General features: G+C 44.2%; 2 protein-coding genes across 2 annotated transcripts; one reads left to right on the forward strand and one right to left on the reverse strand.

The window, feature by feature from the left end:
* Positions 1-4,964: 4,964 nt before the first annotated feature.
* On the reverse strand, positions 4,965-177,494 carry TAF2 (TBP-associated factor 2). Its single transcript, XM_086803702.1, has 25 exons — positions 176,695-177,494; positions 128,799-129,216; positions 128,555-128,700; positions 128,322-128,388; positions 121,416-121,615; positions 114,968-115,121; positions 114,728-114,812; positions 101,375-101,466; positions 73,067-73,183; positions 72,870-72,923; positions 72,664-72,732; positions 72,139-72,236; positions 54,736-55,080; positions 54,538-54,625; positions 54,300-54,425; positions 54,159-54,215; positions 32,259-32,338; positions 32,118-32,160; positions 31,910-31,996; positions 31,652-31,741; positions 20,586-20,644; positions 14,936-15,026; positions 14,679-14,847; positions 14,347-14,524; positions 4,965-6,506 (listed from the first exon to the last, which is right to left on the reverse strand). The coding sequence occupies exons 1-25, from the start codon at positions 176,829-176,831 to the stop codon at positions 5,375-5,377; spliced, it is 4,182 nt and encodes a 1,393-aa protein (XP_086659828.1). The 5' UTR covers positions 176,832-177,494; the 3' UTR covers positions 4,965-5,374.
* A 20,250-nt stretch (positions 177,495-197,744) lies between these two features.
* Positions 197,745-237,568, forward strand: LOC147642204 (NagB/RpiA/CoA transferase-like superfamily protein). Its single transcript, XM_086803714.1, has 9 exons — positions 197,745-197,969; positions 204,264-204,418; positions 234,994-235,281; positions 235,379-235,508; positions 235,656-235,760; positions 236,253-236,355; positions 236,470-236,595; positions 236,765-236,952; positions 237,036-237,568. The coding sequence occupies exons 1-9, from the start codon at positions 197,905-197,907 to the stop codon at positions 237,109-237,111; spliced, it is 1,236 nt and encodes a 411-aa protein (XP_086659840.1). The 5' UTR covers positions 197,745-197,904; the 3' UTR covers positions 237,112-237,568.
* Positions 237,569-281,945: the final 44,377 nt, after the last annotated feature.

A 281,945-nucleotide genomic window follows, 5' to 3' on the forward strand; every position in this document is an offset into this window, starting at 1 on the left:
TTCCACTTGGGCATTCCCACTCACTAGAAGATACATAAGTCATTCCACATTAGTTTATTGAGACCCTTTAAAGGCCCCACTCCTGTTAACCTTGTTATTGATGATCCACCTCTCCTCGAGGATGACTCTGAAGTTCTAGTACCTTAAAGTATTATAGACCATGACCAGACAACCACCCGTATTAGCACTATGTATCATCATTATTTGGTAAAGTATAAGAATCATTTTATTGAGGAATCACAGTGGATTCCTGAAACATCGCTTACCCTGCACTACCGACACTTGATTCTGGCATACCACTCACATTCACATTGATTCTTTTATGGACACGGATTCGTCGACTGAGGCAGTGTCAGTTCCTCCACATGTTTTGGTGCCAATTCGCGGATTAAGACAACACATTCATTTAGTGTCGATTCGCCGACTGAGATAACACATTATTTAAGTACCCATTTGCAGACTGAGATAGCATGTTGATTTAGTGCCGGTTCATCGACTGAGGCAGCACATTACTCTAGTGCCGATTCGACGTCTGACACAACACGTTGATTTAGTACCGATTCGCCGACTGAGACAGCACATTTGCATGAGGTTGGCCACCCTTGCTTTTGTTTACTTCACACAACTGAGGACAGTTGCTCTTTAACCCCGTAGTATGTTATTGAAATCAAAATTATGAAATTAATTATGAAAATATTTGATTGCAATGCCTACAAAGAGCAAAGAGAAGCAATCTGCACATCAGCAATGCATCAAGACAAACGCGCAACATCAACGAGCACTACAACAGGTGTTCAAATCATAATCTTTTGTTCTTTATGTGCTTTTCACTTTTGCATATATTGTTTGCATGCTCACACACAATTGGCTAGTTTAAGTTTTACATTAGTTGTTACTATGTGGTGAGTGATTTCTAGATTCTTAGAGGACTTAGTAGAAGGTATTTCTATTTAAAGACGATGTAAGACATATGCCAACGGAGTATGCGAAGTTCTTATGCTCTAGAAGTATATTAGTTAACCCTAGTGGTAGCTACCTCTTAGATATGGACTAGGTGCTAAGATAAACAAAAAATTACGAAACACATGCCCTCAAAAAGAATGTTATCTCCTTGATATAAGTGAATGAGAATGAATGTACAAGGATATCCCTGAGTATTAAGAACCACCACACTGGGGTGTGGTCGCACGAGGAAAAAGCCTCTAGCTAACACTAGGCTAAAAATTGTCGAGTACAGAGAACGTTCACACCAAAACTGCCCGAGGGACACTGTAAGTGTAACAAACCCCCTGGAGTGATGTGAACAGAAACATGGGTATGACATATCAATCCTGTAATGGAAGTAAAACTAAAGCCTGGCGAAAGGCTTCAAACTTCTCTCTAGTAAGAGGCTTTGTAAAACCATCTGCCACATTGTCATGCGTAGGCACATATGCCAAGTCAATCTCTCCACCATGGGGCATCTCTTTGAAATAACAATAATGCACCTCAACGTGCTTTTTATGAGCATAAAAGATGGGGTTTTTTATAATTTCCAATGCACTTTGAGACTGATAGTGAGAATGTGATATTTATGGTACACCCATTTGCCACATGGTCGTGATTGACTAAGCGAGAGCGTAGACAATGATCGCATCATGTCTGGCGGATAAGCAAGATTTAATGTCTTGTGTTTTTGGTGAGCAAATCAGTGCACGGAGTAACGTGGATGCGATGGATTTTGGCCGGTGCTCGACCGTCGTATATTGATGTGCAACGATGGTCGTCGACCCATAGATTCATTTAATTAAATTGCTACAATTATAATGTAAATAGACTAGCTTGGGGACCAACTTACTTTTTGATATTAATGGCCCAAAGTTGAATGTATCAAGCTATATTTGTGAGCACTTGCTTTTTGGTTAATACATAAATACATGCATGAGGAAGCGTGCTCACTCATGCATAGCGGAAGATTGAACCCACTATGTCGTGCATAGTTTGCTTTATTTATCTTCTTGTCTATTTATCAAGTTTTTTTATGGCTATGAAGATTTATTAATAACACAGCAAGAGGACATGGAAGATGTTTCAGGAGAGACAGCCCGGTACTCCGATTATTTCACCTAAGGCATGGCATGCTTATGCTAGAGAGCTATATGATGCACCTGGACAACCCTCCCACCCCTCCTCCATTGGGAGCTAGACCAACTAGCAGCACCTTTTTTACTATGTGGATGGTGCTAGATGTGATAGACAAGTTACAGAATGGAAAGGCACAAAATCATGATGGGCAAGTTGGAGAGCACTTCTCATATGCACGCAACACTTTGGCTCTGCTGATCGTACGTGTTTAATCCTGCCATTTGTGAGGGTTTCCCGACAAGTTGGACAGAGCATATCATCGTACATGGTACCAGGCAACTACAGGATAATCATGATTGGTCATTACTTGGCCAAACTATATGGCTCTATATTGGAGTCGGAGTTGAGCCGCTGGGCAAAGAGACATGGTCATCGAGCACAAGGACAGGCTGGTTTCAAAAGAGGATTTACTACCTTGGATCACATACCGACACTTTGGGCACTTATTGAAGAGGGCAAAGCACAGAAGAGAAGGATATATTGCTGCTTTGTGGGCTTCCACAAAGCCTTCGATACCATACCACGTGCCAGGCTTATGCACAAATTGCATGACATTGAGGTACTTGAGGATATGTAGTGGGGGATATATGCTTTGTATGAGTCTGTGAGACAAGCAGAGTCCCGAGATCCAAGCGGACTATCCGATATGGTGACCAGCACGATAGGGGTGAAGCAGGGATGCCCGCTATCGCCCACCCTCTTTGGACTATACATTGATGTGGTCTCCAATTATGTAGACAAATTGGGAGGCCCAGGGGCATGCCTAGCAAGGATGTCGATACCCATCTTGTTATATGTTGATGATATTGTTCTAATCTCAGACTCTCCGGAGGGATTACAAAGACATCTAGATGCATTACAGGTATTCTGCGCAGATAGTGATCTGACAGTGAGCCTTGGGAAAACCAAGGTTATGGTGTTTAACACCACAGAGGCATGGGTGACGAGATCAGAGCCTCAATTCACTTTCTGAGGGGAGCCGGTTGAGTACGTCGGGTCATATGTCTACTTGGGAGTTGCTTTCACAAGGCCGCGTTTCTCCCTAAAGGAGGCAGCAGCAGCTAGATTAGCTCAAGGGCATGCAGCCTTGGGGACACTTGAGAGGCAATGTGCACACATATAGTTTCAAGAGCCACACACCAAATTGTGGCTATTTGATACACTTGTCACACCAACCCTCCTGTACGGAGCTCCAATTTGGGGGGCCAGCATGCATCACAGATCTCAGAGGGATGGATGAGGGATGGAGGCAAATGGAGAGACCACTGATTATGACGATTGCCCGCATGATTCGGAGCAAATCATCAATACCACATGAGATTGTTCGGGCTGAGCTAGGTGCCGCACCAATAGTGACCAAGACCCTATTCCAAGCAGTTAACCTTTTTACAGCGGCTATGGGAGCTCCCTCGGCAAATGTACTCTCGATTGACATTGACCTCATCCATGCAGTTGGTAGAGGATGCAGATACTCATTGCTGGTATGCTCAGATGAGATCATGGTTTGACCTACATGGTTTGCCAATAGAGGCACTACCACACTTTCATTACAACCTGGATTGTCCATTTTTGGATCTCACCCGCTCAGAGCAGAACCGCGTGATTAGGATGGATATCGTCAGAGTGAACATAGAGAGGACATGGACTAGTCCCCATGAGCCCTTCGCACGAAAATGGCTCATTACAAGAGCCATTTTCTACACCTCACCAAATGATTTTATCACCCGCCCGACGTACATGGATGTACACCTATCACATGGGATACGTTGTGCCATTAGACAGATTCGGACCTCATCACACCAACTGCGGATTGAGACGAGGCGATATGTGCATCAGATCTTGAATGACCGCATTTATCACCTATGCTACCAGGAGGCAGAGACAGTAGCACTACATTTGCTGATGTACAATCTATTATGAGATCTGAGGGAGATATCACTGCCTCTCCTGAGAGGGTTTTGGGCCGTTACGCAGGGTCATGGAGTTTGAGGATCAGAGATGCCAAGGATTGTACTTGAGCTTAGGAGACACATAGAGACCCTCTTGGTAGACAGGAGACCGAGCCACAATGTACCTAGACAGAGGATCCTGACAGATTTCTTTGGCACCAACAACCCAGCCAACACCCCTCCTGATACCTCCTCCATCGGGCCATCAAGGCACCGGCCACACTCCCAAGGAGTAACCACTGATAGAGCAATCATCTTGTGTCATGCTCATCGGCCATGCCCACCAGGTTCCCTACCACGGCATCCTCTCCATCGCCCTATCAGAGCCACTATTGCTCGGCATCGGAAGCGCCTACCTCGCTTCTGCGACCTCTCCATTCTAGACAGCCCCATGGCGGAGATACTTGATCTGAGGAGAGGGCAGCACTTCAACTGATCAGCATATATGGATCTACTTGATATACATTTTCTAGTATTTTCTACTCAGTATCATCTAGGAGTCTTACTTCCAGTTCTTATAACTGTAAGATTCACAGTATCATCTAGAAGTCTTACTTACAGTTCTTATAACTGTAAGACTCAGTTTATTGTACTTTTCAGTTTCATTTCGTTGTTCTCTTTGATGAGACACCAACTTCAGATATACTTAGTTTTGGTCTCATAGGCCATTATGGCCTCTTAGAGACGTTAATATATCATTTCATTTCTCTCTCTCTCTCTCTCTCTCTCTCTCTCTCTCTCACACACACACACACACACACACACACACGTTATATTGATGTCTTTTGAGGCCGAATACAGCCAGGAGAACCAATTAACAAGCATAGAGATTCAAGAGACTGAAAATTGACTAGATTCTAGCGCCTCACTCTGCAAGGGTCAATGCACTGCTTCAAAGCTGTCAGGGGAGCATGTACTGCTTAATCATAGGCAAAGCATTCCAACAAGTTATTCTCAGTGCCCTTCAGATCTGTCATGCTAATGTTTGATGCTTTGCTTGGGAGGTGATGGGCACTGCGAAAGGCAGCAACTGTGTGAAAGGCATGGAGTTGAAGTAGGTGTGCCCTCTCAGCAAAAACTTGCAAGGGATTGCAATGGAGACATTTTGCGCCATTTGCCTTGCATGTATGGTTACGCATAGACTTTGAAGAAAGGTCTTATTACGTGAGAGAGAGAGAGACAGAGACAGAGACAGACAGCATATACCACTAGAGAGACCAAGGGAATTTTTTACATCACCTTGCATTCACATTTACAATGCGAGCCTCATGATTACATTAAGCTATCCACTTGAACCTTTTTTACAATCGTTTAATCTTCAAGCGGACAACCTTCTCCGAAGTGCCCATGGAAGGCCTTGAATGCAAAAAATCGACTCCAGGTTCAGGTGCTTGATTCCTGTCTGGGTTTTGAAGCAACAGCTGCTGCTGCTGCTGCTGTCGCCGTTTCTCCTTCTTTAAGCGCTTTTTCTCCTGATAATCCGGGTCATTGTGTCTGTCCTGCCTTTTCTCATGAGAGCCAAAATCATGCTTGTGCTTCTCTCTTTCCCGTTCTCTCTTCTTCCCCCCGTCTTTCCTCTCTTCCTCTGTTCTCTTCTTCTTCTTTTGCTTATGTGCAGCACTGTCATCTGCAACTCCCATCTCAATCTTAGAAGAGTCATCCTCTTCTGGCTTGATCATTGGTTGCTGCACCATATTTTCCTGCAAATTCTCTTCTTGCCGGTACTCCACAAGGCTTTCTGCAACATCCGCTTGTTGCTCCCTACCAGACACAGAAGTACCAGCATCTAACACAATCCTATTTACAAGAACATCCAAGGTCTTGGTACGTTGTTTGGTTGTCAAATCCTTCAAGCCTGTAGGTTTTTGGCGTTTTCTCAATTCACCATTTTTACCAACACTCCTGTCATTAGAAGAAGATGGATCCTTTTGCACTTCACTTTTATCTATGCCATCACTTTCCTCCTTGACAAAAGCATTTCCAGATCCTCCATGCTTAATACTAAGGGGACTCTCAGCAGTAAGGAGCTCTTTCTTCACACCCATATCAACCGACATTGAAGAGCTCTGGACTGGGCCAGACCCATGGCCTTCATTTTTTACATCTTCTAGAACATTATCCTGGGTAGATGATGTTGGCTTCAACCTCAGTTTCAAAACCCCCACTTTCCGATCACTTTCTTGCTTTCCACTAGATGTCCCACTTGCTGTTGGAACAGTTTCTTTCAATGATTGTGAACCAGTGGTAACCAAACGAATACGAACAGGTTCAACTGGAGTCACGGGAGTCTCTGGCGGTTGTTGAAGGCGTACTTTTATGGAAGTGGTATTGGCTTTCGGCTCTTGGGCTGTCATATTTTCCACTGGAGCTGCCATTTTTGGAGCTGACTGGAGGCTTCTGTCAGACCTTCCCATACGAAACAATGTAGCTGGCCTGAAAAAAAACAAAAGTACATATATAATGAAACAAGGTTTCCTAATAAATTTGAGGAGAGGAAGAAAACATGCACACACACGCACGCACACACACACACACACACACACACACACACACACATATGTAGAGACAATAGAAGCGCAATCAGTAAACAGTCAGTGTATGTGTGCGCGCACGCGCATTCGCACATGCACGCATATGTAGAGGCAATGCTTCCAGGCACAATTCCAACGAGTACAAAGAAAGTTTTTCCAGTTCGATTACTGGCTCCAGCTTCATAGAAAGGTTCCAGGCACAATGCCAACGAGTACGAAGAAAGTTTTTGCTCTTTGATAACTGACTCGAGCTTCATAGAAAGGTTGCAGCTAGGTTGCACATCTCATAGATAGCAACCAACCCCTCCATCCTGCACCACATTATTATAGCAGAACATGCAGCCTGCCCGCTACACACAGATGCTTCAGGTTAGCTAGTCACTTCATAAGGGTAGGATCTCTTGGGAACATGACAGAAGGAAGACAACAGCTCTGATGATTGACACCTTAATTAATGCATCTAGTATCATAAGGGGTAGAGAGCTGCTAGTATGCCAAAGTGACCAGAAGGCTGACAACACATGGCCAATCCATAGATGCGATGCCAACTTTTCAGTCCGGGTCAGCTAGCAAGGCAGGAATTGAATAGTCATTGGAGCTGAATAGAGTCAGTAGAGACAAAATTAGGCATATATGTTCATGGGACATGGATACATGTTGAGACTCTCCTCCACAAATAAACTTATACTGAGACCACTTCACAGTGAATGCAGATGGGTTTATCCAAATGCCAGATTAACTTGGAATTCATATGTGTCACACCCTTGGGATTTCCATGGGCTAGATTAGGGTCTCATGCTCCAAATTGAAGCCGAAAGAGAGGTGGTGTCCATGCGAGAGCATCATAACCTAGAACTACACAGTCTGTGATAAATGTAGCCCACCAGCCCTGCCCCAAGTGTTCAGCTGACAAATGTTATGCTGACATGTGTTTGGTTGACAAGTGTCCCAACTAACAAGTGTTCGGTTGACGGGTGTCCAGCTGACATGTGTTCAGCTGACAAGTCAAAGTAGCATCCAGCACACACTTGCAGCCCTCTCCATCTGCTACCTACTTCTGGAACTTTTATTAGGATCAGCAGCGCATTCCAGCAACTTGTGTGGATGGTGCCACCAGGTTGGCAATTAGTGGCAACTGCGCTCCCAGGAGTCAAATGACTTCACCAAACCGACCAGGCAGCAAAACTAAGAGGACAAGAGGTACTTTGACCACCATTGCTGTCAAAACTCCGAAGGATCTCCTCGTAGAACGCTCCTGGCACATGACTCAAACCTGCAACCAAACCAAACAAACAAGAAGGGGGTGCAAGCCTGACTCACCTCCCAACCATGACAGCCGTGGGCAAGCCCACAGTCTTGGCTGTCCCCACCGAGCCACGAGCCGAGCTAACTAGGTTGACATACCGACCACCTCGCGACGTCCCATACCGCCACGAAGCTACCCTCGCCAGCCTCGAGATTGCTGCCGACCTCGGTTGCATAAAGCAGGTGCACGTCTGCACTAGATCCAGCTCCAGACCCTAGAGCTCTCACAAATCTCGCGAGACTCTATATATCTAATGACAAACCTTGGCCACCCTTTTATAGGCTCTTGGCCGGTCATCGGACGCCACACTTGGGCGCCCGCCTGTCCATACTTGGGTGCCCACCTGTTAGTCTATCCCTAACTCAGCTCGCTAATCAGCCTGCCTAGCTCCAAGCTTCCCCAAACCTCGAAGCTAGTCTTGTGTGCGTGTAGCACACGGTAGATACACACTGTGCACAACATGACATACTCCCCTTAAATTCCTTCGCAACTTATAACATTTCTTAAATATCTTGCAAAAAATTACGTGCTGCATCATGCTGAAGTATTATGAGAGGGGAGGGTTAGTGCCTATTATATACATCTTATAAAAAAAGAAATCTCTAAAAATATTAAAAAGAAAATTACTAAAAACATCGTAGTGCTGAAAATTGACACACACTCTAAGGCTATTCACATCATTGCCTGTGGAAAATGCTAGAACATTTTGTTTTGCACGTGATCTCCTTTTCCCTAAACTAAAGTAGTGTGGCCACTATCATAAGATATAAAAATACATGTATATATATCTTACGTCCACGACCTTTCAACAAGTCGGTCATCGGTAGTGTGATCTGAGAGTACTCCCGCACAGATTTCCGAAGAAAAACAACAAAACTGAGAAAAGAACGAAGTTGTTTCATTGTTCCCGATATAGGGCAGTCCAGAACCTTCTGAACTCGGTCATAGTCAATGCTCAATCCATCTCTAGTGATCTTGTGTCCCAAGTAAATGATGTCTGTCATAAAAAACTCACATTTACTTAATTTAGCATATAGTCGATTCTGTCTTAAAATAGATAAGACAATCGTGAGGTGTCTAACATGATCCTCAAGAGTATGACTATATATCAAAATATCATCCAGGAACACCACCACAAATTTCCCCAAATGTTCACGAAAAGATCGTTCATCATTTGCTGGAAAGTGGCTGGAGCATTAGTTAACCCAAAAGGTAATACGAGAAACTCGTAATGGCCATACCTAGTCCGAAAGGCGATTCTTTCGACATGCCTTTCATGAATACGTATCTGGTGATAGCCAGTACGTAACTCTATCTTCATGAAATATTTCGCTCCTGCTAACCGGCCAATCAGGTCATCTGATCTAGGGAGAGGATAACGGTTCTTAATTGTCAGCTTGTTCAATCTCTTGTAATCTATACACATTCTCCAGGTGTTGTCCTTCTTTCTCCTAAGCAACACAGGTGCACCCAAAGGTGATTTACTTGGACGGATCTGGCCCATCCTCAAATAATTTTCGAGTTGTTTAGCCAACTCATCTTCCTCAGCTTGGCTCATCCTGTAAGGTGGAATATTGACAGGATGAGCACCAGGGATCAAGTCAATACGATGATCTACTACCCTTTCAAGTGGTAAACCCGATGGCAGTTCCTTAGGAAATACATCTTGAAACGAATCAAGTATCTTCTGTAATTCTTTGCTTTCAAATACACTGAATTCATTGACATCCATGGAAGGTATGAGAAATGAAGAAAGTGGAATCAATACACAATGAAAAGCGATATACAAAGAAGAATCCATTATATTTTCAAAATCAACTGTATTTACAAGAGGTCCCTGAGAGGGATGTATATAATCACCTAAAATACTATACAGGGTGTTCCTATGTTGAAAATAAAAAATATGACTAGACTAATCTATCTGGACTTGAAGAGTCTTAAACCACTCTATCCCTAATAACAAGTCTATATTTTCTAGGTGCATAACATAGCATTCTAGAGTATCTTTGTAGTCCTGAATCTGGATTGGTAGCATCTCCACCTTTCAATCCCATACTTGCCTTCCCGCAGGTAGGCGTACCTCATAGATATGATCGTTGGGTGTCGTATCAAGACTCAATTTCTGCACAAGTTTATAGTTAACAAAATTGTGTGAACTGCCAGGGTCTAGAAGAAAGTGGATTCTATGGCCATTCACTTCTCCATAAACTCGGAGAAGATCATTCAAGTCAAAAACTTTAGAGTTGAACAAACAATCAGAACATGTAATAGGGCGAGAAAGTATAGTAACTGACGTACCTATCAAAGACAACTGGTTAGCTGCCTTTGGCTTGGGTCCTGCGTTGGTCTTTGCACCCTTTTGTTTCGGGCACTCATTACGCATGTGTTCTTTTTCTTCGCAGATGAAACAACGTTCCTCCTCCTTGAGCTTCAAAGCTTTAAGGAGTCGTTTCTTCTTCGCTGGTGTCGAACTTGAATTCTTCGAAGATTGGTCCGAAGACTTTCCTTCAGTCGTGTTAGCCGTAGGTGCCGAGAACTTTCTTTTATGCTTGTTCCCCTGCTCGGTAACTGGTTTAGACTTGGAAGAGACCATTGTATCATCATAGATACGAGCTGAATGAATGGCTTCGTCCCATGTTTTGCATTTGTTATTTTTAACCTGTAAACGGTATGAGTCTGGTAAACCAGCTACGAAGAACCCCAAAAGAGTAGTGGGATTCATCTTTGTAGCTTCATCTGCTGCAAGTCCCTAAACTTCTAGAGGTAGACCTCATAAGTGAGGTGCTGCGAGGTCATGGTCAAAGCGGAAAACCGGGCAACATCATCATAATCATCCTCTCTCTTGAGGATTCCTTCTTGAAGACGTCTTCAAATTGTGCCCAAGTCGTTGGCTTAGGTTTGAGTTCTTTCCACCAAAGCAAAGCTTTGCCTCAGAGGAAACCTGTTGCTAACTGGATCTTTTTTCCATCATCATATGGATAAAACTGAAAATGGACCTGCCACTTATGTAGCCAAGTGTCCACGATCTCCTTGGTACGCTGCTTTTGCTCGCCCCCGAACGGTTTCGGAGTAATGTTGGGGCCTAAAGCAGAGGCCAAGGTATCCATACCCGAAAGAGTAGAGACGGTAGTGGTCAAGAGAGAGATGGAATTCTGCAAAGCTTGCATCTGGGCGGCAATTTATGCTTGACGTTCCGAAGAAGAAGCTTCGAGAGCTACTTTGAACTCTTGGAAATCTGATTTTGACACATAATCGTCAAAAAGATTGGCATCGGTATCTTCCGTAGCCGGCAAGCCTTCGCGTTCGATAAGGGGCTCCAACTCCGATTCTTGGGTCGACATCTTGAAGAGGACAAGTGGAGAGAAATTTCGATCTTTGCACAATAAAAGTGCGAGAGAACTTGAGAGCTTGAGAGCTTGAAAACTTGAGAGATGTGTGGCAAGAAGCCCACTTAAGGGGTTTGTATAACCTTCCCCAAAAGCAACTTGAGCTTTTGCTTTTGTGTTTATATATATATATATATATATATATATATATATATATACATATATATATATTGCTTTCTTTTAAAAAAAAACACACCTTTAAACCTTAGAGGGACCTTTAAACTCTTAAAAAAAAAGTTTAATCTAAAAAAAAGACCGAAACAGTCTAAATCGGCGTTTCAATGCCTTTCTGTTTTTTTTCCCCCCTCTTCCCTCCTGGATTTATCGTTGCCGGCGCCTGCGTTGCTGTCTTCGGCCACCTGGCTGCCGTCCATGCTTTCTTGCCGGCGCCACTTTGTGCATGCGTGGCTGTCTGTGCCAGCCTACGCCAGCCTGCTTGCGTAGGCGTGGCCCTGCGTAGGCTTGGCCACAAGCCGGCGTAGGCCTGGGCGCTTGCCTGGTAGGCCTGGGCGCCTGCCTGCGTAGGCTTGGCCGACTGCGTACGTAGGCCTGGCCGACTTCATGCGTGCGCCTCCAACAGCCAGCAGTACACGACTAGCACTTGACCACCCACGATCACCACGCGACCGCCTACGATCAGCACTCGACTGCCAACGATCAGCACTCGACCGCCCACGATCACCACGCGACCGCCAACGATCCACATCTCGCGCTTTCTCTCTCTCGCGTTCAACAAAAAGCAAACATGCTTTTTTTTTCTCTCTCAACAGTTCGTGCGACTGCACAAGCACCGAATCTAGCCTTCTTCTTCTTGCAAAACAAATCAACCCTACTATACCACCTTCTCCTTCACGGGTTCTTTGATGAAAAAGCACATACTATCTGAAAAAACAGCAGCATGCATAAACAAAACAGCAAGCTTCTTGAACACATACCTTTCTTCGACCTCATCTTCTCTACCTACCGACTTGCTCGTTCATGAGGCACGCTCTGATACCACTGTCAAAACCCCAAAGGATCTCCTCATAGAATGCTCCTGGTACATGACTCAAACCTGCAAACAAACCAAACAAACAAGAAGGGGGTGCAGGCCTGACTCACCTCCCAACCATGACAGCCGTGGGCAAGCCCATAGTCTTGGCTGTCCCCACCGAGCCACGAGCTGAGCTAACTAGGTTGACATACCGACCAGTCTCTACCTCGCGACGTCCCATACCGCCACGAAGCTACCCTCGTGGGCCTCGAGATTGCTGCCGGCCTCGAGATTGCATAAAGCAGGTGCACGTCTGCACTAGATCCAGCTCCAGACTATAGAGCTCTCACAAATCTCGCGAGACTCTATATATCTAATGACTAACCTTGGCCACCCTTTTATAGGCTCTTGGCCGGTCATCGGGCGTCCACACTTGGGTGCCCACCCGTTAGTCTATCCCTAACTCGGCTCGCTAATCAGCCTGCCTAGCTCCAAGCTTCCCCAAACCTCGAAGCTAGTCTTGTGTGCGTGTAGCATACGGTAGATACACACTGTGCACATGACAATTGCTCCCAGGGGTCACATTGGAGCCGATATCTTTCAGAGATATAGGAGTCATAGTTGTTTCTCGTACGCGTACGAACCTGTTCGTACGTACGAGTCGTACGGTACGATACCGTACGAATTCGTACGATATCGTACGGTACGAGTTAGGGTTCCCCCCCCCAATTTTTTTTCCTTGAAAAAAATTTCCAAATGCTAAAAGAAAATAGAAACCCTGCTTTACGAAGATCCCAAATGCTCGCAATACTTCGCAACTTTCGTGTCCACTCAGTATTCCATATGGGGTTGTGGAGAGACCTAAAAAATCTGGCGAGGTAGACTGGTAGTGTACACTTGATTGGTAGGATGAGAGAATCTTGCTACATCACTTGGGGATCCCTGGTATAGGTAGGCTAGACAATTAGATTCTCAAGTTATGCACGAGGGAGAACATTTGGACATGGCCATTTTGATCTAGAGAGGAGTCCCTAAACTTATCACCCTAGATGCACTCCTCGTATTTGTGCAAGGACGGTCCCTTAGTCATAAACGCTACAGTGGGAGACCTTTGGTATTGCATTACCCATCCAGGTTCTTTTTTGGAGACAATCGGGAGATCCAACCGGGAGAGACACATATCCATGTACTGGTTTCTCAAGCACTGTAGACTCCTCCCCTCCCAACCTTCCCTCACATTCAAGCTTGAAGCTCCATAGCTTGTAAGTGTAAAAAATAAAAACCGTATTTTATCGTACCGTATCCCAAAATTTCATATCGTACCGAATATTCCCGTACGGTATCGTACCGTACGGTATCGTATTTTCGTACCGTGACAACTATGATAGGAGTGCATCACTACAGGCACAACCACAAGCAGTGGATGTGGAGAGCGTTTGAGGTCATAGATGCAGTGGAGACACATTGATCCATATCGGCCAGATAGAGGGCTTGTATCCCAGATGCTGAGTCGTCCTTTTTTTAAAGCTTGGAAGTTTTTCATATTACATGTTTCAGTAAGTAAATGGATATATTGTAAAATTGTCATACCCTTCAATGTTGTGTTCTTAGCTAAATTGTTTTATATTTATTTTGTGATATCCTTAGTTCATGGATGTAATGCAAAATCTTTGGTCTCATACACCTTTCAGTCTTTTGTGAACATTACTATAACTTTCTTTATTTTCTACAGAGGGCTACAAACAGCCCATGAAATAAAACGTCGCGCCATGTCTAATGAAGTGAGACATTCATATTTTAACAACAAAAATTTGATGAACAGAGGTAAAATAGATCAGCTCCAAGTACAATATGGACCACTGCAGAGCTGCACTCACTCTGTAGGGACAAAGGATTACATAACCCACCCAAAAAAATTACTCTTTTACACCTGTAAATAGGGAATCTACTCAAATGTACCAAGTCTAAAATTCTTGCCTAGCTTGGTAACTTGGTAGGCTCAGAGTATAGGCTCTACAGGGACATTATTAAAAGCTTCACTGTTATGCATAGTTCTGCAAATATAGGAAAAATTTACCTTCCAGCAAGAACTTGTAATATGCAGAAGGTGTGATGCCTCATGAGAGTGTTGTTGAAGGCTTTCCTGCTTTGAAGAATAAAAAGCAAACGGGAAAGTGTCGTGCTCTGCACGGATTCTTTTGAATCCTCTAGCAAGGTACTAATGTGTAAGATGTAAGCAAAAAGTTTGGTTTGCACTGCAAAAAACTCGGAGATTAAGTTCAGAAGAAAAGGCCGATGAGAAACAATCAAAAATCAAAGAGTCTGGAACTTCTTGGCATTAACAAGGACCATGAAATGACCCCTAACCACCCATTAATGGATTGCAAATCGATAGCACTATTTTATTACCTCTCAGAGATGGGTCTGTGTCAATCAGCTGAAAAGCAAGGTTGATCCCGGCATCAAGCCCTTTCAAATGGATCTCTAGCTCAAGGAATGCTTGCAACACTACCGCTCGTACTTTCCAGTGCATTGTTTTTGTATCTTTGAAGGGAAGCAATATCTGTTCAAAGAGATCCTGCACAAAGCCCTTTGCTTTATACATAAGTCATTTCAGCAGATAAATAAGATGAACTTGAAAAGAGTGGTAATTATTACAGCCCTACCAGTGGTAGCACAGGAGAAAATTTCAATGCTAACTTTGTAAGTGTGTGAATGCAGCTAATGGTAAGCAGATGGTTGTAACTTGGCATTATCCTGCAGTCAATCAGAAATCAACCTGTCAAAAAATATAAACAGCATACACAGTTGCGAGCTCTCTCTCTCTCTCTCTCTCTCTCTCTCTCTCTCTCTCTCTCTCTCTCATGTTTCTATGTTCCTAGAATTCGATGATGAGTTTCCATGGACAGTTTTGTATCACCCCAATGAGATAGCTATGTCTATGTTTTGTTTTTGATTTATTTTCCATTCCATGATGAGATATGCCATGGACATTATTGTATCACTTTGTCTCATAGGCCCATTGGGTCTTTAGTAGACGCCATAGTAACATGGGATGCCGTTCCATAGCCTTGGGAATGAGGGAACGTGTTCCATAACCTGTGTCGTTCCCGTTCCCGTTCCGCAAATGTGCATCCTTGGCTAAAGGCATTTTGGGTTTAATTTCTGAGTAAATGAGAATTTTAATATTTTTCTATGATTATATCATATTATATGTGGTGTATGACATTGCATCTAAAAGGCTTGGCAATATATGCTGTTGCATCTCCTTAGCTTGCAAATGGTAGCCATATGGTGATGACATTTCTTTCTAGGTTCCCGTTCCCGTTCCAGAACAGACCCCCATTCCATCTGTCCGTTCCCGTTCCATGTGACTATGGTAGACGCTCTCTCTCTCTCTCTCTCTCTCTCTCTCTCTCTCTCTCCCGGATGAGTCCTTGTGTGGTTAAGATATATTAAATGTCTTTAGTAAACGCTTAATCTCTCTCTCTCTCTCTCTCTCTCTCTCTCTCTCTCTCTCTCCCGGATGAGTCCTTGTGTGGTTAAGATATATTAAATGTCTTTAGTAGACGCTTAATCTCTCTCTCTCTCTCTCTCTCTCTCTCTCTCTCTCTCTCGGGGCGGATGAGCCCTTGCCCGGTATACAAGGTTGATTGACTGTTTTTATTCAGCTATCCCATCATTTACTGTTCCCTATGCCCAGCATAGTAGGATCTAGATTTTTCATCTTGAGATAAGAACGACCAATTGGCTAACATGGTAGTGCTGGGTGACTATTTTTGCAGTTATTAGTGCACCTACAAATGCAGACAATGAGGACTATTATGTGGTATTGTGCAAGCAACCCAAAACAGTCCTCTCAGAGCAGGTGAAGGATGGTTGGGATAATGTTTTTGACATTGGTGATAAAGTGCTCTATGGTATGATGTAATTATGCAAAACTCCCATTTGGCAAAAGCAATTACGTCCTTCTAAAGGATGCCCATAGGAGGAGGACACTCAGACGAATGAGGCCGCCATAGTAGCGACGAGAGGGCCACCATCTCGCCCCTCCACTAGAGTTACCCTGCCTCATGCCACCGCACTTTGGAGAGCCACACGAGTTGGTGTTAGAGTTGAGCTATGGTGGCTTGAAGGTGAAGTCAAAAATAGCTATGGTATTGAAGCAAAGAGAGGAGGAGAGAGAGAGACAGTGAGAAAGTACAAGAGTACAAGTGTAGAGAGATTCACATGACTGTAAATGATGTGATAGTTGCTTGATTAATTTTCAACGAAGTACATGTACCTTTAATAAGCACAAGGGTTCTCCTCCTGACATCACTGCTTATGCCACAACACACACAAATATCTAGATATTATTGGTATCCCTCTAAGAGGTAGTTCACACACACACACACACACACACACACACACACACACACACATACTTCCTCACTCATAATAGTGGGTTCACACACAAGTAAGACCTTGATTCCCAACAAGATGGCCTCACCCTCCTCGACCTCGAGCACCCCAAGCTCACCAATCCCAGATTGACGAGATCTTCGCCCGCCACCAAGTGTCTATAGCTGCTACCTCGTCCTATCTTCTCCTCGGCCCTGCAGATCTAGGGACCCTCCTCACCCCCTTGTCGATGCTGGACATCCTTTATAGACCTCTACCATACATCGATAGATAGCTCCCTCTCCACACTCGCACCCCCGTATCCTCTACACCTACTTTGTATCCACGATGATAAGGATGGTGATGACGATGATGATCCTATTAGACATCATCCCCTTCTTGCTGGCTTCCTGCTTGGTGTCCTATTTTAGCCTCTAGGGCTGACCATGTTAGCTATAGGGGCTGGTCACCCCTCACATATTTTTCCCCTATTTTATCCCCATTTTTATGGTGTCTTGGATATTTATCCTAGTCGTGGACATTTACCCAGTCGTGTGGATGCTAGTCAGCTGCCTACTTTTGGGCATATATATAGCTGGCTTGCCTCCCTCATCTTCACTGCTTGCTTAGCATTGTTTGTTGCAATCCCTCGGGACATGTATTCATCGTTGATGATATTGAGAGCAATTTCTCACCTGTGTTTCCTCTCCATCTCTCTCTCTCACTCTCTCCTATGTTTCCACTTTCCCTTCTTCCGCTGCACATTCTATCATGGTATCGGAGCGCCAGTGGCTTCAGTGTTGGATGCTCCCTCCTCTACCTCTTGTGTTTCTGCGTTTTTCTGCAGATGGACAGATCTGCGCTTTTTCTTCTCAGGTTTGCTGCTGGTCGCCTGCCTCTTCCAGGCGCTTCTCCATTGCAGCCCGAGGTCATCCTTTATAGGTTTGACCCCTGAGATCCCTTCTTCACCTGTCGGCTGCTCTGTTTTCAGGGCAGCAGCACCTTGGAGTGCTGCGTTTTTCTGTAGGTGTTGTCTACAGCAGTTTTGCAGCAAGTCTTTAGTATTCAGCAACATCTATCTCCCCCCCCCCCCCCCCCCCCCCCCCCCAGTGCTGGCCGCCTATTCTGTGCAAGACAACAACAGCCTACATGCTGCGTTTTTTCTCCTACAGGTTTTCTGATGCCGATTCGCTGATTTGAGGCTTGGGTGTACCTATTTCTTCTGCGTTTCCAGATTCAGCCCTTTCTACTGCCCCGAATACCTCTGCGTTTTCAGATTTGCAGCCATGGTTTCTGCGTTTTCCTGGACTGATTTCTACTGGTAGCTCTACCTTCACTTGGGCTTCATCCGTTGGACCCGAAGGTACCTTCTCTTGAGCGTTTTTCCTCATAGGAGGTGTGGACGCTGGTTGTCCTGAATTTTCAAGTTTGTAGCCCTTGTTTGGCTGTGTTTTCTTCTCCAATGGACACAGATCACTTGCAGAGGGGGTTTCTTGTTTGGATTGTGGCTTTGGAGGCAATTTGGTACTTGAGGAGGATACTGAATTTCTAATTTCAGTCAGCGTTTTGCTGATTTCGGAGCATCTATACCTATGCTTTGTTCCTAGCCTACACAGTTTCCCGGTTTCTTCATGTTCCTTGCCTTCTGTTGGCGGTGGAGTGATGTTTTTTGCTGGACAGCAGTGTTTTGGCTACGTTTTTTGCTTCCCAAAGGAGTTTTCTACACTCAAAGGGGGCCCAATCTCTCGCTACTTCACTTGAGGATCAGTTTCGGGAGCTGTTTTGTTTCTGTGGAGACTTTCTTCTGTGTGACAGGAGTTTACAGATTTTGAAGGAAAGCAGTGATCTTTTCAGAGATCCTGAGCATAGTTTATTTTGTCCGAGCCTATGTTCTTTGCAGTGTTTGCAAAACAAGGAGGGTGTTTTGCCTGTGAGGTGCGATCCTTTCACATGGATCACTTGTTTGTTGCTGATTCTTGGGATCTTGTTACCATTGCAAGTTATATATTCCTGCTTCCCTTCCTCATTGTGCGGAGTCTACCTCTGCCTCTCTTTGTGATGCTTCTGGGGATGCCCCTCCCCCTGCCAGTTCTGCAGGTTTGTTGTTTTGGAGGATGGTTTTTTGGACCCGATGGGATGCTTTGGATCTGTGGTTGCTAACCGTGCCTAGGGCACAGTGGTACTTCCAGAGTTTTTTGGATTTGGATCGGAATCAGGTTGGGCTTGTACCAGTTCGATGACATCATCTTTCAGAGGGGGATGTGGAGTCCTTTCATCTGGCGATGCCCACCTCAGTGGAGTGTGCTTATGTACAGCATTGGGCAACTCATGATACGGAGTTCGAGTAGATGGACCCCATCTTTTCTACACAATCTTTACATCTTGTGATGCCGACCTTTTCAGAGGATGCTTTTGTACAGCATTTGGCTACTCTTGATACAGAGTTCGAGCAGATTGACGCTATTTCTTTTGAGGGTTCAAGTGAGGATTGATTATATACAGAATCTCATCTTGGTTGGTTTTGGTTTTTCATACCTTCTCCAAGCTGGATACACGACATACGACTTCGGGGAGTGTTCTTACACTTGGGTTTGGAATCATTATTTGGAGCAGCACGTCGCAGCCTGCATGGTTGTTTTCTTCCAAAGGAGCGGTGTACCTGGCAGCTTGTTCTGTGCTTTTGTAGCTGAGTTGCTGAGGAGATTGCTTATGGAGCTTTCTTGGTACCTGTTTCTGCAGTCTTTCATCTTTGATCGAGGACGACGTCTCTGGCTTCTTGGAGTTCACTCAGCATCCGATGCTGAGAGGGGGTGTTAGACATCATCCCCTTCTTGCTGGCTTCCTAATTGCTGTCCTATTTTAGCCTCTAGGGCTGACCATGTTATAGCTATAGGGGTTGGTCACCCCTCACATATTTTTCCCCTATTTTATCCCCATTTTTATGGTGTATTGGATATTTATCCTAGTCGTGGACATTTACCTAGTCGTGTGGATGCTAGTCAGCTACCTACTTTTGGGCATATATATAGCTGGCTTGCCTCCCTCATCTTCACTCCTTGCTTAGCATTGTTTCCTGCAGTCCCTCACATACGATGTTTTCTCCCCTCTTGCTCGGGACATGTATTCTTGGTTGATGATATTAAGAGCAGGTTCTCACCTGCGTTTCCTCTCCATCTCTCTCTCTCACTCTCTCTCTCGTTTGTTTCCACTTTCCCTTCTTCCGCTGCACATTCTATCAAATCCATACATATCTACATTTACCTAGGGATCAGTGTTAGTTTCTTTGATATGTTGCCTTTTTTTCCATGATGAGATTCAACCTTTTGTCTCATAGACCCGTTCGGTCTTTTGCAAGACGTTAATATATTCCTCCTGCTCCTCCTCCTCCTCTCTTTTCCTCTCTCTCTCTCTCTCTCTCTCTCTCTCTCTCTCTCTCTCTCTCGTCATCAGCTGATCACGGCACATGTCACTCTACATAGGATCATCTGCTGATTACATGTACATACACTAGTGTTACATGTTTTCTTTTTATTTTTTCTTTCAGTTTTCCATGACTCTGTATATCCATCGTACCATTGTCACTTTTGGTCCATAGACCCTTGGGGTCTTTTTGTAGACGCTAATATTACTCTCTCTCTCTCTCTCTCACACACACCATGATGTAACTTTTGGTCTCATAGGTCATTATGGCCTTTTGAAGACGTTAATATAACATTTCATTTCATTTCATTTCTCTCTCTCTCTCTCTCTCTCTCTCTCTCTCTCTCACACACACACACACACACACACACAAGTAGATAAAACAGAAAAACAATAAAACAATAAAACAAGAAGAAACTGAGAACCTGCTTATTAGTAAAGAGACCAAGTCATTAAAATATTCAGAGGAAAAAAAACGGACAGGATTACAGATGAGAGTGTTGGAAAAGATACCTGTCATACTGCAAGAACGTGTCTATGCGCTTCAACATTCGTGATAACGACTGTATACTCTGATACAATGGGAGGAATTAAGATACACGCTCATAATTGAAAAAGACAAGAGAAAACCTATTTAAACAAAAAAAACAAAGAGGCATCTAGGTGCATTTACATTAACAGCCAATGCCCTTCAGATCAGACTCATTGTGTGCCCATAAAAGTTAAATAGTTTGACTACTATTCTTCAACAACTCAAATTGTTTATGATCCATGATAAGACTTTGAAGAGAGTAACAATAGGACCTTGAAGACATCCAAGAGGCAAGTACCATAGTGTTAGTCCCACGTTCTCCTAAGATAAGGGGATATCCCATGGCCCGGTAAATGCATCTAAAAACGGGGTTCGAAAATTAAGATCCGGGGTTAACCTAAGTATAGCATACTAGGTTAGCCTATGTAAATTAGACCTATGGCTCAGTTTGGGGGAACAAGCGTCTCAGTTTGGACGAATCAGGATAGTCCTCAAGGATCACTCAGTGTAAGGTCACCCTCCAGGTGTGCCTTGGTGGCATGGGACACCAAAGTCTTACTGCACTTGGATCTTTGCCCTAGACGAGTACCCCAGCTTCCAGCTCTGGGTTGGATCTAGATAGATCCTATGGCTAGGTGGTGAGCTCAATGGGTTCGTCTCAAAGATCCCAAACTAGTTGACTACAGCATTAATGCTGATTAAGTAAAGAAGGGCTTTACACATGAACCCATCAATTCATGAGTTACTCCAATTTTATGAATGGTGAAAGTATAACGGGGTTGAAAACAATGGCAGCTATAGCTTATATCATTGCGCTTATTAACTTTTTCACAACAAAAAAGGAATAAAGGAAAAATCCGCAGGCTTTATTTCTCTCACACAAAACAGAGGTTGGGCGTATCCATTTGTGCAATTGCTTCAATGTTTGGGTCCAACCAAATAAAAATTGGGTTGTTTAATTGTTTTTAATCCTGAGAGTGCAACCGGGGAGACATAGGGTGGGGCACTCCCGCAAGTACATATGGGCGGCTGCTATTTTCCACCCAAGTGTAACATGAAACAGTCGTGTGCAACTGCAACAGTCTTTTCTCATTGCTTATGAGCAACACTGCTGCTAGCCGCCTATGTGCTGTTTTGCCACAATGTTTGGTCTGCAACAGCCATATGCTGCAGCTATGTCTTGACTCATGGTTGTAACACCCTCCCAAATATCTTGGTCAAACTGTTCAATGAGTATATTTTCTAGGGACCCCCTGAAATTTGGTCAAAAAGCACCATATTACTTATCTACAAGGCACAATCATACTTGCACCTAGAAAATATACTCATTGAACAGTTTGACCAGGATAGGTGGGAGGGTGTTACAACCATGAGTGAAGAAATAGCTGCAGAAAACCGCTGTTGCAGACCCTAGAAATGTCAAAACAACATTTCCACAAACATTTTGGGCAAAACGACACAGCAGCGTTGATCAAAAGGAAAGAAATAGCTAAGAAATGACCATTGCAGTTGCACATGACTATATAATGTTGGAAAAAGGCAGAGCCTTGGGAGCCTTCACTTCTCGTGATCGGATAGGAGGAGCACCGTCCCTAACCTCTCTAGACTTGATAGGTTTTATGTTGATGAGTGGGCTTGCAGCCGTGGGGGCATGGTCAGTATCTTGGCAGGCACTACTTTTTCAGATCACACCCCGGTTATTCTGTCCCTAGAGGATCCCTGGAGGCATGACAAGCATGCTAGCTCTAGGATTCCGGACAGCCTCATTCAGGACCCCGAGATCTGTAGTAGGATAGAGTAGATATGGGCGGGATTGGACTTTATCTCAGGCTCTACTGCGTGTACATTGGATGTGGGCCTAGGGGAGATCAGCGGTTCCTTGCAGGAGGCAGCCCAAGTAGGTTGGAGGGATTCCGGGAGTAGGATAGGAGTCTGAGGAGGGGTCTTGCCTATTTGCAAGGGCTTCAAGAGAGATCCCCAAATAGCCAGTGGATTCAGTGTCAGCTAGCTCTAGCTGCAACCCGCACGGAGATTAGATCCATTGAGGAAAGGAGGGTGGAGTACAGGTATCATGCCAAAGCTTCATTCTGGACTCAGGCCAGTGACAGACTCACAGGGGATTTCTTTGAGATAGCCGACCCCACAGGAGGAGAGATGGCATTCGTAGGTTGCATGGCCAGGATGGAGCTATTGTTTCTGATCCCCCCCATGTGAGAGCCATCGCCACGGACTTTTTCAAATCTCTTCTCACTGGTGCCCCATTATCTCCACAGGTGATGGACACACGCGAGAGGGTTTGGCAACACACAAGAGAGGTGGTTCCCCCCTCTCTTCGATCCTTCTTATTGACACCATTCACTGTTGAGGAGTTGGCAGAGACAGTGAGACTGCACTTCCAAGGGGCAAATGCCCGAGGGCAGACAGGTTTCCAGTTTCTTTCTTTCTTCGTCACTGGGACCTCATAGAAGGCCGCCTTCGAGCTGCCTTCAATGAGATTATGCTCCCACGTGCCATGCTAGAGAGGCTCTCAGAGGGCTTGATTCCCAAGGAGGGTGGTCACAGATTGGACATCCGGCTGTGGAGACCCATCACTCTTCTAGGGACCGCCTATAAGATCTTGGCCAAGGCCATCAGCATGAGACTTCAGCCTTTTCTCCCGGACTTGACTCACGACACTTAGATTGGCTTTGTTCAGGATCGGAGCATTTTGGACAACATTTTTACCTTTTGGGAGGCGGAAACTTCAGCCAGGATGCAGCAACAGGACCTCATTGTGCTTCTCCTAGACTTGAGAAAGCCTATGATAGAGTGGATTGGAGTTTTTTGGAGGGCACGATGTGCCCGATGGGATTCCCCGTGCAGTGGATTCGTGGGGTTTCAGGCCTTTACTCAGCCTCGCACAGCCAGGTCCTCATTCTTGTAGGCCGTGGCGACAGATTCCCGCTTTCCCGATCCGTACGGCAAGGCAAGGCTGTCCTTTTGGCACCTTACCTTTTCCTATTCGTTGCTGCCGAGGCCATGAGCAATTTTCTCTCAGCCTAGGAGACCAGGGTCCAAGGATTGTGTCTCCCCCTCCGCACACAAGAGTTCATTCAGAGTTTGCAGATGACACAGTAGCCTTCATCTTAGGAATCTCTAGAGATTCGAAGAGGCGATCGAGGTTTTTTGCCACGCATCAGGAGCACAGATCAACTGGCACAAGTCGTGTGGTTTCTGGGTAGGCTCATGCAACTCCCCGACTTGTCAACCGGTTGAAGCTTTCCAATGGATCTTGAGAGGCACTCCAGTTCGCTACCTTGGATGCCACATGGGCATTGATCTCTCTCCGGAGCAGCAGCTCGCCCCCCTTCTTTTGAGCATTCGGAAGAAGCTTTTATACTGGACTTGTGCGAGACTCTCCCTAGCAGGTAGAGTGGTAGTGGCGAACCAGGTTCTTCTTGCCACCATGTACATCACCTCGTGCTAGGCCTTCTCGCGAGCATGTATTGGCCAGATTCAGCATTTGATCCGGAAGCTAAAAAGTTACATATCATCATCTCCTACAAGAAAGCATGATGGGTCGAATTTCCACATGTCACAATCTGTGACCATAAACTCCCCAAGACCGGCGCATTGGAAATGCATGCCACTAAGCATGCTAGAAGCCGGAAACCCTCATCACAGAGTGTAAGGTGGTTGCAGCCAAACAAGGGCGTGGTGATGCCCACACAGTCCAATGGGAGTTGAAGAGAAAAAAATCCCATGATCCTACTCCTGCATGAAGACTACGCACTTTGCTTGTGTTGACCTAGAAGGTCCCTCTATACAGGCCAAAGCGGCCATTAGGGTATGAATAATATCTCCCCAAATGGTACAAATCACTCTCATAGTGTGCCGGGCAGCTAACCCTGCTACAGGTACACTAAAATTTGGCACGCCCACTGGGACACTCGAAACCTGGAGTCCTATTAGCTCACCCTCATCTCTGTGTCCTCTGTATGCCCAATACATGCTCCCGTGGTAGTCCGGTCAGCCCACTCCTAGAGTCCTCTCTCAATACGCTGATGATCCCCTTCCACCCTTCCCTATGGCTTGGTAATCCCACCTTCTGTAACAATGCTAGAGGCCAAGACAACCCTCCTGGCCCAGCCAATCCTTCTGGCGTGGAACCCCTTTCCATGGTGCTAGGCCGAGTCAATGTCAAGCTTCCAATCTTCAAAGGATCCTCCACTGACGATGTAGATGACCACATCTAACGGTTCATCTCCATATGCAAGAGCTGAGGCCTTGGCCGCCAGGATGCCTTCTTGGTACTCTTTCCGTCTACCCGGCACACAAGTGATTCAATCAATTTTCAACTGACCACTTTGCGGATTGGGCCACCCTGAAGAACACCTTCCTCTGCACCTTGGTAACTATGAGAACCGCATGCTGACACTCGCGAAGATCAGTCAATAATCTCCTCAACCATACACAATCTACTGTAGCTGTGAAGACTTCCCTATACTCAGCCTCGCAAGTAGATGTGGCAACAGCGGGTTGTTTTTTGCTCAACCAAGATATGCATAAACTACCAAGAAAAAAACAATTTCCATTGGTGGATTGCCTAGTATCATAATCACTAGCCCAATCTCAATCACTGTATGCATAAAGTTGCAAGCTGCCCCCCCTGGGATAGAACAAACCAAGATCCAGGGTACCCTGAAGATAACGAAAAATGTGTTTGACTGCTTGCCAATGCTTTGTGCCTGGGCTGTGCATGAATTTGCTCAACAAAGACACCCCAAAAGATATGTTAGGCCTCGTGTTACACAAGTAAATGAGGCATCCCACTGCCTGGCTGTAAATGCCGGCCTCAAAATGCTCTCCAATGTCATGCATAGTAAGCCGTACACCTGGTTCTACTAGAGTAGAAATGCGCTTACATTCATCCATGTGAAATCTTTTTAGCAAACTTTTTATGTACTTAGTTTGCTGCATAACAATGCCATCATCTGTATGCATAAACTCTATGTCGAGATAGTAGTGTGCTTTGCTAGTTCGTGTAATGAGCATGTCATCTACATACAAGATGACTATGAGAATATCGGCACAAGTTTTCTTCACATACAATGTGCTTTCAGCTGGACTATTCACATAACCTTGGCTAGTTAGATGAGCATGTATTTTATCATACCAAGCTCTTAGAGCTTGCTTTAACCCATACAATGCTTTGTGTAACCTGCATACTTTATGTTCCTCACCAGGAACTACAAAACCAATGGGCTGATTTACATATACTTCCTCCTGTAAATCCCCATTTAAGAATGCAGTTTTGATGTCCAATTGATGCACTTTCTATCCTTTATGTGCAACCAATGCAATCGATGATCTTATCGTAGTCATTCTCGAAGTAGGAGCAAAAGTCTCCTCATAATCTATTCCCTTTTTCTAAGAGTAGCCTTTAGCCACAAGTCTTGCTTTGTACCTGTCAATACTACCATCAGACTTCCTTTTGACTTTGTACACCCACTTTGTTCCAATGACAAGCTTGCCTTTCAGCAAGTCCACATGATCCTAAGTATTGTTCTTCATGATAGAAGAGATTTTATCTTGCATAGCTTGCACCCAGTACTCATTGTGAATCAAAGAGACCACCCATGGCTAATGCAGACTCCCCATGATGCATATTCAATGCATGGCTGGAACTAGCCCTTGTTCTACCTGTGAGTGGAGCTGCAAGTTTGCTTTCTTGCAACGTTTTCAGCAACCATCTTGGCACCGACTTGGCTGTGTCTATGGCTATTTGCTCTTCCCTAACAAGATCTTCCACTTCTTCCATAGAAGGGGGCTGAATGGCTGGCTGTTCCACATGTTCTACACGAGGATTTTCTTGTGTAGGGGCTGGCTGATCTGAATCCCCCCTAATTGCAATGAATAATAGTCCATCAAATATGTCCTATATACCTGTATCATTACTTTTATACAAGCTATACATGTCCTGTACTGAATTTTCAGCAAATACCACATCTCTACTGACAAAAATCTTGCGTGTTGTTGGATTATAAAGATGGTATCCTTTGCTCTCATTGCTGTAGCCCACAAAAATGCATTGCATTGCTTTATCATCTAGCTTTGTTCGGAGTTGTTCTGGCAATGTGCATATGCCAAACACCCAAATGTACGCATATAATCCACTTTTGGCTTTCGGCTATACCAAGTCTCAAATGGTGTTATGGTTTTCAAAGCTTTTGTTGGACGCCTGTTCAACACGTGAGTGGCACATACTATAGCTTCCATCCAGAAATTGTGAGGCAACTTTTCTGTGCTTTCAGCATGCATCTTGACATCTCCATGAGAAATCTATTTTTCCTCTCAGCTACACCATTTTGCTGCGGTGTATAAGGCACAGTACATTGGTGTTTGATGCCCTTTTGAAGCATATAATCCTTGAATGCATTTGACATATATTCTCCACCTCTATCTGAGCGGAGTGTTTGGACTTTACATCCACACATATTTTCAACCATTGCTGCAAAGTGTCGAAAGCATGTAAACACCTCTGCTTTCGCTTTCAAGAGGTAAACCCAAGCAAACCTGGAGTAGTCATCAATGAATGTGACGAAATAAAGATGCCCCCCTATGGATGGTGTCCTCATTGGACCACATACATCACTGTGTATGAGCTGTAATTTACTTTCAGCTCTAACAACTCCATCCTTGAGGAATGGTTTTCGATGCATCTTTCCCAGAATACACCCCTCACATACATGTCTTGTTGGAGACTCAAGAGGCGGCATATTATCAACCATATGATGCTTCTGCAAAAGCATCAAACTCAGAAAATTTACATGCGCAAAACGTGCATGCCATAGCTCTGCATGATGCATAGCAAGAGTGTGGGTAGCCACTGTATTTGCATCATAAGTACGGTTGTCATAGCTGTCCAGCTCATACAAGCCTTTGTATCGTGTTCCAGAAGTGACTAATTCATAACCCTTTCATGGGTCTTTTACCAAACACTTCCCATCTTCAAATTCAACCTTTAAACCTTGGTCATTTATGGCTGAGACGGAGAGCAGATTTTTCTTTATCCCTGGAACATACAACACATTTTTCATACATATATTGGCACCATTGGCTGCAATAAGTATGACATTGCCAATTCCCTTTACTGGATATGTGGTATGATCTGCACATGATACAGTCCGGCCATTTGAAGCATAAACCAAGTGCTGAAATACATCTTTGAATGAAGTGATGTGGCTCGAAGCACCACTATCAAAATACCATGATACATCATGTCTGTCACATGCAATGCAAGACATATCATTGTCTAAAGCACTTTATGTATCACTAGTGCATGTGACCAAAAAAGTGTACTCTTCCTAAATTACATTAGCCGATTGCTGTGCTTTGTCATCACAAGAGTCTGCTACTGCATTGCCTGCATCTTTCTTTTTCTCTTTTGCAATCCGCTCTCTACATTCATTGATGTAGTGACCAGGCTTATGGCAGGAGTGACATTTGCCATTCTTTTTAGGGTTGTTTGCATCCCCTTTGTCAGACTTTTCACCACCAGAAGAGGGTTGTCCACCATGACCAGCCTTACTAGAGTGTTGTCCCCCATGCCTAAAGCTCTTTGCTTTACCCTTATCCTTGGCTGTAAATGCCTTGTCTCCACCACGGTTGCTAGATAAGTTTGCTCTTGTTTGCTCTTCCTGCAAGAGTAAACCCACCAGCTCTTCAAAAGTGACGGGATCACCACCTCCTCTCATAGAGAGGTTGAGAGAGGTGTGAAAGCCCAAGTAGCAAGGTGATAAAGAATGAAGAGTGTTGGTGACCAGCTGTCTGTTTGGAATAACCTCATCACTGTTCCTGCAAATCTTTCACTTTGGTGAGATGATCTACCATTGAGTTACCCTCATCCATAGAAAGAAGATCCAATTGCCTCTTCAAGTAGGCAACTCTTGCCTCGTTGCGTACCTGATACATTGCTTCCAATGCGTCCCATGCAAGCTTCGATGTCCTGCAAGACCGAATGTGCGGAATAATAGTCCTTTTCATTGAAAGGGCTATCAAGGACATGGCATGTGCATCCCTAGAGTCCCATCTCTTTTGCTCTTATGTGGGAGCAGGTTCTACCTCAGGAGCTCTTTCAGCACCTCCCCTTTGAGGAGTTGCTGGTTGTATGGTAAGTGGGCGTGTGTCATCACCACACACAATGTCCCAAAGCCCTTTGGCTACCAGTAAATTACAAATCATGAAACTCCATAGAGAGTAGTTTGATCCATCGCACTTGTCCTCCTGGGTGAGCACACCAAATACATCTGTAGCATTTTGAGCCATGTCGACAAAATACACCTGCAACCAAACCAAGCACCAATGTGTATTGCCACGCAACCAAATGTCCTATGCAAATAAACCTGCACCAAATTGTCCAATTACACACAATGTGTATACATATGCGACAAATCGCCGCTATAATCCCCAATTACATGCTCCAATCTGAAAAGCCCCAATTTTCAATGTGCAGTTAATTGCCCAATTTTCACAAACGCCCCAAATTTCTGCAACCGAAAGAGGCTTAATTTGCTGATTTTGACCTCAATTTGAAAAAACCCCAAATGCTAAGCAAAGCAGCATGTTCCATTTGGCATCAAATTGAGAAATCCCCCAAAATTATATGAACCCTGTACCAAAATGTCTGCAAATTGATTTGGGTAACTCTACAGCAAGTAAGTACTCTCCATGCAATTCTGCCTCCTGCAAGTTTCTATGCAGCCAGGAAATTTGGCAAACCCCCAAAAGTTACTGAACCGGAACTAAAATGCCAGCAAAGCCTTTTTTTTTTGAAAAATTCGAATTGAAAGTACCTGCAAGTGATATGTTGTGCTGTCAGGCGAGCAGGTAGGCGAGGACGAGCACTTGTAAACGAGCAAGTACAGTCGAGGACGAGCAACTGGCCAGGTACCGACAAGGACAAGCAATTGCAGTACACAGACAAGGAGTACAGAAGGTACAGGTGTGCAGAGGGTACAGGCGAGGATGGCAGCCGCTAGACAAGCAGCATAGAGCATGTTGCAGACGGCGACGGGACGGAATTGCAGGCCTCGCGCGAACTGGCTGGCGCGAGTTGAGCAGGATCAGGCGTCGCTGCCGCCGGGTGAGGTGGCTGTCACAGCACTAGCCCCACCAGTGAGGGAGATGGAATGGAGCGGCGCCGCCGAAGAGGCTGGGCGGGATGAGCGGCGGCGGACCTCTGTCCACTAGTGCCGCCGGCTGGGAGGCGGCTTCGGGCGGCGCTGGGAGGAGACGGACACCGGCGCAGACAGGCTAGGTGGCGGACGGAAATCCACAGGCGACGGATTGTCCCACTGCTCGTTTGCCACTTCGCAAAGCTGCTTTCCGGTTGCAGCCCACTGCTCCGCCTCTTCTCCTCATCCAGTCCTCTTCGCTCCTTCTCTACTCCACGCCTCCTCTTCCTCTTCCCTTCTCCTCTTTCTCTCTTCTCCTACACGGTCCACCCCTCCTCTTCCCTCCTCTTTCTCTCCTTCTCTGGCCTTCCAACTCTCTCTCCTTTCCTTCTCGCCTCCTTCCCTTTTCTCCTCTTCCCTTCCAACTTGTTTCTTTCCTCCTCTCTTTCTCTCCTTTTCTTGCCCAATTTTTTAAAGTACCGAAACACCTACTCCCAAAATCATGAATTTCAGACCCAATAGTCCCAACCATAGTACCTCTTGTCCCAACCATTATACCTGTTGTACATGCTGTACCAGGCACCTTTGTACTTGTTGTACCAGGCCCTCAAAGCTTGTACATGATATTATTCTCCTTGGGTAATAAAATACTCGAAGGGGGGGTCCGCCCATTCCAGCCTCTATGCGGTGTCAGATGTGCAGATCTCTATTTCAGAGTTCTGTGGATTAAGTGGCATATGTTTAAGGCTATGGCCGATTTCAGTGTTTAATTGCATTAATGGTCAAATGTTTTGTAAAACCCTCGGGTCCTTCGGAAGTTACACATATCCCGATACCTCGGGTCCCAGCTCTCATGGATCTCTTTATAGAAAATCCTCTCTCCCCCCCTGTGGAAGTCTCCGCGAAGCCTATGTGAAGTAGTGGACCTCATCACATGAGCATTCCAACAGTCTTCTACTCCCTACAAGACCAGGTGCATATATTATGTGAAAGCGAGCCATGGTGGCCATCACCTACCCTCTCACATCCTCAATATCATGTGTGACTAATTGAAATGAGGCATTGATGTACAGGGTGTGGGCTGCAGACTCTGCTACAATGATGTGGTGAGGGATAGACGATTCACTGCATGTGGGTCGTGAGAGCATCATGACTTGTAGTGCCTCTTCGGGGAGACCTACAGCCCAAAAATCTGCTCCCTTCATTGCTACTGGTCGAAGTAGTGAGCCAAAGAGAAGGCATTTGGCCTGCACTTTCTGAAATCACAATTAGACGCATTGCCTAGATGCACATCTTCTAGCTAACTGGGCATCTATTGAAACTTCATGAATATTTTTGGACCTAAAAACACTTTCACCATCTCAATGGTGACATGCCCAGAGGTAAAGGTATCATCCTGCAATCCCACATGGCGCGTATTCAAAATCATGAGCTTGGCTTCGTTAATTTATTTCTGCAATCCTTTAGTGGACTGTCATCAGTACAACATCTGCATAAGAGAGTACCGAGACCACTGTCTTTGCCAATGCAGATCTCTCTCATCCTAACCATTCAATAGGGCCTGCATGCTTATCTATACACAACCACATAGATATGAAGTTATAGTGCCAAAATTCTGAGGGTCCACTGGTTGCTGCTTTGTGGATACGAATATTTGAGTTGGTGGTCTACAGAGGGAAGAAAAAGAAAATACATGTGGACATTTAGAGAGATAAATCAGAACTTGAATGAAACAACAGAAGAATACAGCATTGAAGGATAAATCCCACAGTCAAGCAGACACACAAGCAAACTGTTAGCATAGAAATGTTGCTTCCAAACATGTATTCCATACACCATACCAGATTGATTAAGGATATTTATCTACAGTAAGCAAAAGGAAATGGTAATACCTGCTGGCCAAATTCTAGCTTGCCAATGGATTTTATGATGGAAGCAAGCCAAAAGACATCCGAAAACTGGTTACCACTGTTGTCATTGTGCTACATTGCAAAAACATAGATGGGCTTTATTATAAGTGAAAGCAAGTAAATGCCAGAGATAAGCTTCAGAAATGAAACATTGAGCTAAACTAAAATTAATTGCAATTTTTCTCCGAGGGATAGGTTCGCAATGAGACCGTAAAAATGATCATTTATCAGCCAGTGTACCTTGAGAAGCTGGAGGATGAACTCAACAGCCTCAGGAGGGCTTCTACCATCAGCTCCTCTCACATTCGCAATGGCATCAGGAATTACCTGTGAAAATCAAATGCATGCAAGCAAAAAGGAAGATTCATTTCTTCATGGCAAATGAATAAAAGTCTTAATCTTTCAATTATTATTCTTTTAACTGCCAGACATGCTTTATGAACCTTACCTCCAGAACAAAGTACTCCGCAAGGTCATGAAAGTCATTCGGCCTGCAGGGAAGAACAGAAAAAAAAACAGAATATACATCCAGCCTCCCCCAAAAAGTGCCCTTTTTTAAAGAAAGGAAAGAAGCTATGCTTATGAATACCTGGGTAACCCCATATCTGGATCGTATCTGTGACCTTTATAGAACGCCAGAAGGTGAGAAAGCCCAGCCCAGCCATTAGCCTGTACATGACCTTAGGTCAAAGCTATAAAAATTGCTTCGCACATCAACATCGAACTCTGTATACGTCTGAAACTCCTGAACAAGTAAAACTACTACAGATGACACAAAACATAAGGCAAAAACATGAAAGGATGCCCTTTAGGAGACTCCAATAAATTATAAATATAGATTTATTGAATTCCATGTTTGTAAGATCCACTACGGTCTGCAATGACTTGATGGTATTGTTCGCATGGGAAATGAAGATTCTCCCCTTAGAGACTCTAGCTGGTTACTAGCCTCGTACGCTCTATCTAAGGAACAGTGTGCAGTAATGTAAAACCGTTGAATAAGTTTTCAATATCAAATGGGGCGGTTGAGGGCTCCCAATTGATGGTATTAGGGTTACACAGAAGTGGGCTGGAGCAAAGGAGGGTGAAAGACATCCATGGTGTTGGTGTCGAGTGGATGAGAGAGAGAAAGATAAAACAAACTCAATAGAAAGAGAGCAAATGATTGCATGTGCAATTGATGAGAGAGAGAGAGAGAGAGAGAGAGAGAGAACAAACTCAATTGAAAGAGAGCACATGATTGCACGTACAAGTGTAGTTTTTTGATCAGATGTGATAGAAGTGAAGCCACTCACCAAGTACAATGTTTTTTGTAGGCTTGCAGCCTTATCTTTTGACCCATACAAATCACACACACTAGTGCTACATGGCACACTTATCCACTCATAAGAGTGGGTTCACACATACAAGGGCTGGTTTTCACACACGAAGCTTTGAATACCCAACAAGAGTGTCTGGGTTAAGGAGCTACACCCGTTACTCTACCGCATACCTTGTTTTCAACAGAATTTGAACAAAGTCTCGGATCATGAATTTGACTTCACCATTGCGTTCTCCACTAGCCAAATACCTTAACCACCAAGTTTCAACTCATTTGGAGCATTGAAGTGCAAGTTGTAACTATTTGGTCCTCCAAGCTCTTTTCACATGATGGAACTCATGCCCGGAAACTTGGACAGGTTGATGGACACATGGAAATAGGGACCCTTAGGTTGGCACATGAAAAAGCACCAATCTTGGTCAAAAAGCAAGAAAAAGCAAAAAGTCAAACTATGTTGACCAAAATATCAAAGCCCATGTTCTGCTCTTGAATCTCGTCGACGTGCTCTCGTTTGTGCCACCCAACGTTTCTAGCTGGACGGGCTATGGCTATTTGCCACTCACTGAATACCTACCCTGCACGAGTTCACCACCGCATCACTGCCACCTCTGTTGGTTGCTCCACCATCCTACCGCCAGAGGTAGCAGAGCTTGTGATAGCCCCACCGGCTGGAATAACCGTGGTGTGCAAAGGCCCCGGCTGAGCCGCCCACGCCTTGGGCGGAGCCCTGCCTCTGAAGGCCTTCCCCGTCACATATGACTTTTTCCTTCTACAACCACCTGGACGTCTTTCATCCTCCTTAGCTCCAAACTGCTTCAATATAACCCTAATACCATCAATTGGTATCAGAGCCCATGTTCTACTTTTGAATCTCGTCAACGTGCCCTCGTTTGTGCCGCCCAACATTTCTGGTTGGACGAGGCTGCGGCTGTTTGCCACTGGCTGAATACCTGCCCTGCGCGAGTTCGCCACCACATCCGTGCCGCCTTTGCCGTTTGCATCACCATCCTAATAGTGGCAAAGCTTGTGATAGCCAATATTCTTCAAGAGTTCCCCCACTTGCAAGTGTACAACCACCTCTCCCATCCTTTTGCGAAACCCCCCACATGTCGTGGATCTGGAGCTGATTAGGGGATTGTGGTCGACGTCCGGGGAATCATGGCCAACGTCCGGGGGATCGTGGCCGACGTCTTGAGGGCCATGGCTATCGGGCACGCTGGAATGTAGAGACTTGGGAGAAAGAGAGAAGAAGAAGAAGAAGAAGAAGAAAAAGAAGGTATATATTAAAGTCTTGCAATAGACCCAACGGGTCTATGAGACAAAAGGTTTACAATGTGTCCATGGACAGAGAAAGAAAGAAAGAAAGTTTTTATTTACGTCTTCCAAAAGACCGAACTCGGCCTATGAGACAAATCAGTCTACCTGTGTGGGGTATCCTCTGTCATCCCAACAAAATGAAAAAGTATTGAACTAATAAAAAGCTGAATCTGGGTGTCCAATAAGTACAATGAGTGGGGGAGGTGATGGAGCTCTACTACTAGGAGAATGCAAAGCTATATGCATGGACTATACAATCGTGATATGCAACCTAGCTAGCTCCATCTTGTACCATACTGGGGGTATAGAATGGTATACATCACTGAAGGGGGTGTCCACAACTCCCTGAAGAACATGTCTGGGTCTGTTCTGAAGCGAGCCAGTCGCTCCGCACCCCCTCTATGAAACTGAGCTCTGATCTCTGTCATCTCTCTCTGGTATAGGCGTGGTGTCCGAAAGCCAGGTGTCCTCTCTCTCCTGCGGGCTCTGAGTGTCTCTGCTCTCTGGAGAGTAATTCCCTGCTGTGTAGGGGCTAGGAGTGGGGTGGATCTCTGAAAAAATGTAGTAATCTGTGTCTGTCGTCCCCCCTTTGGAGCGGTCCGAGCCTGTAAGGATGTCTCTCTGTGACGCTGTATGTCTAGAATGAATCTCCCCAGTATGCGCTGGTTTGCTACCTCAAAGATCTGGTGTAGGGAATGTGGCTCTCTGAATGAAATGGGATATCTCTCTCTGATGGCTGTATATGCTCTGCATCTGCATACATAATGCTCCTCACTCTCCTCCTCTCTACACATTCTGCATACCCTCTCCTCTCGGGGGATCCGTGCTGCTCTGCCAGTCTCGATCTCCAATCGATGTGATGAGACTCTAAGCTGACCAATAGCTACTCGGGAGCCGTGTGGTAAAAAGCCCTCCATGTATCTAGGCCTCTCTATAAATCCATCATCAGTGATACTCATGAAGTGATCTCTGTAGTATAGCATCTTCGGTGGAAGAGGCTGTGTATGTGATATCCATGTCTCTCATGTATAGAGCTGCCATAGGTCCTGTCTCAATACTCTGTTCCTCTCACTATGAGAGACGGATATGTGGTGCATCCCTGTCATACTGTAATGGTGGTAGATGATCCACGTCTAGGCCATGCTGTGAGAACCAATGTGTGACCTGTGCATAGCATGATCCTCTGTCTTCTGCCTCAGCCAGCTGTCTAGATGCCTCAAAAGCTCTGTATGGCAATCTATCCTATGGCATCTCTCTGAATCTATCTAGCAGGCATATAGTCTCGAATATGGCCTCTACCATCATAGGAGGCGCAGCAAACTCTGCTCGGATAATGTCATGAGGTACCGACGGTTTGCTGCGTATCACGCGTGCCATCATGAGGGCCTGTGGTCTCTCTATCTATGTCCACCAATGGGTAGCAAGTCCTGGTGCCCATACCGCTACTCCATACATCAATGCCGGTGTGACTAATGTGTCAAATAGCCACCCTTTCGTTTGGGGTTCCTGAAAATGCGCCTGGTGGCACTGTCTCTCTAGCATAGCCAATGTTGCATATCCCCGTGTCAATCTGGCTCTGGCTGCTGAACCCATGGTGAAGCGCATGGTTGCTGCAGAGAAGGTAACCCCTAGGGACACGTATGATATCACCACCTCCACCTGGCGTCCTGCGAGAGTGAATGTCAGCTGACTCCTGCCCTGTCTCGATGTATGAAAGACCATAACCTTGGTTTTCCCAAGGTTCACAGTAAGACCCCTCTGTGTGCAAAAATCATCGAGTGCATGTAGATGCTGCTGTAGACCTCCTGGAGCCTCAGACACTAATACAATATCATCAGCATAAAGCATAATATGTACTAAGGTACCTCCTAGATCAACTCCATCTCCGCCTCCCCGTGTAATGAAGTCAGCCACCTCATCAATGTATAAGTCTCTTCTTCTTTGGCTCTAGTAACCTTGATTAGCACCTCTACTTCCCGCACTTCTTCTAATGTAATAGCGTGGTGGTAGCAATAGTCTCGGACATACCTCCTGGGCATCTGACTCGCCCAAAAACCTGCTCATATAATGCATAGATGCCCCATGTCATATCTGCTGGTATGCCAAGAGACTGAAGCTGCTGAAAGAGCCTCTCTCGTGGTACTGTGTCAAATGCCTTGCGGAAATCCACAAAGCAGCAATAGAGCTTTCTCTTCCTCACTCTGGCCTGATCAATCATACATCTCAAAGTGAATACATGGTCAGTGGTAGAGAAAGCTCTCCTGAAGCCTGCCTGCCCTGATGAGCGTAAACCTGCTCGCTCAGCGTATAAGCTAAGCTCTTGTTCCAACACTGCACCATAGAGTTTGGCCAACACATGGCCAACCATAACCGTCCTGTAGTTGCTCGGATCGAGCATATCCCCTGTTTTGTGGATCGGCACAATGGTGTGCATCATCCACTCCGCAGGTAAACCCTTTGCTAGTGCCCTGTTAAACAGGTGTGTAAGAAAAGGAGCCAGAGAATCTACTGCATATATGAGATGCTCACCCTGTAGGCCCATATGGTCGGCGGCCCGTCCATGCTGTAGGCGGCAGATAGCTTCCTTTACCATCGAGTGGGTTAAGAAGCTAGCTGTGGTAGGTCGAGGCTCCTGTGGCTGAGGTATAGGTGGCTGCTGTGGGGCGTGGTATAGGCCTTTTGCATATGTGTGCCATGTCTGTGTGTCTGCAATGGGTGTCGGTGTCCGGGGCTCTCTGAAGTGCCGCCATGAGATAGGGCTATCTCTACTCATGAAGAAATGAAAGATCTCTAGCTCCTGTATCTCTGCGAAGGCCCGCCTTTTGCGGCGAGTAAGTCTCCTCATCTCTCTCCTCGACTCCTGCTCTATGATGGCTTCCAAGGCTCTCTGTATGCGGAGCCGTGAGTATAGGGCTCTGCACTCGTCATCATACCATCTATTCTGGGGCATAGTCCCAGATCACGCAGGCTCTCCTGAGTGGACACGATGTGGGACAAATACAAGTAGCACAATGACCCAAGGACCAAGGAACATCAAGCTAGGGTGGCTGGTGGAGAGGTCTCATCATCATCCTCAAGAACTGTGTAAAGGGCATCAATGTCCACATGTCATGTGTGGGCATCTCTGTATCGCCGAAGCATCTCCTATACTTGGAGCTAATAGGTGCAGCGCCTATGCAGCCCAGTAGGTCTTGGGCGCCTAGCTCACTAAATCTGAACCGCCAGGTCTATGGCTCTTAAATGCATTATCTGACTCGCTTGAAAAGGTGGGGGGTCCTCGGTGGATTCCTCTCTCAAGTGGCGGCGAGAGCCTTCTTGGATGTGGGAGAAAAAGCTCGTGATCTGGGGCTGCGAGGTATCTCTGCCTAGACACTATCAGCGCAATCCAAGCAGCTGGTCCTTGTGTCTACGCAACTCCAGAAGTTAAGTGCCCAAGACAACGTTGATCCGGATAGTCAATGACTCTGTATAAAGGCCCAAAACCCTCTCGGAACTTCCGGTTCCACCTATCTCATAATACACCAGGCATCTGCAAACATAGTGCTCCTCCGTCTCCACCTCCAATGAACAAAGTGTACATATGTGGTTGACTCTATCAAGAGAGAGAGAAGAAAGAAAGAAAGATATATTAAGCGTCTACTAAAGACCCAATGGCCTATGAGACCAAAGTGATACAATAATGTCCATGGCATATCTCATCATGGAATGGAAAATAAAACAGAAAGAAAACATAAATATAGCTATCTCACTGGGGTGATACAAAACTGTCCATGGAAACTCGTCATGGAATACTAAGAACATAAAAACATGGGAGAAACCTCGACTCCGAGCAGATGCATACCACTCTCCAAAATGTCAAGCATGGGGTTGACGAGCATGGCCGAGAGGTCTCCCTCAGCTATGTCACGTGGAAAGGTAGCTCGATGGCGGTGGAGCATGTCCTGGATCTGGAGCTGATGAGGTGATCGTGGCCGACGGTAGGGGGTCGAGGGCGTCGGGCACGCTGGAGTGCATAGGCTCGGTCCGAGGTAACTCCTCTTGGGCGAGGTAGGTCCGGAGCAGCTCATGGAGAGTCCAGAAGATCCACTGTGTCGGTGTCCTCCACCTCCTGGGTCCGGAAGAAACTGGTGATGGTTGGCTGTCGAGGGAGGGGGCGGGGAGGCTGGGGCCTGTGTCTCAAGAAGGTGTCCCTTTGTCTGCAGAGCTCAAGCAAGAAGAGGCCCAGACAACGTTGGTCCTGGAAGTCAATGATCCTGGAGAGTGGACGGAATCCCTCACGAAATAGACAGTGAAACCTCCCGCGGATCTCATAGTATACTGAACAACGGCATATGTAATGCTTCTTCGTCTCAACCTCTGTGTGGCATAGTCGGCAGATTCTCTCCTCTCTAGGTGTCCGTATGAGCTTCCCGGCTCTGAAGATGCGCTCAGCTCTACCTGTCTCCACTCTGAGGCCGTGGGAAGAAACCCGTATCTGGCCAATCGCAATCCGCATGGCATGGGACATGTGAACACTCAAGTAGCCCGACTGCTGGATGAACCCATCCTCAGTGAGTGTGAGGAAGTGGTCTCTATAAAAGTGCAGCTTCGTGGGGAGCTCCGGGGGTGTGATCCATGTGCAATGTGTGTAGAGGCGGGGGGGTAGGCGGTCCATGCAGAGCCCATATACGGAGAATCAAGTGCATACCATACTCCAGAATGCCCCTCAAGTAAGAAAGAAAAGAAAGAAACATATATTAAGCGTCTACTAAAGACCCAATGCACCTAGACCAAAGTGGTACAATAATGTCCATGGCCTATCTCATCCTAGAATGGAAAATAAAACAGAAAGAAAACATAAACATAGCTATGTCACTGGGGTGATACAAAACTGTCCATGGAAACTCATCATGGAATACTCAGAACAGAGAAACATGAGAGCAACATTAGCTCCGAGTTGATAGTATAACACTCTCCAAAATATCAAGCATGGGGCTGATGAGTATGGCCAAGAGGTCTCCCTCAGCTATGTCACATGGAAAGGTAGCTCGATGGCGGTGTAGCATGTCTTGGATCTAGAGCTGATGAGGTGATCGTGGCCGACGGGGTGGTCGAGGGCGTCGGGCACGCTGGAGTGCAGAGGCTATGTCCGAGGTAACTCCTCTCGGGCGAGGTAGGTCCAAAGGAGCTCGTGGAGGGTCCACAAGACCCACTATGTCAATGTCCTCCACCTCCTGGGTCCGGAAGAAACTGGTGATGGTTGGCTGGCGAGGAAGGGGGCGGGGTGGCTGGGGCCGAGGCTCTCTCAAGAAGGTGTCCCTCTGTCTGCGAAGCTCAAGCAGGAAGAGGCCCAGGCAACGCTGGTCCTGGAAGTCAATGATCCTAGGGAGTGGACCGAATCCCTCACAAAATAGACAGTGAAACCTCCCGCGGATCTCATAGTATACCGGGCAGGGGCATATGTAATGCTCCTCCGTCTCAACCTCTGTGTGGCATAGTCGGCATATCCTCTCCTCTCCGGGTCTCCGTATGAGCTTCCCGGCTCTGAAGATGCACTCAGCTCTACCTGTCTCCACTCTGAGGCGGTGGGATGAAACCCGTGTCTGGCCAATCGCAATCCGCATGGCATGGGACGTGACTCAAGTAGCCCGGCTGCTGGATGAATCCATCCTCAGTGAGTGTGAGGAAGTGATCTCTGTAGAAGTGCATCTTCGTGGGATGGTTTGCACGACTCAATGTGTATTGAATTGATATGAAGAACACCACGTACATGCTTTTTTGTAGGTTGCCAACCTTATCTTTTGACTCACATAAATCACACTAGGTAAGTGACACATGGCATGGCCATTGACATAACTCCTTACCACACACACATAATATCTTATCCACATAAGGGTGGCTTCACACACATAAGCACTTTTTTTTTTCGTAAAAACACTATCTGTATTGATGTACAAAGTGAAGACTTAAAAGAGGGATCTTCACTATGATATACATCTAGAAACAGTGAAAAAACAATTCAAACTGAGCTTGATCAATCTGTTGTAGCTGATAACTGTCGTCGTAAAGATTGATGAAGTAGAAGTACTTATCAATCTTTAACGAATGGAAAACCATCTGATTGTGAGCAACCCATATACTCCATAGTGCCCAAACTCGCAGCCAAGCAATAAAGAGAGCACATTTATCTATTGGTAGTGCATATTTTCCAAACATCCAAACATTAGAAAGTCTTCGCAAAAAAGATCTAATGTCTAAACAATACCAAGGTAAATGCCACATTGTTTCTTTTTTATGCCAACAAGAAGGGCATTTAGCAAACGCAGTATGCCTGTTTTCCAAAAATTCTCCAACGAGGAATACTTCAGCAATACATCTCCACATTAAAACTTTTTGCTTCAGAGGTAAATTATTATCCCAGATCTTGTGCAAAATTTGCTTCCACCATTTTGCGGTTTGATGCATTTCCAAAAGACCCGATTATGTGTCACTAAGGATTTGAGGCCAAAAGTAATGGAAGAATGCCATGCCCCACCTTACATGGGACATAGAGGTATCTTGACAACTCGGACTTTGGAGAGTTATTTCTATTGGCCTAGCATGTGCAGAGACATTGAGCAATATGTTCGAGAATGCTTGGTTTGTCAAAAGGTCAAGTTTGATCGACAAAAGCCCGCCGAATTATTACAACCTTTGCTAGTCCCCAATATTCTGTGGGAAATTATTGCTATGGACTTCATCTTTGGATTGCTAAAGTCAGGATTCAAGAATGATGGAATATGGACTACTATTGATAGATTCAATTAACAAGCCCACTTTATCCCACAAAGAAGACTATCCGGATTCCGCACAGAGCATATGGCGAGATTGTTTATTCAACAGATTTTCAAACATCTTGAATTACCCAAATCCATTGTGGGGGATAGAGATCCTCAGACTACTAGTTTCTTTTGGAGAGCTCTTTTTGACAACATGGGGACAAAGCTGAATTTCTCTTCGGCTTACCATCCTCAACAGATGGACAAAGTGAGATTGCAAACCTCACTATTTTGGATATGCTAAAGTCTTATTCTCTCAAAGCAAAGGATCGATGGGAGAAGTACTTGTCATTGGTTGAGTTTGCCTACAACAACACTGTTCACTCTTCGACAACCAAAGCTCCTTTTGAGATTATTTATGGCCAACCTTTGTTGTTGCCTATTTTAAAAACCAAGGAAGATATCTTCCATGCGGACGAGTTTGTTCGAGATATGGATACAACCTTTGCACAGGTTCGAAGGGCTATTGAGACATCTCAAGCCAAGCAAAAGAAAGCTGTGATAAACAAAGAAGAAAGGTCACCTTTGAAGAAGGGGCTTAGGAAGTCTAAAGCTAAGGAGCACAAGGAACCCAAGCTAGCTCTAGATACAATGGACCTTTTTAGGTTATCAAGAAGATCAACGATGTATGTTATCAATTGGACCTTCCAGATCATTGGAGAATACATAATGCCTTCCATGTCAGCTTATTAAAGCCATATACAAGACCTCCCCCTCATGAGCCTCCATTGGAGGATCCACCAGAAGTGGAAGAACAAGAAAAAATCTTGTAGCCAGAACAGATTGTATTCGATTCCATGAGAAAAAAAAGGAAAGACAGTGGTCAAGAAATTCCTCTTGAAGTTTAAGAACTATTCGCCTATGGATGTGAAATGGATGCCACAAGAGTACTTCAAGGACTACCCAAATATTCTTAGAGTTTATGAGGAAACAATTGGTCCCGATGTATTTGAAGTACAGGCTTGAAACGTCTTGCAATCAAGATAGATTAAAGAGGGAGGGATTGTACATTTAGACCTCTTCATAATGGTATATATTTATACTGAAATGGAATTGATCATTATCTTGCTTTGTAATGGTTAAATGGATATGATCTAGTTTGGGTGGCAACGATGCCTGAAAGCCCAAAAGAGCAAGATTTGTATATGGGAGGCAACACTGCCAGATGACCCATTGGACAGCAACGATGCTAGATATTTTTACTTCACAGTTGGGCGGTCTTTGCCAACAGATGGCCCAAATGATCGTATTGGATTTCGCAGTCGGGCGGTCATTGCGACCAGATGGCTGTATTGGATTACATAGTCGGGCGGACAATGTGACCAAATTGCCCGGATGACTATAGAAGAATTCTCGGATGGTCCTAGTGACCAAATGGCCTTGAGCGAGAGTCTGAGTGGTTTCCCTCGAGAACCACATGGCTCAACGCAGTTTCGATGAAACCAGACACGACAATCCATGAACAGGAGGATCATTACTTGCGCAATGCATACTGATGTATGTTTGAATTTCTTTGACTTTGTGTGCTGTTTTTGATGTGTGGACAATGTGGCATGTGATAGTCCACTAGGCTCCAGACTACCTTGCCAGTACTTGGAATACCCAGAAGACGCGATTGATGCATACTTATTTGTTGACTAGCTTGTGTCTAGTTTTTGCAGAAGCTACGTATGCATTTATTATATCTAACACATGTGACAGGCTATGAAGAACATGTACCATCAACAACACGGACATCGGTCAAAGAAAAGGTATACAGATGTTGCCAAATGAGCAAAAGGCACCACGTATATGAGAAAAGACCACATGCAAAAGAGCACCAGATGGGGCTAGTACCACAAACATATGGAATATTTGTATCCCACAGTTGAGGACAACTATGATATAAGAGGGAGGGAATGTAACTATTTGGCCCTCCGAGCTCTTTTCACATGACAGAACTCATGCCCGGACAATGGACAGGTTGATGGACACATGAGAAGAGGGTTCCTAAAGCTGGAACACAAAAAAGCACCAGTCTTGGACAAAAAGCAAGAAAAAAACAAAAAGTCAAACTATGTTGACAGAGAGCTGAGGACACCACTAGAAAGAGGACATCAAACGGAATCAAAGAGTTAAGAACCGCTTTTCCAAAAAGTAGCTCCAGGGCTAAAAGGTAAGGCCCTGAAACTACAAAAGCACAAATCAAGAACTTTGGCTATTTTTTACTATTATTAAAATACTTAAAAGAGAAAAGCAAAAAGCAGAGAGATTTCATGAACGACCGTGTAAGCTCCCTTAACCTTGCCTGCACCCCTATGCATGTGTCGCCTCTGTGCCTGTGTCGCCCCTTCCTCCGCCTCCCATCTATCCTTCTCTGCCTTTGTGCCTGTGTCGCCCCTTCCTTCGTCCGCCTCCCATCTGTCCTTCTCTGCTGTTCGCCCCTGCCTCTGCCCGCCATCCCTCGTCCGCCTCATCCCTCTGCGCAGCGCCCATCTCCTCCGCCTCCCATCTTTCCTCCTCCGCTGGTCCCCCCTGCCTCTTCCTCCCCTCATTCCTCCGCCTCATTCCTCTGCACAGCTCTTCCCTTCGCCTGTGTGTCCAACTCCCCTCCCCTTGCTTCCACTTTTTTTTTACTCCTCCCTCCCTTCCTTTCTTTCGCCTCCTTGCTTGCCTCTTCCCCTTTGTTCGGATTGCTCCTCATCCGGGTTCAAGTCGGCCTTCTTCTTCAAATAACATCATGGCTAATCATTCTCCCTCGGCCGTGCGAACCATTGTTTTTTCCGAAGCCGAGCTCGTGGTCCTCTTCGCCGAAATCGAGAGACTCCAAAACGACCCTCATTGCCAGAATCTTTGGATCTCACCCTTCCCGTCCCCAAGCTCGGGATTGGGTCCTCGCAGCTCTACCTTCCGACCTCACTCCACACTTTCGAGATGTCAGGTTGCTTGGAAGAGGTTTCTTCCAGGCGGATTTTGATTCTGAGGACGCAGCCTCAGAGCTTTTGAAGGGCAGCCCTTTGCCATTGGGCCCGAGGAAGGTTTTTTTTCTTCCCTACTCGAGCTATTTTGACCCTGTTGAGGAAGACCGGAACCGTTTCCAGATTACTCTCACATTCCCAGGTCTTCCTCGTGCATATTGGCCTATGCTAGAGGCCATCGGGTCTGCCTTTGGGCTGGTTCTTCAAGTGCGAGCTCGCGGTCCTCTTCGCCGAAATCGAGAAAGACTCTAAAACGACCCTCATTGCCAGAACCTTTGGATCTCACCCTTCTCGTCTCCAGGCTCGGGATTGGGTCCTAGTGGCTCTGCCTTCCGACCTCGTTCCACACTTTCAAGATGTCAGGTTGCTTGGAAGAGGTTTCTTCCAGGTGGATTTTGATTCCGAGGACGCAGCCTGAGAGCTTTTGAAGGGCAGCCATTTGCCATTGGGCCCGAGGAAGGTTTTTTTTCTTCCTCACTCCAGCGATTTTGACCCTGTTGGCGAAGACCGAAACCGTTTCCAGATTACTCTGAGATTCCCAGGTCTTCCTCGCGCATATGGGCCTATGCTAGAGCCCATCGGGTCCGCCTTTGGGCTGGTTCATCAAGTGCCCCCCCTCCACGCTTTGCCGACATCCTCTGCCCAAGTGGTCACTGCCCCAGCGGATGCTGTCCCCAGGGTCATGGTTCTTGCTCGTGACTGTGAGCTTTTTGAGGACTATGTTTTGCTTCCGGACCCTAGTGGTCTTTTGAAGCAACATATGGAGATTGCATTTAAACCCGATCAGTGCCGGGTTTGTCACCAACACGGTCACTTTGCTCAAGATTGCCCTCGGGCTCAGGGTCGCAGGAGGCCTCGCAAGCGTGCTTCTCAGGCGCCACCTCCCTTGGATCCTTCCCGTCCTATAGTCCCCAAGGTGTGGCGACCTATCTCTCACGCCCGCCCCCCTGGTGCGATTGATGGGAAGACCTCCTCGGATCTTGTACCTCAGATAGATGATGTTTCTGGGAAGAGGGATGTATCAGCTCATGCTTCTTTGCAGGGAGATGATATATCAGATCAGGATGATTTTGTTGAGTCCTCTCTACTTGGAGGGGGCGATATGCAGGATGCTCAGCGTAGTGGGGATCATGTATTGCAGGATTTTCAGCATGATGCCATTGCCCTTGATGCCCCGCAGGGCACACAGGTTTCTCGTACATGTGCAGGTACTGTGTAGGGCCCCGGACAAGGGCATGTCAGTGGACTTTGCCCTGTGGATTATCCCGTCCTCCAGGATTATGAGAGGCGTCCTCAGGCTGCCCATCGTCTTCTTAGTTCGGGGGTCAAACCCTCTTCTCTTCCATCAAAATCGTCTCATGGAATGTTCAGGGCCTTGGAGGGCTTCCCACCCGTGGTAGGAAGCGCCTTCTATAGGACCAGCTTCACCTTGCTGTTACAGGAGGGTCTATGGATATACTTTTGTTGCAAGAACACAAATTGGATAGATCTCAGTGTGGCAAAACTGGTAAGATGCTCTCTGGCCACACCTTTTGGTCCTCGGCTGTTGGGACTAGAGGGGGTGTTTGCATTTTAGTGGCAGCATCTGTTATCCCTCATGTTATTGGGCACGGTGTTATCATCCTTGCTAGAGCGTAGTGGATCTTGATCATGCATGAGGGTTAGAAATTGGGAATCTTCGATATCTATGCACCTAACGTGAGAGGTGAAAGGGTGGCCTTTTGGGACACCATTACAAATGTCATTCCCCAGGTTGATCATTGGATAGTGGGAGGAGACTTCAATATGGTTGAGCAACCTTCTGACAAGAAGAGTAGACGCGAAGGGGGTTTACACCCTTTGGAGCGAGCCTCATGGGAGAGGTTCACGCTCTCTTTCTTTGGCAGGGATTGCTCGACTGAGGATGACTTCCAGAGAAGGCCAAATTCCTTATCTTTCTCTTGGCATAACCGCAGGAGCGGGGATGAGAACATCTTTGCACATTTGGACAGATTTTATGTGGATGATTGGTCCCTGGACAGAGGAGGCACCATTGCTATTATGCCTGGCACCACCAAATCCGATCATTGCCCCGTCCTTTTGTGTCTCAGGGAGCCTGGGGCTCGATCGGCCTCTCCCTGTATCCGTATCCCTGACTCTCTTTATCTAGTTGCTGACATCTCCCTTGAGATCAGAGGGATATGGAGATCTTGTCATGGTCCTGATCCTCGTCATAATATTGCGCTGGCTCTTGAGAGGACCAGCCATCATTATCATAGCGCTGCCTTGTCCAAGAAGGAGGAGGCTCTGGACAAGGAGAGAGCTATTAGGCGTAGGATTGCTGCTCTTCAGAGGGAACATGAAAAGCATCCACATGCGTCTTGGATTACAGACCTCTTGATCACAGTTAGAGCAGAGCTGCTGTTGGCCATGGACAGGAGGGTTGAGTTCGCATTTCATACAAACGAGGCTTTTTGGACTCAAATGGGTGGCAGATGCAACAAAGAGTTTTTTTCATCACACAAGCCTTCCCATAGCAGGGATTCTGTGAGGTATTTGCAGGATTCAAAGGGTGAGGTTCAGATTGAGCCTGACAAGGTAAGGGGTATTGCTTCAGATTTCTTTCGGTCTTTGTTGACTGCAGAGGTGCCCTCTCCTCCGAGAGATGTGGCACGGCAGAAAGTTTGGGAGTGCATGCCCAAGCTCATTACAGATGCTATGTGTTCTTCCCTGGATGCCCCTTTCTCGAAGGATGAATTCCTTCACGCACTACATGCTCTTTCCAATGGTTCATGCCCAAGGGATGATGGTCTTTCTCTTGCCTTCTTTATTCTTTTTTGGGATCATATTGGAGATGCTATCACTGTTGCCCTTTAGGAAATGTGGCTGTCGGGTATGATGCCGCCATACCTCACTAAGGGACTGATTCACCTTATCCCCAAGAGTGGGGACAAGACCGACATTAAACAATGGAGGCCCATCACTCTCCTTGGATCTGCATATAAGATCTTAGCCAAAGCCTTGAGTATAAGGTTGCAGCCGATTCTCCCCAAAGGACTATCCATGATACACAGAATGGGTTCCTCCAAGGAAGGAGTATATTTGATAACATTTTTCTTTCTAGGAAGTTGTCGGGTGGGCAAAGTCTAGTCCAGCAACCTCTTGCCATTCTTTTGCTTGATTTTGAAAAAGCTTATGACAGAGTGGATTGGGAGTTTTTGGAGGACACTATGGCACATATGTGAAAAAGCTTATGACAGTGGATTGGGATTTTTTGGAGGGCACTATGGCACATATGGGGTTTTCCCAAAATTGGATCAGAGGGGTGTCCTGCCTATACAGGAAGGCTCATAGCACCGTTTTAGCTTGTGGGGGACACGGCGAGCGTTTTCAGATTTCCTGCTCGATGAGACACGGCTGTCCCCTCACCCCTTTACTGTACCTCGTTGTAGCTAAGGCTATGAGCAGGTTTCTTCGGGCTGCCCCTGGTGTTGTGGGTCTCAGGCTGCCTTTCTGCACAGACGAAGAGTTTTTCGACTCTGAGTTAGCAGATGATACGGCATTGTTCCTTGAGGCTTCACATGCTTGTTTATGTGCTTTCCAGACAGCCTTGGAGGCCTTTTGTTTGGCAGCAGGAGCTAATATCAATTGGCATAAATCAGTTGGTTTTTGGATCAGTGAGTCTCCTCTTGCAGATTGGGGTACAGATGTTGGTTTTACTTGGATTGCGAGAGGATTCTTTGCCAGATACCTTGGTTGTCAGGTGGGCGTTGACTTTTCCCCTGCACAACAGTTTGCTCCAGTGCTCTTGAGCATTAAAAGCAAACTTCATCACTGGAGTAGAAGGAAGCTCGACTTGGCCTCTAGAGCTTTGGTGGTTAACCAAGTTTTGCTAGCCATAACTTGGTTTATTGCTTCGTGTTGGATTTTTCATAAGGGTTGCATTGGCCAGCTTCGTTGCCTTATTCAGAACTTTCTTTGGTCAGGGCTTGATGGAAATGCACACACCAGGGCCAGAGTTGCTTGGGAAACCATAATCAAGCCTAGGCAAGAAGCGGGATTGAATATCATTGACCCCGAGGTGCAATGTAAGGCTTTGCTCTATAAGCTTGTTGTTAGGGGCTTTCTTCCAGCCACAGAGCCGTGGAAGGACTTTCTCATGCAGCAGATCACGAAGTGTGTCCCTGTTCGCGGAGGTGACTGGACTCTCAGCTCACGCTTTATTTTTTCAGATGCAGTTCACCACTGCCCTTCGTCCCCCCTAGTTAGGTCCCTCCTACGAGCCTGGGACTACCTGAGGAGTTTTTTGGTACACACCCCCCCGCATTCAACGCAGGAAGCTAACCAGCAGCCCATTCTGTGGAATGATTTAATCTTAGATGTGCATGGTAGGCCTCTTGGGGCAGCTATGCATATTCTCTGGGCTGGCTGGGAGACCCTATGCCCACAGTGCTGGCTTGGAAGAGGTTTCAGAGCCTTACCAAGATGCAGAGATTGGATGTCACGCAGCATTTGAGAGGTTCTAGCCGGAGGATTGCACAGATTGATGCAGCCATTCCCAACCACTGGATCTTTTTTGGAAGGTCATCATCATTCTTGGTCTGGGGTTTTCTCTCGGACAGGTGTTCCTCTTCAGGTTATGGATATCTCCTTGCCTAGGGAGGATGATGTACCGGTCTTTTTTTCTGTACAGGATGGATGGCAGCTAGAGAGATGTGATGTGCAGGACCTTATTGAGGGACCCTAGATTCGTCCAATCAGAGTTGTTGGCAGGTTAGGGAAGCACGTCTTTGTTGACCCCCCCACCGCCCCACCCCCCCCCCCCCCCCCCCCCCCCCCCCCCCCGCGGATGATCACAGAGAGTGTTAGCCTTTGGTTGTATGGTGGCTACCCTATCAGACATTTGCATTGGGACCCCGGTGAGTGGGAGTGGAAGGATGCTAGTAACCCTTTGAAAAGCATGCCTTTTTTAAGTTATACGGTGCGGAATGCCAGACATCTTATCTTGGGACACATTCAGAGTGTCCCTACTCTTAGACCCCATTGGGAGTCTTATGCCATTTCAATTGACATTCAGAGGGTATTTTGGCGGAGATTGTGGCATTCTTATAGGAAGCCACAGATTTCCTCCTTTATCTAGGTTTCCCTTCACGGTGGTCTTGCGACCAATCAGTGGAGGTTCGTTACTGGTGCTTGCCCAGCATGCCCTAGATGTGCAGGAGTTTCGGAGTTAGTTGAAGAGCATCATCATCATCACCATTATCATCTTCCTCTCCGCCACGCTCCGTCATCTCAACCGTGAGCCACCCCTGCTCCACCGCTTCTCTATCATGCGCCACCTTCGTCGCCGGTTGTGCTGCCAAACACTGTCTATGCACTGCTTGCTCTACCACTACCCTGTGATCACCGCCTGCAAATGCCCAACGCTGCCCTACTCCGCCGCCACCCTGTGAGAGCCGTCGCCCTGTGTAACAACTTCCCAGTAGTGCCGCTCTGCCCAGTACCCAGCCCCCACTGGTACTATAGTCGCCGCCGCCTGACATAAAGATGCCACCAGCTTCTCCAAACCTTAGCAAGAGGTATTGCCATTCAGGGCCACATATTCACCACCCCAGTGTTTGCTTTTTCAAGATTCTTTTCCAGATTAGGTATTCAAGTTCTCTTGGACATCTGTGAGATTCGGGATTTGATTCAGAATTCGGGCATTGGTACTAGCCCGGTGTAAGAGTCTTGATCTTCCTAGTGGTGTGCTCAGGCATTAGAGATCTTGTGCCTCGACGTCGACTCCAGTACCAACCTCATCATCGGCATATCTTGTTTGATATTGTACTCATCTATTGTATTGGTCATGTCTCCTCCCTTCTCTCTCTATCTATATCTCTTGGACATGTGGTTGAATCTGTCACTGCACGCTCCGTTGGACTTACAGATATGACCTCATATAGTGCTAATGCACTGAGACTCAAAAATCTGGACACCTCTGTGCATCTAGCTCTCCTGTTCTACCATGCTATAATACTGGCGAAAATCTCAATACTAGTGTCAATCCTCTGTCTAGGAGGTGTATAATGTAAGTGAGGGACATCTTGTAACAAACCATTCTGGGCAATACCTCTATGAATGAAAATAGCAGTGTATGTATCACTGCCCTCATAGAAGAGCTGAAAACCAAACTGGGAAAGCCAAGCAACTGCCATGAATTGCCTAAAAACATCATTCATTAACATCAAAAATGTGGCTGGTGCATTAGTAAGTCCAAATACCAAGGGATAATGACCAAAATGAGTACGAAAAGCAGTCTTAGATACATCTTTGTCTTTAATACGAATCTAATGATATCCACTTTATAAATCTATCTTACTAAAGACTTTAGCTCTGCCTAGAGCGTCTATCAAATCATCGATCCTTGGCATTGGATATCGATGTTTTACAGTAAGTCTATTTAAGTCTCTATAATCGATACACATTTCAATAACCACCATCTTTCTTCTTAACTAGCAAAACCAGACAAGCGAGCGCGGTGAGAAACTAGGGCGAATGAGTCCTTTTCACTAGCAACTCCTCAATTACCTTCGACACCTCGTTCTTCTCGACCAAACTCATCTGGTGCCAGGGTCTATTGACCGCAGTTGCACAGGGCACATTTGCGCGGAGGCAAAGAAGAGGGCAGGTTAGATTTGAAAACATCAAAAAATTCCTTCAGGATTTTTTCTTGCAAATATTTTGTGGCATTGCAAGTTGGAGTTCTACTTTCATGCATGTCTACAACACTTGGAACTTTTTGAATCCAACCTAAAAAAGAGAGACTTGCTTACAAGATATTCTTAGCATTTGTGTAGCAATAATTATGCATTCTTAGGTAGATCTCGCTCACATTTAATGTGATGCATCCTCCCCTCATGCATAAATTGATAAACATGCATTGCAAAGTCAATGAGAGGCTTCTTCCATGCATGCCATTCTTTTCATAGCACAACATCAAAACGTGCTAGTCAAGTAATATCAAAGTTGAGCTCCTCAAAGTAGGATTGAATGGTGAGACCAAGGCCTATAACCTGTTGGTCCCAAACCTATGTCCCTTTGCCATCTACTAGCTCAACTATGTAGGGATATAAATATGGTTGTGTTTTCAACTTTAACTTCTTGACAAGTTGAGAACTAACCACATTATGGCTAGAGCCCATATTGAAGACTACCTTCACTGATTTCCCTTTAATCGAACCCTTCATGACAATCAGTTATGTACCCAGAAACTGGTAACCGCGACTAGTCTCTAAAGATAAGACTATATCTGCAGGTGTGGGTACCCGTTTCTCAATTGATATTGAGAGTATCCTAGTAGACTATTGGAATATCTACTCAGGAGTATCATCCAATAAATCTTCCTCGAGATCATCTCCGTGATCTGAAAATATAGACTCAGTGATCATATTTGCAACTTTGCGCTTGATGCTGGTCCCTACAAACATAGCAATAAGTCTTCACTTTTTTCTTTCTCAAACTGTTCTGGAGTGAGAGAAGCTCTACGGTCATTCTTCATTGATTCCTTTCTCTTAACTCCTGCAAGAGTCTTTGTAGAAGAATGTACACTAGACAAAGATGTCTTAGGTCGCATGAAATAAGACTTGGAAACTTGACCCACTGCTTGATTTTGACCCTTTCGACCATCCTAATAAACTAAAGCAATTTCTATAGCCCTGGATAAGGTTTGCCGCTTCTCACGGTGCACTAATGGTCGAAGTTTATCATTTAACCCCAAGGCGAATTTATGAACCTGTAAGAAATCAATTAAAATTTGTGGAATTTTCTTAAGCACCTCCCAATACGTATCTGCATACTCCTGAACTCTAAGATTCTTGCGAGAGAAGAACCATGTATCAAGGGCTCTACTTTGCTTATCTAGTGACACAAAATTCTAAATAGACATATCTTTAAATTCCTCCTAAGTATTTGGGATCGCCTTGCCTTTTTGAATTTTCCTCCACCAACGATGAGCCCCATCTTGTCAATCTCCAAAAGAGAGACAAATGATTTATGAGCTAATGTACTACTTCCTTATATATGATGCATGGATGTTGGTCGACCAATTCCAGGGACTGTCGACCAGCTTCTATGTCCTCTGACATGAAATGCGTGACATAAAATACCAAACCCTCCACCAAAAACACTGATAAATGTTGCCGACTTTCACACAATGCTGCCGACTGATATTCTACTGCTACCAACCTGATATATGTGTGCTGAATTGCTGCTGACCTGATGCATGCTTATGAAGATGCCCTAAATGCACCTTCCCTAATAAGGGATATGATCAGGGATTAGACATGGCACTGCCTTGTGCACTTGACAGTACAAGTTGCTATCATCTTTCTCCAAAAGGGAGAAAGATGATTTATGAGCTAATGCACTACTTCCTTATATATGATGCATCGATGCTGGTTGGCCAGTTCCAAGGGTTGTCAGCCAGCTACTCTGTCCTCTAAGATGAAATGTGTGACATAAAATACCAATCTCTTCACCAAAAATACAAATAAATGTTGCCAACTCTCACACAATGCCGCCGCTTGATATTCTATTGCTGCCAACCTGATATATGTGAGTTGAATTGCTGCCGTTTTGATGTATGCTTATGAAGATGCCCTAAATGCACCTTATATTGCCGCCTAATAAGGATCATAGACATGGCACTGCCTTGTGCACCTCACAATACATCTTGCAAATACAAGTCAATTTGTGCTTAATGAGCTAGATTAGGGTGATTAGGTGTCCATGATTCGCTCCACCTTTACCTATATTCTAGATCTCCCTAAATCAGCTCCTTGATTCTTGTAGAGATAGATGCACCTTTGACTTTTGCCTTGAAACACTTCAGCTTACGAAAGCTGGCCACCGAAAACGAAACAAAACTCGAGAGGCTAAGAAGGTGATGGCTAAAACAGAAAGTGAGGATGAGGATAAACCAGATCTACTTTCAGTACCAAGCCATTTCAAAACATACACAATTGACGAACGAAAAGTGGTCCGATTGATGGAAAAAAGAGTTAAGGAAGATGGGTTATCCACATCATACGATGGACTAGCTGAAGTCAAGGAAATTGATATTGCAGAGCCAAGGGAGGAAACCAAACCTGTTTATATAACTAAGAACTTGATTCTGGCTGAGGAAAAGGAGCTTGTTACTCTCCTTAAGGAGTTTAAGAATTGTTTTGCCTGGAACTACAAAGAGATGAAGGGTGTACCACCTGAAGTGGTGCAACACACGATCCCAATCATGGACGGATCAAGACCAACCAGGCAAAAACCATACCAGATGAATCCTAAATATGCAGCAATTGTAAAGGAAGAAATTGATAAACTCATTGCTACGAACTTCATCCACAAAATAGAACATATGGATTGGTCATCACCGATCGTAATAGTGCCAAAAACGAATAGGAAACTTAGGATCTGTTTTGATCTCAAAAAGGTCAATGCAGCTACTAGTAGAAAGGACCATTACCCATTGCTTACACGAAACATGTTTTGGAGAGAGTAGCTGGGTGAAGAAGCTTGCAGCTTCTTAGATGGATTTTTAGCTTACAATCAGGTCTCTATAGCGCCTGAAGACCAACATAAGACCGCTTTCAATACAATGTGGGGGACGTTTGCTTACAAAGTCATGCCTTTCGGTCTCACCAATGCCCCATCAACATTTTATCCTCTCTTTTACAAGAGTGTGTACACAACAATTGGAAAGCTATGGTGGTTTGAACAGGAACATGGCTATAACATTTGATGAGTAAGGGAGAGAGAGAGAGAGAAAGAGAGATAGAACATGACTCAGAAAAACAGTAAGGCAAAATGATTCAAATGCTTGCTTTCTTTCCATTGAGAAGAGTGCCTTTAAATAGGCTCCATACATGTTTCTAATACAACTCCATTTGTACTTAATGAGCTCGATTAGATGTGATTAGATTGCTCATGAATTGGAAAAGGTAGATTCTAGCCTTGTTAATCTAATCCATGCAAAAAGACTGTTTATCAGTACAAACATGAGAAAGAGAGAGACAGAGACAGAGACAGAGACAAAGACAGAGAGAGAGAGAGAGAGAGAGAGAGAGAGAGAGAGAGAGACCAACCTCTCTAGCAGTGCTAGCAAGGGAAAATGCTGCTTCTATCCTGACCCTGTAGAAAATCTGCATTTGTGAAAAAAACTCTCTCAACTTGGTTGCTCAATATCCTCCACATAACTTAAATCTTTCATTGCAAAGGCACCTGACCTTTGAGTCAGCCAAGCAATTATTCAAGGCATTCACTGCAGCAAACGACGTCTGCGGAAGGGCGCTCAGAGCGGAAATAGCTTGCAATTGTGCCACCACATCCTTGTCCTTCTCAAGTTGATTTATCTGCTTTGATAACATAAATAAATAACAAATACATACAGTTGAATTCCTCTCAACTTAAGACCAACAGCTCTCTGCATTATTAAATACTCAGGAGGCCTGATATGAACCTTACCCACATTTGTTCTGGCTGGTGAAGCTGAATATCTGCAAGATACTCCATTTGTGGATCAGCACGAAGCCATAGTAGGGGAGACTCAATGCTGCCATCAATAGAAGTCAGTTTCTAGCATTAAATCAAACTTCAAGAAAGCACACAGGAACATAGTACGATAAACTTGAGAGAAATCCTCAAGAAACCGTAAGTGGCTACCTCTGACGAGCTTCTGCTGCAGGTGCTAGATCTGCATCTTCTGCCCCATCTGCCCTACTCCCTTTCTTCGGGCGTTGGATTCTTCGTCCAGCAAGCTTTGAGTGGCAATGTATCTCTAGCAGCTGGTAGGTATCCCCAGCCATTGGCAAACTGGGATGATCGTACATGCCATCAATTTCATGAACACGGATGCTCATCATGCCAGGCCAACCTACATCGGCTAGTTGTTGCCTCTCACCCACCACATCACCTTTTAGTTGCATAACCTTCTCAGAGGACGCTGTGCAGCCCCTATGAACAGCCAGCTCAATCATATTTCTCCTTTTGCTGTATTCAAAACCCATCCTGCAAAAAGTAACTTCAATTAAAGTTCAACTATGAGAGTTGGGACAAAAAGACAAAAGTGTTTATCCATGTCTGTGAGAAGCTGAAACCACTTATGAGGACAAATGATGATACAATGTCTGAGTAATATGGTGAGAGATGCGGATCCCCTAAATCCAAAACAAAGCAAAATTTAAAAGAAACAAGTCGGCCTATAATAGGTACTGATGGTGATGGTGCTATATGTGAACACATGACCAAGTAACTTAGCTTAAAACCAAACCTTGCACTAAAGGACTTGAAACCACCAAACTACACTAGCAATTTACCTTCTCACACAGGACGCAGTAGATTAGCCGCTTTCTAAGTGGAAACAATGCTTTACTTTGAGGAGCTCAACTTTGATATTACTCGACTAGCACGTTTTCATGATGTGCTAGGAAAAGAATGGCATGCACAAAAGAAGCCTCTAATTGACTTCACAACGCATGTCTATCAATTCATGCATGCAGGGAGGATGCATTACATTAAAGGTGAGCCAGATCTACCCTCGAATGCTACACAAATGCTTCAAATATCTTGTAAGTCTCTTTTTAGGTTCGGTTCAAAAACTTCCAAGTGATGTAGACACACATGAGAGTGGAACTCCAACTTGTAATGCCACAAAATCCTTGCAAGAGAAAATCCTAACATAATTTTCTAATGTTTTCAAATCTGACTTGCCCTCTTCTTTGTCTCCGCGCAATCAGGTGGAGCATTGAATAGAGCTTGTGCCCAATCCAACTGCGGTCAAAAGACCTCCGTACCAGATGAGCTTGGTCGAGAAGAACGAGGTGTCAAAGGTAATTGAGGAGTACCTATCCAAAGGACTCATTCGCTCCAATTTCTCACAATTCAGTTCTCTGGTTTTGCTAGTTAAGAAGAAAGATGGTTCTTTTCCAATGTGTATAGATTATAGAGCCTTAAATAAACTTAATGTAAAACATCGATATCCAATGCGAAGAATCGATGATTTAATAGACAGATCATTGGATAGTTGGTGGGGATTTCAACATGGTTGAGCAACCCTCCGACAAAAAGGGTGGCGGTGGCAGTGACAATAGGACACCCCCTGGAGAGAGCGTCATGGAAAAGATTCACGCTCTCCTTCTACAGTAGGGATTGGTGGACACAGGATGACTCCCAGAGGAGGCCTAACTCTTTTTCTTACTCTTCGCATAACCACAAAAGTGGGGATGCATGTATCTTGGCACAATTGGATAGGTTTTATGTGGATGATTGGAGCCTAGATAGGGGAGGCACTAGTGCTATCATGCTTGCACCACAAAGTCACTTCATATTGCCCGGTTGTTTTGTGCCTCAGGAAGGTGGGGATCCATATGCGCCCCCCCCCCCCCCCCCCCCCCCCCCGGGAGAGATTTGGAGGTCATGTGATGATCCCAACGCTCGACACAGAGTTGCTTTGGCCTGGAGAGGGCCACAAAATATTATCATAGTCTTGCTTTGGCCAAGAAACATGTAGCCCTAGACAAGGAGAGACAAATCAAGCACACGATTGCTGCACTTCAAAGGGAACACAAGAAGCATCCAAAGTCTCCTTGGATCCCATACCTATTGTCAACAAAGAGCAGAGTTGTAGATGGCCATGGATAGTCAGATTGAGTTCCAACGAGACCTTTTGGGCACAAATGGGTCACAGATGCAACAAAGACTTCTTGGCACCTAGGCCTACCCATTGTGGGGAATATGTGAGATACTTGCGGGACTCACAAGGAGAGATTCAGACCGAGCCAAATAAGATGAGTATTGCATTAGCTTTTTATCGAGTACTGCTTTCTGTAGAGGCCTCCTCTCCACAGAGAGATGTTGCACAACAGAAAGTTTGGGAGTGCATGCCCAGACTTATCATCACAGATGATGTGTGTTTCTCACTGGATGCAACCTTCTCAAAAGATGAGCTCAGACATGCATTGCAAACTCTTTCAAAAGGAAAATGCCCAAATGATGGGCCTCCACTGCTTATGTTGGTCTTATGCCCACCTTTTGGGATAAGGTGGAGAAGACCATATGTGAAAAAGCGGGGCATTGCACCTCTACACCACATCGCGTGTAAAGCAACAATGAACGCGTCCCCAATATGATCCTAAAATTGTATAAAAAAGGATGGGGAGAGACCGTCATCTCCCTTGGATCTACATATAAAATCTTAGCTAAGGCATTGTGTATGAGGTTACAGCCTAATCTTCAAAGGGATAGTCAAGACACGCAACATGGGTTCCTCCAAGCAAGGAGTATATTTGATAACATCTTTTCATTTTGGGAAGGTGTAGAATGGGCTAAATCTAGCCAGCAACCCCTTGCCATCCTCCTAGACTTTGAAAAGGCATATAATAGAGTGGATCGGTACTTCTTGGAGGGCGTGATGGCACATATGGGGTTTTGCTAGGACTGGATCAGAGGAGTCTCATGCCTGTATTGGGAGGCTCATAGCACATTTTTAGCATTCGGGGAAACGTGGTGAGCATTTTCATGTTTCCCGCTCGGTGTGGCATAGATGCCCCCCTAGCTCCCTAACTATACCTGTCACCATTTGGCCACCCAATTGGTCCACCCGTGCTTTTTTATCATGTATGTACATTGGACTGGTGTCCATGGCAGTTGTATATGCCGGGGATTGATGCCACTCGTGTGATACTGTGGACTTGGTTTTCCGTTGGGACTTGTGCCTCCGTGTACATGCCCGGAAATGCTTGGTGGATTGGTGTTCCATTGGGTCTGATACCTCGTGTACTTGCCTGGACAACGTCTATTTTGGTATAGTCTCATGAACGTGGATTGTCCATACCAATGCTGCATTGCATAGCATCTTTATGTGCTTGCTTGCAATTGAAATTGCATGCTATTTTCATGCTTGCTTGACCAATGTGTCGTTCCGGATAAGGGGACGCCCACCCGCGAACTATGCGTGTGAAACTGTATGCTGACATGGTTATGTGGCATGTGACAGGTGGTAAGTATTGGTCATAAACCTAGCCTTAGGAGTTAGCACTAATTTATAAGTGAGTCTGTACACACTTCATTAACTTTTGGGCGACCAAAACTCACTTATAAATTATGACCATCCCGATGTTCACAAAAACTGATGTCCCGAGGTGGACATAACCCAAACCCACTGTCCACCCAGACCTTATCCCCTTTGTACAAAGGGAGTAACCAGCCATGTGTCCACTCTAGCTTGCTCCACAAAGCACCTCCCTGCCACCTACACTGGACAACTCACCACCTCACTCTTCCTCCTCTCTCTAGAGATTGGCGCCTCTTTCATGAGGGCTGTTGGGCTGCATTTTCTGCACTTTTCTCCTTCCCAACTCCATTTCCAAGCTTGCTAAGGTGTTTCTCAAGCTTCCAAGAGTGTTTCCGGATGCTAATCACTCTCCTACACACTCCCAATGACTGAAATTCAGCAAAACAGCTCTCTTTATTGCTGTAATTTCTGGTCTGAAAACCCTAATTTCAGCCCTCCTTTCTCAAGTTGAACCATAGGGAAAGCTTTTCCAAGGTTCCCTTCATCCTCTTTAAGACTTTTGTCGCGAAGAAATGCGACAAATCGAAGATCTCTTCACTCCAAGGACTTCCATCGCGAAAACTTCCGCTGTCATCGACTCTACTTGCAATTGGTAAGCTTTAATGCTTAAATATGGAAGCAAGTAGCAGGAGGGAGGAACCGGATTACAAGATCACATACCCTGTGTAGTATTCTCTTGTCCTACGTGCTCTCTTGCAGATTGTTGCTACCATGTGTTGGTGGAACAATAGAGAGCAGATGGTAGGGAACATGTGCACTTGAGAGGGTAGTGTGGATTGCAAGTCTACATCGACAACCACTTGTTTGCAATACTGTATTCATATGCATTGGTATGGAAATCTGGTCAGAAATGCCCATGACACTATGTACTTGATTCTCCCAAGATCAATATACTTTAGCAGGAGGGAGGGGTCGACCGTTCCGGCTCATTGTGTGTCTCTTGTCAATTCAACAATTTACTTCTTGTATTTGAGCAACTGTCCAATCAAATCTTAGTGTATTTGAGTGTATTGATTAGCATTGTGTTCAACCAAGTTACAATACCTCATAGTAACAAAGGCTATGAGCAAGTTCATTTATGCTACCCCAGGAGTCTCGGGCCTCAGTTTGCCCCTCCGTACAGAGGAAGAGTTATTGGACTCTGCATAGACAGCTAGCAGATGATACTGCGATGTTTTTGGGGGGTCTCACATGCATGTGTTTGCGCCTTTCAAACAACCTTGGAAGTGTTTTCTTTTGGAACAGAAGCCACCATTAATTGGCACAAGTCTGTGGGATTTTGGATCAGTGATTCTCCGCAGGTAGATCAAGGTTTGGATGTGGGGTTCACTTGGATTGAGAGAGGATGCACTGCCAGACACCTTGGTTGCCACGTAGGTATTGACATCTCCCCAACACAACAGTTTACACGTGTTTATGAGCATTACACTTCAGAGCACTGGAGTAGCAGGAAGCTTGATTTGGAATTTAAATGCCTTGGTGGTTAACCAAGTGTTTCTAGGCACTGCTTTGTTTATCACTTCTTGTTGGGTTCTTCATAGCCGAAATTTTCTTTGGTCACGATTAGATGACACAGTACACACCAGGGCTAGATTTGCTTGGGAAACTATTATCTTGCCCAAGCAAGAAGGGAAATTGAAAATCCAAGACCCAGAGGTGCAGTGTAAGCCATTGCTTTGTAAGATTATTGTCACAGGATTTCTTCTTGACATTGAGCCATGGAAGGAATTTCCCATGCAGCAAGTTGTGAGGTGTACTCCAGTTAGGGGAGGTGAATGGATATACAGCCCACGTTTTGACTTCTCAAAGCATCTCCCTTCTTCAAGGTTAGATCCCTTCTTCAAGCTTGGGATCGCATGAGGAGGTTCTTGGTTCACATACATCCGCAGTAAGCTCAAGAGGCTAAGTGCAATGACTTGATCTTGGATGAGTATGGTAGATCTCTTGGGGCAGCTACACATACTCAGTGGGCTGGCTGGGAGACTCTTCCCCATAGTGTTCGATTGGAAGAGGCTTAAAAGCTTCACGGAGGACTACAGAGGGGTGCCAGCACAGCATTTGAGGGGCACTTGTCAAGAGGATTATGCAAATTGATGCTACCATACCCGTCCCATGTCACTCTATAGTCACAGGGAATGGCCATTCTCAATCCTTTCCGTCCCCGTTCCCCGTCTCCATTTCGCGTCCCATGTGACTATGGGGTGTGGAGAGTCCCTACACTTAGACCTCATTGGGAGGCTCCCTTTTTGAAGAAGAAGAAGAAGTGGGGGGGGGGAGAGAGAGAGAGACAGAGAGAAAGAAAGATATATTAACGTCTACGAGAGGCCAAAGTCGGCCTATGAGTTCTACTAACATCTACGAAAGACCTAAGAGTAAGACTAAAAGTGTACAATATTCCATCAAGTGAAAAAGAAAGAAAAATTTATTAAGCATCTACCAAAGACCCAATGGACCTATGAGACCAAAGTGATAGTTTTGTGATACAACACAAAACTATCTCACTTGAGTGATACAAAAAATGTCCATGGAAATCTCATCATGGAATGCAAGGAACATGAAACATGAGAGGAGCATCAACCCCCAATAGGTGGCATACCACTCTCCAATATGTCAAGCGTAGGGCTAATAAGTATGCTAGACAGGTCCCCCTCAACTACGTCACATGAAAAGGTATCTCGATGGTGGAGTATGTCCTCAATCTGGAGCTGATGAGTGGATTGTGGTTATCATGCAAGGGAGGCGTGGGCGCGAGGCACGCTAGAGTGCATGCTTGGTCCGAGGTAACTCCTCGTGGGTCCCCAATAGCCAGAGTTGGGTCCATGAGATCCACTGTGTGGGTGTCCTTCTATTGGGTCCGGAAGAAGCTGTTGATGGTTGGCTGGCAAGGCAAGCAGCCACATGGATGGGGCTGAAGCTCTCTCAAGAAAATATCCGTGTCTACAGAGCTCCGGTAGGAAGAGCCCTAGGCAGCACTGGTCTAGGAAGTCAATGATCCTAGAAAGTGGGCCAAACACTTCATGCAACAAACAATAAAAACTCCCGCATATAGTATACTCGGTAGCAACATATGCAATTCTCCTCCGTCTCAACCTCTGTGTGGCATAATCGGCACATCCTCTCCTCCCTAGGTCTCCATATGAGCTCCCCGTCTCAAAAGATGCACTTAGCTCTCCCTGTCTCCACTCTTAAGGTGGTGGGATGAAACCCGAATCTGGCCAATCGCAATCTGCATGGCATGGTACATGTGAACGCTCTGGATATATCAAACCTCAGTGAGCCTAAGGAAGTGATATCAATAGAAGTGCATCTTCAGTGGAAGCTCCGAAGCTGTGATCCATGTACAGTGGGTGTAGCAGCTGAGAAGATCTAATAATCCGGTTGGTGTTTTCATGAGAGAGCTAGAGAAAAGGGGAGTCCAAACTGTACTGACGGGGTAAGAGCTGGTCCATGCGGAGCTCACATCATGAGAACCAAGTGGAAACTCGGGCGTACCATACTCCAAGGTGGCCTTCGAGTGCTAGCTGACTCGAGGACCCTATGGCAAGCCTCAGGTACTTGTGGGGATCAATCTCCCTGATCTGAAGGAGGTATGTGACTTTCTGGAAGAGTACATCCACTACCATCGGGCTGCAGCAAAGTCTCGATAATGTCGTGTGGGAGTGATGGTTTGCTACAGATCATACGGGAGAACATCATGACCAGGGGCCTCTTAACTCCATAGTTACCACGGAACGGGAACGTTCCGGGAACGTCGGATGCTAGAACGGGAGCGGGAGCGAGAACGGGAGCGGATCGGGAACGTCGCGGAACGCCATGTCATATGACATGTCAGCATATGACACAAAAAAATGTAACTTTATGTATACGGATAGCCAAATATGCTTCCTAATATTTGCTCCCCCAAGACATGAACATACATTTCTGCAAGCAAAACACACCCCCCCAAAAAAAAAAAAAAAATTTGCAGAACGTTCTGACGTTCCGGGAACGTGCCTTCGCCCGGAACGGCGTTCCGGCGTTCCAGGAAGGCGGAACGACGTTCCGTGGTAACTATGCTTAACTCACTGCCAATCCTCATTAGATAAATCTGGCCCCCAAAAATCTGCTCCACACATCACGGCTGGTGTGACGAGGGTGTCATAAACCCAACCCCCATCCTGGGCTCCAAGAAAAGAGCTTAGAAGCACTGCCCCTCAAGTAAGCTCAAGGCTGCTTATCCCCATGTCACTCTCGCACGTGCTGCAGCAACCATGGTTAAACGTGGACCAGTGAAAGTGAAACCAAGGTAGACATAGGATGACACAGTCTCCCCATGATCCCCTCTATATATGAAGCTCAATTTGGAGAATGCATCCCCATTCACCTACATTGTACAATGATCAAGTGACAAGCAATCTCAAAAGGTGCTTTTCCACTGGGTGAATGCACCACAATATTGTCAGCAAATTCAACTAACGGGAAGTACTTTTCCAAAGCTGTTTTTTGTTCAGCCACATAACATTTCAAAAGATCAAGCACTACTAAATTTACAATTTCACTCTGTCCACCATAGGTCTGTGGGTGGTATGCGGATGAAAAATTCAACTTGGTGCCCATGTTACCAAATAGTGATCGTCAAAATAAGCTTGTAGACCCAAGATCTCTATCCCCAACAATTGATTTAGGCATTCCATGGTGTTTGAAAATCTAGGAAAGACAATCTCGCCATGTGACTTGGCTTGATATTCTCTCACACATATAAAGTAAGCTTGCTTGCTAAATCTGTCAACAATAATCCAAATGGCGCCATTGCCATAAGTAGATTTGGGCAAATCCATAATAACATCCATGGCAATGCTTTCCCATGGCTCATGGGTTATAGGCAAGGGTTGCAAGAGACCAGGTGTTTTATGCCTATCAAGCTTAACCTTCTGACATTCTCTGCATTCACGTACATACTGCTCAATGTTCTTTTGCAAAGTAGGCCGAAAGAAATATCTTTCCAAAGCCTAAAGTAGGCAGAATCCCACTGTGTCCTAAATAGGGAGGAGTATGGGACTCTTCCATGACCTTTTGCCTCAAACTTTTAACCACACAAATGTGGTTTTGCATATACACATAACCATCCTTCAAAGAGTATGATGGGGCTGTATGACCAGCATTTAAATCAGCCCACTTGATTTTAAAATCATCATCATTTTCGTATATTCAAGGCATAGAAACATTAATTTTTGGCCTTCTAGACAAAGCATCAACCACTACATTCTTCTTTCCAAGTGTATGCATAATCTAGAAATGAAACATGGAAAGAAAATTTGCCCATCTCATATACTTTCTTGAAATCATTGGTTGTGGGAGGAAATGCCCATGATTCTAATGATCCATTTTAACAATAAAATCGGCACCTAATAAGTAGTGCTTCCAAATTTTAAGGGCATGGATCATTGAAAGCATCTCTTTCTCATCAATAACAACATATGTGAGTTCCACATTTTGCAACCTCTACTCTCGAAAGCAATGGCATGTCTCTCTTGATTCAAGACTCCTCCAATGCAGTCTCTGCATGCATCATATTCTATTACAAAAGGTTTGGAGAGATTAGGCACAATAAGCATAGGCCCTTGACTGATTGCATTTTTCCAACTTTTGGAAAGCCACAATCTGAGGTTCAACCCATGTAGATTTTACTCTCTTCTTCACAAGATCATGCAAAGGTGCTGCCAACGAGGCAAAGTGTCTTATAGTAAGAGCATAACCGAAGAAAACTCCTGACTTCATGCAAAGAAGTCAAATTTGGCCAATTTAAAATGGCTTGGATCTTTGCAGGATCCATTCGCATGCCATCTTTTGACACAATATGTCCCAAATACTGAATTTCAACGAGGAAAAACTCACTCTTTTTGAATAGTTGGTGTCTACGAAGCTCCTCAAAGAAAATGGCCAAATGTTTCCTAGGTTCTTCATCAGTATTTGAAAATACTAGAATGTCATCAAAGAACACACCAATGAACTTTCAGTGAGGTCTAAATATACAGTACATCATCCTTTTATATGTGGCAGGTACATTTGTGAGACCAAATGGCATGACCAGAAATTCATACAATCCAAAAGTGGTCCTAAAAGCAGTTTTGTGCACATCCTCGAGTAGCACTCAGATCTGATGATAACCACTCTTGAGGTCAATTCTACTAAAGCATGCTGCACCTTCCCATTTATCTAGAATATCGTCAATCCTCGGAATTGGAAACCGAATCTTGATGGTTACCTTGTTTAATGCTCTATAGTCATCTTATTTGCATATGCGAGGTGCTGAAAACAGTGATAAGGGCAAGAGTGTGATGCATGAGTCATGCATACTCGTCTCCCATCATGGAGAATTTCAATAGGTTACTTCACATATGCACAATGATCGAGACTCACATACAGAGAGTCACTCTCGGCATGTGGAAAGGAAAAGAGAGAGATCTCTTGCTAAAGAACGTGTTGTTTCACCTGTTTTTTCTAAAAGGCTTCATACTTTCAAGGCATTTGAGTGTGATGCATGAGTCATGCATACTCGTCTCCCATCATGGAGAATTTCAAGAGGTTACTTCACATACGCACAATGATCGAGACTCACATACAGAGAGCCACTCTCGGCATGTGGAAAGGAAAAGAGAGAGATCTCCTCCTAAAGAACGTGTTGTTTCACCTGTTTTTTCTAAAAGGCTTCATACTTTCAAGGCATTTGACACCTACAATGGCGAGAGAGAGACATTAGTAAGGGAGTTGCATTTGTCCGACAATTTAAGGTTACTTTTACTGATGGTGACTATATAGAGACGTCTATGCTAGGTCATGTGGGAATGCATCTCAAAGACACTGCATGTGATTGGTGGATGGCCCTGCTGCCAAATGATGGACTGATTTCAAATCTCAGTTTTATGAGGAATTTTTGCCTCCTAACTTTGAGAAGGAAGTTCTTAAAGAATGGGACTTGCTTGTCCAATGGAAACATGAATTTGTTAATGCATATGCTGACAAGTTCATTGGGGTAATGCTTAAAGTTACTCCCTTCTTGAAGATACAGAAGAGAAGAAGATGCGGAAGTTTGAGTCTGGTTCATATCTTGCCATTCAAAAGAGCCTTACACTCTATACAAATAGTACTCTTAGGCACATGATGCACTTAGCCATCATTGCGGAGGAGTTTCACGAGAATGGGACCCCTCGTAAACAAGAATTCAGCCAATACATGGCCATATACATGCACAAGGTTTAATCTTAAGCCTAGGAAATTAGAGATTTGTGACACTGTCCTAGGGCCATACATCCCTCTCTCTCTGAAAAGAACTGAGCTCTGTTTCTAGCACCGATCCATATAGCTTGGCCAATGTGTGGCCAATCATGATCGTCATGTAGTTATTGGGGTGAAGTGCATCTCTCGCTTTGAGGATGGGGATGATCGTGTTAGTGGACCAGGAAGGTGGGAATCCCTCACACATGGCTTTATTGAACATGTAGGCTAGTAAGGGCGCAAGTGTGTGATCGGCATGGGAGATGTACTCGATGTTGAGTCACTCATGATCCGGTGCTCGCCCATTAGGTAGAATACGAATAGCGGAGAGCGCAAAAGACCCAAAGGGTCTATGAGACCAAGAGTAATACATGTGCTCTATAGGCAACTGTCTGCCAACAAAACATGAAAGAAAGAACCTAACCAACCATCCTACTCCATGCCAGAGTGCAATGCTGTGATGAAGTCCACCTCCTTTGGCCACTCTCTCCAGAGTATGTCGTGGATCTGCATCTGACAGGTTGAAGGTTCAGAATCCAGATCTCTCGGAAAGGTGATGTCTAGCTCTTAGAAGGGGATTGGGCTCTTTAAACTCCACGGGTGTGGGGCGAGAGGAGCACGTGCTCTAGTATGGCAATGGCCTATGTAATCCCTCTGTTCATGTAGGGATGAGTGGCCTGCTCTGTTGCACACTGAGGCTGTGTGTGTGTGTGTGTGTGTGTGTGTGTGTGTGTGTGTCTAGTATCGAGAGGGAGAGAGATCGCGACTGTCTGAGAGCTGCCCGTGCAGCGCCGCCTTCTGCCCTTTGCTGCCTCTGCAGCGCCAGCCGTGTGCCGCCGGTTGTCTGCACTCTCTGTTCGCCTATCCAGCCTCTCGTCGTCTCTCCTATTTCAAGCACCTACTGTCAGCCCTCTTGCGGTGTGTCCTCCTTTCTTCCAGGTGCGACTGTGCGTGTGTGTGTGTGTGTGTGTGTGTGCACGCGCCTGGTTTTTATCGCCGGGACTGTCCTGCCTCGTGCCCCTTGCTGCACGATTCAGTCTTTCCCTGCCATACTTTTCCCATAACTCTATAGTGTCCTTTTTGCAGTTTTTCTCTGCCGCTTTCTTGCACTTTTTCTGCATTACTGTTCTATTCCACTTTCTTTCTTGCCTTCGTAACCTCACAGCCACCTTCTGTCAATATCAGCCCTTTCCTTTTCACAGCCTTTCCCTTTCCGTGGTTCTATCAATGGCTTCAGCCTTAGATGTTTGTACATATGCCCGAAAAGAAAGATCTGCAGATGCTAAGCGCCGCCTATCAGAACCGGCTTTACAAGATGATGCATTTACGTTGGAAGCTCAGTATGTGTTTGATACCCTTAAGGATGACTTTCAGCAGTCACGACAGGAATGGGGCAGTCACGACAGGAATGGGGCAAACCGATTCCAGAGGTCACCTACAAATTGAAGTTGCCGTCCCTGGTAAACCCTCTCAGAAAGTTGTCTCAAACTGCGGTTATAATATTCTTTTCGGGAAGAATCCCTGCGGCCAGCGATGTCGCGCAGTGGATTAAGTCCATCCTTGGAGGATGCTTTGTAGAGGGAGTGTATTTTGCTTCCAGAGGCTTTTATGAGGTGCATTTATCAGATGCTTCATGCAAGCAGAGGCTTCTTGAGTTCTCTCCCCTGTTTTATGGGAGGCAAATGGTACATGCTATGCCCTGGTCCCCAAACAAGGACTATCAAAGTCTTATACTGCATCACTGCCCTGTATGGGTTGAGGTTGCAAACTTCCCGGACTATATGCGTGAAGAGTTGCCTGGCCTGCCTGCTTCCTTGGGACAGGTCATTTGTCCACCACGCCCCATGGGAAACCGTAACAGGTTCTGCATTCTCTGGGACACTGACATACCTACTCCTCCTTCTATTGCGGTGGAAGTTAAGGGAGTGCAATTGGGCAAAAAGTATTTTGAATTGAAGTGGGGTGTGTTTGCAGGTGCTTGTTTTGCCTGTCACAAGTTTGGGCATCTAGCCTCTGAATGCCCAATGGTTCTGCATCAGCCCCCCCCCCCAAAATGCCTTGCCGCCCCAGACACGGGAAAAGAATGAGAATTTGCAAGTCAAGACAGCAAATACAAATGAAGCAAAGAATGCAAAATCAGTCAATCAAATGCCCGCACTTCCAGGAAAAGGAAAAGATGAAGGGAAAGAGAAGATGAAGGAAACTGTGGGGATTGATCAGGACGGTTTTAAACAACCCAAGAAGGTGGTTGTATTGAAGCAACGCCCCCTTCAATCTCGTCAATGGGATGCTTCTTCTCCCGCACCAGGACAAACTTCTACTTCAACCTCTGCTCCTATCCTTCAAAATTGGGTGGGCGTACTGAAAAAGGGCATTCCCATATGTGATTCAGAAGAAGAGGAAAATGCTATGTCTTTCATGGGCAATGAAGGCATGCAGCCTATGCAGGCAGAGGCCTAGCCTCTCTGATGTATGGTTCTTATCCTCACACTCTGCTGTACATACCTTTTCATGCTTCAAACACTTAAGTGCTTTACATACAATGTACAGAGCCTCTGCAATGTCTCAAAGTGGACGCTTTTCTGGATTTATGTACATAAAATGCAGCCAGATATTGTTTGTTTGCAAGAGCATAATCAACACTCCATGGCTGGACAACATCGTTTTTTGCACGGTTATGATATATATTATGCTGGTACTGCTACCTATTCAGGTGTATGCATACTGGTTAGACATGAATTGCAGCCTCAGTTGGCCTTCAATGACAATAGTGGCAGATGGATAGTAATACAATGCAATGTTAATGGTGATATTTTTGAGTTTGCATCAGTCTATGCCCCCCAGACCTCTGCCATGAGGGCTTCTTTGTGGGATTCTTTATGCAGATATCCATGGAGATCCAATGCATTCATCTGTGGGGATTTTAATAATTCCCCTCTGCCTAGAGATAATACCACTTCACGATCTCATATGCTATCATTGGAAAGGCACAAATGGGATGACATGCTTCTTTCTGTGCAGGCTGAAGATTTATGGATACTTCTCCAAGGGTCAGTCCCTAGATATACTTTTCATCATAATGCACTTATTACGTATTGGGCAAGGCTTGACAGATGGTATCTGTTTTATCCACAACAATTTGCAAATTTTAGCCCTCATCTCCTTATAGATTTCTCATTGGGCTTGTCAGATCATGCTCCATTGTGGATGAATTTGCAGCTTGGCATGCCTCTGGATGATTTGCCATTTCTCTCCAGTAGACTATTGCATGTTAATCCGGCATATTTTCAACATCACAATTTTCAGCAAATGATTAGATTGGCCATTCATCCTTTGCCAGTTCATGCCCAGGAGGACATGAATTATGCTTGGGACAGCTTCGTCTCTCGTATTCAGAATGTCATTAGGGAGTATGGCAAATGGCATATGACAAAATGGAGGAATGAGGTTAAATGGGCAAAAAGGACAGCACAACATTTGACTGAATTTTCTCAGTTGAAGCCACTCTCTGATTCAGAAAAGGATTCCCTTTCACATGCACTATTTAAACTTGCTGTTAATTATCAGAGGAAATTGCACAAATGGCAGATTAGGGCAAGAATGAAGCCCCTCTTGGATAAGGGCTGCTCTTCAAAATCCTTTTTCCAGGGCTTGCATGCTACTCGAAATAAAAATTCATGTCTAAGGGTTAGGAAACTGGATGGCTCTTGGACTCACTCTTTCTCTGATCTCCAAGACGAATGTCACAATTATTTCCAGAAATTGTTTTCTGCTCCTGGTTCCCCATCTAATCAAGTGACTGATGCCAGGACTGAATTTCTTCAATATGTTTCTGGAATAGTTGAAATGGATGATGCTCTTACCTTGGAAAGGCCTTTTACTGACACAGAACTTGATAATGCGTTGTTCCACCTCAGCAAATACAAGTCCCCTGGCTGGGATGGCCTCACAGTGGAATTTTATATTTCTTTTTGGGATGATTTGAAAGAGGTCCTTTTGCAAATGATCAATGTGGCCTGGAAAGAAAATCAGTTGCCGCACTCTTGGAAGCATGGTATAGTCAAGCTTGTCTCCAAAAAACATCTGTGTGATCATATATCAGATTGGAGGCCTATTACTTTGATGCCTGTACTTTACAAACTTATTGCCAAAATGATTGTACATAGGCTTCACAGGATATTGCATGCAGGACTTCATCCTCATCAGTATGGTTTTGTGCCGCGAAGACAAATCCATGACAATATATCCAATGCCTTGACTGCAATTGAATATGCTAAGTATTCGCATCAAGATGTGCTTATATTGCAGGTGGATATTGCCAAGGCATTTGACAATGTTCAATGGGATTTCATCTCTCAGATCATGACAAAGTTGGGGTTTGGTCCCAAGATGGCAAATGCTGTTTACTGGCTTTATTCTGGCTCTACTGCTCAGTGCATTCTTGGGCGCCATCTGTCTCGGTCATGGATATTGGGTCGATCAGTTAGACAGGGCTGCCCTCTCAGTGCTCTCTTCTATGCCATTGCGACCCATCCTCTTTTGATGTATCTTGATCATCTTACAAACACAGGACAGATGACTGGTCTCAAAATCCCAAGAGCTACATTCTTTTTGGCACAAGCATATGCTGATGATTCCTTCTTCATGCCACAGAATTCTCCTCAGGAACTTCGCATGCTTATGGCCACTCTTTCTTTATATGGGTTGGCAGCGGGATTGCATGTCAATTTTGAAAAATCTAAATTACTCCCCCTGAAACAATGTGACTGGCATTCTATTCTTTGGCCGGGTCAGGTGGTGCATTCCAGAGATATTGTCAAGCATTTGGGATATCCCATAGGATGGCATATCACCAGAAAGCAGCAGTTAAAATGGATTTTCCAAAGACTTCAACATAAACTGGAATACTGGAAGATTTCTACTTGGCCTCTTCATGTCAGGCTCAGAATAGTACAATCCATTGTGATGTCTTATGTCCAGTTCTATTTGCCCTTGCTGCATTGGTCCTCCAGGGATATTTCAGCCTTTATGTCTCAAGCTATGGAGATATTATGGAAGACAAAAACTGCTGTGAAAGCATTGAGACTGATGAAGATGGAAATGGTGTGCTCCCCAAGGATGCATGGTGGACTTAATGTCCTCAATATAAAATATCATGTACTTGCAAGGAAGGCTACAATGTTGCATACTTTTTTCCGTCAAGCAGCCATGGACTTGTATGTTGGCATCCATGTGTGTCAACATGGGGACTTCTGCTTATGGTCATTGGATTACGGATCATTGGGAGGTTGTGATTGGGAGATTTGTAGGGAGGATACCTGGTTGTCCTTTCTCTACTGCCCTCATACTTGACTGGAAACAAGTTCTCTCTAAGGTCAAATGGGCTCCTGATAATTGCTTGGAGACAAACTCGATGAGGAAAGAAAGTATTCATTGGAGTGCCATCTTTGACACTCCACTGGCTTTACAGGAACCTGTTCGGGCATACAATCTTATGAAATTGGGAATTAGGTACGTACATGATGTGGTAGATGATCGGGGATATGTCTTATCCTTTCCCCAGGCCACTACTTCCTATGCATTGGGAATGCATCATAGGTTGATATGGAAGAAAATTGCTGATTTATTGCATCCCTTTTTACCTATTCCACCCGTGGCTGACACAGACAGGCTTCTGGATTGGCAATTGCAACCATCTGCTACATGCATTCATCCTGTTCCCCTTCCTGCCTTAACCTCCATCAAAGCCTACAGGCTTCTTCAGCCTGCCCCATGGATTCATCAACATGCTAATTCTCTGTGGCATATAAAGAAGCCCCTCTCATGGTGGAGAAAGAATCTCCGAATGTTGTGGAAGTGTAAAATGCCATTGAAACAAAGACTTTTTCTTTGGAGATCTTTGACAGGTACATTGTCAGTGGGGGTCATACTTGCTAAACGTCACATTGCACCTTCCACATGTCTAAGATGTCAGGCTCCCTCAGAGACTGTTCTTCATCTACTCTGGCACTGCCCTTGTTCCAGGATCCTCCTCAGGAGAATTTCAGATTTTCTTCGGCTCCGTTTCCCTAGTCACAATTTTGGGAAACATTTCTGGCTTTTTGGCAGATATATGCGGTCCTTGTCCCAATACTCACTATTTCTCTCTTGGGTGAGATATTGGGCTCTTTGGACAATCTGGAGTGAGCATTATTTGGCATACTTGGGTCGGCAGAATCACCAGTCATATGAATCCTTCAGAGCCTCATTGCGGCAATCCTTATATGATGCCTGCCATGAGGGTGATATGGATGCTTCTTGTTTAGAGCTTTTCTCTTTATGTTTCTGACATTTGGGATACTCTCCGCTTCGGAGACTTCCCATCTTGTAAATTTATGAGCATATAAATATACTGCACTGGATATTACAAAAAAAAAAAGTGTGTGTGAATTTTTTTCTTAGACTGCCTCAGTGTGCAACAGAGTAGGCCACTCATCCCTACATGGACACAGAGAGAGGAGAGAAACCTCCGTTGAAAACCCCAGTAGTCATTTTCTCTCCCATGCATTGGTGTATGTTTGTATATGAATCAGAAAGCAGGCATTGAAAAGAGGTGTTGATGGTCTTTGAAATAGTCAAGTCACCCACCTAATACAACGATTTTGAAAAGCTTTATATGGCAGTGTACAAGAACATTCCTGACGACGTGTCTTTCAAATAAAATCAAAACAAAGATTGAATGTTATTCAAGGAAAAAAAACCTTAAAATTGGACAGCCTGGTGACTCCACCCAACGAGGGAAGAAATCCTTCAGGAATGGCCGTTCTAGATTCCCGAGCCTATTTGCAAAATGCCGAAACTAAGCACAACCAAAAAAAACACAAAAACAAAAACAAAACCAATCTGTTATAATCTTGTAGAAACCATAAGCCAAACTGTAAAAGCACCCATACCGTTCACATCACTTTTCGCTAGTACAAAAACTTAAATAAAACTCCTTTAGACAGGAGCAAGAACCAAGTCTCTCCCCCCTCAGGCCTCTTCAACAGAAGACAGGAAAGGGAACCAGCCCCATACAGGCAAGGGTGGGAACCAAGCTCCCTTCCAACTGCCCATATTTTTTTACACACATTTTTTATGGTGGTGAGATAGTCATCAAGGAACACTGATGGGCTAACTAGGCTTACAACAGCAAGCACGTCCTAAAAGCAAGAACTCACGTCAGCACATTCAGTATCTTCAAACTTAGAATGGCATATTGCAAGAAACACACTTTTCACACTGACCTCCTTTGTACTGAGTGTTCTTGAATTGCGTACAGGGTCTTGAGCTCTCAAAATAACTCTCTGTAAGATCTGTTTGCATCAAAGAAATTTTGCAAACTTAACATAGACCCTTGCAATTCTTAAGCAAGGAAAAACCATTAGCTGTATCCTTGGGCAATGCATAAAATCAAATCTTAACCCTGTTTGGGCACATAGCTAATGTTTACCTTGCGAAATGCTTCAGGCCCCATTTGCTTCTCTAACATCTGAACAACAGCTACCTGCACAGTCAGCAAAGATTAACCAAGTCAATTGCAAGGGTGAAATAAAAGCCCACACTTCCCCTGTCAAACAAAGGCTTATGCCTCAAATTACCAAAGCGAACTTCAACTCTTTAGATAGTACAACCACCATTTCCACTTACAGCCTTCCATGACTGAATATGGCCTAAGGCACCAAACTTTTGAGTTCCATGTAGATTGATATGAGGGCTTAAAGGTGGGGCTCCATCTATGTCAACTTTGCAAACAGCCTCATTAGCCTGCCACAAGCCCCATAGATCAGAGAAGTTGTAAAAATTCGATTCACTGAACATAGTTGGTATAATGACAAGTGTAACACCCGCCTACAAATCTTACACAAGAAAGCAATTGGACAAATCACTGTGCACAAAGGATATTCCAATGCTTCACTCTTCATAAGAAGAGGAACTTTTCGGCTAGGAATAAAGATGATTCTTACCACATATTCTTCAGGAAGATAGCAGTGAAGCAGGGCATAAAATAACTGAACAGCAGCCAACCACCCCATCACTAACCCTACCACTCGACACATGCAGAAAGGCTATACGAGGCTATACACTATATCCAATCAAGCCCCTCCAGACTTGTCACATACCCCTAGACCCACCTAAACAACCCTCTTCACCGCATCCAATGTTATTAAGGTCATAGATAAACCACCAAATCGCAGGCTAAAGACCATCAGGAGTTACAAGCTGAGCATTTTGCTCATGCTCTGCTAGCCAAGATGCCATGGTTTCCTTCCCTCTTGGTTTAATATCACACCATCATGATTGGCCATACACTAGCCAAGACATATGGATCAATGCTGGAATCCAAAATCTCTTCTCCAGCGCAGAGGCAAGATTACAGGGCCAGGGTTCCCGAGGACCTACCCTTCACTGGATCATATGCTTACATTGAGAGTCATCATTGAGGAGTCTAGGTCGTGCAAGCTACAAGTTTTCTATTGCTTTGGCAGGAGGGATGCAGAGCACTCCAAGCCATGAGCAATGGGAACTCACAATGAATCTTGGCATAATGCCTGGAATCCAGACAGCACTTCATATATGCAAGAGATCATGTATAGATTGTTACCGTATGCATTTACTGGGTGCTAATTTAACTCACCCGATCTTCACCATGTGCCTGGCATCCCACACTCCACTTATAAAGGTATACATTGCTGTATCTCACTATTTACCAACACACTTCTAGGAGCCCACCACACATGCCTGGTATTTTAATACACTAGTAACATCTGCAACGACATACATGACCCCTTTTTGGACACCAAACCTTGGAAAGAATGACTGGAATACGATGGAGAGACTGAGAGTGATGATGTTTTCAGACGTGATTCAGAGTAAGCCATCAATATCTCAGAATTTTCAGCAATACCCCTGGTTGTAAAACACTTTTACAGAGAGTGACATATTTGTCCCAGATTTACAATATGGATGCACTATGACTCCCCAAGCTTGCACTGGCATCGTCCAAGCAACTAGAAGACCGAGGATATGACAAGGTGTTGCATGCCAGCAATACACTGTTCCCGTTCAGATGTGGTCGGCATGGACCTCCACCCCACCCTTCCATTACAGTCAAGCCCCGAAGCTTACATTAAGCAACTAGCAAAGCAAGGACATGAATGCCAGGATTACATGATGGTTCCTTTCACACGGGCTCCATATGGATTGTTTACTAGCCTTGCATTACAGTCTACATGCACCACTACCAACTTGCATCAAGCATGACATTAACCGCATGTTATTCTCCAACACCACAGCTTCCCATGAAGTTCCAGTTCTACCAAGACAACTTTTTTGTGGGCGACCAAAACCAAGTAGGAAACATCTCCGAGCGAATGCAAAAAAATCCAGTAATCCGATTCTCCAATGATAATATTAAAACATACATTTTCCGTGTTATAATCAAGAAGCCAATGGAGCACAACTTTCTCATCAAGCTAGCATCAAAAAATATCATCTTTTTGGCTGCATTTTCACCCTTGACCTATGCTTTGATCCAAGAAATACATCCCGAACCAAGAGAAAAACAATGCCCTGTCACTGAGCACGTGATGTCTGAATCACCCGCCCAATCTGCGTCACACAACCCACAGAGGGTCTTGCCTCCAGCATAGATGATGCTGTACTCCTAAGTACTTTGGATGTATCTGAAGGCCTTGGGCTGTTAGGGTTAGGGTTTGGAGGTACAGCAAACACAAGCGTGGAGAAGCAAAGAGAGAACACGACTCTTGTGTGTATTCAAATAGATAATGTGAAGTACAATAGCCACATAATAAAGTGACCTAAAAAGATGTGTTCACATGTCCGGCCATAAAATGTGCCGCGTGGACCAAAACACTTATAAACTGTTTATAAGTGTAACTAAACTAAACTGGGAAAAAACCTCCACTAACTGAAGTAAAAAGTGCCCCAGTAATCTACTGATGATCACTAGCACTCCTCTGGGTGCATACACAGCATAAAACCCAACAAACCCCCCTGGAGTGATATGTGATCACTGTACATCATCCACCAAAAGGAAACCAATTCAAAGCAGTGCGGAATGCTTCGAATTTCGGACGCGGTAATGCCTTGGTGAAGATGTCTACCACATTCTAATCTGTAGGACAATAGATCAGACTGATATCACCTGCCTGGAGTCTCTCTGCGAACAAAATGATAGTGAATCTCAATGTGTTTCGTGCGAGCATGAAACACAGGATTCCTGGACACGGCAATGACACTCTGACTATCAGTATAGATAGGTGCAGGCTCCTCCACTGAAATATCCATATCAGTCATTGGACGACGCAGCCAAACACACTCAACAGTAGTAGTGTAGGCTGCTCTGTACTCTGCCTCACAAGACAAAGTGGCCACTGTGGTCTGTTTCTTGCTTAGCCAAGAAATGCATGAAGAGCCAAGAAAGAAACAATTTCCACTAGTGGAATGTCTGGTATCCAACCACGATGTGCAGCCAATGCAATGACACACCTAAGTGTCGACATACGGGATGTAGGAGCAAATGTCTCGTCATAATCAATGCCCTTCTTCTGTGCATAGCCCTTTGCAACTAGACGGGCTTTGTATCTGTCAATGGATCCATCTGCATGTCTTTTCAACTTATAGACCCACTTAGTACCAATTGCTTTCTTGCCTTTGGGCAGATAACCAAATCCCATGTTTGATACCTTTTAATAGAATCAAGCTCATCCTGCATGGCTTTGTTCCAATGCACATTATCTCGTGCATCCACAAATGAATCAGGCTCATCATCATCCTGTAAACTGGCTGCCATAACCATATTCAAATCCATGATGTGTGCATGCTCATTGGTCCGTGTCTCCCTACGAGTACGACCAGCAAGAGGACCCTCTAAATGGCTGTCCTGTAATGTCCTCAAATACCATCTAGCTATATGTCTGACCTGTGGTGCCTGCTGCCCCATATTTGGTTCAGCTTCTGGCTCAATTTGCTGCTGAATTTCTGCACCACCTTCATGTTTTGCTGGCTGTCCTGTACCCTCATGACTTGGATCACCAACTGTGGAATGAAACTCCATAGGTGGTAGACCTTCAAACACATCATTTTCAGCCTGATTTGCATCATAACCAGCCATGGATATTTCTGATTTTTCACCAAATTTCACATCCCGACTAGTGAATATCTTTCTGGATAGTGGGTCATATAACCGGTAGCCCTTGCTCTCACGGCTATACACAACAAAAATGCATTTTGTGGCTTTATCATCCAACTTCCTCCTCAACTCTTTGGGTATGTGTGCATATGCAAGACACCCAAAGATACGAAAATGTGATACCGAAGACTTGCGGCCATGCCAAGCCTCAAAAGGAGTAATGGAAACCAATGCCTTTGTGGGACATCGATTCAAAATATGAGAAGCACACATGACAGCTTCCACCCAAAAGATATGTGGTAGCTTCTTTGCCTTTAACATACATCTGGCCATCTCCATGAGTGACCGATTCTTCCTTTCTACAACCCCAGCAGTATAAGGAGTAGTATATTGATGTTTTATACCTCTACTCTCAAGAAAGGATTTCAACATGTGTGACATATATTCCCCCCCTCGGTCAGAACGGAGAGTCTTAACCTTGCATCCTGACTCTGTTTCAGCAAGTGCTACAAAGGCCAAAAATGCATCATATACCTGTGATTTCTGTGTCAAAGGATAGACCCAGTATATATGAGAGAAGTCATCAATAAATGTAGCAAAATACAAGCAACCACCTAATGACTTCGTCTGCATGGGACCACAAAGATCACTATGTATAAGATGCAACTTTGCAGTTGCTCGTAGAGCCTGATCACGTGGGAAGGAAAACCTATGCATTTTTCCCAAAATACATCCTTCACAAATGTGATCTGGAGGCTTCTCCATGAGAGGTAGGTCTGTAAACATGTTATGTCGCTGCATAAGCATAAGACTACCAAAATTTACATGCCCCATGCGAGCATGCCATAACTCCGCATCAACCATAGCTGGAGTAAGAGTGAATGCATTATAAGCAGACTGATCCACTGGCTGAAATGCATCCAACTGATAAAGTCCATGACATAATGTACCAGTAAGCATCAAGGTCAAAGCATTAGCTTTGTCTCTGACCATGCATTTATCATCATCAAAGTGGACTTGCATACCACAATGTGCTAAAGAAGAAATGGACAACAAATTCTTCTTTATCCTTGGTACATATAAGGCATCTGTAAGGCGAAGAATGGACCCATCAATGGCTGTGAGCTGAATCTCCCCAATGCCACGAACTAGATATGAAGCATTGTTGGCACACTGAACAGTTTTGCCAACAGGGGCAGGGCCTACATGACAAAACAAATCCCTGCGAGATGTGATATGCTTTGAGGCACCACTATCAAAATACCAAGTACATGCATGCTCTGTCATACTGAGTGCCTGTGAAGACCAAGAGGCATCATAGCTGCATGTATAGAAACAGTAATCCCTGTCCTCAACAAAAGAAGCAGTCTCTGGAGGAGCTTTAGAGGCATCATTTACAGACATCCCAGATTCTTTTGCCTTCTCTTTGGCAATCCTCTTTCCACACTCTGTGATGTAGTGACCTGGCTTCTTACAGTAATGGCATTTGCCCTTCTTCTTGGGTTGTCCATCACCTTTCTTGGTATCCTGAGATGAACCACCATCACCTGAATTCTGGTTTGAACTCTTTGGCTGAGATTTTCCTTTCCCCTTTTGACCTGTAGTAAATGCTTGTTCAGCACTTGTGTTCATATTCATATTCTTCCTCATTTGCTCTTCTTGTAGCAAGAGAGCAACAAGTTCCTGATACTTAAGGGGTTCAACAGCATTCCTCATGCTGAGGTTCAAAGAGGTATAAAAAGCCAAGTAAGATCTTGGCAAAGAGTGTAAGATGGTGGACACAAGCTGTGTCTCAGGAATAATCTCATCCACATTGATGAGTTGCTCTCTCAAATCCTGCAGCTTGTTTAAGTGGCTAGACATATCATCTCCTTCATGCATTTTCTGATTTTCCAGCTCTCTTTTCAAAAACGAGATCCGAGCCTCATTACTAGCAGCATACATCTGCTCCAAAGTCACCCATGCATTCCGTGAAGAGCCAGTTGAACGAATATGAGGTATAATAGACCTCTGTACTGACAATGCAATGAGTGACAAGGCTTGTGCATCTCTAGCATCCCATGTCTTCTGAGCATTTGTTCTATGAACAGGCAATGGCTGACCTGGAGCCTGTACCTGTTGTCCTCGTCCACGAGCACCCCCTTGGGGAGGAGTCTCTGGAGCCAATGGACCTGGACGTGGTTCATCACCACTAACAAAATCCCAAAGACCTTTTGCCACAAGCACATTTTTCAGCATAAAACTCCACAAGGAGTAATTCGTGCTTTCCAATTTGTCTTCCTTAGACAAATACGTGAATACATCACTCTGCTGTTGATTTGCCATTATGCCTATGCACAATGTTGTACCTGTTTAATCAAAAAAAAAACCCAATAGCAAGAACCCTGAAAGCAACTGTACTCCACTGAATACAATTTACCCAAATATGCCTACACTCAATCCTCTGAATGTGCAACACAATGCACCACTGACGGAGTAGAGCACCAAAAATGGCTTCCACAGTGCCAAAAAGCCCAAAAATGCCCAAAATTACTGCACCCAAAACCTTGCAAGAAACCTGTAGAGTTTTCTTTGCAAGAAAGTTTGACTGTATCTGCCTGTAGATTTTAACAGAGAAAATAAAAATGCCCAAAAAATCAAAACTTGTAATGCTTACCACAGTTGTACTGAGTAGGTTGTGGTAGTTGACTGTACTGTGCAGGTACTGTCGACTGGTACTGTACGGAAACAGGTACGAAACCAGTACAAAAGCTGGGCGAGCAGGTACATTACGAAAGCAAGAGGCGAAACTGCAGTCCAATGCACAGCAGGTACAGTCGAAGCAGTACTGTACGGAAGCTTCAGTCGAATGTACAGCAGGTACAATCGACTGGTACAGAAGCAGGTACGCAGCACTGAATGATGTACGGCTGTCTGCGCAGGTTTGTACGGAGGACTGTACACAGCAGGGCGACCAGGTACACAGTAGGTACACGTTGTAGGTAGCTGCAGGTACTTGTAGCAAGTACAGTACTGAAACAGTCGACTAGTGCTGTGTCGACTGTATGCAGGTACAGTATGGTACTGAGGGCGGTGCTGATTTGTACGGAAGCAACAGTGCTGTAGCTGCTGTCGGCGAACTGGTACGGAAGGCTGTTTTTGCAGGCGTAGCTCTGATACCAAATGAAGGCCTTGGGCTGTTAGGGTTAGGGTTTGGAGGTACAGCAAACACAAGCGTGGAGAAGCAGCGACTCTTGTGTGTATTCAGATAGATAATGTGAAGTACAATAGCCACATAATAAAGTGATCTAAAAAGATGTGTTCACATGTCCGGCCACAAAATGTGCCGGGTGGACCAAAACACTTATAAACTGTTTATAAGTGTAACTAAACTAAACTGGGGGAAAAAACCTCCACTAACTGAAGTAAAAAGTGCCCCAGTAATCTACTGATGATCACTAGTAGCACTCCTCTGGGTGCATACCCCAGCATACTTTCTTTTCCAATGATTCTCTTGGGGCTTCTTGGAGAACCTACTCAAAACACCAACAGCAAAACTGGTGTCTTGTCAAGTATTACACAAGAAGATAAGAATACCAACCAATTTCTTCTCATCCACAAGGTCTAAAGTCTCTTCGACAAATCAACCTCCATTGGGGTACCAATGGCCTTGCATTTGGTCATGCCAAATGCCTTGAGTATCTCACCTGCATATTTCCGCTAAGAGATGAAAAAGGCTTCTACAACACTTCAATCCCCAAACAATAATGAATCAGCCCAAGATCTGTCATCTCAAACTCTGCACTAAGCATCTACTATGTCTGAGAGATCTTCCCCTCGTAATCCCCTATCAACATGAGGTCATCTACATAGAGAACAATGACCATATAATTTCCCTACTCACACAAGACACAAATTTCAATCTCAAAGGCTGCATATAGCACCAATACTCATGAAATAAGCATCCATCCTCTCATACCATGCTTGTGGGGCATGTTTCAACCCGTAGAGTGCCTTCCGTAACTTGCAACCTTACTTTTGGAATCAAGAACCACGAACCTTGGTGGCTGGTCCACATATAGTATATACCTCCTCCTCAAGGTTCCCATTGACGAAAGCAGATTTTATCTCCACTTGGAGAACAAGCCAGCCTCTTGCACTGCCAATGCAAGAACGGTGTGGATTGTCATTAATCTTTTTGTAGGAGCAGACGTCTCCTGGAAGTCAATACCTGCAACCTCTACAAAACCTCTAGCAAACACCGTGCCTTGTACTTTTCCAAAGTACCATCAGATCTCTATTTTGCCTTCAAAACCCACTTATTGCCAACTACCTTCCGTCTTAGACGACGATCTACAAGGTCCCAAAAGTGGCTTTTTAAATTGAAGTCATATTCTACTTGCATGGCTGCCATCCACTTTGGATCCCCTTGTGCTTCAACAAAGGTGGCAGGCTCCTGAATCTTGAGTACCTCTGTCATGAGAGCAATTGTCTCGACCAAAGCAACCATGGGCTCGCCTACTTGAGAAAGTCGACGATGTCCCGGCAACGGAACCTTGTAAACTGGCCTCGGTCTTCAGACAAAACCAAAGGGCAGTGCAAAAACAAACTTGCACACAAAACACTTCAACACCTTTGAGGTCCAAGAAAAGGAAAACAAACAGGGGGAGCTAGAGTGCTCTTGCAAACAGTACACGGACACCAATTGGCCCCAAAACGCAGTGGCGCCCCTTGCGGTATTTCTTTAATTGATTATAAGAGCTTTGATTACAATAAGGCTGGAAACTCAGCCGTCACAGTAGAACTCCTGAAGCCTGCGAAGACCCTGCATCATGGCTTCATATCCACTCGGCATCCACAAACAAGTCCAGCCATTGTTCACATCAATAGACTCTCACACATTGAGTTCTGCATACAGAAGCTTTCTCCCATGATCAGGGCTGCCACAACCATCCATAGCCTCTCACCCTATGAACAGCATCACACCCTGACACATCTAGTGCTTCTACATCACAACACAGACTTCCAAACTGTCTCTCAAAAGAGAACTCGCATCACAGCACACCATACCATACAGTCGACACACCTGTACCAACCCTCTACCTTCCAAGGGTACTATCCATCTCTGTCATGGATTCCTTGTCCCCTGCCCAATCAGTAGCAAGGATGTACCAAACATGTGTCCATTCCTGTACCTTCTGCCTGCATGTGACCTATCTCCTGGAGAAACCCAAATACATGTTTCCTCGAGAAACCTACGACCTGTTTCCACATGAAACCCTTAGGCCTGTTTCCCTTTGAAACTTTTGTCCTGTTTTCATATAGAACCATTCACAGCACCATTCAACAACAATGCCAACAACGGCATACATCTAGTTACTTGTTCCCTCATGAAACATCTCAAAACTTAGAGATGCCCATAACTGTAGGTCCCTCTGTTCCTTTCTGGCAGGAAGAAAACAATCTGCCCCATGAGCATGCAGCCATGCGAGCTTGCATCACTCCCATGCCAAGAAACACATTCATGTGACCTGTACGTGCAGCCAATAACCCAAGCACATAGCTGAATTTGCAGCCAACCAAAAACAGCCCATAAACAGTCCTCGAACTGATCTCAAAACAGTCCCGGAATCGCTCATGTTTGTAGCCACATGCACTGCCACGAAACAGTCCATAAACCCTTTCCAAAACAGTCATGAACCAAAGCAAAGAGAAGCTGAAAGTTCCATCCATTCAACGCCATCGACTGATGTCTGTGTTCATGTGTTCGGAACCACCAAACACCAAGTTGATGCCCCACAAGTATGTAAAGGAAAGAGAGAAACCCACACGGCTGTGCACTTCCTGGAGCCGCCTACAGCCCTGTGTCTCCTTCCAACTTGTTGTCCAGCCCCCTTTTCTAAGAGAAAACGCACATGTTTATGCTGCCCGATTCCTAGCCAGCCAGAGTAGGCGCACAATTCAGCACTGTGCTGCCTATGTGTCCAGAGAAACCAGCCCCCCTGGCCACCTGTGTGTCCAAAGCAACCAGCCCTTGGCCGCCTGCGTGTATGTTCGGGAGTACAGCAGCCAACTATCTTCTCTCTCAAAAAAGCAAACCAGCGGCTGGTATTCAGCAGCGCCTGCATGAGTTCCAGCGCAGCCCGCCAGCAGCCTTTTCCAAAAAACATTAGATAGAGAGAGAGGCGCATCCTCCAAAAGTGGAGTAGCCTCCCAAAAATAGCCTTTTTGGGCCACAAAAGGTTATAAAACCTAACAATTGATGCTGGTAGAGTCTTCTAATTGTCATCACAGTTGCATATGCTCCAAGTTAACCTTGCTAGTGTACACCAAGGCCTACTTCAGGCTCAAGCGAATATCAAGGAGCTTGAGTAGCAGTTCTATTCAGACGGGAGCTACAGGGAAGATTGAGAGTGGTAGCACAGGATCCAGAGGCCAGATACATGTGGATCAGCTTACAGCTCTCACAGGACAGGCCACTATAGCATCCCGTTATTTATAACGGGATGCTACAGTGGCCGGGATCACAGCTTGTCACCTCATTCTCCATCCCACCTCGTCCTATTGGGGCAGATCATACATTCTTGGCATTTTCACTAGCCGGATCACCAGTATCACCAACCCCCCACATACCGACGCCACATACTACCATCTACTTCACACATGACATGGCAGACATATACACTGGTAGAGTAGAGGATGGGCTCCTACTCATGGATCCCCTGGCACCTATAGATACCATTACAGCCCAGCTGGAGTCACTCCTACACACGGATGCATTACAGAGCTTCCCACATCGTGTCCACTCAGAAGAGCCTGCGAGATCTCGGACTATGCCCCAGAACAGATGGTATGATGACGAGTGCAGAGCCCTATACTCACGGCTCCGCATACAGAGAGCCTTGGGAGCCATCACACAGCAAAAGTCGAGGAGAGAGATGAGGAGACTTACTCGCCGCAAAAGCCGGGCCTTCGCAGAGATATAGGAGCTAGAGATCTTCCATTTCTTCATGAGTAGAGATAGCCCTATCTCATGGCGGCACTTCAGAGAGCCCCGGACACCGACACCCATTGCAGACCCACAGACATGGCACACATATGCAAGGGGGACTATACCACGCCTCACAGCAGCCACCTATACCTCAGCCACAGGAGCCTCGACCTACCACAGCTAGCTTCTTTACCCACTCGATGGTAAAGGAAGCTATCTGCCACCTACAGCATGGACGGGCCGCCGACCATATGGGCCTATAGGGTGAGCATCTCATATATGCAGTAGACTCTTTGGTTCCTTTTCTTGCACACCTGTTTAATGTGGCACTAGCAGAGGGTTTGCGTGGGGAGTGGACGATGCACACCATTGTGCCGATCCACAAAACAGGGGATATCCTCGATCCGAGCAACTACAGCACAGTTATGGTTGGCCACGTGTTGGCCAAACTCTATGGTGCAGTGTTGGAGCAAGAGCTTAGCTTATATGCTGAGCCAGCAGGTTTACGCTCATCAGGGAAGGCAGGCTTCAGGAGAGCTTTCTCTACCACTGACCATGTATTCACTTTGAGATGTACGATTGATCAGGCCAGAGTAAGGAAGAGAAATCTCTATTGCTGCGTTGTGGATTTCCGCAAGGCATTTGACAGAGTACCACGAGAGAGGCTCTTTCAACGCCTGTAGTCTCTTGGCATACCAGCAGATATGACATGGGGCATCTATGCATTATATGAGCAGGTTTTTGGGTGAGTCAGATGCCCAAGAGATATGTCCGAGACTATTGCTAGCACCATTGGTGTGAAGCAAGGATGCCCACTTTCCCCCACGCTATTTGGGTTATACATTGATGAGGTGGCTGACTTCATTACACGGGGAGGCGGAGATGGAGTTGATCTAGCATGTACCTCAGTACATATTATGCTTTATGCTGATGATCTTGTATTAGTGGCTGAGTCTCCAGGAGGTCTACAACAGCATCTACATGCACTCGATGATTTTTGCACACAGACGGGTCTTACTGTGAACCTTGGGTTAGGGTCATATACAGCCATCAGAGAGAGATATCCCATTTTATTCAGAGAGCCACATTCCCTACGCCAGATCTTTGAGGCAGCAGACCAGCGCATACTGGGGAGATCATTCTAGACATAACAGCGCCACAGAGAGACATCATTACACGCTCAGACAGCTCCAGAGGGGGGACGACAGACACAGATTACTACATTTTTTCAGAGATCCATCCCACTCCCAGCCCCTACACGGCAGGGGATTACTCTCCAAAGAGCAGAGACACTCAGAGCAAGCAAGAGACAAAGGACACCTGGCTTTCAGACACCACGCCTATACCAGAGAGAGATGACAGATATCAAAGCTCAGTTTCACAGAGAGGGTGCGGAACGACTGGCTCGCTTCAGAGCACACCCAGGCATGTTCTTCAGGGAGCTGTGGACACCCCCTTCATTGATGTATACCATTTTATACCCCCAGTATGGTACAGGATGGAGCTAGCTAGGTTGCATATCATGATTGTATACTCCATGCATATAGCTTTGCATTCTCCTAGTAGTAGAGCTCCATCCCCTCCACCACTCATTGTACTTATTGCACACCCAGATTCAGCTTTTTAGTTCAGTACTTTTTCATTTTGTTGGGATGACAGAGGATACCCCATACAGGTACACCGATTTGTCTCATAGACCGAGCTCGGTCTTTTGGAAGACCTTAATAAAATCAATCTCTCTCTCTCTCTCTCTCTCTCTCTCTCTCTCTCTCTCTCTCTCTCTCTCTCTCTCTCTCTCTCTCTCTCTCTCTGTGTGTGTGTGTGTGTGTGTGTGTGTGTGTGTGTGTGTGGAGGAGTGGTAGCTGTCCTTTTTAGATCCCATCTCCGAAAGATTCTCAACATCGTCCGAAAGGACGAGGATGCACGATATCTTTGGGTGCGGCTACAGCTTAGCAGTGACAGAGTCATCCACATTGTTGTGTGTTATTTTTCACCACACCACTCCCCTTACGCCACACAGCATGGCCAGTCACCGTACTTACCATTATATGGGGATATCATGGAGTTCTCACAGTTGGGGGAAGTCCTCCCACTCGGGGATTTCAACGCCATGACGGGAAGTCAACAGGTCCCACTACTCGATCTAGATGACTCTATCAGACGACAGGAGCTGGCCATCACTGACACAGGGCTGCAACGATCATCACAGGACCGTGAGGAGGTCACAGTGTATGGGAGATATTTCTTACAGCTGGGAGCTGCACATGGTCTCATTATCTATAACAGGATGTCCCGATGGCCCTCCTCCGGCGCCCTCACCTCCTTCCCTCACTCAGGAGGTACTAGCACCGTGGATTACCTTATGGGATCTCCGGCTTTGGCACACCTTCTCCCCGACATCTCCATCCCGCCTTCCCATTTTGAAGCTGACCATGCCTACCTCTCTTTCACTCTTACCTACACACCACCCGTCCCTCCACCACCACCCCTCCCTCCAATCTCACATTACACTCAGGTCCTTTGACCTTGTTTACTTCAACCACATCTACCACCAACTCCAGGATGTGGAACCTATGTCTTCCTATCCACCCTAACATCACAACTCACCGCCATACTCCACACATCCGCCACCGCTTCTTTCATACGCACGCGACGGTCTACCGCCAAGCCACCTTGCAGTTCCATGCCCCATAAATGTTGGTATGATGATGAACGTCGGGTGGAGTTCTATGCTCGGAAAGAGGATTAGTTATACCAACTTTTCTTAGGGCCGAACTGCAAAGAGGCCTGGAGGAAACTCCAAGAACATCGCCCTCCCACACCTATCACCTGCCCAGACACATGGCACTCCTATCCCCCATTAGCCACCCCTACCCCCACCACCAGTTCCCTGTCCCACCACCTCCACCTTCTTCACATAGGGCATGGTCCTCAAGGCCATTCGTAGACTACCCAATGGGCGAGCCCAGGATCATGAGGGACTCACTGCCAAGTACATCTCGCATGCCAATGATACCCTGGCGCCCCTACTAGCCTACATGTTCAACAGAGCCCTTTGTGAAGGATTTCCACCCTCTTGGTCCACCAACACCATCACCCCCATCCTCAAAGCCGGAGATCCACTTGATCCTAATCATTACTTGGCCACACATTGGCCAAATTCTATGGATCGGTGCTAGAGGTGGAGCTCAATTCATTTGCAGAGAGCTAGGGATGCAGAGCCTCAAGACAAGCTGGCTTTCGGAGGAGCTTGACTACATCTTCACCCTCTGTGCCATCATCGAGGAGGGTTTACTGCTGCTTTGTGGATTTCCATAAAGCTTTTGATACTGTACCCCAAGCCCGCCTCCTACACCGTCTACAGGAGATCGGAGTCCATCTGACATCGTTTGGAGCATCATCGTCCGTCACCGGATGAGTGAGAGCCCCAGGAGGTACATCACAGAAGATTTCCAGCACTATTGGGGTGAAACAGGGCTGCCCTCTATCACCCACTCTTTTCGGTCTCTACATTGATGAGATCTTGAGCTTCATTGACGTATTAGGCAGGGCTGGTCCCACACTCGCAGGCATATGCAGATGACATCGTCGTCCTCTCAGACTCAGCCGAGGGGCTTTAGAGACAGTTGGATGCCTTACATGACTTTTGCACTCAGCCGGACCTCTCTGTTAACCTTGGTAAAACCAAGGTAATGGTCTTGAATACCTCTTGCCCCTTCACATCCCGATTGAGCTTCACATATAGAGGGGATCCTATGGAGATTGTCCCATCCTATGTCTACCTTGGTGTCACTTTCAGTGGCCCACACTTTACCATGGTTCCTGCAGCACATGCCAAAGTGACACGGGGATATGCAGCCTTGAGCTTACTTGAGCGGCAGTGCTTCCAGGCACATTTCCAGGAGGCCAGGATGAAGGGCTGGCTTTCTGACACCCTCGTCACACCAGCCTTGATGTATGGAACAGCCTTCTGGGGGTCAGATTTATCTGATGAGGATTGGCAACGAGTTGAGAGGCCCCAGGTCATGATGTTCTCCCGTATGCTCCGCAGCAAGCCATCGGTCCCACACTAGATTATCCAAGCAAAGTTTGCTACAGCCCCGATGGTAGTGGAGGCACTCTTCCAGACAGTCACATACCTCCATCGCATCAGTCACATGGATCCCCACAAATACCCGAGGCTTGCCGTGGAGTCCGCAAGACAGCTAGCACTTGAGGGCCACTCTAGAGTATGGCATGCACTAGTTTCCACTTGGTTCTCAGTATATGGACTCCGCATGGACCGCCTACCCCCCCTTCAGTACATTTTGGACTTCACTTTTCTCCGGCTATCTCACGAGGGTACCAATCGGATTATCCGGTTAGATCTTCTCAGCCTCTACACCCATTGCACATGGATCACACCTCCAGAGCTCCCCACGAAGATGCACTTCTACAAAGATCACTTCCTCACTCACTGAGGATGGATTCATCCAGCAGCCAAGCTACTTGAGTGTTCACATGTCCCATGCCATGCGGATTGCGATTGGCTAGATACAGGTTTCATCCCACCACCTCAGTGTGGAGACAGGTAGAGCTGAGTGCATCTTCAAAGCAGGGAAGCTCATACGGAGACCCAGAGTGGCGAGGATCTGCCAATTATGCCACACAGAGGTTGAGACAGAGGAGCATTACATATGGAGCTGCCCAGTATACTAAGAGATCTGCGGGAGGTTTCACTGTCTATTACGTGAGGGATTTGGTCCATTCTCCACGATCATTGACTTCCACGACCAACATTGCCTACGCTTCTTCCTGCTTGAGCTCCGCAGACACAGGGACACCTTCTTGAGAGAGCTTCGGCCCCAGCCACCCCGTCCCCCTCCCTCGCCAGCCAACCATCACCAGTTTCTTCCGGACCCAAGAGGTGGAGGACACCGACATAGTGGATCTTGTGGACCCTCCACGAGCTGCTCTAGACCTACCTCGCCCGAGAGGAGTTACCTCGGACCAAGCCTCTGCATGCCCGACGCACTCGCCCCCCCCCCCCCCCCCCCCCCCCCGTCGGCCATGATAACCTCATCAGCTCCAGATCCACAACATGCTCCACTGCCATCGAGCTACCTTTCCACGTGACATAGCTGAGGGAGACCTCTCAGCCATACTCATTAGCCGCATGCTTGATATTTTGGAGAGTGGTATACCATCTACTCGTAGTAGCAGCTAATGTTGCTCTCATGTTTCTATGTTCTTAGTATTCCATGATGAGTTTCCATGGACAGTTTTGTATCACCCCAGTGAGATAGCTATGTTTATGTTTTCTGTTTTATTTTCCATTCAATGATGAGATATGCCATGGACATTATTGTGTATCACTTTGGTCTCATAGGCCCATTGGGTCATAGTAGACTCTCTCTCTCTCTCTCTCTCTCTCTCTCTCTCTCTCTCTCAAGGACAGGAGACAGAGGCAGATGCAGGGCCACCAGACTCACGATGCGCGAGAGACCCAGGAGCCAGACAGCCCACCAGACCACACTGAGACTCACAGGGAGGATCCACAGATTCCAGACCCGACATGGCTGCAGAGACCACTGTTGTGCCCACGAGGATGCACATATGAGATGATTGAGCAAAGACGCATAGAGCACCTACATAGAGGCCAGTACAAGAGACTGGTCTCACGACGTCAGAGGACATTACGGGCATTCAGACAGAGACACCTCGGGGGGGACCCTCCATTGTCGCCTACGGATCGCGGGCTCTCGAGGGACCAGATTATCCACTTGATCTAGGAAGGAGAGGTGGAGGGGCACGACTTCTTCTACTAATATGGTGCACCTGACGAGGGGGCCCAGCCCTCATGAGTACCTATATGGCATGACATGCTTCTCATGATGTACACTTATAGCATGCTGCATACCTTTTTTATTTTCATTTCAGTTTCAGTTCTAGTTTCACACATGTCAGTTTCATTATGCTTTCCGATGAGGCTCCCGAGCGCATCGACTTATGTATTCATGTATGTTCGACATGTGTCTCATGGACCCGTTATGGTCCTTCAAAGACAATAATAAAATTTCATCTCATCTCTCTCTCTCTCTCTCTCTCTCTCTCTCTCTCTCTCTCTCTCTCTCTCTCTCTCTCTCTCTCTAGCAGAGTGTTTGCCTGCAGAGTGGACGATGCACACCATTGTGCCGATTCACAAAACAGGGGATATGCTCGATCCGAGCAACTACAGGACGGTTATGGTTGGCCACGTGCTAGCCAAACTCTATGGTGCAGTGCTGGAGCAGGAGCTTAGCTTATATGCTGAGCGAGCAGGTTTACGCTCATCAGGGCAGGCAGGCTTCAGGAGAGCTTTCTCTACCACTGACCATGTATTCACTTTGAGATGTATGATTGATCAGGCCAGAGTGAGGAAGAGAAAGCTCTATTGCTGCTTTGTAGATTTCCGCAAGGCATTTGACACAGTACCACGAGAGAGGCTCTTTCAACGCCTACAGTCTCTTGGCATACCAGCAGATATGACATGGGGCATCTATGCATTATATGAGCAGGTTTTTGGGCGAGTCAGATGTCCAGGAGGTATGTCCGAGACTATTGCTAGCACCATTGGTGTGAAGCAAGGATGCCCACTTTCCCCCACGCTATTTGGGTTATACATTGATGAGGTGGCTGACTTCATTACACGGGGAGGCGGAGATGGAGTTGATCTAGCAGGTACCTCAGTACATATTATGCTCTATGCTGATGATATTGTATTGGTGTCTGAGTCCCCAGGTGGTCTACAGCAGCATCTACATGCACTCCATGATTTCTGCACACAGAGGGGTCTTACTGTGAACCTTGGGAAAACCAAGGTTATGGTCTTTCATACATCGAGACAGGGCAGGAGTCAGCTGACATTCACTCTCGCAGGATGCCAGGTGGAGGTGGTGACATCATACGTGTACCTAGGGGTTACCTTCTCTGCAGCAGCCACACGCTTTACCATGGGTTCAGCAGCCAGAGCTAGATTGACACGGGGATATGCAGCATTGGCTATGCTAGAGAGACAGTGCCACCAGGCGCATTTTCAGGAGCCCCGGACGAAGGGGTGGCTATTTGACACATTAGTCACACCGGCATTGATGTATGGAGCAGCAGTATGGGCGCCAGGCCTTGCTACTCATTGGTGGACACAGATAGAGAGACCACAGGCCCTCATGATGGCACGCATGATACGCAGCAAACCGTCAGTACCTCATGACATTATCCGAGCAGAGTTTGCTGCGCCTCCTATGATGGTAGAGGCCATATTTCAGACTATATGCCTGCTAGACAGATTCAGAGAGATGCCACAGGACAGATTATCATACAGAGCTTTTCAGGCATCTAGACAGTTGGCTGAGGCAGGAGACAGAGGATCATGGTATGCACAGGTCACACATTGGTTCTCACAGCATGGCCTAGACATGGATCATCTACCACCATTCCAGTATGACAGGGATGCACCACATATCCGTCTCTCTCATAGTGAGAGGAACAGAGTATTGAGACAGGATCTATGGCAGCTCTATACACGAGAGACATGGATATCGCCTACACAGCCTCTTCCACCGAAGATGCTATACTACAGAGATCACTTCATGAGTATCACTGATGATGGATTTATAGAGAGGCCTAGATACATGGAGGGCTTTTTACCACACGGCTCCCGAGTGGCTATTGGTCAGCTCAGCGTTTCATCACACCGATTGGAGATTGAGACTGGCAGAGCAGCACGGATCCCCCGAGAGGAGAGGGTATGCAGATTGTGCAGAGAGGAGGTGGAGAGTGAGGAGCATTATGTATGCAGATGCAGAGCATATACAGCCATCGGAGAGAGATATCCCATTTTATTCAGAGAGCCACATTCCCTACGCCAGATCTTTGAGACAGCAGACCAGCGCATACTGGGGAGATACATTCTAGACATACAGCGCCACAGAGAGACATTATTACAGGCTCAGACAGCTCCAGAGGGGGGGCGACAGACACAGATTACTACATTTTTTCAGAGATCCATACCCCTCCCAGCCCCTACACGGCAGGGAATTACTCTCTAGAGAGCAGAGACACTTAGAGCCCGCAGGAGACAGAGGACACCTGGCTTTCCGACACCACGCCTATACCATAGAGAGATGACAGAGATCAGAGCTCAGTTTCACAGAGAGGGTGCGGAGCGACTGGCTCGCTTCAGAGCACACCCAGGCATGTTCTTCAGGGAGCTGTGGACACCCCCTTCACTGATGTATACCATTTTATACCCCCAGTATGGTACAGGATGGAGCTAGCTAGGTTGCATATCATGATTGTATACTCCATGCATATAGCTTTGCATTCTCCTAGTAATAGAGCTCCATCCCCTGCACACCCAGATTCAGCTTTTTTATTCAGTACTTTTTCATTTTGTTGGGATGACAGAGGATACCCCATACAGGTACTCCGATTTGTCTCATAGGCCGAGTTCGGTCTTTTGGAAGACGTTAATAAAATCTTTCTTTCTTTCTTTTCTTTCTCTCTCTCTCTCTCGGATCCACCGCTCACCGGCGCGAGTGATCTTTCGACGTCTCACATGGAGAAAGAAGAGAGCCTACCTAGCCAGGCTTGAGCAGGAGCTATACCAGCTATTTCTTGGAAGGGACTGTAAGGAGCCCGGGAGGATCTTGTAGGATTATCGCCTTCCAACTCCGATTACTTCACCCAGCACCCGGCACACCTATGCCACCTCTCTCTACCATGTCCCCAAGCAGCCACATCTCCCCCATCCACCCGAACCTCTTCCCCCACACTCTTCCTTCTTTCACCTCAGCATGGTGAGAAATGCTATTGCCATGATGCAGATTGGGAGAGCACAGGATCATGATGGACTCCTCACCGAGCATTTCTCCCATGCTAGGGACACGCTAACCCCTTTACTGGTTCACATGTTTAACAGGGCTTTATGTGAGGGCTTCCCCATCAGCTGGTCATCGAATACTATTGTACCTATCTTGGAAGCTATAGGACTATCATGATTGGTCACACCTTGGCCATGATTTATGGTTCGATTTTGGAGCATGAGCTTAGTAGATGGTCCAAGGAGCACAGAATCAGAGCACCAGGGCAAGCAGGCTTCAGGAGAGGCCACTCCACACTAGATCATATCTTGATCATCAGTAGATTACTGGGGCACTTTTTACTTCAGTTAGTGGAGGTTTTTTCCCCCAGTTTTAGCTTAGTTTCACTTATAATAGTTTATAAGTGATTTGGTCCACCCGGCACACTTTATGGCCGGACCATGTGAACACATCTATTAGGTCACTTCATTATGTGGCTATTGTACTTCACTTTATTACAACTGAATACAAGAGCTAGTCGTGTTACTTCCTCTGTCTCTCACGTTTCTGTTTGAAGTACCTCCAAACCCTAACCCTAACCCTAACTGCTGAGTACCCCTTCACTTGGTATCAGAGCCATCCGTACAGGCCATCGCCATCAGCTGTCCGTACTATCAGAGCTGGTTCGCCTGCAACTGCCCATACTAGCTCGCCATCAGCTGTTCCGTACCCTGCAGCTGTCCGTCCAGTTCGCCGACAGCTACACAGCTCCGTACAGGCTACTGCCATGTTCCGTACACTGCCCCTGCCCTGTACGTGCTGGTCCTCGCCATCAGCTACAGCCACTCCAGCGCAGACAGCAGTACAGTCCTGCGCAGACAGCCGTACAGCTGTCCGTACAGGCGACCTACATCTGCTGTGTACCTGCTCGCCCTGCACAGTACAGTACCAGTCGACTGGAGCTCTGTACATCCGCCATACAGTCGACCAAACCTGCAGTCTGCTCCGTACAGTCATCATACAGTACTGTAGCTGTACAGTCATCCGTACCTGCACAGTACAGCAGTCCAGTACCTGCTGCGCATATCTTAAGCCAACCAATCGACTGTAGTTTCCGTACAGTACCTGCTGCGTGTACCTGCACAATACAATCGACTTGTACCTGCAAAAATTACAGTTGTGGTAAGCTTTACAAGTTTTGAAATTTGGGCATTTTTCTCTCTGAAAATTTTCTGGCAGATACAAGCAGATTTTCTTGCAAAGAAATCTCTACCAGTTTTTTGCAAGGTTTTGGGTGCAGTAATTTTGAGCATTTTTGGGCATTTCGGCACTGTGTAAGCCATTTGTGCTGCTCTACTCAGTCAGTGGTGCATTGTGTTGCACATTCAGAGGATTGAGAGTGCAGGCATATTTGGGTTAGCTGTATTCAGTACAGTACAGTTGCTTTCAGCGTTGTTGCTAGGGTTTTTTGACACACAGGTACAACATTGTGCATTGGCATAATGGCAAATCAACAGCAGAGTGATGTATTAACGTATTTGTCTAAGGAAGACAAGTTGGATGGCATGAACTACTCCTTGTGGAGTTTTATGCTGAGAAATGTGCTCGTGGCAAAAGGTCTTTGGGATTTTGTTAGTGGTGATGAACCACGTCCAGGTCCATTGGCTCCAGAGACTCCTCCCCAAGGGGGTGCTCGTGGACGAGGACAACAGGTACAGGCACCAGGTCAGCCATTGCCTGTTCAAAGAACAAATGCTCAGAAGACATGGGATGCCAGAGATGCACAAGCCTTGTCACTCATTGCATTGTCAGTACAGAGGTCTATTATACCTCATATTCGTTCAGCTGGCTCTTCACGGAATGCATGGGTGACTTTGGAGCAGATGTATGCTGCTCGTAATGAGGCTCGGATCTCGTTTTTGAAAAGAGAGCTGGAAAATCAGAAAATGCATGAAGGAGATGATATGTCTAGCCACTTGAACAAGCTGCAGGATTTGAGAGAGCAACTCATCAATGTGGATGAGATTATTCCTGAGACACAGCTTGTGTCCACCATCTTGAACTCTTTGCCAAGATCTTACTTGGCTTTTCATACCTCTTTGAACCTCAGCATGAGGAATGCTGTTGAACCCCTTAAGTATCAGGAACTTGTTGCTCTCTTGCTACAAGAAGAGCAAATCAGGAAGAACATGAATATAAACAGAAAAGCTGAACAAGCATTTACTACAGGTCAAAAAGGGAAAGGCAAATCTCAGCCAAAGAGTTCAAATCAGAATTCAGGTGATGGTGGTTCATCTCAGGATACCAAGAAAGGTGATGGACAGCCCAAGAAGAAAGGCAAATGCCATTACTGTAAGAAGCCAGGTCACTACATCACAGAGTGTAGAAAGAGGATTGCCAAAGAGAAAGCAAAGGCCCCTCCGGAGACTGCTTCTTTTGTTGAGGACAGGGATTACTGTTTCTACACATGCATCTATGATGCCTCTTGGTCTTCACAGGCACTCAGTATGACAGAGCATGCATCTACTCGGTATTTTGACAGTGGTGCTTCAAAGCATATCACATCTCGCAGGGATTTGTTTTGTCATGTAGGCCCTGCCCCTGTTGGCAAAACTGTTCAGTGTGCCAATAATGCTTCATATCCAGTTCCTAGCATTGGGGAGATTTAGCTCACAGCCATTGATGGCTCTATTCTTCGCCTTATACATGTCTTATATGTACCAGGGATAAAAGAAGAATTTGTTGTCCATTGGACACATACCTAGATGGTATTTGAGGACATTACAGGACAGCCATCTAGAGGGTCCTCTTGCTGGTCGTACTCGTAGGGAGACAAGGACCAATGAGCATGCACACATCATGGATTTGAATATGGTTATGGCAGCCAGTTTACAGGATGATGATGAGCCTGATTCATTTGTGGATGCACGAGACAATGTGCATTGGAATAAAGCCATGCAGGATGAGCTTGAGTCTATTAAAAGGAATCAACCATGGGATTTGGTTGATCTGCCCAAAGGCAAGAAAGCAATTGGTACTAAGTGGGTCTATAAGTTGAAAAGACATGCAGATGGATCCATTGACAGGTACAAAGCCCGTCTAGTTGCAAAGGGCTATGCACAGAAGAAGGGCATTGATTATGACATTTGCTCCTACATCCCGTATGTCGACACTTAGGTGTGTCATTGCATTGGCTGCACATCGTGGTTGGGTTGTTCACCAGTTGTCTCTCACGTTTCTGTTTGAAGTACCTCCAAACCCTAACCCTAACTGTTGAGTACCCCTTCAACTGTCCCACGAGCCAGACCGATGAGGAGACTGCAAGATATGGGAGTGCTAGCAGAGATGCTGTGGGGGATCATTACACTCTATGAGTCAGTCACAGGCAGAGTACGGGCTCCAGGAGGTGACTCAAAGATCATACACAGCACTATTGGGGTGAAGTAGGGCTGCCCCTTGTCTCCTACTCTATTTGGTCTACATTGACGAGATCTCGGATTACATAGATAGACAAGGAGGACCAGGAGCACATTTGGCAGGAGTCCTGATGCCAATCCTCTTGTATGCAGATGATATTGTTCTTATTTTTGAGTTATCAGAGGAGCTGCAAAGGCATTTGGATGCATTATGGGCCTTTTGCAAGAACCGGGACCTCACTGTGAACCATGGAAAGACCAAGGTCATGATCTTTAACACCTCCTCACAGTGGATAAGTAGATCTGCAGTACAGTTTACATACAGTGGAGAGCATGTGGAGTATGTTACCTCATATGTATACCTTGGGATCACTTTTGCTGGACCTCAGTTCTCGATGCGGAAGGCAGCCGACGCTAGATTGATGAGGGGATATGCAACCCTTGGCTCGCTAGAGAGGCAGTGCTCACAGATACAGTTTCAGGAGCCGAGGACAAAACTTTGGCTATTTGATACTCTAGTTACACCTGCACTACTGTATGGTGCCCCATCTGGGGTCCTAGCTTATGCCACACGAGAAGACAGAGGAGAGAGCTGGCTAACACATACAGAGGAGGTATATGATGGGTGGAAGCCAAAGGAGAGGCCCCTAGTGGCGATGATCTCGCGCATGATTAGGAGTAAGCCATCAGTGCCACAGGAGATTGTGCGGGCAGAGATGGGGGCTGCACCGATAGTGACAGAGGCTCTATTCCAGACACTGACATACTGGCACAGGCTATGCGAGCTTCCACTAGATAGATACCCTCAGCTAGCCTTGGAGTCCTCGAGACAGCTAACACTCGAGGGAGATACATAGTGCTCGTATGCACAGGTAGGCACTTGGTTTGGCATGCATGGCATGCACATGAGATTGTGCGGGCAGAGATGGGGGTTGCACCGATAGTGACAGAGGCTCTATTCCAGACAATGACATACTGGCACAGGCTATGCGAGCTTCCACTAGATAGATACCCCGGCTAGCCCTAGAGTCCTCGAGACAGCTGACACTCAAGGGAGATACAGAGTGCTAGTATGCACAGGTAGGCACTTGGTTTTGCATGCACGGTATGCAGATGGAGGCACTCCTCCCCTTCCAGTACAGCATACAGGCCCCATCATTTGCTCTCAGCTGCACAGAGCGGAACAGGGTTATCAGAAAGGACATTGTCAGATTGGATACTTAGAGGACATGGAGTTCACCTAGTCGTCCATTGGGGACAAAGATGGCCTTCTACACAGATCACCTGTTATGCCTGACAGACGATGATTTCATCATCCGTCCATGCTATATAGACACACACCTATCTTTTGGGGTGAGATGTGCGATCGGCCAGATCCACACCTCGTCCCACCAGCTCAGAGTGGAGATTGCCAGATATGGGGCCAAGACGGCCGCACCAGAGGACAGGATATGCCAACTCTGTCACACAAAGCCCGAGACAGAGGATCATTACATATGTCGATGCCCTGTATACTATGAGATTCAGGGGAGATTCCATTGCCTCTTTCGATCTGGGTTCGAACCACTTTCCAGGATCATGGACTTCCCAGATCAATGTTGATGCCTAGGACTTTTTCTTTTAGAGCTCCACACACACGGGGAGTCCTTAGTGAGATCCACATCAGCTGTACTTGCTCGAGGACCAGCACAGAGAGCACTCCGAGGGCCGATCCACCCACCATACCCAGACCACATGCTAGTGCAGGAGCTCGGCTGAGAGGTGTGACACTCGACAGAGCCACTAAGTTATGCATAGCTCGACGCCCCATACCCATAGCCCTCGCCCACGGCCACGGCACCACAGGAGGATCCAAGCCATCATCTCCCATCATTGTAGGACCTTCTCGCGTCAGCTAAGTTTTACCATCTTGAACACCATGTGGGGGGCAGCCAGTCGCTGGGGGGAGGTTGTGGGGTCCATCAAAGGCTCGCCCTGAGAGGGGCCCAAGAAAATCCTCTCATCGTTTTTGGCCCACAATCCAAGGACAAATGCTCATAATGTTTCGCTAATCACTGGCCTCAGGTGCAGAGGGGGGGGGGGGGGGGGGGGGGGTAACATAATAGAGACTTCATAAGATCACACCAACAGCGGCATTGATGCCATAGTTGTCACGGTACGGTACCATACGGGAATACTGGGTACGATATCAAATTTTGGGATACTGTACGATAAAATATGGTTTTTTTTACACTTACAAACTTTGACATTTTCAATTTGGAAGGGTCAAAAAACTGCCAATGGTCAATTCGTACCACATACCAAATCGTACCGTACAAACCATACAGTAGGAATAGGTTCATCCCGGTATGAGAAACAACTAAGATTGACACCACTGTGACTGGCTCAGAAGGGGCAACATGGGAGAAGATTCTCTTTACTCTACAAGGATACGACGCTTGGCTCCTCCCAGAGATCGGCCGGCCCCGTAAGAGCCTTAGTTTCTCTTAGTAAGACCAGCGCAGGCAGCAGCCAAACTGGCCTGCTTGAACCGTTTCTAGGTGGATGAGTGGGTACGCGGCAAGGGAGGCAGAGTGGGATTTCTTGCAAGCACCACTATGTCCGACCATCCTCCGGTTATTCTTCACCTAAATGACCCGTGGTGGCAGGACCACCAACAATCAGTGAGGATTCCTGATTCTCTAGTCCACGACCGGGCGTGCACCCGCATGATGAGATTTGGGGGTCCTTCCCTTTTGCAGAGGAACTGCTGGAACCACCCTAGGTGGGGCACTTAAGGAGATCAACAGTATTCTTCGGACCTTGGTGACAAAGAGTTTAGAGACATTCTAGGAGCACAAGAGAAGCCTCCCTTGAGGCCATTGAGACTCCTAGAGTAGACGAGATTTTACCACACCTACGCCTCCTTCTGGACCCATGCGGGAGGCAGGGTCAGAGGAGATTTGTTCACTTTGAGAGGACCCCACCACCACTGTGATGGAGCTCGGCACCTTGGAGGGCAGAAGGGCACAGTTATTTCCGAGCCCTCCCAGTCCAAGCCATTGCCTCCGATACCTATAAACATCTCCTCTCGTACGACCTGCCGACCCCGTGGCAAAGTCATGCACACGATCAGGTTTGCTAGCCTCGTGATAGCTAGCCTCCAGTGGTCTCTCGTCTCCCAATGATATCAAGCAGGCTCTTCAAGATTCACCCAGCAAGAACTGCCTTGTAGAGGAAGGACTTTCAGTCTTCTTTTTCTTGCACCATTGTGACCTTTTGAAGGACAGCCTGAGGGCTCCCATAGAGGTTAGCCAGGTGCCTTATTCACCTTTATCTACTAAGAGGGTCCAGATCGGATGGAGATTCACCAGAGATTCCCTATCACGCTCCTTGGCACAACCTAAAAAATTCATGTCAAGGCAATCAGCTTGTGCCTCCAGCCTCACCTGCCAGATCTTATCCAAGGGATCCAAGAAGGTTTCATATGAGGCCTTTCAATGGATTCACAGGGGCACCTTGGTTTGCTATCTCCACTACGCGATAGGTGTGTTCGCCTCCAGGACCCCCAACAACCACTCTTGCTATTTGGGGTTGTTTGGGGTGGTTCCCAAACAAAGCGAGGTGCCCATTGTCTGGACCATCCTTGAGGATAGGGGGCTTCATGCAACGTATGAATAAGATCCAAGGGTGTGACTGGAGGGGGGGCCGGTGAACAACAGCGGCTGTTGAAATCGCTCCTCGTAAGAGGGCAGCTGTTGAAAGAGGAAAGGACTAAGGGCCTCCCAAGCACCAAAGGGGTCGGAGGAAAACTTGCTCCCAAAGGAGGGACAAAGCTTGCAAAGAGGAGCCGTTGAGAAGATCTGCCTGATGGTGGGCAGCCAGGATCGTGAGTCATCTTATGTCCGTATTTTGCAGATAGTGGAGTTTGCCCAACAAGGACATATCCTCCTTTTAGGTGAGAAATTTGGTTCCCAATAACTACTGACTATCATAATTTGGCTAAAATATATGGGGCACTTTTGGGGGCTGAGATCAATTCATTGGCAGAGACAAGGCACACAACCATAGGGCAAGCAGGTTTAATCATAACTATTCAATACTTGATCTTATCTATACTGTCAGGGCTATCATTGAGTCAGTGAGAGAGAGCACACAGGCGGCGAGTCAAATGCTGTGTTCTGGACTTCTATATGGCTTTCTTTCAACATTGAGACCACAGCTTTTGAGAGGCCCTCAGGAACTACATTTTCCACTAGGAAGTTGATTACACTATATGCATCTATGACTCGACAGGTACTAGCACCAGGGGATCTAATAGGGCTATCCACTCTGTCCAACTCTATTCAAGGTGTACATTGTTTAGATTTCACAAATCATTGACAGGTGGTGGAGTACAAGATCACGGCTGGACAAGACAGGAATGCCTATTCTTCTATATGAAGATGACATCGACCTCATTTCAGATTCAGCGAAGGGGCTGTAAAGACACCTTGATGACTTCAGTCTTTTTGCGTGATGAGGGATCTTACATAGAATCTTGGTAAAACCAGGATTATGATTTTTAAAACCTCACATCAGGATACAGTCAGATAGTTTTTCTCCTACCAAAGTGATCCAGTTCAGCTGCGCAGGCCTGCTTGCTGCCTTGGACCATCACTTCCAGGTACCTAGTACCACGAGCTGGCTTGTTCATAACTTGATGGGGTCAGGATTTGGGAAATGGGGACAGAGGAGGATCGAAATGCAAGTAATGATGTTCTCATATATCACCAGGCGTAAGTCTTCAGTGCCTACTAGTTAATCCAATGTCCTTAAAACAAATATGAATGTCTGTCCAATTATAAGAACACAGAAATGGAGAATGAGTGGGAGGGAGAGCCCGCCTTTCAGCCTGTGAAAAGTGTGCAGGTCTAAGACACATGTGAAAATAATTTCACACATTTGGAAGACCTCTAGACACCTTGACGTTCAAAATAGTTATGAGCCACATTGCGCCATACGTGAAAGCTCCCAAATGGTAAGCTAGAGGACAAACAAAATATCACGTGGATGCAGGACAAACAGGTCCACTACTGCACTATACCATGTCATCCATTCGAGCTCTGAATAATAAACTACAGAACAAACAATAAACAACGTAAATGCAGGGCAGGCAGCTCTACTACTGTGTCATATATCACAAAAAAGGTAAGAACAGGCAGCACAACAAAGGCAGAGGCGAACTCAAAATTAGGAGGAGCAACCCAACCCCAAATGTCTCTAGGTGAAAATAGAAAACCAAAGAACATAAACTATCCGTAACGAACACACCAAACTATACTTCTCAGGGAAGAATGGAATATTATAATTACTGTATAAATTCAAGATGCAATGTATTTCCTTTCATATTTGTACAGCTAAGTCACTGAAGTCCTAGAAGCAAGTAACAGTTTCAATTTTGAAACAACAATAGTGCAAGAAATTCGTAACAACAACAGTGCAAGAAATTTTTTGTGCAAGAATTTGTATGTTTCTCCTGTGTTCAACTAGAATGTTGCACATAATCCCATTATAAACACCTCGCAGCAGCAATGGATGAACCTACTTCACAAACACCATAAGTAAGAAACCCAGAACCTTAAAGCGACGGTAATACGATTCGTTGTTTCCAAAATGCCGCTTTACAAACATGTCAGTGAGAAAAACAGACAAGCCCTCCAATAGCCATGCTGCATCCACAAAAAGAAATAGAATTTGATCCTCTCTCTCTCTCTCTCTCTCTCTCTCTCTCTCTCTCAAGAAAACATGCATGCCGAGAGTCTTACAGGCCCGGAAAGAGGGCAAGAGAGCATTCTATCGCGATGGCCATGTCATCATCTATGGCAAGGCCACCGATTAGTGCCAAGCGGCCTATGGGACATCGGCTATGGAGGATCCAGATTCACAGATACACATAGCAGTTTGGAACTGCAATGGAGCACTTTGGACACATCCTGGGAGGATGGAGTGTTAAAATTACAGCAATGTGATGAGCTATGGTGGATCAAATGCTAGAATCAACATCATTAACAAAGAGATTAGACGATAATTAAGATGTGATTAGTGAGAAATTAACTGATAGCTTAGTGTAGGCATGGATAATAAAAAACCATCAAATTCTCATCAGGCCAATGCCTCAATTTATAGAGTTTACATCCAAGCATCTAATCCCACTGATTTCTCCTTGATTCACTCCACCTCTTTTGCTTGATTCTCTCCACCTCTCCCATAATATTTCCACACCTCCTAAATCTCCTCATGCTACCCTTTATTCTCTCCCAGTAGATTCGTCTCACCTTTTCACAAGTTCTCTCACATTTACAGATTCTCTTTTACAGCCTCTAGCCAAGGGCTTGTTCCCGCACACACCGTATTCGCTTCTATATTTCAACACCTCCCCTCAAGTGAACTCTCCTAGCACCCCTGGACCCTATACCAAGTTTCCCTCTTACTTGATAGTCCGCGACCAGTGCCTCAAGTCCCTAAACTCATAGTCCTTGACACTCTCTCTCTCTATGTGTCCAAGGCTACTATAACTACCCGTGACCTTGACTAAAGTGCTCACACATACATCTACCACATGGCCTACATCATCGGTGGCTCAGAGGTGGTTTTACTCTGTTGGGGCGCAGGTTACATTGGGTTGTGGAGTTTCTCTCTCATGTGATGAGCTATGGTGGATCAAATGCTAGAAACAACATCATTAACAAAGAGATTAGACGATAATTAAGACGTGATTAGTGAGCAATCAACTGATAGCTTAGTATAAGCATGGATAATCAAAAACCAACAAATTCTCATTAGGCCAATGCCTCAATTTATAGAGTTTACATCCAAGCATCTAATCCCACTGATTTCTCCTTGATTCACTCCACCTCTTTTGCTTGATTCTCTCCACCTCTCCCAGAATATCTCCACACTTCCTAAATCTCCTCATGCTACCCTTTATTCTCTCCCAGTAGATTCTTCTCACCTTTTCACACGTTCTCTCACATTTACAGATTCTCTTTTACAGCCTCTAGCCAAGGGCTTGTTCCCGCACACACCCTATTCACTTGTATATTTCAACATGGAGGAGGTCATGGAGGGACGGGACATCATACTACTTACAGAGACGCACCAGAGCCCAGAGAGGGGGCTACCCAGAGAGGGGGCTCCCCAAAGTAGAGGACTATCAGTGGGAGTTTACATACAGTGGGACCACACGACAGAGCACATCGAGAGGATCTGGAGATATAGCGGTACTCTTCAAGCGAGAGCTACAAGAGCGCCTACAGGTAGTAGCACGTGACCAGGAGGCTAGATACATGTGGATTAGACTGCAGCTCTCAGCAGACGGGGTGTTATACATTGCTCTATGCTACTTCTCTCCTAGAGGATCGAGATATGCCATGACAGCAGAGGATGAGAGTAGAGGCGAGGAGGAGGACACAGGGCCATTGGGAGAGTCACCATATGCAGCCCTTTTAGATGAGATCATACACTACTCCAACCTAGGGGAAGTCCTCCTTATGATAGACTTCAATGCACGGACACAGAGCCGACAATGCGACATTTATGATTTCGAGCACCCCGAGGTGATGCACACACTAGAGGTGGAGGACACGGGAGCCTGTAGGGTGTCAGAGGACATGGGACCAGATAACACCAGATATGGTCATCACTTACTTGAGCTCGGAGCGCGACACCATCTCGTTATTTATAACGGGATGAGACAGTGGCAGGATTCACGAGCACTAACATGCTTTCCACAATCAAGGGGGGGGGGTATAGCACAGTGGACTACATCATGGGGTCCATGGAGACCACACAGGCAGGCAGCAGTGACATCTTTCACCATCCCCCCCTGTCCTATTGGTGCGGATCACACGTACCTCTTACTGTCACTGGCGAGCTCCACACCAACACCCACACAGCCCACATAGGCATCGCATACAACCTTCTACTTCACCCATGACTTGGCAGACATATATGAGCATCATGTATATGACGGGCTATTCCAGATGGATCCCCTGTCACCTCTAGACACACTCACCACCCAGCTGTCATCTCTACTACATACGGCTGCCACCCGCAACTTCCCCCATCATTCACACATTGCACAAACAGATAGATCTGGGAGCATGCCCCAGAATTGGTGGTATGATGATGAGTGCAGAGAGCTATATAGACACCTCCGTGCCCAGAGAGCACTGTGGACCATCACACAGAGACAGGCGAGCCGACAGATGAGGATCCTCACACGCCGTAAGAGGCGTGCATATGAGGAGGCACAGTACTGGGATATATACCACCTTCTCATGAGCAAAGATGCAGCCACTGCATGGCACAAGATGAGAGAGCCTCACCCTCGTACCCTGATTGAGGATCCACACACGACACACATATGCAAAGAGCCTCTACCATATCCCTCAGCAGCCGCCCATACCACAGCCACAGGAATCCCGCCCTACCACCTCTACTTTCTTTACCGCCTCCATGGTAGAGAGACCTATCCGCCGGTTACAGCATGGGAGATCGGCTAACCACACAGGTATACAGAGTGAGCATCTTATTTATGCAGCTAACACACTGGGACCCTTTGTTGCTCACCTCGTTAATAGGGCACTAGTGGAGGGCCTACCAACTAAGTGGACTATGCACACCATCGTGCCTCTCCACAAAGCGGGAGACATGCTCGACCCCAGCAACTACAGGACTATCATGATTGGTCATACATTGGCCAAACTTTATGGCACAGTGCTCGAGGCAGAGTTGAGCTCATATGCAGAGAAGGAGGGACTGCGAGCACCAAGGCAGGCTGGATTCCGACGAGCTTTCTCCACTATTGACCATATATTCACTCTGAGATGTCTGATTGACCAAGCTAGGGCACGGGAGAAGAGATTATACTGCTGCTTTGTGGATTTCCGCAAAGCATTTGACACGGTGCCACGAGAGAGACTCTTCCAGCGCCTACAGTCATTGGGGATCCCATCAGAGATGGTTTGGGGCATCTATGCCTTATATGAGCAGGTCTTCGGGCGCATACGATGCCCCGGGGGGGATATCTGATGTTATTGCTAGCACCATAGGTGTGAAGCAAGGATGCCCACTCTCTCCTACACTATTTGGGCTATACATCAATGAGGTGGCTGACTTCATTGGTCACGGTGGTGGGGACGGGGTAGGGCAGCCTGGGATAGACTCACACGAGGATATGCAGCTGTGGCCATGCTAGAGAGACAATGTCACCAAGCACACTTCCAGGAACCCCGCACGAAGGGGTGGTTGTTTGACACACTAGTCACCCCTGCTTTGATGTATGCTGCAGGCCGCAGCAATATGGGCAACTGGGCTCGCCACCTCCACATGGTCTCAGATAGAGAGGCCTCAGATTCTCATGCTCTCATGGATGATCCGCAGCAAACCCTCTGTCCCACATGACATTGTCCGGACGGACTTTGCTGCACCTCCTATGCTAGTAGAGGCCCTCTTCCAGACGATCTTCTTCATACAAAGGATCAGAGATATGCCATCAGATCAACTCTCACATAGAGCTTTTGAGGTGTCCAGGCAGCTTGCAGAGAGTGGAGATAGGAGATCATGGTATTCACAGATGATACAGTGGCTCACTCAGCATGGTCTTGACATAGATCCTGCCACCTTTCCAGTATGATAGACATGCACCACACATCCAGCTCTCTCACAGTGAGAGGAACAAAGTCCTTCGGCAGGATTTATGGCAGCGATACACTCAAGAGACTTGGATTACACCCACTCAGCCTCTACCGCCGAAGATGCTATACTACAGAGATCAGTTTATGCGTATCTCAACGGATGGATGTCATCACACCAGCTTGAGATTGAGGCAGGTAGGGCAGCACGGATCCCTAGAGAGCAGAGAGGATATGCAGACTATGCCACGAGGAGGTTGAGAGTGAGGAACATTATCTATGCAGATGCACAGCATATAGTGTCATTAGAGAGAGATACACCACCATCTTCAGTGGACATCCCTCACTCCGCCAGATCATGGAGTCCGTAGACCAGCACAAATTTGGCCAGTTCTTGCAAGAGACACAGCGCCACAAAGAGACGTTGCTATGGACTCATACCACAGGGAGAGGTGGGCGACAGCTCCAGCTCAGTGATTTCTTCCACAGATCTATCCTAGTGCCTACCTTGACACAGGAGGGGGTTACACCAGCGCACTGCGGACCTCCGAGCCAGACGGAGACCGAGAGCACCAGGCTACCAGACTCCTAGACCACATCAGAGGGAGATCACAGAGATACGGGCTCGACATCAGCACCATAGCAAGGAGCGGCTAGCTCACTTACACTCACACCCAGAGATCATGCTCCGAGGTATTTTTGCCTCGCCATCGCCTATGTATCACATATTACACCCCCATTATGGTACTGGTTGGAGTTAGACAGATCTGCATTGCATTCTTGTATACCCTGCGCATATAGGTTGCATACTGAGCCTCTAGCAGTAGTGCTCCATCCATCACACCCCCCCACTAGCTCAGTACTTTCATAGTTTACTTCATGTTCATTTTGTCCTTTTTTTTTTCTAGACATTGAAAGTTGTACATTGATTTGTCTAATAGGTCGAGTTCGGCCTCTAGTGGACGTTAATACAGCTTTCTCTCTCTCTCTCTCTCTCAGACTACCCCCACGGTTGATATCCTTGATGGTCCCCTCCTCCTATCGGGGGGTTAGCTCCATAGGCCGTATGATCCCATTTTGTATCATATGGCTCGGATTTAACATTCCCATTTTGTATCATATGGCTCGGATTTAACATTCCCAACTCATAGCTCTCGTCTTTATTTTCTTTTGTACCATAACGAGATTACATGGACACTATTGTATTACTTTTCCTCTCATAGACCCATTGCGTCTTTTTAAGACATTTAATATTACTCTCTTTTCCAGTATTTTCTACTCAGTATCATCTCGGAGTCTTATAGTTCTGTTCTTATAACTGTAGGACAATCAGTTTATTGTACTTTTTAGTCTCATTTAGTTGTTCTCTTTGATGAGATGTACTCTCAGTTTTGGTCTCATAGGCCACTATGGCCTCTTAGAGACGTTAATATAACATTTCATTTCATTTCTCTCTCTCTTTGCTGCAGATCATATGGGAGAACACCATGACATGGGGCCTCTCAACTCGCTGCCAATCCTCATCAGATAAATCTGGCCCCTAGAAGGCTGCTCCATACATCAAGGCTCGTGTGACGAGGGTGTCAAAAAGCCAACCCTTCGTTCTGGGCTCCTGGAAATGTGCCTGGAAGCACTACCGCTCATACAGACACACGTCACACACACTGTGTATCATGTTTGGCCAGCTCAAGGTATCCTCCCTCCGCCTCAAGGTAGAGACCAGCCGTGTCCAGGATATCTCGTGAGATGAGAGGAGATGTAGTGTATGTACCACTGGAGAGGTAGAAACGAGGCAAAACATATGTTTAGCTGCTATGAGATACGGGGGAGATTCGATTTGGCCCACTCGCACAGGTGATACAGTGGGATCAGAAATGCATGGGCATGTACTTGAAGGAGCTGAAATGGCACATGGATGTAGTTTCGAAGTAGCACGCTGGGACCATTGGGGTGAACTAGGGATCCCCCTATCCCCCACACTCTTTGGTATCTATATTGATGAGATCTCAGCCTTTATTGACCAGGCAGGTGGGAGAGGTGAATCTTTGGCAGGCATTCTCATTGCTTTACTCCTCTATGCTGATGACATAGTGCATATCCAAGATTCTCAGGCCGGACTACAGCATCATATGGATGCACTGCAGGATTTTTGTACACAGCGGGGGCTCTCAGTTAACCTTGGGAAAACCAAGGAGATGGTCTTTCACACTTCCCGTGAAGTGATGAAGGATACAGTGATCACATACAGAAGCAGTAGAGTAGAGGTAGCTAGTTCTTATGTCTACCTTGGGGTTGCCTTCACCAATACGGGGGGACATTTCTCCATGCGGCAGGCCTCCCACGATAGATTGACCAGAGGATATGCAGCACTAGCCCTCTTGGAGCACCAGTGCCATCAGTCTGCGGCTCTTTGACACCTTGGTCACTCTAGCGATGATGTATGCAGTCCCCTTTTGGGCACTGGGATTATCCTCGGCAGACTGGCAGAGGATTGTGCGGCCACTGATCCTCATGCTTTCACGGATGATTCTCAGCAAATCATCTGTCCCACATCATATTATTCGAGCGGAGTTTTCTGCATCCTCCATGGTTATAGAGGCACTCTTCCAGACAGTTACCTATATCCAGAGAATGAGAGAGATGGACCCCACACGACTCCCTCGCCTAGCCCTGGAGTCTTCACAGGCAATTGATTGCTGCGAGAGGCACACACTCATCTTGGTATGGCTCTGTTATCACATGGTTTCCGGCATATGGGCTTCAGATTGACCAGCTCCCTCCTTACCAGTATGACCTACAGTCACCATACCTCAGGCTTTCCCATGTGGCCTTAGGCTCACTGAGGATGGGTTCATACAGAGACCAGGCTACATGCATTGCTTTATGTCTCATGCCATTAGTCAGCTCTGAGTTTCATCCCATACCCTAGAGATCGAGGCCGGCAGAGCAATGAGGATACCCAAGGAGGACAGCATTTGCAGATTATGCAACACAGAGGTGGAGTCCGAGGAGCATTATATATGCTGATACTCAGTCTACTATGAGATCAGAGGGAGGTACCATTGCCTTTCCAGAGAGGGGTTCAGTCCTATTAGCCATATCATGGATTATCCACACCAGAGATGCATGGGCTTGTTCTTGTTGGAGCTACGACAACACACACAGAGCCTCCTCAAAGCACAGACCTCACGACCTAGTTGAGCCCAGCTCAAGATCACCAACGTCTTCCAGCCCCAGCATGTTGTGCCTACTCCACCAGCAGATCTGGTACTTCATCAAACCAAGACAGTATCCAGGAGCATAGGGGTCACTCTACCGCGAGCCACAGTGCTACGAGCTGCGAGACGACCTTGGCCCCTTGGACCACAACCACCACCAGTCCATCCCCGATCGATGTGATCCTTACATGTCACGGACGCACAATGAAGGTCTCTTCTTCTCAGCCTCTCTTCACTATTTCAGATCTTGTGGCCACCCTCTCCTACCCAATGATGGATCTCCTCCATGGACCCCTCCCCTCCATAGATTCGGGATAGAGCGCTTTATGATCATTCTTGTATACTTTATAGCATGCTCCCCCATTTGTTCTGTGCATTTACCTAGCACTTTTCAATTACTAGGTTTATAGTTTCCAGTTTTCCATGATGATGATATTCCATGGATACTTGTAATCATCTTTTGTCTCATAGGTCCATCGGGCCTTTTGTAAGACGTAAATCTCTCTCTCTCTCTCTCTCTCTCACCGTAGTCCTAGCCCTCATAAAGCGGTAAAGTTTCCCCATCAATTTCTAGCAGCCGAGATGAAGGGTTGGATTTTTGACAGCCTAATCACCCCGGCATTAATGGATGGAGCACCCTAAGCTCTACCGCCGCGAGGATCCATTGGAACATGATCATTTGAAGGCCAAGAAAGCTGAATCTTATATGGATACTCTTGTTGTGCATAAAGAAGAGCCTGCATAGGAGTGAGTTTATCCCTTAAGGCTACCGACTCTTCTTCTTGTCCCACATGTTCCTGTTCCCTAATGTACACCACATCAGTTTGCTCATCCTGTATAGCATTGGAGGCATGCATTTCATTGTCCCCACCTCTTGTGTAAGCATCTCCAACATTCATTGTATGGCTGTCCATAGTGTTCTAAGTGTAGAGATAGCTAGTGTTCGCGTGCTCGTCTTTCACGATAGAAGTGAAAGAGAACCATATGCTCTAATACCAATGTGACAAGGATGAACACAATGCTAAATCAATACACTTAAATACACCAAGGTTTAGTAACCAGATTTCCATACCAATGCATATGAAAACAATATTGCAAACAATGTAGTTGTCGGTGTAGACTTGCAACTCACACTACCCTATCAAGTGCCCATGTTCCCTACCATCTGCTCTCTATTGTTCCACCAACACATGGTAGCAACAATTTGCAAGAGAGCACGTAGGACAAGAGAACACTACACAAGGTATGTAAACATGGAGTCCGGTTCCTCCCTCCTACTACTTGCTTCCATATTATAGCATCAAAGCTTACCAAATTGCAAGTAGAGTTGATAACAGTGGAAGTCTTCGCGATGGAAGCGTTTGGTGTGTTGAAATCTTCGATTTGTCACGATCCTTCGCAAGACAAAAGTCTTCAAGAGGACGAAGGGAACCCTGGGAAAGCTTCCCCTTTGGTTCAACTTGAGAAAGGAGGACTGAAATTACGGTTTTCAACAAAAAGACCAGAAATTACAGCAAAAATAAGAGTTATTTTGCTGAATTTCAGTCATTCGGAGTGTGTGGAAGAATGTACACCACCTGGAAACACACTAGCAAGCTTAGATATGGAGTTGGGAAGAAGAAAGTGCAGAAAATACAGCCAAAGAGGCCTCATGAAGGGGGCGCCTACTTCTAGGGAGAGAGGGAAGAGAGAGAGAGAGAGAGTGAGTTGTCCACTCTAGGTATCAGGTAGAGAGGACAAGTGGCTTGTGGTGCAAGCTACAGCGGACACGTGCCTGGTTGCTCCCTTTGTACAAAGGCGATAAGGTCTGGGCGATGGGCATTGGGTTTTGTCCACCTTGAGACATCAGTGTGTACAAACACAAGGCTGGTCATAACTTATAAGTGAGTTTTTGTCGCCCAAAACTTAATGAAGTGTGTACACACTCACTTATAAATTAGTGCTAATTCCTAAAGCTAGGTTTATGACCAATATTCACCACTTGTCACATGCCACAACCATGTCAGCAGACAGTTATACACACGGTTCACGGACGGGCGTCCCCTTACCCGGAACTACACATTGGTCAAACAAGCATGAAAACAACACGCAATTTCAATTGCAAGCAAGCACATAAAGATGCTATGCAATGCAGCATTGGTATGGACAATCCCCATTCATAAAACTATACCAAAATAGACGTGCTCTAGAGAAGTACACGAGGTACCAGACCCAATGGAACACCAATCCTCCAAGCATTTCCGGGCATGTACACACTAGCACAAGTCCCAGCGGAAAGCCAAGTCCACAGTATCACATGAGTGGCATCAATCCCCGGCATATGCAACTACGATGGACGTCAGTCCAATGTACATACATAATCAAAAAACACATGTGGACAATTTGGGTGGCGAAATGGTGACATCTGGCCTCATTCCTTCCTTGATACATGGTTTTAAGTACATCCCAAGCTCGCCGTGAGGTCTTGCAAGACCAGATATGCGGTATGATTGATCACTTTACCGACAAAGCAATCAAAGCCATTGCTTGGGCATCGCAAGTATCCCATCTCTTCTGCTCCTAAGAGGGAGGAGTAGGTACTACAACTTGTTGAGTACCACAACTAGGCGTGTTAGGTGCTATGTCAACAACAGCGCATAAATCTTCACTTGACACATAATCCCATAATCCTTTGTCCACAAGAAGATTCCGGACCTTGAAACTCCAGAGGGAGTAATAACTGCCATCCAATTTGTCCTGTTGGAACAAAACCCCGAATATATCGGTCGTATTTCCAGCCATTTGCTGAAATCTTTTTACCGAGAGATATGCAAACCTGTGCAACCCAATATGCTATAAAAAGCACCTGCAGGCAAAATCCCAAACGCACCGGAGTGCAATGCCAAGCAACCAAAAAGTCCTTTGCAAATGTTTTGCTGGAGTACCAAGGCTGCAAATAATTGCAATGCTGAAAATTCCCAAATTTCTGAGCACCAATGGGCTGATTATGTGTCAATTGCACATAATTCACAAAAGCCCATGGCAGACTAGAGAGATCAGAGCTTTCCTTGGAGGACTTCAGACGCTGCACCTTGCAGAGGGTGAGGGTGATTCGTTTTCGGGCACAGGAATGGCACATAGATCCAGCACCGGACAAGGTGGCTAGGGAGAGACTATGGCGGCTATGGATTTGGGAGTGCCGACCTCTCATGCGTTTGCAGTGGGACGCGGGAGAGTGGGCTTGGCATGATCCGCGGATTGGGAGGAGACTCAAGATGCCCCCTTGTTTGCATATACAGCACGGCTAGGCCACACGCTCGCTATAGATGGGCAGCAACAGCACATTGGCAGTCTCACAACCTATCACAGCGCTTCCTTTCAGATTTCTGGAGGAGGCTTTGAGACAGCTTTCGGCCTAGAAAGATCATCTCTACCAACATCTAACATATGTAGACCCCAATCTCCCACTAGCTGACCTCACCTCTCAGCTCCACCTATAACTATTTGGCCTTCCTAGCACTATTCACATGATGGAACCCTTGACAAGACACTGGACTGGTGGAAGAAGGCATGCAGACACAGACCATAAGGTTTGCACATGGAAAAGCACCAGTTTTGGTCAAAAAGCAAAGAAAAGCAAAAAGCCAAACTAAGTTGACTATGAGCCAGGAGCATCACTGGCAAGAGGGGATTAAGCAGGACCAAAAAGCAAAAGCTGTTTTTTCAAAAAGCAACTCTAGAGCCAAAAAGCAAGGTCCTAAAGCTGGAAAAGTAAAGCACAAAAGAACTTTGGAAAAGCTAGCCATATTTGATAGTATTTTATTGTAAAAGGTAAAAAGTAAAACAAAAGCATGGATAGCTTTTGGGCAAAAAGCAGGACCCCCCCTCAAGTATAAAACAAGCATGAACCTCTCTTGATCTTCATCATCATTGAAGCATGGTATTTGCATGATCTCCTCGTTGCTTCAAAACGCCACGAACTACCTGCGCCATGCCATCATCTGCCAGTCGTATCCCTATACGGATCCATACAATTCGTATGGCCTATACGGCACTGCTGTCGGCACTGACTGGATTGTCTAGACCTGTTGCCGCTAATCTACACCGACTGCCTACTATCTACCCCTGCTGATTTGCATCATACAACTGCTGCCCCTGCTGCTCTGTGCCGACTGTCGTGGGACTGTCATGGTCCATACACCCCTGTACGGCCTTTTGGAGCAACTCCGGTTTGGGCAACGAATCTACAGCTGATCATTGTATACTTCATCATCTACACTAATCACTCGTGTACTTCATTTACAAGCTTGGGGTACAACCCAGTGTAGCAAATTTATGCACAACCTAGGTACAAAGCATTGGCAAGCAATGAAGTAGATCTTTTGCTATCTTCAAAGAACCCTGGATTTTGCTTTGGTATTGGAGGCAACTTGCAATTACATGCTTACAGTGATTCACACTAGGCTGGTGATTATGACACATGGCAATCCACCAGTGCGAATTGTTTCTTTTTGGGGAATTCATGCATATCATGGTTGAGCAAAACGCAACCCACTGTTGCAACATCTACTTGTGAGACTCAGTACAAGGCAGCCTTTATAGCCAAAATAGATTGTGTATGGCTGAGGAGATTAATGGCTGATCTTCATGAGTGTCAACAGACACTCAAAGTCCACTACCCATACTCACTGACAATCAGAGTGCTATAGTTGTGGCACGAAACCCAGTGTTTCATGCACGCACTAAGCGCATGGAGGGAGAGGATACATGCAAGGGAGATGCCATTACCTTATTGCTCTACATAGGATAATGTTGCAGATATGTTCACAAAGGCGTTGCCTCGAGAGAAGTTTGAAGCTTTCCGCAAAGCTTTGGACTCTCTCCTACAAAGAGTGATCTGCTACCAACCTTATACAAGTTCACATTGCCAGTACAGAGGGGATTTATTGGCATGTATTACATCGTTGTAGTGCCAAATGTGAACAGGGCATAACTAGGGGCACTTTTTCCAGTTGGGTTTTTTTCCCCCTAGCGCACACAGTGTGAAAGGACGCCGTTTTATAATTATTGTACTTTGATATTATATGTGGGTTGACTTCTCAACTTAACACACATTCCAATGCAATCCACACCTTTGCATCTCCATCCATCACCATCTCTGTGTGTTTCTGTGTATAGCTGCAGCTTTGCATCTCCATCCATCACCATCTCTGTGTATTTCTGTGTAGCTGCAGCTCTCCTGGGCCACCATTATTCAGAGAGGGACTTGATCCTCTTCATCATCAAGTCCTGGAGAATGAGGACGAAAGATGTGTGCCACTTTCTTGCAAGCAATATAAAGACACAGGGCAACCTCACAAGGAGGCAAGGAAGGTGAGAGGACCAGGGGCAAACACTCATCACATCTTTGTTTCAGAATGTCAAGCAACGCCAAGCGAGAGAGCTAGATGATGATGAGAACAAGGACACCCAACCAGGGCACACGTCAAGGAACCCCTGCCCCAAGAGGTCTCAACACAGCCTCCACAAAGTTTGTTGCATCTAGACACCCACGGACTTATCTCGTGATTTTAATTTCAAACAAGGACCCCGTCCTCTGCTTATGAATCAAATAACCAAATCTAATCCTAAGTCAGCAGAGGAAAAGCTATGAATTTACAGCAGTCCTAATAATCTACACAAGCATCCATTCTATATCAGGACAAATTTATCCATGGAATTGTAACTAACAGAAGCACTGCCAACAAGTGCTAACCCAGTTGGTAATGGTGTTTGGTTTCCTATAAAGTGCTCACAGGTTCGAACCCCACTGGCAGCATTGTGTTGAGGCATCATGTAAATGATAAATATATGGTCTTCTGTGTGTGTGTGTTTCGAAGCGCACTAGCACTTTCCTTTATGAAAGAGAATAATAACCAGAAGAAGACTTTTAGAAACGATTTGAAAATTTCCCAACAATCAGTAAACACACAGTCATAACATAAAGACAACCAGCTTCATGTTTTCGCAGACAGTAGTTCCTCCTATATATGTATTTCTGATTAGCATGACATGATCAATAGACCCTCTCTCTCATAAGAAACATGATTTGTAATTACCGTCATTTGGTGACTCTGGAGATATATAAACTCCAAACCATTGCTGGGCTAGAGCATGCGCTAGCTTGATACGTGTGTTCATTGTCTGATTCAACATATGATAAACATTAAGGAGGCTGAAATGTGATAAAAATTTAATCACAAACAATAAGGAACTTACATGCACGCACAGCGCAGCACATAAAGACAAATAGAAACAAAAAGAGAGGAGGAAGGAAACAGAGAGCAAACGAACAATACTTGATCAACAACCCGCTCATCAACCAAAAGATGAGAGCTAAGAATAGTCATGGCTGCTCCCACTGACGCTGAGGTCATTGTCAACTCAGAATCCACAAAAACATGATTATAGGAACCAAAAGGAAAAGGAGCACCCAAATAATCTTCATAAAAGCTGCAGTCAACAGAAGCACATGAATTACGAGAGGAGGAAAATTCAAGTCATTCAGACACCTCAAATAACATGAATCCTCAAAAATATGCAATGATTGAACACAGAACTTCACAAACACATTCAAAACTACCGTACTTCCACCATGGAATGTGATTACGATGTCCTTTAATATGGCATGAAAAGGTAAAGTAACACAGGTGTGGCAAAAGGCAGCACAGATCTGGCTGTACAATTCTGAACAGGTTGTACACTTCTGAACTGGCCGTACAGTGGCCCATCTGACCATACAGATCTGGTTCAGACTTCACACATGTGAGTTTTTGATGCCGGAATCTACTTTTTAGGGACTGATCATAGAGTCTGGTTCATAGTCACAGGAAACGGCCGTTCCAGCCCTATGAAACTCAAAAACACTGTTTCCCGTCCCATACTTTCCGTTCCCCTCTTCCTGTTTTTATTTTCTTATGATTGTGTATTGACATCATGCCAATCCATACCGATCTCGTTATCTAGCATGTCCTGTTCACATTCCATACTACACCCCCATTCCCATTCCCATTCCCCATTCCATGCAAGTATGGTCTGCTGGCTGGACAGCAGGTTTGTGCAAGATACAGAGGTATTCCAAACAATTGCAGGGCAGTTTGATGATTACCAAAAAGGTTCTAGGAGAGCTTAGTGTGGAGTACCTGGAAAGGTGGCTCTCAGTTTGAAAAGCAGGACAGAAGCGTGACAGCGTGCTCTTGTTGGAAAAATGTATCTTTTGGGCTTGTGTATTCCCCTGTAGGTCAGGCATGTCTTTGGCTGGGTGATTAGTAATCACATGGATTATTTGTTTTCTTTCTTTTCATTTGGATGTACGCAATCAGGTGTAGACCGGTGGTGAATCCTCGCCATCCGTAATCTTGAACTTGGAAGCAGACTCCTTTTGGAATATGATCCTTGAAGCAGAGGGGGGAAGGGGGGTTTTGTGTGTTGTCGGTCCATCTTCCGGTCCATCTTCCAACCACTAGTGTGGTGTACTATGCATGTTCTATTTTAAGTTATTGCTTATGTCATGATTATGTGCTCTTAATCTTGTTTACCGTTACCGTTCATAGATGCCTGCCCATATGCACTTTTTTATCCGCCCGTAAGCAAGGCCATGGAGCAAACACCTTTTGGGGTTTTGAACTAGGACCTCCTAGTCCTAGAGAAACACCTTCCCCACTTCAGCTATCGTCTCCTTGGCAAAAAGCCCCAAATTTTTGCAGATGCAAAAGGTCAATTTGAAAAAGCCCTAAATTTTTGTGGATGTTGAAGCTTCAATTTGATGTTTTCTCCATCTTTCAGAAAAGCCCTAAATTTCTGAAATGGAGTCCTCCCACAGGGATTTCCCCTTCCTATTAATGCCTAGGGCCGATGCAAACCTGATTGTATACTCACCATGATGCACACAAAAGATGGTGTGGAGGGCTGATTTGCAAGCAAACCGGGTGTCCTTTTCCCAACAGCACTTGAGCCTTGCTACGGGCTAAGATGATGTGCGTTAGCACCTTGGCATCAAGATGGCTGCAATTTCACATGTAGATCCTTCTTGGCATGTGCATTTTGTTGTTCCCCACCTCTTGATGCCAGTGTAGCCATCCATCATCCTACCAGCATGCTTGTGGGCAAGTAGCTCGTAGCCATCGCAGAAGGGAGCTGCACCCCCACATTCAATTGGCAAGCAGGAAGAAGAGGACATCACCATCAATTCCAAGGCAGACACGGCACTAATGTGGGCAGCCAAGGTGCTAATGCAGGGAAGGGAAATGCAGGATAAGAAAATGCATAGCTCAGATGAGAAAAACGCATAGGGCGCGGATCTCATGACAAAACACACAGCTTCAAAAAAAAACGCATCTGAAAAACGCATCATTGAAGGCAGCAGCAAAAAACGCACAGAGCACATATAAAGCATAGATAAGGTGGGTAAGGTGGCTCAAATACCATGTTAGCATTCATGGCGCCAGGGTGGTGCATGTGCAAAGAGAGGGATGAAGGTTCATGTCACCAGCCTGGACATTTGCCAGTATGAAAGGGATCTGGTGGACTCCAGGATGTCTAAATATTTGGAAAGTACAAGCTTTGGGAATGGGGGATTATCCTAGAATACAAAGGACTACACTCCTAAAATTTAGGAGAGTTGCTATTTTTGGTGCAACTCCGATGGAAATTCTGTTCGCGTCATTACATCTGGAATTGGGCAGACACCAAGAGTTGGCAAAGTGCCTATGACAGAATGTCTACTAGTTGGGATATTTTTAGAGGTAAAGATTATGGGAGAACCCATCTCTTAGATTGGGACCTATGGTGTGCCTCCTACTGCCTACTCCAGCTTTATCATCTTTTGGTGAATATGATTTTCCTTTAGTTCCTGGGCATCCAGTATTTGTGAACTTCAGTTTTCATTCACTGTTTGGCACTTTGTCAATGGCAGATGACCGTGTAGGCTTTGTGGCTGGAAGCCGTAGAATAGTAGATGGTACATGCTATCAAAAACTTATGACCACATGTCATGGATATTTTGTGCATTGTTCTTAGCTGCCATATGGACATGCGGGCGGTGTGACTAGTGGTCACATGCTTGTGAGTGTCGCTTGCATGAAGCAAGGCAAGGTTTGCCTGTGAAGACTTTGGAAGCATTGGAAGTGATGGCAAAATGTCAAACACCATGTATGGGCTTGCATACAATGTGCCACGTGGCCAACTGTTCGTCAGTGCTACAAGCTTTGTGGACATGCAAGCAGTTTAGAGGTGGATGCTACATGCATGTGAGTGTCTTTTCACCTAGGGCTCTATCAGTTGTGGGAAAATAATCAGATGCCACGGGAATGTCACTATCCCATAGTTTCTCAAGACATGCACGGCATGTTAATCCTAGGCTTGCATATGGATCATATGGGGATAGCCCACATGGACTCCAAGGGCATGGCAAGATGTTTTTGGATATTAGGCAGGCCCGGTGAACATCTTTGGACGATGTTTTGGATCTTGAACAAGCCCGATGGAGATCCTAGGATGGGGTGCTTTAGAACTCACTAAGGGCCGGGTGGAAATCTTTGAACAGTGCTTGTGTGAAATTCCAACTATGTGCACACACTGTACTAGATGGTAGTTGGTATCCTTTAAGTACAAGATAGCAGATGGGTGATTCTAAAAGTGCATAATGCGTACTTGTGCGTGTTTGATTTTATTTCTCTGTGTTACATTGTTTTCTTGACTCCAAAATGGCAGGTATTTCTGCCTATAATTAACCATGGGGCAGGGGACGCATAGGTGCACAAGCTATTCGGGGCTAAAGAGTTATCTTATGGGTTTTGGCAGGTCGTAAGTGCTCTTAAACTCAATTTATTGCTTATAGTAACTTATTACTAAAGTTTATGATCGCAAGTCCAAGTGTTCACATGGACCAGGACGAGTTTTAAACACATGGACATCTTTTAACAAGGACACCTAGCCAAACAGGCATTTGCATGGAGAGGGGCGCCTACCTTTTTGGCAAGAAAAGCACCTAGACCATCTAAATTGGGTAGGCTTGCGAAAAGTGAGATTACATATTGCTTTTGGGCACTTTTGAGATTGGTGCATGCAAGGAGGAGAGGTGGACCATCTCCACATGCTACACAGGGCGCTCTTCTAGGCTGAAAGTCGATTTCCAGTCCACATTAGGTAACTATGTTCTGGTGCTTTCCAAGGCTGGTTGCACAGTTTACATGCTGTTTCAGACCCAGCCGTAGAACCTTTTGGGTTAGGCACAACTCTAATGTGCAGGAAATGGGGGCAGAAAACAAGAGAAAGCAAGGAAGAAAGAAGAAAGAAAGTTATAGAAACGTCTTCAAAAGACCCAAAGGGTCTATGAGACCAAAATGATGTATACATAGTGTCCATGAAATCTCGTCATGGATGAAAAAAGAAAAAGCAACAGTAAACTAAAACTGAAAACTGTCAGACTCTAAGATTGTACAAGATAAAAAACCTAGATCCTACTATGCCAAGTACACGGTACAATAAGTGGTGGGATATGGGAGAGCTGAATAAAAACAGTCAATTAACCCTATATGCCAGGCAAGGGCCCATCCAAGATGTCCATCATGGGTGACACAAGAAGGCTAGAGATGTTGATAGTCTGATGTGAGAATGAGAAAGCTCGCTGGCGGGCCAAGATCTCCTGAATCTGGGGCTGATGAGGTTGGGGGTGGCCCGGGTCCGACGGGATGTGGGCGTCTAGCTTTATGGAATGTGCGTGCCCGATCTGATGTGCCTCCCATGGGCCTGCCGAGAGGGGGCACTGTGGTATAGCCACTTGTATCCACTGCGGTGGGCTCTGGTGCCTCCCTGTCCACCCCTCTTGACTGGAAAAAAGTTGTGATGGTAAGCTGAGAGGAGTGTTGGGGGGGGGAGGATCTCTGAGTAGTGACTATGTCAACTGAGCTCCAATAGGAAGAGCCCTCATCTGGGTACTCCATGATCCGGGATAAGCCCTCTCTAAATAGACAACAAAATCTCCCTCAGATCTCATAGTAGACTGGACACTAGCAAACATAGTGCTCCTCCGACTCAACCCCCGTCTAACATAGTCTACATGTCCTGTCCTCTCTGGGTATCTGCTCACCTGTGCCAGTCTCTATCCTCAGTTTATGAGGTGATACCCTAAGCTAGCCAATGGCTATCCACATATCATGGGACATGAAGACATCCAGATAGCCTAGCCTCCATATGAAACCATCTGCTGTGAATCTCAGAAAATGATCTCTGTAGTACTGCATCTTGGTAGGAAATGGGCCTACCAGCGTGATCCATGTGTTATGTGCATATAGCCCTAGTACACCGTATTGGATCACCCTGTTCCTATCGTCATGTGTAAGCCTAATGTATGGGAAATCTAGATCATACTCAAATGGAGGGAGCCTGTCCATCCATAGTAGACTTTGCTGCATATCATCCGTGATAACATCACGATCTGAGAATGCTCTATGCACTGCCAATCCGCCCGGGATAAATCGGGTGCCCAAAAGGGAGCCACATACATAAGTGCCGGGATGAATAGGGTGTCAAAAGGCCAACCCTTCATCCTCAGCTCCTGAAAATGCACCTGGATACACTGCCTCTCCAATAGGGCTAGAGTTGCATATCCTCTAGTGAGTCTCTCTCTCCTGCCTCTCACATAGAGAAGCGTGGAGTAGTGAAGGTAACTCCGAGAGACATATGAGTTCAACCCTGCTATCCATGTAAGTGATCTTTGTATGGCCTGCAACTGGGAGGAGGTGTGGAATACTATAATCTTGAACCCAGCAGCCAGCCCCATGGCAAGTAAGTGCTGCCCATATAAGGTGATATCTGCCTCATCATCTGAAACTTAAGCTATATAAAGATCCTCAAGGTACACTTTGTGCATCCTGGCTGATCCAACTTGGTTGTTTGCTATTGAAGCCTCCCAACAAAATGACTTCTGCCTGATTTGAAAACTCAACAAAGTCATTCTGTATTGACCCCAAAAAAAAAAACAAAACAAAACAAAACAAAACAAAAAAAGCAAGGTTCCTTCCAAGACCTCTTAGCTAGTGGTTAAAGAAGGTTAAGCATGCTATATACAGTGCGGGAACCATACGAGAATAAGTACAATAGGCTATGCCTTTGTAATTCGCATGTACACATATGCGTATATGCTTACATACACACACACGTGCTGAGGTCGAAAAAGACATAACTTAAGCTCACGTATCCATCTTACATCTCATTTTCTTATCAGTTGAACAAGATGAAGCATGAATTTACAAATCAAATGATCTGTTTATGCTGATCCAATAGGGCAGAATCACCATGCTACGAAAACAAAACGAAACCAAGTTGGGTATCTCCCTTCACCCAGACGTTGGGCAAGGGGGAGAATGCTCTAGCACGTGTAGAAACCACGAATTATGGAAATACCCACTAGGGAGAAAGAGTCATGCAGAAGAGGAGATTCAACGGGTGGGTCCTGAATTGAAGAGAAGAGCCCTCTACAAAGGGTTATAACCTTTCAACCGTGCCCTTTTAATGAGTAATTAAGAAGTTAAGTCACAAATCGTGACATAATTGGTACAACTTCTCTATGCACAATTGGATATGTATTATGATAAATGTCATCCTAGGCAGAACACCAAAAAACCCATAATAATCTTACAATTCCTTCGAGGCTACTAATACATGGCTTCAAAATAAGATTTTAAAAATATTTAGAATAGTATGACACATACATGATATTACACAAAACAAAGTCCATTGGAATACCTGAATACAGAGTGAAAGAAGTTGATAGTACATTGCAGGTACAAGGCACTGCTAGGAATACAGAAATGTGAAATGGATGCATTTTGACGCTCTGGCTGAACCTCCAACGGGGCAACCACCAGAGAAATAAACCGTGCTGCAACTGGGATGTCAAGGTTGTAAACGTATGTTTTGAGATGACCACCCTCTTTACTGATAACCTGAATTGCATTCAAAACTTTCAATTAAATGAAAACTTACTTTTGCATTGACCACCTTCAACCTTTTTCAGAAAACTGACCTCATTAAAAGGTATGCACAATCCTATAAACCTTCAAGTGAGCATACACAATGCTCTTGAACAAAGCAGTGCCACAAAAGAACAACACTACCATGAACAAAAAAGTGTAACCTTCTGTATTCAGAGTTGTATATAACCAACATGGCAAGTTTTTTTCAATAGACAAAGTCGAAAAACAAACTCATGATACTGACTGGCAGCAAGGAGCAAAACAACTCTAGAAGATATTGCCCCAAAGAGAACGGTTTGCCAATGGTTTGAAACAACATTGGAGATTCCCTCAAGTCTTGCCTTCAGCGAGGATCAAGCAAAGGTCTCACTTGCATCCATCCATCTTACTCGCGATCATAGTCACAAGAAGCGTTTCGTCGTTTCATCATTTCGTCTCTATGGATAAAACGTAGAGGTTTCAAAGTGACACTGGTCAAATCATCATTATGCAAGTTGGAAGACACATTGGTATTCTGAACATGTAGGCACCTAATCATTGAAGGGAGAAGATTTCCTTTTGGAAGGCCTCACTGATATGCTTCCCCATGCTGATCATTGGATCATTGGGGCTGACTTTAATATGGTTGAGCAACCAGCAGACAATAGGAGAACAAGTGGGTATGGTGCACCCACTTGAGAGAGCCACCTGGGAGAGGTTTATTCTCTCTATACATGCAAAAATTGTTGGCTTGAGGATGAGGCCATCCTATCTTGCATCTAATGCTCTATGCATGCATACACCACTTCTATGTTGGTGATTGGATTCTTGACATGGGAGGACATACGCTCATAGCATCTGGCACTTCCAAATCTGATCATTGCCCATTGGTTTTATGTATTAGAGATCCAGGATACCATGGCTCTACTCCTCATGTAAGTATTCTTGAGCATTTCTACTCAGATGCAGAGCTTTCGCGCGCAGGTGATAGATGTATGGAGGTCTCATGACTTTTCTGATAGCCTAGAGAGTGTGGCATCCGCATTGCAGCATGGCAAGTGATTTTTACCACAAGATGGTCTTACTTAAGAGATAGAAGGTCATTGACCATGAGAAGGCTACTAGACGCAGGTTATCCGCATTACAAAGGGAACATGAAAAGCACCCTGATGCCCAATGGATTGCAGATACTTAATGTACTGTTAGGGCAGAGAGAGTATTGTTACCATGCTCAGGAGTCATTTTAGACTCAGATAGGAGGCAAATGCAATAAACACTTCTTTGCTACCTCATGGCCCATCCCACAGTATGCTAAAGTGTTGACAATTGCAAGATACTCAGGGCACACTTCACTCCGATCTTGCTATGGTGAGGTGGATTGCCTCTGACTTTCATTGTCGGCTTGTTACCGCTGAGCCCCATAGCCCGCAGGGGGATAGAGCAACTTGTTGTTTAGGCTACAGATGGTCGCAGAGGAATGTGTACTTCACTTGATGCTCCCTTCTCCACTGAGTTGTTCACGTAGGCACTCCGTTCATTACCTCGAGGTAAGTGTCCAGGGGATGATGGCCTCGCACCCACCTTTTTCATGACATTTTGGGATGACTTTGGGGAGCATACCTTCAGGAAATGCGGAACACGGGGAGTACACGCCTTCTTCTCTTATTGAGGGTCTTTTTCACCTTATCCCAAAAGGTGGTGATAAGACGAATATTGGTCAATGGAGGCCTATCATATTGCTTGGGAATGCCTACAAAATACTTGCCAAGGCAGTAAGCATGAGCTTGCAGCCGGTATTGCAGGATGTGATTCATGATACGCATAATGGGTTCCTTCAAAGAAGAAGCATCTTTGATAATATTTGGGAGGCGGTTGAATGGGCTAAGGAAAGCAACCAGCCCCTAGCCATCTTATTGCTATACTTTGAGAAGGCATGTGATACTCAAAGTGCGTACCCCATGTGTGAAGTTAGGAGTCAACTGTCTCTTGAGTCTTCTGTTTCTGCTCCCCCTTATAGGGCTCTAGAGTAAAAGAGGGTGCAACTAAAGCTGTCCTAGCTCCCCTTGTTGTCACCAAACCCGCCAAAGTTGCTTGCATAACTACAATGGTGTTGGCCAAGTTTGTGATCTACTGCTCAAGCATGGCCATCCTTGCATCGAAGTCAACATTAGTGACCAAGTCATTGACCGTCATATCAGCATCCTGATGGTCGTCGTCAGATTGAACATTCTTGTTCATCCCACGATCGTTCTGTACTTCGTCAGCCATGACAAACCCAAGATAATTTACTATTGCTCAAGGAAAACTCGACACACGAGTTTTCCTCCATATGAAATGTCGCCCAAAATCCCGTTTGTCCACAACCAATCCCGCTCTTGGAAGCTGGCCGTATACTTTCAGCCCTCTAACCAAGGAGATTGTTCTTTGAATGTGGAGAACTTCTAAGCAAATCCCCCCTTTTATACCAAAAACATCAAGAGGTTTACTTGCTTTTGAGTTTTTTCTGAAAAAACTTAAGTTCTTTTTAGTTTTGATATAAAAAGTCACATGTGCTTTATTATTGACTTATCGCTTCCCCCCTTTTTGGCAAAAAGCCATCGCTTATAATAAACATCTTGCTTTTTCCTTTAAAAAAACGATGCTGCTTTTGCTTCAAATCTGCCAGCCTGTTTTTTGTCTTTTGCGCATGCTTTCTAATTCAGCAGGTTTCTCCCTGGGCTTCTGCCCGCTGGCCGCCCCTCCTCTGTGCGCCCCTCTCCTGCCCATAGCACTGCTGCAGCAAGAGCCAAGGGGCTTCTCGGTGGCTGCCCAGACTGAACCGCTTGGCTGCATTGATCTGGCCGCCTGGCTTTGGCCGCTTGGCTGGGCTGGCTGGCTGCGGTGGCCGGGCTGTGCACAACAGTTGCCAAGGGTGGCCATCCTTGGCTGCTCTAAGGCTGGCCATCATAGGCCTCATGCCATGCAAACCCCAGCCGCCTCAGGCCCTTTTACGGGTACTTGCTACAGCCTTTAACACGCATCAAATCAGCGATTCAACTTCTCTCAGCCCCTCGGACACACAACTGCACATGCAACCATGACGCCTTGTGCAACTTCTGTAGAGCATCGATTTGATAGAAAGAGAAATGATGAGAGGACTACCTAGGAAATCCAACATCTACAACGCTTCGACATGCATACCTCTTTAGCCTCGTTCTAATACCAGCTGTAAAGTCCATCCTTGAATCTCCCTAAACACAGCTGAAAACCAAGGTTAGTCCGTAACCAAATCACGAAGTAAGAGGCTAGCTCACCTCCCAACAGAGACCGGCATCCACTAATCTCCCCCGAGCCAAGGCTAGGGCTTCCTGTACAATCCCATAGGTCCATGTCTAACTCTGGCATCCCATACCACTAAAGCCTTAAAATTAAATATTGGTTTCTTCCTAATGCTCATAAGTGTTGGTGCAAAGTGCTCTGTAGGAAATATATCAACCCCAATTTGACACCCCGAATATCTGTAAGTACAACCTCCGTCAATCCAACCCAAGCTTTGCACCCCAATTGACTCTTTGCGAGTCACTAATCCAAAAACCAACAGACTTGTGTCAATTAATGAGAGCCCTTGCAACTAACAAAACTCCTCCAATGAAATCCCAAAGGAACATAAACATACGTGTGAGGCCTCGAGGAACATAGCAGTATCTCAGAGTCCAAAAGCCCATCCTCACTGCGCAAGGGTAGACTCAAACCAGAAACTCTAGTAGTGGAGCAAAGAAAGATGCTCAGATGCTCATAGTCTCAGCAACAACTCTACCACCATGAGCAAGCACACTATCGTGAGCATCCCAATACATGCATGAAACACCTCTAATCCAGTCTTGACAAAATCCCATATAGCTAAGGGTTCTCCCTGAGGATAAAAATATTTAGATGGTACAGGGATTCCAAACAAGAAAAGCCCTTACCTGGTGGAAAGCATTACGAGTGAAGCCCACGACATGGGTAGATTTTGAGCGGTTTTCTGAGAAGAGTTCCTACAGGGCAAGGATGACTATGACATTGTGTCCAAGTTTAAAAACTTGGAAATGAAGAATATGCCTTTTGACACATATTTGCAAAAGTTTAGAGAACTGCAGGCTCGGGCAACTCACATGGACCCATCAGTATTTTGGGATTCTTTGTGGATGGATTGCTTGATGGATATCAGCTCCAAACCAAAAATAATCATAGCAAAATAGATGCTATCCTATATGCAAACATTTCTTTTTCCCCCCCTCGGAAAAAGATCCTTCTATTAGTTATAGAGAAAAACAGCCAAAATGGCCGAGTACAAACTCGTCCTCAAATGGAAAATGAGAGTCAAGATGTACAAAAGCGGAGGATGCTCTTCTCCTTTGGTTGGCCGTTCTACGAGGAGAAAGCTATCTCATACAATGGGAGGAGGGGGACACAACCACACACTTGGTCTATAATGCCAAGTGGGCTCGCCACCACTATCTATAAGGAAAGGAACCGTGCCGCCAAATCCTCAGGAAGGCCTCCCGGTGCTTCCACTAGCGGTTTGAGCCGCCCTAAAGCTACCCCCACGGACCACGGAGGGTATGAATGATATCGTGCCAGATGCTCCATATAGACTCCGCTGGCGGGGTGAGGGTGTTTTCAATGGCTTCGCTGCATCAAGCTCTCCATATATGCCATGCAGCTATACTACTGCAAATCTCCCATCTCTGGCTAGAACCTGGAGTCCAGTAACCTGTAGGAGGAGCCCGAACTGGCATTGTAGGAATACTAAGATGAGAGACTTGAAGGGCTAGCCCCCCACCTTCCTCCTCATATGGCAAGATGATCACAGTCTCAGTGGCCCAAGCAATTGTACCCCATGTAACAATGTGGGTGGGGGCCCGATCCATAGTGAAAATGATTAGGATCCTCTGCCAAACCTACTCCGCCTTCGAGCAATCCCAAAGACAATTATGTTGAGACTCCTGATGATGGCCACACCTTTGACATAATGTTCGTTTACCTCCAATGGCAAACCAAGTGCCAACTGCCAAGCTCCTATGTGCCAGCTGCCACATGAAAAGAGTGATTTTCCGTGTCTGAAAACTATCCCACAGCTGTTTCCAAAAATCTAGGAGTGTGCGGCGGGAGGCCCTGGGACTGCCAGTGTCTTGTAGAGTGCCCTGCACCTCTGACATCTGAATCCTACAGCCCAACCGTGCAGTGTAAGCAAAAAAGGGGGTGCCAAGCCTCTCCTCACTGTCCCCTGGATCCTGCCATATCCACTCTCTCGAGTTCCACTAGAGACCCGTGAGAGGCCAGCCCTTCCAAATCTATAACCGCCAGAGTCTCTCTTTGCCAACCTTGGCCAGTGGAGGGTCGATGTGCCACTCATGTGCCACCCTCGGCAAGGTGCATCCCCTGAAGTCTTCCATCAAGCCTAATAGAGAAGGTGAGTCCGGCAAAGGTGAGTACGGCAGAGCTCTCATCCGTGCATGAACTGCTAGGGGTATATCGTGCTTGGTGAACACTGCCACCCACTGCGGGGAAGGAGGGTCCAATATCGGGGCCAGCCACTCCGGAGGGATGGAGTCATCGACGTCGAGGCTAAGTCTGTCTTTGGACTCTGCTCTCTCAAGTCTTCCATCAAGCCCAATATAGAAGGTGAGTATGGCAGAGCTCTCATCCACGCCATGAACTGCCAGGGGTATATCGTGCTTGGTGAACACTCCCACCCACTGCGGGTAAGGATGGTTCGGTATCGGGGCCAGCCACTCCTCCGGAGGGATGGAGTCGTCGATGTCCAAGCTAAGTCTGTCTCTATCCCGGATCCCACTAAGGCCTCTCCCTTGGGCCTCTGGAGGTAGCTGTGTGAATGTAAGCCAATCTCCAAGTGACCTAGCCGGGTAGTTGGTCAGTTGATCTCTCTTGATCTCTTGATCTCTTGATCTCTCTTGGTATCCTAGTCTCTCTTGATATCACATTGGAAATCTCTCCCATTTACTTTGGCATTGAACTCTACCTTTAGACATGATAATAGCGCTTCTTATGATTCTACTCTTGCATTCTCAACCTGGCTTCCAACAACATTAACCTCCATGTAAGTGCTTGTATTCATTTGATTGCTTATCCAAGGCTCGCACCATCTCTTTCTGTTCCATCATCATATGATTCCGATCATCTTCTAGGTGATATACAATCAAATTTCTGTGCTCTTGTGATGCCATAAAACTTGCTCCTAAATCCAGTTCTCTTTAATCTCAAACATGGCATTCCAAGTTAATCTCAAACATGGCATTCCAAGTCTACGAAATTGAGAAATTCCACTTCACCAACTATATATTTGAAAGTTCATCACAGAGGTACTTTGGGTGAAAAGGTGTCAGCCGTGAGTCTACACCAACTTCTAGTAGATAAGATGCTGAGAATCACAATTACGTTTCAATACATATATAGAGCCTGTAATGTACTCTACACAAGGTACAAAAAGATATGTGCCCTGTGCGGAACGCTCAATTTCAACATTGAAAAATGTTGAGGTGCATTTTTTCCTAGACCTTAGTGCACAGCTGTACGCCTCTTTCATGCAGCCTCCAAGCAACTCTGCCATACGGTTCCTTCAAAGTGTAGCATATTCTATAACAAGACTTTAATTTGAAGGACTATACATTGCAACAACTCATGAAACTTAAGTGGTTCACAGCAAACAAAACACCTGATAAAGCAGCTTCCCACAGCCAACTGCAACAAACTGTGAATCCACCGTAAACTCCATTTCATAACTGGCAAAAGAAAAACAGTGTATTAGGGCAAAGGTAAACCTTGTCATATGCAAAAAATAAGTGAATCTTATATAAGTCATTTATCGGTGGCGGTGTGTGTGGTGGTCTGTGTGTGCACAATGTTGGAAGAGGGCAGCCAGAAGAGGAGGGGAGGTCTGACTTTCACCTGCATCGCTGAAAATCCAAATCAACACAAGGAAACCAGCAACGTGCCCGCCGCAGCTGATTACTCGTATGGAATATATTTCCTGAAAAGTGCCCCCCAGAAGCTGGCTTCTCCAACCAGTATTCTACATGAACAAGTTTCACTTTCTGTATGCAGCCATCATGAGTATAAGAGGGTCTTCCCATCATGTGTTCCTCATTGAAAAAACACTACATGTCAAAGAGATGCAACCATCATAAATTACCTCTTCTGGCTGAACTGGTACTTCCTCATTTAGGGCCTCTAATGTAGACTCCGGTCCAGTCATTTCACCCACACCCACTCCATTTGACCCAGCTTCCCATACAGGCTGCATAACGTCATGATTCCCTTGAGATGCAATGGAAGCTTCTGGGACAAAAATGAGCAATTCAGGTGCCAATTCTTTTTCCAAGGCCCCCAAATACTCCGAATAAGCAGAGTCTGCAGCTTCAGTGGCAGAGACGGGAAGCTTCTGGACTGAAGGAGTAGAGCTTACAGCTTCAAAAGTGTCTGATTCAAAAGCATGCAGCACTTCATACTCAGTTGGCACACCATCATATAACACCCTCTCAATATTTAGGCCCTGGGCATGGAGACCCACAACTCCCTTTGTTGGCGCAACAACTTTAAGCTCTGCATAGCTGCACTCACACCATAAAGTATCAGTAAAAGCTAGATTTTTTGTTTGCACAGTTCTTAACATAAGAACAGCAAGAAAGCTGTTATGAGAGCAAAATAATAAAAATGTCTCAAACCTTGGGATGTGGTTTGAACTTTGTACCCATCACTTTAAGGTAAAAGTCTATCCAGCCTCTGTAAAAGTAATTCTACTAGTGTCTACATTGAGTTTTGAGTCTATTGATTCCTGCAGGAGCAACTTGGCTACCGTTTTTCTTGTTCCCTCTAAAGAGCACAATGGCTACTCTTGTTCTGGACACCGGTGTCTGATCCTACACAGGGAGATGCTTTGCAGTTAGCCATTTCCCACCTAGTCAAACTGTTATAGCACAATTGGTCAGGTCACTTCCTATGCTTCCCCTTTTCAGAGTGTGATAACTCCTTAAACTGGTTTGCCTACTCTTCCTTTGCCCCCTTAATAGCCTAAAAAGAAACTCATCAGAGAGCTAACAACCTTGCTAACTTCTTCCAAACAGAATGGCATGCTCCATTGTGAAAAATGAGGATGCAATTAAAGTAGAGTGGTAGTGAATCTTGGTACCCTCAAATTGAGAGACTTTATTACTGGAACTCTCTCACCCTCAAATTGAGAGACTTTATTACTGGAACTCTCTCACACCTGGAACTCTCTCACACCTGAAATACATAGAACCCACATCCCTTTTTGAGCTTTCTCACCAACTATTTAAATGTTATACACTGTATTTGAAGGCTCAATCTGTTCAAAAACACGCAAGCTCATTTAATTACCTCTGTGCACACTACCCACCCTCATGATTTAGGTGTATGATTTTTTTTCCTGTACAACAGGCCTGCATCATTGGAGAGTGTAAGAGATATGTTCTCGTACTCAGAATAAGATTATTAAAACAATCCTCTGTAGATGGAAGATTTGTGTCAATGTGCAGGTCTAGGAAGAGCTTTTCATGTGGTCCAGTCTAACTAAGTGATTGTGTTCTGATGTGAATATTTGACTGGTCACTATTTTCATGGCATGGACAAAGCTTGAATATATTTGCCTATACAATATTCATCTACAGTTCCACGGTAAGGGATTATACCCCCAGTGCCCCAGAAATCGGATATGATCCATGTATCTCTAGTATGCCCATGGTGTCAACCATTCAACTCAAACGGTACCTAGGTTTATTATGTGTGATGGGAGTACCAACAACCAAATCATAATTCCAGTTTGGATGAAAAAACGTCATCGCTCTTGGACGAATTTACAAATACCTTATTGCACCAACATTTTTGTTACATGCCTAGTACTAATCCTCGAGATTAGTGGCCTAATCCAACAAGGTTAGGGGAGCCCTTATTTATGGCAGCAGTGGGCACTATATAAGTGAAGCATGGGTTATTATTGTCTAACCTGACTATTGATCAAAGTTCAACCAAGACTCCGGTTACACGTGCGGCAAAGAATAGATCAGAATGCCAAAGGAGTGGCATGGATCTGTGGGGGAGTCACACCTTAGCCCCCCAGCTTGGGAGTGGTTCAAAGCATAGAACCTACGGTTGGGAGGTGAGCTAGCCTGCACCCCTCTTAGCGGGTTTGTACTAATCACTTGTGTCTCATGTAACTATTTGGCCCTCCTAGCTCTATTCACATGATGGAACCCTTGCCCGGAGACTGGACAGGTAGAAAAAGGCATGGGGTCAAGGACCAAAAAGTCTCCACATGGAAAAGTGCCAGTCTTGGTCAAAAAGCAAAGAAAAGCAAAAAGTCAAACTAAGTTGACCATGAGCCAAGAGCACTACTAACAAGAGGAGACTAAGCCGGACCAAAAAGCAAAAAGCCGCTTTTTCAAAAAGCACCTCTAGGGCCAAAAGCAAGGCCCTAAAGCCAAAAAAGCAAAGCACAAGAACTTTTTTTTTTTGTTCCGAGAAAAGATCCTTTCGTTAGTTATATAAGAACGCCCGTAGGGCTACAAAAAATCTCTCCTGCTCATAAGAGAAACAGCATGGCAGCCCGGGAAACTCTCCCTAGGTGCTGCAAAATACAAGCATCAGCACAAAGGACTGAGAGGCTAAATCATACAATAGGGGGGGGGGGGAGAGCCAAACAGGTGGCCTGTAGTGCCAACGGGGGAATCCCGTGTGTAAGGTGTAGAAGGGGCCATAGCGCCAAGTGGTGTGAAAGGCCCTGGCACCGCAAGATCGCCTCATCCGAGTCTCCCCGGATGCGGTCGTACTATCCTCGCAGGGTGTGGATCAACTCCTGCCAAATCCCCCGTACAATCTCTGCTGGCGGCTCCAATCTCCCCTCAAAGGCCGTGAAGCACCGGGCCCTCCAGGTGAACTAGATGGTGAGGCTGCTGAGGAGCTCCCATCGTAAATCCCTCTCCTGTGTCCAGCTGGCGGACGAGAAATCCGGTGCCGGAACCAGGCGAGGCTGGCCCCTAATAAATCTGATGGCCTGACTGCCCTGCTCCATCTCATAGCCCATCGCAGGCCCTGACGAGGTCAACCAAGCAGCGGCACCCCACGTAAACATACCCTCTGGAGAGAGGGGAGCCAGAATACGCAGCATCCGCTGCCAAATCTGCTGCGCCTGAGGGCCATCCCAAAGGCAATGTCTCTGTGTCTCCATAGGGTGGCCACATCGGACGCAGGCCGCCGGAAGACCGCTGTAAACAAGCCAAGTGCCAACTGCTGAGCCCCTGTGGGCGACCAGCCACTGAAAAGTCGAGATCCTGCGGGCCTGTCGACTAGCCCAGAGCCGAGCCCAGAAATCCTCCAGGAACTCCTATGAGAGTCCCTGTAGCCACCAATGCCCCGCTGCCGCTGGAGAGACCCTCCTCCTCGCCGTCAAAATATGCCGCCCCAGCCAAACAGTATACTGGAAAAAGGTAATCTCTGTGGCCTCAAGGGATGCATAAGGATCATGCACTCGAACTCCCCGGGGTCCCACTGTAGCCGGGCCAAGGGGCGCGCTGCATATGCGCCAATCCGGGAGCACATCAGCAGGGTCGGGGTCAATATGCCACTTCCGAGAAGCGGCGGCCACTACCCGAATCCTCTGAAAGGTGCACTCTGCAACCAAAGGCGACCGCCTCCACTCTCTGAGGTCTGCCCTCATCCTGAATCTCATTGTAGAGGCAACTGCCATCCTCAGTGCAAGCTCTGACTGCAATCAGGATCTCCAACTGTGTAAAGGCTCCCATCCACCGTGGGGCCACTGGCTCGAGAGGACTCCTCTGTGAGTGCCTCCTAAATATCATCCCTCATAATCAACCCCCCTCTGAAGTGACTCAGCCTCTCCACCTGGATCTCCTCTGGGAGACTGCAGAAGGCCTGCCAGTCTCCAAAACTACGAGCTGGGCCTGCCGCTAAAGGTCCCCAGGCTAGACGAGGCCGAGAACCCAGCATATGACCCTGCTATGTGCGAACCGCTGGGCTCCAGATGAGCGGCTGTCTGGCCCGCTCCTCAACACAAGAAGGAGGTCGCTGAGAGAGCCCCGGTCTCAGCAGCTCCCAAGCTCTCAGGATACTCAAAGCAAATCTGTCCTCCCATCCTCTACTGAGGCCTGTCCTCCTCATCTCTATGAAGATCCAGCGAATCTCTTGTGCCCAAGTGCCCCCTGCTGGGGGCGCCCGAGCCTGCAGCCGCTGCAAGAGGAGCTCTTTCCAAGGCTCAGCGCCTGGAAGCAACCCCCGAACAATAAGCTTCCCCAATAAGGCTCTACTCTGATCAACTAGATCTATAATGCCCAAACCTCCCTGAGCCAGCGGAAGTGTAATAACTGCCCATGCAACCTTTGCCCGGGCTGGCTGACCGTCCCGCCCAGACCACAGAAAGTTCCTGATCAGCCTCTGTACCTGGCTGATGCAAGAGCTCAAGAAAATCCAGCAAGACGTAATGTACCACATGGTCGCTAACAGCACCTGATTTGCCACCACCACCCTCCCAGCCAAGGATAGTCGAGCTGTACTCCAATACAAAAGCTTCTTCCGAATGCTCAGAAGAAGCGGGGCAATCTGCTGCTCAGGTGACAAATCTAGGCCAATCTGGCATCCCAAATACCGCACTGCTGTGCCTAGAGGAATCCATCTAAAACCAGGGTCCGGGCTCCATGCCGGAGTGGGAGCACTACTGATCCAAAAGGCCACTGTCTTGCGCCAATTGATCAATGCTCCCGAAGCTGCACTAAAAACCTAGAGCGACTGCTCTGCCCGAAGAAGATTGGCCTCTTGGCCATGCAAAAATAAGCCCGTGTCGTCTGCAAACTCAGCATCAAGCAGGTCCTCCCCCCGGACTGGGAGCTGAAGTCCTCTCAAACCAACCTCCTCTGCCGTCAAATACATACTCATAGCCTCCGCAAAGAAGAGAAAAAGAAAAGGGGCGAGGGGACACCCCTGACGGACTGATCTGGTCAGCTCAAAACTCGGCCCCCGTCCTCTTGCAATCAGCACCTGGCTGCGAGCTGTGGAGTACAGAGCCGCCACCCCTCTGATCCATCCTGGCTCAAAGCCGAGGCGAAGCATAGTGCCCTCTAAGAAACCCCAATCAACTCTATCGTATGCCTTCTCAAAATCGAGAAGCATCACGCGACCAAGTCCTCGCCAAGAAATCTAGCTCGGGCCGTCGCCTCCCAGAAAGTAAAGATGTTGTCAAGGATACTGCGCTCCTTGACAAATCCTGTCTGAGTAGCATGAATCAACTCCCCCAGGAAGGGCTGGATCCTCAAACTCAAGGCCTTTGCTAAGACCTTGTAGACAGTATTGAGGATCGTAATAGGCCTCCAATGCCGAATATCATCTGATACTCCCTCCCCCTTGGGGATAAGATAGATCAAGCCCTCTGAAAAGCTCTGCGGCATCACCCCAGTGTCCAAAACATAATGAAAGCCCCTGCGGAGGCCTGGCCCCAAAAGGTCCCAATAGCGCATAAAAAAGGCCGGCGTCAGTCCGTCCTCCCCTGGCCAACTATGTCGCGGCAGGACCCTCAAGGCCTCGGCAAGCTCAATCTCTGACAGAGGCGCACCTAGAACTGTACGCATACGGTCTGTGACCCTCCTCTGCACATGGGCCCACACAGTCTGTCTACAAACATCTCGATCCTCAGTGGTTGGCTCCGCTGAAAGCAGGTCTCTATAGAATGCAGTGGCAATGGCTCTGATCTCCCCGAGCTCAGTAGCTACCGATCCATCCGGTCTACCAAGCTGGTGGACTCCTGCTCGCGCATGACGGGGTCCAGTGAGCTCAAAAAACTCTCTAGTCACTCTATCACCAAGCTGCGTCCACTGAGAGGCCTGACGACGATAGTAAAACTCATGTCTCTGCTCCTCTACCTCTCTAACCTCCTGGCGTGCCTGGCTCAGCTGGGACGCCACCCACTCACATGCAGGCTGCTGCTCCTGAAGGCGCTGTAGCGAAGCAAGGCTGCGTCTCAGTCGATGCTCCCGCTCGCGAATCTCTCCCAGCCGTGTCAAAGCTGCAGCGTGTAGAAAAGAGCTAAGATCGGTGAGTCCCTGGGCACACTGGCCCGCTGCATCCTGGTCAAAGCACTGACTATCATGCCAGATCCTCTCAATGTCCTCAGCGAGACTGGGATCTGTAAGTACCCTCTCTGGGATCCTCAACTGCAAGCTGGGCTCCCGTGTCCTCTCCTCCAATGTCAATATAACTAGCGCATGATCTGAAAATGAGGTGCCAGCGAGAATGCCGACGGAGCCCCCTCGCTCCCCTAACCAGTCGCCCACATAAAAGCGATCAATCCGTGATAGATTAGTCTCTCCCTGCCGGCGATCCGACCGAGAGAAACTAAGACTGTCCTGAGACCGGGAGAAAGCCCCATGCTGCCATGCATCAGTGATCCTCAGTGACATGCAAAACTGGTCCCAAGCTGCAAGCTCCGTGCCGTGCACTGTAACATGACTGCCTCCCACCCTATCTGCCGGGTCCTCAAGCATGTTGAAGTCTCCCCCGACACACCAATGTGCGGCCTCTGGCAATGCATCCGTAACCTGGGTCCAGAACTCTGCTCTGGCACTAGCATGATTGGGCACATAGACGTTGAGCACACCCAATAGCTCATCATGCATCCTCAGAATGACATACTGTGCTCTACCAGGCACAATGATCCCTCGATCCACAATGGCCTGCCGCCATACATCTGCAATGACCATGCATACTCCTCCCTGTCCACCCAAAGGACCAAACCCTGCAGACCAAAAAGTGTCCCATCTACCAAGCATCACCGAACCATATCTCCGGATCCTGCTCTCACCCAAGTGGTGCTCCTGCATCATCAAAATATCAATGCTGCCACCAACCAGGCATCTCTAAAGCTCCTGCCTCAAGCAACCACGATAGCGTATAAAATGTGCTCCGCCAAGGCCTTGTACATTCCATGAGATGATCCTCATGGATGCCCTGCTGAGGTGGATGCTGTCTCAGCCGTACGGCGGGCCTTCGCAAGCGGCTTGGATGGAGAGTAGTCCCCATCCGAGCGGCTGCGAATCTGCCCACCCGGTGTACTACAAGAATCTCGGATCAGGCGCCAGTGGCTGTGGCCCATGGCGACTGCCTCCCGCTCTGACAGAGCAACCTCGTGTATACACACATATCCAGGGTCGCGTGCTAAGTCTGCCACTATGCGCACGACCAAATGCCGAATCCCTGAGGTATCCACACTCCCGGGATCCAAGAAAAAATGAGCCAACTCCCAAAGTCGGCCTATCACATCTGTCACCTCCAGATCGCTCATGTGATGAGAAAACTCAACTGCCTGAGTCTTCAAAGTAGTCTAGTGCCTCCTCCCCGCGGGCCGGAGGTATCACTACATGAACTCGGATGGGTGCTGGCTCATGGGGGGCCTCTGCTCCAAAAAGCAGTGTGAAGGCATAATCAAAAGCCTCCGAGCGCTGTCTAATGCCAAGGCAACTCAGCCGACTGCGGATAGATGAAATCCGTGAAGCCCGAATCGGCATAGCAGGTCTCCTCTGTGATGCTCGAGCGAGGTCAGTGCTCAGCGCCCTCCGAACTGCAGGTGAACGCCAGGGGACTGCCAGGGCCTCCCGGGAAGGTGAGGCGGGCGGAGGGGGAGGAGGGGGGGGGGCGAGGGGGGTGGAGAGGGAGCCGCTGCCGAAACGGGAGCGGGGAGGGGACGAGGCGATGGTGAAAGCGAGGCGGTGGGAGGGGACGGGGGTGGGGGGGGTGAAGGAGGGGGTGCTGGCATCTCCTGTTCCTCAGTCGTCGCCGCGGAGGTCTCCTCCTGGAGGGGAGAAAAGCTGTTCCTCACGGGAACCCAGTGAGGCTGAGACTGTGGCTGCTGCTGCAGCGGTCTCTGGGCGTGCTGCTGTGGCTGTCTCCCTCGGCGGCGCCCCTGTCCAGGCTGCCACTCCGAGGTCTCTGTGACCTGAGCAGGTGTCCCAGAGGCAGCCTGCCGAGCCGAATCTGTGGGCGGGCCATCAGTAGCCTGCTGCTGTGGTGAGGGTCGGGGTCTCCTGCGAGGGCAGGCCTTGGCCAGATGGCCGACCTACCTGCAAATGAAGCACTGATTCGGGAGCCCCGAGAACTCCACTCTCTGATCTATCCATCCCCCCCCTATCCTAGGTAGCTGAATGACCTTAGGAAGGGAGGAGATGTCAGACACCAACACTCTGACCGAAGGTAGCCCAGCTCCTCTGGCCACCACTGAAGCTGCTGAGGGGCCAGTCTCTAGTACCGAGCCCACCAATGCTCCGAGCCTGGAGAGGAGCGGAAGATACTCCCGGCGGAGTCCAGGGAAGCAAACTGTAACATGGAAAAGGCGCTCTCCCTGCTCCGCCGCTGCTGGGTCAAATCCATGCTGCCAAGGTCTGAAGAAAGCCCGAGCACCCCTGATGTCGAGGGGACTCATGGCAAGGACCTTGGCAACGCTCTGGGCGGCCTCGAACTCGATCTGGTAATGTCCTCGGCCCAGGAGCTGTACATCCAGGATCTTGCTATTGGGGTAAAGGCGTTATGCCCACCCTTATAGTGTGTACAAGCCCATAAGTTATAGTACATAGTACACTTAGTACTTTTAATGTACTAAGTGCACTATGTGTACTAGTTCAATATAAGGGGAGTCACACACTCATGCTATTGATGAGTTGACTTATCCCCACAACTCTCTCTCTCTCTCTCTCTCCCTTGTTGTTTCTCTGTGTATGTCTCCCACACTTGAACTCTAACCCTAATTCTAATTCCTGTTTCTCCCACACAACTGGTATCAGAGCAGGCTGTGTTTTAGGGTTTCAAGATTCCTCTAATTTGAGAGTGCATTCCCATGTTGCTCTGCTTGTTTCATTCGGAGCCTGTAGGTGTTGAGAAGGGCGCCCTTGAAGCTTTGTGAAGGGCGTTGGTTGCTCAGCGATGGCATGGAGCACTTGCATGGGTGGAGCGTCCACAGGGTTTTCATGCAGGCCATTGATAGGCGAGTGTGGTAGCGGGACACCCAAGATCACGCACGTTCTCTGAACGTGTAGCGAAAACACGTGTAGCTCTACACGGCGAAGGCAGCATAGCGAGCCACTGAAGCGAGCGAAGAAGCAAACGGGCGTAATCACTAGTCTTTGGCGTCGACTGACTGCTGGGCGTGAAGCGAAGGCTACCACAGCCGAATAGAGGCAAGGCGACGTCAACAAGCGGCAGCTAGGCGAAGGCAGGCGAGCTGACTGCTGGGCGTGAAGCGAAGACTACCACAGCCGAATAGAGGCAAGGCGACGTCAACAAGCGGCAGCTAGGCGAGGGCAGTGTGAGCGTTAGCCACAAGGTGTAAGGCTATTAGGCGAATACAGAACGTGCCCGCTGCTTCTCATCGCTTGCCGCCTGCCACTTAGCCTCTTGCTTCCACACACCGAAAGACTTGGAGGTAGACGACAGCTCCTGTGTTGAAGACTCCAGAAACAAAGCAACACACGAATTCTGCAGCACGCCTGAAGAGCCCTCCAATAGCATCAGATTTCTGCAGAGCAGCACCAAATTCAGCACACCCCCCTTTCCTGCAACAAAATTCAGAAATTACAAGGTATCTTGCTTCAATTTTTTTTTGGGATTTGCAATTGAGCAAGTACAATCAACAATTGAGCAGGTACAGGTGCCCAATTGCTCAATTTTTGAGCAAAATTGGCAAAATTGGGTGACATTGGTCACAATCAGGATCAATTTGCAGGAAATTGGATGTCGAAATTTGGGGCTTTTGATGTAATTGTGCAATTAAGCACTCATACATGCTGTATGATGTGAAAAATCGCACATTTGGGCAAAATTGCAGCAAATTGCAGTGCAAATCAAGGGGCTTTTGTGCCGATTAAGTTGATTTGCATGCAGGCAATCGCATTTGATGCTGTGGATAATGTGTTGATGCCTTACAAGCACTCAATGTGCCTGTAAATCAAGGGGCTTTCATGTATTTGATGTATATGTGGCCAGGGGGAAGCATCGTAAACACTCTGGATGCCTTCATGTGCGTCAATGTACCATGTATGATCAGAAATTGATCTTAAATCAAGGGGTTTTTCAAGTTTGTATGCTTGTTGAGCTTGGCAAAGCAGCAGGCAAGACATTTATGCCTTGAATCCTCAAAAATCAGCTTGCAATCAAGGGGCTTTTGCTCAATTTCTGTTCGGGACTGTTTTATGCAGTGTTCGGGACTGTAAAAGTCTGATTTTTACTCATTTGGACAGCCAGGAGAGCATTTATTGCTACTGTACCTGCTGGTACAGATTTGGCACAGCTTTGTGCAAGTTTTGGCATGGCTGTACACTGTTTTGAGTGACCAAAAGGTTCAATTTCAGCTGCTGTACTTGCCGGTACAGGTTTGGTACATCATTGGTGAGCACTTGGTACTGCTCTACATTACTTTGGAAGGGCAACAGAGCACATTTAAGGTGCTGTCCAAAATCTGCAGCAACCAGATTTTGGTGATTTCATCACATAAAGTGGGAGAAAAGTTGCATTTGTGCTTCCGCAGTGGGAGATAAACTTTGGGAGAATAACTGTGAGCACTTTGTGTGCTTTTGGTGCAGTGTTTGCACATTTTGCAGGGAGTCAGGCATTGACAGCTTGCATATTGCTATGGCAACCACAGGTGAGAGCTCTTCATTGCTTCACATCAAGAAGCTTGAAGGCTCGCATAATTATGATATTTGGCAAACCCAGTGCTACAATGTGTTGCTCCAGAAAAAGCAGCACAAGCCTATCAAAGAAAGGGGTGTAATGCCCGCTTCTCTCACTGTTGAAGAGTGGGAAGATATGGATGAGCTGGCAAGATCTACTATCATGTTGTCTGTGTCAGACTCATTACTTTTCAGCATTCGTGAAGAGAAGACAGCTTGGGGAATGTGGCAGAGATTGCAGGACTTGTATGCCCAACAAAGTGCCTCAAGCAAAGTGTATTGGTTGAAGAAACTCATAGGTCTTCAGATGAAGGAAGGGGCGTCTATGACAGCCCATCTAAATGAGTTTAATGCCAGGTCATTAATCAAAAGTTGGCAATGGACGATGAGTTCAAAGCCACTTTTCTGTTATGCACTTTGCCAGAGAGTTGGGACACATTCAGGACAGCCACTAGCAATTCGAATGCTATGCTGTCATATGCAGATGTTGAGGGTGCTCTTCTTCAAGAAGAGATGAACAGGAAAAACAACTCTGTTGGAAAGTCCAATGCAATGAATGCACGTGGGAGATCCCAGCAAAGGGGGAAAAGCCAAGAAAGGGGAAGGAGCAAGTCTCGCTCCAAAAAGGATTTGGAATGCCATTATTGTGGCAAGAAGGGACACATTAAAAAGCAATGCTACAAATGGAAAAATGATCAAAAGGAAAAGGGAAAAGGCAAAGACAAAGAGAAAGATGAAGCCAAAGATGTAAAGCCAAAGGGCAAAAGTGGAGTCAAGATTGAAGAAATCAATGTGTCACATGCAGGTGGCAGTGAGGATGAGGTCCTATTTACGTCTTCACTTGATGCCCATTCACTTCTTACAGGTGGTCATGGTATGCACTCATGGATCATTGATTCAGGTGCCTCCTTTCATGTCACAGGTTGCAGAGACTTGTTTGTCAGGTATACTGCTGGCAATGAAGGAGTGGTTTATTTGGGTGATAACCATGCATGCAAGATTCTTGGCAGAGGTGATGTGAGGCTTGTGTTTTCAGATGGCTCACAGCTTATGCTCCATGATGTCAGGCATGTGCCTGAGATCAAGAAGAATCTACTTTCCACTGGACAACTTGATGATGCTGATTATGTTACCACATTTGGTCGTGGAAAGTGGAAAATTAGCAAGGGCTCACTGGTTGTTGCCAGAGGCTCTAAGGTGGACACTCTTTATTTCATGCATGCAGGTGTTTGTCACCATGCTAATGTAAATGCAACCGAGCTGCCGGAAATCTCTATGTGGCATAGCCAGTTGGGACACATGAGTGTCAAAGGAATGGAGCAATTGTCTCGTTTGGGTTACTTGCCTTCTCTAAAGTTTTCAAGTTTTCAGTTTTGTGAGCATTGTATATATGGTAGGCAACTACAGTGCCCCCACAAGAAAGCTCTTGGACAGAAAGATGCTCAGTTAGAGCTTGTGCATACAGATGTATGTGAGATGCCTCAGCTTTCTTTGGGAGGGGCAAAATACTTTGTGTCTTTTATAGATGATGCCACACGCAAGGTGTGGGTTTATCCTCTTCGTTTGAAGAGTGATACATTCTCAGTGTTTCAGAAGTTTGTTGCTCTTGTTGAGAATCAAACTGGCAAAACACTGAAGGCTTTGCGTTCCGACAATGGTGGAGAGTATATGTCCAAACAGTTTCAGGACTTTTGTGATGCTAAAGGCATCAAGAGGGAGCTCTCTACTCCTTATGATCCTCCACAAATCGGGACAGCAGAGAGGATGAACAGGACCATTCAGGAGAAGGTCTGTTCTATGTTGTCACATGCTGCATTACCTCATGGTTTTTGGGCTGAAGCTGTTATGACAGCCGTTCACCTTATAAACAGGTCACCTAACACGAGGCTTGGTGGGAAAGTGCCAGAGGAAGTATGGACAGGGAAGCCTCCGTCATACAAGCACTTGAGAGTGTTTGGTTGCGTTGCGTACGTGCACATACGCAGGGAAATGCGCACCAAACTTGATCCTAAGTCTCACAAATGCATATTCCTAGGATATGGTGACAGAGGTGAAATGGGGTATAGACTTTGGGATCCCATGAATAGAAAGATCATACGCAGCAATGATGTCATTTTTGATGAAACATGCATGTATAAGGAGCCTGCAAGGCAACAGGAGCCTGGCAGAGTCATCTTTGATGATGATGGACATCATGGACAACAACCAAGGGCTGTAAATCAGCCATCACAGCAGGAAAACCAGCCCTTAAATGGTGCTACAAAAAGAACTTGACCTAGTACTCTATATAACGAGATTACAAAAATCATGAAAAAGTGGATGAGAAGATGGATATTGCAACGATCGACTGTGTTGTGTGCTCTTCTGTGAGTTGACGCGGAAGTTTATAAATAAATCGGAGCATGGTGCAGCTGCAGCCATTTCTATATTCTTCTCGCAGACTCAGCAAGCGCACTTGCCAAATTGTAACAAAGCAGCACGCACGCTGGAACAGGAGCCACCAATGGGTGATATGCAGGCTGGACAGCAACCTGCAAATGATGGTCATTGGGTACGGAGGTCCACTAGACCCTCCAGAGCCCCTGACAGGTTTGTTCCAGGGGTTGACTACTTGATGCTCACTGACTGTGGGGAGCCCTCATGTTATAAAGAGGCTTTACAGAGGGCAGACAAGGCTCTTTGGGAGCGTGCCATGAAGTCAGAGATGGATTCTCTGCATAAAAATGGAACTTGGAAGTTGGTGCATTTGCCTGCAGGCAAGAAGGTTTTGCCATGCAAGTGGGTATACAGGCTCAAAGTTGCATCTGATGCAAAGCCAAGATACAAAGCCAGGTTAGTGGCTAAGGGCTTCAAGCAGGAATATGGTGTGGACTTTGATGAGATCTTCTCTCTAGTGGTCAAAATGACCACACTTAGAGCTGTATTAGCTTTGGTTGCTCATGATGATCTAGACTTGATTCAAATGGATGTGAAGACTGCTTTTCTTCACGGTGATCTCCATGAGGAGATATATATGCAACAGCCAGAGGGTTATGCAGTAAGTGGAAAGGAGAAGCTTGTATGCAAGCTGAAAAAGAGTCTTTATGGACTCAAACAGGCACCAAGGGAATGGTATCATAAATTTGATACATTCATGAAATCACAGCATTTCAGGAGAAGTGACATAGATCACTTCTTGTACACCAAGAAAGCTTTGGATGGCGGTCTATTGATCCTCATCTTGTATGTTGATGATATGTTGATTGCCGGAAAATCTCGTAAGGAGATGGATACCTTGAAACAGAGGCTACATCAAACCTTTGATATGAAGGATTTGGGTGATGCAAATCACATCTTGGGTATGCGGATACTTCAGGACAGAAATCAGCATGTGTTGTATTTGTCTCAGAAGGAATACATTGGCAAAGTCTTGCAGAGGTTCAATATGGACGGGGGGAAGAAGACTAGTACTCCTTTGCCTCCATATGTGAAACTCAGTGCTATGGACAGCCCACAGTCAGATAGAGACAGGGCTGATAAGGCCAAGATTCCGTGCACAGCCTTATCTACTACAGAGGCCGAGTATATTGCAGCCACAGAGGCTTGCAAGGAGGCATTATGGCTATCTCGGTTAGTGGTTGATTTGGGTTATACAGGGGATATTCCATTGTTGCATTGTGACAGTCAGAGTGCCATCCAGTTGGCAAAGAACCCTGTCTTTCATGCAAAGACGAAGCATGTGGATGTGAAGTATCACTTCATCAGAGAGGTGATAGAGAACAAGCAAATTCAGCTTGTTAAGATTCATACGGATGACAACCCGGCTGATCTGTTGACAAAGAGTTTGCCTTCGGAGCGGTTTGCTCATTGCAGGCACTTGATGGGCATTGGATGAGGCCAGTTTCAGCCTTGATATGGCCTTGTATATTATCATGTACATGCTGATTTTTTCTTTTCCTTTACTCAAGGGCACTTTGCCTTTAAGTGGGAGGTTGTTGGGGTAAAGGCGTTATGCCCACCCTTATAGTGTGTACAAGCCCATAAGTTATAGTACATAGTACACTTAGTACTTTTAATGTACTAAGTGCACTATGTGTACTAGTTCAATATACATGTGTGATAGGGGAGTCACACACTCATGCTATTGATGAGTTGACTTATCTCCACAACTCTCTCTCTCTCTCTCTCCCCCTTGTTGTTTCTCTGTGTATGTCTCCCACACTTGAACTCTAACCCTAATTCTAATTCCTGTTTCTCCCACACACTTGCCCACATCTACAAGAAGGCGGGCCTGAAGAAGATCCCTGATCTCCCCTCTGCTGGGGCGAGTGCCGACTATACGGCAGATGGTGGAATGAGCCTGGAGGCGTTCCACCTCTGCGGTGAGGCTCGCTTCCTCTTCTGGCGAAAGAGAAAGCCTGATGGGGGTGTCCTCAGGGGCGGGCGAGGGGGCTGTGGATGAGTCCCTCTGAGGCGGGGCGGGAAGAGCCTCCATCAGAGTCTGAAGCTGCGACGAAGGCGAGGCGAAGGCGGGATCCTGCTGAAACCGAGTTGCACACAGAGAGGCGGAAGACAGAGCAAAAAGGAAAACCAAACCCCCTGGGGGCGGAAGCAAGAAAAAGGAGGGAGGGGGGGGGGAGCGGGCGAAGGAGAAACCCTAAGGGAGGGGAGGGCGGGTGCTGCGCGCAAGAGGGAGGGGGGAGGAAAGCGAGCTGGCGGAGGGGGGGGGATGAGGCGCTGCAGAGGGGAGGAGGGCGCAAAGACAAGGGGGGGGGGGGGCGAAAAGGAGAGGAAGGGCGGCGGCAGAGCAGGGCGGCGGCAGCGAAGGCAGGCGGAATGGGGCGCAGCAACGAATGCAGGCGGGGGGGGGGGGGGGGGCCTAAAAGATAGGCGGCGGGCAATGCAGGGCGCAGCAGCGAAGGCAGGCGGGGGGGAAGGGGAGGCGAGGGGGCGAGCAGGCAGGGAGGGCGACGGGCGCTGTGCAGGCAACGCGAGCAGGGAGGGGGGGCGGGAGCTTCAGCGAGCACGTCAGTTTCTCGATCTGCTGATAGTAGCACAAGAACTTTTGCTTTCTTCTTTTTATTATTAAAAGTAAAAGAAGAAAGGAAAGTGAAAAAGCCAAAGCAAAAAGCATGGCAAGCTTTTCTAGCAAAAAGCGAGACTTCATCAGATATAAAAAGAGCATGAGTCTCTCTTGAGCACCATCAACAGAAGGCGTGAAGGTCAACGATCAAAGTTTGGAGCTTATCACCTTCTTCATCATCAACCGGCTGCCTTCGTTCACCTATCGTCGTTTATTTGGACTTGGATTTGGATATCGGATCTGGTACTAGCCTGGTGACAGAATCTTGTGGGTCATCCCCCTAGTGTGCTCTGCATCAGAAATCTCGTGCCTCAACATCGACTCCAACTTGGGTTTCTACATCAGCTTATCTATTTGCTTTTGTATTTTTGGTTATATTGATCCTGGTTGTGGATTGTTCCTGAATAAATTCCTGAAAGAGGGCGGGGCCTCTTCCCCACTCAGTGCGTGTGTCTTGTGCAAAGTTCCTTGAACCCTTCTCTCTCTCCTTTCTCTATCTTCTCTCTCTATATTTCTCTCTCTTGGATACGTGATTGAATCTGTCACGGCATGCCCCGCTAGGCTTATAGTGGTATCAGAGCAAGATTTCTCTCGAGGAATCTTTCTTCGGTTGATAGAACCATGTCGAGAGTAGAGGGCAACCAAGGGCCTAATGAACTAAACAACTATGAGGCTGATCCAAGACTTCAAGATGGGAGATCCACTACTCATAAGACTGTGGCCATATCATCAGAAGAGTACCATGATTTTCAGCAATTCAAGCGTTTGCTCAAAGATGAAGAATTCCTTGCTTGGAGAGCCAAGAGGGAACAGTACCAAAGAAGGGCTCAAATGTTTCAAGATTTCATCAAACATAGAGCCACAGAAGCCGAAGAAGTAGAGCTTGGGGATTGAGCCGATGGATATGAAGTGCAGTCGTCAATTGGACCGGAACAGAATCGGAGCAAAGGTGTATGGATTACCCTAGTGCTCCAAGCTTAGCAAGAGGGGATGTCATGTGCATCCATTAATCACAATGCTCATAGACATGCATATTCTCATTAGCAAATATATGGGCAGATTTCGCAGCCCTACAAGCTCCTGGAAGTGCCCAAGACATAGCCGAATGGGTGGGACACCTTTTACGTATAGTTTGGACACAAAATATGACTTTTTGGACAATGTTTTGTAGGAAAAATAGGCAAAACCGACTTGATTACAAATTGACACCTTTACCCTAAATATAGGATTATTAGGCATTCATTAGAATCATCATTCAAAGATCAAGAGGATCCATTTTTCCGAGTCTGCAAGGCAACAAGGACACAGTGCTGGATCAACAGGAGCTTCTCTTGTCCGATTGCAAGTAGAGGGCTGCAAGGATCTTTGGTATGCATCATGAAGTTGTGAATCAGCAAGATCATTGTATATATAGCTACAGTAGATTAGGTCTATCTCTCCTTTTCTTCTCTATCTTTGCTAAACATAACATAGGATTAGCGTTATTCTTTGCTTAGCATTAATCATGAACACGCTTCCGCAACACATGTTACAAAATATTCGAGAAGAATATGCAAAAAGGAAACCCCATGGAAAAAAACCCTGATTTCTCTCTCTCTCTTTTTTTCCCGGGAAAAATTTCTGTGTTTTTTTTTTCAGCTGTCTGGCTGAATTTTGTGCGCATGTACCTGCCCCATTACATGTATGTTGGCATGTAAGCATAGAGGATACCAGGTGGAACAAATAGATTGAGTGAGTAAAGTTTTTTAGGCTGTTTTTTCAGCCTGCCTATAGGGCAGAAACTATCATGTAAGTGTGCAAAACAATGCATATACACCTGGTAGTGTAGGAGACCCAGGTCTTGGGTGTTTGCGCAAGAGATAAGATGGGGAGGAGGGCCTGATCCAGGCGGCCAGCAGATATAAACGCGGCCTGCAGAGGGAAAGAAGGGGTGTGTGGGGCGACAAGATGGCACGCACAGTCTGGTGATAGGGCTGTGAGCAGAGGCGGAAAAACACACACGCTGGTGCATCTACTTTTGGTGGGTACAAGAAAAAAGCACATGTGAACATGAGCATGGGCTACTATCTATAGACAGCCGTCAGAATCAGGCCGCCGCTTATGGCCAGCCCCGTGTGAGCAAAGGGCAGGTGTGCTAATAGTGGCCCTCCAAGCATGCTTTTTTGGAGTAAATAGGAGACGCCAACCATTTTTTTTAACGTACTTTAAGGGGTGCCCAGTTTTATTATCAAAACAGCCTGTTTCAGCCTGTTTAAAGCTATAAACAGCAAGCTGTTTTTTTTTAACAAAAGAGCACACTTAGCTCTATAAACATATATCTCCAACACTAAGTTGAACCATACAAGAGACTTTTACCAAGAGTCGCCGTGGGACAAAATTGCGAGGAGCAAAGCTCACGCTTTGCTTTTCGTACACGGAACGCAGGGAAGCCAAAAAAAAAAAGGGTTCCAGCATAAATCTCGGAGTTTTTTGAAAAATATATTTTTTCCCTTTGTTTTTCTGAAAATCCAGAATCAGCATGTATTTTATTATGCCCTTGTAACAGAAGAAACCCTTTTCTGCCTATCCATGGCCATGGAGTAGCATGACCATCAGATGGCCACTTGAGAATGAGATAGGCACTTGGGCTCGGTAGCTTTGGTCACGATGGGCGCACTCGTTCACTGCGGCACCTTCTTTCACCTCTCACGCATCTACGGGTGAGAAGGACGTGATGGAGATCAATATTATTCTTAACAAACATGATATGCGGATGTGTGATATACACAGAATTGATGGTACGACCTATACTTGATTTTCCAGATGCCTTTCGCTCACATATGTACTCTAGCCCAGGATCATAGCACATGTTGGATGGCATTCGTTGTGGAGTCCTTGCATGCTGTAATGGTGGCCAATTTTCCTTTGGGAGCATTTTGGATGCACCTTTGTTTCATCTCAGATTTTGAGATTAGAGAACCTACCTGTCAAATCCCCACGGATCCCCTCGTGATCGATCTTGGTTCGAAACTCGAATCCTGCAAACAAACGAACAAACAAACAAGCAACAAGGGGGTGCAGGCCTGACTCACCTCCCAACCATGACAGCCATGGGCGAGCCCACAGTCTTGGCTGTCCCCACCGAGCCACAAGCTGAGCTAACTAGGTTGACGTACCGACCAATCTCCTCCTCGCCACGTCCCATACCGCCACGAAGCTGCCCTCGCGGGCCTCGAGACTGCTGTCGGCCTCGGCTGCACAAAGCAGGTGCACGTCTGCACTAGATCCAGGCTCCAAGACCATAGAGCTCTCACAAACTCGCGAGACTCTCTATAATGCAATAACTAACCTTGGCCACCCTTTTATAGGCACTTGGCCGGTCATCGGGCGTCCACACTTGGGCGCCCGCCCGTCCATACTTGGGTGCCCGCCCGTTAGTATTTCCCTAACTCAGCTCGTCAATCAGCCTGCCTAGTTCCAAGCTTCCCTAAGCCTCGAAACTAGTCTTGCATGCGTGTAGCACACAGTAGATACGCACTGTGCACATGACATACTCTCCTTCCTCTAAGAGCTCACTCCTGAGCTCACTAAAAAGCCAGGGTAATCTCTCTAAAGAGTAGTCAATGTCTCCCATGTAGCGTCTTCCTCAACATGATCCTTCCACTTGATCTTGTATTCCGTGATAAGCGTATTACGCAATCTTCTTTCACGAAATCCAAGAATCTTTTCAGGTTCGTGCGGAACAAATGTCATGTCCTCGACATTTGTAATTTCTTGAGGAGTAACTAACTGATTTGCTCCACCCAGTACTTCCTTAAGTCTACTAACATGAAATACAGGATGAACTTTCACATGAGAAGGCAAATCCAATTCATATGCAACTGAACCAATCCGTCGTGTAATACGAAATGGTCCACAATATCTAGGGGATAATTTCGGAGATCTACCTGTCCGTAAAGTCTCAGAATCCTTCGGAACTCGCAAATACACCATCGTTCCTTCAGAGAACTCTCTAGGTGAACGATGTCTATTAGAATAAAACCTGTCTCGGTCTTGAGCACTTCTAATAGATTCCTTTGCAACTTGTAACATTTCCTGCATATCTTGCAAAAAATTACGTGCTGCATCATGCTCAAGTCCTAAGAATCCTATTGTAACAGGTGATCTAGGTTGAAAACCATACATAAGCATGAAAGGACTAAACCCTGTACTCATATGCTTAGTACTGTTATAAGCAAATTCTAACATAGGAAGATAATCCTCCCATGAACTCTGTCTTTTAGATACATACGCCCGAAGCATATCTTCCAAAATCTGATTCACTCTTTCAGTCTGGCCATCAGATTGAGGATGATCAAAGCAACTCAAATTCAAAGTTGTTTCCAACTTCTCAAAAACAAGTTTCCAAAAATCACTCGTAAACTTAGAGTCCCTATCACTGACTATGTCCTGCAGTAACCCGTACAGTCTAAACAATTGCTCGATAAACTGCCGAGCTAATTGCGTAGCTGTAATAGTCTTCCGGGTTGGTAAAAATCTAGCCATTTTTGTCAAGCGATCTACCACAACCCAAATAGAATCGTGGCCTTGATGTATTCTTGGCAATCCGGTAATAAAATCCATGGAAATACTTTCCCATTTATTACCCGAGATTTGCAAAGGATGCAACAACCCAGCCTGTCTAAAGCGTTCAGCTTTATTTGCCTGACAAATCTGACACTTGAGAACATAATCTTCTACATACCCTTTCATCTTCGGCCAATAAAAAGTGTGTTTCACTAATGATAGCGTCCTGTGTACCCCAGGGTGTCCAGCACAAGGGGCGTCGTGACACTCCTTAAGAATCTTCGACCTAATGTCCGGGATCTGTGGTACACAAATTTTGTCATTACGGAATAGTAAACCATTCCAAATCATCCACTGGCCTCCTGCAGCTTGAATAGTAGGCTGCTCAGTCACCGAGTCTTGGTCAATCAATGAGCTCCCGTCCTGGATCTTCTGCCAAAATGGACCAAAATAACTATCAGCCCTGCAAAGCCCTCTCAATGACTGAAATAAGTCAGTTGAAATCTCGGTGAACGACAAAGTATTCACCTCTCGAATTCGACTAAGCGCATCTGCAATACTATTCATGAACCCTTTCCGATAACGGATCTCAAAATCAAAATCTTGCATTAACTCTGCCCAACGAGCTTTCCTTCCTCTCAAATCATCCGCATCACACACATACTTGATTGACTGATGATCAGTCAATACCACAAACTTAGAGCCATATAAATAATGTCTCCAAACCTTGAGAGCATGAATCACAGCATAAAGCTCCTTCTCAAGGGTTGGCCAACGAGATTGAGTGTCGTCTAGCTTTTTACTTTCAAAAGCAACCAGTCTACCATCTTGAAATAAAGCAGCCCCAATAGAATAGTCACTGGCATCAGTTTCAAGAACATAAGGCCGATTAGAATCAGGCAATGCTAAGATAGGTGCTTCCTTGACTTTATCTTTCAAAAGTCTGAAGGCCATATCCAAATCGTTATTCCAAGTGATAGGCTGATTTGACTTACGTCCACGACCTTTCAATAAGTCGGTCATCGGTAGTGTGAGCTGAGAGTAATCCCGTAGAGATTTCCGAAGAAAAACTACAAAACCGAGAAAAGAATGAAGTTGTTTCACTGTTCGCGGTATAGGCCAAGTCCAAAACCTTCTGAACTCGGTCATAGTCAATGCTCAACCCATCTCTAGTGATCTTGTGTCCCAAGTAAATGATGTCGGTCATAAAGAACTCACATTTACTCAACTTAGCATATAGTCGATTCTGTCTTAAAATAGCTAAGACAATCGTGAGGTGTCTGACATGATCCTCAAGAGTACGACTATAAATCAAAATATCATCCAAGAACACCACCACAAATTTCCCCAAATGTTCACGAAAAAGATCGTTCATCATTTGCTGGAAAGTGGCTGGAGCATTGGTTAATCCAAAAGGTAATACGAGAAACTCGTAATGGCCATACCTAGTCCGAAAGGCGGTTCTTTCGACATGCCTTTCATGAATACGTATCTGGTGATAGCCAGTATGTAAATCTATCTTCGTGAAATATTTCGCTCCTGCTAACCGGTCAATCAGGTCATCTGATCTAGGGAGAGGATAACGGTTCTTAATGGTCAGCTTGTTCAATCTCTTGTAATCAATACACATTCTCCAAGTATTGTCCTTCTTTCTCCTAAGCAACACATGTGCACCCCAAGGTGATTTACTTGGACGGATCTGGCCCATCCTCAAATAATTTTCGAGTTGTTTAGCCAACTCATCTTCCTCAACTTGGCTCATCCTATAAGGTGGAATACTCACAGGATGAGCACCAGGGATCAAGTCAATACGATGATCTACTGCCCGTTCAGGTGGTAAACCCAATGGCAGTTCCTTAGGAAATACATCTTGAAATGAATCAAGTATCTTCTATAATTCTTTGCTTTCAAACACACATAATTCATTTACATCCATGGAAGGGATGAGAAAAGAAGAAAGTGGAATCAATACACAATGGAAAGCGGTATGCAAAGAAGAATCCATTATATTTCCAAAATGGTTGGTCCAACTGCTCGGTATGCAAAGAAGAATCCAAAAGGTAATATGAGAAACTCGTAATGGCCATACCTAGTCCTTCCTTCTTGAGCTTCAAAGCCCTAAGGAGTCGTTTCTTCTTCACTGGTGTCGAACTTGAATTCTTCGAAGGTTGGTCCGAAGACTTGCCTTCAGTCGTGTTAGCCATAGGTGCGAAGAACTTTCTTTTATGCTTGTTCCCCTGCTCGGTAACGGGTTTTGACTTGAAAGAGACCATCGTATCATCATAGATACGAGCTGAATGAATGGCCTCGTCCAAAGTTTTACATTTGTTATTTTTAACCTGTAATCGGTACGAGTCGGGTAAACCACCTATACGAAAAACCCAAAAGAGTAGTGGGATCCATCTTTATAGCTTTCATCTGCAAGTCACGAAACTTCTGGAGGCAGACCTCATAAGTGAGGTGCTGCGAGGTCATGGTCAAAGCTGAAAACCGGGCAACAACATCGTAGTCATCCTCTTTCTTGAGAAATTCTTTCTTGAAGATATCTTCAAATTGTGCCCAAGTCGTTGGCTTAGGGTTGAGTTCCTTCCACCAAAGCAAAGCTTTGCCGGCAGGAAACCTGCTGCTAATTGTATCTTCTTTCCATCATCATATGGATGAAACTGAAAGTGAACTTGCCACTTATGTAGCCAGTGTCCACTATCTCCTTGGTTCGCTGCTTTTGCTCGCCCCCGAACGGTTCCAGAGTAATGTTGGGGCCTAAAGCTAAAGCCAAGGTATCCATACCCGAGAAAGTAGAGAGGGTAGTGGTCAATAGAGCGATGGAGTTCTGCAAAGCTTGCATCTGGGCTGCGATTTGTGCCTGACGTTCCGTCGAAGAAGCTTCGAGAGCTACTTTTTGAACTCTTGGAAATCTGATTTTGACACAAAATCGTCAAAAAGATCGGCATCGGTACCTTCCGTAGCCAGCAAGCCTTCGCATTCCACGAGGGGCTCCAACTCTGATTCTTGGGTCGACATCGTGAAGAGGGTACGTGGAGAGAAAATTCGATCTTTGCACAACAAAAGTGCGAGGGAACTTGAGAGCTTGAGAGCTTGAAAACTTGAGAACTTGAAAACTTGAGAGATGTGTGGCAAGAAGCCCCCTTGAGGAGGTTTATAAAGGTTTCCCAAAAGCCAAAAATCTCCAAAAGCTAGGCTTAGCTTTTGCTTTGCTTTTGTGTTTTTTTTTCTCTTGAATATATATATATATATATATATATATATATATATATATATATATATATATATATATATATATATATATATATATATATATATATATTCTTTTTTCTTAAAAAAATAAACACCTTGGAAACCTTGGAGGAGGGTTCTTTTAAAACTTTTAAAAAAAATTAAACTCAAAAAAGAGAAAGCCCAGTTAAAAAAAACGTGCTTTCACCTTTTTTTTTTCTCCAGGTTTAACTGCCGGCTCCTGGATTAGCTGCCGGCGCATGCTGTTGACGTCCTCGTCGGCTGCCTGCGCGAGTCATCCTGCCGGCGCCACCCTGCCTGCCGTGGGCTGCTGCCAGCAGCTACGCTTCACGCCAGCCTGCGCCTGCCACTGCCCGAGTATACCTGGCCACAAGACCACGTGGCCTAGGCGCCAACCTGTTGTGCGTGGCCTGGGCGCCAACCTGCTGTGCGTGGCCTGGCCTGGCCAGGACACCTGCGCTTAGGCTGCGTAGGCCTGGCTGCCTGGCCGCCTGGCTACACAGATACATGCGCCTGCCTGCCAGCCGCCGATAGCCAACCAGCGTCTCCCGCCAGCACACAAACCTGCCCGCTTATAAGCGATCCAGCACTTCTCTCGCTCTCTCTCTCGTTCAACGAAAAAACAACGAAAAACAACGAAAAGCAAACATGCATTTTTTCATGTTTCTCTCCCTGCAGTTCATGCGTATGACTGCACACACAAACATGCCTCTTCTTTGCAAAGCAATCAACCCTACTTAGACTACCGCCTCCCATCAATATGGGTGTCTTTGATGAAGAAAAACACATACTATTCTGAAATCTGTAGTATGCACAGAAAAAACAGCAAGTTTTTTAACACATACTGTTCTTCGACCTCATCTTCTCTACCTACCGACTTGCTCGTTCACGAGGTATGCTCTGATACCACTGTCAAATCCCCACGGATCCCCTCGTGATTGATCTTGGTTCGAAACTCGAATCCTGCAAACAAACGAACAAACAAACAAGCAACAAGGGGGTGCAGGCCTGACTCACCTCCCAACCATGACAGCCGTGGGCGAGCCCACAGTCTTGGCTGTCCCCACCGAGCCACGAGCTAAGCTAACTAGGTTGACGTACCGACCAATCTCCTCCTCGCGACGTCCCATACCGCCACGAAGCTGCCCTCGCGGGCCTCGAGACTGCTGTCGGCCTCGGCTACACAAAGCAGGTGCACGTCTGCACTAGATCCAGGCTCCAAGACCATAGAGCTCTCACAAACTCGCGAGACTCTCTATAATGCAATAACTAACCTTGGCCACCCTTTTATAGACTCTTGGCCGGTCATCGGGCGTCCACACTTGGACGCCCGCCCGTCCATAATTGGGTGCCCGCTCGTTAGTATATCCCTAACTCAGCTCGTCAATCAGCCTGCCTAGTTCCAAGCTTCCCCAAGCCTCGAAACTAGTCTTGCATGCGTGTAGCACACGGTAGATACGCACTGTGCACATGACACTACCAAGCTAGCGCAACCTCCGAAGAACGGTGCCTTTCAGAAAACTTGTTGAATCATATTCCTCCATTGTTCCCCCAACGGAGGCAAAGGCAGAAGAAGAAAAGGGCACAACAGAACCGGATAAGGTCAGCCCAGAGGCCTCTTCAGTTACGGAACAACCGATAGGGGTTCTATCTCTTCTATTTGGAACGCTTTTCTTTCAAGGGCTGTACCCCACGTTCTTGTACCCTTTGCTCTTCAAGTCTTGTCATAATTGCGCACTCGACGAAAGAGCTTTACAAGCGGCATTGCCCTTCCTCACTTTAGCGATGTTTTTCACTCACTCACGCGATATAGCTAGATCGGGCTTTCACCCATTGTCCAATATTCCCCACTGCTGCCACCCTACAAAGTCTAGGCGGTGTCTCAGTTCCATGTGGCTGATCGTCCGAAAAGATCAGCTAAGTATCAGCCTTTACCCAACAACCAACTACCTATTACTACGCATGCTCATCAAACAACGCTTTTTAGCTTTATCGAAGCTTTTTTGTTGTATCACTTGCATGTGGATGGGGTTCTTGTATAGACATTGATTATCCAGGGATTTTATCTATTGGATAGGGCTTGAGTTTCTTTTTAGTGCAGAGATACAAAGATGGAAGTGGGTATTGTGATTGGTCCCTTCAGAGAGTTCAGTAACTTTGTTTCGGATTTATGGTTTCTTTCGAGAAACGGCGCTACTCTAGGTAAAGGTAGCATTCCTTGACACTATCCTCCCAATCTTAAACTAAGGTTCATAGGGTTTACATATGGTAGCCATACTCAGGATATCTAGCCAGCCTTACCTAGGTGTAATAAACTGCCAACCATAGTCACAAAAAAACGTGTTTCGAAGCAACGAAACGTTTCAAAATCTCTGCAAAGTTGGCATTTCGCCCAAATTTGGAGGTTTATTTTTTCTCTCTCTTTTCTTTGCGCATTTTCACCCGTCGGTCAAATCTGTGCATTTTTTTTACCCCACCCTTTGTTGATGTGCGCGCAGCAGCCCATGCGGCCCACAACTCACAGGCTATAGCCTGCTGCCCACGCCTCCCTTCCCCGTAACCCGCCACCCTACTCTCCCTTTTCTCCTCTTCTTCTCCTCTCCTTCTCTCTTCTCTCCTTTTCTTCTCTCCTCTTCTTCTCCTCTTCTTCTTGAGTCTCTCCTTCTCCCACTCTTCTTCTCTCCTTCTCTCCTTTCTTCTCTTCTTCTCTGCTTGCTCTTCTCTTCTCCCTTTCTCTTCTTTTTCTCTGTTCTTCTCTCTTTGGCTTCTTTCCTCATTCTCCAATGTCCTAATTCTTAACCAATTCTCCTTTCTTTTATTCAATTTTGCAAAATTCCTCCTTCAAGTGATTTGCCCATAATGCCTCACCGAAACAAGAAGGATGGCACCCGTGATGTATGGGAAGACACCATTTTCATTCATAAGTATGGGACTTCCGGAACCAAGTGTCTTGTTTGCAAATATTGTGGTGATACCTTGCGACGTAGTAGCACACAAGTGAGGGCTCATTTCACATGGGAAGGAAAGCAAGGTTCACATGGTTGCTATTGTGTGAATGAGAGGACAAAGGGAAGGCTTCATCGGACAAGTCTTCTGAGAAGAAGCCCGCCGAAAGAAACTGAAGGCCGAGAGGACCTGTAATGATTGTGGCAAGAAAGGCCACTATTGGAGGAAGTGTCCCAAGCGGACCGGGAAGAGTGCTGATTCTTCAGCTTCAGCTGCTAAGACTCCAGCCTTTGTGCACTTGGAGATGATGGACACGGAGCTTCATCTTCTTCAAGCGAGAAGGCGGTTGGCTTCACCGCAAAGGATACTCGGGAATGGATTCTTGATAGTGGTGCTTCCAAGCACATGACTCCTTCCCGTGACTTCTTTCAGGATCTGAGACGGCAGTCGGGTCGCATTTTCATTGGGTGACAATTCCACCATACCGATACACAATGAGGGCCAGATGGAGATCATTCCTGATGGCAAAGGGAGGAAGCATTCCTCTCGTGTTCTTATGTCCCCGCACTTGGTTTTCATCTGTTGTCAGTGCATGAGGTGTGCAAGACTGGCTTCCAGGTGGAGTTTGAAGAGCATTCTGTTGCTCTACGGAACCGTGAGACTGGCCAGGTTGTTTGGGAAGGCGGCATGGAGAATGGTATATACAACTCTCCGCACTCTCCTCTTTGACAGGTTCTCAGATTGGTGATTTGCGGCACTTTCGGTTTGGCCACTTGAATGTGGATGCGTTGCGGCGAGCTTTCCGGAACCAGATGGTGGTTGGCTTGCCAGATGTAGGCAGCAGGCAAGGACGTTGTAGTTCTTGCATTCGTGGTACGCAGCACAGGGAAACTTTTCCGAAGCAGGCTTCCAGGCGGGCTTCGAAAACTTTGGAGTAGGTACACACTGACTTGTGTGGACCTATGCAGACAGCAACCTTGGGAGGTTCTTTGTACTTTATGCTCCTTGTTGATGATCGTTCCAGATTCACATGGGTTTATTTCCTTTCACAAAAAGACCAAGCTTTTGCTCGGTTCAAGGAGTGGCATGTAATGGTGCAGAAAGTGTCTAGCTTGCAGGTGAAGACTCTTCAGGCTGACAAAGGAAATGAATTTTCTTCCAATGCTTTCGTGAGATTTTGTGTGGAACATGGCATCAAGAGGAAGCTGGCAATACAGGTTCGCCGTTAGAGAATGGAGTAGTTGAACGAAAGAACGGGACTATGGTGGAGATGGCGAGGACGATGCTGGAGCATCGTGATCTTCCTCGTCCACTTTGGGGAGAGGCTGTGGCTACGGCTGTCCATGTCCTCAACCAGTCTCCGACGACTGTAGTACCAAACATGACTCCCTTTGAGGCATATTTCGGCAGGAAACCTGATGTCTCCCATTTTCGTGTATTTGGGAGCGATGCATATGTTCACATTCGGAAGAAGCAAAGGGGGAAGCTCGACTCAAAGTCCCAAAAGCTTGTCTTTGTGGGTTATAACTCTCTTTCCTAGGGATACAGGAACGAGGTTGTTGTCAGCAGGGATGTGGACTTTGATGAGCATGTTCCGGTTTCCATTGTTGATGAGCCGCCACTTCTTGGAGACCCAAAAGATTCTGATGATCATTCCCAGTCGATCGTTCCAGCTAGACAGCCTCGGTTAGTTGAGGAGGTTGAGCCCGCAACTGGAGAAGAGCCCCCGCAACAGCAAGAGGCTCCGCGTTCCATCCGAGTACCCAGGTGGTTGGTGGACACCCTTCGGGAGTCGGGTGTCACAGAGCTTCCCTCCGAATGGACCATAGAGGATGGACCTCGAAGATCGCACCAGAGTCCGTGATAAAAGTCATTTAGCGGAGCTTTTACTGGTAAACTATGCTTTGATGTCTCGTATCATGCGGGACAAAGAGCCCACTTCCGTCAAGGAAGCCCTTACACGGGATACTTGGAGGAAAGCCATGCAGGTGGAACTAGATGCCATTAAGAAGAATAACACATGGGAGTTGGTACCGAGGCCGTCGAAATGGTCTGTCATTGGTATCAAGTGGGTCTTTAAGACCAAGTTTACGTTAGATGGGTCATTGGACAAACACAAAGCCAGACTTGTGGCCAAAGGTTATGCTCAACGGCTTGGCATCGACTATGAGGATACCATTGCACCGACAGCGAGGATGACAATGATTCGGACCGTTCTTGACCTTGCTTCTTCTCAACGGTCACCCGTATATCAGTTGGATGTTAAATCTGCGTTCCTTAATGGTGACCTACAAGAGGAGGTGTATATTGAGCAGCCTCCGGGCTTTGAGGTTCCAAGATCAAAGGGTATGGTTTACATGTTGTGGAAGGCCTTGTATGGTCTTAAACAAGCTCCCAAGGCTTGGAATCAGAAGATTGATTCCTTCTTTCTATGGGCTGGATTACAGAGATCGGTTGCAGATCCCAACCTATATCTGGCAGACCCACAAGGGGTTCTTTGTCTCTCAGCAGTGGTATGTTCATGAGTTGCTTGAGGCCTTTGGGATGGAGAACTGCAAGCCTATCACGTCACCGATGTGTTAGACATCATCCCCTACTTGCTGGCTTCCTATTTGGTGTCCTATTTTAGCCTCTAGGGCTGACCATGTTAGTCAGAGGGGCTGGTCACCTCTCACTCATATTTTACCCATATTTATTCCCCATTTTATGGTCTTGGGATTTTCCCCAGTCGTGGAGGTATTTATCCCTAGTCGGCTGCCTTCATGTAGAGGTATATATAGCCGGCATGCCTCCCTCATATTTTTACTGCTTGCACTGCTTGTCTAGCTGCAGTCCCTCACTTACGAGGTTCTCCCCTCTTGCTCGGGACATGTATTCCTTTTGATGATGATATTGAGAGCAGGTTCTCACTTGTGTTTCCTCTCCATCTTTCTCTCTCTCTCTCCCTCCTGTGTTTCCACTTTCCCTTCTTCCGCTGCACATTCTATCATGGTATCAGAGCACCGGTGATTTTCAGCGTTGGATGCTCCCTCCTATACCTCTTCATATCTGCGTTTTTTCTGCCCCTGGACAGACCTGCGTTTTTGTGTTTTCAGCAAGGACAGCAGCACATAGATTGCTGCGTTTTTCTTCAGGTGGCTGTCTACAGCAGTTTTCAGCAGTTCTCAGCATTCATACCCCCCCTGTAGTGCTGGTTGCCTGTTTTGTACAGGCCAGTAGTAGCATATTTGCTGCGTTTTCTTCTTCTACAGGTTTCTGATGCTGATTTGCTGATCTGAGGCTTGGGTGTACCTCTTTCTTCTGCGTTTCCAGATTCAGCCCGTTCTACAGCCCCTTTTACCTCTGCGTTTTCAGATTTGCAGCCATGGTTGCTGCGTTTTTTCTGAACCGATCTTGCTGGTAGCTCTACCTTCACTTGGGCTTCATCTGTTGGACCCGAAGGTACCTTCTCTTCAGCGTTTTTCCTCACAGGAGGTGTGGACATTGGTTGGCCTGAATTTTCAGGTTTGTAGCCCTTGTTTGGCTGCGTTTTCTTCTCCAGTGGACACAGATCACTTGCAGAGGGGGTTTTTTGATTGGATTGTGGCTTTGGAGGCAGTTTGGTACTTGAGGAGGATTCTGAATTTCAGATTTCAGTCAGTGTTTTGCTGATTTTGGAGCATCTATACCTGTGTTTTTGTTCCTGGCCTACACGATTTCCCGGTTTCTACATGTTCCTTGCCTTCTGTTGGCGGTGGAGTGCTATTTTTTGCTGGATAGCAGTGTTATTGGCTGCGTTTTGCTTCCCACAGGAGTTTTCTACACTCAGAGGGGGCCTTTCTCCAGCTACTTCACTTGAGGATCAGTTTCGGGAGCTGTGGTGTATCTGTGGAGACTTTCTTCTTTGACAGGAGTTTACAGTTATTTGGAGGAGAGCAGTGATCTTTTCAGAGATCCTGAGCAGAGTATATTTTGTCCGAGCTTGTGTTGTTTGCAGTATTTGCAAAACAAGGAGGGTGTTTTGCCCTTTTGCGGTGTGATCCTTTCACATGGATCTTTTATCTGTTGCTGATTCTTGGGATCTGGTTCTACTTCTGGAACAGTCTTCTGCTATCCGTGATGCTTTAGAGGACTTTGTTGCCACTGCAGTTTACATTCCTGCTTCCCTTCCTCATTGTGAGGAGTCAACCTCTGGCTCTCTTTGTGATGCTTCTGAGGATGCCCCTCCCCGTGCCAGTTCTGATGGCTTGTTGTTTTGGAGGATGGTTTTTTGGACCCAGTGGGATGCTTTGGATCTGTGGTTGCTAACCGTGCCTGGGGCACAGTGGTACTTCCAGAGTTTTTTGGATTTGGATCAGTATCAGGTTGGGCTTGTACCAGTCCGAAGATATCATTTTTCAGAGGGGGATGTGGAGTCCTTTCATCTTGCGATGCCCACCTCAGTGGCGTGTACTTATGTACAGCATTGGGCAACTCATGTTATGAAGTTTGAGCAGATGGACCCCATATTTTCTACAGAGTCTTTACATCTTGTGATGCCGACCTTTTCAGAGGATGCTTTTATACAGCATTTGGCTACTCTTGGTACAGAGTTGGAGCAGATTGACTCTATTTCTTTTGAGGGTTCCAGTGAGGAGCAGTTTGCTTCTCCCAGGATTGATTATATACAGGATCTGATCTTGGTTGGTTATGAGGTTTTTCATACTTTCTCCAGGCTGGATACACGACATTCGACTTCGGGGAGTGTTCTTACACTTGGGTTTGGAATCATTATTTGGAGCAGCACGTCGCAACCTATATGGTTGTTTTCTTCCAGAGGAACGGTGTACCTGGCAGCTTGTTCTGTTGCTTTTGCCGCTGAGTTGCTGGGGAGATTGCTTGTGGAGCTTTCTTGGTACCTGTTTCTACAGTCTTTCATCTTTGATCGAGGACGGCGTCTCTGGCTTCTTGGAGTTTGCTCAGCATCCGGTGCTGAGAGGGGGTGTTAGACATCATCCCCTACTTGCTGGCTTCCTATTTGGTGTCCTATTTTAGCCTCTAGGGCTGACCATGTTAGTCAGAGGGGCTGGTCACCTCTCACTCATATTTTACCCATATTTATTCCCCATTTTATGGTCTTGGGATTTTCCCCAGTCGTGGAGGTATTTATCCCTAGTCGGCTGCCTTCATGTAGAGGTATATATAGCCGGCATGCCTCCCTCATATTTTTACTGCTTGCACTGCTTGTCTAGCTGCAGTCCCTCACTTACGAGGTTCTCCCCTCTTGCTCGGGACATGTATTCCTTTTGATGATGATATTGAGAGCAGGTTCTCACTTGTGTTTCCTCTCCATCTTTCTCTCTCTCTCTCCCTCCTGTGTTTCCACTTTCCCTTCTTCCGCTGCACATTCTATCACGATGGACCCGAACACAAAGCTTACAGTGAATCATCCTTGTGAGCCCGTTAATGCCTCTCTATACCGGAAGCTAGTTGGTTCATTGATCTGGTTGTTGAACACCAGATTGGACTTGAGCTTTCCTGTGTGGCTGTTGAGCTCATTCATGCAGACGCCGTTGAAGTCTCATTGGGAGACAGGATTGCAGATCTTGTGGTATCTGCAGGGTACGAAGGATCTTCGACTCTTTTACACAGGAGGGGGATTGATGGATGGAGTTGGACTCCAAGGTTGGAGTGACTCAGATTGGGGAGGAGATCCACATCAGGCTACAGTTTTTCCCTCGGCTCAAGAGCAGTTTCATGGAGCAGTAAGAGGCAGCCAACGATTGCCTTGTCGTCGATAGAGGCAGAGTACAGGACTACTTGTGGTGCTGCTTGCGAGGTTGTGTGGCTGCGGAGGTTGGTCTTCTTTTCTTGAATATTGAGTATGCAATATTACTTGAGGCAAGATTTTCATTCATAAGTGTTGTACACTTACGATAGCCATGGTCTTTATTTGAGACAAGATTGCCATGGACGAGTGTTCTATACTTATGGTAGCCCCAGGATTATGGGAGGAACAAAGAGGGAATATCATATAGGGTAGACTGATGTGGTGGGCTAACTTGAAAGTCAGTGTCCTTCAAGTGGGAGTCTAGTTGTGACAAGATGGGATTGGGAAGGAGTTGATCACTCCGAGGTAACCTTATGTCTACAGGAGATCTTGTATGGAGTGTATCTTGGTGGTATGGGACGCTAGGATCTGCTACATGCAGGGTTTCCGAATACATCTATATTCCTATTTGGTGAAGTTCCAAACTGAGAGGAAGCGGCAGTTAATTTGAGAAATCAATTACAGGAAGGAAGGAAGAATGAGACTGTGGCTTGCAGATGACCGCAAAGAGTGTTCTGCAGTTGCTTGGCATTTGTAACTATGATTGGGTCTATGTGTTCTAGGGGTAAAGCGATTATGCTTTGCCAGATGTTGGGTGAAACTTCTTTGTTTCGGAAAGAGGTTTTGAGGTATCTTGGCGTGAGATCCAAACTCAGAGTAGATTTCGTTGATATTGAAATCAATAGGTTTCTTGATAGACTTATTCTCCCGAGAAAAGTTCAGCTAGTACGCCGAAAGAGATTACTCACAACCTTTGGTAATCTTTCGGAGGATTTGCAAGCTAAGGAGTGATCGATTTGTAAGGTGCATATGGGGTATGTTCTGGTGGTATGGGACAATAGGATGTATCAAATGTGCGAGTTTACAGGGTTCCGTCGAGGGAGATGTTTTAGCTTCTCATGGGATAGTTATCCAAAACTCAGGATTGTTGGATGCCTAGTTCATGGGGTGAGTGCACTAGCCTCTGATATGGCAAATGTCCAACTCATTATGGGCCACGCCTCTGACATGGTAGATGGCCAGATTATTAGTTTTTATTAAATCCAAGGCTGTGTAGCAGGGTATCGACTGGTGGGGTTATTCTATATCGAGCTGATTCTAGTAGAGTGTTGATGTTGGCAGATTTCGCTTGCATCTTGTTACCTCCACACAATAGGCTGAGTTGGGCATTGAAGTTTCTGGATACTTCAGGAAATCTGAGTTCAACTGAGGTAGGTTCCTACTCATGATGATTGTTCTCAAAAAGTCAAGCACAGCAAAGAGGATAATCAGTTCTCATGGACCATTATACTTGCTCAACACCGAGAAATCATTTGATTAGTCAAGGTCTGCCTATAATGATACTGAACAAGTTATGTTTGGTATGGGTGTGAACCCAAGTTTCCCTTGAGAATTAGAACTTGCAGATGAGATGTAGTTCTAGGTGTAAACAGCCCTAGAAACAATTGTCCTACTATACAGCCAATTCCACAATTGTGCATTTGGCAGAGGATATGGTACAATAGGAGAGTTATATCATGGGTGTTCTAGTTTGGACATGGTCTTGATAGGAACACTTTTAGAGGCCATTTACGACGACAGTGTAAAGATATCTGATAATTCTATGGTTCTCAAAGAGGGAAGATATTTTTTTATATCCCCTACGTCCAAGGAATTACCCAATCCTGATAGGATAGTAATTTGATTGTCGTGTGCATGCACATGGACATGCTTAATGCCAGGCTAATCCCTGATTTGCAACAGATAAACATTAGGATTTGAGCAGTATATTCTGTCACAAGCTTGAGAAGGACTAAAGGTGGACCAGAGAACCCTATCCGCCAATCTTAGGAGAGCTTGTACTTCCAGTCGACAACATGAGAATTTATCAGTGTCCATGGAACTGGCTGACAACAGGTTGGCCAGTTGATTATTCTTCCAAAAGCCTGTACAAGGCACCTTTGTGCTCATTGTTGGGTATCTCTCCCCCTATGGAGATTGGTCATTAGATAGCCTTTTGGGGTTGCTAAGGCAGCCAGATTGATGTACCTTTCTACTATATGAATATACTGAATACACAGCCATCTCTCTTTATCTATTCTCAGTCTATGCTGATTGTACTTGCATCAAGAGTTCCTATGTAGTACTTAGGGCTGAAAGAAGACACCCAGAGCTTCGGTACCATCGCCCGTGTCTTGATCTTAAGATGGTGTGATGACCACGAACATTATATTAGAATCAAGTTCAGCTATGCTAAGTGATGTTGGTGTCCCAAAACAAGTGCACGAGTACAAGGAGAGAAACGCAGCATGTGTCAAGACCCCAAGAAGCTAGTTGGTGTCAGGCACACCCAAAGGGAGGGTTTCATGAGAGTTGGTAGGGCTTCCCCAAAAGCTTTTATGGAGCACTCCAAGGGATTAAGTTTACCCAAGGGGTGGAGACAAGGGTGCCAGGATCAGTTTCAAGAAGGATTCATGTTTGTGTTCAGGGACAGGGCAAGAAGGCAAGGGGAAAGTGGAACAGATGTACAGATCTCTACATTAGATTTGGAGTGGAATCAAAGACAGGGCAAGGTTTTCAATGAAAAGGTTGCCAAGAAGGGAAGCATGACAAGTTTGGGAGGAGACAGGGGATGATGACAGTCATGGAGGCTCAAAGGTATGAATCTCGTCATCAAGTTTAGCAGAAGAGGATGTCATGTGCATGCACATGAACATGCTTAATCCTAGGCTAATCCCTGATTTGCAACAGATTCCAATCGGCAACATGAAGATTTATTAGTGTCCATGGAACTAGTCGATAACAGGTCCGCTAGTTGATTATTCTTCCAAAGGCCTATAAAAGGCACCTTGTTGCTCATTGTTAGGCATCTCTCACCCCTATGGAGATTGGTCAGTAGATAGACTTTTGGGGTTGCTGAGGCAGCCAGATTGACTTACCTTTTTACTATATGAACATACTGAATACCTAGCTGTCTCTCTCTATCTACTCTTTGTCTATGTTGATTGTTCTTGCATCAAGAGTTCCTATGTAGTACTTAGGGCTGAAAGAAGACTCCTAAAGCTTCCCGCATGTGACATTTCTTTCAGCCCTAAGCACTGCATAGGAACTCTTGATGCAAGAACAATCAGCATAGACAGAGAATAGAGAGAAAGAGATGGTTGTGTATTCAATATATTCATATAGTAAAAAGGTACAAGGGCGTGCCGTGACAGATTCAACTACGTATCCAAGAGATAGAAATATATATCGAAAGACAGAGAGAGAGAGAGAGAAGGGTTCAAGGAGCTTTGCACAGGACACGCACTAAGTGGGGAACAAGCCCCACCCCCTTTCAAAAATTTATTCAAGAACAATCCACGGGCTTTTCAAGCCAGGATCAATACAACCAATGAATACAAAATCAAACAAATATGTCAATGTAGAAATCCAAGTCGGAGTCGATGTCAAGGCATAAGATTTCTAATGCCGAGCACACCACGGGGATGGCCCACAAGAATTTCTCGCCGAGCTAGTACCAATATCCAGGTCTAAATCTAGATCCCATGATCTCAAGCTCGTAATGTCATGTGCACACACATGTACATGCTAATCTCAGGACTAATCCTAGAGTGCAGCCAGATAAAGAAGGATTAAGAATCAGATAGAACCAGAATTTTGGAGCATTGATGTGCAAGATATGGCAAGGGATCGACTAGAGTGGACAAGCAAACCTGTCGGCTGAGTGGAATACATGAAGAGGCTGTCGGCTGCAGTAAAACAGGTCGGGTACTTCCATGATGAAAAAAGATGTCCAGGCGGCTGGCAGACCAGCAGTCAGCCAGTTACTCTAGTTGGTCCAAGGCCTATAAAAGGCTCTTTTGCTCATCGTTTTGATCATTCAGCCCCTTGTTGGCTGAGTCATAGAACTAGGAGTTTGTTTAGGTATTTTAATACCTTTTCAAGGCAGCCCATGGCTGCAAGGATTTATGTACCTTTTTGTACCATATGATATACTGAATTTTCAGCTCTCTCTCTCTCTCTCTCTCTCTCTCTCTCTCTCTCTCTCTCCCTTCTGTTTTGCATTTTTGCATCAGCATGTTCTAGATGGTGTTTGGGGCTGAAAGAAGACTCTCAGAGCTTTCGCATGTAACATTGGTATCAGAGCTTCACGCTCAGCAAGGCTAAACACTGATTCAATCCCATATGAAGGTGTCCAGGTCCAAGGTACAAGAAAGTGCACAAATGTGAAGCCCTAGGCAAGGAACACAAGACAGGGAAGAACTCCCAGGGGGTTGGTTGGTGGTGTTCCACAAAGCCCAAAGGGAATGACAATCCTGTGAGTCGGGAAAGGCTTTCAGGCAACGAAGGATGATCCTCCAAGGGGTGGAGTGAGAGTGCCAGACTCAGTTCTCAGGAATGAAGACCAAGACGGTGTTCAGAGACAGGGCAGGAACGGAATGGGGACAGATGCATAGATCTTCTTCAGAGTTAGAGTGGATTTGGAGACCGGGCCGAGTATTCAGTGAAAAGGTTGCGAGGATACGAAAGATGACAGAGGGACTCCTAGAATAGAATGGGATGATGACAATCATCCAAGAAGCAGATTGGAATCCCGTCATCAAGTTTAGCAAAGGGTGCTCCAAAATTCTGGTTCTATTTGGTTCTTAATCCTTCTTTATCTAGCTGCGCTCTAGGATTAGTCCTGAGATTAGCATGTACATGTGTGTGCACATGATATCCTTGATGTGCAAGATATGGCAAGGGATGGACTGGAGTGGACAAGCAGACCTGTCGGCTGAGTGGAATACATGAAGAGGCTGTTGGCTGCAGTAAAACGGGTACTTCCATGATGAGAAAAGTTGTCCAGGCGGTTGGCCAACCAGCAATCGGCGCCACTTACTCTAGTTGGTCCAAGGCCTATAAAAGGCTCTTTTGCTCATCATTTTGATCATTCAGCCCCTTGTTGGCTGGGTCATAGAACTAGGAGTTCGTTTCGGCATTTTACTACCTTTTCAAGGCAGCCCATGGCTGCAAGGATTTATGTACCTTCTCTCTCTCTCTACTCTCCCTTCTGTTTTGCGTTTTTGCATCAACATGTTCTAGATGGTGTTTAGGGCTGAAAGAAAACTCTCAGAGCTTCCGCATGTAACACGTAAACAAGACACACAGTGGATATGTGTAGTCAACGTGGTATTTGATGTCCAATCGTAAGGTAGATGTAGAATCTTGGAGTTGAAAACAGCCCCCAACAAAGTTGTTCAACAACCGGGAGGTATTGATGAATGAAAGAGTGTGTTGGCAGCTCTGCTAGGCGGCACACAAGTGTCAGCGAAGCTGGTTGGCGCAGAAGCAACAGGAGGTGCTGAGGGGCTGGCGACTACGATTCCTGATGATACTCACCCCCTTGTCGATGATGCTTCAAGAGGGACTCATGCTTCTTTTATACTTGTGGGAAGCCTTGCTTTTTGCCAAAAGCTGGCCAAGCTTTTGCTTTTCTCTTTTTGACTTTGCTTTCGTCTTTTTGACTTTTAATAAGTAATATGCGGAAGCTTCGGAGAAGGATCGGTACTTCAAAACTCAGAAAACAGCACTCTTTTCGCGACGGAATTAACGCACAAACTGAAAGACGATGTGCAGAAAATAGAGAGAGGAAGGGGAGATGGAGAAGGACACAGTATTGGGTCCCAATTATCCTCTGTAGGGCCCCCACCACGGATGGTGTATTTGCTTTATTAGAATGATGTAAATCTGAAACAAATACAAAGTACTTGACCTTTTCTTGGCTGGAAAACCTGCCCTTGACCTTCAGTCCTTCACCCCTTAGCTTTAGCAATGTTCTTGGCTGTCCTGGCCCTTGGTTGCTTGGAGCTCTTGGTGAATTATGAGATGGTAACATGGATTATGGGCTGGCCTATTTATACTTCCCATCATGAGCAGTCGGCCAGCTGAAAAACAGTCCATGTCCCACGACTGAGTAAATTCAGCATTAAATGCTCAATAAATCCTAATAAATTCTGCATAATTTTCCTAGCAAGCTGGGGAGGTAGGCGCTTGCTTCTAGAAGGCTGGGCATAGCCTTTGCCCACAATCTATGGGCTGGGCAGCCTGTATGGGCTGCCCCATACATGCCCTACAGCCATATAAAGGCTGTAATCTCCTGGAGATTGCCTGATCTGTGCCCTAGGGCTGTCCTACAGCCCCTCCATGGCTGGTGGGTTCAGCCTGGGCCTTCCTGGGGGTGGTTCTACACCATTCCCGTGCCCACACTCAGATCCGGGGTAGCCCTATGGGCTGGCCCCTTGTCCTAAACATAATCTACTCAGTGATCTGGCATCCGGTACCATACCAGATACACAGAACCACTGACATCATTCTAGAGGGAGACTCACAGCACGGACTGGCACTGTTTCATGTGCAGGACAGTGCACACCTGACCTTGGACTCATGTGCAGGACAATGCACACCTGACCTTGGACGACTGAGATGGATCCCTGGCTGACTCGTCCCGGACTGGGCTCACATGGGACCAGTTCACCATCCCAGGTCCTGCACCTTCTGTACAGAAATGTCTACGTGGCATCCAAGTGCGGGATGCACGTGACATCCCCTTCTGCTTAACTTAACGGAAGCTGCATAGCCTCCAAATAATCCGTCAATAATGCCGGATAGTCTTCGAAAAATTCTTTGTCGAGCCATACCGCTTCATGAGTTCCTCGGTCTTGAAACTTCGTGAGAAACTGTCGTAGTCTTCGGCCTGAGCCATGCTTGAAACGGTGCAGAAGGATCTGTTCTGGAACCATTACTTCTGCTTCATCAATGATGTCTGGTTCCGCTTCGTCTTTGACCTCTGAAGGGGATGGACCTGCATATGGCTTCAACCAACTGACATGAAATACATCGTGCATAGTCCAACTCGGAGGTAGCTTTAACTGCATAGACACCTCATTAATCTTTTTCCGGATGGGGAATGGTCCGAAGCTCCTGAAAGACAACTTTGGGCATCGCTTGCCCACCTGCTTTAATCTTTGCTTCATAATCCGAAGATATACCCAATCCCCTTCCGAAAACTTCATGTCCCTTCGGTCTTTATTGGCCTGTCGAGTGTAGGCCTCTTGCGCTTTAGCCAATCTGTCTTTAACGGACTCTAGGATCTCCTGGTAAGACTCCGTCACTCTGTTCGCCTCCGGTACTGAAGACGAAGTCCTGGTTAACAACGACTGGAAAGGCCTTCCAAACGCTGCCTCATATGGAGTCCTGCCAATAGCTGAAGAAAAAGAGTCATTCAACACAGCTTGAACTAAAGGCAAAAACGATTCCCACTTACCTTGCTGATCGTGGACATAACACTTCAGCACATCAAAGGCCAACTGGTTGTTATCTCTGTCTGGCCATCTGTCTGTGGGTGGAATGCACTGGAAAAATTCAACTTAGTACCAAAATTATCAAACAATGCCCTCCAAAAATGACTGGTAAACTTGGCATCTCGGTCTGACACTATGGTCCTAGGAATCCCACCAATCGGGTACCAATGCCAAATGAATAGCTGGGCAACATCCTCGGCGGTCACATTGGCCCTGCAAGGAATAAGCATCACAAATTTGCTGAACCTGTCAACAATAGTCAAACACTGTGTATTACGCTTACTCGGACTGGGAGGCAGATTTGTGACAAAGTCCATCGAAATGTCTTGGAAAGGACCCTCAGGAATTGACAAAGGCTGTAACAACCCTATCTTCTTTCCACGAGGAGCTTTCACCTTTTGACAAATGTCACAGCGTTGTACATACGTAAACACATCACGCCTCATCTTTGGCCAATAGTATTGCCGTTCTAATTTCTCCAGAGTCGAATTCATGCCCCTATGACCACCTGTAATGGCGTCATGGGCATCATGGAGAAGAGCTGCCCGGAATGATTTCATGACACACAGTCGGCCTTTGTAGTAAAGCCAACCATCGCGTATCAGAAAATGGCATGGTCCTGTGGCATCCAATGCCTGTTCCCACTGTGTACCGAATTCCTCGGAATCCGCGTACGTGTGCTTCATGTCTTCTAGTCCTGTACCAACAAGGTCAAGTCTAGTGGTCTGAATCGCAGATACTTGTCCCTTCCTGCTCAAAGCATCGGCCACTGGATTGGCCTTTCCTGGAAGGTACTCAATCATACCACCAAACTGCTGGAATATCTGACTCCAGCGGTGTTGTCGATCACTCCACTGTGCACTTGGCATCGTCTGAATCCAGCGCAAAGCCTGATGGTCAGTGCGAACCTCGAAGTCACGGCCATACAGGAAATGTTTCCAATGTTTCAAGGCCTGAATGACCGCTAGGAGTTCACGATCATAAACTGAGTAGTTCTTTTCGGCGGGCAGTAACTTACGAGACATGTAAGCTACTGGATGACCATTCTGTTGCAATACACCTCCAATTGCGATGTTACTCGCATCGGTGATCACCTGAAACGGTTCGTCCCACGAGGCAAGGGCTAGACAAGGCGCTTCTGACAAAGCCACCTTGAGGTTCTGGAATGCCTCCAACGCTCGTGGAGTCATTCGAATCTTTTGCCTCCTTGTTTTCACTCCCTTTAGCAGATCGGTGAGGTCTGCCGAGAGATCAGAAAACTTGTCAATGTGGGTGGAATATGCCTGGCATATGTCTTGCCTGCCTCCGCTTTCTGGTCTGGAGTAAGCTTAGACGCATTGTTCGAGTTCTTGGAGCCAGAGACTCCCGGGCTCTGTCCTGGGGAAGACCCCGTCTGGTTCTGGCTTTTGCCCCCCGAGGCGTTAGCCTTGGGAGAAGCCGGCTGGGAAGTCTTGGGCTTGCCACCATTGTGTTTCATTTCTGCACTCTGCGCAAGCGAGAGTGCGTCCTCAAAGGTGGCTGGTCTAAACATACGCACCTCCCATTGGATGTGCGTGTCCAGGCCATACAAAAACTGCCCTTTCTTGTCCGCATCAAATAAGCCTAATTGTAGACACAAGGTCGAAATTCTATTGGCAAACTGAAGGACTGGTTGCGCATTCTGACGCGCACCCCTGAACTCGTCTTCGAGTCGCTCAAGGTAGTGGGGCGGTAAAAACCGCTGCTTAAGGTCACGGACGAACTCGTCCCACCCATAAGCTGCCATACCTGATCTGGTGTGGGCATGAGCCCCCTGAGTCCACCAAGGAATGGCCTCACCTTCCAAATACCAACTGGCTAAGATCACTTTGTCAATATCTGATTTCCTAACTGCGGCAAAGTAAGCTTCAAATTGATGTAACCATGAATACAGAGTAGTAGGATCGAGTTTACCATTATACTTACTGAAGTTCATTTTCTCGGGAAAATGATTCGAGGGCGCCGCCGGTGTCAATCTGGCGTCCAAAGCTCGGAGGTAACGCTCGTGTTCCACTCGTCGCATGGCTTCGTCTTCTCGTTGTCGAATCTCCAATGCGCGCAACTGCATCTCAAGCAAGGAGCTTGGCTGCGGCTGTGACCCCTCGAGAGGGTCCCTGTGACGAGGATCTGGTATCTGGGGTACGGAAGGAGAGGGAGGAGGAGATGGAAAACGCGACGCTGGAGAGCGAGAACGCTCCTCCAGAGCCAAAATCCGCGCCTTCTGCTCATCCAACTTGGTTGTCTGGTCTGCGATTGCTCGCATCATCTGCTGGAACATGTCTTGTACACTCAAGCCGGGTGCCCTAGCTGGGCTGCCTGGTGCACTCTGGTCCCATGGTTCTGGTTCTCTCTCGTCGCCAAAGTTCGCCAGAGCGGGAAAATGCAGTTCCTTTCCGAAACGCAATCTGACCATCCACTATCTGTGTGGGAGACTTCCGGAGGCTTCAGGAGGCTAAAAACCAACCGTCCTTCGAGGGACAGGAGTCACTCCGAAAGGGGTAGTCCACCGGCGTCTAAAAACCAACCACACAAGCGAAAAAATTTTCTGGTTTTCTTTGCTGAATCTTTGTCCTTGAAGTGAGCTCTGATACCACTGTAATATGCGGAAGCTTCGGAGAAGGATCGGTACTTCAAAACTCAGAAAACAGCACTCTTTTCGCGACGGAATTAACGCACAAACTGAAAGACGATGTGCAGAAAATAGAGAGAGGAAGGGGAGATGGAGAAGGACACAGTATTGGGTCCCAATTACCCTCTGTAGGGCCCCCACCACGGATGGTGTATTTGCTTTATTAGAATGATGTAAATCTGAAACAAATACAAAGTACTTGACCTTTTCTTGGCTGGAAAACCTGCCCTTGACCTTCAGTCCTTCACCCCTTAGCTTTAGCAATGTTCTTGGCTGTCCTGGCCCTTGGTTGCTTGGAGCTCTTGGTGAATTATGAGATGGTAACATGGATTATGGGCTGGCCTATTTATACTTCCCATCATGAGCAGTCGGCCAGCTGAAAAACAGTCCATGTCCCACGACTGAGTAAATTCAGCATTAAATGCTCAATAAATCCTAATAAATTCTGCATAATTTTCCTAGCAAGCTGGGGAGGTAGGCGCTTGCTTCTAGAAGGCTGGGCATAGCCTTTGCCCACAATCTATGGGCTGGGCAGCCTGTATGGGCTGCCCCATACATGCCCTACAGCCATATAAAGGCTGTAATCTCCTGGAGATTGCCTGATCTGTGCCCTAGGGCTGTCCTACAGCCCCTCCATGGCTGGTGGGTTCAGCCTGGGCCTTCCTGGGGGTGGTTCTACACCATTCCCGTGCCCACACTCAGATCCGGGGTAGCCCTATGGGCTGGCCCCTTGTCCTAAACATAATCTACTCAGTGATCTGGCATCCGGTACCATACCAGATACACAGAACCACTGACATCATTCTAGAGGGAGACTCACAGCGCGGACTGGCACTGTTTCATGTGCAGGACAGTGCACACCTGACCTTGGACTCATGTGCAGGACAATGCACACCTGACCTTGGACGACTGAGATGGATCCCTGGCTGACTCGTCCCGGACTGGGCTCACATGGGACCAGTTCACCATCCCAGGTCCTGCACCTTCTGTACAGAAATGTCTACGTGGCATCCAAGTGCGGGATGCACGTGACATAATAATAAAATATTACTCAACTTTAAACAAAGTTCTTGTGTTTTGCTCTTCTGGGCCTTGCTTTCAACCTAGAGCTGCTTTTTGAAAAAGCGGCTTTTAGCTTTTTGGTCTGGCTTAGTCTCCTCTTGCGAATGATGCCCCTAGCTTGCGGTCAACTCAATTTGACTTTTTGCTTTTTGCTGCTTTTTGACCTTGTGCCAGCAACCAACTTCATGGTCCCTGTTCCCATGCTTTCATCTACCTGTCCAGTGTCCGGGCATGGGTTCCATCATGTGAATAGAACTAGGAGGGCCAAATAGTTACAGGTTGCCTAATGACCAATCTCCATAGGATAGAGACATACCTAACAATGAGCAACAAGGTGCCTTTTATAGGCCTTTGGAAGAATATTCAATTGGCCGACAACAGGTCGGCCAATTCTATGGACACTAATAAATCTTCATGCTGCCGACTAGAAGTACAAGCCCTCCTAACACTGGCCAACAGGGTTTTGGTTTGCCTTTAGCCCTCCCCAAGCCTGTGACAATATACTGCTCAAATCTTGATGTTGCAAATCAAGGATTAGCCTAGGATTAAGAGATGATTGGCTACATCAATTGTCTCTGTGATGTCAGATTTTCCAATTCCTTGGGAGTTGGATTGAGGGATTTTTGTGTTCCTCGCGACTCCAGTTCAAGTTGGTCTGTCTTTAGATCCATTGAGATAGTTGTAGGAACAGTGACAGCAGATTTAGTCAGTTCCTATGGCAAAGTTATGACTGGAAAGAGTAAACATGGTGAACCAAATTATGGAGTCAGTTGTCACATGTAGTTTGAGTTTCCCCTGGTGACCAATCTTTCATGTCAATAGACTGAAAGAGATGTTGGGAGGTCAGGATAGCATTGAGACTCCTCATAAGTTTGTTAAGGTTGAGGACTTGTCTTATGTTCCAGGACTCAACTTGGGAGATGGTTGCTAGTTAAAGCACAGGTTTCCCAATTTTCTTTCTTAGACAAATTTTGTTTCCAAGAGTGGAAACGTCTGAGGAGGCGAAGTATGTTACGTACCTAGTACTAATCCTCGAGATTAGAGGCCTAATCCTGCAAGGTTAGGGAACCCTCGGATTGGGAGGAAGCAAGCTAATATGGGTGGCTAAGGTTAATATTAATAAATCCATGTGTACTGGCTATTTATAATTTATAAATTATAGCACCAGTAAGCACTATATAAGCGAAGCATGGGTTATTATTGTCATAACCTCACTATTGGTCAGAGTTCGACCAAGACTCTGGCACGTGTGGCAAAGAATAGATTGGCATGCTGAAGGAATGGATCTGAGAGTCAAACCTTAGCCCTTGGCTTGGGGGTTGTTCGAAGCGTATAACCTACGGTTGGGAGGTGAGCTAGCCTACACCCCTCTTAGAAGGTTTATACTAATCACGTGTCTCGTGTTTAGGAGATCCGTGGGGTTGTAACAGTTTTTCGTTTCATTCCAAAGAAGCCATGTAAAATTTCTTATCACTTCAGCGAGATGAAATGTAGGAATAGTTGCAAAATAGTAATCAATTCTTTTGCTGGCCCAATGTCTTTGTGAAGAACAAAAATGACTCGACACAATGTGTCTGGATTACAAAACAACATTACTGTTCCAAGAAAGTTCCAATGAAGCAAAAGAGTCCCCAAGCACAGTTCGCAGCTAACATATGAAAAGGCCCTAAAAAGGGTAAAAGGAGGCCCAATCTGGTCCCCTGGAAGCTGGCCGACCAACAGCTTTTGTGTGCACACGCATGACTGTACGTGTGTGTGCTTGGGGTGAGTTGTTTTGGGGTTTTGTAGTTGCTGGGGGTGGGGGAATCTGTAATCAATAATCCTCCCAAGCCCACAACCTCCAGAATTCTCCTCTCCAAGCCCCAAACCATCAATTCAGCCTTCAATTTCCTTCTTCTAGAGCACAATTTTGGATCCACCAAAAAAAAAAAATGATCACTTCCTAGCCTAAGTTTTCAATAGAGCGTACCTATTGGAATTGAATGATAAGAGGCAAAACATTGCTCAATTGCTAGTCTTTTGCACAAAGAGCATAAGACCAATACAAGCAGACTCATTCCACTAGTCAGATTCTCTCTTTTTTTCCGACTAGCCTTAGGCCCAAGATCCTCCCAGTAGTTGTCGATTTTTCACCGCCCATAGGCGCTTAATTATCCATCGTAGGCGACGCCTCGGAGGAAGCACCAAGGGACGTTTTGAACCCAGGCCCTCTTGGTCCTAGGCAAACACCTTCACCACTTGAGCTATCACCTCATTGGCTCCTGTAGTCACATTCTAGTTCCAATTTCTTATGAAAATCCCTTATAAAACTGTGTTTACATCCCAAATGCAGGCCATCGAAAAAGAATGCTAAACCCATAAAGAAAAAAAAAGTTGTTTGGCTCCAAAGCAACAAAGCCGAGCACACTGCTCACGGAGACTGGCCGCCCACTAGAGAGGATGTGCGCAAAGTTGGAGCCGAAGAACATGAAGCTTGAGACGAACACCATAGTTTGTGGGAGCCAATATAAGGAGCAAAAAAACTTTGAGTTTATTCCTAAGGCCCAGATACTCTCAAGGTTTAACTTAAGTATTTTCTTTTCTTTCATTTACTTGTCGTACATGGAATTTGGTCCCTCGTGCTTTTACTTGAGTGCATCCTTGGATAATTAAGTATCTCAAAGGGAGGGGTGGACGCACCCATTCCAACCCTAGTGTCGTGGAGATATATTGTTCATTTCTCTTGCTATGATGTTGTTCATTTTGGTCTTGAATGGTATTAAGTACACACACATGTCGTCCATTTCTCTTGCTATGATGTTCATTTTGGCCTTGAATGGTATTAAGTACACACACATGACAGTCTGGGTGTTAAGCTGATCACTTTGCACCACATTCGAACCAAGGTTGGATCAAAACGTACGTACGGATCCAATCCGTACCGTACATCCGTACCGTACGGGGATCTGTACGTACGGATCGATCCGTACGCTTTTTTCTCTTTTTTTTTGCTTTGCTTTTGCTTTGCTTGCCTGCGATAAACGTTTTTTTTTTTGGGTTTCGCCTGCGATAGCGTCTGGACTCTGTACGGCGCACACCTTCCGGTAAGGGCCTCTACAGTTGCACACTCTCTCTCTCTCTCTCTCTCTTCGCTACTGTCGCCGCCGCCTTCCTTTCGCTTCGCCTCCTTCCCCACCCCGTTTTCCCGACCCATCCACCCTCCCACCAACCCTTGCTCAGGCCCCCAAGGCAGCAACATAACTCTCTCTCTCTCTCTCTCTCTTAGAGCCTTAGCCCACCCTCTGTGGACCGTACATAGAGCTCTCAGCCTCTCTCTCCTTCAAGTCTCTATATCACTCTCTCTCTTTCTCTCTCTCTCTCTCTCTCTCTCTCTCTCTCTCTCTCTCTCTCTCTCAGCTGAGCTTCCCACTAAATATTATGCATTGCATGATTGCTGAATCCTGATTGAAATTGTATGGCATTGTGCATTGAATTTGTCAGAGCAATCATGCATTGACTTGTGATTCTAATTTCTCACTTTTGAACTAGTAGGTTTTTGACCTTGTTGTGTCTCTATTTCGAAAGTTTTATATGTCAATGTGGACATGGACTGAAATTTTATGTAGGTGGCTGAAATTTCTGAGATTTTATGTATTTTTACCAATGGTACGTATTTTTACGTACCTTAAAATTTTTTTCCGTACCAAACAACGTACAGTACGTACGGATCCGTACAGTACATAACGTTTGGAACCACCTTGATTCAAACTGATAGCTAAAGGTAAATAGATAGTTGGCTCATGTAACCAGGCCCGTGATTCTTAAGAGTAACTTAGTTATTAATAATGATCAACACAATAAACATAAACCAGCACCAATGTCATCTTAACACTTTGAGGACCTAAACAAACACCACCTCCTCATCATGAAGTTCACTTCCACAGTTCCACTCCCCTTGAAATTTTATACCTCATCTATTGCATGGCCATGGTCTACAGTCCCATAAAACAAGGGTAGAATTCCCTTTCATGGCTAGAATCAAAAATTCGCCTTCCTCCAGTAGACCATGTTTACACCTAGAGCACCAGATGCCTCCGTGGAACCCTATCCAAACACGAACAACCCCTTCTTAGAAGAATCTTATGTAAGCAATGATGTGTGAAGGTGACACACCTCTTAGGGACATTTGGCATCATGCCTTAACCTGTGACGTGTGGTGGTAGCATATGTATACACCTTGTAAAGGGGGGTCTCTACTATAAAAGGACCATCATTATAGGCCTAATCTTTCAATTTATTTGGTGCCCTCTTGTTAATCATTATTGTTAACCCTTGTGCTTAAACCCTAATCTCCACAATAGACTCATCTTTGATTACTCCACCTCGCATGTTATCTGTTGCATGCACATTCTACTCTAGGATCCTTGTTCAAATTAATGATCCCTCAGCGTAGGTTTTTAATGAAGCAATCCCTTAGACCCACAAGAGGACCCATCAAAGTCAAGGGTACTACACCTTAATGAATTGATTATTTCCATGCAGTTTATGTTGATTCCATAGAGCACTGAGAGGGTTACTCCAGCAGTGGCAGTGGCAGTATTGTTGAAATGTCTAGGGCATTAATTTGAAAACCTTAAACCCTAAAATGCAGAGTTGAATCACTGGACTTAACTTTGAAGCTTTAAAAAACATTAAACCCTAAGCCATAAACCTCAGAGTGCAGAGTTGGAAATGATTGACTGACCCATGAAGGCGATGGCTGGTAACATCAATTCTAAGGCAGAGCTTCTCGTGGCGGACTACTGCACAAGGAGGGCGATCAGACTCAACCAAACCCTGATCTTTCTGTTCCCCGGGCTTCTGTTTACGGAGTTTAGCCATGCATCAGGTCAGTGCTCCGCAGAAACCCTAGCTTGCACAGAAAAGAATGTAGACTGCAAGGGCAGACTGTTCGAGCGATCGAGAAAAACCCTGGGAGCTGAGGATTCTATAGCTTCCATCCACAGATTTACCCTGCTGCAGCCACGGCCATGGGCAGCAGTGCTCCACCGAATAATGGCTGCCCTGCGATGTATACTGTCCGTAATGTCCAGCGTTGCCATCGCCAAAATGTCAGAGCTTTTTGAAACCAATGCACCTCGCAGGACACCCTGCACAGTTCATGGTGGAAGCGATTCCTTCCCGTTTCAAGCTCATGGATGGCCTGAGTTAAGGTTTCTGAGGAAGGTTAGGGTTTCTTTCGCAATGTTACGTTTTTACGGCAGCTGTATGCAAAGTCTTCTGCCGTGCATAAGAATGTTTTGAAGCTGATTTTAGGGCTTCTCTGGCAAGTTAGGGTTTTGGATTTCTGTCGACTGAAATTTTCTGCTGCTTAGTGTCTTCAGCGGTGCACAGTACGTTCTGCGATAACGAGGGAGCCATAGCCAGGAACCTTCGTGTGCTTGTATCGCTTAAATCCGTGAGCAGAGAGAGCTTCGCTACAGAGCGAGGGCAAAGATGGAATCGAAGGGGGATACTCTTCAGCTCCTGAACCAGCCCCCTTTATATAGAGATTGAGGCGGTCTCCCATTTAATTCCAAAAGACATTTCCAATGTGGGCGTTTCACATTGAAAAGGCCAAGTGACGACACACGCCTCTTTGTATAAGGTCCCACTAAGGTCTCGAAATTAAGCTCCCCAAAAGGAACATTGGAGAAAGTCACATCTCAAAAGGAACATTGGAGAAAGAGTCACATCACTACCACGCCTCATCTTGCACTCCAACCACATGCACACACACCTCCCCCTTCTACTCCAATCCTCTCCACCACCTCCTCTCCCTCCTGTGTCAAATGCAAGCGAAAAAAGGGGGAGCAAGGGGGGAACCCCTAACCCTAATCACAAGTGAAAAAAGGGGGAGCAAGTAGGGAACCCCTAACCCTAATCCTCGGAACAATAAAACGGAACCATAATTGCACAACACACAAAGGTCAAGCGAGAAAGAGATAGGGGGGAGGCAAACCTTAACCCTAAGGGGGTTTAGAAACCCTAATCCTATATGGAGAACAAAATTGACAAAGAGATGGGGAGAGCCTAACCCTAAGTTAGAGAGAGATAGATGGATGAGGAGGAGAAAATTCTAACCCTAAGTAACCAAAAGATAAATGAGAGAGAGATAGATGGATGTGTGTGTGTGTGTGAGAGAGAGAGAGAGAGAGAGAGAGAGAGAGAAAGATGGATGAGAGAAGGAGAGATAGATGAGGATGAGAGAGATAGATGGATGAGGAGGAACAAATTCTAACCCTAAGAAAGCATTAAAAAGAGGGGGCCACATGGTCAGATTGCATTCTCTCTCTCTCCCCCCTTGAGGACCCTACAAGATCCTCCATGATGGGGTGGTGAGGGTGTCATTGTGTGTGTGTGTGTGTGTGTGTGTGTGTGTGTGTGTGCGCGCGCGCGCGCGTATGTGTGTGTGTGTGTGTGTGTGAGAGAGAGAGAGAGAGAGAGAGAGAGAGAGAGAGAGAGAGAGGTTTGAGAAAGTGTGCAGAGAAAGAGAAAGAGGGGGAAACATGGATCCATACATTTGTCCTGCCAAAAGAATAGATTTTTACGATTTCATGCTATAAACAATTTGTTTGATTAAAGCTAAGGAAAAACCATAGTGACCGAGGGAATATTCTCCCATAATTATTTGGGGTCCCTGATTTTGACCATTTGGGACCCATTGGGACCCTATTGTATTCATCTTTATACCTCAAAAATCAGAGACTAATGAGCAATATTAAGTGTTTTCTTGTTTTATATGGTTTTCAGAGCCCTAATTTTCATGAGGTTTGAACTTTGCTACAACAACGATTTCATAGCCCTAATTTTCATGAATTTGCCATCATGTAGCCAAAGTCTTGGATGGAGCATTTCACCACTTTGTGTGGGTGTGGGTGTAGGTAAACAAAGAAACTTGTAGATCCTAAGTGCAAGACTCTACATGATAAGTATAAGGATGACAAAACACTTCTTAAGTAACCAAGCATAAGAACCATGTAACCATCTAGAAAGACCTTGCGTCGTCGAACAAAACATTACGTACATTGTGCATACAACTCATCAGGTCATTGCATGCTGTCACGAAAGTCATTAAATTATAAGAATCCAAATTTCAACAATCATTCTTAGATTGGAAAGGTTGACCAATTGAGCTTTTCCTTAACCAATAACCCATTGTCAATAAAATAAAATAAAATAAACGGCAAAGCTCAAAATAAAAAGCAAAACGCATCACACCACTTGATAGTAGAGGCTATTTGACACCACTTTTATGGAGGATATAGGCCTTTCTTCGTTTATTTTTTTATGCATGGACCTGTAACTATTCTAACCCTTATTACCTTAATTAAGCTTACAAGGCACGAAACCAACTACTTCAAGATGATTTCATATAAAACAAACAGTTGACTTTGCAATCATAACCTAGCTTTTGAGATATGGTGTTGAGAGAGTTGTCCTCTAAATATTTATGTCACAGCACAATATAGTGCAATTCAAAAGGTGACACCACATGCAAGGCTTTAAAGGCCAAATATTTATTCTTAAATCACTCCCTACTTTTCCATGCATATATATTTTAGGAAAGCTTAAACTAAGGGTCTCTTTAATTGTTATTTAATCACCATCTTATTTGTCTCAAATCTCAATAAATACAAATATTATTGAGATATATGAAACCTGGATGAGCTCTTCACTCTTCAAGTCACACTCACACTAGCATGAAACCTCAATGATCTCTACAATATTCAAGTAATCACAATCGCACTGGCATGGACCAACTAAAGGATAGGGTTAATACTTTATGGATCATGCAAGGTGTAACATGGACTAGCACTTGACTATTGAATAACAAGTTAGTATTCAAGGTTATTTATATGGCCTAGGGCCAATATAGTGTGAGTGTGTGGGTCTAGATCTAGTCTAGCCCATGATGAGGGGGATCTAGGATTGGTTATAGGCATAGTATGGGATGCAACCATACACGCGCAAGGTGGTGTATGGTATTGAAGCCTCGTTGTCAATGATATTCACTTATTCCTATCTCTTTTACACATAGGGATGGTCAATAGTTATCATGAATACATTGGCTTTGCATTATTCTATATGGAATCTGTGCGTGTATCTGTACACGTGTTTGGTGCTCTAGATGGGCTTTTTATTTGAACTAGGTTCATTACTAGCACATTACTGTGGACTAGTGTGAAGTGTGAAGCGGTCCTAAAACCCCATAGATAATATATCATGAATCTTTAAAAAAATGAGAATTCAAGATCTAGGATTGGTGGATCCTCTAGTGGTTACAGGCATGGTATGGGATGCAACAATACACGAGCAAGGTGGCGTATGGTATGGAAGCCTCGTTGTCAACAATATTCACTTATTCCTAACTCTTTCACACCTAGGGATGGTCAATAGTTATCGTGAATACATTGGCTCTGCATTATTCTATATGGAATTTGTGCGTGTATGTGTACACGTGTTTGGTGCTCTAGATGGGCTTTTCATTTGAACTAGGTTGATTACTATAGCACATTAATGTGGATTAGTGTGGAGTGTGAAGTGGCCCTAAAACCCCATAGATAATATATCATGAATCTTTAAAAAATGAGAATTCAAGCGTTAGAATGCCTTATGTGAAGTTCGAGGGAGTCCCATGCAAAATCTACATATCATGGTATTATAAAAACCCCTTATCTATGAAGTTTGACATTCAAGAGGTACTATAAAAACCCCGTATCTATGAAGTTTAACGTTCTTTTTTTTAAGCGTAGGAGTAATGTGAATTTTTACATTCTAAATGCACCCTACTTGTGGAGTAATAATGCATACCCTTTTTGGACCAAAACAAAAGGAAAGGTTCCATTTTCTAATTAAAAATTCCTTTAGATTTGTAAACTTTTTTGCAAGTTGTGTTAAGCACACATGCTATTGTACATGTTCATAGGTGATTCCCACCCAAAATTGTGTTGAGCTCGCATGCTATCTTACCTATTCATAGGTGACTCCCCCCTCCCCAAAATTTGGTTGGAGATCCCATGCTATCTCACATATTCATAGGTGACTCCCCACTCCCACTCCCCCCAAAATAATAAGAAGAAGCAATGGATTGGCATTCACCAATGGTGAAAGCATTAATTTTGTTGCACTCTCAATAATAGAGAAGAGAAATCATGAGGTTAATAATACAGAGGTCCTCCATTAAAATCATAATATCGCTACCTTCATCTATAGATGTTGATTTTTTTTTAAAACAATGATCTCTTGGGACCTACTTGGTATATACAAAGAAGCAAATGTAACGTTTAGAGTAGTCAAAAAGGTGTGCACAAAAAAATGGTGGTGGAATTGTCTCTCTCGCTAGCAAGGCCATGATAAAAGAGGCTCAAACGCCTTTCTTAGGGCTTGTGTCGTCAACTCCACATGATAACATTTCTAAGATAAACTTTCTAGTTAGACTAGTACGAGTTGATAAAAAAGGTCCATGGTGGTCTTGGTAAGCTCTACAAAATCTCATGGATTTTAGCAACCGTCACAATTACTAACGAGGTTAGACTAGTACGAGTTGATTAAAAATGTCCATGGTGGTCTTGGTAAGCTCTACCAAATCTCATAGATTTTAGCAACCATCACAATTATTAATGATGAGCCTTCTTTGGTGATGAGAAAGATGAGGTGATGTAGGTATTCACACATGCATGCAATGTTTATAATTTGATAAAAATAAAACATTCAATAGCCATAAGGTATGGATATAGCAATGTTTATAGCTTGAAAAAAATAAACATTACATGCACGTGTGTGTGCGTGCATGTGTGTGTGTGTGTGTGTGTGTGTGTGTGTGAGAGAGAGAGAGAGAGAGAGAGAGAGAGAGAGAGAGACGTTAATACAGATTGACAAATTACAAATACTTGCAACAATGACCAAACTAAATGCAAATGAACTATAGGCAAAGGAAAATCGTCTAAATGATACAAACGACAATTGCCTAGCTAGAATGAGATAAATTGAATGCACTACTAAACTTAGTCTTTTATTACACCACATTAATGTCTCGTCAACTCCACATGATAACATTTCTAATATAAACTTTGAGGTTAGACTAGTACTAGTTGATAAAAAATGTCCATGGTGGTCTTGGTAAGCTCTACAAAATCTCATGGATTTTAGCAACCGTCACAATTACTAATGATGAGCCTTCTTTGGTGATGAGAAAGATGAGGTGATGTAGGTATTCACACATGCATGCAATGTTTATAATTTGATAAAAATAAAACATTAAATAGCCATAAGGCATGGATGTAGCCACGTTTATAGTTTGAAAAAAATAAACATTACATATGCATGCATGCGTGTGTGTGTGTGTGTATGTGTGTGTGTGTGTGTGACGTTAATATAGATTGACAAATTACAAATATTTGCAACAATGACCAAACATAAAGAACTAAATGCAAATGAACTATCAGCAAAGGAAAGTCATGTATATTAAGAGAGGATGATACAAATGACAATTGCCTAGCTAGACTGAGATAAATTGAATGCACTACTAAACTTTGTCTTTTATTACACCGCATTAATGTCTCGTCAACTCCACATGATAACATTTATAAGATAAACCTTGAGGTTAGACTAGTACAAGTTGCATGTATGTGTGAATACCTACATCTAGAACTCTTAGAGACATTCTTTCTAGACTGTTCCTCCTATAATAGTGACTGTATTGTCTCTCAAAGAAAGATGATGCAAAGTATTGAAACTCGTATAAGATTTATGCAAAGAGTTCAGGGAGATGTTATCCATTTCGTTATTAGAAATGATCTCATCAATATTGAGAAGTTGTTCTCTTAAGTCCTACAACTTTGTTAAGTGTTCATTCATGGATCCCTTCTCGTATATTTTCTTATTATCAAGTTACTTGATTGATAGAGTGGGAGGAGTTTAGATAGGAGAGAAGAAGAGAGAAGAGGGGAGTGGGGGGGGGAGATATTAGATAGGAGAGGGAAATATTAGATAAGAGAGAGGAAGAGAGGAAGAGAGAGAAGGGGAGTGGGGGGGAGATTAGATAGGAGAGAAAAAGATTGAAGAGGGAAGAGGAGAATGCAAAGTGATTAGATAGGAGGTAAAGAGGAGATTAATGATTGATTATATATTTTTCCTTACATGAACAACAAGGCAGACTTCATCCAAGAAAGGGGGTGGGAGTGGTCATACATGACATGCACGTTGTGGGACGACATCCAATTCGATTTTGTGTGGTTATACATTTGGATAAATCACCGCTACTTTATAGCTAAGCCACGAGATAATTGTGTTTGTACCACAAGATGATAACCATTTGTCTCACTCCCTTGTCTCTCTCTAAATTATGTAGTTAGGTTTTATGGCTAGACACCCATTCTTTGTAGTGTTAGTATCTTAGGACTACACTAACACAAGGTTTGATTAACTTATCATCACTGCATATTTGAACTAAACAAGGTTTATTGTTTATTGGTTTTCACAATATCAAGCTATGTTGGTTTCTTTAGATGGCCCGAGTTGACTTGTGAGGATGTCCCATCTTATGACCAAACTCCTAACCAAGGCTAGTACATTGAATATTCTTTGAACTAGCTATATTGGGACATTTATAACATGTGAGGGTGGGTTATGACACCTACCTTCCCAAATGTGATGTCATGCTACTAGTTCATGGTATTTCTTTAGATGGTGGCAAGTAATAGGTTCTCCACTAATGCAGTGTGATAAAAGACCAAGTTAGACTAGTACGAGTTGATTAAAATTGTCCATGGTGGTCTTGTTAAGCTCTAGAAAATCTCATGGATTTTAGCAATCGTAACAATTACTAGTGAGATGAGGCTTCTTTGGTGATGAGAAAGATGAGGTGATGTAGATATTCACACATGCATGCAATGTTTATAATTTGATAAAAGTAAAACATTAAATAGCCATAAGGCATGGATGTAGCCATGTTTATAGCTTTAAAAAAATAAACATTACATGTGCATGTGTACATGCGTGCATTTGTGTGTGTGTGCACGTGTGTGAGTGACGTTAATATAGATTGACAAATTACAAATACTTGCAACAATGACCAAACACAAAGAATGAAATGCAAACGAACTATAGACAAAGAAAAGTCATCTATATTAAGAGAGGATTATACAAATGACAATTGCCTAGCTAGAATGAGATAAATTGAATGCACTACTGAACTTGGTCTTTTATTACACCACATTAATGTCTCGTCAACTCCACATGATAACATTTCTAAGATAAACTTTGAGGTTAGATTAGTGGGAGTTGATTAAAAAGGTCCATGGTGGTCTTGGTATGCTCTACAAAATCTCATGGATTTTAGCAGCCCCGTCACAATTACTAACAAGGTTAGACTAGTATGGGTTGATTAAAAATGTCCATGGTGGTCTTGGTAAGCTCTACAAAAATCTCATGGATTTTAGCAACCGTCCTTTGGTGATGAGAAAGATGAGGTGATGTAGGGATTCACATGCATGCAATGTTTATAATTTGATAAAAATAAAACATTGAATAGCCATAAGGCATGGATGTAGCCATGTTTATAGCTTGTAAAAACTAAATAGTACATGTGCGTGCATGTGTGCATGTGTGTGTGAACGTCCCCCACCTTAGAAAATATGTAGATTCACAAATTACAAATACTTGCAACAATGACCAAACATAAAGAACGAAATGCAAATAAACTATAGGCAAAGGAAAGTCATCTATATTAAGAGAGGATGATACAAATGACAATTGCCTAGCTAGAATGGGATAAATTGAATGCACTTTAAACTTTGCTTTTATTACACTGCATTAATGGAGAACCTATTACTTGCCACCATCCAAAGAAATACCATGAATTAGTAACATGACATCACATTTGGGAACGTAGGTGTCATAACCCACCCTCACATGTTATAAATGTCCCAATATACCTAGTTCAAAGAATATTCAATGTACTAGCCTTGTTTAGGAGTTTGGTCATAAGATGGGACATCCTCATAAGTCAACTGGGAGCCATCTAAAGAAACCAACATAACTTGATATTATGAAAACCAAGAATGGCTATCAATAAACCTTGTTTAGTTCAAATATGCAATGACAAGTCAATTAAACCTTGTGTTAGTATAGTCCTAAGATACTAACACTACAAAGAATGGGGGTTCTAGCCATAAAACTTAACTACATAATTGAGAGAGAGACAAGGGAGTGAGACAAATGGTTATCATCTCGTGGTACAAACACAATTATCTCGTGGTTATACATGTGGCTTAGCTGCAAAGTAGTCGTGATTTATCCAAATGTATAACCACACAAATTGGAATTGGATGTCGTCCCACAAGCGTGCATGTCATGTATGACCACTCCCACTCCCTTTCTTGATGAAGTCGACCTTGTTACTTTCATGCAAGGAAAATTATATAATCAATCATTAATCTCCTCTTTACCCCCTATCTAATCACTTGCATTCTCCTCTTCCCTCTTCAATCTTTTTCTCTCCTATCTAATCTTCCCCCAACTCCCCTTCTCTCTCTTCCTCTCTTCCTCTCTCTTATCTAATATTTCCCCCTCCTATCTAATATCCCCTCCCTCTTCTCTCTCTTCCTCTCTCTTCCTCTCTTCCTCTCTCTTATCTAATATTTCCCTCTCCTATCTAATATCCCCCCCCCCCCACTCCCCTCTTCTCTCCTATCTAAATTCCTCCCCTCTTCTCTCTTCTTCTCTCCTATCTAAATTCCTCCCACTCAATCAATCAAGTAACTTGATAATAAGAAAATATACGAGAAGGGATCCATGAATGAACACTTAATAAAGTTGTAGGACTTAAGAGAACAACTTCTCAATATTGATGAGATAATTTCTAATAACGAAATGGATAACATCTCCCTGAACTCTTTGCATAAATCTTATACGGGTTTCAGTACTTTGCATCATCTTTCTTTGAGAGACAATACAACCACTGTTGTAGGACGAACAGTCTAGAAAGAATGTCTCTAAGAGTTTTAGCAAGCAGGGATTAGGCTTTAGCAACCAAGGATAAGGGCAAAAAATTTTAATGGAAGACCAATTTAAACAAAACTTCTAAGGTTAAGTGTAATTTCAAACTGCCAAAGAAGGTGGCTTATTGTTACTGCAAGAAGCTCGGCCATTTAATTGAAAAATGCTTTAAACTTTAAAATAAGAAAAAGAAGAAAAAGGGTTCCAATAGTTATGTCCCTGACACTCGAGTTCAAAGAAAGAGGACTTTGCTAATGCTATTATCCATGAATAATTATCACTAATGGTTTTTTGCACTTATAATCCTAAATAAGATGTATGTCTAAGTGCAACTATCTATGATAGTTAGTTTCTTAACAATGGTGCTTCTATGCGCATAGCTTCTCAAATAAGCTTGGTAAAAAATACGGGGGCTGGGCTAGGAGGTGGTGGTCGGATATGGGGTGGGAATAGTTAGAGAGAGAGTGTTTAAGTAGAGAGAGAAGGTAGAGAGAGAAGGTAGCCAAGAAAAGCTCCCTCCACCAAGCTCCCTGGGTGACCATCCCCTTACACAATTATCTCAAATCAAGTGATTCGAGGGCTTCTATTGAAGATTTAGGAAACTCACGAGCGCATAAGAACAAGGAGATTATCTACATTAGCTCACATCAAGTATCCGGAGAAAATCAAACACAAAGTGGGAGGCATTTTCAAATTTCTATGTTTTTTTGAAAATGGGCTCATGACATGGTATAAATCATGTTTTTTATTTAATTGAAGCTATGAGATTATTTAGATATTGTTACTCCATGTTCATATCAAGTTTTATAGCTTGATTTTTTCCATTGGCCTTAGGCCCAAGATCCTCCCATAGTTATCATTTTTTCACCACCCATAGGGGCATTGTAGGTGATGCTGCCGAGGGAGCACCTAGTGGGGGTTTGAACTCAGGACTTCCCGGTCCCAAGACAAACACTTCACCACTTGAACTACCACCTCATTGACGTTTTATATCTTGATTTTCTCTCTAACCCACTCAAATAATCAATATACTCTTTATTTTCATAATAAAATTTAACCTACAAAATAGATTAATTAATGTTTAATTACAGTGTTAATCTTAACCATTGAGGGTTAAAATCTCGAATGAAGTCTCTAATTAGGGTGTTGCTTTTCCTCTATTTTACATCATATTAGTTCTCCACCATCATTTGGGATCTCAAATCACTAATCCGAAAATGGTATTTTCCTATATTTTGCTTAAAATGGGACTAGTGCATAATTAGTACAAAATGGCACTTGCATTGGTCACATTTGTACTCGATTGTACAAGGGTAGACACTAGCCTTGACATAATTCAAGTGCTAATACCCCTTTCATTTTCATAATCATGGCCATGGAATGATAGTAGAGAAGTTCACCGATGAGGGCTTCTAGACATGGCAAGTAAAGGTAGGCTTTTGCTTCTTTGTCTTGGACTTCTTTGGTTTGAACTATGTAAGTGTTAACAATCCTAATATGGGATTGATCATGGTGATAGACATGAGATTAAGCATAAGATTGAGGTGGATTATACCACACTAAAAACTCCACGAGAGAGAGAGAGAGAGAGAGAGAGAGAGAGAGAGAGATTGCACACTTAATACAAGTTCTCTATTGCATATTTTAGTGAACCATACAATGAGGCTTCTAATATAGATAGCCCTCATCTCACTTTAGATGTCATAATCCATGTGGCACTCCCTTTTCCACTCTTTTGGTCAACACTCACACACCATACAATATTACATGTGGCATTCTTATCTTACCACAATATCTTACACCTGTAAGGTTCTTTCCTACATACACACAACAAGGCGGTTACATCTCTCAACACCCCCTCTTAATCGAGGTGTTCCACAACTCACCCATCACCCATAACACCAATGTAGCATTGCCAAATGCAACACGTCTCTCAACACTCCCCCTCAATGCAAAATTAGAGTGTTAGCCAACAAACGTGGGTGCGTGTGTCTACCATCTTAGACACCGAGTCCATTTTGAGCCGACTCGCGGTCACAGCGGAACCAGTGAGTTCAATTTGAACATAGAAGTTTGAGTGGGAACCAAGCCATGCGCATGCACCGTGCACGTGCATCGCCTATGCACGCCTATGCACATTATTAGGTTTGCCCTACCCGAGCTCACCAAGAAGCTAACAATGGTTTTGTAATAATGTGCATAGGCAATGTATTCACCCATTGGTATGAGGTTTGCCCTGCCCGAGCTCACCAAGAAGCTAAAAATGGTTTTGTAATGCACATTATTACAATGTGCATAGGCGATGCACATTATTAATTGTAATAATGTGCATTACAAAACCATTTTTAGCTTCTTGGTGAGCTCGGGCAGGGCAAACCTCATACCAATGGGTGAATACACATCTCGTTTTGAGCATGCAGGCTCGGGCACGATTGCCCTCATATACATGGGTGAAACAAATGCAATGCCTTTTGGTCGAAAGCCAGGCAGCGAACCCATATGTGTGAACATCTTATTGTTTGGGGTAAGTGTGTGAATCAACCCTTACAATTAAGAAGGGTGAAGTTGACACCTTTGAGCTTTAAAATTTAAAGTTTTTTAAAATTATTATTTTTATCTCTGTAACGCATTGCTGGGAGGACGTTTAAGTTGCAACTTACACCATTTCCTCTGCTACACGCCAAAGCACATTAACAAAGGCGGTTGTCCTCTTCAATGCAATGCTAAATGCACGTCCTTTCTTCATGATTCCTTGTAGTTGCAACTTTGACCCACTAGTCTCCATAGGCATTGCCAACATGAACACCATCGCCATAGCTTCCATGGCGACCTCAAATTTTCATGCTGGGCTTTTGTTTATTGGCTTCCTCTTGGCCATATATGCCACCAGGCTTCTCTCTTGCCTTTGTAATCTACTGTTGCATCACTGGTGCCTATTTTTCATTGCTTGTTGTTTGCTACTTGCCTGCTATTCATTGGAGTGGAGGTTTTCTATGCCATGGCCAAGAAGTGGGTGTAAAAGTTTCGTCATAATTAATCCCTTCATGTTAGGCATATTCTTTTGAAACAAGTCTAGCTTTAAATTTGTCGAGTCCATGTTTTTCTTGACTTTATAGACCCACTTAGTACCAATGGCTTTCTTGCCAAGTGGTAAATCCACTAAATCTCAAGTATTATTTTCTTGAATGGCTTGAATTTCATCCTACGTGGCTTTGACCCAATTTGGATCTTCTCAAGCCTCTTTAGAAGACTTAGGTTCATCTACATCACGTAGAGAACTAAGAAATAAAAAATCAGCATTATATGTTGAAGAGATGGTTTTAGCATTCTAGTTCCTCTGCAAAGGAGCATATAATTTTATATTCTTCAAGGTTCTTCTAATCCATTTAGGCAAACGCCTGGACTCATTGATTACCAATCTTTCAGAATTCATTGCATCCTCTAACTGAACATAAGTTGGTGCATCAATTTCTTGAGCATTCTTCCCTTGCATAAAACAAGGATTAGTAGGCAAAATCTATTGAGTATTGAATGACACTAGCACTAGAACAAACCATCAAACATGCATGGGGGATTGGCATAGGTATGTTAATTAAACTCCATCATAGGATAGACATAATCCTTAGCAAAGAGAACATCCCTACTGATAATGATTTTCTTAGTAAGAGGATTATAGAGACCATAGTCTTTGATTTTTAAACTATAGCCAATAAAAATGCATTTCATTACCTTATCAATCAAGCTTAGTCCTACTTTGTGTTGACTCATGGGTGTATGCCAAACAACCAAAAAATAGGCATATGTTCAATCTTATTTATTGAAATAAGCTTCATAAAGGAGTGACGATTTTCAAAGCTTTAGTGGGGTACCTGCTTATCACGTAGGCAGTACAAAGAACTGCTTCCATCCAAAACTTGTGTGGAAGCTGCTGACCTTTAACCATGTATCTAACCATCTCCATGATAGTCCTATTTCTTCTCTCATCTAACACATTTTGTTGTGGTGTATAAGGAGTTGTGCATTGATGCTTAATGTCTTCTTGTGCCAAAATCTTTGAAAGCATTAGACAAATATTTTTCCACTCTATCTATATGAAGGGATTGCACTTTTAAACTAGTTTTATTCTCAACCAAGCAAGAACGTTTGCACTTTAAACTAGTTTTATTCTCAACCAAGCAAGAACGTGTTGAAAATGAGAAAATACCTCTAGTTTTTCTTTGATGGAGTAAGACCAGTCGAATTTACTGTAATCATCAATGAAGGTCTCAAAGCAAAGATTTTATCCCAAAGACAGAGTCTGTATTGGACCACACACATCACTATGTATGAGGAGCAATTATTGGTTAGTATTTGCTGCATTTTTCGGGAAAGGTTCGCTGGAGAGTTTACCAAGGATATATCCTTCACAAACATATATGAGTGGGGGATCAAGTAAACATCCCATGTTTCCGTAAAAGTATTAAACTGCTAATAGATGTATGGCCAAACCTAGCATGCCACACTAGGCATCTTTCATTGCATGTGAGTGTCTCCTAAAAAAGGATCACCACACTTGTCATAAATGTTGTTATATGCACATTATGTGTGCATATACTAGGAGGCTAACCCACATTAGGCTTGTGAGCATGGGAGCATGGGAACAAGCTCTAGTGGAGCATGGGAACAAGCTCTAGTGGAACATGGATTAGGACTAACCTTAAGGGTTAAGGTTAGGGTCAGGCATCCAAGGGTCACACACGGGAAATGGAGAGTCAAGAGTCACTTGAGGGCCCTCCTATATAATAGGGGCATGGGCCACACTCAAGGGAAGAAAAGGCTATGTTATCTTGATGCTTAGGCTATGGTCTCTTGATGTTATCTTGAGGCTAGGTTATGTTATGTTCTCTTGTGTAGAGGATCATATCTACTCACCTACCATTTCATACTATAGCTACATGCTATTGGATTGGAGTTATACCTCTTGATGATATGGGACATCAAGGTAAAGGTATGATGTACTTCATTATATTTCATGTTTGCATCCCTTGGGCTCGGGGGGTGGTCGAGTGGATGAGTTTATGCTTGATTTATGCATGTTTATGCATAACAATTATCTAGAGAGATCTTAGGGTTTTAACAGTGGTATCAGAGCAATCGCTAGTTAGTTGTTGTTATTTTTTATTTCTTATTATATTTTTAAGCATTTTTTGAAGTAAATTTTAATATTTACTAAATAAAAATATTATTTTATTGATTTATGTCGATGATTTGCACGTGGATCATTGATATGGTGATTGGAATGCGTGTTACTACTATTCAATGGACGAATCGATGTTGTGGGAGAATTTCATGAGTTTAATGCTATTTTTTCCTATTTTTTATGGTTTAAAATAAGAATTAATGGAAGCTTTTACAAAAATACCACATATTTTAATGTATATATTTTTGGTAGAATGGATTTCCTAAATTTCTAGAATTTTAATGCATTTTGTGGGTTTTTTCGTGAATATGCTATCAAATTTCTACCGATTTTTTGCTGAAATTCAGTAGGGGTAGCATGTTGATGCATGGAATGCTCTCCCGTGTGCATGGGATCCTCTTCGTCTCTCAAATCAGAATTTTCTCTTCTATTTTCCTCTCCCTCGTGAGCACGCCTCTTATTAGGCAAAAATTGATTAAATTTTAATCATAATTAAACTTTACTCATGATTAAGGTAATCTTAATTATGGCTTAATCTTCTCTTAACACAGAGAGAAGAGAAGATGGGGTGGAGAAAGAGAGTATGAGAATTGGAGATGGAGAGGAGGAGAGAAGAGAGAGAGAAGCCTCTCTCTCTCAAATTTTTTTTCCCAACAAGCGGGGGGGGCACGTTGCAGCACAGGGCGAAAAACCGCCACCCCCCAAGAAAGTTTTTTTTAAAAAGGTTTTTTTAAAACCTTAGCTTTAAAAAGTTTTACTTAAAATTTATTTTTTAAAATTAAAAAAAAGAGATTTCTTTTTTATAAAAAGCTTTTCAAAGCTTGAAAAAAAAGCTTCAAGAAAAGGGGGAGAAAATATGAATTTTGAGAGAAAAAAATTCTCTAAAAATATTAGAAATTTTTTCTCTTAAAACCTTTTGGCTTTCCGCATTCTCGGGAAAGCTTTTGGCTTTCCGCATTCTGGAAAATCTTTTGACCTTTCGGATTTCGAAAACTTTTAGATAAAGGTTATTTTAAATTTTTGAAAAATGTGGGGTTGGTGTTTGGCATGTGGTGTGTCCATTCGGGCGCCCGTGACCATTCAAATTCCTCTAAAATATATATATTTTTGACCAAGAAAATTAAAAAATCCATTAAAATTATAAATTTTCATTAGATTTGAGAATTGTCGGGCGGAATTGGAAACTTTGTGACGATGGGATTCTCATGAAAAATAAAAAATATTCTAGAAATTATTTTTAGAAATCATAGAAATTGGTATTCTTAGAAATCATAGAAATTGGTATTTTTTAAATATCAATTATATTTTAGTAAATTTAATTGCTAAAAAATTTCTGAAAAAATATAGGTTTGGAATGCCATAAGATAGGTTTGGTGGAATTCAAAATTATCGTATTTTGAGGCCTTATAAAATTAGGAAAAATTAGAAAAAAATCATGATAATTTTTTTTCTCGAGAATTTAATATTTTCGAGGGTTATTTAATGTTGAAGTATGTTTTCTCATGCCTGACATTAGATAGATGCGGATTATTTGCATATTATTATTATAATTGTACCTCGTATTAGATATTTCTATTTAGATGAATTTCGAACGATATTTTCATGATTTTTTACCATTGTTTAGTCATTCTTTTTGGACATGTTCCTTAATTTTTTTTTATGGCTATAATTTGCATTCAAAGTGTGTTTCACCTTTGACACTTTTCCATGATAATTTATTTTGCACTTGTTTAAGTGTGGTCTATGCTTAATTTCCTAAGCCTAAGACGAATTCTATTATGGGTTAGTTGATCGGTTTTTTTTGTGGATTTTATTGGATGTTTTCCAAGTTTTATATGGACTCATCAAGTTTTACCTAGATCACTTGTGTCTATGGGTTTTTTATTGAGTGTTACACACGTGTTTCACTTGCTTACTTTGGAGTTTTGCTTGAACAACAACATGTTCATATACTCCGGATTGATGAGTTGGCCACCAATTTTAATGCTTCTTTTGGCATGATTAATAACCATTAGATGGCATGCATCGATTGTTATGATCAACTATGGTTTTCATGGATTCGAGGAGCTTCTATGCTTTTATCCATGATTTTATAAGGATCTTTTGATCTTTTGGATAATATCATGTGCTTTGAAGGTAGCATTTGCCTTCGTTTTTGCACTTAATTTTGGAGTATATTGCTTGTACTCTTGTACATATTCCAACTTGGATACCTACTTGCTTATGTATCTAGGTGAATTATTTTTCTACCCCAGCTTTATTGTGTTTATTGGGTAGTCATCATTAAAAAGGCGTCAATAATTCAAAATTCTTTTCTAATGATGTACTGGGAAAGAGGTATTCCTTGATGTGGTCTCAGTTATATAGAGACAGATTTTAGTATGTGAAAGTCTGGGATAAGGCCATCTTATTCCTTTTATACAGGATTTTATTCATTTTTCCTAGACGGCATACTAGGAAGTTTCGAATTAATAAGGTACTTTAGGTGATTTATACAGTCAACCTGATGGTTTACGGATGTACATATGTGACTCATCGAGAGGTTGATGACTCTCTATGTTGATATGGGTAACTCGGGACACCGATAATTCCATGTGCAAATGTGGGTACGTTGGGGCACCAATGAATCCTTGGTTCCTACTGTTATAATGCCATGTTTTCTTACTTTATTCCGAATGGTTTACAACGAGGAAATTACTTTGAGTATGAATTCCTTTGATCATCCGCAGTCTGATGGGCAAATAGAGCGTATGAATCAGATTGTAGAGGATATGCTTCGTGCATATGTCTCTGGAAAAGCATCAAATTGGGAAAAATATCTTCCAATGATGGAATTTGCCTATAACAGTTTTGAACATACGGCTATTTGTTTTAGTCCGTTCATGCTTATGTATGGGTATCAACCCAGGGCACCTATTGATGTCGGTTTTAAGGACATCGAGCTTGATGCATCGAGGGATTTTTTGCGTGATATGCAAGAAATGCTGACCAAAGCTCGGGATTCTATCAGGAGTGCTCAGGATTCTATCAGGAGTGCTCAGAATAGGGCACGGTTCTATGTTGATAGAGGACGCTCAACTTGGTCTTTTGAACCAGGAGCGTTGGTTTATTTAAAAGCCCCTAAAGATTCTCAGACTTTGTCAATGGGAAAATACTCGAATTTATCTCTTAGATATTGTGGTCCATTTCGATTTATACATCGGATTGGCACAGTTGCGTATGAACTTAAACTACCTCCACATGTTAGAGTTCATCCAGTCTTTCATATCAATAGATTGAAAGGGAAACTGGGAGGTGAGGATAAAACAGTTACTCCTCAAGAACTAGTTGAAATCGAAGAATTATCCTATGTTCCACATGAACCTGATAAGGTACTTAAATTCAGGGAAAGGAAACTTTGCAGTTGACTAATCCTTGAGGTTAAAATTAGGTGGAAAGATAGGGAAATAGAGGATTCGACTTGGGAGTCGGTTGAGATTGTTCAGCGTAGTTCTCCTTCTTTTCATTTGCAAGAGTGCAATGTTTTGAGAGAGGGGACGTATGTTATATGCACATTATGTGTGCATATACTAGGAGGCTAACCCACATCAGGCTTGTGAGCATGGGAGCATGGGAACAAGCTTTAGTGGAGCATGGGTTGGGACTAACCTTAAGGGTTAAGGTTAGGGTTAGGCATCCACACGGGAAATGGAGAGTCAAGAGTCACTTGAGGGCCCTCCTATATAATAGGGGTATGGGACACACTCAAGGGAGGCCAAGGCTATGTTATCTTGAGGCTTAGGCTATGGTCTCTTGATGTTATCTTGAGGCTAGGTTATGTTATGTTCTCTTGTGTAGAGGATCGTATCTACTCACCTACCATTTCACACTATAGATACATGCTATTGGATTGGAGTTATACCTCTTGATGGCATGGGACATCAAGGTAAAGGTATGATGTACTTTATTATATTTCATGTGTGCATCCCTTGGGCTTGGGGGTGGTCAAGTGGATTAGTTTATGCCTGATTTATGCATATTTATGCATAACAATTATCTAGAGAGATCTCAGGGTTTTAACACATGTCCAATTTGTACAAACCATGGTTGAGAGTTCCAATAAGCACAATTTGCCTCGCTTGATCTCTATCACGGATAATGCATTTATTATTAGCAAATTCGACATTAAGATCCCCCGTGCTAGAGTGGGCACTGAAAATAGTTTCTTCTTTATATTTGGAACAAAAAGTACATTTTGAAGAGAAAGACCATCACCACTAGCAGTAGCAAGGCAATCTCACTAATACCTTTAACTGGATAAGAGGCATTGTTGGCACAAATAACAGTGTGACCATCTTGCACAAATTCCATATTATTGACCAAATTTCATTGAGAAGTAATGTGCTTTTAGAAGCACCACTATAAGATACCAACTGTCTAAAGCATTATTCACTAATTACCTTACAAATTGCTTGATTCTTTGTTCACGGTAGAGGCTCCCAACCAATCAATTGGTTAAGTATGTTGATGGAACCACTAATTGGGATTGAAGAAAGAGGGAAGCTCCAAAAACTAGTGAATTATTAAATGAATTCACAGTTCTTGGCTTAGGTGGAGTAGAGTAACGATGCATAAACACTATATATTTTTCAACAAGGAGGAGGCTTCTATTTATAGGAAAAATTGAGCTCCTAACCAAACAAACTGATTCTAGAATTTTTCAAATCAGTTTGGTCAATTTTTGACCATTTTTAGGTCAGTTAAGCTAACTTTTTGGAACTAGACTTGAATTAGGAGAGAGGAGAGATGAAATATCTCAATTTTTATGAGTTTAAAACTCATTCAAGCATGTGAAATATGCACCTCCTTTAAAGAACTCCCCTTCCTTACATATGTGTCATAATGGAATCATTTTAATATTGCTCATAGTTTTTTTACTAATAAACCTTGTACATTTTCAACTCTTCATCTTATGTGAAATATGCACCTCCTTTAAAGAACTCCCCTTCCTTACATAGGTGTCATAATGGAATCATTTTAATATTGCTCATAGTTTTTTTACTAATAAACCTTGTACATTTTCAACTCTTCATCTTATGTGAAATATGCACCTCCTTTAAAGAACTCCCCTTCCTTACATATGTGTCATAATGGAATCATTTTAATATTGCTCATAGTTTTTTACTAATAAACCTTGTACATTTTCAACTCTTCATCTTATGTGAGCATTTACTCATTTTTGGATACCCAAAATATCTCATATTTTTAATATTGCTCGAGATAAGAAACAACCATAAGTGAGAAGTCTTTAAGGATAACATTCGCAGAGTCCTATTTCTTTAGTGCTCTGATTGTGTGGGGGGCAGAATTGGTAGAACCTTTATTAGATTCTTTTTTTAATTTAGCCTGCAATTTATAGCACTATTCAAGTGCATGGCCAAGCCTTGTTCTTACTAATCATGAGGAAGTTTAAGCTAAAATAAGTGAGGAGCTTATCAATAACATGCTAAATAGTCATCTATAATTTAGAGAGATTGCATATTTTCTACAAGCTATGTGTTGGAAGCTGAAATAGATTGCTGAGGGAAGCTAAACAAGTAGACCTAGAAAAGATTGCTTAGAATACCATGTAAAATTTTAATGGTGTGGATGAAAAGATACAAGTCCTTAGAATGAAAAATGCACATGACACATCACCAATATGGGTACCAAATTGTTTTTTACATTAATTAATTAAAGAGGGAGAAGGAACCTTAATATGAATGATGCGATAGATAGCAAAGGGAGAAAATGTTAGGAGGCTTTTATTTTTGGGTTTTGACATGTGGTGGTTCGGGAAAAATCGCTTCCCGACTTTAGACATGCATGTAAAGTCATGCTTGTGGGAGAGTAAGAGACGCTACGCCGTTTTTTTTTCTTTTCGAAGGTACAGGAAATTTTAGAAACACCCACACACACCCAGCCTCCGTGAGGTGGAGGCGGCCCCGCTGGGATGAGGGCTGGCGAACCCATCGTACATGCTTATAATCAACCCATCAAGGGTAGGTACCTAACGAGGCCCCCAAGACTTGAACACAAGACCTTGGGAGTAGAGACCAACGCTCTACCAGATGAGCTAGCACTCGTTGGTGACGCTACGCCTGTTGCATGGCCACACTGAAGAAGGAGGTGGAGGTATGTCAGTGAGATGTACCATGTGCTTCAGAGAGAGGGATACAAAAGAGAGAGATGTGTAGTGAGCCGTTGTTTCTGTATTTTTTTAAAAATTCGTGAGAGAGAGATGTGCCGAGAGAGAGGAATGCAGGAATACGATAGAGAGAGTTGTGTAGTGAGCCGTTGTTTTCTATTTTTTTAAAAATTCGTGAGAGAGAGATGTGCCATGCGCTTGAGAGAGAGGGATGTTTTTTTTTGTTTTTTTGAGAGAGAACATGAATATCAGAGAGAGACGTGTAGTGTAGTAAAAAAAAAAACTCGTGAGAGAAATGCGCAGTCGTGATTTGCGCGCCCTAGAGAAAATAGGAATAATAAGAGTGATCTGTTTTTTAAAAAACTCGTGGCCCTACGATCTGTAAAAAAAAAAAAACTAACCATGGCTTTACACTATGGTTAAAACCTTAGTCCTCTATGAATATATTAGTGCACTAATATATTATTAATAGACGAAATTATATATACCAAAAAGCAAATAAAACCTAGGTTTGTATTGCTTGTTAGTCAAGGAAAACGTACAGGGCTGCAACAAGCTAAGGCAAGAGGATGGTGCTCGCCATGCCCGATCTTCAAGCTGCCATCAACGATTTTCTCTTGAAGCTTCAGCGCAGGTGCATTCTTCACTTTGCTTGACCTTGCCTACAAAATTTGCAATTTAATTAATTCCGCAGTACGTGTGTGTGTGTGTGTGTCCGATGCTTGAAACTGTAGTTCTACTCCGAATTGTTATTTTTCCTGTTTTCGTTACTGCGAATTTACGTGGAGTTTTGCTTTTTTGCATTCCATTTTTTGATCAAATTTTGAAATAGTAATATCGAAGGTTAGATGAAGTAGGTTTGAGAAGGTGATAATTATCGTTGGAGATGGTAACGTTAAGGAAGGAGATTGAGTTTATCTTAAGATCGAGACAAAAAGTTAGGGGAGGTTTAGTTCCTAAGAAGAAGGGTGCATTTAAAGATCATAAAGAAGCTTAGTGATGTGGTTTTTAAGCAGGAGTTACTGAGCAACTGGAAGATGCATCTAGTATTTCATTCGAGCATTCTTTTGGAGAACCATTGGCTTTGCTGGATGAGGACGAACCTGAGTTGGTGGATGATGGATTATAGGAGGTGCTACTGAGTTGGTGGATGATGGATTATAGGAGGTGCTAGACTGTGTTGCACCAATACAAAAGGGCTTCTTGTTGGAAGCGGCTAGAGTACCTTCTTAGTTCAAAGGCTATCCAATCCAACAGGTAGTATGATTTAATGAGTATTAGTTCACAGATAAGTCTCGACTGTAGTTGAGAGCTTACTTGGAGGCTATGAAGCCCACAACTGTAATGCAAGTGTGGGAGAGTGTGACACACCTCAGCAAGGTCACAAGAGCAGTGTGATGGGCCTGAGCAGGATGGAACAAGGCGAGGAAACAGCACATAGACCTCGGGCAGCTTGAGTAGGAATGGGGCAGCAGATGGGCAGCCTTGGACAGGAGTAGAGCAGGTTGGGCAGGCAGTAGGGATGTCGTACAGCAGTCGGAGAGGGCTTACCAGTCCCCCATTCACGCATAAATACAGCATTTGGGGTCCTACTTCAGCATCTCATGGTTTGGGTGGTTCAGGATCTCAACCATTAGTAGCGCAAGTCCAAGAGCGATCTTGAAGAGCTTGGAGTGGATCTGTAGCCAACGTGTTCTGCTAAGGGACAGCCGTCTACACTAGATCTAGGGCTGAGATCAAGGAAGATCACTCTGTGATTGTATTTTGTATTTGAATTCATTGTACAGGATGTGCAGGTGAGGGTTAGGTCCTCTCTGTGTGCTTGCATTTTAGTGTGTTTTGGCTCGCTTCTCTCTCTGATTACTCTTGCACAACAGAAGTAGTCCTACGAGGTTCCTTCGATCAGGCTGGATAACAGACATACAGAGATGGTTCCACTGTTGGGATGTGGACACACTAGTGGCTGATCCACCAACAAACTCATGGATCATAGAAGCCTTTCTTTAGAGATGTCTTATATACACATGGGAGCAAGCAGAGCATCTCACCAAATTGCTTTGTTTTACTCACCAGATCTCCCCATCCTTCAAGAGCACATACATAGCGCCAGAGGCATCTCCATATAGCATTATGATTTCCCTGCTCAACGTAGTGAACAATGGCTATTATTTGCATAAGATCTCAAAGGCTATGAAGCAAGACAGGACGTTGATAGTTCCTAGGACGAGTCTCCTTTCACCTAGATTCACTAGACTCAGGGGCAGTTGAGGACAGGCAGCATGCACTGCTGGACTGCAACATCTACACAGATATTAGAGCACAATTTCCTCGGCCCTTCCCCAACTATTGGGCAAGAGATCCCAAGTCATAGGTGTATTCGTGAGGAGGAAATAAACTCTCCCTCTACAAGATACCTTGATTCTACTAAAGCTCTATACACAGGCCTGCCTATGCCTCGGGCAAACATTTTGTCAGCAGGGTAGCCTGGTTCTCTAACACTTTGTCACAAGCCTATCCGTGCCTTGGGCGAAGTGCCAGCTAAGATATCCACCAAACCACCTTGTCCATAGGCCCACTCATCGGCATAGAACGATCCAAACAGGAGAACGCTCCTCCTGTCAGATTTGCAGAATCTCAAACTCCGTGGGCTATGCCCAACCTTCGGGAGATGCTAGGGGTCTTGTCGTGTGATGGTGAAGACAAGCTCCTCCCAGGCTGCAAGCTTTGCATCAGAAACGATGTAAGAGGCCTTCAAGGCTTGTCTAACCAAAGATCTCCTAAACACATTCCAAAACAAGATTAGAGAAAACCAAATAAAAGGGGAGCAGGCAAGCTCACCACCCAACCATAGGATCAATACTTCGATCCACCCTTGAGCTAGGGGCTAAGGTTCCACTCCACAGATACATGCACGTCAGCACTGGCCTCCCATACCACCAGTGCCTTCCCCCACAGGGGCCCTTGAGAAGACTATTTGTGATCTGCCATGTCCACGGCAGGAGTAGAAACTCTGGTCCAAGCACAGACCCATCAGTAGTGCACTGCACGAGTGACAACACAATAATAAGGTATCACTTATATAGTAATAATTGCCGGTATAAAAAGCTAACCTACTATAGATAGCTAGTAGCCTAGTTTTATTAATTTTGAACCTTAGCCCTTTGCATGTGCCTGCTATCTCCTAATCCCAGGGTCCCTAAACCTTGCTAGATTAGGGTTGCTTATCCAAGGATTAGCTCCAGGTACATAACATACTTCCCCTCCTTAGACATTTCCACTTTTTGAAACAAAATATGTCTAAGCAAGAAAACCATGCTGTAAAGTAGTAACTGTCTCCCAAGTCGAGTCCTATCTTTCCACTTAATTTTATACTCAGGGATCGCCTTTCCGTGAAATCAATCACCGTTTTTGGTTCATGTGGGACATAGGACAAGTCCTCAAGCCCAACAAGCTCTTGAGGAGTCACAATGCTATCCTTAGCTCCTAGTCTTTTAGTCTAATGACATGAAAGATTGGATGAACTTTCACATTCCAAGGCAGTTCTAGCTTACAGGCTACTTCTCCGATCTTTTTAAGGATTTGGAAAGGTCCTCGGTATCTAGGGGATAGCTTCCCAACCTTCCCCGTTCGTAATGGCATTGCCTTTGATAACTCCCTCAGCAAACGCTGTCTATCATCATATAGTTGTGCTCTATCCTTAGCTCCCAGCATTGCCTTTGATAACTCCCTCGGCAAATGTTGTCTATCAGCATAAAACCGTGCTCGCCTTTGATAACTCCCTCTGCATGCAAACGCTGTCTATCAGCATAAAACCGTGCTCTCCTTTGATAACTTCCTTTGCAAACGCTGTCTATCAGCATAAAACCTTGCTCTATCCCTAGCTCCTAGTCTTTTAGTCTACTGACATGAAAGATTGGATGAGCTTTCACATTTCAAGGCAGTTCTAGCTTATAGGCTACTTCTCCAATCTTTTTAGGGATCCGGAAAGGTCCTAGGTATCTAGGGGATAGCTTCCCAACCTTCCCCGTCCGTAATGTCTCTGAACTCTTGGGTATTCACAAATACACTAGCATTGCCTTTGATAACTCCCTCGGCAAAAGCTGTCTATTAGCATAAAACCGTGCTCTATCCAGAGAACTTCTGATAGATTTCTAGCTCTGGTCATTATCTCGTGCATATGTGCCAAGAAATCCCTAGCTGCATCATTTTGAATATCCTTAAGTTCCATAGCTACCAGAGATCTAGGTTGGTATCCGTACATCAGCATAAATGGGCTGTAACCAGTGGCCGCATGCTTAGCATTATTATGGGCAAACTCAACCATCGAGATGTACTTCTCCTAGTTTGATGATGTCTTGGAGATGTATGCATGAAGCATATCTTCCAAAACATGATTCACCCTCTCTGTCCGCCCGTCGGACTAAGGATGACTAGAGGAACTCAAGCTCAGCTTGGTCTCCAATTTTGGAAGACTAGCTGTTAGAAGTGTCCAGTAAACTTTCGGGTCCCCATCACTCTCTTTGTCACAAGGTAAACCATACAACTTGAGAAGCTCCTCAACAAATTGTTGTGCCAATTCAGGAGCCATTATTGAATAAATCTTGCCATCTTTGTCAATTTGTATACCACCACCCAAATGGCATTATACCCTCTGCGAGTGCGTGGTAAACTGATGGTAAAATCCGTGGAAATACTCTCCCATTTACTATAAGGTATCTCCAGAGGATGTAATAGTCCTGCATCCCTAGGTGCTCAGCCTTGTTGATCTAAAACTGATGACACTTTACCACATAGTCCTGGACTTATGCCCTCACATTAGGCCAGTTAAACATACATTTTACCAAATCATAGGTTTGTTGTACCTTGGGATGACCTGCTCTTGGAGCTTCGTGACAGTCATGAAGGCTCCGCCTAATCTCAATACTCTCTGGTACGCAAATCCTATCATTTCGGAACAACAATCCGTTCCGAAGAAGATACTAACCTCAAGACACCTTGACAAGTTTTAATGATCCCTGAGCTCTGGTTTGTAATAATGGAGCTTCTTGCTTGGAAAAATGGACCAACATATCTATCATTCTCACATAACCCTCTCAAGGAATCATAAAGGTCAGCCTAAATCTTGGTGAAACTCACAAGATTCACCTCCCTATTCTGACTCAATGCATCTACAACCCTATTCAAGCTACCCTTTGGTTATTGAATCTCCATGTCAAAATTCTGCATCAGCTCTGCCCACTGTGCCCCCTCAACTCAGGTATCACAAAAATGCTCGATCAACTCATGGTCGTCAAAACAACAAATTTGGATCCATACAAGTAATGTCTCCAAATTTTCGATGCGTGACTAACCACATATAACTCCTTCGCTTGAGTATGCCATCTAACCTGGGTGTCATCAAGGTTCTTGCTTTCAAAATCCACAGGTCAGCCCACTTGGAATAAGGCAGCCCTTGTCGCATAATCATTGGCATCAGTCTCAACCACGAATGGTTTGCAAGGATCCGGTATGGCTAAAATTGGTGCATCTCTCACCATAAGCTTGATCCTTTTAAAAATGTGATCAAGTCTCTCATTCCAGCTATAGTAGGAGCATCGGACTTTCGTCCACGTCCTTTGAGGAGGTTAGAAAGGGGAATAGTTGTGTCAAAATACTCCCTCACTGACTTCCTAAAAAAGACAGTGAACAAATGAACCTGTTCGACAGTCTGAGGTACTGACCAATCTAAAACCTTTTGTATCTGCTCAAGATCCATGCTCAACCCATTTGTGGAAATCGGATGGCCTAGGTATGTGATTTCTTTACAAAAAGAATTCACACTTAGAGATTTTTGCATACAGTTGTTCTCATGCCTTAGAATCCCCAAGACCAATCAAGGTGCTGTACATGCTCCTCCAAAGAACCGCTAGATATCAAAATATCGTCTAAGAATACCACAAGTTTCCCAAACAATCTCGCAAGAGATTGTTCATCATCTGTTGAAAAGTAGGAGTATTCGTGAGCCCAAAAGGTAATACTAGAAACTCGCAATGACCATATCTGGTTCGAAAACCCATTTTAAAGACATCTTCCGCGACTATCTTGATCTGGTGATAACGAGTTTGAAGATCAATCTCCGTAAAATACTTGGCTCCCTGGAGCCTATCTATCAGATTGTCCCCTCTAGGAAGGGGATATCTGCCTCATATTCACATATTACACATACAAATGAGCTCATGTTGTGCACTATTTGAGAATTATCGATAATATAGTATATGTATTAGGTCAGAAGTAGCATACATATTGTATTTCTTATGTTAGAAGATTACGCTTAGATGGTTGGCATATTGTACACAACGTTTTTAGTGTACTTAACTATTGTGGAAATGAGGTGAGATGGTGATTTCGTTCCAAGATTGGTTAGTGTGGACAAATATGTAGTATTTCAATTTTCAAGGGGAGGGGGTGATACATGTACTCATGCGTTGAGAATGTGTCATATGAACCTTTAACATTTTGGGGACTGTCAGGCAACCATCATCAACAAGAATCTTTGCAGCATTTGTTTTGGAGCTGTCCTTCCCTTTCAGTTACATGGTATTTCTATTCAGGGTCAGAGAGCTCCGCAAACTCCTTTGTCAAGCAGCCCACTTGTTGGCCAGGCTTCATAGCTTCCCTGATGCTTGCTAGTTTACAATCTTGTTTACTTGGGAGATCTTGTGCCTATGTTTTAGACTGTGTACTTTCTTTTTAGTTCTCCAGTTGGGAGATCATTTACTTGGAGATCTTGTGCCTGTGTTTGACTGTACTTTCTTTTTAGTTCTGCCAGCTGGGAGATCATAAGTAGCCTTACACTAATGGTAGAGCCAAAATTTCTCTTGTGGTATTAGTTCTTGGAACTATGATTAGGTGTATGGAGGGTGACATGGTGTTCTTTTGAAGGGATCAGACAAGTTGAGGGGTCATTGGATTCGGCAAGGTTAACAGTACTTCTACTTCGACAAGTGGTTTCTCAACAGCGTACTCCTCATTCTGGCCAAGCCTCAACTCTCATTGCAGCAGTGAAGTCTGTTGGTATCCGCCTGATAGCCGCTAATCCAATTGGTTAGTGTTCAAGACATAATTATTTGAATATTTGTTTTCACTGCATACTTTGTTGTTTATAATATTGTATAGGCAGCAACATTGCTTCTTCAACTGTGCTAGCAAGTTTGTTTTTGTCTGTGGCTCAAGCCTCTAAAACTGCTAGGCCTGAGCTCCTTCAACATGCAACTCTTTAGAGAAGATGAAAGGTGTGTGAGACAGGGCGATCAAGAAAAAGAACAATCTGAAAATAAATAAGTTTAATGTTTCAGCCTTCTTATCATTATACTAGCTCGTCCACACACACACACACATTCTTGCCTGTACCCCTTTGGTCCCCTGTGTATACACACCACTGAGCCCCTAGCCAGCTTGGCTTGGCCCAAGGTTCTAGCCTCCATTTGGCAGCTTGCCTCATACTAGCTACCACACCTGCTGCTTTGGAAGTGTTGACGCGTATTCTAATGCCACCATGTAAATTTCTTGGGCCTTCTTGACCTTTCAAGCCTTCAAGACTTACTTGTGTACACTCTTAGGCCTTTTGACTGAAGTGATCCAACGCAAGGGCTGTCTGGCCATGGCTTAGAAGTTCTAGCTCTCTTGAGCTGTAGGAACATGTAACTCAACATTTCCTTTGTGGTCAAAGATGACAAATCAATGCAGAATTGATTTCTTACCCTTTTTTCAATACAAAACTGAGCCAGCACTGACCACATACAAGAGTTTTCTTAGTTCCTTGGCATGGTTGCCCTTGAACTGTCAATTTGGGTTCCTTGGACAACTTGTCCCATGTGCTATACTGTTGGGTGTTGGACTCACACACACACACACACACAAACCTGCACATTAGGGTTAGGTGCAGGGTAGAGAAGCTCACACACAGAAATGAGAGAGAGAGAGAGAGAGAGAGAGAGAGAGAGAGAGCCAAAAGTGTGGTATCCACAAAATGCAAGTCAACCCTTGCATGTGTGCCACATCCATATAATATAGAAGTACAAAATATTATATGTTAGAGTGTCCTTTCACACTTGATGTCCAAGGGGAAAAACCACATGGGAAAAAGTGCCCTTGGTTAAGCCCTGTTCACACATAGCACTACCATAAGTGAGCATATGCCTACAAATCCCCCGTGTAGTGGAAGTGTGAACCTGTACAAGGTAGCAGATCACTCTCTGTATGAGAGTAAGCCCAAAGCTTTGCGGAAAGCTTCAAACTTTTCTCGAGGTAAAGCCTTTGTTCGTGTGTAGGGCAATAAGATAAACTGATCTCCCCTGCATGTAGCCGCTCTCTGACATAGTGATAATGAATCTCTATGTGCTTGGTACATGCATGAAATACTGGATTTCGTGCCACGGCCATAGCACTCTGGCTATCAGTGAGAATGGTGGTGGGTGTTTGCTGACAGTCACGAAGATCAGCCAATAGTCTCCTCAACCATACACAATCTACTGCAGCTGTAAAGACTGCCCTGTACTCAGCCTCACAAGTAGATGTAGCAACAGTGGGTTGCTTTTTACTCAACCAAGATATGCATGAACTGCCAAGAAAAAAACAATTCCCACTGGTGGATTGCCTGGTATCATAATCTCCAGCCCAATCTGAATCACTGTATGCATAAAGCTGCAAGCTGCCCCCCTTGGGATAGAACAAACCAAGATCTAGGGTACCCTTAAGATAACGAAAAATGCGTTTGACTGCTTGCCAATGCTTTGTGCCTGGGCTGTGCATGAATTTGCTCAACAAAGACACGCCAAAAGATATGTCTGGCCTCGTGTTACACAAGTAAATGAGGCATCCCACTGCCTGGCTGTAAATGCCGGCCTCAAAAGGCTCTCCAATATCTTGCATAGTAAGCCGTACACCTGGTTCTACAAGAGTAGAAATGGGCTTACATTCATCCATGTGAAACCTTTTTAGCAAATTTTTTATGTACTTAGTTTGCTGCATAACAATGCCATCATCTGTATGTATAAACTGTATGCCGAGATAGTAGTGTAAAGGCCCCAAATCTGACATATCAAATTCAGCTTTCAAATCAGCTTTGAAATCTGAAATTTGTGCTTTGCTTGTACCTGTAATGAGCATGTCATCTACATACAAGATGACTATGGGAATATCGGCATCGGTTTTCTTCACATACAATGTGCTTTCAGCTGGACTATTCTCATAACCTTGGCTGGTTAGATGAGCATGTATCTTATCATACCAAGCTCTTGGAGCTTGCTTTAACCCATACAATGCTTTGTGCAACCTGCATACTTTATGTTCCTCACCAGGAACTACAAAACCAATGGGCTGATTTACATATACTTCCTCCTGTAAATCCCCATTTAAGAATGCAATTTTGATGTCCAATTGATGCACTTTCCATCCTTTATGTGCAGCCAATGCAATCACAGATCTAATCGTGGTCATTCTCGAAGTAGGAGCAAAAGTCTCTTCATAATCTATTCCCTTTTTCTGGGAGTAGCCTTTAGCCACAAGTCTTGCTTTGTACCTGTCAATAGTACCATCAGACTTTCTTTTGACTTTGTACACCCACTTTGTTCCAATTACATGCTTGCCTTTAGGCAATTCCACAAGATCCCATGTATTGTTCTTCATTATAGAAGAAATTTCAGCTTGCATAGCTTGCAACCAATGCTCATTCTCATGTGCTTCTTCATAAGAAGAAGGCTCTTCTGAATCAAAGAGACCACCCATTGCGAATGCAGACTCCCCACGATGTACATTCAAAGCATGGCTGGAACTAGTCCTTGTTCTACCTGTGAGTGGTGCTGCAAGTTTGCTTTCTTGCAAAGTTTTCAGCAACCAGCTTGGCACTGACTTGGCTGTGTCTATGGCTGTTTGCTCTTCCCTGACAAGATCTTCCACTTCTTCCACAGAAGGGGGCTGAATGGCTGGCTGTTCCACATGTTCTACATGTGGATTTTCTTGTGCAGGGGCTGGCTGATCTGAATCCCCCCTAATTGCAATGGGTAAAAGTCCATCAAACATGTCCTGTATGCCTGTATCATTGCTTTTATACAAGCTGTACATGGGCTGTTCTGAATTTTCAGCAAATACCACATCTCTACTGACAAAAATCCTTCGTGTAGCTGGATTATAAAGACGGTATCCTTTGCTCTCATTGCTGTAGCCCACAAAAATGCATTTGATTGCTTTGTCATCTAGCTTTGTTCGGAGTTGTTCTAGCACATGTGCATATGCCAAACACCCAAATGTACGCATATAATCCACTGTTGGCTTTCGGCTATACCAAGCCTCAAATGGTGTTATGGTTTTCAAAGCTTTTGTTGGACACCTGTTCAACACATGAGTTGCACACATTATAGCTTCCATAATACACATTCACACCCATTCGGCATCATCTAATGGGGATGAAAGTTTGCGAGTAGGAGGAGAGAAGACCTATAGACCTGTGTAAAAAATTTCAATCGCATCGGGTGTGATGTACTACCTAAACCTACTCTTTTTTGCATAGGAAACCCCTTGGGCACTATGCAAAAAAAGAGTGGGTGGCAACACATCCTAACACACATTTGACATGGGGATGAAAATTTTACAATAAGGGGAGAATAGCCCCATGGAATCACTTGTAAAGTTTCACCTCCATCAAATGCTAGATGTGTGTGATGTCCTATCTAAACCTGCTCTTTTTTGCATATGAGATCCCTTGGGCCACTTGCAAAAAAGAGTGGGTGGAAACACACTATTACATGAAACTTTACAAGTGGGGGGAGAGAATCCTCAAGGACCCCCACTTATAAAGTTTCACCCCCATCGGATGCTAGATGGGTGTGATGTCCTACCCAAACCCGCTCTTTTTTGCATAGGGGACCCCTTAGGCACTATGAAAAAAAAGAGTGGGTGGCAACCCACTATTAAACCCATTCGACTTGATGGGGATGCAACTTTGCAAACAAGTGGGGGAAGAGTAGCTCCATGGACCCACTTGTAAAATTTCATGTGGGGAAAGAGTAGCCCCATGGACCCACTTGTAAAGTTTCAGTCCCATTGGGATGATGGATGGGTATGTCCTACCCAAACGCATTCTTTTTTGCATAGGAACACGTTAGGCACTATATAGAAAAGATCAGGTGGAAAACATACCATCACACCCATCCGTCATGCTTGATAGGGATGAAACTTTGCAAGTGTAGGGAGGATAACCCCATGGACTGGAGCTGGAGCGCACTAATATGCAGATGGGGGTTGGAGGGAGTCAACAGGGTGCTGGCAGGTGTCGGGCCAATCATAGGCAGGCCCAGGTGCATGTGTCGGGCCCCAGCCAGAGGCGGGGGAACAGCAGACGGAAGCGAGCACGGCGCTGGACTTGGCAAGTTGAATAGTCGGGAGCCGGTAATGGTAGGTGCTGGAGTCGCTGGCGGCGAACAAAGGCGACGAGGAAGGCGTGGGCTAGCACGCAGGTCGGAGCAGGATGGCGGGGGCCTGGAGTCGTTGGCGGGAGGAGAGACGGTCTGAACAGAGGAGCGACGGCCTGAACGGAGGGGTGAGGGCCGGAACGGAGGGGCGCCTCTGGTGGCGCCGGAACGGGACCGTGACGGCCGGACAAGAGTGCCGTCGGATGGACAGAGTGGGCATTGGAGGCGGTGCCGCCCGCGAGGCTGGGCGGAGGTTGTGGGCTGCCCACTAGTGCCGCCCGTCTCTCTGGTGGCCAGACGGCGGAGCAGTGACGGAATCCGACGGACGGAAAAATGCAGGCGACGGAAATTCGCAGCCTATCGACGGAATTTCGCAGGATTTCATCCAGCTGCAGATTTCCAGGGCCAGCTCCCAGCTTCCAGCTCTGATACCAAATGTTGGGTGTTGGACTCACACACACACACTCACACACACAAACCTTCCCATTAGGGTTAGGTGCAGGGTAAGAGAAGCTCACACACAGAAATGAGAGAGAGAGAGAGAGAGAGAGAGAGAGAGAGAGAGAGAGAGAGCCAAAAGTGTGGTATCCACAAAATGCAAGTCAACCCTTGCATGTGTGCCACATCCATATAATATAGAAGTACAAAATATTATATGTTAGAGTGTCCTTTCACACTTGATATCCAAGGGGAAAAACCACATGGGAAAAAGTGCCCTTGGTTAAGCCCTGTTCACACATAGCACTACCATAAGTGAGCATATGCCTACAAAGCCTGCTAGATTTGCTTGATCTTTGACATATAGATATGGAAACTTATAAACTTTCAGTGCCTTGAGCTACTTGCTCCTTGAACCATAACTTAATCCACTTGATCGTTGGCAAATTCCTAAAACTCAAAACAACATAGACTCTAGACTTTACTAGATTGAAGTGTAATCTATTAAATTGTTGCCATTGATTGATTGCATTCTTCACCCCTTTCAACGAAGGTTGGTAATATACAATTCAAAGTGATCTCCACTAAACCCAACACACACACACCCTGCCCCCCGCCCCCCCCCAAAAAAAAAACAAAAAAAATTAAAAATAAAATAAATAATCCTTCTATCTGTAAAAAAAGTTGTCCACTCAATTGTAGACTACAACCCTCTCAAGAGGTAATGAATCTGGCTGCCCTCAAAGGGAGGCTACATTGGAAGGGGCAGAGGAAAGCAAGCCTCGGGAGTGATTGGACACTGCATGTGCCACGTGGTAGTGCCACATGGCAGTGATGATGTGGTGACGATGTCATGTGGCAGCAGGTCATGGACATGGCCGACAACAGTAAAACAAACTGACTAGTAGCGTTGGTGCATATATATAGGTGGGTAGCCAATTTGTCATAATCATCTGCATTTGCTTAGTGCTAGTCTTAGCAGAACGTTTCTCTACACACAAGCTAGCGAGGAGGTGTTTAGCAGGTCACTTGGGCTGTGTGCTGACATTTTTCACTCTCAACTTGTCTCTTGCCCAGAGAATGGAGTTGTAATCGTCCTTTTCTTGTATGTATTACTATAGTTTTAGGGTGCTTGTGTGTGCTGTGTGATTCTGCTGCACTCTTCTCTATTTCTCTTGCACGTAGAGACCAATGTTCTACACAGCTTTCCCCATTGGCTTGATTAATTAGCCATAAATCAAGAGAGCTTCATGCATGCTCCTAGATCGCGAAATTTTTTGGCTCTGATACCAAATGTAAAGCCTCCAAATTGCTAGGACTGAGCTCCTTCAACACGCAACTCTCTTGGAGAAGATGAAAGCTTCAACCAGAGCATGCGCAAATTGTGAGAGAAAGAGAGACCAAGAAAAGGAATAAAGTGAAAATACACTTGCATGGCATAATTTTAGTAATCCACCCCTCCTATTAATATACCATTAGATCCTGGGCGCCCATGTTTGAACCGTCTCATCCACACACTTGCTCGTATCCCTTTGGTTGACACACACCACTGAGTCCCTAGCCGGCTTGGCCTGGCCCAAGGTTCTAGCCTTCCTTTGGCAGCTTGTCTTGGACTAGCTACCATACGTGTTACTCCTCATGCCACCATGTATATTGCTATTTCTTGTGAGGGCAAAAGGACGAAAGGACCAGATGTACGAGAGATCAGAGCAAAACAACACAACATGAAATAGGTGAGTGAATCTATATATAATGGTGAGTGAACATATGTACAAGAGTCCTCTGATGTGAGGTGATTCTAAGTAGAAAGACCAGTGCAGAAGCAGAGATGATGTTGGAGCTGAAGCATGGTCGATGAGACGAAGGCTTGCGTCTATGTGAGGCAAAGCACTCCGAGAGGTGGTCGGTGTCGAAGGGTCGCGTCTGTGGATGCAGAGGCACTCCGAGCAGTGGAAGATGAGGTGATGCAGGCTCTGGTGACAAGGGTGCTGCGATACCTGAGGTGGTAGATGAAGAGCAGAGAGGGCTGCCGTCCCGAGTGGTGTAGTGGTGCGAGCTCTGGTGACAAGGGTGCTGCAAGACTTGAAGGGTGCAGGCTCTGGTGACAAGGGTGCTGCGTACCTGAAGGGTGCAGGCTCTGGTGACAAGGGTGCTGCATACCTGAATGTTGGTGAAGATAAGCAGAGAGTGGGCTGCCGTCCTGATGGTGTGATGTAGCAGAGAGAGGGCTACCGTCCCAAAGTGTAGCAAGATGTAAAACGCTGATATGCTCTACTGTAGCAGAGAGGGCTGCTGTCCCATGAGCAGATAGGAAATGATGGAGTGCTCTATGTAGCAGAGAGGGCTGCTGTCCCATGAACTGATATGAAACACTGAAGTACTGGATGTAGCAGAGATGGCTGCTGTCCCAAGGTGTGGCCAGTAGTAAATGCTGATGTGCTGAGGCTGACAAGCGATGATGATAAAGCAGGTATGGTGTATGTGCCGGCAGCAGTGACAGCAGCAACAGATGGTACTTGATATGGTCAAGAAGTGGTACAATGGTGAAGTGATGAGGCAAAGCTATATATAGTCAATGGGACTGCTGATCGGCCAGACTAAAGGCTGTTGGCCAGTAGCAAAGACACAAAAAAGAGGGAAAAACTAATAAATCCAGAAAAGTCCAGATAAAATCCCCTTTTTAGGGCTGGACAAATGCCATTCTTAGACATTTCTGACCTCTTGTCTTCAAGCACTTTGCTTTATCTCACGCCTTGATCCACTGATCTTTGCCCAAAGCAGGCCTCGATCCACTTGATCCTTACCAATTTGTTAGTGAACTAATAAGGGTTGTGATGTAAGCCCAGCAAGGCGTGCAGTGACAGACTCAACCACGTGTCCAAGAGATAAAAATATAAAGAGAGAGAGGGGAGAGAGAAAAGGGAATGGGGATCTTGCACAGTACACCACATTGAGCGGGGAATAGGCCCCGCTCCCTTTCAAGAATTTATTCAGGAACAATCCACAGGCACGCTGGCCAGGATCAATACAATCAATGAATACAAAACAAACAAATATGCCGATGTAGGATATCCAAGTCGATGTTGATGTCGACGCACAAGATCTCTGATGTCGAGCACACCATGGGGATGATCCACAAGTATCTCTCACCGGGCTAGTACCAAATCCAAATATCCGAATCCAATGAATCCAAGTCCAATGAATCCAAATCCAAATCCAAGTCGAAGTCGAAGTCCAAGTCCAAGTCCAAATCCAAGTCCAAGTCCAAGTCCAAATCCAAGTCCAAGATCCATGTTCATGTCCAAGCTTCATGCCCAACCTATATGTCCAAGTTCCATATTTATGTCCAAGCTTCATGTTCCATGTCCAAGCTCTATGCCCAAGTTCTCCATGTCCAAGCTATATGTCCAAGTCCAAGAAACACTTGCTCATCCCATGAGTAATCTCCACAACTCCTATAGCCTTGTCCATGACCAAATGGTGACAAACCAAACAACAACACACTAGGTAGTTAAGGAATAAAGAGCAATATAAACAAGCTTACTATTGTGTGGTGTGTATGCAAGAGAGAGAGAGAGAGAGAGAGAGAGAGAGAGAGATTTAATTATCATCTATTAAAGATCCAAAGGGTCTACGCAATAAAAACTAAGTACATGTGATGTACGTATAACCTAAAAGTCATGAACATAGAAAGGGGGAAAAAAACTGTTTGTTTAAAATAGGGCCCAAGTGGTGCATGTATAATGAAACAAGTATGTGCTATCATGTGGCATCCTTTAGATACATATGATCAAGTATGTGCATCCTTTGGATACGTACGATCAATGTCCACATCTCGTGTTGGTGTCACACTCTATGTTGTTAGAGTATGTCCTTAATTTGAAGCTGATGGAAAGAGAGCTTGGGTCTTTTGTTGTGGAGTAGGGGGGAGGGTGTGTGTGTGTGTGGAGAACTAGGAGTTGGAGGTGGCCCTATACACTTCATACAATGAGAGAAATGTTGCAGTCAAGTCCACATGAAAATTTGAGAATGGTCATCACTGAAGCACGATCAACTTCAAGGAAATACTTGGTTTCTAGAGGAAGTGAGGTAGCAGCTATCATGCTAGGTCAAGGAGATTATTTACATGTTGGGCATAGAGATATTCAAATAATGTCGCATACAGGTGCTATAAAAAAAATATCTAACCTGCACCATTTGTATATGCCTCTATGATACGTTCTATTTTCTCCGAAGAAGAAGCTCTCCATGATCATAATGATGCCCACACACACTCCATAGTCTCTTTCAATCTGCAATGATCTTGTTCATGGTACTACAAGAGAAGTCCAATCCTTTTTATACTTGTAAGAGACCTTGCTTTTTACCAAAAAGCCTTCATGCTTTTGCTTTGCTTTTTTATGCTTTGCTTTTCTATTTTTGCCTTTGCTTTTGCTCTTTTTACTTTTGTTAATAAATATTACTCAACTTTTAGTGCTTTGCTTTTTTAGCTTTAAGGCCTTGCTCTTTGGTCTTAGAGTTGCTTTTTGAGAAAGTGTCTTTTAGCTTTTTGGTCCGGCTGAGTCTCCTCTTTCCAATGGTGCCCTTGGCTTGCGGTCAACCCTGTTTGACTTTTTACTTTTTCTTGCTTTTTGACCAAGAATGGTGATTTTTCTTAATCAAACCTTATGGACTCCGTCCCCATGTCTTCTTCCACCTATCTGGTGTCCGAGCATGGATTTCATTATGTGAAATAGAGCTAGGAGGGCCAAATAGTTACATTTCCTCCCTCTTACATCGAAGTTGTCCTCAGTTGTGGACTGCAAGTGTTCCAAGCATATCCATATGTTTCATGTATATCCGTGTGTTCCAAGTACATGAAGTACTTCCATATGTTTGAAGGTACATCAAGTACATCCATATGTTTCAAGGTACTAGCCCCATTTGGTGAGCTTGTGCATCTGGTCTTTCCCAAATCTGAGGTGTCATTTGTTGATCTGGCAACATCTCAATGCCTTTTCTTTGACCGATGTCCTTGTTCTTGATGGTACATCTTCATGACCTGTCATATGTGTTAGATATAATAAATGCATACTTACCTCCTGCAAAAACTAGACACAAGCTAGTAAATAAACAAGTATGCATCATTCGCGTCTATTGGGTATTCCAGGTACTCGCTAGGTAATTTGGAGCCCAGTGGACTATCACATGCCATAAGTCCTAGCATTGTCCATGCATCAAAAACAACACACAAAGTCAAAGAAATTCAAACATACATCAGTATGCAATGCACAAGTAATGATCCTCCTATTCATGGATTGTCCTGTCTGGTTTCATCGAAACCGTGCTGAGCCATCTGGCCACTAGGACCGCTCAGACTATCCTCAAGGCCATCTGGTCATTAGGACCGGCCGAGAGTTTATCAATAGTCATACGGGCCATTTGGTCACATTGGCCGTCCGACTATGAAATCCAATACAGTCATCTGGGCCATCTGGTCGCAATGACCGCCCGATTGTGAAGTCCAATATAGTCATCTGGGCCATCTGGTCGCAATGACCGCCTGACTGCGAAGCCCAATATATCTGGCATCATTGCGGTCCAATGGGTCATCTGGCATCGGTGCCTCTCATATACAAATCTCGTTTTGGCATCGTTGTTGTCCAATGGGTCATCTGGCATCGTTGCCTCCTATATACAAATCTTGCTCCTTGGGCTATCCGGCATTGTTGCCATCCACTAGAGCATGTCCAAGTAACCATTATAAGCAAAATAATGGTCAGTTCCAATCCAATATATGTATATATACAATGAAGAGAGCTAGAGGCACAATCCCTCCCTCTTGAATCTGTCTTGATGGCAAGACGTCCATATGTGTACTTCAAATACATCTAGACCAACCATTTCTTCATAAGCTCGAAGTATATATGGATAGTCCTAGAAGTACTCCTCTGGCATCCATTTCACGTCCAACAACGAATAATTCTCGAAGTCCAAAAGAAACTTTCTAACCTGTGTCTTTCCTCTTTTTCTCACAGAATGAAACACAATCTGTTCTGGCTCTTGCACCCCTGGTGCATCCTTTAAAACAAGTTCCTCGGGGGATAACCTGTACACGGTTTCAATAACCTGTCACGGAAAACATTATATATCTTCCAATGATCTGAAAGGTCCAACTGATGACATACATGGTTGATCTTCTTGGTATTCTGAAAAGGTCCATATACCATCATTTCCATTTCCTGACTTCGGTAATCCAAAGGTAAATCCATAGCAACTCTTTCAATGGGTGCAATAATCCTGCTAGCTTTTGTCGATCAAAACATGACTATCGGACAAAACCAAACATTCTCGAACATATAACTGAATGTTCTTTATCATACAAGGCCAATAAAAGTAGCTTTTCAAAGTTTGAGTTGTAGTTAGTATGCTCCTTTGCCTTGCGTAAGGTGGAGTATGGCTTTTTTTTTTGTTCACTTTTGTTCTCGATTCATTTGTGTCACATAAACGGGTTTGCATCATAAGAAAAACCCTTTTCGATGACATAGAGAGTCACCAAATCTTTATTGTGTAATTTGTTCCAAAACATCTTTGAAGTCTTCTTTGGTAGCATAAGGATCCTTCATCAAAGTGAAATCCATATGGTAACCCATAGAAACCGCATGGCTCAAGGGTCTCCGAGATAATGCATCTGCTTCCTTGTTGTCTTTGACATTCATCGGCCACAACATGGCCTGCTTGGTTCAAGACTGCTCCAATGCAATGTCATCTTGTTCAACCACAAAAAGGTGTAGAATAACCAACACTGGTCATTTGCTAGCATAAAGTCTCAATGCTTCAAAAGGGTTCTGTTTCAGCTTTGGTCCACAAAGATTCCACGACTTTATTAGTCGAAACATACAATGGGTTAAGCACCACTGCAAACCATTCGTTGAACTTCCTGGCATAATGTCAATCTGATATTCTTCCGATCTCTCTAGCTTCTTTGCCTTCCTTTCCCTTGCTTGTCTTGAGGAAGCTACATTTGAAAGAGTAGGCCTAGAAGTAGCTTCCTTGTCTCCTCAATGATAAATAGAGCGGGTAGCTCTAGATCCTTCTGTAATGGTGACTCCTTTGGCCCAAAGATAGGCTTTAGCAGCTTCAACTCCGTCGACTTCGGTGTCTCGATCCTTGATGAAATCTTCAAACATTTGAGCCCTTCTTTGGTCCTGTTTCCTCTTCGTTCTCCAAGCAAGGACTACATCTCTGAGAAATCTCCTAAATTGTTGAAAGTCATCATACTCTTCTCTGATGACCTTGGTTCCCATCCTGAAGTCGTGGATCGGCCTTATAGTTGTTCCCTTCATTAGGCCCTTGGTCTCCCTCTGCTCTTGACATCGCTCTGTCACCCCAAGAAAGTTTCTTCAAGAGAAATCCTACTCTGATACCACTGTAAGCCTAGTGGGGCGTGCAATGACAGACTCAACCACGTGTCCAAGAGATAAAAATATAAAGAGAGAGAGGGGAGAGAGAAGGGAATGGGGATCTTGCACCGTACACCACATTGAGCGTGGAATTTATTCAGGAATAATCCATGGGCAGGCTAGCCAGGATCAATACAATCAATGAATACAAAACAAACAAATATGCCGATGTAGGATATCCAAGTCGATGTTGATGTCGACGCACAAGATCTCTGATGTCGAGCACACCACGGGGATGATCCACAAGTATCTCTCACCGAGCTAGTACCAAATCCAAATATCCGAATCCAATGAATCCAAGTCCAATGAATCCAAATCCAAATCCAAGTTGAAGTTGAAGTCGAAGTCCAGATCCAAGTCCAAGTCCGAATCCAAGTCCAAGATCCTTGTTCATGTCCAAGCTTCATGCCCAACCTATATGTCCAAGTTCCATGTTTATGCCAAGCTTCATGTTCCATGTCCAAGCTCTATGTCCAAGTTCTCCATGTCCAAGCTATATGTCCAAGTCCAAGAAACACTCACTCATCCCATGAGTAATCTCCACAACTCCTATAGCCTTGTCCATGAAGAAAACCATGGAAAAGCTCTTTCTTGCAAGAAAAATGATATAAAACCTGTTTTAATGGTTTTTGGGCGATCAAAACATCCAAAAAGTAGTTTTTAGGGTTTTTGAAATTTTTGTTCGTACATGTCCGTACAACTCCGTACATGTGTCCGTATCGCCCATGCATATGCCCATACAAGTCTAGTGCTAACCGTACCTGTGAAAAGCAAGTTGGAGAAGGTAATGGCGAAGAAGAAGCTCTCCATGACGGTCGAAAGGCCGGAATAACAAGAAGGGCAAAGGGAAGGCTTCACTAGAGAAGTCTTCTGAGAAGAAGCCTGACTCAGAACGAGAGAAGCTGAAGGCCGAAAGATCTTGCAATGATTGTGGCGAGGAAGGCCACTATTGGAGGAAGTGTCCTAAGCGGACAGGGAAGAGCGCTGACTCCGACGCTTCATCGTCTTCGAGCGAGGAGGTCCAACACTCCACCTTAATATGCGAATCTCTACACAGAGAGAGAAGTGAAGCCAAGAAATAGATGCACCCCGGTTTTCAATGCTTTGCATTGTAAGCTAGTGCCAATTTTGTTTGGTATGATGGCAACACCCTAGCTTTAGCCTAATCTACCTACTATATTATATTTACATTATGTTGTGCATGTAATCCCAATGTAGTCAAGCCAAATCCAAAATAGCCTGAGGTGTATATTCACGACCACCTCTAGCACCATATGTAGGCTGAAAATTCTGTTGTGGTGACCTGTCCTGCCATCCACGACCATTACCATGGCCACGTGATGCAAATCTCCCCCTGCGTCTAAATCCCCTTTGTGAATAGAAAGCGTGATTTCTGCCATTATCATCATGGCTAGTAGATGTATCATGAAAAGAGTCACTGAGTTTGATTTCCTCAACAAGCAAGAGTGAAACCAACTCATCAAAATCTTGTAAACCTGTACTCCGAACCGAGATGGATGTATCAAAAGACTTATACTCCTTGCCAAGACCACTGGCGACAACTCCACTATTTCGATACATAGTGAGGGCCGGATGGAGATTATTCCCGACGGCAAGGGGGGCAAGCATGCTTCCCGTGTTCTTTATGTCCCTACTCTGGGTTTTCATCTTCTGTCAGTGCACGAAGTATGCAAGACTGGCTTTCGGGTGGAATTCGAGGAGCATTCAGTTACTTTATGGGACTGTGAGACTGGCCAAGTTGTTTGGGAAGGCGGTGTGGAGAATGGTATTTACAAGCTCTTTGCACACTCCTCATTGACAGGTTCTCAGGTGGGAGATTTGTGGCACTTTCGTTTTGGCCACTTAAATGTGGATGCATTGAGGCGAGCTTTCCGAGACCAGATGGTGGTTGGCTTGCCAGATGGTGGCAGTAGGCAAGGGCGTTGCAGTTCTTGCATACGTGGTAAGCAGCACAGGGAATCCTTTCCGAAGCAAGCTTCCAGGCGGGCTTCGAAACCATTGGATTTGATTCACACTGACTTGTGTGGACCTCAACAGACACCATCTTTGGGAGGATCTCTCTACTTTATGCTGCCGCTTGATGATTGTACCAGATTCACGTGGGTCTACTTTCTTTCCCAGAGGGACCAAGCTTTTGCACGGTTCAAGGATTGGCACGTGATGGTGGAGAAAGTGTTTGGATTTAGGGAACTGGCCAATACAGGATCGCCTTCGGAGAATGGAGTTGTCGAACGCAAGAACAAGACTGTGGTGGAGATGGCGAGGACCATGCTGGAGCATCGTGATCTTCCTTGTCCACTTTGGGGAGAGGCTGTGGCAACGGCTGTCCATACCCTCAACTGATCTCCGACGACTTCAGTACCCCATATGACTCCATTTGAGGCATATTTTGGCAGGAAACCTGATGTCTCGCACTTCCGTGTTTTTGGGAGTGACGCGTATGTACATATTCCGAAGAAGCAGAGGGGGAAGCTTGACTCCAAGTCCCCTAGCTTGTATTTGTGGGGTATAATTCTCTTTCCAAGGGATACAGATTGTATGATCCAGACAGGAACGAGATTGTTGTCAGCCGGGATATGGTCTTTGACGAGCATGTTCCAGTATCCGCTGTCGAGGAGCCGCCACTTCTTGGAGATCCAGAGGAGTCTGATGATGATTCCCAGACCATTATTTTAGTTAATCAACCTCAGTGAGTACAGGAGGTTGAGCCTGCAGCTGGAGTAGAGCCCCCGTGACCTCAGGAGGCTCCACGATCTGTTCGAGTACTTAGGTGGTTGTTAGACACCCTTCGGGAGTCGGGTGTCACGGAGTTACCCTCCGAGTGGACCACAGAGGACGGCCCTCGAAGATCACACAGAGTTCGAGATAAAAGCAATACAGCGGAGCTTCTTGAGGTAAACTATGCTCTGATGTCTCGTATTATGCGGGACAAGGAGCCCACTTCCGTCAAGGAAGCCCTTTCACAGGATACTTGGAGGAAAGCCATGCTGGTGGAACTTGATGCCATCGAGAAGAACAACACATGGGAGTTGGTACCGAGGCCGTCGAAACGGTCAGTCATTGGTGTCAAATGGGTTTAAAATCTGCGTTCCTTAATGGTGACCTGCAGGAGGAGGTGTATGTTGAGCAGCCTCTAGGCTTTATTGTTCCAGGATCAGAAGGGATGGTTTACAGGTTACGTAAGGCCTTGTATGGTCTTAAGCAGGCTCCCAGGGCTTGGAATCAGAAGATTGATTCCTTCTTTGTTCGGACTGGATTTGAGAGATCGGTTGCAGATCCTAACCTGTATCTCTTTCGGGAACGCGGCATGGTTACGATTATCATCCTTTATGTGGATGATCTCATTCTCACCGGTGGTCATGTGGAGCACATTGGCGTGACGAAGGCTGCCTTGTCAAAAGAGTTTGAGATGACCGACTTAGGCTTACTCCACTTCTCTTTGGGATTGGAGATCTGGCAGACCCAGAGCGGGTTTTTTGTCTCTCAGCAACGGTATGTTCATGAGTTGCTTGAGGCCTTTGGGATGGAGAACTGCAAGCCTATTACTTCGCCGATGAACCCGAACACGAAGTTAACCGTTACTGATCCTTGTGAGCCAGTTGATGCCTCGCAGTATCGGAAGTTAGTTGGTTCATTGATCTGGTTGTTGAACACCAGATTGGACTTGAGCTTCTCCGTGGGGCTGTTGAGCAGAGCGTGAGGCTAAGAAGATCATGGAAAAAACCAAAAAGGACAATGAGGACAAAATGAATGTGCTTTCAGTGCCCGACCATTTTAAGAAATATACAATAGATGATCAGAGGGTGGTTGGGCTAACAGCCACTAGGGTAAAAGAAGAAGGGCTATCGATATCATGCAATGGCCCGGCAGAAGTCAAGGAGGTTAATATTGCGGGACCAGGGGAAGAAGCAAGGCCCATAGCCATTGCTAAAGATTTGACTTCTATAGAAGAAGAATAGCTCATTGCTCTCCTCAAGGAATACAAGGATTATTTCGTCCTGGAGTTACAAGGAAATGAAAGGGGTACCACCAGAGGTGGTACAACATACGATTCCAATTATGGAAGGCTCACAGCGTACCAGGGCAGAAACCATACCAGATGAATCCAAAGTATGCAGCAATTGTAAAGGAGGAAATTGATAAGCTCATTGTTGCTGACTTTATCTATGAGATCGAACATACGGATTGGTTGTCACCTATTGTAATAGTGCCTAAAAAGAATGGAAAGCTGAGAGTATGTGTCGATCTTAAGAAAGTTAATGCAGCCACTCGAAAGGACCATTACCCATTACCGTATACCGAACATGTCTTGGAAAGAGTGGCTGGGAGGGAAGCATACAGCTTCTTGTATGGGTTTTTTTTGGGTACAATCACGTGTCCATAGAACGAGAAGACCAACATAAGACAGCCTTCATCACTATAAGAGGGACATTTGCTTATAAGGTCATGCCATTTGGTCTCACAAATGCCTTCGCGACCTTTCAACGATTAATGTGCACAACTTTTAAGGACTACTTGCAAAAGTGGTTGGAAGTGTTCATCATTGATGATCTATGTGCACATTCTTGATGGAAAGATCATTTGACCTGCTTGAGGAAAGTGTTTGCTCAACAGCCCCACGGAGAAGCTCAAGTCCAATTTGGTGTTCAGCAACCAGATCAATGAACCAACTAACTTCCGATACTGCGAGGCATCAACTGGCTCACAAGGATCAATAACGGTTAACTTCGTGTTCGGGTTCATCGGCGAAGTAATAGGCTTGCAGTTCTCCATCCCAAAGGCCTCAAGCAACTCATGAACATACCGCTGTGTTGAGAGACAAAAAACCCCCTCTGGGTCTGCCATATCTCCAATCCCAAAAAGAAGTGAAGTAAGCCTAAGTCGGTCATCTCAAACTCTTTTGACAAGGCAGCCTTCGTCACGCCAATGTGCACCACATGACTGCCGGTGAGAATGAGATCATCCACATAAAGGATGATAATCGTTACCATGCCGCGTTCTCGAAAGAGATACAGGTTAGGATCTGCAACCGATCTCTGAAATCCAGTCCGAACAAAGAAGGAATCAATCTTCTGATTCCAAGCCCTGGGAGCCTGCTTAAGACCATACAAGGCCTTACGTAACCTGTAAACCATCCCTTCTGATCCTGGAACAATAAAGCCTGGAGGCTGCTCAACATACACCTCCTCCTGCACGTCACCTTTAAGGAACGCAAATTTTACATCCATTTGATACACGGGCCACCTCTGAGAAGAAGCAAGGGCAAGAACGGTCCGAATCGTGGACATCCGTGCTGTCGGTGCAAAGGTATCCTCGTAGTCGATGCCTGGTCGCTGAGCATAGCCTTTAGCCACAAGTCTGGCTTTGTGTTTGTCCACCGACCCATCAGACGCATATTTGGTCTTAAAGACCCATTTGACACCAATGACTAACCGTTTCGACGGCCTCGGTACCAACTCCCATGTGTTGTTCTTCTCGATGGCATCAAGTTCCACCTGCATGGCTTTCCTCCAAGTACCCTGTGAAAGGGCTTCCTTGACGGAAGTGGGCTCCTTGTCCCGCATAATACGAGACATTAGAGCATAGTTTACCTCAAGAAGCTCCGCTGTATTGCTTTTATCTCGGACTCTGTGTGATCTTCGAGGGCCGTGCTCTGTGGTCCACTCGGAGGGTAACTCCGTGACACCTGACTCCCGAAGCGTGTCTAACAACCACCTGTCAAATCCCCTCGTGATTGATCTTGGTTCGAAACTCGAATCCTGCAAACAAACGAACAACAAACAACAAAGGGGGTGCAGGCCTGACTCACCTCCCAACCATGACAGCCGTGGGCAAGCCCACAGTCTTGGCTGTCCCCACCGAGCCACATGCTGAGCTAACTAGGATGACGTACCGACCAATCTCCTCCTCGCGACGTCCCATACCGCCACGAAGCTGCCCTCGCGGGCCTCGAGATTGCTGCCGGCCTCGGCTGCATAAAGCAGGTGCACGTCTGCACTAGATCCAGGCTCCAAGACCATAGAGCTCTCACAAACTCGCGAGACTCTCTATAAATACAATAACTAACCTTGGCCACCCTTTTATAGGCTCTTGGCCGGTCATCGGGCGTCCACATTTGGCCGCCCGCCCGTCCATACTTGGGTGCCCGCCCGTTAGTATATCCCTAACTCAGCTCGTCAATCAGCCTGCCTAGTTCCAAGCTTCCCCAAGCCTTGAAACTAGTCTTGCATGCGTATAGCACACGGTAGATACCCACTGTGCACATGACATACTCCCCTTCCTCTAAGAGCTCACTCCTGAGCTCACTAAAAAGCCAGGGTAATCTCTCTGAAGAGAAGTCAATGTCTCCCATGTAGCGTCCTCCTCAACACGGATTTGTGCCTGACGTTCCGTCGAAGAAGCTTCGAGAGCTACTTTGAACTCTTGGAAATCTGATTTTGACACAAACTCGTCAAAAAGATCGGTATCGGTACCTTCCGTAGCCGGCAAGCCTTCGCGTTCCACGAGGGGCTCCAACTCTGATTCTTGGGTCGACATCGTGAAGAGGGTATGTGGAGAGAAAATTCGATCTTTGCACAACAAAAGTGCACGGGAACTTGAGAGCTTGAGAGCTTGAAAACTTGAGAACTTGAGAACTCGAGAGATGTGTGGCAAGAAGCCCACGTGAGGGGGTTTATAAAGGTTTCCCAAAAGCCAAAAAAATCTCGAAAAGCTATGCTTAGCTTTTGCTTTAGCTTTTGCGTTTTTTTTTGGGAATAAATATAAATATAAATATATATATATATATATATGGATATATATATTCTCTTTTCTAAAAAAAATAAACATCTTGAAACCTTTGAAACCTTGGAGGAGATGACTTTTAAATTTTTATAAAAAATTTAAACTTTAAAAAAAAAAACGAAAGCTTGTAAAAAAAACGTAAGCTTTACTTCTGTTTTTTTTTTTCTTCTCTCTTGGATTAACCCGTCGGTTGTTTGCAGGCGTCACATGTGCAGGGGTCGCTCGCCATCTTTGCCGCCGGCCTGCTTTCCAACGTCTGCGCGCCAGCCTCGCGTAGGTCTTGCCACCACTAGGCTGCGTGGGCCTAGGCTGGCTACGCAGGATTGGCCTGGGCGCTTCCCTTGGCAGGCCTGGCCGCTTGGTCATGGAGGCCTGGCCGCCTGCTTCCCTGCCTGCATACAAGTCAGCCTGCGCACAAGCGCCTGGATACGTGCGCCAGAGCATATAAACAACCTGCAAGCGACTGCACAATAATACCCGCTACAGCCGTCGATAGACAATGCTAGTACTTGCCAGTGCACAAACGCTCTCTCTCTCACTCTCTCTCTCTCTCTTTCTAACCAGAAAAGCAAACATGCTTTTTCGCTCTCTCTTTTTTCTGTTTCTCTCCTTGCAGGTCATGCGACTGCACAACATCTTTCCTCTTCTTTGCAAAAGCAATCAACCCTACTTACACTACCATCTCCCCCATCAACATGGGTGTCTTAGATGAAGGAAAAACACATACTAATCTGAAAACTGCAGTATGCACAGAAAAAATAGCAAGTTTTTTTAACACATACCGTACTTCGACCTCCTCTTCTCTACCTACCGACTTGCTCGTTCACGAGGTATGCTCTGATACCACTGTCAAATCCCCACGGATCCCCTCGTGATCGATCTTGGTTCGAAACTCGAATCCTGCAAACAAACGAACAACAAACAACAAAGGGGGTGCAGGCCTGACTCACCTCCCAACCATGACAGCCGTGGGCAAGCCCCCAGTCTTGGCTGTCCCCACCGAGCCACGTGCTGAGCTAACTAGGATGACGTACCGACCAATCTCCTCCTCGCGACGTCCCATACCGCCACGAAGCTGCCCTCGCGGGCCTCGAGATTGCTGCCGGCCTCGGCTGCATAAAGCAGGTGCACGTCTGCACTAGATCCAGGCTCCAAGACCATAGAGCTCTCACAAACTCGCGAGACTCTCTATAAATACAATGACTAACCTTGGCCACCCTTTTATAGGCTCTTGGCCGGTCATCGGGCATCCACATTTGGCCGCCCGCCTGTCCATACTTGGGTGCCCGCCTGTTAGTATATCCCTAACTCAGCTCGTCAATCAGCCTGCCTAGTTCCAAGCTTCCCCAAGCCTCGAAACTAGTCTTGCATGCGTATAGCACACGGTAGATACCCACTGTGCACATGACACCACCTAGGTACTCGAACAGATCGTGGAGCCTCCTGAGGTTGCGGGGGCTCTACTCCAGCAGGCTCAACCTCCTGTATTGACTGAGGGGTTGATCAACTAAAATAATGGTCTGGAAATCATCATCAGACTCCTCTGGATCTCCAAGAAGTGGCGGCTCCTCGACAATGGATACTAGAACATGCTCGTCAAAGACCACATCTCGGCTGACAACAATCTCGTTCCTGTCTGGATCATACAATCTGTATCCCTTGGAAAGAGAATTATACTCCACAAATACAAGCTTGCGGGACTTGGAGTCAAGCTTTCCCCTCTGCTTCTTCGGAATATGTACATACGCGTCACTCCCAAAAACACGGAAGTGCGAGACATCAGGTTTCTTGCCAAAATATGCCTAAAATGGAGTCATATGGGGTACTGCAGTCGTCGGAGATCAGTTGAGGGTATGGACAGCCGTTGCCACAGCCTCTCCCCAAAGTGGACGAGGAAGATCACGATGCTCCAGCATGGTCCTCGCCATCTCCACCACAGTCTTGTTCTTGCGTTCGACAACTCCATTCTCCGAAGGCGATCCTGTATTGGCCAGTTCGCTTTTGATGCCATGATCTGCACAAAATCTGAGAAATACAGTCGAGGAGAATTCACCTCCTTTATCAGCCCTGAGAGTCTTTACTTGAAATCCAAACACTTTCTCCACCATCACTTGCCAATCCTTGAACCGTGCAAAAGCTTGGTCCCTTTGGGAAAGAAAGTAGACCCACGTGAATCTGGTACAATCATCAACAAGTAGCATAAAGTAGAGAGATCCTCCCAAAGATGGTGTCTGTTGAGGTCCACACAAGTCAGTGTGAATCAACTCCAATGGTTTCGAAGCCCGCCTGGAAGCTTGCTTCGGAAAGGATTCCCTGTGCTGCTTACCACGTATGCAAGAACTGCAACGCCCTTGCCTACTGCCAACATCTGGCAAGCCAACCACCATCTGGTCTCGGAAAGCTCGCCTCAATGCATCCACATTTAAGTGGCCAAAACGAAAGTGCCACAAATCTGCGACCTGAGAACCTATCAATGAGGAGAGTGCAAAGAGCTTGTAGATACCATTCTCCACACCGCCTTCCCAAACAACCTTAGAGCAACTGAATGCTCCTCAAATTCCACCCGAAAGCGAGTCTTGCATACTTCATGCACTGACAGAAGATGAAAACCCAGAGCAGCGACATAAAGAACACGGGAAGCATGCTTGCCCCCCTTACCGTCGGGAATAATCTCCATCCGGCCCTCACTATGTATCAGAATAGTGGAGTTGTCGCCAATAAAGATGCGACCTGATTGCCGTTTCAGATCCAAAAAGAAGTCACGAGATGGAGTCATGTGCCTGGAAGCACCACTGTCAAGAATCCATCCCCGGGTTTCCTTCGCGGTGAAGCCAACTGCCTCGCTCGAAGATGATGAAGCGTCGGAGTCCATCATCTCTAAGTGCACAAATGCAAGAGTCTTTGCAGCTGAGGTTGAGGAATCAACGCTCTTTCCTGTCCGCTTAGGACGCTTCCTCCAATAGTGACCTTTCTCGCCAGAATCATTGCAGGATCTTTCAGCCTTTAGCTTCTCTCGTTCTGAGTGGCCAGTTAAGGCCTCCGAACAGCCGCTGTGAGGAGGGTTCGTGAAACGTTCCTCCTGGTCCAAGACCATTGGCACAAGCTCCTCCCAGGTAATGGTGCTGAGCCTGCCACTCGTAATCAACGAGGAGTAGAAAGCAAAATACTGAGCAGGCAAGTGGGACAACAAAGTGATGGCCATGTCTTCAGATGATATCTTCTTCCCAGCTTGGAGGACTTCCCGCTGAAGGGCGTGCAGCTTGTTAATGTGTTCCCGCATCGTCGAGGACTTTGCAGGGTTCATAACCCGCATCTACACTTCCAAGGAGATCCTTTTCATGGGTGATACCCTGTTATAAAGAGAAGCCAAGTGCTCCCATTAGAGGAAGGGGGTGCAGGCTTGACTCACCTCCCAACCATGACAGCCGTGGGCAAGCCCACAGTCTTGGCTGTCCCCACCGAGCCACGAGCTGAGCTAACTAGGATAACGTACTGACCAATCTCCTCCTCGCGACGTCCCATACCGCCACGAAGCTGCCCTCACGGGCCTCGAGATTGCTGCCGGCCTCGGTTGCACAAAGCAGGTGCATGTCTGCACTAGATCGAGGCTCCAAGACCATAGAGCTCTCACAAACTCACGAGACTGTCTATATTCCAATAACTAACCTTGGCCACCCTTTTATAGGCTCTTGGCCGGTCATCGGGCGTCCACACTTGGGTGCCCGCCCGTCCATACTTGGGTGCCCGCTCGTTAGTATTTCCCTAACTCAGCTCGTCAATCAGCCTGCCTAGTTCCAAGCTTCCCCAAGCCTCGAAACTAGTCTTGCGTGCGTATAGCACACGGTAGATACACACTGTGCACATGACATACTCCCCTTCCTCTAAGAGCTCACTCCTGAGCTCACTAAAAAACCAGGGTAATCTCTCTGAAGAGTAGACAATGTCTCCCATGTAGCGTCCTCCTCAACACGATCCTTCCACTTGATCTTGTATTCCGTGATAAGCGTATTACGCAATCTTCTTTCACGAAATCCAAGAATCTTTTTCAGGTTCGTGCGGAACAAATGTCATGTCCTCGACATCTATAATTTCTTGAGGAGTAACTAACTGATCTGCTCCACCCAGTACTTCCTTAAGTCTACTGACATGAAATACAAGGTGAACTTTCACATGAGAAGGCAAATCCAATTCATATGCAACTGAACCAATCCGTCGTGTAACACGAAATGGTCCACAGTATCTAGGGGATAATTTCGGAGATCTACCTGTCCGTAAAGTCTTGGAATCTTTCGGAACTCGCAAATACACTATCGTTCCTTCAGAGAACTCTCTAGGTGAACGATGTCTATTAGAATAAAACTTGTCTCGGTCTTGAGCACTTCTAATAGATTTCTTTGCAACTTGTAACATTTCCTGCATATCTTGCAAAAAATTACGTGCTGCATCATGCTGAAGTCCTGAGAATCCTACTGTAACAGGTGATCTTGGTTGAAAACCATACATAAGCATGAAAGGACTAAACCCTGTACTACTCGTATGCTTAGTACTGTTATAAGCAAATTCTAACATAGGAAGATAATCCTCCCATGAACTCTGTCTTTTGGATACATATGCTTGAAGCATATCCTCTAAAGCGTTCAGCTTTATTTGCCTGACAAATCTGACACTTGAGAACATAATCTTCTACATACCCTTTCATCTTCGGCCAATAAAAAGTGTGTTTTACTAATGATAGTGTCCTGTGTACCCCAGGGTGTCCAGCAGAAGGGGCGTCGTGACACTCCTTAAGAATCTTGGACCTAATGTCCGGGATCTGTGGTACACAAATTTTGTCATTACGGAATAGCAAACCATTCCGAATCATCCACCACTGGCCTCCTGCAGCTTGAATAGTAGACTGCTCAGTCACCGAGTCTTGGTCAATCAATGAGCTCCCGTCCTGGATCTTCTGCCAAAATGGACCAAAATAACTATCAGTCCTGCAAAGCCCTTTCAATGACTGAAATAAGTCAGTAGAAATCTCGGTGAATGACAAAGTATTCACCTCTCTAATCCGACTAAGCGCATCTGCAATACTATTCATGGACCCTTTCTGATAACGGATCTCAAAATCAAAATCTTGCATTAACTCTGCCCAACGAGCTTTCCTTCCTCTCAAATCATCCGCATCACACACATACTTGATTGACTGATGATCAGTCAATACCACAAACTTGGAGCCATATAAATAATGTCTCCAAACCTTGAGAGCATGAATCACAGCAATATAAATAATGTCTCCAAACCTTGAGAGCATAAAGCTCCTTTTCAACGGTTGGCTAACGAGATTGAGTGTCGTCTAGCTTTTTACTTTCAAAAGCAACCAGTCTACCATCTTGAAATAGAGCAGCCCCGATAGCGCAGTCACTGGCATCAGTTTCAAGAACATAAGGCCGACTAGGATCAGGTAATGCTAAGATCGGTACTTCCTTGACTTTATCTTTCAAAAGTCTGAAGGCCATATCCAAATCGTTATTCCAAGTGATAGGCTGATTTGACTTACGTCCACGACCTTTCAATAAGTCGGTCATCGGTAGTGTGAGCTGAGAGTACTCCCGTACAGATTTCCGAAGAAAAACAACAAAATCGAGAAAAGAACGAAGTTGTTTCACTGTTCGCGGTATAGGCCAGTCCAAAACCTTCTGAACTCGGTCATAGTCAATGCTCAACCCATCTCTAGTGATCTTGTGTCCTAAGTAAATGATGTCGGTCATAAAGAACTCACATTTACTCAACTTAGCATATAGTCGATTCTGTCTCAAAATAGATAAGACAATCGTGAGGTGTCTGACATGATCCTCAAGAGTACGACTATATATCAAAATATCATCCAGGAACACCACCACAAATTTTCCCAAATGTTCACGAAAAAGATCGTTCATCATTTGCTGGAAAGTGGCTGGAGCATTGGTTAACCCAAAAGCTAATACGAGAAACTCGTAATGGCCATACCTAGTCTGAAAGGCGGTTCTTTCGACATGCCTTTCATGAATACGTATCTTCGTGAAATATTTCGCTCCTGCTAACCGGTCAATCAGGTCATTTGATCTAGGGAGAGGATAACGATTAATGGTCAGCTTGTTCAATCTCTTGTAATCTATACACATTCTGGCCCATCCTCAAATAATCTTCGAGTTGTTTAGCCAACTCATGTTCCTTAGCTTGGCTCATCCTATAAGGTGGAATACTGACAGGATGAGCACCAGGGATCAAGTCAATACGATGATCTACTGCCCGTTCAGGTGGTAAACCCGATGGCAGTTCCTTAGGAAATACATCTTGAAATGAATCAAGTATCTTCTGTAATTCTTCGCTTTCAAACACACTTAATTCATTCACATCCATGGAAGGGATGAGAGAAGAAGAAAGTGGAATCAATACACAATGGAAAGCGGTATGCAACGAAGAATCCATTATATTTCCAAAATCAATTGTATTTACAAGAGGTCCCTGAGAGGGATGAATACAATCACCTAAAATACTATACTTGGTGTCCCTATGCTGAAAAGAAAAAATATGACTAGACCAATCTATCTGGACGTCAAGAGTCTTAAACCACTCAATCGCTAATAACAAGTCTACATTTTCCAGATGCATAACATAGCATTCCAGAGTATCTTTCTAGTCCTGAATGTGGATTGGAAGCAACTCCACCTTGAGATCCCAAACTTGCCTTCCCGCAAGTAGTCGTACCTCATAGGTGGATTGGAAGCAACTCCACCTTGCGATCCCAAACTTGCCTTCCCGCATGTAGGCGTACCTCATAGGTATGGTCGGTGAGTGTCGTATCAAGACTCAATTTCTGCACAAGTTTGTAGTTAACAAAGTTATGCGAACTGCCAGGGTCTAAAAGAATGTGAATCTTATGGCCATTCACTTCCCCATAAACTCGGAGAAGATCAGCCAAATACTTTAGAGTTGAACAGACAATCAGAACAAGTACTAGGGCGAGAAAGTACAGTAATTGACTTACCTGTCAAAGACAACTGGTTAGCTGCCTTTGGCTTGGGTCCTGCGTTTGACTTGGTACCCTTTTGCTTCGGGCACTCGTTACGCATGTGTCCTTTTTCTTTGCAGATAAAACAACGTCCTTCCTTCTTGAGCTTTAAAGCCCTAAGGAGTCGTTTCTTCTTCGCTGGTGTCGAACTTGAATTCTTCGAAGGTTGGTCCGAAGACTTTCCCTCTGTCGTGTTAGCCATATGTGCGGAGAACTTTCTTTTATGCTTGTTCCCCTGCTCGGTAACGGGGTTCGACTTGGAAGAGACCATCGTATCATCATAGATACGAGCTGAATGAATGGCCTCGTTCAATGTTTTACATTTGTTGTTTTTAACCTGTAATCGGTACGAGTCGGGTAAACTAGCTACGAAAAACTCTAAAAGAGTAGTGGGATCCATCTTTGTAGCTTTCATCTGCAAGTCATGAAACTTCTGGAGGTAGACCTCATAAGTGAGGTGCTGCGAGGTCATGGTCAAAGCTGAAAACCGGGCAACAACATCGTAATCATCCTCTTTCTAGAGGAATTCTTTCTTGAAAACGTCTTCGAATTGTGCCCAAATCGTTGGCTTAGGGTTGAGTTCCTTCCACCAAAGCAAAGCTTTGCCGGACAGGAAACCTGCTGCTAACTGGATCTTCTTTCCATCATCATATGGATGAAACCGAAAGTGAACTTGCCACTTGTGTAGCCACGTGTCCACGATCTCCTTGGTTCGCTGCTTTTGCTCGCCCCCGAACGGTTCTGGAGTAATGTTGGGGCCTAAAGCAGAAGCGAAGGTACCCATACCCGAGAAAGTAGAGAGGGTAGTGGTCAATAGAGCGATGGAGTTCTGCAAAGCTTGCATCTGGGCTGCGATTTGTGCCTGACGTTCCGTCGAAGAAGCTTCGAGAGCTACTTTGAACTCTTGGAAATTTGATTTTGACACAAAATCGTCAAAAAGATCGGCATCGGTACCTTCTGTAGCGGGCAAGCCTTCGTGTTCCACGAGGGGCTCCAACTTCGATTCTTGGGTCGACATCGCGAAGAGGGTACGTGGAGAGAAAATTTGATCTTTGCACAATGAAAGTGCGAGCGAACTTGAGAGCTTGAGAGCTTGAAAACTTGAGAACTTGAGAGATCTTTTGTGTTTTTTTTTCCTCTTGAATATATATATATATATATATATATATGGATATAGATATTCTATTTTCTTAAAAAAAATAAAATAAAAAATAAACACTTTGAAACCTTGGAGAGGGGATGACTTTTAAACCTTTAAAAAAAATAAAATTTAAACTCCCAAAAAAAACGCAAGCACTAAAAAAAAACGTGGCTTTCCTTGTTTTTTTTTTCTCCTATAATAGCCGGCAGCCTGCTGCGTTGCTGACATTGAGTGCTACCGTAGCCGGACGTGCTGCCGTCACCTGCGTCAGCCTGTGCTTCTTTGCGCCAACCTGCACGTGGGCCTGTGGCAATGTAGCCCTAGGCGCCTGTCTCGTGCGTGGACTGGGCTAGGCGCTCGCTTGGCCTAGGCGCCGCCTGGGCTGGCTGCGCAAGCGTGGCCGCTTGGCGTAGGCGCTGCTGCGCTGCCTGGGCCGGCTGCGCAAGCCGCCTAGCTTGGCAGGCTTGGCTGCCTACACGGCTTAGGCCGCCTGGCTACACACGTGCCCGCCTGCCACGTCAACAAAACTCGGCCAGCAAACCCACTCGCCAGCGAGTATGCGATCCAGCACTTCCCTTGCTCTCTCTCTCGCTTACGCGTTCATCAAAAGCAAACGTGCTTTTTTCTGATTTCTCTTCCTGCAGGTCATGCGATTGCACCAACAACTACTCTCTCTCTTCTTTGCAAAGCAACGACCCTTACTACACTACCATCTCCCATCAATATGGGTCTCTTTGATGAAGAAAAAACACATACTAAATCTGAAAACTGCAGTATGCACAGAAAAAACAGCAAGTTTTTTAACACATACCGTTCTTCGACCTCTTCTTCTCTACCTACTGACTTGCTCGTTCCCGAGGTATGCTCTGATACCACTGTCAAATCCCCACGGATCTCCCCTCGTGATCGATCTTGGTTCGAAACTCGAATCCTGCAAACAAACGAACAACAAACAAGCAAGGAGGCCTGACTCACCTCCCAACCATGACAGCCGTGGGCAAGCCCACAGTCTTGGCTGTTCCCACCGAGCCACGAGCTGAGCTAACTAGGATGACGTACCGACCAATCTCCTCCTCGCGACGTCCCATACCGCCACGAAGTTGCCCTCGCGGGCCTTGAGACTGCTGCCGGCCTCGGCTGCACAAAGCAGGTGCACGTCTGCACTAGATCCAGGCTCCAAGACCATAGAGCTCTCACAAACTCGCGAGACTCTCTATATTCCAATAACTAACCTTGGCCACCCTTTTATAGGCTCTTGGCCAGTCATCGGGGGTCCACACTTGGGTGCCCGCCCGTTAGTATTTCCCTAACTCAGCTCGTCAATCAGCCTGCCTAGTTCCGAGCTTCCCCAAGCCTCGAAACTAGTCTTGCGTGCGTATAGCACACAGTAGATACACACTGTGCTTATGATATCCCATATGCCTCTGGCCAGCGTCATGTGCTTTACATGATTGATCGCTTGTGGTGTGCAGTTGAGGAAAATAAATGACCGGACCCTGGCGTTGACACGATCCCACATGTGTGCCTGTGCCTGTCGGTCTTTCTGCATGGACAGTAACTCCCCTTCCTCTGCTTCCGGCCGTGGAACCCCGATGATGATGAAATGAGCAAGGTCATATGACTCCAGCGCAGACTCCATCATAACCTTCCAGATGCCGTAATTGTTCCCGTCCAATTGACGGTCCACTGGGAACGTGGGGAGAGTCGGGATCTTCACGTGCTTCTCAGCCATCTCTAGTAAATATGCCATCGCGGGGATTAAGCTGAAAAGGGTGGGTGGGTGGGAAAAAAAATCTCTAAAACCTGCAAGTGGCTGTCCAGCACCTTAGCCCGCCGTCCTCTTGCAACTTCTCTTCCCGAACAGTCCAAAACAGTCCACCAATCAGCAACCTAACTATCCCCCTCTTGCTCAGAAAACTCCTAAGATCTATCACGAGCCTAGGGCTCTGATACCATGTCAAAATATGCAGCGGAAATGATAACCAAACTTGGGTTCACAAGAGCAAGTAGAGTGCAGAAAATAGACAGCACAAGAGACACAGAGAAATAGGCGTGTAAACTCTTCTCTATACACAAGATCCCGCACAAAACTGAATGATACAATGGTGATGAGCATGGGGTCTATTTATATGCCCCATGGATGGAGTCGGCCAGCGCATGAGGCTCTCCACGACTGCATAAAGCAGTCGGCCAGCAGCAGATGTCTCCACGACTGAGTAAAACAGGTCGGCCAGCATAGAATATCTCCACGACTGTGTAAAACAGGTCGGCCAGCATCAGCACCTCCACGACTGCAGAATGGGCAGTCGGCCAGCCACCATGGGCTCCTGCCAATCATCTGGCATCCATCCACACCATGGAAAAATGGGGAAAAATAGGGAAAAAATACGGGGAGTGAGGAAAAATGATAAAACACCTATACAGGGCGGGCACACCCACAACAGAGGCCTTGGTGTATAAAAATAGACAGGAGATGACTTCTAACAGTCCAATCCTTTTTATACTTATAAGAGACCCTGCTTTTTGCCAAAAAGCCTTCATGCTTTTGCTTTGCCTTCTTATGCTTTGCTTTTCTCTTTTTGCCTTTGCTTTTGCTCTTTTTACTTTTATTAACAAATATTACTTAACTTTTAGTGCTTTGCTTTTCTAGCTTTAAGACCTTGCTTTTTGGTCTGGCTCAGTCTCCTCTTTCCAATGGTGCCCTTGGCCTGCGGTCAACCCTGTTTGACTTTTTACTTTTTCCTCCTTTTTGACCAAGAATGGTGCTTTTTCTTAATCAAACCTTATGGACCCCATCCCCGTGAATTTTTCCACCTATCTGGTGTCTGGGCATGGATTTCATTATGTGAAATAGAGCTAGGAGGGCCAAATAGTTACATGTGACACCATCAGTGGGGGCACCGCTCTGTTGGGGATGGACAGATAATCTTGCCGGTCCAACTCTCTGGCCATCCCATGGGCAGGGAAGGTTGCGTATCCAGCATTTATGGTTCTGCAAGCACTACCATATGCCTACCTGCCTCTGTCTTGGTTTTGACTACCTCGGCCCCTGGCACAACACCTGAGATTTTTAACACAGGTCCACCTTAAGGGTTTCTTGTAATTCATGATGTGCAACACTCTAGCCTCAACATTAGACTAACGTTATTCATGACGTGCAACACTGTAGCCTCAACATTAGACTAAAGTTTCACACAGTAAAAAACAATCAAAGCAATACCAGATACCTTTGGATCTGGATGTCGGAATCCTGGGGCAATGGAGTGTTAGGGGCTAGGCTATGTCATGTGAGTTCGATTGAGTACTAAAGGTGAGTGGATCTTTGATCTTTTTGCTTTGAAACTTTGCAGAATTGGCGATTGGAAATATTGTAAGGCGAGTTTTACACATCATACGTGAAGAGGAGGTATCGGTTGCAACTAGTACAGTTGCTGAAGTGGAGGCTGGCTCGGACAGTGATGATAATGATGATAGCGATCATGATGGTCTACCTGGCTTATCAGCAGCAGCCCTTGCAGCAGCTAGTAGGAGTGCTTTACGAGCACCATCTTTGCATAACCTGCTGGAGTCAGTACCAATACCATCTACAATTGTTGTCCCATCGTCCTCCGGGGGTGATTCTGAAGGGAAAAGCAGATGTGAGCACTCTTAGCACAATGTGATTCATGTTAGCCTCCATGATGCTACACAGTAGCACTTTGTAAGCATGTTTGCATTCTTTTTTGTGCTTCACAGCTGGTGATAAGAACTCAAGAGGATGGAAGCTAAAGCATGCTGTTATGGAGGCCATAAATGAGCTACTTGAAGACATTGACAATTATCATGCACAAGTTGCGGAGCAGGCACTCGAGCATATCCACCAAAAGTATGATTTGACCTTTTGCTTTGAGTTCCAAGCATAGATCCTGAAAGGTGAATGCATGCTCTTAGGTGTAAGGTTGTTCAAGACCTGTTAGTTTCCAGCCTCTGCTATTTGAGATTAATACCCTAGCCATGGCTTTGCCCTGTGCAGTGAAGTGATACTTACCTTAGGGCGCTCACGAACACTCCTTCAGTTCCTGCGTGAAGCAAAGAAGAAGAGGTCATTCCAAGTTTTTATTGCTGAAGGTGCTCCAAGGTGACGTTCTGTTCATTTCTTACTCTCTTCATTCGACCAGTGTTTGACATCTTAAAAGTATCTCAAGTGTTTATGGTGTTATTATTGGGGGCTTCATAGACTACCCTGCTGCATGTCATACATGATGGCCCGTTGAGCTTCAACAGGCAGTGTCCCATGTCCAAGTCCTCACGCGTCCAATAAGCAAGGGAACATCTCTGAAGACCCTTCTCGCTTCTTACAAAATGTGAGGGATAAAGGATAAGATTCTATTACCTTCTGAAATGGCGGCCTTTCCCATTCCTGATATTGGCCTGCATGATGTGCTACTTTTGCAAGAGCTTTCGCAAAGAGCCCCCTGCCCTGAAGGGATCATATATTAATGAGGTCTTGTGAACTACTATATGCTTGCAGTAGTCCATAGATGTAGTAACCGCTACTATGCTTGCAGTAGTCCATAGATGATGTAGTAACCGCTACAATGTGATTTTACTATGTATATATGCATGCCAGGTATCAGGGTCACACCCTTGCCAAAGAATTGGCGGCTGTGGATCTTCAAACAACTGTCATTACAGACTCAGCTGTCTTTGCAATGATATCCCGAGTGGACATGGTTGGTACTATGCGGTCGTGCATGAAATTTGGCTTTCTTGTGGTCAGTTTAGAATCTTGATAAAGCTTGTTTTCATGAGGTTCTGTTTCTTAACGCATTTATGGCCTTGTGAAGGTGATTGTAGGTGCACATGCAGTCATGGCCAATGGTGGAGTAATAGCCCCTATTGGCTTGCACATGGTTGCCCTTGCAGCACGTCGTCATGCTGTTCCCTTTGTGGTTCTGGCCGGGCTACATAAGGTAATAAGCAAAGCTGCAGCATTTTTGCTTTTACATCTTTTGCAGTACCTAGATCACCTTCCAACATTGTCTGGATGCAGCATCGATTACCTCCTTGCTTAAATGGTAAGAAAGCATGCTTTGAAGCTCGGTAACTTTTTATATGGCTTTTCCTTCCCGGTGGATGCAGCTATGCCCTTTGTATCCACACAATCCGTATGTGTTGGTCAATGAGATGAAATCACCGTCTCAAATTTTGGAATTTGGAGAGATGTCGGATTGTGTTGATGAGGCGTTAGGTGGACCGTCACTGCATGCAGTGAACCCAAGTTTTGATTACATTCCTCCCGAGCTTGTGAGCTTGTTTATCACGGACACGTAAGTCTGTACTTACATTACATTAAATAAGTGTTTTTGGAAAACTTGTTAGGAAATTGCTGATTGTGTTGTTACTCACGCAGGGGTGGACATAATCCCTCCTATGTTTACAGGCTAGTAGCTGAGTATTACAGCCCCGAAGATTATGTTCTTCAATAAGGATGGTGTCCAGTTTTCCTTTTAGAAGGGGGAGGGATGGTCGGTGAGGGGGTTTATGTGTCGCAAGAGGGAGAATCTAACCAATATGTTACTGATATGTCAGCATGTTTATTTGAACCGGAATGTGCTCAAACCAACCAGTATTTTGAGGGAGACTGGGGATGGGATGCCTTGAACTTCAAAAAACTTTTCTTTAGTTTTTTGGTCAAGAACGTAGCAATGTACTTGTTTTCGAGCTAACCATAAGGGGACTAAGCCCTCCTGTAAGCAATGTAGTAAGCTCTTTGAGAAAGTGCACTGATTATTCGATTAAAAGCTTTCAAGAATTGGATTAATCTTAATCATTATTATACAGCTTAATCTGCTTTTGATGCAAATATAGGATTGCCGAACAAGCTTTCAAGAATTGGATTAATTTTAATCATTATGATACAGCTTAATCTGCTTTTGATGCAAATTTAGGATTGCCAAACAATGGCATAGGTCTCTACTGGCTTACGCAATGTCTAGACATCTCCAACTGAGTGGGAATGGCAGTATGAAGTTTTCCCTTGGAACTTTTGGTATTTTCTTTTCAAGAAGTTGTGTTATGTCAAACAACCAATGGTGAGGATCTAAGAGAATTTACACATCATCCCTTGGCCATTGTACGGGTGGGGGTATGGACTAGGGGAACCTGTCCATGAACAAGGCCACAAGAGGTCATCGTTTTATTTCAGGCATTCATAAGTATAAGCATATGTTGACGGCAATGATATACCAGGCACACGATCAACGTCAATTCCAGTCCCAGTTTTGGTCTAGGCACACAATCAGCCTCTCAATGAGACGAGTTCCTGTACAAAAAGCTTGAGGGTTCAAGCCATGAGAATACATGCATTAAATTCCATATATTTCATCATGGCGTGGGGCATTTGGTTGGAGGTTCTATCAGCCTTTCAATTTCTTGAGGGTTCAAGTCTTGAGAATGCATGCATTAAATTCCATATATTTCATCATGGCATAGGGGTTTGATAGCACTTGGTTGGAGGTTCTGTTTGGAGAGTTAGGCTTAGAATGTGTTAGGACAGAGTGCCGATAAGCAAACTTTGGGATTCCAAGAATTGACTCTGATTTTGTTTGCTTGTGTCTTTCGATGGTGGTGGTTAGATGCTTGTGTTGGGCATCCTCAATCTGGCTAGATGTACTTCTGTGTGTTCTCAGTGGCTACCATTGATGACCTTGAAGATACTCTTCATTCTTGATTGGCTATTAGATCTCTTTAAGGTGGTATTTTCAGCATTTATGTGCATACTTTCTCAACTTGTTCATGATATATGCCCTTCCATCCTTTCATCATTTGGACCTCAGTGGTCTCTAATTCCCATTGTTGTTTTGAAAGCCTGCCTCCTTGTGTGCTATATTTTCTTCACCTGTAACTTGAGAGAGGACTCCATGTGCGTTTTAGGGTGGTTTCAACCATCGTTGTAGCAACACCTTTCTTTAATGCCTTGTTTTGAAAGTACCTTAAATATCTTTGCTTGCTTATTTATGATGGGTGTACTAACTAGGAGGCCATTAGGACTAACTTCTTGTGGAGAGACAAACCATGGTTGTCATTGTGGCTATTCTTTTTTACTAATGTTTGAAGTTCTCTGTTTTGTCAATACCTTTTTGAAATAGCAGATTGTTTGTGCTTAGTTTCCTAGAGCTACTAGCAGCTGATTTGGTAGATTAGTAAATTGTCCTTGCCTTTATTTGTTTATCTTAATGAGTTACTATGTTGAGCGTTTCATTATCTTTGTCGTAATTCATAATTGTCAGATTTTCCTTTATTAATATGTAAATGTTGATCTTTTGGGTTTCTAGGTGATACATTGTTTGTGACAGTTGTGTTGGAAATCAGTGCTTCATCCTATTGATTTTAAATGTGCTAACTGTATCTTAAAACTCCCTTTGTGAGGAGAAGTAGCTTGACATGTCTCAGTGTGGACATCAGATGGTGGATGATTGTGGTAAAGATGATTTGAGAGAGCTGAGATAGGTACACAGGCGAACAAGCTACATGCAAGTGCATGCTAGTATTTCCATTTGAAAGAGATCTTCTTGGGACATTGTGCTCGGGTTGTGAGGTCTGAATGGGTGTTTAGAAGATCTTATATGGGTTTGATAGTTGCACCATGATGCATGTCCTCTGATGATATGGTTGGGTCTAAATTATGATTCCCATTGGAGGCTTTATATAGAAGGGTGATACATCTCTTTATTCATGTGTAGACAAAGTGCACACAACCTCCGTTTCTTTCTCCTCTTTGTTATCTTGAAAAGAAGAAGAGGAGGAAGTCATGCTATTCTGCTTCTTGTTTTTTGTGTCCTTTCTCCAGTAATAAATCTTTTGAAGAAAAAGAAGAGAAATAATATTAATTAATTTTTGTCGGTCCTTTTTCCACTAATAAATCTTTTTTGCACGTGATAGAATAACATGAAGGCATGTTTCATCTTATATTTCTTCACGTGCACATGAATAAGGAGCAAAATTAGAAACCTTGCAAACTGTCACGCAATATAGCAATAAACATATGTTGAGTTCTAGACATGAAATTCCAAATTTCAATTGTAAGGATATAGAAGACATAGTAATCTCTTTTTTTTTTCACCATGTAACTAGCCAGGTAATAAAATCGCTTGGCTATGAGTTAATACCATGTGACTAGCCAAGTGATAAAATCATGAACTTATTAAACATCCAAACATCAACACCATATTATATCCATTCATCCATCTTATATTCATATAAAAAAGATGCTATGTGATGAGTTTGACATTTGTATCCTCAACAACCCACTTTAAGTTCAACACCTTTTGAAGAGAATCATGATGATTACATCGAATTATCTTCCCTTAAGGATAACATCCTTCCTTAAATAAAGGCCAAGAGATGCCTTGTGTTTTTCAAATAAAGCTATAATTCCATATTAATCTACATTTCATGATATATACACATGATCTCCCAAATCCCAATGGTCAAGATGTAGAACACATTGTAATTATGATTTCACCTCATCTTGATCTAAGGGCTCAAATGTGAGCAAATGCTTTATATGACTTTAGTAGTAATTAAACACTTCAGCATGGTCTCTACTTTATTATGAAATGCTTATTGATTAAAGGATCATACAACCAATTATATATTATATTCCTTGCTTCAAAAGCTCCAGTCTACATGTAACTCTTTGCATGATTTCAAACTAACTTTAGAGAGATTATTCATATTGGCGGTGACTATAAAATCACAAATTCAACAAGAAAAATCTTCCAACTCTAGAGAGTTTAGTCATATTGGTGATTACTACAAAATCACAAAATCTTCCAACTATTGGGGATTATACATATGGATTATGTAGTCACAAAACTTTGAAAGTCATTTTCCCACACAAGGACCATGACTTTCATTGAAAGTGTCAAACCAGGATGTCCTTTTCCCCCTTTGTTTTTTATATTGCTATTGATTCTCTACCTTAGGATTTGTAGAGTAAGCAAGAAATGGGCTTAATTGAAGGATTCAAGCTCCTATCATGAAGAGGGAACCTTTAAGAGGAAATTGTTTATGATACTACTCTTACCATGGTAGAGGATGCGAGGAAGCTCAAGGAGGCATCGAATTCCATAATTGATTTTTGTCAAGCATCTTTGTGTCTTTGTATGTGGTTTAAAAATGGGAAAACTATAATTTGGATCATTATCAAAGATATTGCTCATTGAAACATAGAAATAGGGTTTGGTCTATTACAAGAAGGATAAATAATGAGGGTTGTGGATTTACTTGGACAAGAATGTCACCATGCAACCCTATGCTGGATACTTCGCAAAGTGGAAAAAAGGTGTTTCAAATGGCACACTTCTTATCTTATCTTGCAAGGCAAGTCTTAATAGGACGTGTGTTGTTGTATTTCTTGTGTTGTTGAAACCCTTCAATTGCTAAACAACAAAATCATAAAAAAATATTGAGAATAGTCTAGTGGAATAAAAAATAGCCAAAGATGTTGTTAGCTAAAGAACTTGGTGGTTGTTGTTAGCTAAAGAACTTGGTGGTCTTGGAATTATGATCATTAGAGCCACTGGCTAATCAACTTGCTATTAAATGGCTAGTAAGAGGATCACATAATAGGGAGGAAGATGGGTCTCAAATGCTAAAGTGAACACATATCTAGTGTCTCTCATTAAATTAGTTAGGCATGGAAATGACTATCTAAATTTCCATCCTTTGTGATAATTTGTAGCTACCACTACTAGGTCAAACTTGTGGAGCATTTGGGAGGTATGGCACATTTACAAACACATAAAGGTGGCTTTTGTGAGGGTCTCTCAATCCTCAAGTAAGTGCTCGACACTAAATTTGTAATTCACCCATAAAAGTGGCTTTAGTAAAAAATGACTCAAGGATGATTTAGAAGTCCTTAGAAATGGGAAGGTAAATAAAATTAGAAGCAAAGAATTGATTGGTTAGCGTCAATTTGCACATGAGAAGAATTTTGGGGAAAAAAACATATCCCTAGAAAATGTGCTATTATTATAAATGTTAAAAGTGGCAATAAAAAAATGCTATAATAGTCTTTCTTTGAGGATAAGTATATAAAATTTATGTTTTAAATCGATGGAGATACATTTCAATGGTTTGCATAAATATATAAGATTTTTTTCTATTTTTAAAGCCAAATTAAAAAATAATACTTTGCTTTTAAAACATCAAGTTCCGTACAACAATAGAACTTCACCTTTCTCCACATATTTAGATCTCTATCCTTCTTACCACTTTTGGTCGATTTCTAGTTGATGGCCCAACTTGTGTCTCTACCTCCTTAGAAGTTAAAGTCTTGGCTATCTCTGTCGCATCCAACCTTAGTTTAGCCTCTATTTAGTGTGTAATCATGTTATTGCATTTAGAACTATTGGTAGTATTCAACATCTTTGTATGCTTAAAAGGTTTATGCTCATGGCAAGAGCTCTCTTTTGTGTCATTATCGCTCTTAAAGGAAAATCCTTGTATAAATGATCAACACCACATCCATTTCTTGCATCAAGGTGTCAGAGTTTGGTTTCCAATTAGAGTAGCTTAAGTTTGCTTTAGAGGTCACTCAGCCACTCTATATGGTCCATGGTAGTGATAACACTATAATGGTTCTCTCTTTAAAATATTGGCAATGTCTAAAAAGTCCCTTGTCTTAAATACCCACTTCGTAGGTTAACATGGTTTTAACTGCCCGACCTACCGTAAGGCACTTTGCCATCTTACTCGCTTGTTGAACATGCACTTATCTTTTGTACGATAACCTTGGAACATATAAAGTATCCTTACCTTGAGCTTCATGTCAAATAGGGAAATTCTAAGGACTTCGTGTACTTACTTGCTTAGGAATAGTAATAGTGATCGAAGTATTTTTAAGTTTAGCTAGCCTAGTGTAAAACTAGTCAATATCAATCAATTTTTACACTACGTAATACACATTCATTCCCTTGCAATAGAATACTTGTGAGATATTCTCTTCTCTATTCTTGTTTTCATTTTTTGCTATTGGATTTGTTAACCACTCTATGTTAACATGGTTTTACCTGCCTTACCTACCATAAGGCACTTTTGCTATCTTGGCCACTTAAACGGACACTTATCTCTTTTCTAAGATGGCGCTGGAATATATAAAGCAGCCTTACCATGTGATTAATGTCAAATAGGGAAAGGGTATGGACTCCGTGTACATAGTGGGTTAAGACTAGTAATAGAGGCCGGTAGCTGCACCTAGTTAAGGAAGTAATTACTATTGCAAATGTCCAAGTGGATTAAAGAGTTTTAGTAAGTGTGAATATTGTTTCATCCACATCGAGATCTTCATAAGATATGAAAGTTTCTTTAGTGGCATAGCTAGTTGAAGTCATAAATGAATGAATTACATAATTAGTAGATAGATGGCAATTATTTTAAGACGAGCATTTGTACATATTTCGTCAAGCATAGTGGGCAAGGAGATGCTTCAAAGTTCTTGTAATTCTTCAATACCATTTAGAAAATAGGCAATGCCATTTAGAAATTCTTCAATACCATTTAGAAAATAGGCATTACAATACCTTAAAGAGTTTATTTACATGCTCTTTTAGACCAAAGACCACCTTATCCATTACAATACCTTAAAGAGTTTATTTACATGCTCTTTTAGACCAAAGACCACCTTATCCTCTACAATACCTTAAAGAGTTTATTTACCTTCATGTGAGCCTGAACCTTAGCTTCATGTCTATATCTTACCATCAAATATTTTCTTTTCTAACTCATTGGATTTAGAAGGAAGCACCATCTAGATGGCCTCCCCTCCTCTAATCTCATTGTATTCCTCACCACGTATCACCTATATCTTTTCTCCAAATAATCCTCCTCCCATGGGATATTTTCTCCATGAGTTTGAGAAGTCAATCTTCAATACATGGCCATCTTGACTTCTCATCACGAAAAATGTGGAAAGACCACATCACTAGTAACTGCTATTATCTACCAACCTTACAACTTGAGAAGTCTTCTTGTCTTTATCATCAAACATAACTTCTCACTAGAAATCCTCTTTGCAAAGTCTTAGCTACTATGGTTTAATATTTGACCCTCATACCAACAAGCTTGATATAAGTACACCTAGTCTGTAGACTAATCGTGCACGAGTCTAGATTCTAACATAAATGGATAACATCATAAGGTTTAGGTTGGTTTATGAAATTAATTACAACCACAATTATGATGATAAGCAAAGGAGAAAATCTTGATCTTGAAGTCTCTCACAGTATTCCCATTTGCATCGTCACCATACCATCTGCCCTTTTAACAATTAGATTTGTTCTTTCTGCTATACAATATTCCTTTACCATTTCTCCTTCTCATATACACTATATATTCTCTTACCATTTCATTCTCATCTTAACAATTAAATTTGTTCTTTCTGTTGTATATTCATTTACCACTTCTTATTCTCATATACATTACATATTCTCTTACTGCTTCATTCTCATATTAAATAATTTTTACTGAACTGATGCAGCACCCCACTTTGAGAAAATCCAACCATGAACGCTCCTTTTTAATTCTCAAAGCTAACCTTCTCTTTAGTGCTAAGGGTCTAAAACATTCACCTACTCTACCCTCCATTATGAGGCCAAATGTTATGACTTTGGTCAAGTCATTCATATTACCATAGCTCTTGCTCACTTGGGTTAAAATCCCCAAATGGTGTTGAGGGGATAACTATTTCTATAAAATTTGTGTCTATTTCACCACTTGATACGGTTTGACTTGACTTATTTGTGTCTTTTGTCTAAATTTTCTTGTTGCCACCATCTTCCTATTTGCTCAACCAATATTAACATATATGTTGTTGCAAATGGGATCATAGCTAGAGTGGTTGGTATGGTATATGTCCTAAAATGGTGCCATGGGTACAAAAGGTGTTGCTATAGGAGCTAAACTTGCCCTTGATATATGTCCTAGAATGGTATTGTAGGTACAAAAGGTGATGCTATAGAAGCCACACTTGCCCTTGGTATATGTGCTAGAATGGTATTGTGGGTACAAAAGGTGATGCTATAGGAGCCACACTTGCCCTTGGGATTTTGTAAATATCTCCATAACAACCATCATTACTAATACTAAAATAGTAATTGGTGGTCTAAACCCTATTGTGGTTCTTGGCAAAGTATGCATTGTCTCTATACCACCCTCACTCATGCTATAACCAATCTCCTCCACTAGTTTATTATTTATGTAGCTCTTTTCCCACAAGAAACTCCAAAGATTCCCTTAGTATTAGAGTAGACGTTTCACCCATCCTGTACTAGTATCACTTGGTAGTATAGATAATGAATCTTTAGTCATGGGTGTTGCACCTCTAAGATACTCCCTTGATTTGTTGTGTGGCTACCTTTGATTGTATCAGCAGGCAAAGATTCAATCTTTCTCTCTCCTTGAGTTTTAGCTTCTTCAATGTTTGTATATCATTCAACTTATGATGCTCTTCAACTTCTTGTTTCATGAAACTCTTTAGAGTGAGCTAGTTTCTCCTTAGGTTACAACTTAGTTTCGTTTTGTGTTGTTTCAAAGTTTAAGGTTCCCATTCTCTCATTAGCACTTGGCACAGCCAATTTCAAGGTTCCTTGAAATTTCATCTTCCCTTGACTTCCCATCTTCAAATTTTCCCTCTTGGATAGGATCCTCTTTTACGAAGGTCATATCAAAAAATCTTTCTAGGAGGTTGTTTGATGTTCTAGTAGGTAAGGATATAATTATTGGATTAGTAGTACCTTAATGCAAGTTTAAACTATCCTCACTTCAATCCGTAAAATCATCACTAGAATTTGTGTCGTATTATTCCTTATATATATATATATATTCTAGATGTGTATATGAACCAAATCTTGGGGTTGATACAAGAATCTAGGGACATCATAATCTAGGTTGGGGTCAGTACAAGGATCTAGAAAAGCATCCCTTGTGTATACAAACCAAAGCTTGGGGTTGATACAAAGATCTAGGGACATCATAATCTAGTATGCTTCCTAATCACAAGTGCATTACAATTATTTGGTTTGATATGGACCGTTCTAACATAAAACACAAGGTTTAGGAACCTAGGAAGGTCCCTACATCTCCAAAAACCAAGTTTCCTTAGTCTTTGGAAGTGTTTGTTTTTTCTACACTACCTATACAGAAGTAGACATGTACAATGTATCATTATAGTTGTACGATGTTGTACATCCACATATAGTTGTAATAATACAATGTACTATTATAATTTTACATGCCTCAAACATTTGGTATCTATACACATACAAGTATACTTGTTAGGCATCTTAGTTGATTTCACATTCTCAATGAACATGTGATATCTATACACATACCGAGAGCAAACATTTGGTATGTATACACATACTTGTATCTATAAACATACAAGTATACTTGTTAGGCATATTATTTGAAAATGTATGGGCTGGAAATTACCACATAGATCAATTGAAAATGTGTGACATATCAATAGTGCGCATACCAATTGCAATTGTTTGTATACCATTAGCAATTGTATGCATACCATTAGTAATTTATCCCATGGACAAGTGTACTTGATCGTGTCCTGTTATACTTATACTTGTACCATGTACTATAACAATGGACTGTGTGTGCAATTACAACCATCATATGGATAAGGTATAGATAAGATACCACATATAGTGAATATGATATGCCATGTGTTAACAAATGATTAGACCAATTTTCCACATAATATATAATGGATCATGTATCATTTACAATGTAATATGATGCATACCATTACAGAGACCAAATTTTCGCGTAATCTACTAGATCATGTATCATTTATAATGTTATAGGATGCATACCATTGTAAAGTCGACACATATTGTACATATTTCTCATTTTTTTTAGATTTTCTAGCTAGATTTGAGTTTTGTGTTTGGTCTTGGGGTTCCTATGGCATCTATGCACCCTAAGAAATATTGGCACTATTTTATGGAATTTTTATGAGAAAAAACTATAGAAAAGCAAAAAATGCTAAAAATGATGGGAAAACGAAAAATAAACAAACAATTGGGAGGTGCTAAGGTCTTTCGATGCATAAAAACAATACAAACAAAACTCTGAATGTTTGGTGCATATAAAAAAGCCCTTATCTCTTTCTCCACTCACACATAGTAACACCATTAGTGATACCATGTCTAAATGAACACATGATTTAGCACTTCTCAAGCATGCTAAGCTAGCAAACAAAGCAATGAAAGGACTCCTTAGCAAAGATGTCTAAGATGCTACTTTCTACCCCAACCCAAGCTAGAATAGAATTGTAACTATTTTGGGAAACGTATTGACCATCACATGCATTGAGCTATGCTTCAAGATGCAACTTCCATTTAGTAACTCCAAGTCCTTGTTTGCTCCTTCAGTGTGTCACTCACTCACTGCGGTGTTTGTACACATAAGAAGGTTGACTGTCTCACTTAATCACACTCACAACAAGAAAATGCAAGCATAGAGGAGATACAACAAACATACATAAACTCTAAACCTCAACCTCATTCTCTCTCTCTCTCTCTCTCTCTCTCTCTCTCTCTCTCTCTCTCTCTCTCTCTCTCATATACCACTAGTCTGGACATTTCTTAAAAGTACCAAAATTTACCTTGGCTTTATAAACATAGCCTTTACAAATGATTCCATGACTCAACACCATCAAGTGTTTCAATGCGCACTACGCCTTGCGGTGTTATCTTAGTGACTAGGATAGGTCCTAAGCCTCTGAGCTTGAGCTTCTTCTTGTGTGTCTTGGTAATGAATAAGAGGCCGTCACCCTCATTCATCTGTTTTAAGTTGGTCATCAAACCATTGTTTACGCCTTGATTTCTTGACAATCATGCTGTATACAGCTAGAAGGCATGTTTCGTCAAGCTTTTCAAGCTCAAAAAGGTGACAGCCCCCCAAGGCATTTTTGGTGAGTTTTTCTTGCACAACGACACGTAAGCTTGGAACTAGGAACTCCATTGGCATGACCACTTCTGTACCGTAGGTTAAACTAAAAGGGGTAGTGTTGGTTGCTACTTTGTATGAAGTTCTATAGGCCCAAAGTGCAGCTGATAACTTTTGTTCCCAATTATTGTGGCTGGCCTCCACAATTTTAGTCAGAATGGCACACAAGATTTGTTCATACTTTTCTGCTTGCCATTAGCTTGGGGGTAATATGGGAATGACTTTATGTGGGTGACAAGGAATTCTTATAAGAGAAATTTGATTACCTCATTAACGAAGTGTGTCCCATTGTCACTGACAAGCTCAAGGGAGCAACCAAAGCGTACTAACTCATAAAGACATTTAGAAGTCGATCGAGCATCAACCTTAGAGGTTGCACAAGCTTCTACCCACTTTGTACAATAATCCATAGTGGCAATTATATAACGTGCTTGAGTGTATTTGGCTTCTAGACTGATAGATCCAAGGAAAAAGCCCCATTTCTCGAATGGTTGTAAGGACACTATAAGGTTTAGGAACATGTGGTCTTTGAAGCATGGAATGGCGGTATGCTAGCACTCATCACATCATTTGATGTACTTAGCAACGTCAGTCACCATTAGAGTGGGCCACCGTATAGGACCTTATGAATAGTGTGACATCTACTCCAAAGTGCCCCCCAATGCAGGAGGCTGAGTGAGCCTGTTCAAGGAGGAAGACATACTCATCTTCCTAGACACCATGTCGAAGGATTCTCTCTTTTCCCTGTTATATAATCAACATGCAATGAGTTGGTAGGGGGCAGCTTTTTTGATCAAGCGGTGGCCGCAGTATTTGGTGAGGAGGGGATTAACGGGTAAGACGTTGGCCAAAAATTGAGCCACTTCTTCGCCCCATTCAAGAATCAAGCATAGTTGGAATAGGGTGGCATCTGGTAAATCATCATCTACTCCCACCGGGGTTGTTCATCGTTGGGGATCCTTGACATGTGGTCTGCAAGAACATGCTAAGAGCCTTTCCGCACCATAACGGTGAAGTCAAATTCAAGTAAAATAAGCAGCCCCCACCGAGTGATTCTACCTATCATACAGGGCTTATTTACCAGGTACAGGAGGGCTTGATGGTCTACAAAGAATACAAACTTGGTTGCCAAAAGATAATGGCAAAAATTCTTGACATTGTAAACCATGGCTAGTCCCTCTCTCTTAGTTGTGGTGTAGTTTCTCTTAGCTTTATTGAGTTGGCGGCGGCTGGCAAAACTGATGGGGAAATCCATCTTGTGTTCTCTTGGTTGGCCAGTACGCATCCAATAGCAAACGGTGAGGTATCGATGTGGACGTGAAAGATGATATCCCAGTTCGGGGATCTAAGAATTGGAGCACTTACCAGGGATTTTTTGAGTTTAGTGTAAGCCTGTTGGCATTCTTCAGTCCACTCAAAGACTATGAGAAGTCCATAAAGAGGCCAAGCAATTTCAGCATACATAAAAATGAATCGATGATAGTAGCCGGCGTGTCCCATAAAGCACTAGACTCCCTTGAAGTTTGTGAGTGGTGGTAGCTCTAAGATGAGCCGCACTTTGCTATCATTGGTTGAGATTCCCTACTTGGAGATGATGTGTCCTTGGATCACTCCATGTTGAACCCAAAATTGGCATTTCAATGGGTTCAATGAGATGCGATATAGCCTACACCTTTCTAGCACTTTGCACTTTGCAGCACAAGCATGCAAGGTGCTCCTTCCAAGAGGAATTGACACAAAGGTCATCCATGAAGACCTCAAGGAATTTTTGAAGATATTCCTTGTAAGCCGTGCACATAAGATGTTGGAAGGTTTCTGGGGCATTGGTCAGCCTCTCCTGAAGGGCATGACTTGGTATGCATAGTTGCCCCACTTGGTGGCAAAGGCTATTTTGTGCTAGTCCTTTGGATCGATCAGCACCTGCTACTCGCCTCCAACACATGTTCTGTGAAGGGTAGGGGATAGTGGTCCCTAATGCTAGTGGCATTGACCTTTTTGAGGTCAACGCACACTCTGACTTTACTGTTATTTTTGGCACTATCTCACAATAGGTGATACCCACTCCGTATGCTCAATTTCATAGATGAATTCGGCATCAATGAGTCTTCCGATCTCTTCACGGACCATCTTGGAGTACTTTGGGTTCATTGGGTAAGCTCATTGTTTAACAGGCCTGGCTCCATCAAGCATGGCAATGGTGTGCTAGACTACTTCTGGGGGTACACCTTTTATGTCTGTGTACTTCCAAGTGAAATAATCTTGGAACTCAGTCATCAATAAGGTCATGATCTTAGTGTCTTCTTCGTTTTTTGAAAGGTCTTATGCAATAAATACTGGCCTCGGGTCTTCACCCAGGCCTACCAGGTTTATTTCCTTGACCTTGGCTGGATCATCATATGAGGTCCTAGGTTGCCCATTGTCTCTGACCTTTGAGCTGAATCATATTGGACAAATCAATCGGCCATCTGGAAGGTTTTAAAATGCTTTGGCACCTGTCTAGTTTCTTCAGCTTTAGCACTTTCTTCATCAACTAACCTTTTGGCTTCCTTTTTCGCAAGTACCAGCTTCTCGTTATGTGCTTTGTGAGCATTGAAACAAAGCTTTTTGGGAACTGGTTTGGGTTCAGAGGGTTTTGGTGGTTGTGGTGGTATGGTGGAGTGAACCAAAAGAGAGCTATTGGGCAAACTCCTTTTGCCACATTTCATTAAAATGATCATGTGCTTCTACAGCTCCCAGATATTTCAGCCAATGGGTATCCAAGTCATTTGGGAAGACGTACCTTTGTGGCCCAATGAATCCCTTAGGCATGTGCATTTTATGGGAGCATGTAAATCCTAATGGTTTTGTTCTAACAGCCTGTTCAAGCTCTTGGGTGGCTACATTGGGCAGGTATGCTGCTGAACTGAGCATGTATAGAGATGTGATCTCCTGCCCATCTACCGTGGCAAACCTTGTACCAGTTCTTCTAAGTAGAATGTCCAGGGTAGCAAGGATATGCATCTAGTCTTCAGAGTCCTCAGGCTCTAGAAGAGGTGCACATCCCTCACTCTCCTTTTCATCCTCAAATGTCTTGAGGCATGTTTGACACAGATGGACTGCTGTGGATCGCGTAGTCGTGACTAAGTCCATTGGGAATGGTGTACCACTCATGGGGTCTACCTTCCACATGTGCATATATTGATCTTAAATGTAAGATATTTTCTTTGAATGTATATGTGGTTAGTATGCCAATCATGAATCATTTTTTATTCTCTCATAAATGGTCTGCCACCACAAGGATACAATCGTATGAGATTGGTTAATGTCCAAAATTCATCACCATGAAAGTGTGGCGGTAGGTAGTTCTTAGGATCTTAATCTTCAGATCCCTTAGGAGACCTATGGGTCTAGCTATGGCTCCATCAGTGAGTTTAACCAAGAGAGTAGTGTCATCCAAGGCGGGTGCTACCCATTTTTCCTAGCATTGCGTTGTAACAATGCTTACACCTACTCCATCATCCAAGATTGCTATAACTTGGTGGCCATTAAAGGTTATTGGCAAGGCTGCATAGAGGTCATCACCTCTTCGAAGTATTGTTCGAGCTTGTTCACTCGAACTGTAGGGGTTCCAGTTACCTTAAGGGGTATGCAAAATTCTTCTTCCTTAGATTTATTAGAGCTGTCAGGCTCCATGGTTTCATACATGCCTGCCTTGAGGCTTCCTTCCATCGAATCCTTCAAGTCATTCCATAGGCTTGGGCTACTTTGAAACAAAGTGCCGAAGGGGATTTGAACTTGAGAAGAGAGGAATAAAGAGAGACCTACAATGTCTCTAGGAATAGGGGTTGTTTCATGAGGAAGGTTAGTTTGGCTTCGTATTAAGCTCTTTTATGTGTAAGGGATAGGAACAAGGATTTTTGCGCTTGTTCCCCTAAAATGGTCATCTCCCAGGTTCATAAGATATTCGGCCCTGTCTCCCTGCTAGTAGGGGGGAGCTACTGGAGTAGGAGATGCTGCTTCTGTTTGCCTTTGTGAGGGTGGTTGGTCTTGAATCTCTATTGGATACACCTGAGCTTCCTCAGCATGTCTCATGAAAGATCCTTGCCCCCTCCGCACAACGAGTTCGGGGGTGCTAGTAGCGGAAGTAGCACTTCTTGCATGGGGCAGAGCCTCTCACTCGAGGCCTCGCCTACGAATATCCGGACAAGAGACTAATCCCTCGGTTCTTCCAAAATCGAACCCGGAAAAACTTCCCTTGCCCAGAAAGCACAGGTGTTTCCTCTAGGATATTTTTACTCTAACGTAGTCAAGAGCCTTAGCTAACCAAACTGATCCTATTATTGAACCTGTAAGTCACTTGGTCAGATCAAGGAAGAAACTTGCACTTGGATCATAGAGACCAACGTTTTTTTTCCTCTTCGAGAGGCACAGCCATTGATTCTTTTCCATAGAACAAGACTATCTAGGATTTACTTCATCTATCGTACCATATCAGAATTAAGCCTCATTTTACGGATCCATCAGTCCAGTCTACCAGTCTCATGGGTTAGCCAACCACTGTAGTGATGGGATCCAATTAGGAATTTGGTTAGGTTTTGTCCCGGGTACTAGGGAAAAGAGTTCCCAGGCCCCCTAGCCAGCATTTCATGCAAACTTCAAGATAGTCACACCACTTACACACCCAATATCAAATTGCCTGTTTCACAAATTCAACTGACTTTAAAACAATCTTTTAATGAAACCATAGTATCACTGATTATAATCCTCCAAAATATCCGGTTGAATTCTAATTTCCAATCATTCCTTCATCGGTGTACTTATGGCATCATTGGCAACTAGAAAGCTCACCACCTGTCTGCTCAGGGGCCTTTTCGATAGTTCCTAGCTCATAGTACCTGACAATATATTCACTTATAAAAATCCAGATGGAATCTCCGTTGAGGATCATCAAGATCAACTAACAGATCCATATAAAAGAGCCATGGACTCATCCGTTTTGAGGACCAGCAAGGTCAATCAACCAGATCCATGCCCGAATTCAGAAAACAACTCTTACTCCTTGTTCCAATATCTTCCTCGACGCACGCATGGGTATCTTTGGCAACCCAAAGCCTGAGCACCATATGGTTAGTACCCTCTAGGATCCTTCACAGGTCACCTAGCGCTTCACTCACATAGGCCACTTCCTTGGTCCCTCATCCACCGTACCGGAAGCTCACCATTTAAATCGAACCAAGGCTGGTCAAGACCTCAGCCGACCTTGCTACGCGAGACGTCCTCGGTTGACTCTCCGTCAGCTGTTGCAACTTTATCAGCACTTAGGTCTCCACGACCTCATTCACAAGACGGTCAAAATGCTTCCCTAGCATTCTTGACATAAAACAGTCATTTAAAAACAGGTCATAAATACAGTTTCTATAACGAACTCTCGTCTTTCCACATCAATCCACATTACTTAATCCAAGTCCAATCATATGTATTCCCATCGTCCGTCATCCATTCTCATCCAATCACATCATTTTCCATCTCATCATATCTTTCCACATTTATACTCATCACATCTCATCCACTCGCATCTACCCATATCCACATCTCATCACATCACATTCATTCACATCTCATCCATTCATATCTACCCCGATCCACATCACATCACGTCACATCCATTTCACCTCACGCTTTAAGCCTTCATGCATTAACACTTCTTCACGAACTAACATTTCACACTTTAAGCCTTCACGCCTTAACGTTTCACGAATTAATACTTCACACCTTCACGCTTTAAGCCTTCACGCCTTAACGTTTCACGAATTAATACTTCACACCTTCACGCTTTAAGCCTTCGTGCTTTAAGCTTTCACGCTTTAAGCCTTCATGCTTAACACTTCATGCTTTAAGCTTTCACGTGCTAAGCTTTCATGTCGTGACCTACAGTCTGCTCCTTTACAACATACAAACTAATTACTCTACTGATTTCCCATATCACTCCAGTGTTGTTATTGCTCACCTTACTAACACTCTTCCCATCACCAAAAAGAAAGAAAAGGACATAAACACAAGGGAGTCACACAAGTAGCCTACCTAAAAAAGTCAGAATATCACAAGAAACTCCCCCCATGATCTTCAAGAGCCAATACATTTTTGTTAAGCTTATGGCTTACTATTCTTTTGGCTAAGTTAATGTAGTAGCTGCTCCATGAGTACATATCCATACTCATGCACTAAAGGACATTTGCACACCAAAGCCTCATCATCGACGACGACAGCTTTCCAAGTACACCTCTGGATCAGGGGGCCATGGTGGGTGTAATCCTGATCAAAGGGACAACCCATCGCCTAGAATTTTCCTTCAAATTGTAAACCTCTCCAAACGAAGCTAAGTCTCACATCACATTGGTCTCTAATCCTAATCCTTCGTGAAGATGTCTATATTAGCATGGCACGTCACCATAATTCTTTCATGCTTCACCAACAACTAGCTACTTTAACAAGCAGCAGCTTAAAAAGAGTCTATTTGACTCATTTAATGTACTTTATGTTTATCTGCTTCATAGAGCAATATAATATACATAAAAGCATAAAAAGCACATGGGAAGAAGCAGCAAAAATAGGACCTACTCAACAACATTTGACAAGAATACTGCCACAAAAAAGGATTTCATCAAAGGTCAATTTATTCAAATAATGAATGTCTAAATGAATCAAATGAGGAAATGAGAATCCAATCTCATTATGATGATTTTGTCTACATTCCTCTGGATCCTTCCTTCTCTTCTCCCCTATCATTAACATCTCTTAGTTCCCCACACAAATCAAATGTAACATTGCTTATAATTGCCAAAAAACAAAGTGAGCAAAAAAATACAACCCACATAAAAACATGTTCACAAAAATGTAAAATTGCAATCACTCACAAAAAAAACCCCACCACCCCCACCCCATTAGGAATTCCCGATAATCTCTAACCTTATCATTTACTAACTAGCCTTTCTTATTCCTTTCGGAGAAACAAAGACCATTGAACGTCACTCAACATTAAAAGACATCAACAAAGCTTATCAATTCTCCCCACACAAAGGTCTTCAACACGATCAGGACGTGATCAACATCAAGAAGGATCAACATCATTAGAGAAGAGATTAGATGATAATTAAGATGTGATTAGTGAGTAATTAACTGATAACTTAATGAAGGCATGGATAATCAACATCATTAGAAAAGAGATTAGATGATAATTAAGATGTGATTAGTGTTTAACTGATAGCTTAATGTAAGCATGGATAATCAAAAACCAGCAACAAGTTCTCATTAGGCCAATGCCTCAATTTATAGGGTTTACATCCAAGCATCTAATAGCTTAATGTAGGCATGGATAATAAAAAACCAGCAAGTTCTCATTAGGCCAATGCCTCAATTTATAGGGTTTATATCCAAGCATCTAATCCAAGCATCTAATAGCTTAATGTAGGCATGGATAATAAAAAACCAACAAGTTCTCATTAGGCCAATGCCACAATTTATAGGGTTTACATCCAAGCATCTAATCCCACTGATTTCTCCTTGATTCACTCCACCTCTTTTGCTTGATTCTCTCCACCTCTTCCCAGAATATCTCCACACCTCCTAAATCTCCTCATGCTACCCTTTATTCTCTCCTAGTAGATACTTCTCACCTTTTCATAGCTTCTCTCACATTTACAGATTCTCTTTTATAGCCTCTTGCTAAGGGCTTGTTCCCGCACACACCCTATTCACTTGTATATTTCAACACATCCCCTTAAGTGAATACTCCTAGCACACCTGGACCCTATACCAAGTTTCCCTCTTACTTGATAGTCCGCGACCAGTGCCTCAAGTCTCTAAACTCATAGTCCTTGACACTCTCTCTCTCTCTCTATGTGTCCAAGGCTACTACAAGTGCCCGCCGTGACCTTGACTAAAGTGCTCACACATACATCTACCACATGGCCTACATCATCGGTGGTTGAGAGGTGGTTTTACTCTGTTGGGGCAGGCGACATTGGGTTGTGGGATTTCTCTCTCTCTCTCTCTCTCTCTCTCTCTCTCTCTCTCTCTCTCTCTCTCTCTCTCTCTCTCTCTCTCAGAAAAGATGATCTCACTCCACTTCCTTAGGAGCCTCCATGAAGTTTGCCAATGTTGTTCCTTCTCCATTAGGTTTGCTGTAGCAGTCTCTTGACATGTGTCCTGGCTTTCCACAGTTGTAGCAAGTGAAGTTCCTTCCTTGTACTCTGCCTCTTCCTCGTCCTCGTCCTCGAGAGAATCCTCCTCGGGTGAAGAATGCTTTTTCTTCTCTAGTTGTTGACTCCAGCCATTTCTTCTCTTTGACCCTAGTCTCTAGCTCTAGTAAAGCTCCTTCTATCTCGTGCAGCTTCAATTCAGGTACATTCTTTAATGTTGCTACAATGTTTTCATATTCACCTTTGTCCACACTCTTGAGAAGCACTGCTAGTGCCTCATCATCTTCTACCTTTTTGCCAAGCTGACAGTTGTTGCTTAATGCTTTTATATCTGTTCAAGTGTGTGATTAAAGGTTCACTTTCCTTCATATCCAGTTTGTAGAATTGCATTAACAAATTTATCTTTGAATTTTTTGCTTGAGTGCCAAATAATTTATTGAGTTCATCCCATGCATCTTTTGCCCATTGTATCCCTGTGATGTGATGAATGATTTCATCATTTAAACTGAGTGCGATAAGTCCTAATGCTTTCTCATTCCTGCTCTTCCACTCATTTTCCCCTCTCACCTCTGGGCATTCATCTCTTCCCTCAACTAGCCCCCACAGATTTTTCCTCATGAGCAGATACATGGTTTTTGTTTGCCATGTGTAAAACTGCTCCCCATTAAATTTGGCTATCTCTTGTGCCGTACTCATGATGATGTGAAGGGAGTATTACCTCTTGATCCAATTTCAAGATTCAAGGGTAGTGTCTACCCTTTTACAACTCAATCTGGTGTTTAGGTGATGATCACAACAGATTTATCAGCATAAATTCACCAGAAATTACATTAAACCAAGGGTAACAAATCTGTACGGAATGGTTGGAGTATCAAACCATCTCCAAATTGCAATCTAAAGTTATAAAGATCTGTATCAGATACCCAATGGTTAATTTGAACCCTCAATCACACCAAAATATAATGATTAGTATTGATTAATCACTGATTACAAATTAATCTTATGTTTTGTGTACAAAAAACAGAGTATACGGGGAGTCCAAATCTGAGGCCTTAGAGTTCAAATGAGCTCAAATCCTTTCAAGGCCATTAATAGCAATTAGTCTAGTAGAGGATTAAGCCAAGAAACACAAGATTTGACCAAACATTGAATGCTTAATCTCTATTTTATCAAAGTCACCTGCAGATGTGATGAAGAGCTTGGATCTCACTGTAGACTTGATCAAATAAAAAACTATCTTCACCAGCTTGTAGAGCACCCTTGAAAACCCCTAGGGCCAAGAGGAATTAGAGCCATTGTACCTGGTGCAGACAAGATCTCAATTTTCTTCAGAAAAATAGGCGCTAGAAAAAACGTGAATTTTTGCAGCTTCTCTTGGCGGTTTTGCGATTCGTCTTCACTGGCTTATGCATGGGGATGTAGCTATGTTTGGCTAGAAGCATTTACCCTAATGTTGATCCTGGAGGGAGATCAATCCCCTCCACTAGCTGGGGGTACAGAAGCTTGTTGAAAAAGAGGTAAAAATCTTAATTATCTACTAATCCTAATTAGCTAAGTGATTAGCAAGATAATGGGCTCATAAATTTGATGGATTCTAGGCTAGGCTCTGATACCATGTTAAATTTGCAGCAATGTGATGAGCTATGGTGGATCAAATGCTAGAATCACCATCATTAGAAAAGAGATTAGATGATAATTAAGACGTGGTTAGTGAGTAATTAACTGATAGATTAATGTAGGCATGGATAATCAAAACCAGCAAGTTCTCATTAAGCCAATGCCTCAATTTATAGGGTTTACATCCAAGCATCTAATCCCACTGATTTCTCCTTGATTCACTCCACCTCTTTTGCTTGATTCTCTCCACCTCTTCCCAGAATATCTCCACACCTCCTAAATCTCCTCATGCTACCCTTTATCCTCTCCCAGTAGATACTTCTCACATTTTTATAGCTTCTCTCACATTTACAGATTCTCTTTTACAGCCTCTTACTAAGGGCTTGTTCCCGCACACACCCTATTCACTTGTATATTTCAACAGGTGAGCACCTCCACATAGCACAACGTCAACAACCTGCATACAAAGAAACATGAAAACTTAAGGTGAGAGAGAGAGGGAGAGAATAAGAGAGAGAGAGCGCTCACACCACCAGACTGCAGCACAGTAGGAAGAAGGGCAAAGAGGACGATGATGAGTAGTATATGTAGGGGACAGCTCAAACAAAAAATATGCACGAATGAACAGCTGAGGAAGAGTAGAATGTGCGATTCCATGTTCAAATTCTCTGCACTCCTCATTGACGCGAAGGGCAGCTCTGGATGCAAACAGCAAGTGGCGCATTTTTCATACATGAGCTTTTTAGCTCTACAACCTGGGAGATAGAGGTGGCACCTTCTTCATGTGAATGCAAGTTTTTAGTTATTACGAATAGGGCAGCGAGAGGGGCGACACGTGGAGGGAACATGAGCAAGCTCAAAAAAACACACCATGTGGAGGGGGTGTTAGCCCTGTAATATATATATATATAGATGATAAATGATTTGTGTGATGATAATACGCGCTTCCACAAGATCACTCAAGGACCTAGATCTTCTACCCTCTTGCTCATATTGCCAACATGTTAGCCCCTGGCCTTGAAGCCAATCCATATCACCCGATAGGCTACACCACCTCCTTAAATCAAAGCACGCCAAGGAAAAAAAACATCTCCTTGCTATATGCAGCTCTAGTGCTCTCAATGCCATAATAATCTTGTGGAAAGCCTTTGCATCTTGTTATCCTTAAAACTCTAGTTGCCACATTCATTTCTCTCAAAAGGTGCCATATATGTCGAGGCGAGTGTGACGGATGTGGTTATGCTTCAAGCCAGCACAACAAATGACTGAATGCACACGAATGCTATTGGTGTGGGTGGGCCTCAAAACTCTATGAAAGGCAAAGTTTGCGTACTTGTGCTTGAGAGAGCATTAGAAAGCTATTTTGAGCCAAGCTAATTATACCCTACATTTAGCTTTCCTTATAATTGAAGCTACCCCAATGACACTATGCCACCTGGGTGAACTTCATTCCATGCTTTTTTCTTCTTTTCCTATGCTACCCAAGAAAATATGATTTTGAAATGAAAATTTGATTCCACGTGGAAAAATGTTCTTTCTTGCTTTCCAAAAATATTCTTATGTTGCCCAAGTAAAAAGCCAAGTAAAAACTACCCCTCACGCTCGAGTGGGGGAGCTCAGGGAGCTGCCACATGGCTAAGCCCTCTCTTGAGACCACATGTGACAGTAGTATATAGAATAGTGTAGATGACGATTATCATACCCTTCAAAAAGGGGATTTACCTTTCACCACCTCTTGAAAAGAAAGGCATGATTTTTCTTTTTTCTTTTTAAATAGTATTCTTTCAACCCTTTACAATATATGGATGGCTCATATGAGCCCTTCGAATGAAGTTTTGGCATCGCTTTAAATTCTTATGACAAACCTCTTGGGGCACCCTCGTAGTGTGGCTAAGTTAGTAAAGGGCTAGAGTCTCGAAAGTGCAACTTCATGGGTTTAATTCCTTCTCACTGGAGCAAGTGAACATGTTGGATAAAAATTCAAATTCTATCACAAAAATCCCACTTCAAAAAAAAAACTATGGGATGCCACTTAAAAGAATATGTGCCAAAGTTCCAAGGTTGCTACTATGGGCTAGTTAGGGTTTTGTAGTGCAGCAACTATGGAGGCTTAAACTGATGCATGGTCATGAGTGTAGTAAAGAGAGAGTGAAAGATATATCAAAGTGAAAGAGTGAGAGACATTAATTACACGACTTTGATTAATGATGGTTAAAGCTCTAAAGAGCACAATGCTTTTATAGGCTTTTAGAGCTTTAACACAACAAACACTGGGAAAATGACACATGGCAAGTGCCCATGATATATCACTACTGATCACATACACACATAAACGAACATCAACGACTACAAGAGGTGGTTCACACGCACTTACACACAGATACACACACATAGACTCTAAATACCCAATAATCCCCCCTTCGCGGAGTGAAGATGGTGAGACCCTTGTGCACTAAAGATGCTACCACACCCACCCTATCCATGCTACCTCGGAGCAAGACTCGCCATGCATCACCTCCCATACCATGGTCACACAGTCTCGCTAGTCAGGGTTTTGGATCAAGGTAGGGAGGTCAGCACTTAAAGGAGCAACTACCTTCTAACTCCATCATATGCTACAAGGAAGTAATCTAGCCATGTGCACCTCCCATGACATGCTAATCCTCCAATTAGCAAGTGGTCGAGCAATAAGGCCAGCTCTTCATCACCCCCCAAACTCCTAACTCGTAATAGAGATGAGAGAAAACACGAAACCTTTTATAAGTGAAGGCGGTACAAACATATAAATAAAAGAACATAAACATAGATTATTTCACTCAAATTTTTAGGGACTCCCCAAGCACAGAACCATGACTCACACATAAACACAAAAAGAAAAAAAAATGAAAGTTTTAATGACTTCCCGAGCATTTGTCAATGAAGATTAGTCTCTTTCGGCAGTGTTTCCATGGCCCCAAGCTTGATGAAGAATGAAGGAATGAAGAAGGAACAACTGAGACTTTGAAATTGCTAGGAATGTCTCCTTTGCATAATCCATCAGCAGGTCATGTGTATGTACATGAGCAATCAAGGAGAAGCAATCAGGCCTTACACATGTGGGAGTGTGCTAAGCTCTACTATAGAGGTAAAGACTGCCAACACAATGTAAGAGGTAGTAGCATGCAAATGGGAAGAACCCTTGTTAGACACACTTAGAAGCACTCACGCACCAGGTAGGCATGCTAGGCCTCTCACGTTGCAAGTGAGGTTCCGTGGTGCCTACCCAAGGTGTGAGTACTTCTACATGTGCCTAACATGGGTCTGAGTACTTCTACGTGTGCCTAACATGGGTCCATGCTACGCTGCTCCCTTGCACCTCATCCCCATAAAAATGCATATTCTTTGGGACAGGCTAGCACACCCCCAAGGCACCAAGGGCCTTGGATACTATTCCCACCTCACAATACAGATAGGCATTGAGCAAGCTCTCAAAGAAACATTGGCAAGACGATGGAGTTCACATAGCTAGTTAAATGGCTGAGAGGCTAGGCAGTGCTACCGCTACGTGATGCCGTACATGACAGGCGTGGCTGAGATAACAGCAGTGGAGCGATGCGGACTAGTGCCACCATGCATACGTACATGAACTGGCAAAGTGGTTGGCGACCAGGAGCTGGGTGACCACCGAAGGTGAAGGAGCAATGGTGGCAATGAAGCACTCCGTAGTACTGCTAGCTACTCACCAAGTGCCGGCTGAGTAGTCGACACTAGCGAAGTACTCTGCCCCAATGCCACCAGAAAAATGGGCCATGGTGGTGAGCCCAGCACTAGTGCCGCCCGAAAGAGCCAGCGAAAATGGCGAGGACGGCTTTGGCAGGGTGGTAGCAAGATCGAGCATGGCTCTGATACCAACTGTGGGCTAGGTCGGGTTAGCAGTGCAACAACAATGAAGGCTGAAACTAATGCATATTGATGAGTTTAGTAAAGAGAGAGTGTGAGATCCCTGACCCCACTATTGCGCAATGAATTTAGGGGTGCTAGCAGTGAAAGTAGAACTTCTTGCGTAGGGCAGGGTCCCTCACTCAGGGCCTCGCCCATGGATATCCTTGCTACGCGAGACGTCCTCCGTTGACTCTCCGTCAGCTGTTGCAACTTTATCAAATTAGGTCTCCACGACCTCATTCACAAGACGATCAAAATGCTTCTCCAGCATTCTTGACATAAAACAGTCATTTAAAAACAGGTCATAAATACAGTTTCTACAACAAATTCTCGTCTTTCCACATTGTTCCATCATCAATCCATAATATTTAATTCCACAGCCATTTCATAATTATTCCTATTCTCATCCAGTCACATCATTTTCATCTGATCACATCTTTCCTAACCTCATCAGATCTCATTCACTCGCATCTGATCACATCTTTCCTCTATTTAACCTCATCAAATCTCATTCACACTCGCATCATCACATCTTTCCTCTATTTAATCTCATCAGATCTCATTCACTTGCATCTACCCATTTCCACATCTCCTCATATCACATTCATTCACATCTCATCCATTCAGACCACATCACATTCACTCACATCACATCTCATTCAGACCACATCACATTCACTCACATCACATCTCATTCAGACCACATCACATTCACTCACATCACATCTCATTCAGACCACATCACATTCACTCACATCGCATCTCATTCATTTTACCTCACATCGCATTCATTCACATCTATCCCGATTCACATTCACATTCATTTAATATCCATCACATTCACATTCATTCATATCCATCACTTCTATCCACATCAAACCTGAAGACTTTCTCAAATGATTAGATCAACGGATGTGCTTGATTCAGTTAGGAAAAAAGTGTTGATTTCTTCAAGTTAAGTCTGTAATAGTTTTCCTTCTATTTGGTTTAATCAGGTGAAGGATAGTTTAGTTCTCTTGACCTTGTTAGAAAATTTGTTTTAAGAAATTCAAAAAGGTAGAATCGTCCCCGTTTTCTGGGCAAGGGAAAATTTCCCAATTTCGGTTTCGGAATGACCACCAATTTAGTCTCATGCCCGGACATAAGAGGGAGAGGCCCCGAGTGGGAAACCCTACCCCGCACAAGAGGAAGCTACTTCACATACACATTCACATCCATTATCATCACATACATTCACTCACATCCCATATCATTCATTTACGTTCTGATTCGCATGACATCACATCTCATCCATTCATTCACATTTATCTGATTCACATCACATCTATTCACCTCACATCTCATCACCTCTATTCACATCATCCACCCATCCATTCATTCACATCTATCTAATTCACATCACATCTCATCACATCTATTCACCTCACATTCTCATCACTTCTATTCACCTCACATTCTCATCACTTCTATTCACGTCGCATCCATCCATCCATTCATTCCCATCTATCTGATTCGCATCACATCTCATCACATCTATTTACCTCTCATTCTCATCACCTCTATTCACATCTATCCATCCAATCATCATCTATCTGATTCACATCTTATCTCATCACATCTATTCACCTCATATTCTCATCACTTCTATTCACATCTCATCTATCCATCCAATCATCATCTATCTAATTCACATCTTATCTCATCACATCTATTCACCTCATATTCTCATCACTTCTATTCACATCACATCCATCCATCCAATCATCATCTATCTGATTCACATCTTATCTCATCACATCTATTCACCTCATATTCTCATCACTTCTATTCGCATCACATCTATCCATCCAATCATCATCTATCTGATTCACATCTTATCTCATCACATCTATTCACCTCATATTCTCATCACTTCTATTCGCATCACATCTATCCATCCAATCATCATCTATCTGATTCACATCTTATCTCATCACATCTATTCACCTCATATTCTCATCACTTCTATTCACATCACATCCATCCATCCACTCATCATCTATCTGATTCACATCACATCATTTAAGAGAATTCTAATTTTTGATATAAAGATTCTTTACGCATCTATTTATGCATAAAAATCAACTTCAGTGGGAATAACACTTTTATAAAAATCCTTTTATTAATCTATTTATGCATAATTCAAATTTAAGGAAAATAACACTTTTAAAATAAGATTAAATGTTTTATGCATCTTTCTATGCATAAATTCAATTTTAATGAGAATAACTCTTTTGAAATAAAAATAAATCTTTTAAGCATCTTTCTATGCATAAATCCAATTTTAATAAAAAAAACACTTTTAAAATAAAAATAATTATTCTATGCATAATTTTAATTTTAATGAGAATAACTCTTTTGAAATAAAAATAAATCTTCTATGCATAATTTCAATTTTAATGAGAATAACACTTTTGAAATAAAAATAAATCTTCTATGCAACTTTCTATGCATAAATTTAATTTTAATGACAATAACACTTTTGAAATAAAAATAAATCTTCTATGCATCTTTCTATGCATGAATTCAATTTTAATGAGAATAACACTTTTGAAATAAAAATAAATCTTCTATGCATCTTTCTATGCATAAATTCAATTTTAATGAGAATAACACTTTTGAAATAAAAATAATTTCTTTTAGAATGCACAAACGGTGGGGATTATTCTTTTAGAATAACATAAGATAAAACTTATTTCCATAAAATTTAAGAAAATTTTGCCATGACCTCCTTTGTATGGCTGACCATTTCTCAATTTTTACATTCTAAATTTACTTTAAAATTTATCCCAAGATAAAATAAAGCACTCTAATCTAATCAATTTTCACTTCTAAGGAGTAATCAATAAGAATAGTTTAAATCAAATTATTTGTTACTCATTTTAGGATAGAGAAAGATTGAATTCTTAAGGAAGAGAAGGGAGTGGCCTTTTCATTAAGGCATAACATCCATATTCACATTAAAAAAGCAAGAATCAGAAAACCATAGATTAGAATAAAAAAAGTAGGATTTTTTACTTACATGGAGTTTTTGTGATCCTTTGGCTTGAGGGATTGAGGGTTCTACTCTTGTTTGGATCAAGAGTGGCCACCAATTCTTTGTAGAAGATTTAGTCAAAAACAATTGAATTATCGAGTGAATTCAATGTTTTTGGCTCTAGGGAGGAGTAGAGTAACAATGCATAAACACTATTAACCTTTTACAAAGGGGGAGGCTTCTATTTATAGGAAAATGTGAGCCTCTAACCAAGCAAACTGATTCTAAAATTTTCCAGATCAGTTTGGTCACTTTTTGACCATTTTTAGGTCAGTTTAGCTTACTTTTTGGATCTAGTTGAAAGAGGAGAGAGGAGAGATAAAAATATCTCATTATTTATGAGTTTAAAACTCCTCCACACATGTGAAATAGGTGCCTCCTTCATGAGGGGAATTTCCCATACTACTGAGGTGTCAAAAATATATCATTCCTCTAAATATCTCTTCTTTTTTAACTAATAAACCTTGTCCTTAGTCAACTCTTCATCTTATGTGAGTATTTACTCATTTTTGGGGGATTTTCTTTTATTCTTCAATTTATCTTCTCCCTACATTTGGATTAATCTTATTGGTCCATAGGAACCTTCATCGGAGCATAATTCAAAAATTTCTGAAAATCTGGACCCTTGGGCTAAGGTCCTTTTTACCTATTTTCAATTAATTCCAATTGCACATTGGAAAGTTCTTTTTGAATTTTTATTTTAGGAGAAACCGTTTTAGACACTAGGAGAATTTTTATATCAAAAAATATCTCAATTTTGAATTACCTCCCTCTAGACATTTTCTCTCTCTAGGCCAAAACAGGGTAAAACAGGATGTTTCTTTTATTTCAGAGAGGGAAATAATTATAAGATTAGAAGGGGAGGTTCTTACACCTGCACCTCAAAAGCTGGAGGGAGGAATCTTACACACATTATGTCCAATGTCTTTGATGAATGCAAGTATGCAATTACAATCTTGAACAATGAATACCAGCAAGAGTATATACAACATTTTCTTGAACAATGAATATAAGCAAGGCCATCTACAACATTTTCTTTAACAATTTTTGGTTGTCGTGCTTATCCTCTTGTGCCTAAGCAACAACATGATCAGCTAGATGATAAGGCGGTAAAATGTATTTTTGTGGGATACGGCTCAGAAAGCAAAGGGTATAGACTCTAGCATTTGGCCACAAAGTGGATTTTGGTGAGTAGAGATGTTGTTGTTGTTTAGAACTTAGTTCATGGTTTTATACAAAAAAAACAACAGAATGTATGTTAAGAGTACATCTTTGATACACTTCTACCTTTGTAAAATCTTGATTAGCTACATGTGTATGCTCACATAACATCTTTGATACACTCCTATCTCTGTACAATCTTGGTTAGCCATATGTGGAGAAAATGAACGCTCAACATGGTGATGCAGATTAGCCCATACCGACTAAAAATCAGCTCGAATTTTAGCCCAAATATCAATCTATTGATTATGCAATTATGAATGATATGGTGGTGAGGATGAGGAAATGGCAACCATATAAAAAGAGCATGCCAAAATGGTTGGTGTAGACATTACAAGATATCAAATTAGTTGCTCCTTTACCTAGCAAGACACGTGCATGTTCTCATCATGCATCTTATTCTTTTGTGGATCATACTCTCATTGCCAATATATACAATGAAGTCCTTGTTTCCTTTGAGAAAACATATGAAAATGATCATTGGATACATGCCATGCAGGATGAGTATGACTTAATCCTAAAAAATGACACTTGTTTCCTCTTCATTGCCAATATATACAATAAGAGGAACTTTTTTCCTTTGAGAAAACATATGAAAATGATCATTGGATGCATGCCATGCAGGATGAGTATGACTTAATCCTTAAAAATGACACTTGAAATTTTGTAGATTTGTCTTATGGTAAAAAAGCCATTGGTACGAAGTGGATCTATAAGCTTAAGCATAAAGCTGAGGTAGAGTTGATCGTTTTACAAGATAAGGCTTGTTGTTGCAAAGTGTTATGCTTGGGACAAGGGCATAGATTATCATAAGACCTTTGCACCTATATCTTATATGACTATGATCAAGTGTATTATTGCATTGGCAATGCATCATGGCTAGAATGTACATCAGTTGGATATAAGGATTGCCTTCTTGAATGGTGATTTGCATGAGGAGGTTTATGTATCTCAGCCTCATAGTTTTGTTGAGAAGAGATAAGAGTCTGAAGTATGCAGCAAGTTAAAGAACACTTTATATGGCTTTAAGTAGCAAGCTCCCAGAGCATGGTATGAGAAGATAAATGCATACTTGGTTGCAAATGGTTTTGCAACAGTCCAACTAAGAGTACTCTCTATATAAAGAGGAGTAAAGATTGTTTTTTGGTCATCATTTTATGCATTGATGACATGATACTCATCATAGGCACTAATGAGAGCCTTTAATACTGAATTACATGTGTCATTAAGATGATAGATTTGGGCTCGTTGCGCTATTATTTGGGCATACAGTTTATGCAACTTGATGATGTTATTGTGATGTTGCAATAAAAATACATACAGAGGCTACTTACATGGTTTGGTCTTGAAGACTGTAAGCATGTTGTTTGCTACACCAATAGAGACAGGTGCTAGGCTTAATCTCCAAGATGCAAGTGAACCATTTGACAAGTGTTAGCACCAATAGAGAGAGGTGCTAGGATAAGTCTCTCACTTTATCAAGGCTTGGGTGCCTCATTTATCTATGCAATACGAGGCCAGCAGGCATTCACTTTGAGTCTCCCAATTAAACAAGTCTATGCACAATCCCGGAGGGCTACCAAGTGAGTATTCTGATACTTATAGGCCACTTAGTCCCTTGGGCCATTCTATGCTAAGGTAAGTGATATTCAACTACATGCTTTCAGTGACTCTGATTGGGCTGAGTGTTATTATATGCTAGTGTCAACTAGTGGCTTTTACTTTCATCTTGGTGATTCATGTATATTTTGGCTCATCAAGAAACAGTCGAAAATGGGCCACTTCGACAAGAAGTGGCCCATTAAGAAGCAGCCGACTATAGGCCACTTCGATTTGTGAAGCTGAGTATAGCACAACTCTTATAGTAACTGTGGAGTGTGTATAACTGATACGCCCTTTGTAAGAACTTAGTATTGGATAGTAATCCCCCACCTTTATCTTCACTAATAGCCAAAATGCATTACAAGAAACCTTGTGTTTCATGCTCGCACAAAGCACATTGAGGTGCATTATCATTATGTTCATTACAGGAGAGATTCTTGTTGCATTGAGCTAAGTAATAACTTAGTAATTATGATTGGAAGTGGAATCCATTGCAAAAATATAAGCATTGGGATAGGTAATTTGTATCATGCATTTTATTATTTTTCATGTATCATCTTAGAAGCATGCAAAACCATAAAAAATACTTAAAAGTTACATAATCACCATTAACTAAGATTAGGATCCTTAATCATCATTAACTAAGATTAGGATCTTTAATCACCTCTCATTAAAGTCACTTAAACACTTGCATAATCACCATTAACTAGGATTAGGGTCTTTAATCACCTTTTATGAAAGTCTAAAAAACCTCAAAAAACTCTAAAAACCAAGCCAAGAAAGCTCTTGGGTTGGGAGACATGAGCCCATAGTCCTGCAAAAAAAGATGTGAGTCAAACATCCCTATCATATGCCTAGTACATAAAATTATGTGCTTCAAGTAGGCCTATTTCATAAAAGTAAAGTACGTGAGACTAGTTCATACAAAAAAGGCATAAGTATTTAGACATGTCACACGTACTTTATTTCATAAAAATAAAGTAGGTAAGCCTAATTCATACAAAAAAGGCATGATTCTTGAGACATGTCACACCTATAGACGTGAGCCTAAAGACATGAACTTAGACATGCAAACCAGTAGATGTGAGCCTGAATAGGTGAGTCTAGAGGTGTGAACCTAGAGACATGAGCCATACACACAACAATGTGGCCGATATGTTCACAAAGGCTCTCTCACAAGAGAAGTTTGAAGCTTTTTGTAAAGGTTTAGTCTTATTTTCATTTTAGGGATTCAGTGCAATAGATATGTTCACACAAAGACTCTCTCAATGAGAGACGTTTGAATCCTTTCGTAAAACTTTGGTCTTATTTCCATTTAGGAATGATTAGCCACATGATCCATGTACATATTCACATCACTACATATGGTGGATTTGTAGCCATTTTAAGATGGGAAAGTACACAGGACCATGAGAAGCGTGCTTCACACACTAAGTGTAAATAATTACAACTCTTCTAGCATATGTGCTACGAATATAGCAACTTTTGATGCATAAGAACTCTCCTTGAATTTTACTAAAAGTCTTAAATAAAATTTATTGTAGAGATAATTAAATGAATATGTTACCCTATGGGTCGGAGTAGTGGTCATGGTAGTCTTGTTCTTCATCATCATCGATCATATCGAGTCCAAGTGAAATAAACTTAAATAATAAATATTAAATAAAACTTGATGATGTAAAAATAAAATCCAAAAGTAAGAGAGTCTTACCTTGTTATATTGTTGGCTACAAAATGAAAAAGTTAAGAGAAATAGAGAATTTAAAACAATAATAAATGAAAACGTAATTATTCATAGTAAAGATGAGAAAATATCGTGTGTAAGTCGAGATGATAATTTTTGGAAACTCAACATGGCTCCATGGTAAAGATCATTGATATAACCCAATTCATGGGTCCTTGCACAGTTGACAAAATATTGAAAACCATTAAGTTCAAACAATCAGAGAATAACAATAGTCAATTTAAAAAATAAAAAATAAAAAATAAAAAAAATCTTTCTTTCTCTTCTTCTTCTTCTCCTTCTTCTCTCTCCTCCTCCTCTTCTTCTTCTTCTTCTTCTCCTTCTTCTCTCTCCTCTTCTCTTTCTTCTCTCTCCTCCTCCTCTTCTTCTTCTTTTCTTTCTTCTCTCTTTTCTTCTTCTTCTCCTCTTCTCTTCTTCTCTCCCCTCTTCTTTCTTCTTCTCTTCTCTCTCTCTCTCTCTCTCTCTCTCTCTCTCTCTCTCTCTCTCTCTCTCTCTCTCTCTCCTCCTCTTCTTCTTCTCCTTCTCTTCCTCTTCCTTTTTAAAGTCTTACGTGCAGGGTATATGAGAGAAATGGGTGTTCTCTAGCTTTCATCTCTCATGGAGACATCCGTCCATTGCATAGCATCGTCATTTCGGGTGTCGTGACGTCAATCGGCCGGTTGCACGTGCTACCTATGGTTGGTAGCAGTTGATGCGGCCATTTACAGGGTCCGTCGTTGGTGGGATTCCCAGTGGTTATGCTCCTAACCTCTATGTGGGACGCTTAGGTCACCGTCGCTTTAACACGTGTTGTACTTTGATGTCGTTTGTTCTTGCTTAGACTCTTGGGCTTCGTGCCACCTCCCCCTCCATCTGACCTTAGGCACTTTACATATTTCCCTGTTTGCTTTTCAACCAAAACTCTGAAATTCTGAAAGTGAGTGAACACCTCACTCTTCTCCTTCATGAAATATACCCACACTTTCCTTGTGTGGTCATCAATGAAAGTGACATAGTACCTGCAGCCTCCCATAGACACGGTCTTTGTAGGACCCCATACATCTGAATGCACAACATCTAGTGCATTTCTGCTCACATATCTGTTACGTGGAAACACATGCTTTGTTTGCTTCCCAAATTGGCATGCTTCACAGATTTTATGCATACCTTCCACTTTAAATTTTGGCAGCCCTGTCACAATTCCTTTTGTCTGCATAGACTTCAATCTCTGCACATTCACATGTCCAATTCTTTTATGCCATATGTCTGTGTCTGCAACAATTCCTGAACCATTTGCAAACATCGCAGCACTCATTTCAGGCATGTCTACATCCAACGTAAACATTCTTCCCACTCTGTTGCCTTTTGCAACCAACCTGCACTTGTCTTTAAAGTCTTCGACATAACACCCATCAGGGTTAAACCTAACCTGCAAACCCTGCTCAATCATCTGGCCAACTAAAACCAGATTCTTTGTTATGTTCGGTACATGAAGTACATCTGCAAGGTACTTCACTTTGCCATCCTGCATAGACAATGGCACATCTCCAACGTGGGCAATTGGATGAGCCGTGTCATCCCCTGTTTCCACAAAACCTGGTCTTTCCGGGTTTTTCATCTCCTTGAACCAATCCCCATGACTTGTCATGTGGTTCGAAGCGCCTGAATCCACATACCATACATTATCTTTTTGTGCTGCATCAACATTTTCAGACATGGCATTCACGACATGCTGCATAACAAACAACCTTTCATTATCCTCATTGTTTCTGCTTGAGGATGCATAGTTGTTTTGCTGCACTTTCCCATTTTGCATGTCAGCCTGCTTCTTATAACATTCTGGCACATGTCCAGGCTTACCACAATAATAGCATTCACGTGCATCATTATATTGCCTTTGCCAATTTCCACGGCCTCTTTGACTCCCCCTGCCTCTGAATTTGCCTCTTCCACCTGCGTGTTGTTGTTGTTGTTGATTCTGGGACTGTTGTTGTTGCTGCTGCTGCTGGCCATAATTCTGATTACCTGTTCGGCCACCTCCTTGACCGCGTCCACGGCCTCCTCTACCTCGTCCTCTTCCTGAACTCGTGTAGAAGGCCTGTTGCTCTGAACTGTTTTTTCTTTGTGAAGTCTGTTGGTCTTCACCCAAGCTCTTCTCTTCGATAATCAGCATATCGATAATCAGCATAGACACCAAATCTGTAAAGTTGGGAATGTTTTCCCGAGTCTGAATAGACGTCTTGAACGCCTTGTATTGTGGCCCGAGACCACGTAGACAGACTTCCACCTTGTCATCATCATCCATTGACACACCAATAGATGCAAGGGATTCCACAATACCCTTTATCTTCAACGCATAGTCATTCACAGACATGCTCTTTTTCTCCACAGTATGAAGTTCATTCTTCAATTGTATCTTACGTGCCTTGGTATTTGTTTCATACAGCTTTACCAAGGTGTCCCACGCCTCCTTGGGGGACTTGGCATCCTGAATGTGCCCAATCATGGTGTCCTGTATACTAATGGAAAGCCAATACATAACCTTCCTGTCTCCTTGGTTCCAGTCTTTAAACTCTTTCACATCTGCAGCAGTCGGATTTATATCCGGTATCTCCGGTGCCTCTTCATGCTCACCTTCTATGTAGTCCCAATAGCCTTTTCCCATCAGGAAATTCGTCAACCTGAACCTCCAAGCATGGAAGTTATTCTTATCCAGCTTCTCAGCCACAATCTGTGTTATGCCATCATTAGACATCTTGCCAAACACACAATTTCACCAGAAACTGCACTCTGGTTTTTTCTGCACAAATGCTGTATTTTCTACAGCGGTACTGTAGTACTCTCAAATGTCACAACCAGTGACTTCAATGCACATACATACACCCAATGGCAACTGTAGACCTCTTGCAGCACCCACAGTGTCTGCACAGTCAATCTGTCTTCCTGCAGTTCTTAAAACAGAGTTCTGCAGAGAATCGATGACTTACCCGCAGTGCTTGAAATCGCCTGCTTTCTGAAAAACGGAGGTCCAGACGCGCCCGAAACGCGTTTTCGCCCCGAAAATTGGAGTCCGTAGGACTGTATAGTTGCCCTATAGCTTTACTCCCGCGAAGAAAGCTCCTCAATCAGAGATCGTTGCCGGTGCCTCCCATAGAGCTCCCGACAAGGGTGTAGTCACCAACACAATAGGGAAGAGTAGTTGAAGCTCTTACCCTCGTACCGCTTCCTGTGGTTCTCTTGCTTGCAGCTCAGCCCTTAGCACGAACCAGGCTCTGATACCATGAAAAGATGCAGGGGGGAAGAGAGCTTGAGCTCTTGCAAGCACACACACACACTCACAAAACCCTAATAGAGAACACACAAGGTGAGAGGCTGAAAATCTTCTTCTTCTCTACTCAACACTCAACACACCATATACAAAGATAAGAGTACACAATAATATGAAAGGTACTCAACCAATACATACACGGGTTCTCTATAGTGTGAACCCGACTAAATGAGCTGGCGATATAACTATGCCAGTCTCTAGAATGGCTGTCACACAGTCTGTCATCCCACTGGCCGCATATCACCCAAGATCTCACCAACCATGCCAGTGGTGTAAGTGTGGGGCCTATCCCCCAGGCGGGTCATCAGTGTCCACCGCCTCACTAGAGCTCGATATCTCAACAACGAAGCGTTGCCAGAGCTCTAATACCACTAAGACGGGAAATAACACAGGACATCAGGAAGCATGCCAATAAAAAAGTACAGACACGAGAGAACACCAGATTGGGTGCTAATTGCCCCCCCAAGCATGTGCCAAAAGCATCCCTGCTTGAATATTTTTATAGATTTTATTCCATAAAAAATAGGTTACATGGCTATCTTAACCCAAGCTTAATCTACAAGCTTTTTTTGTACAAAAATAGCTCAAACGTCAGAGCTTGTTTACACACTAAGTGTAAATAATTGCAACTCTTCTAGCATATGTGCTAGGAATATAGTAAAGCCATGTGCATGGCCAAGCATGCATAAATAATTTGTACAAACATTTGGCACGCGACCAACAAAAATAACTCATAAAATAACCTTATGCACATTTGCACATTCCATTAAGCTGATTTCTGCACACATTAAATCAAGCATATTTTTCTACGATTATTATACATCAAAAATATGATAAAATATATACCTATAACACATTTACATCGCAATGATATGTGGATGTAGACTAATAATGGGCCTAGGCACTTTTTCCGTCTTTAGGAGGTTTTTTCCCTCGAGCATATATACACACTTTTATGAGTGTGTGTAAGTGACCTTATCATATCACTTCACTTGCACTTCACCTTTTCTCATCAATCTACTTTAAGTGTTCTGCTTCTCTCTATCTCTCCTTACTTGCTACATCTCTATGTGTGTTATGCTTCTCTCTATTTCTCCTTGCTTGCTACATTTGTGTTTGTTGCTACCTTTGTCTCTACTCCAACATTATTAGCTTAAATATATATACGTCATTAGCCTTGCCTTTCATGATGAGAAGTATATAAAAAAGTATGTCTTTAATTGATGTAACATACATGTTATTAGGTTAAATATATATTAAAAAGTTGTATATTACATTTGTAATATGCTTATATTTTATTTAAACTATTTTGAAAGCAAAATTTGAAATGTAGATCTTTTGTACAAAAGTGCCTAAATTACGACCATGAGAAAGTATGTTTTGAAAAAAAGGTGTGGTTGATGTTATTTTCAACTAAAATCTTATTCAATCCTACATTGACTTGAGGCAATTTTGCCAATGGCAGATAAAAGCAGCCATACTTCAAAGGTGAATTTGACATGCACTAAAAGTACTCTTTTGGATACACCTCTGTCTATAGTCTTGTAAATAAGTTGGTCTAAATCCTTCGGCCCTATTACAGTGGTATAACTTCATCATTATCTTCCACATGGTTATGATGTGTGGGCCAACATCCCAAAAGAGAACCAAATAAAGGTCATTAGTTAAATCTTTGTAAAATTTGTACATCAAATTATTTCCTTGAGGATGCACATGAATGCTTCAAGAGAAGAGTATCACCAATGCATGGATTCTCATTTGAATAACTAGAGACCCATCACTCTACTCGATTTATCCTATAAATTGCCAAAGCAATCTCATTAAGGCTTAGGGATTGGATGAATGTAATGATTAGAAAGAAGCAAAAGGTTTTCATTAAAGGAAAATATATTTTTTATGCAATCATCTCCATGTGGGAAGGCCAAGAATGCATCAAATGCTCAAGACATGTCTTTGTTTACTTTAAATTTAATCTTAATAAGGCAGATGATAGAGTGAATTGGTCCTTTATTAGACAAATGTTAGCCAACCTCTTCTAACCAGTTGACATTATTATGAAATGATAATGTTCTTTCATTCATGGGTGGATGGTAATGAATGTTTTTCTTCTTCTATGGAAGAGTGTTAAGTAGGGTTATTCACTATCTCCACTACTTTTTGGCATAGCCATGAATACTCTTGGCTAGGACCTATAGTAGAAGATGGTTCAAGTTATTATAGAGGGTTTTAGACTCCCCACAATGCCAATCAATATATTTTGGAGTAGTTTGCAAATGATACTTTACTTACATTAGGTCTAGATAAGCGTATATTTTAAGAGGCTTGGAACTGTATGGAATATTTTTATGTGGTCTCATGATCAATGGATGAGGATGCTCATTAGGCGCACAATACTCAAATCTTTAACTTATGTTAAAGATGGAGATTTAAACAAGTCAATAAGAGGGAAACTATAAGATTTATTGGTATACCTATAGGGAGGAGATCACAATGATGAGAGTGTTTCCTTAAAAAGGTCTAAGGGAAATTCCAAGTGGTGTATATTTCTCTTAAGTTTGGTTGGAAAGGTGATCATTTCTTATCTCTTAATGTTGAAATGTCAACTTGCTCATAGATGTGCTTTCGGGAAAGTAGAATGGTCAGAGAAAAGTGTACAAAGTCAAAAGGAAATTTGATGCCTTCCCAAATAGGTTAATGGACTGGGATTCATTAGGGATTTGGCTAATAGACTTAGTGTGCCAATTGGATTGTAAGGTCCTAGTTCTAAAGAGGCTTAGGATGATTTTAAGCATGTAAACTCTTGGATGATAGGCCAATGAATTGTAAGCCATTGTTAACCACTTTGCAAGTTAACATTGTTTTCATCGCTTGACCTAGCGTAAGGTACTTTGCCATCTTACCCGCATGTAACGAAAGCCTTATTTTTTATAAAATAGGGTTAAAATTTATAAAGTAGCCTTACCCTAAGCTTAATGCTAAATGGGAAAGTGATAAAATTCATGTACATAGTTGCTTAGGACTAGAACTAGTGCCAATGGACTTTTTTTATGTTTTCCCCGGCCTAGTGTGAGAACTAATCATTTGTATATAAGTCAATTTTTACATTAAGTAATTCTAAGCTCCCCCTCTTCTCTACTCTTGCTTGCTTGTGCTCCATTGGCCTTTATGCCATATGGTTTGCTAGCTTGAATGGGTTTGGTAGGCTTGTCCCTCTCATTAGCTTCTTCACTATCCACATTTTATTTAAGATAACCATTGCAAAGGCCATTCTCTTCTTGCCTCCATCTAGGAAAGAGAGCTCTTCCCTTACCCCCTTTCTTCACTCCCAAAGCCATGGATTATTCTAATGTGACAAGGGAGTGAAGGCTCAACAGATGAGCTAGTGCACCCACATGGGAAGTAATTGCGGCTCTATGGCAAAGTACCAAACGACACTTCATTTGACAAGGCTAAGGTAAGCCCTTAATATGAACATATCTGGCACCGACGATGGGAACTCCATTCTTCCATCCATTCAAGCTATTAGGATCACCCAATATTTCATGATGTTGTTTAGGAAAGACCACACCCCCAAAAACATTAAAAACATATGGTTTTATAGTTTTGGGTGTGTTAAGTGTTGGTTTAGAGAGGTCACAACCCCCCAAAAACATATGGTTTTGGAGTTTTGGGTGTGTTAGAATTGTTGTTTTTTATTTTGTGTTGAAGTTTGTGGTATTCTAGTTTCATACTTGGAATGTGAGAACCCTAATTTCATTGATGATTTGCATAACTTTAAAGCCCACAAGTGTGAGACCCCCGCCTCTCTGAGGGCGCTGGGGCGGGCAGAAGCAGCATCAGCCTCTTGCGCAGGGTAGGGATCCACACTCAGGGCCTCACCCACGGATATCCAGACAAGAGACTAGTCCAGTGGTCCCTCCGAAACCGAACCCAAAAAAACTTCCCTCGCTCGGAAGGCACGGGCGATTCCGCCAGGAAAATCATCTAACAGAAGAATTAATCTAACGAGTCAAAGTCTTAACTATTCAAACTGATCCGACCAAACCTGAAGTCACATGGTCAGATCGAAGACGAGACTTACACTTAGTCCATAGAATCACTGCTTTTTTCCTCCTTTAACAAGGCACAGCCGGCTAATTCCCTCCCACAGAACAAGAGTCTTCTTAGGACTTAATCTAACTAATGTAACTAATTGTAACTTATTTGTCCACCAACTGGCCCATGGGTTAGCCAACCACCCACCAACAAGAGTCTTCTTAGGACTTAATCTAACTAACGTAACTAATTGTAACTTATTTGTATCATCATAGGAATCCCTCGATCCACCAACTGGCCCATGGGTTAGCCAACCACCCGCCAACCACCCGACCACTGTATTGGTGGGATTCCTTTATAAAAATTTGGTTATGTTTTGCCCAGGTACCAAGGAAAAGAGTTCCCAGGCTCCCTAGCTGGCGTTTCATGCAAAAATTAAGGTAGGCATACCACGTACACACCCAATATGAAATTGCCATTATAACAGATTCGGCTGTCTTTAAAACAATCCTTCAATGAAAATCATAGTATTACTGATCATAATCCTCCAAAATATTAAGTCCATTGTATTACAAAATATGTCATCTGGACTCTCCGTTGAAGACCAGCTGGTCAACCAACAAGATCCAATATCAAAATTTGATTCACAAAAGTCATCCTTTTCAGTCCATCCGAATCTTTCTCGACGCATGCATGGGTGTCCTAGCAACTGCGAGCCCGTGCATCACCTAGTCAGAACCCTCTAGGAGCCTACTTAGTGTCCTAGCACTTCACTCAGGAACCGCTTCGTCGGTCCTCGCCCATCGTACCGAAAGCGCACCATTTCAATCATACCGAGGCTAGTCAAGACCTTGGCAGGCTTTGCCCCACGAGCGATGTCCCTCGACAACTCCCCGCCACCAACTGTTGCAACGAGCCTCTTCTTAGTTAAACACATACCAAATGCTTCCTCCAGCACTCTAGCGTAAAACAGTCCTTTAAAAGAAAACAAAGGTTCTATGCAAGTAAAATTCCCGGTTTGAGATTGGTTCCACAAAACTCTTTTTCGTTAATCCATTTTTTTCTTAATAAGAATCATTGATCTCTCATCAGGGTAATCTACCCATCATTTGACTGAATGTCCAACTAGATTGTTAGTGATTTCGATCAAGGAAAAATAAGGTAATTCAACGGTAGTCTATTCTTTGTATTAATAACTGGAATTGGTCACAAAGTTTTTGCTTGATTTAGATCAAGAGATGGACAAGTAGTTTACTGACCGTCCCTCTCACAGTCGTGGTCTAACCAAAATTATTTGGTTTATTTCTAACTTTGATTCCAAGGATTTTCTTCAAATAAACATCTACTGAACTTCCAACCGTAAGAAAATTCCAACTTTATGAACTTCATTCCTTCTTAACCATAATAGATTAAGAAATGGTTTTATATGAGAATATCATATTTTTATGAAAATACTCTTCTTCCATTTAATCTAATTTTGGGTAAATATCAATTTGGTGATTTAACCACATAAAATATCTAAAGATATTCTTTCTACCACTTTAATTTATCAACTCTAATTCTCAGGTGGAATTATGGTGAAAATTCCTCTTTTGTCACCAAAATTTAATTCAAACCTTTCTCTACTTAAATACCATAAAAATTCTTCTTTTAACTAAATACCAATATCTATTTTTTTAAATAAGCTTAAAATTATCTTTTTCTCATTTAATGATTGGATTCCAATTGTCATGGGAATTCCTCTTTTATCATAACATAAATTTATCTAAAATTCCTTTTTAAATTAAATAAAAATATCCATTAATTCAAATATGCCAAGAATTCCACTTTTACCATTTAAATGATTGAATTCCAAATGTCATGGGAATTCCTCTTTTATCATTTAAATTTTCTCATGCATAAAAATAAATTTATCTAAAATTTCTCTTTAAATTTAAATAAAAATATTTATTATTTTAATATATCAAATTTTCTCATTTTCCATTTAATTACATGGATCTCCATTATCATGGGAATTTCTCTTTTTGCATAAAAATAAAATTACCAAAAATTTCTCTCTTCTTTAATTAATTATTTATGCATAAATATTAAAAATTAGTTTTCCATGAATGTGATGAAAATCATTCTTTTAGCATAGGATGACTAATAATAGAATATGGTAAGAAGTCCTCTTTTCACATTATGCATAAAAATGAGTTATGTATTAATTTCTAAAAATTTTACCATAGCTTCACTGTGCTATTACTGATAATTTTTAATATTTCTAGAAAGAATAAGACTTTGTAATACAATTATGATAGAATAACTATCCATAGACTAAAATCCAATTTATGGAATCAAATCATAAGTTTACCATAATTTTATTAGCATAAAAGCATAAAAAAGTTATTTTCTTAACCTCTAGCTTAACTAGCATAGAGTTTGATTTTTGAATTGAGAATTTATCAATGAGAAGCATCCATTTGAATAAAGAATTAGTCATAGGAATGACTATTCTTTTAGGAGAGAGAGATATACATAAAAAGCATCCTAAAATTAAGCATAAAGGCTAACTTTTTTGTGATTAATCATTAGAATTCTTATAGAAAGCTTGATTTGCATTGAAAACAATTAATTTAAAACTTCTCAAGCTTGAGAGGGGTTGAGAAGTGAAATCTTTTGGAGAATATCAATGAAAACCATGAAATTACTTCTTACCTCTAGATTTTGCTTGCTTCTTTATCTTAGAAGGAAGCCCCCAACCAATCAATTGATTAAGTATGTTGAGAAGAAAACTCCAAGGATTGTTGAAGAGAGAGAGAAGATCCAATCTCTCCAAAAGTAGAGGATTTTTAAGGGATAATAGAAAATATGAGTATTTTAATGTAATACTGGCATGATATAGTTCACGCATGAGAATACAAAAGAATAAGGGTCTATTTATAGGTGAGGGAGGCCACTAACTGAGTCCAACTAAGTTCTAGAATTTTCTAGCTTTAGTTTGGCTAAATTTGGACAAGATTTGGACCAGTTTAGCTCCCATTTTGATCCAGTTTGATCCAGGAGAGAGGAGAGATAAAAATATCTTAATATTTTTGAATTAAAAACCCTCCCACACATGTGAAGGAGGTGCCTACCTCAAAGGTCTCCCCTTCCTTACCAAGGTGTCAAAAATTTATCATTTCTCTAAAATATCTCATTTTTTTAGTAATATCTCTTAATTTTTAACTAATAAACCTTGTACTTAGTCAACTCTTCATCTTATGTGAGCCTTTACTCATTTTTGGGTTTTTTTAATTCATTGGATTTATCTCATCCCAACACTTGGATTAATCCTATTGGCCCATCCCAACTCTTCATCTTATGTGAGCCTTTACTCATTTTTGGGTTTTTTTAATTCATTGGATTTATCTCATCCCAACACTTGGATTAATCCTATTGGCCCATATAGGAACCTTAATTGGACCACCATAATCCAGAAATTTTTAAAAATCTTGACCCTTAGGCTAAGGTCACTTATATCATTTTTAATTGATTCCTAATGCACCTTGGAGAATTTATTTTGAGCTTCTGTTTCAGGGAAATATATTTTAGATATTAGGAGAATTTTTATATCTAAAAATATCTCAATATTGAATTATCTCTCTCTAGAATTTTTCTTCTCACTAGGCAAAAACAAGGAATAACAATATTTTTTTGCATTCAAAAACAGGGAATGATTATAGGGGATTGAAGTAAAGCTTATTCATTATTCAGGCTAAGGAGGAATCTTACAACAAGGCTTTGATTTTATTACATTGAGTAGTTTCTCCAATTTGAAAGCAAACTAGATCCATGCAGCTAGCTCTCACCAATATCTATGATGCCAAGACAAAGACGTGACAGTTACCATTTGACAGAAAGTCCTACTTATGAGCACAAATCTTCCAAGTGGGAGCCTTAAGCAAACTGGTGTACTCTCAACCTAAGTGCTAATACCCCCTCAAGGTATTAGAAGCTCAAGGCTTCTATGAGGGGAGCCCTCTTGTTTGTGCCCCAAAAACCATGCCTTACGCCTTCCCAAATTCCTAAGGCAAAGAGAGTCAAGCGAGGCCCCAATACCTAATGCCATCCTAGGAGGCAACACTTCGATGGATCCCAACAACAAAGCTACTAGAAGCTCGAGGCTTCTACAAAGGGAACCCTCACATTTAGATTCTAAGGTCAAAGCAACTCAAGTCATAAGCCTTTACAAAATGCACCATCAAATGTCAAATCAAACATGGAGTGAAGACCTAAAGCCTTGCCTCTAATGCTACCGCGCCAAGATTTAAGCACGAGTGGGGAGCACTGGCTTCCACCTTGACTCATGTGTCGACACCACCTTTGAAGTAGTGGAGTACGTGGACATATCACCAAGTCCATGTGTAGTGACCATATCCCCTTCATTTCAGATTAAAAAAGAGCCAGTCACCCACAGTGTCAAAACCCCAAGAGAGCCACGCACATACTCCCTTGGCTTCACCTAGCAATCTCAAAGGGAGCAAGGCTCAAAGAGATTCGCATGCACACACACACACACACACACACACACACTTTATCTCTCTCTCTCTCTCTCTCTCTCTCTCTCTCACACACACACACACACATACACATACATTAACATATATACATACACATATTTACATAGAGTGCACAATACACACATTTTAAAACATTAACATATATACATACACATATTTACATAGAGTGAACAATACACACATTTTAAAACACACACACACTTTATCTCTCTCTCTCTCTCTCTCTCTCTCTCTCACACACACACACACACACACACACACACATTAACATACACATACACATACATTAACATATATACATACACATATTTACATAGAGTGCACAATACACACATTTTAAAATAACCTAACCCCCCCCCCTTTTGAATTTTTCACGCCCCCATCTCAAAAACCAACCCCCCCCCCTCTCCTAAAGATGTTCACATCCCCGCTAAAGCCCACTCTCTCTCTCTCCTTTGTTTTTAATCCCACAACCCCATCTCCCTCCCTCCATTCTTTTTTATCGCTTCCCCCTCTCTTTTTATTTCCCCTTAATTAAATCTTTTTCTTCTATAAAGGATCGTCATCTATAAAGGTACACGTGTTGAAAGAATAAAGCGAATAGTTGCAACCGTTTGTGATCGCACAAGAAGAATTAAATTATCGGCATTGAGAGTGGACTATCTCTCTGTAGGGGCACATTGCTTTTTTTTTCGGTTACAACTGTCCACTATGAATTACATGGGTCATTTATATTATGCATAATCTGATATCCACAATCATACTTTACGTAATCTGATCTCCACGATCCAATAATTCCTTTACAAGTTAGTGATCCTAGCTTAAAGATGCTCCAAGTTATGATTTATTGTGTATAAACTATGCTGCTCTTTAATGATTGTAATGAAGTAATTAAATATGGTGGCTTACATTATTATGGTACTGCTTTCAATCAACGCATTGTAATGTTGAACACGAATATATTGGTGCTTAATTAGTGTGATGTTTTTTATCAGTTCATTTGGTAACTAACGTGAACATGGTGCGTGATTAACGTGTAGCTTAACATCATGA

The sequence above is a fragment of the Cibotium barometz genome, chromosome 1 (assembly GCF_041138505.1).
Source record: "Cibotium barometz isolate CiBa-2024 chromosome 1, ASM4113850v1, whole genome shotgun sequence".
Lineage (NCBI taxonomy): Eukaryota > Viridiplantae > Streptophyta > Polypodiopsida > Cyatheales > Cibotiaceae > Cibotium > Cibotium barometz.

Coding starts and splice junctions, on each gene's coding strand:
- TAF2 (XM_086803702.1), bottom strand. CDS start 176,831: ATGGCTAAACTCCGTAAACAGAAGCCCGGGGAACAGAAAGATCAGGGT. Junction 128,701..128,798: donor TACCAGTTCAGCCAGAAGAG/GTAATTTATGAT, acceptor GGCTGCATACAG/AAAGTGAAACTTGTTCATGT. Junction 101,467..114,727: donor TCCAGAGTCACCAAATGACG/GTAATTACAAAT, acceptor TTGTGGATGCAG/CATGGCTATTGGAGGGCTTG.
- LOC147642204 (XM_086803714.1), top strand. CDS start 197,905: ATGGTGCTCGCCATGCCCGATCTTCAAGCTGCCATCAACGATTTTCTC. Junction 235,282..235,378: donor TTCTGAAGGGAAAAGCAGAT/GTGAGCACTCTT, acceptor TGTGCTTCACAG/CTGGTGATAAGAACTCAAGA. Junction 235,761..236,252: donor ATTGCTGAAGGTGCTCCAAG/GTGACGTTCTGT, acceptor TATGCATGCCAG/GTATCAGGGTCACACCCTTG.